This window comes from Leucopleurus acutus (genome assembly GCF_964270905.1).
Source record: "Leucopleurus acutus genome assembly, chromosome: 7".
Classification (NCBI taxonomy): domain Eukaryota; kingdom Metazoa; phylum Chordata; class Mammalia; order Artiodactyla; family Delphinidae; genus Leucopleurus; species Leucopleurus acutus.
Window position 1 is genome coordinate 93,488,827 of NC_139150.1, and position 288,358 is coordinate 93,777,184.

The 288,358-nt window shown below is 42.7% G+C and overlaps 2 protein-coding genes and 2 pseudogenes across 4 annotated transcripts; 1 reads left to right on the forward strand and 3 right to left on the reverse strand.

Annotated features, from left to right (window-relative positions):
* Positions 1-5,969: 5,969 nt before the first annotated feature.
* S1PR3 (sphingosine-1-phosphate receptor 3) lies at positions 5,970-17,711 on the forward strand. Its single transcript, XM_082843553.1, has 2 exons — positions 5,970-6,176; positions 13,968-17,711. Exon 2 carries the CDS (start codon positions 14,111-14,113, stop codon positions 15,245-15,247), a length of 1,137 nt encoding a protein of 378 aa, XP_082699679.1. The 5' UTR covers positions 5,970-6,176; positions 13,968-14,110; the 3' UTR covers positions 15,248-17,711.
* An 8,275-nt stretch (positions 17,712-25,986) lies between these two features.
* On the reverse strand, positions 25,987-174,881 carry SHC3 (SHC adaptor protein 3; the record flags this gene model as incomplete). The annotated part of the gene is made up of 12 exons (XM_082841960.1): positions 25,987-26,115; positions 55,117-55,412; positions 58,799-58,957; positions 61,919-62,006; positions 62,966-63,116; positions 74,547-74,673; positions 84,534-84,585; positions 89,763-89,816; positions 93,363-93,482; positions 95,746-95,809; positions 132,230-132,300; positions 174,426-174,881. 12 exons carry the CDS (start codon positions 174,879-174,881, stop codon positions 25,987-25,989), a joined length of 1,767 nt encoding a protein of 588 aa, XP_082698086.1.
* On the reverse strand, positions 154,288-171,115 carry LOC309964596 (keratin, type I cytoskeletal 25-like; annotated as a pseudogene). Its single transcript has 2 exons — positions 171,002-171,115; positions 154,288-154,879 (listed from the first exon to the last, which is right to left on the reverse strand). The product of its transcript is annotated as a keratin, type I cytoskeletal 25-like (transcript).
* Positions 174,882-192,728: 17,847 nt separating the features above from the next.
* On the reverse strand, positions 192,729-193,826 carry LOC309963832 (kelch-like protein 7; annotated as a pseudogene). The gene is made up of 2 exons: positions 193,708-193,826; positions 192,729-193,607 (listed from the first exon to the last, which is right to left on the reverse strand). The product of its transcript is annotated as a kelch-like protein 7 (transcript).
* Between the last annotated feature and the right edge of the window lie 94,532 nt (positions 193,827-288,358).

Sequence of the window (288,358 nt, forward strand, 5' to 3'; positions counted from 1 at the left end):
TAGAGTTGTTCTGAGGGTTAAGGAGTTACTCTGTGTGAAGCTCTTTGAACAGTGCCTAGCAGGAGTAAGCGCCAAGTCAAAGCTGGTATTTGTTCTTACTGCCGCCAACCAAACTTCTTCAGCCCTTTCTGCTTAAGGTCCATAGTGTCTGATGGTGGAAGAGGGAGGAAATTGGCAACTACTGTTGCAGTTCATCTCACCACCCTCTCTCTCCATTCCATCACCAACCAACCCTTCAGCAGCCAAGAAAAAGCCAAGTTATTCAACAATGTTGCAGACACTTGTTCAAAAAGCCAGGGGCGCGGGAGGAATACACAGAACTGGTCCAAGCAGAGGGCAGACAGGTGTACACAAAACAACCCCATCCACTGTGTGCTATCTGAATGATTGGATAAACACAACTGGGGCATTTTTGTTGAATTACACCCCCAGACTGTACATATCAACAGTCCTCCATAAATGCAAAGTGCTTCTCCAGCAAGCCAGCCCCCACCACGTTTTCTCAGGCTCAGCATCCAACAAGAAGGGCACGTTTTTGGACTACTTTGACTCAAAGCATCAGGCTGCCGAAGACTGGGCTACCCGCTTTGTGGCATTCAGTACCGGCATCGCCGCGAGCCCTCAGACAGCTCTCCTCATCAAAACAATGGAGAGAATCAAGGGTACCTCCACCCAGTGGGATGCCTTCCAGACCACCCTTTCTCCTCTTGCTTTCAGAGCACACGGGCCTCGGCTGAAAACACACCACGTGGGCATACACACAAACGCGCTAAACCCTCACCATCCCCCCAGGCTGAGTTCACATTTCCCTGTCTATCTGCTCCCATTGAATATTCTGCCCAGCTGACTACAAATTTGGAGGTTCCACACCCTCCTCAAGTTTGGTCATTTGCCGGAACAATTCACAGAACTCAAGGAAACACTTTACTTATCTCAACTGGTTTATTATAAAGGATACAGCTCAGGAAAGGCCAAATGGAAGAGATACATAGAGCAAGGTATGGAGAAAGGGCTTGGAGCTTCCATGCCCTCTCTGGGTGTATCATCCTCCTAGCACATAGCTGTGTTCACCAGCCCAGAATCCCCCAAACTCAGTTGTTTAGGGGCTTTTATGGAGGATTCATTATTTAGGCTTCATTGATAAAATCATTGGCCTTTAGTGATTAACTCCAGCTCCAGCCCCTCTCCTCTCCCCAGAATGGGGCTGAAAGTTCCAACCCTGTAATCACATGGTTGGTTCTTTTGCTAACCAGCCCCCATCCTGAACCTATCTAGGGCCGGGCCACCAGCCATCTCATTAGCATGTAAAAGACAGTAAATTCAGGGATTTTAGGAGCTTTGTGCCAAGAACCAGGAGCAAAGACCGAATATTTATTTTCTATTATACTACAAGGTCCATCGGCTTATCTTCCAGGGATGGTCAGACACATTACCTCCCTCACCAGGAGTACAGTCCTTCTGCAGCACACACACGCACACACAAACACACATGTGCAAACACATGCACACACACATACATGCACACATGCATGCACACACACACATACACCCCTATACACATACATACACTCATACACCCATACACACGCAAACACATACACACAGTTACACACTTATATGAACACACATGCACACACTAGTCAGGTGTCTGAATATTAGAGACATCTTTATAAAATATGAAATGTGAAAAGAACAATTCTTGGAATCTCTGTTGTCCTTGACTGACAGTGTGAGTGGAGAAAGGGGATGCATGAGGCATAAAGATGGGGACAGACGATGTACTGTACTGTGAAGTCACAAAGTCGTGAGGTCCAGGTGTAAGTGTCTCTGTCAACGAATGAATACTTATTGGGAAAGAGTTCGGACAGCTAGTCAGAGGCTTCACTTGGCCCCAGCCAGGGTTGTAAGGTACAAAAGTTCAAGTTTCATTTTTGCAAATCCAATCCAGATGGATGTTTCAGAGTTATTTCTCTCCAGCACTATGTAAATGACTTCCATCGTGGTGATCTGTTGGAGAACCACAAGACCTCAGTCCCCAACACTGCCCAGGGCTCCCCAAGGATTCTTTTCTACCAGGTTCCCTTCCCTGTGGCCCATCCAGCCTACCCTACGCCCTGCCCAGGGCTCCTGCCACAGCCTTGTCCACATGTGTGAACTCACACCACATTGTCCTGACTGTATGCTTAAGGATCGGCCTCTGAAACCCATAAAAAGTGGCAGGCACAATTACTCAAGATAAAAGCAAGACAGAGATCCAAGAGGCTGGGAGGGAGGAAAAAAGGGAGAAAGAAGGTGCATTTATAGGCACAATCGTCTGGCCTTCCCAGCTTCTCCGTTCCTGCAGTCGGCTCCTGCCATGTCTCAGCTCTGCTGGGGAAGGCTTCCCTGTGGGTTAGATTCTTAAAACTGGATGTCTTTTAACCAAGTGGTACCTGCATGCCAGGCTGCAGGCACTAATGTGTTGGGAAAATAAAAGGTATTTCCTTTTTAAAAATTACAAACTAGTGTATAATATTATATTACATATATCAATATATCATAATATGTATTTGCTCAAATGATGTTCAAGTTTGGGGCCACGTGGTTTTCAAAAGTATACTGATATAAATCATCCTAACTTTTTATTTTATTCCCATAAGCCTAGATTTGATTTGATAGTTTGAGACAGAGATGGACAAATTTTTTAAATTATTTATTACCTGACATTTTATTTTTCGCCAACTTTTTACTATGGGAAAATTTCAAGCACATAGAGAAGGGGAGCCCATTGTACAACTCCCCCTGTCCACCCCTGAAATCCCATAACCGCTAACATTTCGTCATATCAGCTTTATGTGTGCATACTGTTTTTGCTGAATTATTTAAAAACAAGTTTAAGGTATCAAGACATTCCACTCTTCAATAGTTCAGCAGGCATCTCCTAAAAATAAGGTCATTCTAGACAAGTAGTGTGCTATTATCACACCTAATAACACGAACAATAATTCTACAATATCATTCAATACACCATCATGTTGAAACGTCCCCCAAATTCTTTAATGCTGGTTAGTTGACCCAGGAGTTGATCAGGGTCCATGTTTGTTATGAATGTCACTTCTTTTTAGCTGTTTTTGTACTACAACCATTCCCATTCTTTCTCCGACACTGACTTTTTTGAGGAGACCACGCCAACTGATACAGAACGCCCTGCTCTCTGGACGTGTCTGATCGTTTCTCCCTGGCGTCATTTACTCTGCTGTTTAAGCCCTTCTTTCCCGTAAACTGGAAGTGAAGGTCACAGGCTTGACCTCTGACTGAATTTTAGCATTTTTAGCAAGAGGACAGCATTGGTGATGTGTGCTGGATTCTGGATCCCATAATATCACGTTGATCCAGTATGAAAGATGCTAAGTTTGATCCCTCCTTGAGCCCCTGACAGCCAGATGTCTCCATTAAAAACAGAGAATGTTCTTCCTTTTCCAGTTAGCATTGTGTGCTTCACCAATTCCCCACACTTTCACCGTGCTGTGCATGAATTCACCTGGTTCAACTCAATTATTTCAGCGAGAGGTGAACAATGGGAACTTCCTAATTCTCCCATTCCTTCTACATTTATGAGCCACCATTCCTCTGTAAAGAGCTGTCGCTGCAGAGGGGGAGATTTTTATTCAACAGACTCAGGGAGAGCTGGTTCTCTCCAGAGAAGTTATGAGAGAATATGATTTCTAGAGGTTGTGTGAGGGCACAGAGGGCACTCCAGTCAGGGCCCAGTGACTGAGCTCTAGGGCCCATGGACTGGGGAGCAAGCAGGGGTGCACAGTAGGCCAGCCAGAGGACTGTGTTTGGAGAGAGCTGCTCAGGGTGGGGAATCTTTGGGAAAAAGGAGTCTTTACCAAAAGAGGAGTTTCAGGAATCCTCTGGTCTCCCTTGGGACATTTACAGTAAAGAGTCCCACTGTTTTTCAGCCTTCTGGAGTCCAGGTCCTGAGGCTGCTTTTGGAGGCACCACTAGACCTCAAGGTTGCCCTAGTAATGTCTGGATTTCAGACTTTGTCCAGTGAATGAAGACATGGGCACCAATCAAAACAAACTTCAGCCAGTAACTTAGTAGTGCATTTTTCGTAGTGTGACGCAACTAAATGAACAGATTTGTTGATGAACTAACTGACTGTTTTGGTCAGGTGTAAGCACAGTGGCCAGTACGCTGTCTGGTTACCCTGGCCACGGTGAGTGGCTGAAGATGCAGTCTCTCCTCTCCTTTTACTGACTTGGTGCTGTAGGAGTGGAAAGATTAAGGAACCTTAATTATAAGGGTCCCCTTATAATTTGGGTCAGAAATGGCTTCTCAGAGCTTGCGCAAGACACCCTGAGCCAGTTTGGAGGCTACCATACTGGAGAGGTCTCACAGCAGTGCAGGCAGAGTACAGTAGATTAAGTGGAAACAAGGACAGGGCAGCACCAGCCCTCCACTGAGCCCCAGAGGTCAGCCAGAGCTCTGCAGTACCGCCCAGCCCCCCACCCCGCTTTTTCTCCAGGGCTGGGGTTCCTCAGCAGGGAACAACTGAGAAGGCCAGCAAAAGCACTGGCAACTTGCACTCTGTTGTCTGTGCTTCCTCTCAGGGCTCAATCCCACCCCTAATAAGCATTTGCTCCCAGCTCTAGGGGAAGGATGCTTGGGGCTCTTCCTCTGGAGGCAAGAGGGCAAATCACAAGACAGGTAACTGAGGGAGACTTTCCCCAAGATTCCCCAACTTGCTTCAGGGACCCCTGCAGTGCCTGTCTGGTCTGCCCAGGAATGCACAGCCTTGCTTTGGATAGCAGGCCTTCTGGTTCCTTTTTCTTGCCTCTCTCCATTTCCTCCTCCCCCGTTCTCTTTCTTTCTCCCTCGCTAGAAGCTTCCAGGGTCGGTTGCTGTGTTCACTTACTCAGGACCTTCACTTTCCGTGTCCAATAGATTTGGTAGTCCCCTCCCTCGGAATTCTTCTTTCGGAAGCTCTTCGCATAGATTATCTCATTTATCCACACAAAAGGAGTGAATCCCTGAGGTGTGCCACGGAAAATCCACGAGCTCTTGTGCCCAGGGCGGGTCCGGGGATACGGAGCGTGTGTGCCCCCGGGGAACAGCCTCTGCGCTGGAGGCCCAGAGCACGAGGGAGGTGGAAGGCGCAGGGTCCAAACCAAAATGTTGCCAGATGTTGTTACCCCTCAAGTTGGGGGTCAGTCAGTTCCAACCCAAAATGATCATGATCGCGACAATTATGCTAATGATGATGATGATAACAGTAATCTGCCAAACCCTCGCCCTCAGTGCGCCCTGCCCAAGTCCAACCCCGGACCCGGTTTGGATCTGCCGGCTGGGTCCTGAGCCCCTGGGTCGGCAGCCGGGAGCTCAGGAGGAGCGCAGGATCTGAAGGCCGTTCTGGGGCAGAGGCGGAGGGGCAAGCGAAGCCCAGGGGGACTGCGAAGGGAGGCGGGAGGCCATGGGAGAATGTCTAGGACCCACCAGAGAGGGCCTCGACTGTGGGGGCAGGCAAGGGAGGCAGGAAGACCGGAGCAGGAGTTCGGGGGCGGGAGTCCGGGAGCAGGACACAGGGGTTTGGGGGCAATTGCGGGCGCGGAGTGCGGGGGATGCTGGGGCGGGGGGCGGGGAAGGAGAGACGCGGAGATAGGGGCGCGGCGCTGAGGGAAGGGGTATGAAGGTGGTGGGGGACAAAGAAGTGAGGGCAGAGGACTGGGAGATGGGGGAGGGGGCAAAGGGTAGACGGGTGGGCGGGGAGATGCCAGGAGGCCGGGGTATGGAGCAGGGTGCGGGGAGGTGGGGTATGAGGTCAGGGGAGGAGGGGGCGTGGGGGGCGTGAGTAGGGGGCTGGGGCTCGGGGAGGTGGAGGTGGGGCCCGGGATGTGGGCGTGGGGCGGCCGGGCGGGGAGGCGGAGCTCGGGCCCCGCCCCAGCGGGCCGCTGGAAAAGTTTGCGCCCGGCTGGCGGGGACAGAGGCTGAAGAATCTGGTCTGGGAGACACGCGACAGGAACCCGGCGCCAAGCGCGGTGGCAGGACGAACCCGAGCGAGACTCTCCGGCCCGGGAACGTGCCCCCACTCCCGAGCCCCAGGACTATCCCGGCGTCCCAGCCCAGCTCGCATCTGAGCGGAGGAAGGGGTGTCAGGATGCCGGTGGCCCAAGTGCCCTTCCCAGAAGGAGGTGAGACGGCACAGCCGAAGGCCCGGGGCACCGGGGTGGGTGGGGGCAGCCGGGTCCACTTTTCTCACAAATTTCCAGCCAGTCCTCGGCGCGACGGTGACCTGGGTGGGCGAGCACATTACATCAGCATCACCCCCTCCACACAGGTCAGCCATTCTGGTGACTGAAGCTGAGGCGGGGTGGGGGAGGGGATGGTCCCTTTTTAAGTACAATTGGAGCATTTAAATGCCAAGGAAAGAGTAGTGACTCTTCACAGAGACGTTCCGTCAGTCGCTTTCCTGGAACAATTAAAAAGTTGGGCTCCCGCCCAGGATGAGGACCTGGGACTCTGGAAGCGTGTGTACATGTGCTTGTTCTCTTGGGGAAATTATTCTGTTTAATTTTATTCGCCACGAAATTCCAGTTTTCCTTCTATGTCTCAAACAAGGCAGTCAGGGCTGTCAGAATCAGGGGGCTGGAAGAAAAAGTTCCTATCGTGCAATAATGAGGTTCCCAGGGAAGATCAGTATGTTACATTCCTAACAGATAAAGCTGGGGAAGGTCCTTCTTTGACCTGGTGCAGGAGAGTGCTAACTTTGCCACTTTTAACCCTCCAGTCTCCAAATGGTTCTCTCTCCCTCTCTCTTGATCCCTCTCCTTCTTACGTTCTCTCTCTTCCTGACATTAGACACTCCCAAGGACATATTACTTTGTGGTGTTTTTGTATTTAGAGGTAAGAGAGGGACTTCTTGTTGGATTTTTAAAGTGAACATGCTTTACTTTGAAAATGAAGAAAGGTAGCAGCATGAACTGAGTCTGGCTCTTCTGGAGCTCTGGGTACTTCCACAATTAGGCATCTTTTTCAAGTCTGGAGTTAGAAGTTGCAGACCTTGTATATAATCACATGTTCCTAATATATCTTTTCAACATTTATTTCTTCATTGATGAAAATCTTGCTGGCATGGTTAACAAAAACGTAATTCCTAGGAAGTACGAGGGCAGGATTATGGTCTGTGGGTATATGAGTAACAAGGGATGGCCAAGCCTGTTGCTGGTGTACGTGGTGGTTCTGGTGTGTATATGTGTGTGGAGTGTGGTATGGTGTGGTGTGTGTGTGTGTAGTACTTAAGGAGTTGTGGAATTATCCACATCTGTACAAGTTCTCAATTGATGCAGAGCTCAGTGCCAGTATGAATAATTTTGTTGCGGGAGGAGAACCATACACTGGATGTTCTCAGTCAGCAAACATTCACTTAGGGCCTGCTAGTCCAGGCGCTCTTGTTGCCTGACACCAGAGATCTGAAACACAAAGTCAGCCCTTAAGATATAGACAAAATGCTTCCTCGACCAGTTTTCATCTCTGAAAATGCTGCTTTCCTCTTTACATTTGTGCATTTCATTAAAGGCATGAGTCTTCTAATTTTCTACCATATGTGGATACTGAAACTCCCATTTCCTGTACAAGGAGCCTTACCTATTGGCCTAATGAATTTATTTCTCAAAATTTACTAACTGATTTTTCTTTGTTTGGAAATAATGACACTAATTTGATTCCACGGTATCTCTTCCACCTCCTAAAAATGTTTCAGGACCTACAGTGTATACATATATTTTTGTTGCAAAGACATGGGGATTTGAGCATACCATAATCTTGAAACATTTGGGGTTGCCCAATTGGAGAAACCCTTTTTTTCTGCCAGGACTTGGGACTATGACTCTGGTGCTGCCACAGCTGGCAAGGCAGCCTCAGGCAATCTGTTACGTTGGCCAGTTAGCCAGGACTGCTGTGCTGTGGGCTACACGAGCCTTTCTGTTTCCTCGCATTTGGCTTCGTGATTCCTTTCTTAGCAGTTTCGGAGCCATTTCATATTATTCCTTTGCCGTACATTTTCTGTAAAATTAATTACTTGCCTTAAGAGATATTCCATGAACTTTTGGAGATAATATGATATACTGAGTGGAATCCTGTCTAGTTTTAGTTAATAATACTTTTAAGTGTTGTTACAGTTACTAAGCATAAAATTGCCTTTTCTTCTCTTTTGTTTTCATTCAATTTTTGAGGAATTACAGCTGCATCTATAAGAGGCCAGGCAATAGGCCAGTCAGGTAAATCAGTGACAAGGTTGTTCCAAGGAGAGTGTGGTACGGATTGGGTGGCTCTAACGTCCCATCAGCACCGTGAGCTGGAGTGAGAGACCTGAGTCAGTTGACTAGGCTCTTTGGCCTTGAAGATGCCGCTCCATTTCCTCGGGGTCAGAGTTTTCCATATATTTCAGTCAAGCCCTCACATTAGCATTCCAGCATTTTGCTATCAGTTCCAAGCATGGTGGTGACACTCTTGTCACTATCTAGGTGAGGAACACATGGAAAGGTGACAGCCTCCGGAAGAGCTTATCCCTAACGTGGTGCGCTGGAATCCAATGACACAGGCATCCGGCCCAGCGCAGCCTCTTCCAAGCTGTGCTACAAAGGACACTGAGCCCGCACACCCAACCCTCCGGACTCAGTTTCCTCCTATGTACATTTGGAAGGCAGATGCTGTAGTGGGGATCAGACATGGTACCTGCAATGTGCAACATGGGGTACATGTGCAGTATCACCGAGTAAGAGCACTGCTGTGGGAAAGGATGACAGGGACCCCCCAGTTAGGACTTCCTGGGCAGAACACCTCTTATTTGCATATGCCTGGAGGAGCTCATTTCCACACACTTTCATTTGTCCTGTGGCAGTCTTGGTAGGAATTCAGTCCCGTGCCCTTCCTTAGAACAAGCACAGAAGAGAAAGTTTGACAAGGCTGGTTGAAAACCAATGAAGGTAAAGACCTTTTGCATCTAAAGCAGTTGCCCTCCGATCGACGAGCCAGGATGCCCAGGAGTGTGTGCACGGAGGCAGATGCTCGAGCTGCACCAGGTCCTGGGTACAACCTGCATTCCTGGGGCTCCCTGGACTGCCCCCAGATCTGTGTTATCATCCAAGCTTTGTTTACCGGGAGAAAGAGCTGTGGAGAAGCCACTGAAAAGCAGGAATCCTGATCAGGGACCAACTCACTTCCACACTCCAGAGAAGAAAGGGGAAGGTGTGGAATCCTGACGTGGTTCATCTGTAACAGCCGTTTTCTCACTGGGAGCTCCACTAATGGTCACAGAGCAACTCGCAGGCGTGCAAGACTGAGTGTGTGAAGCCTCTTGCTATGAACTATCTCTGAAAGCAGAGTGAGGTCACCTAAGAAGCTCAGAGTGAGGGGAAATACTCATTAGCAAAGGAATTTTTCTGGGGCCATGAAATGGCCAACTCATTATTTCCTTCCTAAATTCTTCTAAACAAAAAAAAAAACAAAAAAAACCCCTTGCTTTCCAAGAAATTTGGCTTGTTGGCAAATGCTTCATGTTTTAATTCAGTTTGGGGGATGAACTGGGAGAACGTGCCTTTAAAAATACAGTGCCCTGCATCCGACCAGGAGAAATAAATTTCTCACTATCTTATTGTGTGTGTGCGTGCGCTTTTTTGTTTGTTCGTTTGGGGGTTTTTTTGGCCATTACAGAGAGAAAGAGACAGACCCCAGATTGTGGAAATATTTCCCTTTGTTTTTTTCCTTTTCCTTCTTTTTACAGTTTGTTTATTTTTCAAATTGACATGTGTAGAGAAAGTGAATCACTAGCACAGAAAGCACATCTGGAATCCATCGGCCCCTGCCGGGCTCACTCCTCCCCGCAGATGCTCCAACTTGGAATGGAGGGAAGAGGTGTGGGGTGACACACCTCTGAACCACCTTACAGAAAGTGTCGTATTCCTTCTCTGCAAAAAGAAAAAGGCTTGGTGTTGAAATGCCTTGAGGTAGACTTGAAGACCCCAACTGAATGAGGTTGAAGTGAAAACTCTTAGGTGTAACAGGTCTCTGTTGAGTAGATGTAAGGGAAGCTCAGGTGTGGGCAGTGTACTTCAGGGGACGGGTCTGTGGGGGTCTGGGCCACATGAGCACAGTTTGAGAGTGAGAACTCTGCCTGTGGACATAAGCAAGGCACAACTGTGTCGGAATCTGGGTTTGTTGGAAGACCACTGTCCATAAGCAGGAGCATCTCTGTCCTGAGTATCTTCTATAACATGCCTGGCTTTCGGAATGTGTACACGACTAGCCAGCACCCAGCCACACTTCTCAGCATCAGGCTGTATTTTTAAGTATTCTGGTGGAAATTAAGCAGTGATCAACCTTTTACAATGGAAAGGCAGATGCTGGTCATTAACAGCCCCAGACACCTATCTTTTAAAATAAAACAAAACGTGAGCATTTGTAGTGTGTAACGCTCACCCTCTATGTGGACTTCTCCAGCTCCCCACAAATACCACTTGCAGGACCAGGGGCTAAGACCCATAAGCCTCTGCAGGGACCCTCCCTTCAAAGCCCAACCTAGACATCAATGCTAGGAAATCCACGGTACTCCTTGGAAACACAGGCACGTGCTCGCCACAACGACATCCTCAACCCATCCTAGCACCACTGCTAAGGACAACAACACTTGGAAACCACTCAATGTCCACAACCAGGAATGAATGGAGGCTGTTGCATCCATCCACATGGTGGAAGCAATGGGAAGGAATTACCGGCATCTCCACGCGTGGCTCACAGGAGCATCACATTGAGAGGACGATGCCAGGCACACTGTATATCATATGGCTCCATTTATATGAAGGTCAGACACAGGCTAAATTACCCTAGGGGACGAGACGTCCAGAGAATGTTACTATCTGGGAGTGGTCAGTGACTAGAAGAGGCCGTGAGGGATAGGATAGGTTGGTCTCCCAGGAGCCCTGGTGCCCGCAGTGCCCAGCACCCCTGCAGTGACCAGCAGCAGCAGGATGGATGAGCCAGGGAGGGCCGATGCCCCACCTCGCCATGAGCAGGACCTGGGAGGGGCAGAGCGTTCTTCCGGCAAACTCGGAGTCTGTGCTGCGCCCCTCGGGATGGAGGCCCGAACTCGTCTGTGAGATGGTCGGACTATGCACAGTGGTGTTCAGATGCATCCAAAATCAATCTGATCTTTCGCCCAGCACTTAACTCTCAGATGGGGTCTACTTTCTAATGTTGATAATCCAAAGAAAATAAGCTTTTAGATTCCAAAGAGAGATGGATATCTTCCAGTTACGCAAAATGCGGAGATTCACATTTAACAAAAGACGTTCTGAAAAAATGTGCTCCTTGAGCGATAAATATTTAATTAAGGGAAACTATAAATCAAGAATTAACGGGAAAATATGTTCACCTTCAAGATTCATGGTTTGGATGGGTTTCTGGCACATCTTAGACAATTTTTGTTTTGGTTATTTTCTTTCTGGTTATCAGTTTTTATTGTTCCCTTCTGTTTCCTCTACTCAATTTTATCAAAACTCTACATATTCAGGGGATAAAAAAGCTGATGTGAGTCTGCAAAGCCTGTGGTGTATTTCCTCTGCCCTTTATTTCCAAGAGAAGTCCAGATCCATCAGTTTTAAAGGGACTCACTTCCCTGCTATCCATACTATATAACCTAGTCGGAGGGGTGGAGACTGTCCAAGAGGTATTCAAATGCCGTGGAGTAATGGGGGAAACTAAGGCACAGGAGACAAACTTTGGACACACCCTGGTTTCAAAAGCCTTTCAGTTGCAGATGCCTAGAGCCCTTTCACCCCAGTGTGAGTGGGAATTCCTGTACAATTCATGTTCCTGTCCTTTTAGTCCTGTTAGTATGTTTTTTATCATTCAGACTGCTCTGGTGCTGAGTCAGTTACCATTATAAATCCTCTTGTTATGCTTGCCAATATCAGGTCCTGGGAGAGAAACCCCTGATGGGAAAGCAGTTGTCTCAGAGGCATCTGAGGCAAACCCGACATGATGGTGTCATGGACAGAGGGGCGGCCACTTGGATGTGGCAGCAGGGGTCTGGCATGGGGGATGTTGCGTATGTAGGGCCCTCGGGCCAGCCATGTGACCCCATTGCCGTCGGGGAAATAGCCGCTCTCAGGATGCTGCTGCTTTGTGGCTCTTGGTGGAGCGGCACATGTGTTCCTCTTCCCTATCTTTGTGCCACGCCTTTTCCATGAATGAGGTCACACGTGGTGCAGTGGCAGTGCATCTGTGTGGGGATGAGGAATACCCTCTCCGGGGTTGTGCTCTGGGGTGGCAAGTGGTGGGAAGATAACCAGGCGACTAAGTTCTCCTGTGCCTGGTTTCCTACGACAGATCTTCACGGTGTCAGCATGGGGATTAAATAAGGGGCTCCAGGGAAAGTGCTCTGAGAGTGTCAGCTGCTGCACCTACTTCTACTCTTAAAAAGACAGCTTGCAATTTGTTTTAAAAAGTGGTGTGCGGGCTTCCCTGGTGGCGCAGTGGTTGAGAATCTGCCTGCCGATGCAGGAGATACAGGTTTGTGCCCCAGTCCGGGAGGATCCCACGTGCCGCGGAGCGGCTGGGCCTGTGAGCCATGGCCAATAAGCCTGCGTGTCCGGAGCCTGTGCTCCACAACGGGAGAGGCCACAACAGTGAGAGGCCCGCGTACCACAAAAAAAAAAAAAAAAAAAAAGGTAAAGAAAAATCTTCACACAGTCGGTTGTTGTAAATTAACCTCGTTTGATCTTAATTATATATTTAAATACTCAAATAATTTTAATTTAGAATAAGTGAGCTTAGTGAAATCCATTTCTGCTTTGGTAGCTGGGTCTGCTTCACTGAGGACATCACAGGAGGCTGATGGATAAAGCCACAGGTGGGTTGGGGTACATCCAAAGTCCAGTGGGGAAGGACCATCGGAAGTCTGGCTCTTGGGTTTTCCGCCCCACCCTCTCACTAGTGCTCCCAGGTTGGTTTCTTTCAGTTCACACACACCGATTTACTTTTGGCAGTTTAGACAGTTAGAGCTAAACTCTGAATTTTAAGCCAAACTCGAAAATCCAGTTAGTTGTCCTCTCTTTTCTTCCTTTAGTCTCAAAAGCTGTTGATTCCACTTTTACAGGTTTGTATTTCTTCCTCCCCTGGCTCCATGCTCAGCTGCTTGCTAGGGGGTGGCCATGTGGGCCGTGCGTGGCCTGTGCTCTTCTTCCTTTGGTGGCCAGGTGGTCGGTTTCTGAGCTCTCCGCTGGGCAGACCTGGGGGCCGTCTAGACTCAATTTCTGGCCCTGGCCCTGCTACCCGGGGATCCCATCCAGGAAGTGTGAGTACTTCCCACAATGTTGCGCCAAAACCCACCAAGGACGTTTCAGAAATCGGACGGGCATTATTCCAGATTCTATTCTATTTTTTGGACCTGGCATAATACTGTTTCTCTCTCAGTAACTGGGAATAAGGGTTTACCACCTCCTGTGCAGTAGATGAGTATGAACTGGTTAGCGTTCCTAAGTGCCTTGAGGCCCGTGCACCGCGATGAAGAGTGGCCACCGCTTGCCACAACTAGAGAAAGCCCTCGCACAGAAACGAAGACCCAACATGAAAAAAATAAATTAATTAATTAATAAACTCCTACCCCTAACATCTTAAAAAAAAAAAAAAGAGATTTCCAGATGGAAGTATTACTTGGGTGTGTGTGTGATGGTGACGTGACTGAATGATGGAGGAGCTCATGCACTGAATTTCCCTCCTGAGCAACTGCAGACACAGAACTGCTCCCTCTGTCTCCATGGTCACTTAGGATCTTGACCTGTGTTAAAGGCCCCCTCTGGGCCCATGCAGATCAGCCGTCCAAATGCTTCAACATTTTTAGTGCCTTTACCCAACTTTATTGTTGCCGTTGATCTTAGGTGCTGTTACTTTATCACTGGGCGCCCCCTCCTTTTATCTTTTTTCAGGAGCCCATTCTCAACACCCTAGCCGGTGTCTGGCTTGGATCACTATTGCAGCCTGAGCCGCAGGCTTTCTTTGCCCGGGAAATGGACGTTCCCAGGGCGCCCTCTGGTGGATTCTGGAGCTAACCGATCGTGAGTTCCAAGTGATGGCGACGGTTCTCACGCTGCACCCCAGACCCTACACCTCCAACGAGACCCTGCACAAACATTACAGCTATGTAGGCAAGCTGAAGGACAGGCTGAAGGACGCCCCCGAGGGCAGCACGCTCACCACCATTGTTTTCTTGATCATCTGCAGCTTCATTGTCTTGGAGAACCTGATGGTTTTGATCGCCATCTGGAAAAACAATAAATTTCACAACCGCATGTACTTTTTCATTGGCAACCTGGCTCTCTGCGACCTGCTGGCCGGCATAGCCTACAAGGTCAACATTCTGATGTCAGGCAAGAGGACCCTGAGCCTGTCTCTGACGGTCTGGTTCCTACGGGAAGGCAGCATGTTCGTGGCCCTCGGGGCGTCCACCTGTAGCCTACTGGCCATTGCTATCGAGCGGCACTTGACCATGATCAAAATGAGACCTTACGATGCCAACAAGAAGCACCGCGTCTTTCTCCTGATCGGGATGTGCTGGCTGATCGCGTTCTCGCTGGGCGCCTTACCCATCCTGGGCTGGAACTGCCTGCACAACCTCCCTGACTGCTCCACCATCCTGCCCCTCTACTCCAAGAAGTACATCGCGTTCTGCGTCAGCATCTTCACGGCCATCCTGGTGACCATCGTGATCCTGTACACACGCATCTACTTCCTGGTGAAGTCCAGCAGCCGCAGGGTGGCCAGCCCTCACAACTCAGAGCGGTCCATGGCCCTGCTGCGGACCGTGGTGATCGTGGTGAGCGTCTTCATCGCCTGCTGGTCCCCACTCTTCATCCTCTTCCTCGTGGATGTGGCCTGCAAGGTGAAGGAGTGTGCCATCCTGTTCAAGGCCCAGTGGTTCATTGTGCTGGCCGTGCTCAACTCCGCCATGAACCCGGTCATCTACACTCTGGCCAGCAAGGAGATGCGGCGGGCCTTCTTCCGGCTGGTCTGCACCTGCCTGGTCAGGGGCCAGGGTGCCCTCTCCTCACCCATCCAGCCTGCTCTCGACCCAAGCAGAAGCAAATCCAGCGGCAGCAACAACAGCAGCCCCTCCCCAAAGAGCAAGGAAGACCTCCCCCAAACAGCTGCCTCGCCCTGCATAACAGACAGAAACAAAACCCTGCAGAATGGGATCCTCTGCAAGTGAGGACGGCGGGCTCCAGGAACGTGGGGTCCTTGCATCTCCATGGAACGAGCAGCAGCTAACCCTGCAGCCACATTCTTATTGATTGCACGCCTCACCCACGGCGGCTGTTCCAGAGCTAGGACTCAGGAAACCTATTCTGCCAACAGCCTGCCTTTTGTGGACGTCTCTTAAGGAGGGAACCCAAGGAATTGCCAACCCATTTCAGTGTAGACAGCATGCCTTTTCCATTTAGGCTCCAGGCTCTTCCAAATGTACCAAGCTGCCGATGTCATCAGTGCCTTACCTTGAATCCCACCGACCACTGTCTGCTGTGCCTAGAGAGGGAAGGTCGTGGACCACAGTGTACAGTGTGTCTCCCAGAACATCAGGATGATGTTTGGTAACTTTACACTACACTCTGCACAGGATAGATGCTGTATATTCGTCATTTCTGTGTTACAGAGCACTTGCGTTTCATACGTCTGCCATTGGTACATGCATAAGTCGCAGTACGTGATACTGTTAACGTAACAGGAAGTACAGGTATGTTCTGACTGAAGCACCAGGTATGAGGATATGGCTGGGTACTAGGTGGACGCACTGGTCCCAGTCTCCTCAGACTGACATGAAGTCTCAAGTTAAGCAGGTTTTGAAAGCCCAAATCCCCCCAAAGGGCTTGTCCAAGGCTGGTCTCAGATGTGTGGGTCTGACTCCAAACTGTCCTGAGACATACACTTGACAGCGTCTGGAGTATCCTGGTGAGAATGAGCAAGTTCTGTGGGCGTACATCCCCCAAGGGGACCCCTGCTTCTCTTCTGTCATTTGTCCCTGCAGTCTTAAGCACATCTAAAAGCCAAGTTAGCCAAATTACGTGATTGTTTGGCATTTCTCCAAATCACAGAAAAGCCAGCCAACGTATTCCAGGAGCCTGTGCCCCAGACCAACCAAGAAAAGAACCCACGAGGGAGAAGCAGAGGACAGACCCCTGGCTCATTTCACCTTTCCAATGTAATGGGGAGTTTCTATTGAATTAGGAGAGGTTTGCAAGGCAGCACTGTGATCCTATGTTGAGTTTGAATCTGCATCAGAAAGCACCAAGTCAACAACTCCCTGCGTTGTCACAGATGAGCAGCTGGGGTCATCAGCAGCCTCATGGATTCCCAAAAGCTGACCCTGACCATGACTATTAGAGCAGTTTACTTGTGATCTGGCAGCTTGTGCTTTCTTCAAAGAAATATAGCCATACTGTACTCTTCCTTTTCAACACATGTTGACCCTGTATCACTGTTTACCTTAAGAAGCAATTACTTAGAAGGTATTTTTGTACACAGTCATCCCCAGTGATTCTTCATGCAGTACAAATGGGTGAAGAATATACAAATTTGTAGAGCTGTCATAAGCATATAGTTGATGTATTGAGTTCTTTGTTTAAAAAAAAAAAAAGCAACCTTTAAAAGGATTTTTTCTTGGGTAAGCCTTACATCAGAACCCCCTGAAGTTTTTAGGTTCAGTGGGAATTTTGCCTGGATAAAGACTAAAAGAGTAGTCTTAATACATGAATAACTTTTCAAAGAGAAAGGGACTCCTCTTTGTTATATGATGCCAGTTCCTCTTTATTAAGGAAGATTTCTGTGGGTCCTGGGTGATCATGTACCGACCAATGTCTTTCTTAATTTTTGTTACTGATGAGATAAATCCTATTTGTAAGGAGATGCTCATCGGTGGCTTTTTTTTTTTTTTTTTTTTTGCGGTATGCGGGCCTCTCACTGTTGTGGCCTCTCCCGTTGCTGAGCACAGGCTCCAGACGCGCAGGCTCAGCGGCCACGGCTCACGGGCCCAGCCGCTCTGCGGCATGTGGGATCTTCCCGGACCGGGGCACGAACCCGTGTCCCCTGCATCGGCAGGTGGACTCTCAACCACTGCGCCACCAGGGAAGCCCATAGGTGGCATTTTTGTTGTCCTCATTACGTCACTGAAAAGGAGCTGATTCTCTTGTCAATAGCATGAGAAAATCCAGGGCATTTCTGGAAAAGTTAAGCATTAAGATACTGGGATAAGAAAACAACAACAACAAAATTGCCTCAGAGAGCCCATATATTGAGTATTGCATTTTACCTTAGGTAGGGAAATGACTTAAGAAATTTATATGTTAGTTCTGAGTTGCTTGGGGGCCCCAGATGTCTGGCACTAATATTAATAACACTATAACCTCAACTTTTTTTGAGGTAGTGCAAAACTTTCAATCAATCTGAATGAAAAATACTCCAAAAAAGTAATTGTGTTTATTTGATATATGCAAAAAGTAATCAAATTTAGTACCGATGTGTACATTCCTAACTAGCTAGCTGGAGATCATTTAGAAGTTGAGTATGTCAAAGCCACAGAGAACCTGTGCATTAGATCTCGTTCGGTTAGTAACCTTTACTGTGTCCCATGTATGTTTGTTAAAAAAATAAATAAAACTGAAAGCCTTTGTATAAACTCATTCTTGGGAGTCCGTGTGAGGGGCTGTGTACACTGGGGCTGCCCCTGGTGATGTGCAAAGTGGCAGTATGACCTCTCACTTGGTGCCAGTGTTTCTGTAGGAGTTAAAACACTCTGAGAATTCCAATAACATTTCCCCTAGGCTTCCCACTAGCAGAGCTGGTGTTTTAGGAAACTTCAGTGTATTGGGTGCTTTTCCACCAATTTTGGTAGGTCAATAGGGAAGGTCAATGGACTACCCTTTTGATAGGGGGACAATTGTAAGGGTCATGGCAGCCAAAGTACAGCTGAAAGAGATGGGATGATGGGTTCTGTTCCATTTGGTGTAATTGAAGCAACAGGAGAGACTAGATCAGAACTAACCCTTTCTCTAGCTTTCTCCAGCACAAATGGTAAGTTTTCACTTCTCCACCCTACATTCTACATAGAAGGAGACCAGTGTTTGGCATCACTAGTTGGTAGTGACATTCTGCCACCTTTGCTAACTGCCCAAGGCCGAGTGGACAGAAGTTAACATAAATCTCAACAGGAATGCCTTTGCCAGGCCGCCATTTTCATCCCACACCTTTGGTGTTCCTGACGGGGTTCTGCTGTGATTGTGTTTTAAGAGGTCTCCTGGGGAATAATTGAGAATATCTGCTTTCTATGGAAAGGTTTCAAACTCAACTCCTCTCCTTCATGAGGCAATACAAGATCCACCAAACAAATGAGAGACTTTTCACGATATTCTTTATTGCCCTCAGACCCACATTGACAGTTAACATCAGACTATTTAGAGAACAGTTGTTTCCACCCTTGACCCATGTTGCTTCTGCACTGGTAAAGAGCCTTTCACAGAAATGTAACAAGGTGTACTTTATAGAAAACTTCTAGTTAAATTACCAAGTCCATGCTTTTAAATGTATCTACGAGTGCAAAACTTCCACACCCAAATGTTTTTAGTATCTAAGTCAAATATCAAAGGGTTTGCTACATAATCAGAAATGCACACACCACTATTCTGAAAATGAAGGCACATTTTCCAATAACCAGTGATAAGAAGTGCAGCATTGCCTAAGTGGGTGTGACAGCCTTTGCCCCTGGGCCACAGTGATGGCGTCCAGGGACAACATGTGGCATCTCCAGTTGGCTGCCCTAGAAGCTCAGGGATGTGCCCAGTGTGGCAGCAGGGCTCACAACTGGAAGCCACATCATTTACTGAAGGAGTGAAGTGGATTCACTGAATGTGAGGAGGGAAGGAACTTAAGCCAATTCTCTTTACCCGTTGTGTTAACAAATATCCCAAATGTTGGCCAAATAATTTAGGTTTTATTATTTTTCATAGAACAGAGGTTAGAAAACTTGAAATTGGTTTTGTATTTCCACTCCTCAGAGATGTCCAAATACCGATTCTGTTCCAATATCAATGTAGAAAGTGGTAAATTGGCAATAAACCATAGACCTTCACAGTAATTCCTTTTTGTTTCACAAAAGTTAACGGAAAACAAAACACAAAATTTTCAAATATTTATCAATATGTATAATTTGCCATCCAAATGCTTTTTAAAAATTAATAAATATCTCATTATTACACATTAGATGTACACGGAGTTCTCTCCTAATCCTTGGATTTAAACATCAAATTTTAATTCTTATTTAGTTCTGGATACAAAGAAACATTCATGTACTTAACTTTACAATATTTATTCTGGAACAAGTTATATTCAAAAGTCAAATGAACAGAGACCATTCCACTTGCAACCAACATACAGCTGTTACAAAAAAGTTAATTCAGTGTTCAAAAATGGATTTGCCCATTGATTTCGGCTTTAGTTGTCACTTGATTTGTGGTAGAAACTTTGGTTGTGGTAAAAATGTCCCAGACAAGTGTGAATTCATGACCTCAAACACCAGGGCCACAGTGTGTGTCCCACTTGCATATATTCCTGCCTACAGCATTTCAAGGTGAAACAACAAAAGAGAAACTTTACATTGCATGAGATGCAGGAAGGAGGCGAGAACAGGCAGAAGCAACCTCACCTCCGCCTCCAGCATCCCTCCTAACACCGACCATTTTTCATGCATGAGGGGGTCCCGGCCTCCTCCTGGGCCATCCACGCCTTGTCTGCCTGTTCTTACCCTCCCCATCCCGTCTGGAGCCTAGTTTGCAAAGCCTTCAGACTCCCCAGACCCACCCAGGAGTTCCACCCTCCGGGGTCCTAGTTGAAGTTGGCCACACCAGCCATCAGGCCTGTCACGCTCCCACACTCTTTGTGCGTTTATTTCCTACTGGACTATATCCTCAGGCAGACGGAACCTTTGCACACTCACAGGAGCCCAGAACAATGCCTACTTCACGTGAACTAACGTAAGATGAGGCCAAGAGAAAGCTGGTTAGAGAAGCCAACAAGCAGTGCGGCTATACCGAGGAAGACCACACTCGGCCCCCAAACACGCCTGCCCGGGCAGCCTCACCAACACCCACCCCTGCTTGTTTTTTTTACATGCTACTGGGTGAACAGGGGATGTAGGTCTGGACGTGCTGCCCCCTCCCTTCTTTTTTCTTTTTCTTCCTCTGTCCTCCCATCCTTTCCTTTCCTGTCTTCCCCCATTGACTTCTCTTCCCTTGTGTCACTTTCCACAGTGGACCCCCCCGTGACCCTCTTGTCCTATTCCTGCAGCATCCAGGACCCTCCTCCCTGTGTCTGTAAATTCTAGGATATATCGGTCCCCAAACTCTCCACATTTGTGTAACTTTCTAGTTGTCCTTGTTAGTTAAAATACCAAAACCCAGGGAGGAGCCCCGAAGTGCTAATTGCCCAGTCAACCTGCGTGTGCACACGTACAGACAGAGATGCACGTCCGTTGTAATCAATGTAGGTATATGCATGTGTATATATGTATATACAGACAGACAGAGATGCACATCTGTCATAATCAGTAGATATATGTATGTGTGTGTGTATATATGTATCTATACATATGCAATTGATATTCACAAGTCCTGGTATAAAGTTGCAATTTTTCTGGCTGCTATAAAATATGCCAGTTTTAAAACTGTTTATTTGTTGCTTGCAAACTTATAAATATGTATAAACTCCATTATAAATAAATTGTGGCTGGCAGATGGCATTTTATCTGCAGCAATGATTGCATGGAGTTATAAATGCTTATTAATCCTCCACTTTTAAACTCACAGCATGGACGCTGGGATCTATAACATGAAGTGGCATGAAAACATAATCATACATTAGAGGGGAAAAACCATCAATGAGACAGGTAAGGGCTAGCAATTCGCACCTGAGGATGGTTCTCAAAGTCAAGACTGCCTACCAGCTTCACCCACAATTTATTAGAAAGGCAAATTCTCTGGCCCCATCCAGAACTACTGAGTCAGGAACTCCGGGGAGGACCCCCGATGGCTCTGATGCCTGCCTTTCACCCCAAGTCTGCTTATGAAGGCCTGTCTCTCTGCCAAAGGATTCCCTGGCTTGGTGTGCATAGGACTGGCCAGGACACTGGGGCTAGAAACAGCCTTCCACCAGTGCTGTGCTGTTTGGGTAAATATCTAGCTCTCTCCCCACGCTGGTGGATTAGCTCTGAGGTATGTCCAGCCCTGCTGCCCTCAGTCCCCAATGCAATTCGTTAGCCACATCCTGGTGACTTGCCTGACCATGCCTTCCTCATCAGCTTCCTTCCTTTACCCACCCCTAAGTCTACATAGGCTCTGAGCTTCTCTCAAGGTCTGCTTCTGAGGGACGCCAAACTAAACAAAGGAATAGAAACACTTCCTTGTCCGTGTGAATGACTCACGCCTTTATGCATTTTGGAAAAAAAGATGGAACATAAATGTAAACTCAAGGAGGGAAGCACTACTGGCCATTTTCCATCAGGGGCTGAGCTTTATGTACAAGCCCTAAAGGACTCTAATAAGTCCTGCACTCTGTCCTAGATTCAGTCACTGACTGTCGCCACCCTCCAGCAAGTCAATTGGCTCTGGTTTCCTCACTGAAAAATGGGTCCCTCCAGCTGTATTATCCCAGAACACTCCCTTACTTGCTGTCCCCTGAGGAGCAGGGACAGTTCCAGGTTAACAACATGTGCCAGTCGTTTTTCCACTTCTCTTTCTCAGGACCAACTTAAAGTTTTACTACAGAACCCTAGAGTATCATTCTGAAACCCAAGGCCAAGATCTGTCTGTGTCCTACAGTTACCTATTTACAATCTTTCCACAATCTCCTTCCCACTTCCCACCGGGCTGTCACCGTTCACAGAAAGGCATTTATGGATGGCATCCTTACATACTTGGCCAGCGAGAGAGCACAGATGTACACTTTTGAGAGTGAAGCATCCCAGGAAACAACTGTCCTCCATGCTTACACATAGTCACTGGCCCCCACAGCCTCTCAGGACAGGGACTGCACAGCCCGGTGGTGCAGGTGGAGAGCCAGGGCTCAGAGAAACTGAGCAACCAGCTCAAGGCCACATGGCTCTGTGCATACGGGAGCCAAGGTAGGCTGCCCGGGGAGCCTGGGATCCAAGGAAACGTGTGACTGGACTTCAAGAAGTGACTGATTCAGGGAAATAAGGACCAGGACATTTGTTTTCAAGTGTTACTTATATAAAGGAGTCACCCAGGCATCTGATGCTACCTGAAAGGAGAGCTCCATTTCAGGAAGCGGGCATCTTCAGGACAGCAGGCTGGACACGGAGCCAGGAGAATGAGTCGACACTGTCCCCAAGAACGGGGCCCTTTGAGGGGGCCGCACAAAGTGGTTTCATCCACTCCTCTCCCAGGCCTGCCCTGCTTTCAGCCAGGACTTTCCCTTCGCACTCGGCTTCTCACCTTCTGTCCTCATTGGAAATGATCACTGCTACCCTCCTCCATCAGGAGAACCCCAGTTGGGTCTTTGTCCAGCAACCCCAACAGCTGAGATGGCCCAAAACAGAATCATTGCTCAAATGAAACACAGGTAAAGGCCAGGTAGGCTCCCGGTCCTCTGGCCTCTCAAACATAAAAAGTCCGGAAGTGGTGGCTTAAACATAGGATTTAGGTGGGGAGTTATTTGATTTGAACACACCATCTGACTGTCCACCTGCTTCTTTTTTTTTTTTTTTTGGCCGTACCATGTGGCTTGCAAGATCTTAGTTCCCCAACCAGGGATCGAACCCTTGTCCCCGGCAGTGAGAGTACCGAGTCCTAACCACTGGACCACCAGGGAATTCCCCACCTGCCTCTACTATGAGCTGTTCAGAGTATCCCTAGTAGTCAGATGTCAAAGCTGACTGAAACCAGTGACCAGCGGCCCCACAGAAGCCCCGCAGGCTCCCAGCAGATAGGAGTGTCACTGGAAAGCACAGCTAATTCAAACAGGATGGTGTGGGTAGGAAGGGGAAGGGGGGTCTCCAGAGCTACTTAGCAAGATGGGCCATTTTAGGACTGCTGGACCCTGCCTGGCTCTCCCGGCAGACACAGAGGCCTGGGTCAAGTGGCAGGGGGCCCACGAGAGGGGCAGCAGGTCCTGGCACACTCCGAGGGCCCAGGGTGGCCCGGCACGGCGCTCAGTGACCACGCCCTGGGAGTTGGAGGCCCTGGAGCTGCCCCGACTGTGGCTGCAGCGAAGTTTGCCTCTGAATCCCGAGCTCCCTATGGAGCAGAGCTCAGAGAAGTGCTGAGAGAGTAGAACAGCTCTGTTGCCCACCGACCCTGTAGCCTTGAGCAAGGTGGGCACTACCTGAGCCTCAGTTTCCCCATCTGTGAGTGAGGCTCCGTGATACCCAGCATGTGGCGTTAAGGAAGAGAAGAGATGACCCAGGTGAGCTCTTACATGCTTTACATGCTTTACAAATGGGAGAAAACAAAGACTAGAAAATTGCTGCTACACCTCAAATCTGCTCCAATGGCTACACAGGAGTGCCAGTTATGTCCCACTAGCACTGTTCTGTGGGAAGCGATCTTAAAACCTGAGCTTAAAAATACATATTTTGAATGAATATTGAAACAATATTTGATCCCCCATTACTTTTAATTTTCTAAATTGATTCTCATGCAAAAAAACATATATTGCTTATCACCATTGAGATAAACACTAACTTCAGAGCAGAGAGCTACTAAACCTGCAGATTACCATTTCTTATACTCCCAAGAGAAAAACAAAACAGATCAAATGTTCAGGGGCCCTCAGTTCTTAATTCTTGTTTCCTACTTTCCTTTGCCCTTAACATGAGCGTTTTGGCCTTATGCAGGGGGGCGTGCAATTCTGTTGAAACAAGTCATTTGATCCATTTTTATATGTGTGTACACTTGCACACAAAGAAGGATCATGCATCCCCATAGAGGTCAGATTTTTATGTATACGTCTGCAGGGCTGCAGGCCTCAAGGAGACAGAGTGCAGGGCAATTCTCACAGCCACCCCAAAGTCTACATTGTCACAGGGGAAGAGCCCGACCTAGCTGCTGTCTGGCATCCCTGTTCAGACCCCACTGCTTTTGGATAACTTGGAGCAGGGTATCTGTTCTGCACCTGAAAACAGACCATTCTAGGAAGAGGCAGGGCAGTCTAGATTAGTGCCAGACTCCCCATAAAGTTCCAATTCACTGCAGAACATTCTAGAAGATTGAAGCCACTGTCAGCTTTGGTTCATTGGACCTTCAAAGGGTAAAAACTCCACAGAAGGCTAACATGAATCCTTGGACCTGCCCCAAGCCATCCTCAGCCAACAGGTCTACCCCATCCTCCCATCCTGGCCATACACACCCTCTAAAAGTAGAAACAGGGTTCACGCACGTAGCATTAGAACTTTGTGGAATTAGCGCTCATTAGAATTTTTTAAATCTACCGTTAACTCCACATTCTCGAAGCATCAAACTTATTACTCTCCAATGCTAAGTGTATGCAGAGAGTCCTTCCGTTGCACTGATGAAGGGGGTGCTGCCCGCAATGGATTTCACTGGGACAAGAGCCAACATTGCAGCACAAGTGAGAAGGTGCCAACGAATGAGTGAATCCTTCCATCTTTTAAAAGACAGCACCTGTTAAATCATATGGTGATCTCAAGCCAAACATTTTTTAAAAGTTAGAAACACTGTCGACTTCCTAACACCAAACGACCCAGTAGGAAATCAGTGTTTGATCCCAAAGGAAGGAGCCGGGACAAAGCGCTGCCCAGGGCATGAGCCCTTTTCATGGAGCAATTGGGAAACAATTGTAGAGACAAACCAGCCAATTTACCACCAATCTCTCCAGAAGTGGGACCTCAAACTGATTCCCAAAGCTCTTGAGCCTGGTCCCAAGCTTCAGGCAAACCTGAATCAGCCACAGCTGATGGAATGTCTCCAGGCAGGAACTCTGAGCACATGTGTTTGCACCCGTCTTCCACAGATCGTACACATGCTTCTTCCTCTACTGAATATAAAGGGGGCGGGGTTTTACTAGCAGGTACTGCAGCAGCCTGTTGGCTAAGAGGATGTACAAACCCCCATCTACCCCTCCACTCATCCTCATTTTGTCCTTATACAGATAAAAACAAAGGAAGCATTTACCTGTCAAGATCTTGATCAGTGAGGCTTATTTTGTGCCCTATTTGGCAATAAAGTGGATCCCCAAGAACCCCTGGACAACCGGAGTCATGGGAGACGGCATTCCTGTGCTCAGCACTACCTGAAACAGCTGGAGTAACGCCTACTCTTCAGTGCAGCAGCCCTAATCTCTGGTGCTGGAAACCCCATGCACACAGGTGTGATGCAGGCAGCCTGGGAGGCGTCGCCAAGGAGGAGGGACAGCCATGAGGACCAGCACTTCACAGGGCTTTACGTGCAGAGCATAGACAGCATCTTGCCTTATTCTATCACAATCCCAAGTGTTTATTACCGACCCTCCTGCTGCTTCTATTCCCTGTATTGTGCTTAGTAGGTAACACCTTCCCAGTGGACTTTCCCAGTGGGATGGGTCAGCTGAATTAACATTTTGCCCGGACAACTACAGTCAAACTTTGTTTTCATTAAAAACATACAGCACGGAACATCAGTCTTACATCTTTCTTAGTCTTAAAAAATATAAATATAGAGGGATAATTTGTACAGGATGTATAGGTATGTACACCTTTAATATGCACATGAGAATTCAGAACAAGTTTATGAAACTTGCACTTTAGGGAGGCCTTCCTCCTGGGGCTTTTGAACAAAGCTCTGAGCTAGTGGGCAGATGCTTGAGTTCCCATGGCCCAGTACCCATCTACCGGGAAGAAGTGAGCCCTCCTGACTGCAGGTGCAGTGTCGGGACGGGGCAGCTGGCAGGTCACGGGTTCCTCTCCACCGGCTGCTGAAGGCAGAGCTCGCTCCCGGCAGAGACGATGGGCAGGCTGTTCTCCAGGTGGTGGTTGATGAGGTCGTTGATACTGTCAAAGATCCTGTCCTTTGTGCGGATCTGTGAGGGTGCAGAGGGAAGGTTAGCACCACCCACAGGCAAAGGAAGAAGAACGCCCCCCACTGGGAGTCAGAACTGGAGACGCAGCCTCCTTAGCGACCCAGGGTTTCCCTGTGCTTTCAGAGGTGGTGTCTGCTAAGTCCCTGGTCCCTGTCACTGGCCAGTAAATTCAGTCAGTTCATCTGTCCACCCCTCTGGGACTGAGCCATGGCCTCCCCCACCTTTAGCAACCAGGGGCCGTGGTGAGATCCTCTGCATCCCAACAGCCTCCTCTCTCTGGCTCCCCTCCTGCCCTCATGGGATTCATCCCAGAAACCTCTGTCCTGCACCACCCAGCGGTGTCTGCAGGCTCCCCTGCCCCTGCCACCTGCAGGCCTTTGCCCGGCGGTACTGGCCCAGACCTCTTCTTCCACCTGGGAACCTAGCTCAGCCTCCAGGTCAGCACCTTCAGGCCCCCGTCCTTCCTCACCACCCCTCCCCAGGCCAGCTGTCAGCATCCTGCACACCTGCCAGAAAGGAGCCCACAGTTGTGAGGAGGGGCTCCAAGTTCCCACTGGAGAGTGACCCTTGCTGGGATGGAGGGGCAGTGCTGCACGTTTCTGGTCACTCAGTTCTAAAGCTTAGTAGGGTGCCTGTCCATGAACTTCTCCTGAATAGATGAAGGCCTGAGATGGGGTGAGGGTGCTGGGTGGCGCTTTGCCTCTTCCCTCTGCACAATGGCCCTGTGCTCTGGTCCCTGGGGGTCACCAGTCCCCCCACCCTGAGCCGGTACACTCACAGTATAGACCACACTTGAAGGAGGCAGTATGAGTTCTGGCCAGGAGCAGTGTCCCAGCGTGCTCCGGATGCAGCCCCGGGGCCCTACTTCTTTGAGAGGGAATGGAGATGGGGCAGGGAGTAGGCCCCTGGCTGTACCCACTAGTGCTCCAGTCCCATTGATGACCCTCACAATGGGTCTGGGATGCCTGGGTACCCCAACCCCTCTCTCCAGCCTCATTGCTGGGACCCATCCCTCCCTTGGAACAACCAGGGAACAACCATCCCTCCCTCAAGGATCTGAAGGCACATCTATTCTCCTCACTTACTTGTCCCAATATTCTTTCCCCAAGTTATTTTTTTGTTAATTTTATTGGAGTATAGTTGATTTAAAATGTTGTGTTAGTTTCTGCTGTACAGCAATATGAGTCAGTTATACATAAACATATATCCACTCTTCTTTAGATTCTTTTCCCATATAGGTCATTACAGAGTACTGAGTAGAGTTCCCTGTGCTATACAGTAGGTTCTTATTGGTTATCTATTTTATATATAATAGTGTGCATATGCAAATCCCAATCTCCCAATTTATCCCTCCCCCGCCCCTTTCCCCCTGGTAACCATAAATTTCTTTTCTGCATCTGTGACTCTATTTCTGTTTCGTAAATAAGTTATTTGTAACATCTTTTAGATTCCACATATAAGTGATATCATATGATATTTGCCTTTCTGTGTCTGAATTACTTCACTCAATATGACAATCTCTAGGTCCATCCATCCTTCTCCAAGTTCTTAATCTCACTCTCCTTTCTTAATGTGGTCACCCTTTTTTCTCCCCCTCCATCAACCCACCAATGGGATGTCCATCTCTAGGCCTTCAGTCCCATATCTCATTCTCTCTCTAAATCTATGCTTCAGGTGTGTGTATCAGAAGCCCCTGCCCAGGCCATCTGTCCTGGGCTTTAAACTTTAAAATTAGGATGCTCTCCTCTCCTGGGTTCCAACTCTGATGTGAGGCTCCTCCCCACCCACCTCTGTAAGCACTGAAGGGGAAGAAACTTCCCAGGCCATGGGGTCCCCTGACTCTTGGGCATTAAGCCTCAGTAAGGGTGTAATCTGATGGGCACATTCAGAAAAAAATCTTTTTGCAAGACTTTCTGGCATCTTTGCATCAAGGTTGTTTAATCCTCCTGGGGCTCCTTAGAATTCCCCACCCAGAAAGACCCCCTGGGTAACACAACAGGCCCCTTCCTTGGATGCTGAAGGCACCCAGGAGCTCAGCTTGAGCCTAGTATTATCGGGGTGTTGCCTTTACATCATTGACTCCTTATTTCCACTTCTTAATGATTAACACTCATTTATGTTCTGGGGCAATAGAGACAGATGAAGAAGGATTTATGTTGGAAAAGTGTCTGGGACAGTGGTCTAAACCTGGGCTCACGTTGGCATCACCTGAGTTGCTCTCAGTAACCCCATGCCTAGGCCAACTTCACCAGGAGCTTGGGATGGGGCCTGGGCACTAGCGTGTTGTATGTTCCCTCCATGATTCCAACATGCTGCCAAGCTGAGGACCACTGGTCAGTGTTTTTGTAGTACGTAGGCTGGCCAGTATAAACATGCACACATGTAAGCACACAGAAGAGTAAGCCATATAAAGAAGTAGGCAGTTTACTTCACTCCTATAAATACTTGCTGAAACTCTGATCTAGCTCCTGCCCAGAGAACTTGCAGCACACAGAGCCATCTGTGTGGACTCACCTGCCATGTGCTGGAAATGCCAATGGCTGATTTTAAAAGCCCAGCAGCCCAGACAAACCTAGGACAAACTTCTCCAGATACATAAAGGGATTCTGCTACAGTGATGACACATGAATGTTAACCCCAGAAAACTACGTTAGGCTTTGCATAGCAAAAAAGCACATAAAAGTGCGGATGAGAGCCTTTGTTTTAGTTCAATACGCATATATTGAAAATGAAGAAAAATCTGAAATCAATAATCTAAGCTTCCACTTTAGGAAACTAGAGAAGGAAAAGCAAGTTAAGTTCAAGTTAAGTAAAGGGAAAGAAATAATAAAAATTAGGGCAGAAATCAATGAAATTGAAATAGGAAATCAATACAGAAAATCAATGATCCCCAAAGCTAGTTCTTTGAAAAGATAAATAAAATCAATAAGCCTCTAACCAGGCTAAGTAAGAAAAAATGAAAGAAGACACAAATTACTAATATCAGAAGTGAAAGAGGGGTCATCACTACAGATCTCACAGACATTAAAAGGATAATAAAGGAATATTACAAATAACTTGAAGCTTTCCCAGTAAGATCAGGAACAAGGCAAGGATGTCCCATCTCATTACTCCTTTTCAACATCATAGTGGAAGTCCCAGCTAATGCAACAAGTCAAGAAAAGGAAATAAAATGTATGCTGATTGGAAAGGAAGAAATAAAACTGTCTTTGCTTACAGATGATATGATTGTCTATGAATAAAATCCAAAAAAATCAACAGCAACAACAACCAAAATACAAACAAACAACCAAACATTCCTGGAACTAATAAATGATTGTAGCAAGATTGCAGGATAAGAGGTTACTATACAAAAGTCAGTTGCTTTCCTATATATAAGCAATGAACAAGTTGAATTTGAAATTAAAAACATAATACTATTTATTGGGTTGGCCAAAAAGCTTGTTTGGGTTTTTCCCAAAACATCTTATGGAAAACTCCAAACAAACTTTTTGGCCAACCCAGTATATTAGCACCCCCAAAATGAAATAGTTATAAATCTAACAAAATATATACACAATTATATGAGGGAAACTACAAAATTATGAGAGAAAGTTTTAAAAAACTAAATAAATGAAGATATATTCGGTATTCATGGATTGAAAGACTCAATATTGTCAAGATGTCAGTTCTTCCCAACTTGATCTATAGATTCAATGCAGTCCCAATCAAAATCCCAGCAAGATATTGTGTATATTGACAAACTTATTCTAAAGTTTATATGGAAAAGCAAAAGACCAAGTGTAGCCAACACAATACCAAAGGAGAAGAATAAAGTTGGAGGACTGATAATACTCAACTTCAAGTTTTACAATAAAGCTTCAGTAATCAAGATAGTGTGGTATTAGTGAAAGAACAGACAAATAGATCAATGGAACAGAATAGAGAGCCCAGAAATAGACCCACACAAATATAGATGACTGATCTTTGACAAAGAAGCAAAGGCAATACAATGGAGTAAATATTGTCTTTTCAACAAATGGTGCTAGAACAGCAAATTGTGCTGGACAACCACATGCAAAAAACTGAACCTAGACACAAACTGTACACTCTTCACAAAAATTGACTCAAAATGGATGATAAACCTAAATGTAAAATGCAAAACTATAAAACTCTTACAAGATAACATAGGAGAAAACCTAGATGACTGTGGGTTTGGTGATGACTTTTTATTTATGATATCAAAGGCATGATCCATGAAAGAAGGAAATGAGAAGCTGGATTTCATTAAAATTAAAAACTTCTGCCCTTCAAATGACACTGTCAAGAGAATGAGAAGACATGCCACAGATGGGAAGAAAATATTTGCAAGAGACATATCTAATAAATAAAATAATATATAATAACAATAAATAATAAAATAATAAGTTTGGACTATTATCCAATACAATATTCTACTATACAAAGAACTCTTAAAACCAATAATAAGAAAAAAAACAACCAGACTTAAAAATGGGCCAAATCAAGAATACATAATGGGGAAAAACAGCCTCTTCAATAAACGGTGTTGGGAAAACTGGACATACAAAAGAATCAAACTAGAATACTTTCTCACACCATATACAGAAATAAAATTGATTAAAGACTTAAATGTAAGACCTGAAACCATAAAAATTCTAGAAGAAGACCTAGGCAGACACTCTCTGACATCGGTTTTAGCAATAGTTTTTTGGACATGTCTCCTCAGGCAAGGGAAATGTAAGCAAAAATGAACAAATGAGATTACATCGAACTAAAAAGCTTTTGTACAGTGAAGGGAACTATCGACAACAAAAAAAGGCCACCTATAGAATGGGAGAAGATATTTGCAAATAATAAGCCCAATACAGGGTTAATATCCAAAATATACAAAAAACTCACACAACTCAACATAAAAAAGAAAAATAACCTGATTAAAAATGGTCAAAGGACCTGAATGGACATTTTTCCAAAGAAGACATACAGATGGCCTGTTGGCCAACCGGCATGGAAAGATGCTCAACATCACTAATCACCACAGAAATGCAAATTAAAACCACAGTGAAATATCACCTCACACCTGTCAGAAGGGCCATTGTCAAAAAGACAAAAAATAACAAGTGTTGATCAGGATGCGAAGAAAAGGGAACCCTCCTACACTGTTGGTGGGAATGTAAATTGATGCAGCCACTGTGGAAAAGCAGCATGGAGATTCATCAAAAAATTAAAAATAGATTTCCCATGTGATCCAGCAATTCCACCTCACTGTCCTAGCAGTATCTGCAAGGGTGGGAGCAGCAGTGGAGGTGGGAAGTGGTGGGTCAACCTCAGGATGTTAATTTTTGGAGTAGAATATCAGGTTTGGGATCTGAGGGCACAGGAGAGACTGAGTGAAGTCTCTGAGCTCTTCTCACCACCCCCCTTCATTGATTCTGGACGTTTTTTCCATCAAGGTTGACTAAGCCAGATGTGGACATCTGTCAGAAGGGACACCCTATGCCCAGGTTTTGCTCTGTAGTCTGGGCTCTTCACCTTGATGAGCAGTGGAAGAGGGCAGTGGTGGACGTGAGTGCCATGAGGATGGGGTGATGCAGGGGGCAGTCATCCAGGAGGGCAAAGGAGAGGACAGCTAAGTTGCAGCCTGGTCTGAGCACACCTGATCACCTCACAGGTGAGCCTCCATGCCCTTGCAGATGTGGGGCTGCTTGATCAGCCCTTTGGAACTCTAACTTTCCAGCAGTATTGGGTTTATGAACTTTTGTTCAAACTGTTCAGAAAGTATAATAATTCCTTGTTGCTTGTATCAACTAGCACAGAAAATTCTACCTTAAAAATAATTTTTTAGGAGCTCTGTAGATGGATAGAATTGTAGTCTCTCTAAATGCAGAACTTTCATCCCAGGAAGATTCTCTGGGGCCCTGCTAGTTCTAAGTGCTCACCTCCGTGAGGCTTCCAGGATGCCAGCTGATAAGGCACTGCTCAAGAAAGTACCAAAAAAGTCCTAATTCCAGCTTAAAGGAGGAAGGCTGGGGCACTCAATGCATCCCCAAGCTGTCTGACCCTGCAGTGCTCACCACCAGAGACCATGCCAAATGTACTTTGGCGGGGGAGAACACTGGGCGCAGAATGCAGACCCAGGGAGGACAGAGCCATCCCACAAAGCTAACCTGATAACTTTGTGAAAATCTGTGAACACAGAGCAAACTAGGAAGAGAAGAAGCACAGAGTAGCGTGGACAGCAGGCTCTCCTGCAAGCCTGCCTGGACTGCTGAGAAGCGGAGGTTGGACGCTCACCTGCATCCTTACAGGTGAGGCTCAGCCATCCCTTTCCCAGGATAGAAGCTGTGTGCCTTTTGCTCCCTCTAGTGGCTGGCAGAACACAGTGGCGAAGAAATTGAACTGAGAGCTGGAAGCTTCCTTCAATATTATCTGGTGTTGCCCTCCCCAAACATTTTCTTCTTAGCCATGAAGCAACCCTGTGACACAAAGCCCCAGGCAGAGGCCCCAAAATGTACAGGCCAGGAAGGATGCGTTCACTAGACTGTGGTTCTCAGCTTGAGCAGCATCAAAAGCCCCTAGGGTCTTCTGGAAGCACAGACTGCCTGACACCCCCACCCCAAGAGATTCTGACTCAGCAGGTGGAGCCTGAGAATTTGCATTTCTAGCAGGTTCCAGTGGACAGGGGACCCCACTCTGAGAACCACTGGGCGAGAAGAGTACAGCTTGAAGCTCTGTTGGTCTAATTGCATTGTTGACAGGAACGTGACAGTACCTGCCCTGTTCATTCAGCCCCTCCACCCACCCAGTATCAAAACAGAAATGATGGGACATTCTCAAGATGCTCCACTGAGATGTAAACCAGCCAGACACTAGCGCTTTCCTTCGTCACCCAGCTGGGTGCCAAGCAGCATTCTGTGTGCTTTGTGAACTACCATCGGACCTCCCCCCCAACCCCCAAGATAACTGTCTGGTGTAGTGACAAGAAGCCAGTTTCAAGCACCCGGGTTCACCTCCCCACCTGTCACCTCCTAATGGTGCCCTTTAGGGCAAGTTACTGACCTCTCTGAGCCTTCATTCCCATGTAAATTCGTTATCATAATAGTCCTACTTCATAGGATTCTCATCAGAAGTAACTGATTAATGTGCATGAAGAATTTCACACAGTGCAGGGCCCCTAGTACATGCTCAGTAAATGTTTGCTGTTCCTGTTTTTCATACCATACTGAGCAGTTTAAACTTACCCTGAAGGCAACGGCCATCCTGGAGAGATTTAGAGCAGGGAATGACATTAGCGGAGCCTCCTGCTGGCAGTGAAGGGTGGGGGGAAATGCACTGACAATCCAGGAAGAGAGGGACCCTTTCAGAGATATTTAGGGGATTGGTCAGTCAGAGAATGTGGAGTGTGAGAGGGAGGTGCTGGTGGCAGAGGCTTGCTGACTGGGCAAGCCATGGGAAGGCATCCAGGGGGCAGCTGGGGTGAGGAGCTGGGAACGATGGGATGATACCTTCCCCTTTAAACGTGGTAGGCTCAAGTTGCCTAGAACACTTATGTGGAGTTGCTCTGTAGGCATTTAGAAATTGTGCATTTAAAAATGGTATATTAAGGGAGTTCCCTGGGGGCCTAGTGGTTAGGATTCCAGGCTTTCACTGCCACAGCCCGGGTTCAATCTCTGGTTTGGGAACTGAGATCTCACAAGCCACGTGGTGCGGCCAAAAAAAAAAAAAAATCATGCCTTAAGGAGTACATTCAATCGATGACAAAATGATTACATTCAGCCCCGTCCAAAGGGTGGCACTAGAACAGGCAAAGCTGTCAGTTGAAGATGTCTCCTGATGAAAACTCTGATTCCACAGGAACAGTTGCACATACAGACCTGCAGCCCTCTGTCTACTGTCTCAGCTTTGGCTGGATCCACTGACATCTTCCCACCCCCAAAAGTTCATGCCTGAATGCAACCTAACACAGATAGGATGTAGACCCACCCTGGCCACATTGCCTGGCTTCTTCCAGACTTGAAATTAAGGTGCAGTCCAAGTCCCTCCTAAACCCAATGGCCACAGTGCTTGATCCACATCAGCCCCCGGGGCTGCAATGCCAAGGGTCGTACTTGGAATCTTGCACGCCAGTTGCTTACATTTTCCAATTGATGCCTTGCTCCACATGTACACTCATTTTCCATCCAAACTGTAAGCTTGATCATGAATCCCTGCACAGCTGGGATCCTGGAGATCTTCCAATCTCCCCCTCCCACCCCATGGTTTCCCTGACCAGCCACATCCAGGGGGGGACTATTTTGGGCTGTCTGGCCCTGGTTCCTTCTAGATGTAATGTCCCTTCTTTTTTCAGTTCCAAGGTACTAAGGAGCCTCAATCATCCCCAAGTTTACCCAAAAGTCAGCAAAGTCTGTTTCTGATAATAGAAGAGAAAAAAGGTAGAAGTCTGACCACGGTATCCAAAAGGGAAATTCATAGGAAATGTTCACCAATCAGGGTTTCTTCAAAGCCATGCCAGAGAAGCACAGAAATGTTGTGGACACATTAGCTCCAAGCTCCCCTAGGGCACTGGTGTATTTACAGAAAAAAAGGAGGGAAGGTCCCTTACCAAATATTGAGTGGGGAAGATACTAAAATGTACCTATGTGTTTTTACTTCTTTAATTTTGTAATTGTCCATAGAAAATAGAGATGGGTGAATAGCTGATGTTTTACATCATTAAATGATTCTCTTTTTACAGGAAAGGCATGAGTAAAGAAATTCTAATTTAAAATGTAAGGCTGAGTATAGGCATTGTCTTATCCCATCTTCGCCAAACCCAGTGAAATGACAGTAGAGGAATAAACTTCTAAAACAAAAAAGAAGGATGTGGATTGCCAGTGGATACTGTAACATCAGCACACTGTGGGCTAGCAGAAAAGAGGAAGGCTGTTGAAATAAAAGAGTGAGGAGGAGGGTAGCCTAGAATGTAGAGGGGAGGGCGGATCCTGCAGCTGAGGAGAGAGAGGAGCAATGGTGGGAGGGAGAGCAGTTAGGCTGCCTGGAGAATGCTCCAGAGTAACTTAGCCAGCAGCTCCACCACCCCCTCCTTCCCCTTTGCCTCCTTATAGCCAAACTAGTATTTTGCCTTCAGGGAAGAAGCCAGAGAATGTTTATCCAAAGAAATTAAATAAGACGTCTGGGGAAAATTAAGGCTATAGGAGGGTAAAGGTGATTCCAAGTAAAACGCTCCTGGGAGGTACCCAGCGTAAAAGTCTGAGCCCCCTCCTCTCCTTCTCACCCTACAGTCCTCTAATCTGTCATACAACAGCTTCCCTTTACCTAATCCCCTCCAAAATATCCCTACCCCATGCCTCACCCACCACACACACATAATCTCAGTCAGTCTTCAATGCTAATGCCAGGAAAGACTAGAGGGAAAGATATCTAAATGTATTACAGCAGAGGAGATCCATCCCAGGAAAATCAATCCAGTCTCTTGTTCTTATATATGGCAAGGAAATGTACTGGGCATCTTAAGAATGTCAGTACCATGAAAAGAAAAATCATGATAAGCAAACAAACACCTGACCCCACAAGTTAAGTTGGAAAATAGACAAAATATTTAAAACAACTCATATTAATAACACCAAAAAGTAAAAATGTTCTTCTTCTTTTTAACCATTAAAAAGAACAAGATGCACAAAAAAAGTAAAACAATCAGAAGATAACAAATTTTCCTTTAGAAATTAAATATACAATTTGTAAAATTATACATATATTAAGTTTGGAAGATCATCAAGGAAAGCTTTCAGAACATAGAGCAAATTTTCAAAGAACTGGAAACTTGCAGGAAAGAAGAGACAGAAGATCAATCCAAGAGATCCATCCCCTCAACCAGGTGTTCTAAGGGGAAAGAATAAAGAAGGTAAGAAATTATCAAAGAAATAATATAAGGAAATTGCTATGACCTAAGAAAAAACAAAAATTTTCAGATGGAAAGGGTTCATCACATCTCTGGAAAAATGAATAAGAAAAGGTACACACAGATTCATGGCCACGTCATTGTAGAAGGTAAAGAAAAAACTAAAAATGTCTAGTAGGTAAAGAAAAAGTAATCTACAAAAGATTAAGAATCAGAGCAGCCATGCTACAGGCAACCATAAGGTGAATCAAAGTGACTTCAAACTATATTTTCAGACATGTAGGAATGAGAACGTTCAAGGCCATGCACCTGTTTTGAGGAATAACTCCAATTAAAGTGAGTGAAAACCATAAAAGAGGAAGATATGGTATACACAATAGGCTGAAACTCACCCAAGACTCCAATGAGACTATGTCCTTAGAATAATGGGTTTGCTTTAGTAATCTATTAGTCCACATTAGAACAGAAAATCAGACTGTCTTCATGCATGTTCCAAAAATAGTTGGAATGAGCTGGATAATAGTAATGACATGGTGAGGAAAACTTAGGTCTCTTCTCTCAAGAAGAAGGCAATTAGAAACTTCAATATTAACTTATTTAAAAGTAATTGTATAAAATAATATGAATATAATGTAATGTTGGGCCTAACATAGAAATGTAATATATGTATAACATATTTGCCAATAACAGTACAAAGGAGGTGGGCAGAGCAAAGCTGCATTAGGCTAGGGAAATAATTTCAGAGGGTAAGGTAATATAACAATGCATTGTTAAGTCTGTAACATTAATATAATAGATTTAATATGTATAACAATAATGCCACACTAAGGGGATACATTCTCTGAACAAAATGGAATGAAACTGGGACTCAACAGCAGGAAAAGAATTCAGAAACTCACAAATACATAGAAATTCCAAAAAAAACTCCTACATAATTAATGAGTCAAAGAGATATCAGGAGGGAAATAAGAAAATACTTAAAATAAATGAAAACGGGGAAGGCGGAAGATGGCGGAAGAGTAAGACGCAGAGATGACCTTCCTCCCCACAGATACACCAGAAATACATATACACGTGGAGCAACTCCTACAGAACACCTACTGAAGGCTGGCAGAAGACCTCAGACCTCCCAAAAGGCAAGAAACTCCCCACGTACATGGGTAGGGCAAAAGAAAAAACAGAGACAAAAGAATAGGGACGGCACCTGCACCAGTGGGAGGGAGCTGTGAAGGAGGAAAAGTTTCCACACACTAGGAAGCCCCTTCGCAGGCGGAGACTGCGGGAGGCGGAGGGGGGAGCTTCGAAGCTGCGGAGGAGAGCGCAGCAACGGGTGCGGAGGGCAAAGCGGGGAGATTCCCGCACAGAGGATCGGTGCCGACCAGCACTCACCAGCCCGAGAGGCTTGTCTGCTCACCCGCCGGGGCGGGCGGGGCTGCAAGCTGAGGCCGGAGCGCAGGGAGAGGACTGGGGTTGGCGGCTTGAACATAGCCTGAAGGGGTTAGTGCACCACAGCTAGCCGGGAGGGAGTCCGGGGAAAAGCCTGCACCTGCCGAAGAGGCAGGAGACTTTTCCTTCCCTCTTTGTTTCCTGGGGCGTGAGGAGAGGGGTTTAAGAACGCTGCTTAAAGGAACTCCAGAGACGGGCGCGAGCCGCGGCTAAAAGCGCGAACCCCAGAGACGGGCGCGAGCCGCGGCTGAAAGCGCGGAATCCAGAGACGGGCGCGAGCCGCGGCTGAAAGCGCGGAATCCAGAGACGGGCGCAAGCCGCGGCTAAAAGCGCGGACCCCAGAGGCGGGCGGGAGACGTTAAGGCTGCTGCTGCCGCCACCGAGGGGCCTGTGTGCGAGCACAGGTCACTCTCCACACCCCTCTTCCGCGGAGCCTGTGCAGCCCGCCACTGCCAGGTTCCCGGGATCCAGGGACAATTTCCCCGGGACAGCGCACAGCGCGCCTCAGGCTGGTGCAAAGTCACGCCGGCCTTTGCCACCGCAGGCCCGCCCCGCACTCTGTGCCCCTCCGTCCCCGCCGGCCTGAGTGCGCCAGAGCCCCCAATCAGCGGCTCTTTTAAGCCCATCCTGTCTGAGCAAAGAACAGACGCCCTCCAGCGATCTACACGCAGTGGCAGGGCCAAATCCAAAGCTTAGCCCTGGGAGCTGTGAGAACAAAGAAGAGAAAGGGAAATCTCTCCCAGCAGCCTCAGAAGCAACGGATTAAAGCTCCACAATCAACTTGATGTACCCTGCATCTGTGGAATACATGAATAGACAACCAATCATCCCAAATTAAGGAAGTGGACTTTAGGAGCAAGATCTATGATTTTTTCCCCTTTCCTCTTTTTGTGAATGTGTATGTGTGTGCTTCTGTGTGAGATCTTGTCTGTATAGTCTTGCTTCCACCATTTGTCCTAGGGTTCTATCCGTCCATGTTATTTTAAATTTTTTTTCTTAATAATTAATTTTAATAACAATATTATACTTTACCTTCGTTCTTTCTTTCTTTCTTTCCGTCCTTCCTTCCCTCCTTTAGACAACGAATCATCCCAAATTGAGGAGGTGGTCTCTGACAGCAAGATTTAGGATTTTTCCCCATTTACCTCTTTTAGTGAGGGTGTATGTGTATGCTTCTGTGTAAGATTTTGTCTGTATAGCTTTGCTTCCAACATTTGTCCTAAGGTTCTTTCCGTCCCTTTTTTTTTTTTTCTAAATAAGAATTTTTTAATTCAATAACTTTATTATACTTTATTTTATTTTTACTGTTTCTTTCTTTCTGTCTTTTTTCCTTCTTTCCCTCCTTCCTTCCTTCCTCCCTCCCTCCATCCCTCCTTTCTTTCCTTCTTGCCTTCTTTCCTTCTTTGCTTCTTTCTTTCTTTCTTCCTTCCTTCCTACCCTCCTTTCCTTCTTTCTTTCCTCATACTTCTACTAATTCCCTCTACTTTTTCTCCCTTTTATCCTGAGCCGTGTGGATGAAAAGCTTTTGGTGCTCCAGCCAGGAGGCAGGGCTCTGCCTCTGAGGTAGGAGAGCCAACTTCAGGACACTGATCAACAAGAGATCTCCCAGCTCCACATAATATCAAACGGCGAAAATCTCCCAGAGACCTCCATCTTAACACCAGCACCCAGCTTCACTCAACGACCAGCAAGCCACAGTGCTGGAAAACCTATGCCAAACAACTAGCAAAACAGGAACACAACCTCACCCATTAGCAGAGAGGCTGCCTAAAATCATAATAAGGCCACAGACACCCCCAAACACACCACCAGACATGAACCTGCCCACTAGAGAGACAAGATCCAGCCTCATCCACCACAACACAGGCACTAGTCCCCTCCACTAGGAAGCCTACACAACCCACTGAACCAACCTTAGCCACTGGAGACAGACATCAAAAACAGGAGGAACTACGAACCTGCAGCCTGCAAAAAGGAGACCCCAAACACAGTAAGATAAGCAAAATGAGAAGACAGAAAAACACACAGCAGATAAAGGAGCAAGATAAAAATGCACCAGACCTAACAAATGAAGAGGAAATAGGCAGTCTACCTGAAAGAGAATTCAGAATAATGATAGTAAGGTTGATCCGAAATCTTGGAGATAGAATGGACAATAGATTGGACAAAATGCAAGAATCAGTTAACAAGGACCTAGAAGAACTAAAGATGAAACAAGCAACGATGAACAACACAATAAATGAAATTAAAAGTACTCTAGATGGGATCAATAGCAGAATAACTGAGGCAGAAGAACGGATAAGTGACCTGGAAGATAAAATAGTGGAAATAACTACTGCAGAGCAGAATAAAGAAAAAAGAATGAAAAGAACTGAGGACAGTCTCAGAGACCTCTGGGACAACATTAAACGCACCAACATTCGAATTATAGGGGTTCCAGAAGAAGAAGAGAAAAAGAAAGGGACTGAGAAAATATTTGAAGAGATTATAGTTGAAAACTTCCCTAACATGGGAAAGGAAATAGTTAATCAAGTCCAGGAAGCACAGAGAGTCCCATACAAGATAAATACAAGGAGAAATACGCCAAGACACATATTAATCAAACTGTCAAAAATTAAATACAAAGAAAGCATATTAAAAGCAGCAAGGGAAAAACAACAAATAACACATAACGGAATCCCCATAAGGTTAACAGCTGATCTCTCAGCAGAAACCCTACAAGCCAGAAGGGAGTGGCAGGACATACTGAAAGTGATGAAGGAGAAAAACATGCAGCCAAGACTACTCTACCCAGCAAGGATCTCATTCAGATTTGATGGAGAAATTAAAACCTTTACAGACAAGCAAAAGCTGAGAGAGTTCAGCACCACCAAACCAGCTTTACAACAAATGCTAAAGGATCTTTTCTAGGCAAGAAACACAAGAGAAGGAAAAGACCTATAATAACGAACCCAAAACAATTTAGAAAATGGGAATAGGAGCATACATATCGATAATTACCTTAAATGTAAATGGACTAAATGCTCCCACCAAAAGACACAGATTAGCTGAATGGATACAAAAACAAGACCCTTATATATGCTGTCTACAAGAGACCCACTTCAGACCTAGAGACACATACAGACTGAAAGTAAGGGGATGGAAAAAGATATTCCATGCAAATGGAAGCCAAAAGAAAGCTGGAGTAGCAATTCTCATATCAGACAAAATAGACTTTAAAATAAGGACTATTAAAAGAGACAAAGAAGGACACTACATAATGATCAAGGGATCGATCAAAGAAGAAGATATAACAATTGTAAATATTTATGCACCCAACATAGGAGCACCTCAATACATAAGGCAAATACTAACAGCCATAAAAGGGGAAATCGACAGTAACACATTCATAGTAGGGGACTTAAACACCCCACTTTCACCCATGGACAGATCATCCAAAATGAAAATAAATAAGGAAACACAAGCTTTAAATGATACATTAAACAAGATGGACTTAATTGATATTTATAGGACACTCCATCCAAAAACAACAGAATACACATTTTTCTCAAGTGCTCATGGAACATTCTCCAGGATAGATCATATCTTAGGTCACAAATCAAGCCTTGGTAAATTTAAGAAAATTGAAATTGTATCAAGTATCTTTTCTGACCACAACGCCATGAGACTAGATATCAATTACAGGAAAAGATCTGTAAAAAATACAAACACATGGAGGCTAAACAAAACACTACTTAATAATGAAGATATCACTGAAGAAATCAAAGAGGAAATCAAAAAATACCTAGAAACAAATGACAATGGAGACACAACGACCCAAAACCTGTGGGATGCAGCAAAAGCAGTTCTAAGGGGGAAGTTTATAGCAATACAAGCCCACCTTAAGAAGCAGGAAACATCTCGAATAAACAACCTAACCTTGCACCTCAAGCAATTAGAGAAAGAAGAACAAAAATACCCCAAAGCTAGCAGAAGGAAAGAAATCATAAAAATCAGATCAGAAATAAATGAAAAAGAAATGAAGGAAACAATAGCAAAGATCAATAAAACTAAAAGCTGGTTCTTTGAGAAGATAAACAAAATAGATAAACCACTAGCCAGACTCATCAAGAAAAAAAGGGAGAAGACTCAAATCAATAGAATTAGAAATGAAAAAGGAGAGGTAACAACTGACACTGCAGAGATAAAAGAGATCATGAGAGATTACTACAAGCAACTCTATGCCAATAAAATGGACAATCTGGAAGAAATGGACAAATTCTTAGAAATGCACAACCTGCCAAGACTGAATCAGGAAGAAATAGAAAATATGAACAGACCAATCACAAGCACTGAAATTGAAACTGTGATTAAAAACCTTCCAACAAAGAAAAGCCCAGGACCAGATGGCTTTACAGGTGAATTCTATCAAACATTTAGAGAAGAGCTAACACCTATCCTTCTCAAACTCTTCCAAAATATAGCAGAGGGAGGACCACTCCCAAACTCCTTCTACAAGGCCACCATCACCTTGATACCAAAACCAGACAAGGATGTCACAAAGAAAGAAAACTACAGGCCAATATCACTGATGAACATAGATGCAAAAATCCTCAACAAAATACTAGCAAACAGAATCCAACAGCACATTAAAAGGATCATACACCATGATCAAGTGGGGTTTATTCCAGGAATGCAAGGATTCTTCAATATATGCAAATCTATCAATGTGATAAACCATATTAACAAATTGAAGGAGAAAAACCATATGATCATCTCAATAGATGCAGAAAAAGCTTTTGACAAAATTCAACACCCATTTATGATAAAAACCCTGCAGAAAGTAGGCATAGAGGGAACTTTCCTCAACATAATAAAGGCCATATATGACAAGCCCACAGCAAACATCATCCTCAATGGTGAAAAACTGAAAGCATTTCCACTAAGATCAGGAACAAGACAAGGTTGCCCACTCTCACCACTATTATTCAACATTGTTTTGGAAGTTTTAGCCACAGCAATCAGAGAAGAAAAGGAAATAAAAGGAATCCAAATCGGAAAAGAAGAAGTAAAGCTGTCACTGTTTGCAGATGACATGATCCTATACATAGAGAACCCTAAAGATGCTACCAGAAAACTACTAGAGCTAATCAATGAATTTGGTAAAGTGGCAGGATACAAAATTAATGCACAGAAATCTCTGGCATTCCTATATACTAATGATGAAAAATCTGAAAGTGAAATCAAGAAAACACTCCCATTTACCATTGCAACAAAAAGAATAAAATATCTAGGAATAAACCTACCTAAGGAGACAAAAGACCTGTATGCAGAAAATTATAAGACACTGATGAAAGAAATTAAAGGTGATACAAATAGATGGAGAGATATACCATGTTCTTGGATTGGAAGAATCAACATTGTGAAAATGACTCTACTACCCAAAGCAATCTATAGATTCAATGCAATCCCTATCAAACTACCACTGGCATTTTTCACAGAACTAGAACAAAAAATTTCACAATTTGTATGGAAACACAAAAGACCCCGAATAGCCAAAGCAATCTTGAGAACGAAAGAAGGAACTGGAGGAATCAGGCTCCCTGACTTCAGACTATACTACAAAGCTACAGTTATCAAGACGGTATGGTACTGGCACAAAAACAGAAAGATAGATCCATGGAACAGGATAGAAAGCCCAGAGATAAACCCATGCACATATGGACACCTTATCTTTGATAAAGGTGGCAGTAATGTACAATGGAGAAAGGACAGCCTCTTCAATAAGTGGTGCTGGGAAAACTTGACAGGTACATGTAAAAGTATGAGATTAGATCACTCCCTAACACCATACACAAAAATAAGCTCAAAATGGATTAAAGACCTAAATGTAAGGCCAGAAACTATCAAACTCTTAGAGGAAAACATAGGCAGAACACTCTATGACATAAATCACAGCAAGATCCTTTCTGACCCACCTCCTAGAGTAATGGAAATGAAAACAAAAATAAACAAATGGGACCTAATGAAACTTCAAAGCTTTTGCACAGCAAAGGAAACCATAAACAAGACCAAAAGACAACCCTCAGAATGGGAGAAAATACTTGCAAATGAAGCAACCGACAAAGGATTAATCTCCAAAATTTACAAGCAGCTCATGCAGCTCAATAACAAGAAAACAAACAACCCAATCCAAAAATGGGCAGAAGACCTAAATAGACATTTCTCCAAAGAAGATATACAGACTGCCAACAAACACATGAAAGAATGCTCAACATCATTAATCATTAGAGAAATGCAAATCAAAACTACAATGAGATATCATCTCACACCAGTCAGAATGGCCAGCATCAAAAAATCTAGAAACAATAAATGCTGGAGAGGGTGTGGAGAAAAGGGAACACTCTTGCACTGCTGGTGGGAATGTGAATTGGTTCAGCCACTATGGAGAACAGTATGGAGGTTCCTTCAAAAACTACAAATAGAACTACCATATGACCCAGCAATCCCACTACTGGGCATATACCCTGAGAAAACCAAAATTCAAAAAGAGTCATGTACCAAAATGTTCATTGCAGCTCTATTTACAATAGCCCGGAGATGGAAACAACCTAAGTGCCCGTCATCGGATGAATGGATAAAGAAGATGTGGCACATATATACAATGGAATATTACTCAGCCATAAAAAGAAACGAAATTGAGCTATTTGTAATGAGGTGGATAGACCTAGAGTCTGTCATACAGAGTGAAGTAAGTCAGAAAGAAAAAGACAAATACCGTATGCTAACACATATATATGGAATTTAAGAAAAAAAATGTCATGAAGAACCTAGGGGTAAAGCAGGAATAAAGACACAGACCTCCTAGAGAACGGACTTGAGGTTATGGGGAGGGGGAAGGGTGAGCTGTGACAGGGCGAGAGAGAGTCATGGGCATATACACACTAACAAACGTAGTAAGGTAGATAGCTAGTGGGAAGCAGCCGCATGGCACAGGGATATTGGCTTGGTGCTTTGTGACAGCCTGGAGGGGTGGGATAGGGAGGGTGGGAGGGAGGGAGACGCAACAGGGAAGACATATGGGAACATATGTTTATGTATGACTGATTCACTTTGTTATAAAGCAGAAACTAACACACCATTGTAAAGCAATTATACCCCAATAAAGATGTTAAAAAAATAAATAAATAAATGAAAACAAAGACACAACAGACCAAACTTATGAACTACAGCTATACTTAAGAAATTTATAGCTGTAAATGTCTATTTTAAGACAGAAAAAATCTCAAATCAATAATATAACCCCTCACTTAAAGACCCTGAAAAAAAGAAGAGTATACTAAATTTAAGGCAAGCAGAAGAAAGAAAATCATAAAGATTAAAGCAGAGATAAACAAAATGGAGAATAGAGAAACAATAGAAAAAAAATCAATGAAACCAAAAGTTGGTTCTTTGAAAATGTCAACAAACTTGACAAAACTTTAGGTAGATTGACCAAATTAAAAAACAAAGAAGACTCAAACTACTATACTTAGAAATGAAAAGGGGAACATTTTCCCCACATTATAAAAATAAAAAAGATTATAAAAGAATACCATGGAAAATTTTATGCCAACCAATTTGATATTAGGTGAAATGGACAAATTCTTAGAAAGACACAAACTATCAAAACTGACTCAAGAAGAAATACAAAATCTGAATACACCTATAACAAGTGAAGATATTAAGCAGTAAACAGAAGTACCCCAAAAGAAAAGCCCAGGACCAGATAGCTTCACTGCTGAATTCTATCAAATGTTTAAAGAAAAATTTATATAAATTCTTTGGAATTTCTTCCAAAAGTAGAAGATGAGGGAATACTTCCAAATTCAATCAATGAGGCCAGTAGTACCCTGATACCAAAACCAGACAAAGAAACTACAAGAAAAGAGAACTACAGACTAATATCTCTTATGAATATGGATGCAAAAAATCCTCAACAAAAAGTACTAGCAAACCAAATCCAGAAACGTATAAAAATAATTATACACTATGACCAAGCAGAATTTATTCCAGGAATGCAAGGTTGGTTTAACATCTGAAAACCAATTGATGGAGTTGAACATATCAATAGAATAAAAAACAAAAATCACATAATTATTTCAATAGGCACATAAAGAGCATTTGACAAAATCCAACACTTTTTCATGTTAAAAGATACTCAAAAAAGTAGAAGGAAATTTACTTAACCTGATAAAGGACATCCACAAAAACTCACAGCATCATACCTAATGGTGAAAGATTGGATGCTTTCCCCTTAAGATAAGTAAAAAGATAAAGACGACCACTCTTGCCACTTCTATTATTCTATTGGATGTTCTAGCCAGGGCAAATAGTCAGTAAAAAGAAATAAAATGCATCCAGATTTGAAAGAAGCAAACTATCTCTATTCACAGATAATATGATCTTATATGTAGAAAACACTAAGGAATCACTAAAAACTACTATTAGAACTAATAAATGAGTTCAGCTAGTTTGCACGTATAAGATTAATAGAAACAATTAATTGTAGTTATGTACTTGCAAAGAACACAATGAGAATGAAATTGAGAAAACAATTGCATTCATGAGTGCATCCAAGAAACAAATATATAGAGAGGAATAAATTTAACAAAGTAAGTGGAAAACTTACACTCTGAAAACTAAAAAAACATTGTCAAAAGAAATTAAAGAAGATCTAGATAAGTGGGAAAACATCCCATGTTAATGGACAGAAGACAGCATTGTTAAGATGGCAATACTCTCTATCCCCCAGTTGATCTGTACATTCAACACAATTCCTATAAGAAACCCATCTGACTTCTTTGTAAAAATTGACAAGCTGTTTCTAAAATGTATATAAAATTGAGAGGTTCCCTGAATAGCTAAAACGATCCTGAAAAAGAACAAAGTCAGAGGACTCACTCTCTTTGACTTAAAAACTTACTACTAAGCAACAGTAATCAAGGCAATGTGGTACTGCCACAAAGGTAGACATAGGGATCAACAGAATGGAATTGAGATGCAGAAATACACCCATACATATATGGTCAATCGATTTTCAGCAATGCCAAACATATTCAATGGGGGAAAGAATAGTCTTTTCAACAAATGATGCTAAGAAAACTGGATATCCACCTGTAAAATAATAAAATCGAAACATTGCCTCACTCCAAATATACAAATTAACTCAAAATGGACCAAAAGCCTAAATGGAAAAGCTAACACTATAAAACTCTTAGAAAAAACAGAGGGATAAATATTCATGAAAAAGACTTTAAAATAACTTGAAGGTGCCTTGAAGATGCTCAAAGAACTAAATAAAGATGTGGAGAAAGTCAAGAAAATGATGTACGAAAATAATAGAAACATCAATAAAACCTATTTAGAAAACCTAAATAGGAACCAAACTGAAACTCTGGAGTGGAAAAGCACAAGACAGAAGAAAGAATCAGGGAGCTTGAAGATAGGACAATTGAAATTTTTGAGTCCCAGGAACAGAAGGAAAAAAGATTGAAGAAAAGTGAACAGAGCCTAAAGGACCTGTGGGATACCATAAAATAGATCAACATATGCATTGCTAGAATGCTAGAGGGAGAAGAGAGTAAAAAGAGAAAGACATAGTACTTGAAGAAATAATGACAGAAATTTTCCAAATCTGATTAAATACATGAGTATAAACGTCCAAAAAGCTCAATGAACTCTAATAAGGATGAATATAAAGAGACCAACAAAACTGATTAGAGAAATGCAAATCAAAACTACAATGAAATACCATCTCACATCCATTAGGATGGCTACTATCAAGAAAATAGAGGGCTTCCCTCGTGGAGCAATGGTTGAGAGTCCGCCTGCCGATGCAGGGCACACGGGTTCATGCCCCGGTCCAGGAAGATCCCACATGCTGCGGAGCGGCTAGGCTCGTGAGCCATGGCCGCTGAGCCTGCGCGTCTGGAGCCTGTGCTCCGCAACTGGAGAGGCCACAACAGCGGGAGGCCTGCATACAGCAAAAAAAAAAAAAAAGAAAAGAAAATAGAAAATAAGTGTTGCAGAGGATGTGTAGAAATTGGTACCCTTGTACACTGCTGGTGGGAATGTAAAATGGTGCAGCCACTGTGGAAAAAATATGATGGTTTCTCAAGAAAATATTACAAATGAATTACCATATGATCCAGCAAATCCACCTTTGGATATATACTATAAAAGTCGAAAGTGGGGTCTGGAAGAGATATTTGCATACCCATGTTCATAGCATCATTTTTCACAACAGCTAAAACATGGAAGCAACCCAAATATCCATCCACTGATGAATGGATAAGCAAAATGCGATACAATGTGATACATACATATAATGGAATATTGTTTAGCCTTAAAAAGGAAGGAAATTCTGACACATTCTACAATGTGGATGAAACCTGAGGGCATTGTGCTAAGTGAAATAAACCAATTACAAAAAGACAAATACTGTATGATTCCACTTATATGAGGTATACTTAGAGTAGTCAAAATCATAGTTACAGAAAGTAAAATGGTAGATGCCAGGGACTGGGGGTTGGGAATGGGAAGTTATTGTTCAATAGGTATAAAGTTTCAGGTTTGAAAGATGAGAAGGGTTCTGGAGATGGATGGCGGTGGTGGTTGCCTAACTGTATAAACATACTTAATATCATTGAACTGTACACTCAAAAAGTAGTTAAGATGGTAAATTTTATATTACATATATTTTACCACAATAAAAAGTGAAGAGAAAAAAAAAGAAAAGGAAGAAAAAGTAGGCAAAGGATCTGAATAGACATTTCTCCAAAGAAGATACACACATGGCCAATAAGCACATGAAAAAACACTCAACCTCATTAGTCATCAAGGAAAATGCAAATCAAAAGCACAAATGTATACCACTTTACATCCACTAGTATGTCTAGAATCAAAAAGTCAGATAATAACAAGTGTTGGTGATGATATAGAGGAATTGTAACCCTTATACACTGCTGGTTGGAATGTAAAATGGTATAGCTGCTTTGGAAAACCGTCTGGCATTTCATCAAGAGACAAATTATAGAGTTACCATTTGACCTAGCAATCCCACTCTTAGATATATATCCAAGAGAAATGAAACATATGTCCATGCAAAAACTTGTACATACCATTTATAGCTGCATTATTCACAATAGCCAAGTGCCCATCAACAGACTGATCATAAAATGTGGTATGTCCAAAAATGGAATATTATTCATCCATAAAAAGGAATGGAGTGCTCACACATATTACAGCATGGGTAAGCCTTTAAAACATTATGTTAAGTGAAAGAAGTTAGTCAAAAGTCCACATATTATATAATTCTATTCATACATATGTCCAGAATTGGATAATCTATAGAGACAGAAAATAGCTGAGTGGTTCCTAGGGCTGCGGGATGGGAGGATAGGGAGGTGATAGCTAAATGGTACAGCATGAAAATATTCCAAAATGGACGGTGATGATGGATGCTCGTATCTGCGAATATACTAAAAACCACAGAATTGTACACTTCAAGTGTGTATTATGTAAATTCTATCCCAACAGAGCTGTTTTTAAAGATCTTTATGTTTACCAGTTCATAGATAATACAAGAGACAAGAAACAAGTTAAATAATGCCACAAGAAAGCAAGGACACAAATCACTACATGGGAAATTCTACAGACAAATGTCCAGTTCACCAAACAAATCAAGGTGTAGAGGGAAACAGAAAGAAAGCTTCTACGGAGTGCAAATCTTAAGAGACATAATGAAATGCATGATGTGGATGGACCATCTATGGATTCTGATTCCAACAAACTTACTATAAAAAGAATATCTTTGAGATAATCAGGAAATTTTGAGTATGTTTAGTAATTAGTTTTGGTTTTTGTTGGCTATAACAATGACATGTTGTTGTTGTTTTAATGTCCTTATTGGTAGGGATGCGTGCTAAGGTAGTTATACTAGGAATGATAGGAGGCCCAGGATCTGTTATGAAATACTTTGCAAAGCTCCTCTTCCCCTTCCTTTCCTCTCCTTTTCCTTCCTAAGTGAACAAAAAGTCCAAATGCCAAGAAGACAGGTGTCTGTGATGTGGGGGTCATGTAGCCACAATGGCCCCAAATGGCATCCCAGAATGCGGGCAGAGTGGGTATGCCCAAGGGCTGGATGGATGGTTGGACTGGCACAGGGTGTCAGAAGCATCCATGCCAAGGAGAAGGTTGGGCAGCCCACCATGGAAGTCACAGCCAAGGAGGGGGAGGGCATGTATGTAGGAGGATCGAGCAGTGTGGGTGTCAAAACATGAACAGGGTGAGGAGGGAACCCATGTGGGGACAGTTGGGCAGAGGAGTCGAAATCCAGGCTTGATGAGGAAGGTTTCCACATACAAGGAAGTTCATCAAATAGGTAAAAACATTAAGAATAATGGGAGTCAGGTTTCTCATTGTTGGAGAAGGGAGTCCCTTATTTGTTACGGCAGCACAGGTTAGACTGACTGGTACAAAGGGAATTTCAAAATAACAACAGGACTTTATTAAGTGGAGGGATCAGGGGGCTTTTTGTTTTCTTAATTACCCTGAGAAGAAAATAAAAACCTGATAAATGTGGATGTTGGATGGTTGTCATGGTTTGGTGAGTTCAGGAATGCAAAAGCCCCTGTACACGCTCTCAAACATGCCATAACCTGCGACCACGTTGACGAAGCCTATGGAATACCCAGCAACGTGCAGCCGTAGCTTGTTCAAATGCAACCACAGTGCCCACATCACTTTGCTGGCCCTTCAAGGCCAAAGTGATGAATCAATGATAAATGACTCAGGGAATAATTTTAGACACAGAGGGCTGACTAAATGATTCTGAAAGATGTTGAAAAGAAAAAAAAGTGCACCAGACTCCATATCTGAGGCTGTTCCTACAGACCCACTCGCCGGCTTCTTTTCAGCTGCTGTTATCTAGGGTTGGTAGCCTCAGCACCTCTGCAGGAGCTCAGAAACCCTGCCACAGTGATCCTTGTCACCCACATTTCCAGCACGCCCAGGCGCCCTCGTCTTGAACAATCAGTGCACAGTGGGAAGGCACATAGGTTGGTATACTCTGGAGTAAATTTAGACGTAGAACTGTTTTGCATCCTTATTTATCTGAGTAATCTGTTCTGCCAAGTTTCCGCCTTTATAGTCAGGGACCAACCAATTACCATGAAAATCAGATGAATAAATATTGAAGAGAATGTGTTCATCGTCTATTTTGGTGTCCTCACAGCAAGGAAGTGACATTACGTTTTTAATTAAGTCTTTCATTTCCATTTTCTTTTTCAGCTAAAGCTGTCCTCCATAAGATCAATTAAGCTAGATAATCAGATCCCACAAAAAGCCCCCCAAAAGAACAGTTATTAGTAGGTGTGATTTACAGATTTTCTCAACCATACTGCAAATTTCTCCTACAAAATTAAAGCTGTAGAGACAGCACAGCTTGTGGTGTTTGGGCTTGCTCAGACACCTGGTCTAACTTCACGTCCTCCTTGTCTTCTACATTATCTTGATACTGGTTCATGAATGTATAATATATTAGTAGTAGTACGTATCTTCTGTAAATCATCTTTTTGTCTATAAGAACTGAGTGAACAAAAAAACTAATCGTCTTTGATCTATAAGAGGGTATAATTTAGCTAAATTTTAACTTTAAAAAAATACTTAAAATTTTCAACTGAAATATTCATATTCTCATAGGATTTCTATTTCCCTCCTATTTTCCTTTAGATAACTACAACTAATTTAATAGGTAGCCAATGCAAATGGAAAGAACTCTGGACTGAGTCTGTGTAGAAAATCTCACTTGTGACCCCAGGTCACCTTCTTCGGTCCTCAACCTCCTAACCTAAAAAAGCCTGAGGTTGATTTACGTATTCAGTTATCTAATGCTTATTGAACACCAGCTATGTGCCAGGCACTATTCTAGATGGTGGGAAATACTGCAATGAACAAGACTGCTACCCTCTTGGAGATTATAGTCTAGTGGGGGAAACGAAATAATAAACAAATTAGCAAATAAACGAGTGCTTGTTTGTGGTAAGTGCTTAAGGGTAAAAATAAATCAGGGTAAAGAAATAGGGGGTATCTAGGGGATTCTATTTGAAGTAAAATGGTGGGGGAAGTCTCCTCTGACCTGAGTAAGCCTAGATCATTGTAAGAGGGGTGTATAACCACATAATCTTGACACCCAAACCAGACGAGCACACACAAGAGAAGGAAGCAAAGACAATGAAGACAGATTTCTCTCATGAACTGTGCCTGAAAAATCCTAAAGGAAATATTAGGACTCCAAATCCATGATTACTGTGTCAAGACAAAGCAGGGTTTATGCCAGGATGCAACATCAGAAAAATCTACCTGTGTAATTTCCCACATGAATGGACTTTAGGGAAAAAATCATGGTATTATCTCAAAATCTGCTGAAGAAGCATTTGATAAAGTTCAACACCTATACATGATAAAAGTAGTTGGTCAATTAATATGTATAAATAGGTAATGAGAGCAGAGATTGCCCTTTTAACTGGCTCATGGACATATCTCAGGTGCCAAAAACAATGCCTGGATTAGTAGTCATCCAGTACACATTTGTTGAGTGAATGAATGAACGAAGTCTTTTAGGTTGATAAGGACATCTACCAAAAGCTTACATCATCCTTAAGGGAACAATACCTCAAACATTCCTTCAGGTTGGAAGCTGAACAAGGGCGCCCTCTCCTGGCCAATGCTCAAAGGTGTCCTCTAATGTCTGGGATTGGAAGGCAGGCGAAAAAACTCAGTGTTTGCAATGGCAACGACCGCTGGTCCAGTAAAACGACCACAATCAGCAAAATTTCCAGGCTCAAGATCACACTACTTTCCTCTCCCTGCAACAACAACTACTGAGAAAAAGTGATCAAAAATAACATACCACTTACAACAAGAACTAAAACTATCCCTAGGAAGCAACCTAACAATGGAAACAGAAGAACTTTCTGGAGAGAATTTTAATATTCTAACAAAAGACATCTTAAAACTAAATAAATGGAGACATGCCATGTTCATGGAGGTGATTATTTAATATTGAAAAATGTCAGCTCGCCCCAAATTAATCTGTAAATTCAGTGCAAGTCCTATCGAAACCCCAGCATGTATTTTTGGTGACTTGATAAACTGAATCTAAAATCAGTACAAAGGATAAAGGTCAGAGAATAGCTAAGACAACTTATAAAAAGGAGACTCAAGAGGAAGGACGCACACCGCCAGATATTAAGACAGTTTAAGGCTGTAATTACTAAAGCAGTATGGAACTTGCACGAGAAACAGACAGTCAAATCAGTAGAACAAAACTGAGAGTCCAGAAACAGACCCATGACACAGAGACTTAGTGTGTAATAGAGGGAGCATCACTACCACGAGAAAAGGTGAATTATTTGGTAAATAGTGACAGGAGAATTGGCTCACTACATGGCGATTTTTAAAATGTTGGGTCCTATCTTATATCATCTTCCAAAGTAACTTCAGTTGGAATTGAAAGGTAAATGTGAAAGACAAACAATAAAGCTAGTAGGAGAAAATATAGAGTACCGTACATCTGTGATTTGTAGGTGAGAATCCTTTTAAAACTCAAAACTATAAAGCATAAAGGGGAAAATTGATGGATTCAGCTACATTCCCCAAAAAAAGACTTTTATCTGATGAAGAATGTCACAGACAAAACTGTCTGATAGGTGAAGATGTGGGAGAGTACATATGGAGATTCTATTGCTGGAATAAACTCAAGAAAACCCAATAAGAAGATTAAAAGAGAAACATGGAGGAAAGATAGGAACATAAAATTTATGGAGAAACCTGTTAAAGTGCAATCAAAGAATTGCACAGCAAACAATGAGACATCACTTCACTCCCCACCCGCACCAGATTAGCAAAACTAGATAGAGAAAGGGTGGGTGTGGGACCCTCACACTCTGCTGCTGCACATGTCAGTAGCCCAGCCATTCTGGATGCAGATGCAACCCCTGATGACATTAAATATATGTACACCCTATGATCAAACACTCCTGGGATATGCCCCAGAGAGACCATCCCAGGTGCAGGGGAAACAGGCACGAGGTTTGCAGCACCTTCAGTTTTTCAATGTTTCACAAGAGAGCTCAGGAAGTGATGTGCAGATGGTGTATCCAGTGAGCCCCAGATGGCCCACCCAAGTAACAATTCAGTATACGGAAGGCACTACTGACAGATCTTAAAAACATGTACCGAAGGGAAAAAGAAAGAAATGATTTGTGGAATAACATCATGTTTGTTTGCAAATTTCTGAAACACACAAACACAAAATATGTATTTTCCCTGGTGTGCATATATGCAAAAAAAATCCACACAACGAAAGAAGGTGAATTGGATATATGTTACATTCATGGGGAGTGGTTGCCCAGCTGGAGAATGGAAGAGAAGAGAAGGTGCAGAGGTCTAGGGAGCTGAGGTGTGCAGGCAACTTAGTCTAGACACCTGAGGCAACAAATCATCTCAGGTAACACTGCCTCTTTCCCCAAACACACACAGTTAAATTGTGTCCAAGTTCAACTGAAGACTGTCTTCATCCCTACCTGTCAATCAAAAAATGCAATGTCCTTCATAGGGAACAGACTTGTGGTTGCCAAGGGGAAGGGGAGGTTGGGGAGGAAAGGATTAGAAGTTTGGGTTTAGCAGATGCAAACTATTATATATAGAATGGATAAACAGCAAGGTCTTACTGTATAGCACAGGGAACTATATTCAGTATCCTGTGATAAATCATAATGGAAAAGAATATGAAAAAGAATATATATATATGCATAACTAAGTCACTTTGCTGTACAGCAGAAATTAACACAACACTGTGAATCAACTACACTTCAATAAATTTATTTTTAAATGCAATGTTCTTAACCACTATTGAGATAACTCTACCTGCTGCTTTGTTTTCACTGGATAATAAAATTTTAAACAACAATCCTGGAATTTACTCAATGGTTAGGCTAAGGTAACTACATTTATTAAACTTAGTAATTCTTGGACTGTGCCAGGGTGAAGTCAAATTTATTTATTGACTGAAAGATGGTATATTCAGTCAACCCCATAGAATTATTCAGACACAACTATACTGCCAGGAAGTGCCAAAATCACTGTCATGAGGTATTACTTCTCTGGGTGGGAAAGCAAGAGACTAATTAATAGGAGGCTTACTTACTGCTTCATCACATTTTATAACCTGCAAATAAAAACTGGTGATTCAACTTGTAGAGATATTTGAGGTAAATATTAAAAGCCCAGGAGCCCTGTACTTCTTTGTCCACTATGAACATATCTGAAAGGAAAACTTTCTCAGTTTTTGTATTTATTTTAAAGAACATGAGAATTAAACCTTTCCACCCAGGCCCTGGGGATTTCCAAGTTTTGTAACTTGCACAGGGGGTCCTGACCATGGGCTCCTGTAGCCTGGCTCTGGCCTGAAAGCATAAGTCCTCTGGGCCTGGTCTCCAGGGCCCTGGAGAAGTGACCGTCAGGACTCAGCAGGCATATGTGAGTAGAGGAGGGAAAGTGGTCCCCAGTGCAGTGACCCAGGGTAGACTGTCAGAGGGAGGTTGCCCAGTGCAGGCCACACTCCGCCCTGTGCTCACCGTGCCTTCTGGGTCCACGAGCAGCAGGTGCTTGGCCTGGCCATTGTGCATGCCAGTGAGGACAAAGGAGCCTGGGTTGGTGGTGCTCTTCCTGACCAGGAAGTCTCCATCTCTCTTCAGTAGCCCCTCTGCCTCCTTCCTGCTCATCTCCCCTTGGTACCAAGGCTCTGCTTTCAGCTCTTCCAGCATCTTAGCATCTGGGGCTCTGGGTGAGACGGGGCTGATGCACTCCACGGAGGCTGCCTTGCTCAACACAGGCCCCAAGGACTGGTTCTTGAGAGCATCTTCAAAAGGTTCTGCCAACAACATTTGCCAGCAACACGTCAATCCCAAGGAGAACAAATGATAAACAGTACAATGTGAGGGCTGGAAATGCAAAGGCAACTTCTACCAGAAAAAAAAGAAGTAGAGAAAAATGACTGGCTGGTAATACAACAAGACTCATCATAACAAGCATTTGAAAGCAAAGCCCAAATCTTGGCATGACTCATTCTGATGAGTCTGCTTTCCCAAGACAGCTGGGCATTGTGTCTTGTGCCAAAGACTCAAGCACACCCTTTGCCTCACTAGTTAGAATGACTCCATTTTTGCACGCTGCAAGAGGCCATGAATATTACATGCCATCTACTTTCTCTGGAATATTGGCTAGCCTCTTCAACAAATGTGTTCTCTTCCGAATAAAAACCTGCCAATACCAAAGAAAATACACAAAGGAAAAGACAAGTTGCAAGGTTTTGATTTCATGCAAAACTGAAACCCAGACCAACAAATGTTTCATTTAAAATTTTTGTATTAGGTGAATTCTTAAAAGAGAAGAAAACTGACATTTATTGGGTGCCTTTTGTGTGACTTGCCCCAGGCTAGGAGCTCTACCTCCCCTTGACCTTCACTTGTTTCCCTGTAGAAAAAGGCTCTTGTGTGAGTGTTTGAGATTGAGCTTGATTTTATGCCCTTCAGAACATACTTCTCACTGCAGGCCATGGCTGTAAGAGCCACAAATATCAGCGGTAAGAGAAGTCACCAGGCTCATCTAATTAAATCTCAATGTTCAATTTTCAAACAAGGCAATATGTACAACAGCACTCTGAAAAATGCCCCCAGTGCCACACAAGTGTAAGGTGTTGTGATGATTATCTAGGACCCTACTGCCAACCTACTACAATGCAAACACCACAAGAACAAGAATGGTTGTCTCCTGGGCACAGCAACATCCCTCTAGTCCAACATTGCTCCTGGGACATAGTTTGTACCCATAAATATTCAGTGAGTGCTGTAAAATCAGACCAGTTTGCTAAATGGTGGTAGAGAATGGGTAGAAGTGAAGTGAATAAATGAAACCAAAACTAAATCATTTTGACACTTGTTAAATGATTTACAGATTTGGGGCAAAAAAGAGGTTAAAACTATGGGCTAAAATTATGTTCGTAGATTTTCTCTTTTTATTCTACTTTTTCCCTGATTACCTGGAGTAGTTGAAAATTTGTATTCTGTTTCTGTACCATCATCATCATCACCACCATCACCATTACCACAACATCATCATCACCATCATAATCACCATCACCTCAGCCCCACCACTAGCATCAACATCATCACCATCACTATCAACATCATCATCACCATCATCATCATCACCAACACCACTATCACCATCTTATCATTATTATCACCTTCATTACCACCATTACCATCATCACAATCACCATATCATTACCCTCATCACCATCACCACAATCATCAGCATCACCACCACCATCAGTACCATTACCATCACTAACAGCACCACTACCACCATCATTATTTAGCTATAGTGGTTCAAGATATACACAGAGTGCTAGGTCTATTTTTCCATACTTTTCAATAGATACTAGCCTCTCCAGGGCTCTTTATACTTTCGGTTTCCCCTTCTCTAGTTTTGGGAGTAGGAGTAGAAATTGATGGATGAAAAAAGGGAGGTCTGGCTTTCATTTTCCCATCTCAAACCCCAGCCAAATCTAACTCTCCTCAGGCTCTGGGGCCAAGAGTCACTGGTATATTGACTAAATTAAACAGTGAAAATTGTCTGACCATAAATACAACTACTAAACTGAAGTTGGGAGATATCGTTACAACTGGAGCTACCACTTTGCTCTGCATCTTGAGAAGTTGCTTCATACCTCCTAGGCTATTTCCACATTTTTTTAAATGAAGAGATTAGACTAGACGATTCTACAGTTCTTCTGGCTCTGGTGATTTTTAAAATCAGAATGGGAGTCCAGTGTCCCATTCTGGGGAAAAATAGACTTTTGTTGTCATGGTGCAGCCTGTTTATAAAAGCACTCAGCCCTGTCCTAACCCACATACAATAACAGGTATGTATTGTATGTGGTGAACCAGCAGTGAAGTTACCAAACCTCTAGGGTTCTCTGTTTCCTCCTCTATAAAATGGTAATAATAATAATATCTACCCGTAGGACTATTGCAAAAATTAAATAAAATAATAAGCACCTAGCCACGTGGTAGAAACTCACTAAGTGCTAGTCTCCTCTCCTTCCCTCTTCAGCCTGTAAAATTCTCAAGGAAATTGAAAAAGAAATTTGGGGATGTAAAGCTGTTTGTGAGCTTGGGAAGCTCTTTCAAAATTCCTTAACAACAATTTATACTTTCATTAATCACGGGTGATTTATTTTTCCCAATCTATATGCCAAACAGAGGTCCATGGTACACATCATACTACAGTGCAATCAACAGGAGTTTGGGGTTACTCTTCTTATCCCGTTTTATTTTTCATCAGAGTACCTGTCACTACCTGTAACACATGGTGGTTATTTAAACTTCATGAGAGTAGGGACTTTGTCTATTTGGTTTTCCTGTATATCCCCAGTAAGTAGACTAGTATTTGACACATGGTAGGTGTTCAGTAGAGAGGAAGAAGGGGAGAGAGAAAGAGAAAAAGTGAGAGGGAAAGTGAATGTATGTAGGCAAACAAGAGGGTATATTACAATTTCTTGCTTATATGTTAGTCTTGTTCAACAGACTAAGAGCTCTATGAAAACAGGGGCCAAGCCATTTCATCTTGGCATCCTTAAAACTGATACAGTATTTGGCACACAATATCCAATTAATACCTAAGTGAATAAATAAATGAATGTATTTATGTATATCATTTGTCTCAATACGATCTTCAAGAGCAAAGTCAATTATAAAACGGGGGTGGGGGGACTTCCCTGGTGGTCCAGTGGTTAAGAATCCGCCTTCCAATGCAGGAGATGCGGGTTCGATCCCTGGTCGGGGAACTAAGATCCCACATGTCATGGGGCAACTAATCCTGCATGCTGCAACTACTGAACCCGTGTGCTCTGGAGCCCGCATGCCACAACTGGAGAGAAATCCGCATGCCACCATGAAGATCCCATGTGCCGCAACTAAGACCCAACACAGCCAAATAAATTAATTATTTTAAAAAAAAAAAAGGGAAGCTGCTTTGCCTCTGGACTGCAGAGAAGGTTGTAATTCCAAAGCAGGGGTTGGCCAAGTTCAAAGCCTTGAAAAGCTCAATCATAACCCAGAAAAATACAGCTAATCAGTGTCATTCATCAAAACCCCACCAGAAGAAAATTCAGTAATTGCACAGATTTCAAACAAAAGACAATGCAAAAAACAGCTTCAAAAGAGAAAAATCCAGTGGCAGATGGAAACCCACTCATGTCAAAGAGGTCTTTCCGTGGGCTGCTTTCTGCACTGCTGCCCGCGGCCAGCCCAGCCTGCAGCGGGATGCACTGGGTGTTGACATAGGTGGGGGCTTCTCCCGTAGGGGCCACATGCGATTTCCTTTCCGGCATGCTGTAGATGTCCAAGGACCCTGCAACAAGAAAACAGCCCTCTTTTCTCTTCTGATCGTAAAGCTATTCATGTTAAGCTACCCAGTGATTCACAGAAAAGTTCCTTTAGCCCATTCATAGGAAGATCCTTGCTTCAGATGCCCATCCATTAAGTCTCCTCTCTGACCTTCTCATACCCTGTTGTACTCTGCTAGGATGCTCTCCACTCCTTCCTGTCAAAATGGGACCTACTGGCCCAGGATGATGGACGCCGTGAAGGTTAGGAGCCTTACCAAGACCCTAGGCGCCTCTGACCCGGGCTGGGGGGAGCAGGTGGGGGGGCACACCTGCTGCAGAAGCTGCCTCAGCCTCCTCGTCCCCTTTACAAAGGCCTGAGATCAAAATAACTGAGCAGAAGAACAACAGGCCTTATTTTCATTGTTCTTTTCTTAAGTGTAGGGGAATGCTTTATATGTTAACTCCATTAGAAATGCAGTGCAGGTGCTGTGACCCCATTTTATTAGAAAGTTACTTCCTAGTGAATGAGGCACCTTCCTTCTAAAAGAGTCAGGCTTGTGCCTTCGTGGGACTTCCCAGCTGGACCAAGACTCTGTTAAGGCAGGGTCAAGCTGTCCCTGCTCTTGTTGCCTGAGGCGAATGAAGGGTGTCGCCCTGCTTGAGCCACTAACCCATTCTTTGTATGGGATCACTGTTTCTAACAGGCTTCCACAGACACTCTCAAGATCACCTTGGGCCTGGAGAGAGGTCACCTCTCCAGGTGGTGGGCTGTGGAAGTCAGCTCAATCCATCTGGCTAGAGTGGGTTCAGGGCTTTGGGAGAAGCTTTCCCAAGAGCCCACTAAAGGACTTTTGGCAGCACCACTGTCTCTGGCCTGTAAGCGTGAGAATGCAGGTGTCCTGCGAAAATCCTGTCTCTGGAGAGCATCTCCACAAATTCCTGAGCTGTGTCTACTCCTCTCCCTGGACGTGGTTTCTATGCATCACTGGTCGTTCCTGCGCTACGAGTCGTGGCTTAGTGATGACTATCGTCCATTCAGATGTCTGTATGAACTGCAGACAACTCAGACTGTAAAAACAACTTTACAAACTAATCTTTAAAAAGACCAAAAGCCCAATGAATAAGTTGCTGATGACAGCCCTTTCCCACTTCAGACATTGGCAGGTGCTGAGTCGGGGGCAGGGAGACACACCCTCCCTGGTGTTGGTACCCAGAGTTCAGTTTCATTTAGGGGAAATGGCTGCCAGCAGATCAATAAGGAACATTTGTATTTGTTCTGTGGAAAATATATTTATTGCTTACAAATAAGAACTTGAAATTTATTTATTCTCTTTACACAAGAACTTGTGTAAGGCTCATTTTTGCCCTGGTGAACTTCTTCCATTGTCTGTTTTTGATCTGGCTGGAATAACTTGAACATAAAAAAAGACCTCATTTTCAAATAAACCTGATGAATTTTCAATAGAGTAAATATCTCATGTAAGTAATGTGTCTCCTTTAATCTTTAGCAGTTATATGTCTATGTACACAATTGCTGTATAATACTTTTTAAATGTGTATAGAACAAAGATGAAAAATGTTAAAAAAAAGTGCCTCTGGCAAAGTTATAACTTTAATGTGCTATTTCCATCCTATTCTGAGATAGAACCATGTGGTGTACTGACTGGGTTTTAGGTATTACTGGCTGGGCAGTATGGATGAGTCATCTTTCAGCTGGGGCAGGCAAGACATGAAATTCTTTCATCGGGGGAAATTTTAAAAATATATTGTCAAGGGCTTCCCTGGTGGCGCAGTGGTTGAGAGTCCGCCTGCCGATGCAGGGGACACGGGTTCGTGCCCCGGTACGGGAAGATCCCACATGCCGCGGAGCGCCTGGGCCCGTGAGCCGTGGCCTCTGAGCCTGCGCGTCCAGAGCCTGTGCTCCGCAACGGGAGAGGCCACAGCAGTGGGAGGCCTGCGTACCGCAAAGGAAAAAAAAATATATATATATATATATATGTATATATAGTCAATTACTTGCCAGAACAAATGTCAATAATGAATGGAAAAGCCTTAATGTTAAACCAACAAATGTAAATTTCTATACCCAGAAGTGTACATTGGATCTTAGCTCATTTGTCACTCCATCTTCTCCAGGTCCTGAACAGTTAGTCGTCAGGGCCCCAGAGCTATTGAAAGTTATAGAAATGTTTGAGGTGGGAAAAAGTTTAAAATTAAAAGGGACTTCAAAAATGTATGTATACATACACACACATATATGTATGTGCAGAAATAACTGTCTAGAGAATAGAGACATGTTAGCGGTTAGTTTAAACTAAATGGTCCTTCAATAGCCATATAATTTTTAATGTGGGAGTTAGGTGCATGCTAAGAGGTTGAATAAGAGGTGGAAGTATCCTCTGAGAGGACCCAGGGCTTGTGAGGGATTTGTATCCCTGGTACTATCTCTGCCAAGGGCCGGCATTGCTCCACTCTTCCTGAAGCTGACCCTGGAGAGGGAAAGCAGGGGTGAGGCAAGGAAGGGAAAGCTACAAGCTACTGTTAGGAGCCACCGGGGTTCAGCCCTGCTGGGGAGCTGAGGGACAACACAAAGCACGCCCCACAGTCTCCCAAGCCAGCCCCGTTTGAAATGGGTGCAGGTGCCCCTGGGGAGGTGAATTCCTCAGACCCTGGGCAGTCAAGCCCTCCTGCCAGAGAAAGGGCTTAGGAGGAAAGTCTCAGGGTGCAGGAAGCACTGGGGCGGGTGGGGGCAGTGAGCTGGTCCTGGTGCCAGGGGCGGCGTCATCTGATGTGTGCCCTCAGACATGCCCGACAGCCATTATTTCTATTTGTATGATCTGGCTGGTAACCTGCAGCCACACCCACAGCAGGTATTTCCAGTGGGTCACTCTGCCACTCCACAGGAGAGGAACTACCCACTAGGGAGCACGTCACTTTCAAAAAGTATTTTTTATGTTTCTTGTTCACCTCACCTTGCCTCTCACCTTGCCTGACAGGTGTTTGCTGCCAGTCTTCGCCAAGCGGGTCTCCTAAGTGTCTCCCCTGGTAGTAAGTTTGCTCTTTTCCTGCAAACTATAGACATATATAAATACACAGAGTGAAAAAGTCATCCTCTTCTTGTTTCTGCATCTTTAAAAGCCATAGTACAGTAGAAGGGCCTTCAATGGCCAATGGATTGCATGCCTATTACACCCAATTTTCCCTTCATGCCTCTCGGTTGGCATTAAGATTTGGGGAATAAGTTTGTGTGGATGTGAGAAAGAGGCTGTATCTCATCAAAACTACAAATGCCCCCTGTTTTCATTACCCCCCACATCCCTTCCCTAAGTGTGACCATAAATTGAGCTCTTTTACATGTAGCCACATCACTCAACATGACCTAAAATAGATTTCAGTTAAAGATTATCTATGTGTCAGAACATACTTCCCACCCAGCACATACACCCATAACCATTCATGCCTTGGCAAGTCCACCTTGCTGATTCCTTCTCAGTGTTAGAGCTACTGACACTTGGTTTCAATGTTATTTGCCACTTTCATTGGTGTCATTGTCATTCATATAAGGTAGGTGACATCAAAAAATTCCCTATAATGAAGAGATATCACGGAGATACCATAACTCTAGAAAACGAATGCCTTACTAGAATTTCGAGTTAGAGGGAAAATCAGGGAAATGCGCAAAACAGAAAAACTCAAAAAAATCTCATGTTAAAGACTTACATCCACTCTCCTTTCAGAGAACCCAAAGCACCCCAGGCCTTTTAGAAGTCTTGAACTCTCTCTTTTCCTCATTAAGTTCACAGTAGAATGGGATTTGTGCTAGGATGAAGAGGGAACTTCCAGACTCAGGAATCACAATATAGCTCCAAGGCATTTGACGTTAAAACAAAAGCTTCCCCTACTTCTCTGCTTTGTGAAATTCAAGGGGGAAAAGTTTGTGAGTTTTTCTGTCTGGACCTGAAAATAAAGTTAAAGAAAGCAAAAGGAAAGTTCAGTTAGCCACCATCCAAGGGAAAAGGTATAAGACTCACCTGAGCTGTGTCAGGACCATGGAGTCTGGCTTTCAGTCGAGCATCTACAAAGCCCCCTGGAGGAGGCATCTTGCTTGGAATGCTGTTGTAGTACGGGTGGTCTGCGCCGTCACCCTCCTCTTCAGTCCAGGGCTCATCTAGACTCTGCATTCTGTTAAAAGAGGATTTTCAGGGACTTTAGCCAAAAGTCGAGCTTGCAGTCAAAACCAAAAAATCTAATGTTAGTAATTGTTGACCCAGAAAGCAGAGTTTAGTCACTGCCGCTTTAACCATCTAGGTCTCAGGCATATATATAAAGCAGATGAGTGGTTTGGCCAAATATTCCTGACTTATTCACAGTTCTACCCTTTAGGAAATTCTGGTCATATTTGAAACAGGAAAGAACTTCTTTTTTAAAATTACATTTTAATAAGGAAAAATATAATTTATATGTAAGGATAACCAGTTTCTCAAGGCATAGACACACATTTTAGTACATTATGAAATTTACCCAAAACAAAATTAACTTTAAAATGGAGATTTAGTGACATCAGGGAAAATGGCAGAGTAAGGACCTCTGAAAATTCTCTCCTCTGTAATAGCAACAAGAAAGCTAGCAAAGAAAGTTTCATAATCAACTTTTTCATAACTCTGGAAATTAACCAGAAGCTTGTAGCAACCTAGAGCATGTTTATTAAACAAACAAAAAACCACAGACAGCTGTCAGAACAACAGCTTTGTTGCATTTTAACTTGCTTTATTGTCATCTCCATGGTAGCCTTAAAAACCCAAATCCCACAGTCACAGTGAAAACCAGCAGCCTAATAGCCATGGGAGGGGGCAAAAGAGCATTGAGGCTCCTTCAAAGCCCTATTCCCAGAGAACAGTCATTATTACGCTTCTGGTCATTCTCCAGAATCCTCCACTCCAAAGGTTGTCTTTATTTGACCTGATTCAGAGCTTGTCCAGGGAACATAGCTTCTTCCCCAGGGTCATTTGTCAAAAACAATTAGAGGCACTTCTTTAACGTTGTGGCTCCCTGAAACAGTAGATAACATTTGGGGTAAAGAGTGAGCTAATCAGAAAGCTTAAAAGAAAAGCTGGGAAATAATAAGCTTTGACATAATTCTGGCAATCTAGAAGGTTACATGTATATGAGGGCTGTTTTCATGGCCAGGGTTCTGTTCCTGCTCAGAAAAGATGTAAAAAACTCTAGTTCTCACCTGTGACTGACTTTGAAGCTTTGCACAAGCAGGAAGTAAAAGCTAATGCAGAGTTGTCAGCTGCCTGAGTGTTGAAGGAGTGCCCCAACAGACACACAGAACCCCTCAGCAAAAACTGTGGGACTTAATGGTTTCAGACATTTAAGGAAATCTCTTTTCAGTCATTAGCTGTCTAATAAATGAACTGAGCTGAGTTGTCAGTGACCATATATGACAAAAAATACAGACTTTACTAAGTTAGTTTAGAAAAGTCATTACAACAAACAACCACAACAAACAGCAACAACAAATCCTGAGGAGGGGAGAAATCTGACTTCCAGAGTTGTCACACCACGTTATTTAAAATTTCCAATTTCAACAAAAAATTATGGGATGCAAAGAAACAAAAAAATTTGGCTCACACACAAGAAAAAAAAGCAATCAACAGAAACTGTCCCTGAGAAAACTCAGGTTTTGGACTAACTAGACAAAGACTTTAAATTAGCTACTTTCAATATGCTCTGAGAACTAAAGGAAACAAAAAATCAAACATGACAATGCTGTCTCACCAAATGGGGAATAACAAAGAGATTCAAACCTAGACACCTCATAATCAAACTGATTAAAGCCAAAGAGAAAGAATCATGAAAGTAGCAAGAGAGAAGCAGCTCATCATATACAAAGGATCCTCAATAATATTAACAGTGGATTTCTTATCAGAACCAATGGAGGCCAGAAGGCAGTGAGATGTCACATTCCAAGTACCAAAAGAAAAAGACTATCTACCCAAGAACTCTATATAGGCATAGTTTGTTCTATTGTGCTTCACTCCATTGCATTTCACAGATTTCACAATTTGCATGTTTCACAAATTGAAGGTTTGTAGGAACACTGCACTGAGCAAGTTTTCAGTGCCATTTTTCCAACAGCATTTGCTCACTTCCTGTGTCTGTGTCACGTTTTGATAATTTTCACAATATTTCAAACATTTTCATTATTCTTATATTTGTTATGGTCATCTGTGATCAGTGATCTCTGACGTTACTATTGTAATTGTTTTGGGGTGCCACAAACTTCATCCATATAAGATGGCAAACTTAATCAATAAATGCGTGTTCTGACTGCTCCACCAACTGACTGTTCCCCTATCTTTATCCCTCTTCTCTGGCTTTCTTATTCCCTGAGACACAACAGTATTGAAATTAGGCCCATTAATAACCCTGCAATGGCCCCTAAGTGTTCAAATGAAAGGAAGAGTCATATGTCTGTCACTTTAAATCAAAAGCTAGAAAAGATTAAACTTTGTGAGGAAGGCATGTCAAAAGCTGAGACAGTCCAAAAGCTAGGCTTCTTGTGCCAAACAGTTAGCCAAGTTGTGAATGCAAAGGAAACATTCTTGAAGGAAATTAAAAGTGCTACTCCAGTGAACGCATAAATGATAAGAAAGTGAAACAGCCTTATTGCTAATATGGAGAAAGTTTTAATGGTCTGGATAGAATATAAAACCAACCACGACACTACCTTAAGCCAAAGCCTAATGTAGAGCAAGTCTAACTCTCTTCAATTCTATGAAGGCTAAGAAAGATGAGGAAGCTGCAGAAGAAAAACTTGAATCTAGCACAGGTTGGTTCACGAGGCTTAAGGAAAGAAGTCATTTACATAACATCAAAGAGCAAGGTAAAGCCCCAAGTGCTGATGTAGAAGCTGAAGCAAGTTATCCAGAGGATCTAGTTAAGATAATTAATGAAGGTGGCTACACTAAACAACAGATTTTCAGTGCAGATAAAATAGCCTCATATTGGAAGGAGATTCCATCTAGGAATTTCATAGCTAGAGAGAAGTCAATGCCTGGCTTTAAAACTTCAAAGGACAGACTGACTCTCTTGTTAGGGGCTAATGCAGCTGGTGACTTTACGTTGAAGCCAATGCTCATTTACCATTCTGAAAATCCTAGGGCCCTTGAGAATTATGCTAAATCTGCTCTGCTTATGCTCTATAAATGCAACAACAAAGCCTGGATGACAGCACATCTGTTTACAGCATGGTTAACTGAATATTTCAAGTCCACTATTGAGGCCTACTGCTTGGAAAAAAGATTCCTTTCAAAATATTACTACTCAATGACAATGCACCTGGTCACCCAAGAGCTCCGATTGAGATGCCAATGAGATTAATGTTGTTTTCATGCCTGTTAACACAACATCTATCCTGCAGCCCATAGATCAAGGAGCAACTTCAATTTCAAGTCCTAGTATTTAAGAAATGCATTTCCTAAGGCTGTAGCTGCCATACATAGTTATTCCTCTGATCAATCTGAGCAAAGTCAATTGAAAACTTCTGGAAAGGATTGACCATTCTAAATGCCATCAAAAACACTCATGATTCATGGAAAGGGTAAAATCATCACCATTAACAGGAGTTTGAAATAAGTTAATTCCAACCCTCATGGATGACTTTGAGGGGTTCAAGACGTCAGTTGAGGAAGTAACTGCAGATGTGGTGGAAATAGCAAGAGAACCAGAATTACAAATGGAGCCTGAAGATGTGACTGAATTGCTGGAATGTTATGATAAAAATTTAATGGATGAGGAGCTGCGTCTTAAGGATGGGCAAAGAGAGTAGTTTCTTGAGATGGAATCTACTCCTAGTGAAGATGCTGTGAAGATTGTTAAAATGACAACAAAGGGTTAGAATGTTATATAAACTTAGTTGATAAGCAGTGGCAGGGTTTGAGAGGAGTGACTCCAATTTTGAAGGTAAATCTGTGAGGGAAATGCTATCAAACAGCATCACATGCTACAGAGAAATCATTCATGAAAGGAAGAGTCAATCAGTGTGGCAAAATTCATCATTGTCTTGTTTTAAGAATATGTCACAGTCACCCCAACCTTCAGCAACCATCACCCCCTGATCAGTAAGCGACCATCAACACTGAGGCAAGACCCTCTACCAGCAAAAAGGTTGCAACTCGCTCAGATGATGGTTAGCAATAAAGTTTTTAGCAATAAAGTATTGATAATAAAGGTGTGTTCATTATTTTTTAGACATAATACTATTGCACACTTAATAGACTACAGTATATTGTAAACATAACTTCTAAATGCACTAGGAAAGCAAAAAATTTGTGTGACTTGCTTTATTGTGATATTCACTTTATTGCAGTGGTCTGGAACCAAACCCTCAATATCTCTGATGTATGCCTGTACCCAGCAAAACTATCCTTCAAAATGAATCAAAAGTTAAAACAGTGCCAGATAAATAAAAACCTAGAAAATTCATCACTAACAAATCTGCACTATGAAAAAATACTAAAGGAAGTACTTCAGGCTAAAATGAAAGCCACTAAACAATAATTCATGTCACATGAAAAAATAGAGGATAATGGTAAAGTTAAATACATAGGCAAATATTAAAACAGTATAAATGTAGTTTTTGTCCATAACTCTTTTCCTCTCCTCTCTGATTTAAAAGACAACTGAATAAAGCAATAATTATAAACCTGTGTTGATGAGCACTCAATGTATAAATATGGAATCTTCATAACATAACAGCACAATGTAAGGTGGAGAAATAGAGCCACATAGGAGCAAAGTTTTTGTATACTACTGCAATTAAATTGGTGTTAACCTGAACTAAATTGTTACAAATTAAGATGTTAGTTGTAATCCCCAGGGCAACCACTAAGAAAATAATTTTTAAAAGACAGTTAAAAAAAAAGAAAAAAAAAACAAGGTAATGAAAAGAGTTCACTCATAAAATATTTATTTGACACCAAAGAAAGAAGTTATGGAGAAACAAAGGGACAAAAAAATGACATAACACATATAGAAAACACTAGCAAAATGTCAGGTGAAATCCTAATTTATCAGTAATTACATTAAATGTAAATACATTAAACACTCCAATTAAAAAACAAAGATTGGCAGAATGGATTTTTAAGATAATGTGATCTGACTATATGCTTTCTACAAGAAACACATTTTAGATTGAAAGACATTTTAGATTTAAAGATTTAGGTTGAAAGTAAAAGGATGTAAAAAGGTATTTCATGCAAACAGTAACCAAAAGAGAGCTATGGTAACTCTACTAATATCGGACAAAATAGACTTCAAGGCAAAATGTTTACTAGAGACAAAGATAAAAGGGCAACCAGTCAAGAAGATACAATAATTATAAAGCTATATGTACCTCACAACAGACCCTAAACTATATGCAGCAAAATCTGACAGAATCAAAGGGAGAAATAATGCAGTACTAATATTTGAAGACATCAATACCCACTTTCAATAATGGATAGAACAACCAGAGAGAAGATTGGGAAATAGAAAATTGAACACTATACATCAACTAGACCTAACAGACATCTATAGAACACTCCATTCAATAACAGAATATAAATTTTTCTCAAGTCCACATGTAACATTCTCCAGGATAGACCATATGTTAAGCCACAAAACAAGACTTAAAATTTTTAAAAGATTAAAATCATACAACATATGTTTTCAGACCATAATTGAATTAAAGCAGAAATCAATACTAGAAAGAAATTTGGGAAATTCACAGATATGTAGAAATTAAACAACACATGCCTAAATAACAAACGGATCAGAAAGTAAATCACAGGGAAATTGGAAGAAACTTTCAGATGAATAAAAACAAAAACAACATACCAATACTTATGGGCTGAATGTAAAGCAGTGCTTAGAGGGAAATTTATGAACTGTAAATGCCTATATGATAACAGACAATCTCAAATCAATAACCTGACCTTCTACTTTAATAAACTAGAAAATAAGAGCTAAACCCAAGGCAAGCAGAAGGAAGAATAATAAATATTAAGGTGGAAATAAATAAAATAGTTAGTAGAAAATCAATAGAGAAAAGCAATGAAACCAAGAGTTGGTTCTTAAAAAGATCAACAATATTGACAAATCTACAGCTAGACTGACCAAGAAAAAAGAGCGAAGACTCAAATTACCAAAACTAGGAAGGAAAGAGGAAAGACTGCTACCAACCTCACAGAAATTAAAAGGATTATAAGAGAAACTATTAAAAATCATATGCCAACAAATTAGATAACCTAGATGAAATGGAAAAATTCCTACAAAGACTCAATCTACCAAAATGACTCAAGAAGAAATAGAAAATCTAAACAGAATTGGAAGAAATAGAAAATCTAAACAGAACTGTAACAGATAAAGAGATTAAATTAGTAATCAAAATCTTGCATCCCAAGAAAAGCCCAGAATCATATGGCTGGCTTCTTGGTGGTTTCTATCTAACATCTAAAGGAGAATTAACAGCAATTCTTCATAACTCTTCCAAAAAAATAGAAGAGGACAGAAGTTTCCAAACTCAGTCTATGATGCCAGTATTACCCTGATATGAAAACCAGACAAAGACACCACAAGAAAAACAAAACAAACTGCAGACCAATATCTCTTATGAATATGGATTGAAAACAAAATATTAGCAAACCAAGTCCAGCAACATACAAAAAGAGTCATACACCATGACTGAGTGGGATTTCTTCCAGCAATGTAAGATTGGTTCAACGTTCAAAAATCAACTAATGTAATATGTCATACCAGTAGAATAAAAACAAATACCAGATACTCATCTCAGTAGACACAGAAAAATCATTTGACAAAATCCAACACTTTTGCATGATAAAAACCCTCAAAAAACTTGGAATAGAAGGGCATTTTCTCAACCTGAAAAAGCATCTGTGAAAAGCCTACAGCTAAGAACACAATTAATGGTGAAAGTCTGAATGCTTACCTCCTAAAATTAGGAACTTGACAAGGTTGTCCTGTCTTTCCACCTCTATTCATTGTACTAGAGATTCTAGCCAGGACAATTAGATTATAAAAAGAAATAAAATAATTCAGATTAGGAAGTAAGAAGTAATAAAACTATATTTATTTGCACAGGACATGATCTTATACATAAAAAATACTAAGGAATACACACACACACACACACACACACACACACACACACAATGATTAGAGCTAATAAATGAATTCTGTAAGTTTGCAGGATACATAATGAATATGCAAAAATCAATTGTATTTTTATACATTAACAATGAAAAAATAAAATTAACAAGCAATTCCTTTTATTATAGTATCAAAAAGAATAAAAGATTTATTCTTTTGGTAGTCAAAATTATCAAAGCAAGTGCAAGGCTTGTACAATGAAAATTACAAAACGCTGTTGAAAGAAATTAAAGAAACTCTAAATAAATGGAAAGACATCCTGTGTTCAGGGATTGGAAGATTAAATACTGTTAAGATGGAAGTACTCCTCAAATTGGTCTATGGATTCAAGACAATATCTATAAACATCCCAAGTGCCTTTTTTGTAAAAGTAGACAAGCTATGCTAAAATTTATTTGAAATTGCAAGGGGCCCAGAATAGTGAAAACAATCTTGACAAAGAAGAATGTAGTTGGAAGATTTATACTTCCTGATTTCAAACTAACTATAAAGCTATACTATTCAAGGCTATGTGGTACTGGCATAAGGACAGACATACAAATCAATGGAATAGAATTAAGAGTCCATAAATAAACCCATACATTTATGGTCAATTGAATTCAACATGGATGCCCAGACAATTCAATGTGTGAAATAGTCTTTTCAGCAAATGGTGCTGTGACAACTGCATAGCCATTTGGGAAAGAATGAAGTTGGACCCTTTCCTCACACCATATACAAAAATTAAGTCAAATGGATTAAAGACCTGAAAATAAGAGCTAAAACTTAGGAAAAAACATAGACGTAAACCTTCATGACCTTGGATTAGGCAATGTTTCTTACATATGACACCAAAACAGAAGCAACCAAAGAAAAAATAAGTACATTAATTGGACTTCATCAAAATTAAAAACGATTGTGCTTCAAAGGACATTATCAAAAAAATGTGAAGACAACACAAAAAATAGGAGAAAATATTTGCTAATCATATATCTGAAAAGAGACTTATATCTACAATATATAAAGAACTTCTATACAAGTCAACAATAAAAAGACAAATAACTCAATCTTAAAAATGAGCTAAGGATTTGAGCAGACCTTTCTCCAAAGAAGATATACAAATAGCCAATAAGCACATGAAAAGATGCTTGACATCATTAGTCAACAAGAAAATGCAAATCAAAACCACAATCAGAGACCACTTTGTACTCACTAGGATAGCTAAAATCAAAATGATGGACAATAACAAATGTCAGTGAAATTGGAACTTTCATACGTTGCTGGTGAAAATATAAAATGGTACAGCTGCTTTGGAAAACAGTTTGGTAGTTTCTCAAAATTTTAGCATAGAGTTCCCATATGACTGAGCAATTCAGCTCCTACTTGAATTGAAACATCTGTCCACACAGGAACTTGTACACATCTTCATAGCAGCGTTATTCATAAGAACTAAAAGGTGAAAATAACCCAATGTCCATAAACTGATGAATGAATAAACAAAAGGTAACGTATGCATACAAAGGAATATTATTCAGCCCTAAAAAATATGCCATACTGATACATGCTACTATATGGATTAACCTTGAAAACATTCCAGTAAGTGAAAGAAGTCAGGCACATATTGTATGATAACATTTATATAAAATGTCCAGAATTGGCAAATTAATAAAGACAGAAAGTAGAGTAGTGGTTGTCTGGGGAAAGGGGGTTGGAAAATGGGGAGTAACTGCTAATGAGTATGGGGTTTCTTTCTGGGATGATGAAAAATGTTCTGGAATTAGATAGTGGTGATGATTGTACTTGTGCTATCTTTGACAATACTAAATACCACAGAACTGTATATTTTTAAAGGGTAATTTTATCATAAATAAACTATATATCAATTTTTTAAAAAATAATAAATGGAGCTTTGGCTACATATGAATTCTCTTTCATTGTCTTCTCTGGTTTTGTGTTGAAAATAACCTTGGAGTTCTGCAAGAAAAATCAGAGGAAAAAATCTTCTAAGGAAAATCATACCATACCAAAAACCCCATTCATTTAAAAGTATTATTTTTTATTTCCAGTTGGAGATGGATGATGAATCCAGATCACAGAGTCTCTCCCCCAATAATTAATACAATGAACAAAAAATAATACACAAATAAGTAAAGCCATCCACTCACTAGCAGCAAGAGAAGAAGGAAAGAGGAAGTCATGTGCCACCAACATGAAACTTTGAGATGCTGGGGCAGCTTGCTGGGACCTAATGCTGCCCCACTCACTCTATGCTCACCTGTCCCCAGCTCTACTCCAAGGAATGTGGACAAAGAAGCTGACTGTGCCAATTCTCATACCTCCAGCTCATGCCCAATTTGAAGAGAAATGGCCTGAGCAAGTGAGCAGAAAACCCAAGGAGAACTGCTCACAAATAGAACCTCCTGTTTTGATGGCCCCTGGGAAATCTAGAAGGAAAATGGGCCAGTGCCCTCCACAGTCCAGGGTCCCCATAACAGAGCAGGGAGGGGAAGAGGGACATGGCACCTGGAAGCAAAGTGCATTCTCTCACAGCCCAGAATGTCCCCAGCTGGGACAGAAGGTGGTGCATTCCCACCTGCTCCCTGGATCTCAGACCTGCTCAGTGGACACAACAAGCAGCTTGTCAGACAAGAAGAGACTGATATCAGGGAACACAGGTCCCCTTGTTCCTGCTGTGCTTTAGAAATGTTATACCATTACTTGCATATTGGGTTGAAAGTTTTCTCAGTAGATAAGATCTCTCTACTTCATTCTCTTTCCCCAAAACTTCTTCAAACTTTATTATATAGAAACATATACAGGACTTCATACCTTAAGTATATTTCTGGAGAAGCATGGTAGTTCAATTAACTCCCCCCACTCATTTTTGACATATTATTTTAATAGGATTTATTTGACTTCTTTGCAACATTTCAAAAGTACAGAAAAGCCTAAATTAATATAAAAGCCACCTACACATTCACCACTGAGATTAAACAAGTGTGAACATTTTGCTATATTTGATCCCTTTCTTTTAAAGAAATAAAACTTGTCAAACTTGCTTTGGATGAAAAAATACGTGATATTAACTGTAAAATGCTAATGGTAGAATCTAGACGGTAGGTATACAGGTGTTCCCCGCAAATTCTTTTTGTATATTGGAACACTGTTGTTATAAAATGTTAGGGAGGAAATACACTTAACAAAATCAGTTAAAGCCCACCCGTGTCCCTGTCATCCTCAGATGTCCTAGAGTTGGTATGTAATATTCTTGCATGTTTTTATACTCTTTATACACATGCACTTATCCATAAACTATATATACAATTTTTTATGTGTTTTTAAAATTTCCATAGATGGTTCATATCCTTTTCTTTATCAACCAGGAAAAAAATGGGGCCTTCACAGGCACCTCCAGAATGAATGTCTTAACAGAAATTTTCCAGTGGATGAAGGAAAAAAAAATTAAAATTCTCTTTCAAGAAAGGTGAAGACTTCAGAGAGATGAAAGGAGACTTCATAATAATGAAGGTAGAGGAGGAACTGCCTTCACAACTAAGTCCTGGAATGTGGCTGCAGAAGTTGGAGAAAACATAAAAAGTAAATTCAGGTGAAATAAAGTTTTATTGACAGTGAACACACCATTGTAATAGGCTTTCAATAAGACAGGTGACTGAATAACCAACATGCCCCATATTATTTTTTTTTAATGCTGCATGGAATATTCTTATGTCCTAAGGAATCTCAAGGGTAGACGCTGAACATTTTTTATAATAAACTAAACATCTCACAATTCCTATTTACATTTACTATTTCAGTTAACAATTAAAATACTGCCAAGCCACTATTATTCCTATTTTACAGAGAAAACTGCTGAGACCCAGACTGGTTAAAGAACTTGCCCAGGACCACACAGGCCATCAAGTCTGAAAGTTACGAAAGCCAATAAAGCAGAATCAATGCTCGTCATTCCAAGCGGAGTGCCTCACGAAGGGAGCCTCTGAATCGGGACTTTGGCTAACCCTGAGGACAAGGACAATGGGACAGGTAGAACCTATGGTGACACCGACCCAAGGAGGCAACATGTGGAAACATCACGTGCTTGCAGGAGAAACAGAACAAAAACATATTACAATGTTTTTTTTTTTGTAACCTTGGCTACTGTCACTATAGTTTCAAGAAAATGTTTTTCTAAACATTGGGAGCATCGCCCATATGTCGGCTTCCATCTGTCAGTTTCCTGAGCCATGGCCCAGCACCAGTCAGGTGTCTCCGGGCCCAGGAAGCCCTGGGATTAACTGTGTCTGTGCAGAGCACTCCTCGGGGAGGTGGCTTTGTGGTTTCCTCCTTTTCAGTGTTTTTAAGAGGAAAGGTCAGAAAATGCAGAGAGGCCACTGCAAACGGTGTCACAGCGCTACTCACCGGTCGTGGAGAGCAGGGATCTTGGAAGGACACTGCAAATATTGCTTAAACCGGAGCTCAAAGGCTTGTCCGATGGAGCCAATGACCTCCTGGGCCAGCCCGTCACAGCATTCCAGAATGTGACAAGCTGTAGGAGCAAGGGACACAGGCTCATTAGAGACAGACACTGGAGCTACCCAGGCTCCTCCTTCCTGAGGGTGAAAGCCCGCAGCCGAGGGAAGAGAGGGACAAGGAGGTGCCTTTCATGACATGTCCTGTCAGCTCTGCGTGCAGCTTAATCCCTGAGAGCCCCCAGAGGTACCGTTTCACTGCAGAGATCCATTTCTTAATAGCTTATTCTCTCCAAAAGTAAAGGTTCTATTTGTAAGTACGTTTTAACATTTTAAAGTTCAACTTGATTGCTCTTCTATTGCTTTAGAGTCTATAAAATATCAACTCAGAACTTAGTAGGGAAACAGGGTTTGGAAGGAAACCTTAACAAGACAAAGTACCTGATAGTAACAAGAAATGAACCCCTTTAAGACCCCGTGAGGCTTAACAAATGGACTTAAACTGGCTCTTATTGAATGAGTCCTGAGGTATCCGATGGACTTAGAGCAAGCTGTTTGCTTACTTCCTAGTGGGAGTAAAGTGTCACCACCAGACGTGGCAACTCAAAGCAGTAAGATCAACAACCTTGTAAGATGAGTTTAAAGGGATATTAATTAACCACTATGACCATCCCACCACATGCCACCTGCATCTACACTGGACGAGACTGGATATTCATGCCAGTTCTCAGAAAAGGGGTGTTGGCAGCCAGACGAGGGCCCCTCAGAGACGTGGAGCAACCTTTAACCCCTTTGGGGTGCCCGCTGTCATGGTGGCCAGGCTGTGGTATAATCCATGTGGAACCTTTGGAGAAAAGAGGGTTGAGTGGGGGGAGGCACCGAAGAAGGTCCCATCTCTGCTCTACAAGAAAGTAGAATGTCTTCTCCCCAGACACGCGTCCATGGCATCCCACAGAAGAGTCCCAGACCCTTCACGTTGTCCCGTGACCAGCATGACATGCTCTGTTACTAATGGGATAAAGGCATCTCCCTGGAGAAAATGACAGATGCATGTGTCACACTCCATCTTTCTCTTGCCACCAGTTAGGATACAATTGTGTTTCAAGGAGGTTCCTCCAGGAGCACAGTGGGTGCCCAGCAGTGAGAAGAGGCATTGCTACAGGGGTAGCCATTCCCCAGCAGTGATTAGGGAGATGCAGAAGCATCCCTCTGCTGCAGGAGAAGCGAGCACAGAAAGAGGGCTCATTAAGGTGGGAACTGCGAGGGAAGGAACAGAGACATCACCACCTCCACAGTTTGGCCACTCTTCCATCACGATGCCGCCTTCTACACGCACAAAGACAGCCAGGCACCACAGAGCTCACCCTGATGGCAGCTGCTAGGGTGGGGGGCCTCAGGCTTCTTCTCTCCCCAGGCTCGAGGAGGGAGCATGCTCCTGAGGACACAGGGACAAGCATTTCCTGGGAAGAGTAAGTGTAACCGGATTGCTGCTTCAGACTGCAATGCAATCCCTTGGATATATTAGCCTATCTCAGATATGGCCAAGGGATTTGTCCAAGGAGACAGGTGTCCCGGCTGTATTTTATTATTGAGTATTGATATTGTTTTATGTTATTATTGATATTAGTATTTATTATCAACCCGGTTAGGCACAAAGCAAGGCCATATTAAGCAGCTGTTGGAGTCACGGGGTTGTTCGTTAACGGATAGCAGTGGAGGTGTCTTTCCAGCCAATAAGGAAGTAGGAGTCTAAGACAGAGTGAGAGAAAGACACCTGGCTCCCCCACCTGCCCTGTGTTTCCAGCCACACCTGCCCCCTCCACGCAGCATCAGCACCAGCCAAGAGAACTTGCTGGCCAGTACTTTAGAGAAACAGAATAACAACTGGGGACGGAAGAAAGTGAAGCTTATTTTTCTTTTAAGGAGAAAAGCAGTGCCCTAGCCTTAGTGAATAAAGAGCAAGGTTTCTGCAGAGGGGGCCATATGATCAATCCACACGGCCCCCTCATCTTCTACACACTAGAGAGCACGAGGTTGGAAATGAGACTTCTTTAAATCAGTTCCTGGGACATGGGGAAGATGCAGGGCTCTGGGTGGAAGCACCCTCACTTGGTGAGGGTGGAGCCCTAGTATCTGGTCTAGATACCAGAGGGTGACAGGAACTGCAGATGCAGAATTAAATCACGACTCCAGGCTCTGGGGCCTGGCTCATTCCTCGGTGGACCGTGAAAACGTCATCTGTTGGCTAGGTCTGAGGATCCTTCTGTAGAATGGCCTCTCTGTGTTCCAGAAACCCACTCCAAATCCAGATCTAACCCTGGGCTGACAGTCTCTCTGGATCTGTATTTTCTCTGACTGTTGCAACAGTGTTTCGCTAAAAGCCACTGTCTTCTAACCTCACCTGTGTGACTCAGTGTGTGTTAGGAATGATGAGGTTCTCGCCACAGGTAACCATCGGGGCTGCCTGTTTTACATCCCATGAGGAAAGGATGGATGGAGGCGTCATTCATGAGCAAGAAGGAGAACTGGATGAGAGGCAGGTACAGAGTGGTGGGGCCCAGAATCAAGACTCAGAATGATGTTGTAAAACATAAAACATGGCCCCAAACAAACATAGGAGCAGCAAAATGGGGTCATTCCTCATTCTATCCCTTCTGAAGGGGACGGGCTCTTTGGCAGCGGTGCAGTAGTTGCTGGGGGGGGGGGTCTCCGGGGTGGGGGTGGGGGTGCTTGTCTGCCCATGCTGGTCTCTCTCTCTGACCAATAAGCAAGGCTGATGTCGCTTTCCAGGAAAGCCAGCTCAGACCCCACAGCAGCCAGCTCAGCCCTGACACTAGTGAGCGGACTTCATCAGGCCTCACCACAAAGGCCACTCCTCACCTGGGATGAGCCACTTGAGAGCAGGATGTGCTGCGGCCCTTGTAACCATGCCAGATAGAACTGGGGCACAGCGTCTTTCCTCACACAGCAGCCTCCTAATGGGTTAACCACACATCTTCCCTGCACAGTAGACACTGGCAGATCAGAAGTCCCTCCGCAAGTTTCCCAATGGCTCCAAATAAGTCCAGAGGCCAGTGGCTGCACCTGTTCATCGGTGTTCAAGACTGCCCTGGCCATCTGACTGATAAATGGACTGCAGGCCAACGGGGGCTGCCATTCATCTGAGCTAGCTCTCTGAGCCCTGCCTGGGATGGCTGCTCCGTTAGTCAGCACAGGCAAGTGACGCCACAACAACAAACAGCCCCAGCATCTTAGTGGCTGAAAACAATCCCATTCTCACTTGTTCATTTCTGGGCAACTCTCCAGGTGGTGACCCCATGAACCAAGCTGCTTTGATCTTTCAATCCTGAATTTCAACACAAGGCCTCCTCCCAAGCCAGGGAAGAAAGAGACAGCAGGGCCTTGCACCAGCACTAACTGCCTCATCCATTCTGCTCCCACACAGAACTGTCGCCTGGCTCCTCCTCCACCCAGGAGAGGCTGGTAGTACAGTCTCCTGCGAGCTTGGAAGGAGTGAGGTCAGGACATCAGTGAGTACTAGCAATGCCTATCACATGAACCAAAAACCCAAAAAGGCTTTACTTCTGTAAATAAGAAATTGTCAAGATTTTCTCATGCTTACCAGTGAAGAACTCTTTACTATACTGAGCATGTGTCCCAAATATGTATCTACTTATTTATAAATTATGAACATATATTCCTGTGTTAATATAATAGTATGTATATTATAAAAATATCTTTCAAAAGATGTTAAAAATGATACAATAAAGATAAAATAAAGTTCAAGATGTCTTGTTGGCCCTGAAAGCATCACACTGTCATTTATTATCTCAAAGCAAGATAAATATTTTGGGTGAGGTTCATCACTAATGATGATGGATAGAAATTCATCCTTCCATCTTTGAAATATTTTTCTTAATCATTTTGAGTCTGGAGGGGTTGATTCCTTATCTTAGCTGATTAGATTATTGTTGGGGTGGGGTTTTTTTGTTTTTTGGGTTTTTTTGCTTTGTAAAAGTAAGACCCCACTTTCCCACCCCTTCTGTGGTCAGGAGCAGCTGACATACAGAAAGGGTGTCACTGGCTCACTGCACCCTTTACATATGACTATGGGGTAATACCCGCTCTATCTCAGATCAGTGACTATAGACAGAGGCTCCAGCATGTGTTTCCCACCACAGTGGCTGCTTCCACACCCTGTGGGATGGGCCACCCCACCTCAGTGGGCATTGTTTTCATGGGGCGACTCTGCAAGTATGAGCAGAAAACCTCTCAGGATCTGTGCTGCTCTTTTAAGAAGTCATGACCCCTCCCACCCACGCCCACACCAACCCAACTCACACTTCACAGCCATCTGGCCTCCACAAGGCAGCCCAGCCCTTGAAGGGGTCCCATCTCAGACTGTCCCACTGTCCTCTTATCTAGACTCACGGACTCTCCAAGAGTTCAAATTCATAGCCAAGTTCTCTACCAACTGGTGACTGACATAGGGAACCTCGGAGATACCTGGAGTCATTACCTAATCAGAAAAAAATCCTACCAAACAATGACTGCTGTCTCTTCCTCTTAGTGGGCTGATAACTCTCACCCCTTAAAAGGAACACTGAACACCAGTGAATTCTTACCAGAGAAATGGAGACTCCAAACTCAAGCATAGTTTTCAGCCAACCCTAGTCTGTTCACTTCATATATCCACATGTTCCTCATTGTTCCAGACTTTTTTGATCTGAGACAGGTAAGAACTCCAAGATTCAGCTGCCATGCTCTTAATTAAGAGTTGTTTAATATCTGTTCTAGCCCCAGAGTAGAAAGCTAAAACTTTATGAGGAGATAATTTTGCACCTATCAGACTGGCAGGGATTTAAAAGTCTGAAAATTCCAAGTGTTGAACAAGAGCTGAAGCCAAGGAGCCCTCCTGTGCCACTTGTGGAATTATAAAGTGAAATAACCATTTTTTAAAAACTGAAGATGTTCCAGAACACAGTGATTTGTCCCAGAGGTATAAACCCTAAGAAAATTCTTGCAAATGAGCACAAGGCAAATGTACAAAATATTTACTGCAGACTTCACTCAATAGACACTTATTGAGCACCAACTCTGTACCAGGCTCTGCCCCAGGATCTCCAGATATAGCAAGTAACAAAACAGAGTCCTGCTCTCACCAACCTTACAGTCTAGAAGGTGGACACTGAAAATAAAGAAGAAAAAATATACCATTAGAACGGGTTGAATGGTGCCCCCCAGCAGCCAAAGCCCTGTCTACATCCTGACCCCCTGAACCTGTGAAAAAGAGTCTTTGCAGATGTAATTAAGGACTCAAAATGAGATCATTCTGGATTAGGGTGGGCCCTAAATCCAATGACAAGTGTCTTATAAGGGTCAGAAGAGGAGGTGACACAGACACAGAGGAGGTGATGTGAAGATGGAGGCCAAGACTAGAGTGATGCAGCCATAAGCCAAGGACTCCTGGAGCCACCAGACGCTGGAAGAAGCAGGAAGCCTTCCCCCCTGGAACGTTTGGAGGGAGCATGGCTGCTGACACCTTGATTTCAGACCCTTAGCCTCCAGAATTGTGAGAGAGCAAACTTTTGTTGTCTTGAGGCACAAAGTTTGCAGTAATTTGTTACAGCAGTCACAGGAAACTAATAAAACCATAAAGATAATAATGTGAAATAAAGGGGTGATGAGGATGATGTTGTAGGGTGACATGTAGGATGACCAGGGAAAGCCATATAGGAGGTGGCATCGCAGAAGAAGCCTGAAGGAAGTCAGGGGGTGAGCCATGGGAAGGTCTAGTCTAAGAATGTTGCAGGCATAGGGCTCAACAGGTGCAAAGGCCCTGAGACAGGTGCTTGCTTGCCATGTTCAAGGAAGAGCCAGAAGATCAGTGGAGCTGGAGTGGAGGTGAGGGGAGATCACAGGAAACGAGATAGGGGATAGAGCAGGAGTGAGCTCACATCATGATGAGTGAGACAGGCAGATACTTTGTGGTGGAAGGAAAGACTTAGCTCTGTGGCTTGTCAAGGTGAGGGGGCTAGAAGGCTTCTGAGCAGAGACGTGCGGCAGGCTGGTAACTACACAAGTCTGACTTTCAGCCAGAAGCTTGGGCTACGCAGGAACATTCATAGTCTTTGGTACAGGGTATTTAGAGCTCAGGGACTGGCTTGTTTATTTAAAAAAAAAAACACACAAAAAACCATGGTTGACGAAAGCCAGATATGGGAAACAACCTAATCATTCACTCACAGGAAAATTAACCTCCCACCACAGTGTTATGAGATGGAATTTAACCTCCTGGCTTAAAAAAATAAATCATTGCTTTCACCTATTATACAGAAGAGGTTTTACTCCTAGGGGAAAGAAAAGCCAGAGAAGGTTCTGTATTATTTAAGGAGTTCATACGCTAAGTTTCTCCCGGAAAGTCACCTCCTGCGGCCTACAACTGTCTGAGGCCAGAGGAACCCTAAATTCAGTGTTGAAATGACCGTGAGCTAGTAGAGAAGCCTGGAGAAGAAAGCGCAGCCATGTGAGGCAGTAGTCCATGGGGGGCTTCCCTCTCAAGTCCAATCACCACGTTTCCCCCTTATTCAGGAAATCCTGGGGAAAGGGCAGCAGGATGTGTTAGAAGCTATAACAGCTGAACACTCAGGCCTCCCTACCATCAGGTCAGCACCGTAGGATATGACTTTCCACGCAAGTTCAGGAGTTTCAGAAGGCGCCTGAACAGGGATGCTATTGTGGTTATAAATTATAGAAAGTACATGCCACCTGCAGGCAGCCATATGTCTAATTAGGACATTATTTTTTATGTACTTTTGTGACCCAAACAGTCCATTCTGAACCAATAGACATTAGATTGCAGGGAATGGGAGTCCTTGGGTAGTAATACATATTCCAATGTGAAAAGAAAATGGTATATTAGGATCCAGCAAAGCCTGATTTTGGGGGCTTTTTAGCCTACATATATCAGTAGTCACCTTCCAGGTCTCCTGTCAGACCTGCCTTTCAGCTATAAGGTGCCAACCTCATGAAACTTCACTCATTTTCAATCCCTACCTTCTCAAGATGGTGGTGGTTACCATAGAGCTTAATGACATGGGTCAGAGATCCTTTGCCCTTCCACCAGATTAATTATATAAGCCATGGGTTCTTGATACTAGAGAGAAAAATATAATTTTTTTCTCACTGTAAATACTGCTAGATTATCCAAAAACACACACCAGAATGTATAAGCAGGAATCAGTGTGGAAAGGACAAATGATAACAGTGAGGGACTTTGACCCATCTCTGCAGGATTTTGACAGAAGACTTTCTGGACTCCAAATGTGCCTTGATGCCTGCCTGCCTTGAGTAGCTATGCCTGCAGCCAGGGAACCACAATGGGGTCAGCACATCAACTGGGGCCTCTGCGTGGGGAGTTGGATATTTAAGAGTCCAAATAAGAACATTCACTCCCAGAATTTCTTGCTAATCTGACTCCTGCATGGCAGAGGCCATTCTTATTCAATTAAACTCTCTTCCTGGCCTAGGGCAGGAGGAAAGAGAAGAGAGCAGCCAGGGGAGCCCTCCCCCAGCTCCTTGCTGAAGGAGGCAACGGTGGGTGGACACATATCGGATGGAGGCAAAGCCTGCTCTGAGATACTGTTCATGGCCAGATCTATGACTCCCCTCCCTTCCCACACTGCCTCCCAGGAAGCTGGGGCTGCCTGGGTACATGCGGGAACAGAGATGTGATGGATAAGGAAGGCTGCAAATTCCTGTCGGAGGGCAGGTCTGGTTCCCCTCCCCTGAATCTGAGCTGCCTGGGACAGCTTTGACTAGTCAACTATGACAGAGATGAAGTGGTGCCTGGTCTTTGGCATCCACTTTGGCATCATTGAGCCCAGAGTTGCTATGCGGGAAGTCCTACTGCCCTGATTCAGGGGCCACTTGGAGGGACCCTGAGACTCCTTGCAGAGGGAGAAGGACCCTTCTGGCTTTGGCTTCTTGTCCTCCCTACCAAGGTCCAAGGCGTGGAAGTGAAGTCAGCTTGGACCCTCTCGACCAGGCCAGCCACCAGCCAAAGACCACCCAATACCCCATTGATGCCACAGAGAGCAGAAGAATTGGCCAACTGAGCCCTGCCTGGACGCTTGATACTTCATCATATCAAAAGATATTTTAAAATGATGGCTGTTAGGCCATTAAGATTTGTTACAGTCAACAGATAACTGGAAGGAGGGAGTGATCCTCTCCTATCAAGCATCTCAAAGGACCCCTATGCTGCTGGTGCCCCCATAGCAACAGCAACAGCACAGAGGTCTGGTGTCTGTCTTCACACCAGCACTGCATGCAGGTCCCAAAGGGAGCTGGTCCAGCAACCATCAAGCACATGGAGTGGATCCTGATTTCCATGACTTTGAAAAGGTACTGTGGACAGAAGGTGCTGCTGGTTTGCAGCCGTGAAACAAGTTATCAGCTTGTATGCTTCCATGGCCCTAAGTCAAATAGCACAGGGTTAAACTCCTTCAGGGTCTGGACCTAGAGCCTGATTTCTCAGCCCTGGCTGTACATGGGAATCATCTGGAGAGCTTTTAAAAAGTACAGTTGCCTGGGTACCCCTCTCTGAGGCCTGAGCATTGAGATTTTTTTAAAGCTCCCCAGGTGATTCTAAAGTATAGTTCATTTTCAGAACCATTGACCTAGGAGCCATTAAGGGTGTAAAAAAAAAAAAGTCTAGGATTACTTGAAGTTAACTTAGAACAAACAAAAATAAAGGAAGAACTTCAACAAGTGTTAACTCTGGGATGAGTGCAGCCTGCCACCTCCCCCTCCCTCAAGGTTGGTGGGAAAACAGAATGCTAAAATCTCATCTGTGGTGAAATTTTAAAAGAAGAGTAGGGCTCCCCTAGTGGCGCAGTGGTTGAGGGTCCGCCTGCCGATACAGGGGACATGGGTTCGTGCCCTGATCTGGGAGGATCCCACATGCTGCAGAGCGGCTGGGCCTGTGAGCCATGGCCGCTGAGCCTGCGCGTCCGGAGCCTGTGCTCCGCAGCGGGAGAGGCCACAGCAGTGAGAGGCCTGCATACCGCAAAAAAAATAAAAATAAAAAAATAAGAGTATATATATGTATATGGACAGATATAAAACTTCTGCAAAGCCAGCTAGGAAATCTTAACAATGGGTACCTGGGGTAGAGGGTGGGAGGAGGTGGGGAAGCAATGGGTGATAGAGGGAAGTGCCATTTGTAGTGTTACAAACCCCACAGGTGACCTCCATCAGTGAGTTCTAAATTGGAGTTGTGCAGCACCTGGTGGCTGCCTGGGATTCAAGGGTCGTGCCCCCTAATCAGCTCACCTGCCCAAGCTTGTTAACATTGGAGGGGGGGACCCTTTGGTTTTGTAAATGATGAAAGAAATGGGGTGGTGGGTATGTAGGGATGGTCTAGGAATAAAGGTTCCATGAAGATGGGAAGTACTTGGATGTTTCAAATCCCCTACCCAGCTTGTGTTTGAGGCCCTAGCACCTTTGTGGGGTGTAAGTGGGCAGCATGGCTTCCAGGGCCATGCAGAGCAGCACGAGGCTTCTCGGGGTGACTTAGTTGGCAGTGGACGCACAAGGAGCTGTAGCTGGGCAGGAGGCCGGCAGTTTGCAAAGTCTTCAGGTGTAACTGAGGGCACCTTCAGAGTATGAGTGGGAGCTGGCATCCGCAGGTCAGGTGTACCAAGCTCTAGCCATCTGGATACAAGTGTGTTTAAAGCTCTCAGATATCCAGCATCTCCTAACCCAGCCAGGTGTGCCGCCACGCTTGACTGCCTGCAAAGCTCAATTATCGCTAACAGTACGATATGACACTTAGTTTGGATGAAGAGGGCTGAGATCATGAGGACCATCTGGTATCCATTGTTAAGTCTGGCTGCTCATGAGTGAGAGATGACGAAAGTCACACATTGCTTACCTCTGCGATTAACAGGGTCCTTAGCTACGTACGCAACATAGTCTGTTGTATCCTGTGAAAGAAAAATGAGATGTCACATCACTAATCACAGGTGAAGACAGGACAGCAGACACATCATGCATACAGCAGATCAGTAATCAAGAGTAGCCCTGATGACAGCCCAGCATTTCTCAGACTGTACAGTGGGCAGGAATCACCGGGGATCTTGTGAAATGCAGATTCTGACTCCACAGGCCAGGAGCTGGGCCCGAGGTTCTGCATCTGCAGACAGCTCTCACAAGACACTGATGCAACTTCGCCACACCCACACTTTGAGCAGCAAGGGTGTGAAGGGCATCCATTCTCAGCATGTCGGATCACTGAGGAGCTATAAACACACTAATACCTGAGTCCCAAATCCCAGATAATCTGATTTAACTGGTGTGGATGTGAGGCCCAGGCATTAAGGATTTTTAAAAGCTCCCCAGATGATTCTATTATGAACCAAGGCTGAGAGCCACTGCTGTCAGCTGTCTCCAACAACGATCCTCAAATCTGAGCTGGGGTCAGAATCCCCGTCAGGGCTTGTTACAGCACAGATTGCTGAGCTCCAGCCCAGGGTATCCAATTCGGCAGGTCTGAGGTGAGGCCCCGAAATGTACATTTCTGACAAGCAACCAGGTGCTGCCACTGATCTGGGGGCCACACTGAGAAAATTAGAAGTGATGTTCAAAGGCTGGTTGCAAACATCCCTCATGGTGGATGGGGTGGATGAGATATGGATACGATGACATAAGTAGTAATTTTAATTCTTTTAAGATGTTTCAAAAGCATGAGCTCTATTTAGAAGTCTCACCCTTACACATGAAATATAGGTCCCCTTGCCTGCCTCATCTACTTGGCATGCAGAGGAAACGATGACCTCAGGAGTGAGCCGAGGTGACCATGTGAATTTTAGTTTCTAAACAGAGGAAACAATAATTCTCTTAATTGTTGAAAGCAAAAGAAAGACTTTCCTGCAAAATTGACATTTTCAACATTCAAAAAGTCTCGGGGGGGGGCAACTGGTAAAGGTCTCCTCGTTGTTGTGGATATTTCTCCCATGTGATGGTTTTGGAGGACTCCAAGGTTATTGATTAGCTTCCAATGTTTTCAGCATCTGCAAGATTCTCTGTCGTGAGTTCCTTCTTTGTGATACTCTATGGGCAGGAGAAACGACCCCTTCTTTCTCCACAGGGCTCCAGAAAACCCTCCAATGTGCGAGGGGAAGAGGGAAAGTGAGTGTGGAGGCAGGGGAGGAGGATGCAGTGCTTCTGAGCACCCACTGCAGGGTGCAAGTCACTTTTCCAAACATCACTGCCCTGCAACTCAAAAACACCCACTAAGACTAAGAAGGGAGAGAGCTCTTCCGGCAGCTCTTGACATGTTGGACTGCTACCCTGAGGTCATTCTCCAGCATGTAGTCTATCTAAGCTGTTTCCCCTTCCTGCTCAGGCTCTATCCTCTCTCTTTTTCTCTCTCTATCTCTGTCCTTTGGTGTATTCACAGACTGACCTGGGAAAGGGAGTGGGAGTCCATCAAACCGGTCGACCTGACTTCCTGCCATTTCATCAAGGAAGATCGGGTCAGAATCTGAAGTTACTGGCAAAAATAAGGATTGTAGCTTGTAATCATAGACACTCTTCCTGGATTCAGGAGATGTGAATGTCAGAAGTGGACTTAGGGAGCACTAGCTTCTCAGTCTGAGATCCATGGAACCCTAGGTTTGGGCAGGTATATTCTCCAGTGTTTGAGATGTCACCAGAATCTCTTTTTATGTTTTCATTTCTATGATAATCTTAAAAGTTAATACAGTAATATGCGGGGTCATCTGAATGACACCTGTGCCATCAAGCTCTGCACACAATTTCAGTGCCAAGATTTTCAGTGGGGTTTCCAACATTACGGGTGCCAGGTTTTTAAAGAATCAGAGAGAAAAGGAGTCAGATGGCTTTGCCCCACCTGAAGCAAATTAACGTCACATTTGTACACAATGATGTACCACTGAAGTGTTTACTTGAATGGAAGAAATCAGTGGAAGGAGTGAGTCATCTGGCGCCTGTGGTAGTAGAGAGATGCTGACCTCAAAGGCTTCTGCACCATGGTAGCCAGTTCTAGAGTCACATTGGGAGCAGAGATTTAGTTTCAACAAAACTTTACTCATCACAGTAAATTAATTTTACTTTGAATGTTATTGCCTTTACTGTGTTTATTTGTAATTAATTTCCAAGTTTGATTGGGATTTACAGTTTAATAAAAGGAATAAACATAAGGAGTCTATACATAATTTATTTTTGTACATATTTGTGTAACAAAACTAATTTGAGTCCACATTAGTAGCATATACAAGGAAATTCTTCTTTTTAAATTCTTACTCCAGTCTGAGAAATGCTCCTCTGGCTTCAAGCTAGGGAAGGAAGACTAGGCAAGAGATGTGATGTGTCCCTGTCACTCAGATGATCAATGGGCAAGCCAAGGACACATTGGCATTTTCCGATGCCAATAGTGATGCATTCCCGGCACAGTGGGGGATTGTATTGCTGTTAAAACAATGTTCTTGACATCACCCAGTCACACAGTGAGCACTCTAAGTGCCAAAGATGGGGATGCCAAGTGCTTGTTCTGTATTTACCCATGTCTGTTCTCACTCCCCAAGTTTTTCTGAGCCTGACCATTATTCTGGCTTTCTTTTGGTGATCTTTTAGAACTGCTAATAATAGTAGATTATAATTGTAGTATGCCTTTTTTTTTTTTGCGGTACACGGGCCTCTCACTGTTGTGGCCTCTCCCGTTGTGGAGCACAGGCCCCGGACATGCAGGCTCAGCGGCCATGGCTCACGGGCCCAGCCTCTCCGTGGCATGTGGGATCTTCCCAGACCGGGGCACGAACCCGTGTCCCCTGCATCGGCAGGTGGGCTCTCAACCACTGCACCACCGGGGGAGCCCTGTAGTATGCCTTTTTTAATTGCAGGGATTAACTGTGTTTTCCAGTCTGTCTTATTCAACATTTCAAAATACCATTTTCTCACCCAGTAAACTGAGGCACAAAGCAAAAAGTAGATATATACTTAGCAGCAGAACAAGGAATAGGACCTAGAATTGTTGGTTTTATTTAAAAGGTATACCAATTGTAATGGTTATAAATAAATTTGGAATGAGAACTCATGCACAATGTGATGTGAATTTGAATTGGTTAAAATAAAAAGTAACCAGGCTTCCTGTCCCCTGGAATCATGACATTTTCTGTATCAGAAAAAAAATATTAAAAGTTATGAATTACTTTAAGGGTCACTGAATGTTTCCTTTTTTTAAGAGGAGGTGATAGGGAAAATTGAAAATAGTTCACAGGTCTTTGTGCATAGTGGAGAATAAAATAATTTTAACACAGGACAATGTATTTGGCTTTCCTTTTCTAGATCTCTGCATCTCCACTCAATGTCAACATGAAGATGAGGTTTGAGACAAGTTCTTGAAAGGAGATATTGATGCAGGTGTGCAATGTTTCTGCCTCTTATTTTTCAAACTGGGTTACCTTCCAAATTTAAGAATCTATGGTTCTAAGCATCACATTAGGCAAGCAAGTAGACAGCCACTGCAAATTAACTAGATCTGGTTACAGATATAAGTATAGATATGTGTATATGTGTAGTACAGGTAGAGAATGAGTGTATACATATGTCTAGATATAATCTTCAGAAATGCTTCTTAGATGGGCTTGATTATGGAACACTTCCACTTTCTAAACATACATCTCAGTGAGGTATTTCATTTTGCAGTGGATCATAAGAAATTAAAGGATTGGAAATAAAGTAAAAGAAGGGAAGGGAAGGAAAAAAGAAGAGGAAAGCATCCTGGAAGACTTCTGAAAATTAGACCCTAAGTATGAAATAGGGCCAAAGCCAGTGGAACCCACTGAATGAGATGTTTAAATAATACTCTGGTCATCCTGTGACACTTTAGCAGAGGATTAAGGGCAAAGAACCATCTGCAGGGTGGCCAAATCCCTCTCCTGCCAGTGCCCTTGGCTCAAGGGTCCGAGACAGGGAGACCCCTGGGGCCTCTCCCTGCAGCCTGCATCTCCCCAGCAGGAGCTCAGGCTAGGGAGATAGGAGTGATGCCTCCCTGGAGGCTGTAGCAGGTGGGAGAGGGAAGGGCAGGCACAGGCTTTCCTGTAGCTGAGACACTCAGTGTCATGATTATACTGTCCTTTGGGAACATCGAGATTGGAGCCAGCAGTGGAGATCACTCCCTCGATTTGGGTTTCAATGTGCCAACAGCAGTTCTGCAATCAGGTTACACAGGTAGGAGTATGGCAGGAAAGATATATGAGTTAAACACAGGGCATGGTAAAAATCCCCTTCCCGGGCTAGAAATAGACAAGGTCCCTGGCCTTGGGATAAGGAGTAATATAATGCACTAATTACTCAGGCTATCTTGGACCAGTAAACTCTTACATAAAATCTGAGCATTGTCTACCGATAATTTGACAAAATAATACAAACAACAATAATGATAACAGAAACACTGCCCTGTCTGAGGAGGAAGTGGTTTTCTGAGTCCTGCCTTTCCTGACACTGAAACTGAATGCTGGCATTGTATCGTAGAATTCCTGACCGAATGTGGGGAGCAAATTCCCTTGTTGTTCCACCTTCTTAATAAAAGAAGCAATGAAAACTAGAACATTCTCGTATTCTCTATCCTCTCTCTTTTTCTCTCTCTATCTCTGAAACTCCTTCCCTGTTGGCAAAACAAAGCATTAAAAGACTACAGTGTTAAATTTGGAGAGAAAAATACCAATTCCAAATATTTCTGAATAAACCAGACTAAGTAAATTCACAGCCTTTGAATAGACTTAAAATCCAAAAATGGAAGACTCCAAGGGAGAGCCAGTAGAAAAACAGGAACAAAGCAAGATTAGCAGAGTCACGAGTGCACTCCAGCAACTTGAGAAACCAGCAACTTAAGAAAGCCAGTGCTTCAGGGATTTTTGACAGCTTTTTACTAATGAAATGAAATTTAATGGTAGGTCCTTGTCATGGGTTACCCCTAAAAAGAAAATGAGAGTCAGGAAGAGCTTATGAAAGGGAAGTGGAAATAGTTGGTATCACAGCTAACTTTCTTTATAGAGTGCTAAGAGGCATGCTTCTGAAGCAGGGCCCCTTAGCAGCAATTCTGACAAGAGCAAGAGGAAACAACTCCAAGGGCTCTTACCGGGTCTCCGCCAGAGGCAAAGGAGATGGACTGCATGTGATGATTCGCTATAATCTGCCAGGTCCAAAACAAGAAAAGAGATGTGCCGTTATTACCTTTCCCATGTCTTGGAAAACTTACTGTTTGTTGGCAGGAAATACAAATCCACAAGGATTCCTGATAATTGGTAAAATTCATACCCAATGAAAATAACAATTGTAAAAGTAATAACAATAGATAACCCTGAATGAACTTTCACAACGTCAGCCGCTCATCTAGCTGCTTTGCCAGAATTATCTCATTTAAGTCTCACAGCAGCCCTATGAGGTAGGAACTATTGCAATCCCATTTTACAGATGAAGAGCCTGAGGCCCAGAGGGGCTAATCAGCTGGCTCAAAGCTCTACAGCTAGTTAAAGGCAGAGCTGTGACCGAACACAGGGGATCTTAACAACCATGACTCTTTGAGAAGGAAAACGTCTCAACCACACACCAAAACATGTTAACTGTGCAGTTTCTGTTTCCAAAGACACATGGGGTCTTTGGTACAGACCCCATAGCTGGAGTGGAGGGAAGTGTGGCTGTCTCCTACTTCATCCCATTTGTATCATGAGCACATGAATTAGAAAGCCGGCATCCAAGATCAAAATTGGTGTCCTCTCAGGCATTCTTGTAATTTATCAATTTAAAAACCACCGAGGATGTTCCAAGTTAATTTTAAATTGGGAAATTTCCATTAGCTTTATAAACTGCAGCATACGGTGGGATTTAGTAGACACTGAGTAAATTAGGAGCTGCCCTAAATTTAAAAGGCTACATAAGTCTTCCATGCTATTTTTATCTTTTTAAAGACAACATAGTGACATTGAAGTAAATTTCCGGGGGTGGGAACAGCACTCTCGTCCCCATCCCAGCATAACCAGGTTTCTTTCTGCACAGCCCCCTCAGGTCCTTGCCAGCAGGCAGGCAGAATTTACAGAGCTGTAATCCTACCATCCAAGGGATTTTTCCAACCATGCTCCAGTAAAACTCAAAGCAAAACTATAACTGAATTACAAGATAAAATTAGATATTTTTAAATGCCTACTTCACTTGTTGGCACTTGCAAAACTACTCAGGATCTAGAAAAGCCTGAGTATATCGATGAATAAAAACAACGAGTCCAGCTCTGTAGCCTGTACCCAAACCCAGCTGGATCAGACTAATAGCTGCCCTTTGCAGCTTTCTGAATTCTGCCTCTAGTCCAGGGGCAGAGGGCTCCCAAGAGAGCAATGAGGACATAGCAATCCCCAGATGGTGACAAACTATGACTTCTAAAGTTGTTCATTTTTTTGCTTATTGAATTTTTTGTTTATTTAATTTTTGATTCTAAAGCAGCTCTAAAACTGGGGTTTGGAAATCAAAGTGAACACAAAGATTTAAGAAAAAAATGGAAATCATATTTGGCCAACGTGACCGTTACTGCGTGATTGTATGTTGTCCCTTTGGGTAAGATAGACATTGAAAAGGAGAGTAAGAAAATTAGAGCTAATTAACTAAAGGATGTGTTTTGCTCTGAGGCTGTTTCATCTTGCTTCTTCTCCTTGAGAGCTCTGAAAAGGAGAGCTAGCTTTGCCTTTCTGCTGGCTCTCTGGTTTGCGAAGGGTCTGCCCACTCGGGCTCCTTGTATTTGCTACAGCCTGGCCCTTAACTCAGGAGAGGCAGAGGGATGTGAGCTCTGGGTCCTGCCAAACCTTCCTCAGACTGTGCTCATGTCACCCGAGCTGCCATTCCCCAGGCATCCCTCCAGCCCCACACTCCCTCCCACATCCACATAAACCAAGGGCGGGACAATGAGACCTAGATACGCCCAACCAGCCCCCAACCGGAGGATGGGATGGCCAACCATGGTGACCTCATCGTTTCTGCTCTGAAAGTCTGCCTCTCTCTCCCTTTTTTTATTTTTTGAGGTAGAAGGGAGAATTAGGAGATAAGATCTCACAGAATTGAGGACTGTGGTCTGAGGATTCCTACAAACAAAAGGTATAGAAGCCACATGAATAAGAATGAAAGAGAACAGACTTGTGGTTGCCCAGGCAGAGGGGGCAGAGGGAAGGACTGGAGTTTGGGGTTAGCAAATGCAAACCATTATATATAGAATAGATAAACAAGAAGTCCTACTGCATAGCACAGGGAACTGGATTCAATATCCTGTGATAAACCATAACAGAAAAGGATTTTCAAAAGAATGTATATAAATGTATAATGGAATCACTTGGCTGTACAGCAGAATTAACACAACATTGTAAATCAACTATACTTCAGTTAAAAACAAAAAGAATGGAAGTGAGCGTGTGAGGGCAGCGCCGAGCAAGGCGCACCGTGAGCCACCACGGTGCTCAGCAGGAGGCGGCTCCAGAGAAACGCTGAGCCTCTTGCACGTTCTTAATCTGCCACCTAACGACTGGTTACCCATCCCTCGGAAGGGCCAATGAGAAAAGACAGGGGATTATCCATCAGTTGAGTGAGGACAAAGGAATGGAGTGAGAAGTGGCATCCACTATGTCAAAACACAGCCCAGGTGTTGTCTCTCATTTCTATGCTAGATCTAGAATTTATTTCAACATCTTGGGTTGGGGCAGGGGTGCGGTGGTGTCCCATTCATCCTAAATGAAGCTGGGGATGCTGCTTGCTTACCTGGGGAATACGGGATCAATAAATATGAATATGTATAGCAACATGAAGGTACCCCTAGGCATCCCTGGTAACACACTGCCAGAGTCAGGAAGTGTGTCATTCAGAGGTCTGTGGATTGCCCAGCCCTCTCCGTGTAGGCACATCCAAATCCCAGCTCACACTGCCAGCAGCAGAGGCCCAGACTGGGCAGAGCAAGTGAAGGATGGCTTCGCTCCACCTCCCACCTTTATGGTTTATGAGCATTTTCACCTCCTTTGCCTCCTTTGGCCTTTAGAACTCCCCTGCTGGTTCCAGAACAGCTACTCATACACCCACTTTCCCAGCTAAAGGAACTAACAATCAGAGAAACTTAAGATATAGACACTGAAGAAAAACCCAACTATCTTAACAGGGTTTTCCTCAGTAAGCATCGTCGTCCCCACCTCAGTCAGTAAGGGCCCCGTCCGCACTGGACATGCCACAGATGCGCCATACTGCACCAACCCATGACACTGTCAACTAAGAGAGGCTCCAAAATAACAACCCACAAAGAAGTAAAAAAATACTGTCAATTAAACCATGACATGCCACCATCTCAAAGATGATAAATCTGAAAATAAAATGTGGACTGTAGAACCAACAAAATACAATATTAAAGAAAGCAAAATAGGTCAAGGACATTGAGAGGAGACCTCTGGGCATACACACACCTCTTTTTACACTATAAGTAAACTGATGAGTTCATGCATTATCCTCAAAAAAAAGGTAATTTATAGTAGAATTCAAGAGACCCAATTCCATCTATCATTCTGTCAGCGACCTTTGGAAGTGGCCAGAGTTTGTGGACTGGTGAAGATTTTACACAAATGTGCTCCGCAGCGACCCGGTAAAGCTAGAAATGGGAAGCCTTGTGCAACAGCCACGGTTTGGGGGCTATGGGCAGGGCAGGGCCTGAGCACCTACAGACCTGTTTCGAGTCTGGGGTCCGCAGGTTCAGGCTGGCGGTGGATATGGTCAGGGAGATGCTCATCCCCGCAAACTGGAGGTTGCTCTTGCCCAGGATGCTGGACAACATTTTGCTCGGAGGCTGTGAAATCAAGCAGCATTATTTTAGCTTTCCGTTCACAGGAGGCCACATTGTCAAGGCCTCTACGCTGTTATCTTCCACACCTTCAACCTCCACCGTCCCCTCTCATCGGGCACGTGAAGGCAACATTCCAGGAATGAGCTGGGAGTGTGGGATCTGACACTAACATACAAACCCTAGAATACGCAATAGGCAAACTGTAAAGCATCTAATATACACACACTGAGATGACGACTCTGCTGGAAGGTCAGAGGTGTCAGTACACCAGGCAGCTCCTGTTGGGGTGTGTCTCATGGGGTCACTCATAAGTCCCAGGAAGGCGCCACAGGCCAGGGCCTGAAGCTTTGCAGCCTCAGAAACCAGTTTCATCCTACCAGGAATCAAACTACTCAGGACCAGGCTGAAATGGAGCAGCTCATGGGGCTGATGAGCAACTAAATGGTCCAGTTAAAACTCAGGGGTCTGGAGCCAGCACAAGGATGGACAGACCCAGTTCTGCTCTAACTGGTGCATCAACCAGCCCTTCAGAACTGTCCTTGGCACAGGGACCCACTAGCTGTCCCTTCCTTCCTTTTCAGAGTAGAACATGCCCTCTTTTGAGATGCCAATTAAGACTAGTTCTTAACCAAGCAGGCATCGCTTTTGAATCCCCTACCAGAGCTATTTAAAAATAGAGATGCCTGGGCCCCACCCCAGAGATTATGATTTAGCATACCAGGGGTGAAGCCCAGAAATCGACATTGTTTCCACCACTTTCACCAAGAGGCCTGAGAAGAAACCCCGAGACTTGCTGGTCGGGTACCAACTGGCTGTGAAAGACGAGGTTCCTTATCTCAGTTCTCAGATGCCCTCCTAGTTCCTGTATTCAAGGTTCTGGAGCCTTGCCTGGCTTCTATGTCCCCTGTGGGCTGACTGGAACACAGGCTGGCACATCTAGATGAGTCTTCATCCAAAGTTCTCTGCCTGAAACCCAGTTGCTCTGAGGGCTCACAAATGTCTCCAGTCTACAAAGACAGAGCTGACCCTCAGCCCTGGGAGCAGCAGAGGCAATCACACAACCTGCCCCAGAGCCTCAGCCTCAGGACAGACTCGGAGATACTCACAGGGATGCGCTTGCCACCATTCAGTCCAGGCATAGAAAAGTCTAGATGGTGGATATTTAATTATGTATTCACTACACACTTAAGAAAAGAGTTTTTCTGAGCTTTGTCTTAATCCAGTTTTTTCCTTCTGGTCCAACCACCTCCAGGATGAAAAGGTCGAGTCCAGGGGTTGAACGTGCAGCCCGTGGAGCCAGGTGGCCTGAGCTTGAGCTCAGCTCCACCACCTTCTCGCATTGTGGGTTCTTATACCTGTGCCTCAGTTATTATCATCTGTAAAATGGGGATATTCAATGGTGTTCTAGAGCTGTCTTGTTCCAGCTAATGAGAGACAATTATTAAATTTTTAGGAATTTTATGAGCTGGCCATTAAAAAGAGCTGCTATTAAAAATTAATTTATGTAAACTTACAATTAAATCAATTACATTTTTAAAAAAACAAACAATAAATACTCAAAACTCATCACTTCCTAATTGTTTCCACATTAGCTATTACCTATGCTGTTCAGGTTACTTAGTGTGGACAATGTCCTTGTCCACTACATGTAGTGGGGACACTGTGTAACGGTGACCGACCGCACATCTCTTCCCAACTCCACTTCAGAGATGTCAGGTTAGAGCTTGAAATTGGCCATTGTGGAAGCGTTTATGCCACAGAAACTGGCAAACACAGCAAATTTAGTGCTTCTCAGTCTCCACCTCCAGCCCCAAGAGCCTGTTGTTAAACTATTACCAGCACACCACTGAGGGCATCAACCACAGAGTCGTTCTAATGAAATGAACTAATGTACATAAAGGCTGAGAAGAATGCCTGGCCCTGGTTTACATGTCTTTTGGTGTAGACCTGGGGTGTTTATTTTGACAACCCTATCAGTTAGCCTTGAGAGCTAAATGTCCTCGTCAACCACGTGGCAAAGAGGGAATATAAGCTCTTTTTGTTTTTAAAAGTGACAAGAGTCACTGTGAGTTACGCCCTTTAAATCAACAGATGTCTCTTGGCTCCCCTCTGCCCAGCAAAAAAAAAAAAAAAAAAAAAAGTGACAAGAGCCGGGCCATGGAAAAGAGAAACGGAACAATTGTGTGTGATTAAAGATGCTGAGTGGTGACAGAAGAGAGAAGAAGTAAAAGAGACACAGGTAGACACGGAGCCGAGAGAACAGTACCTTTCTTTTCCTGAAGGCTCCCTTGGCGCCAGGGACGGCTTCACAAACCCGGCTGATGGCTTCCCTTAAGAGAACAGGAAGAGAGAGATCCATTTTATCCCATCCTTCAGTATTACATAACCCAGACGTTCTACACGTGTGAAAAACAAAACTAAGCAAACCACATCTTAGAGCCTCTGGCTGGCAGTATCCTAATTCTTTCTGTTGCTGTGGTTGTATCCTAAGGGTGGGATATGAATCGATGCCACACTTTCTTTTTTCTGTTTTTAATGTTTGGTTAAGATTATACTTTAGAAAATCAGTACCCTGAAGTGCTGAAGTGTACTCTTCTGGATGTCCTCTCCATGGCCATGGTCATGGCACAAGGCCCAAACCTAATCAAGCATTGCTATTGATTAAGATCTTTCTGAAGTGAGTCAGAATGTAATTAAAAGAAATTTGGCCCTCTGAGTTTCATTCCCAGCTTGTGCAGTTACTAAATATCATAAAATCAAGAGGATTTTGAAGGAGGACAGGAACTCCAGGGGTACACAAATGAGCCAGAAATGAGGCTCTGCATAGGCATTTCTAAAGCATCTACAATGTGCTGAGCACTGTCTTGAGGAAGGAGGCAAGGAGCATCCTAGGTACCAAGGGGGCCTGACAGAAGGACCAGCTGCAGAGGGTCTGACCCACAGGTCTGCCCGGGGCAGGAGGGCATGGGAGCAGTGGGAGGGTGAAAAAGTAAGACTAGACAGAGACTGCTACAGTCCAGAAGCTGGAGGCTGGTGGGGATATGGCTTGGGCAGGTGCTTGAAAGCAAGCATAGCTCAACTTTGTGACTCGGCCTCAGTGAGAAATAATGGGTGATATGCCAAAGGCAGCTCCAAAGTCAGGAGCCCAGAAAGGAGCTGGGTGAACTTCTCAACTCCCACATGGGGAAGGACAAAATAGTAAAAGAACACAGAAAAAAATAAATAGGAACATGGAGAAACACTGAATGATAGAGAAGATAATAGGTCCTTAGAAACATTCCACAAACTTTCTCAGCTGAATACTTCTTGAAATTATTTTCTATCATCTAGAAACATAATTACTGTCACAATACGATGCTTTTAAGGGAAATATGACCTTGTCAAATTAGGTGAGAGACTATTAAGATAAGCTTCACATTTGCCATTCAATTCATTGTACAGAGAGAAGAAAGAAATACTATTTTAAAAGTTCAGATGCCAGGGCTTCCCTGGTGGCGCAGTGGTTGAAAGTCCGCCTGTCGATGCAGGGGACACAGGTTCGTGCCGCGGTCTGGGAAGATCCCACATGCCGCGGAGCGGCTGGGCCCATGAGCCATGGCCGCTGAGCCTGCGCGTCCGGAGCCTGTGCTCCGCAACGGGAGAGGCCACAACAGTGAGAGGCCCGTGTAGCGCAAAAAAAAAAAAAAAAAAAGTTCAGATGCCATAAAAACTATAGATTATGAATCACCATGACTCAGAAAAAGTTTGTTTGAAAGAAACAAGTGTTTTTTTGATGTTTATCCTTAGTCATTTATTTTATAATAATATTCTAAAAGTGGTTCTATCAAAATAATCATCCAAAGTATTTTCTAAAGGTAAATTCCTTATTGAAGAGAGTCAAGTTATTTCTCTAGAGAAACATGTATAAAAAGTATCTATATTTTATCTGTTTAATTTTTAAAGCTTGATGTGTGTCTGCACTGTACTTATTATATTAAATGATACATTTAGCTGAGCAAAGCAGCTCAGTCCCTGATAGTCCCAATAGGCTGGAAAGACATTATTTGGTGGAAAGTTTCCAGTAAGTCATTCCTTAAATACCCCTAGTAAGCATCGTATTTCTTTTCCCATCCACTGACGTAGAGGATAAGAGAAAAAAATCAGTCTTGGATGACAGTTTTCAAAAAGGAAATGTCAAATGTCTAATATATTATATAGGTTACACATCATCAAACGTCTAATCTAGTCAGGCTATGAAGCTTGGGCAGAAGGCCTTGCTGCTTATGTGCCACTTTGGGAGATGGAGGTGGAAACAACCAGTGAGCATTAAGAGTGGGATTGTGGAGAAAATGTTGCAAATAATAAACATGGTCTATCAAACAAATCCTCCCACAGAGAGGCAAGCAAGCATCTCAGAGAACATTCAGAGACTCAATATTTTGGCCTTAAATTTTGCAAATGTAAGACGTTCCAGAAATTTATCAGAGCTCATGGACTCAAGAAAGTCCTAGGGATCCCCCCGTCAGCCAACCTTTAGAATCCCCAAAGAGATTTGCAAACCAAGCTGCTTTTCAGAAGAATGCTCTCCTTTCATCACTGGCAAAAATTTGTTTCTGATGCTCATATAAATTGTGTGTGTGTGAATTCTCACTTCAACCAGGTTGATGGTATCTATCTCTGTTTGAAATAGAAATGTGACATAACTATTAGTAATTGCAATAGTTAGATGATTGGAATTAGTAACTTGAACTCCAAAGTCTAATTTAAATATAACCATTCTTACCGTCTCTCCTTATTGCCTAGCAGAGTGCCTTTTGGTGAGTAGTGCTATTTTAATGGGTTCTTTTAGCAATAATTATTTAGCTTTGTGTAAATCCATTTAATCCCAGTTTGAGCCTCAGGTAGTGACTTTGCCCTGTTTTTTGTAATGGAGAGTGCTTCCTAACATTCTTTCCAGTAAGACCCCATTTTGGTAAGCCAACCCATGACCTTGGAGTTCAGTTAATATGAAAATGGAATATTTGGCACCTCCAGAGTCATCTGAAAGTAACTGAAGCCAGCCCCAAATGCTAATCCTTACTTTCTCATGAGTGCACCATCTTCCCCTTTTGTCTAAAATTCTCATCATTAGAGCCAGTACCTTTGATATTTTAATAGCTTTTTCATTAGAATGTAGTACTGGATCCTTTGAAATCATGCAGCAGCATCTTACTCCCTACTCACCCATCTCATTGCTACCCACCCAGCCTCCCCAAACACACATACACACACACACACACATTCATATTTTACAGACTAAAAAACAAAAATAGGACATCTGGGTTACTTCTACACTCATTCACTCCTATTCTAGTGTGTGTGGGGGTGCAACAAACGAACACATATTATGGTAAATTGCAATCAATTTCATGAAGAAACAAGAAGGAGAGGTATGTAGAACGTGTGGCTAAGTAGTACATGTCACCCCCAAATATGTCTCTCTGGTATAAGGATCATGTTGAGCTGAAGGCAATTGAGAAGAAGCAGATACAAGAAAAGTCCCTGCACTTCCCCTATTGGCCTAAAAGCAGGACATAAATTTGTAAAGGCATCCCCTTCCCCTCTCTACCAAGAAGGACAGACATTAATCACTGGAGACAATTCTAGACCCTGATCAACTAAGAGATGCACCAGAGGAATCTGCATAACAAACCTTGTTAGCTCTTATCTTCCATAAGTTTCCTCATACATTTACCTTCCCACCGCTTGTCACCCCCAGAAACTCAAAGTCTTTTTTTTCTGTGTCTTATCAATTCTGTACAGATTTTTCATCTTCGTTTAAGATATAAGCCCAAGTTCTAACCACTTCTTTGAGTTACTCATCACTGAATTTCACTGCGAGTATGTGCACTTCGTGCTTTAATCAAGTTTGGTTTTCTCTTGTTAATCTGTCTTCTGTTAGTCTAATTTGCAGGGTCCCAGCCAAAGAATATAGGAGGGCAGAGCACAAAAGTTTTTTTCCTTCCTTACAGAATAAATGCTGTAATGCATGTCAGTAGGGGTGAAGAGTTACCCAGTGAGTGGCATTTGAGTGCCTGGGCAACTATCCAGGAAAAAGTAAGTTGAGTTCCTATCTTATGCCTTACATGCAAATAAATCCTAGGTGGATTGCAAATTTAATTTGTTTGTGATGAACCATAAAGGTACTAAAAGAAAATTGGGAAGACATTTTTAATCTCTGAATCTTAGAATGATACAGAAACCATAAAAGGAAATATTGACACAATATCATAAAAATAAAACTTTATGCACAAGAAAAAAAATGGTAACATTTCACAGCCAAAGAGATAATTGTCCTAATATAAGTCAATAAGGAAAATATCAAAAACCCAATAGAAAATGAGTAAAAGATATGAACAAAGAGTTTACACAGGAGATAAATGGCACTTGAAAATATGAAAAGATTCTCAGTTTTACTCATAATAAGAATACAAATTAAAGCCTATACTAAAAGTCAATTTTCACAGCCAAAGATTTAAGCTTGATAAGAACTTGTCGGTGAAGTATCCCACATCAGTGAGAATGTAGCTTGGTGCAGCCTCTGTGGGGGCAGATTGGTCATATCCCTAACAAAACCCTTTCATCCAGCAGTTCTACTTCTGGGAATGCATCCTCTAAATACTCTCAGAAACAGGCCAGAAGATTCACGTACACACTATTGATTGCTGCAATGTTTTAATAGAATGATAGGAAACAATCAATACCTATCAGGGGCCAGTTCAATAAATTATGATTCCTCCAAAAAAATGGACCGTCAACAGCGTTGTTGATGGTGCCCTCTCCACTCTCACCTCCCTTTTCTCCTCAGCTCTCCCCAGGCCACTCTTGTTCCTACTAACTGTTCTGCAAAGTCGCCAACACCCTCCCTGGCACCAAATCGACAGGCAATCTGCTGTCCTCACTTCCTTGACACACTTCTTTTTCTTGACTTCTTGATCCCACAGTCCTCTGACGTCCCCCACCATCCTGGGTGCTCCTGGTCAGTTTCTCGCCTTCTCCGTGACTCTACCTCTAAATCACGGAGAGCCCCAAGGATCTGTTCCACCCACCTTCTCTCTGTCCTCTGTGTGACCTGCATGAGTGGATGGTACAATCTGAGAACGAGTTTACTGCCCCAATGTCTTCTGTCTAAATCCCCTCGGGACCAGCTCCTCCCTGGCCCCGGACGGAGCCCTGGGCATGCCCCGTATCTAGTCCACTCACTTCCAGAGAAGAAAATATCCTCAATAACTTACAACTTACTCCATTTTCCTATTTTTAGAGGTAAAAATTCTTAGCCTCAGCATAATAATAAAAACCCAGAACATCATTTAAAGTTAGAGCTCTCCTCCTTCCCTTAGTACTGTCTGGGGCTCAAAACCTCCCAGTGGTCAAAGAAGGAGGTGCCTTCCAACCTTCTGGCTGCAGTTTCTGACCCCTTGGCTGGGATGGTGGTCTGGGGGTGCCTATGAAGAAGTCAGGGAGCACTGAGTGACACTGACAGCCCCGGCTGGGCCCTCTGGCCAGGGCTGAGGTTTGCAGCCAACTCCTCCCACAGCCACTTTCCTTGTTTCTTTAAGGCTCCTCCCCCAACCCCGGGAATATTAGGGTGCCCATGCTGTGAAATGGACAGTGTCTGTTCTTCATCCGCCCACACACCTTCCCCCTCCTGGCACCAACACCCATGGGGCAGGTCCAGCCTCTTGCTGCTGACACGGCCCCAATCTTTAGCAGTAAGCATTCCAGGGTGAGTTCAGTGGGCTCATGGCCCCATTAGGGTGCCTCCTGCCCACAGCACCTTCCATCAGCGGGAGGTAGTTTCTTCCCAAACACACTCACTCCTGCTTCAGGTCTCAGTGGTGTGGTCCAATGGGCTCCCCAGGCTCTGGGTGACACATGCCAAAGTCAGCGTCATTTGCTGAAAACCCCTCACTCTATCTGAAGCAAGGGGGAACCACCTGGCCCCTCCCACATTAACAGGGTAGGGATCACAGGACACAGGACTCTAGCCAAAGAAATCCTCTCTGTAATTCCCAGCCTCATTCATTATACTTTCCAGGTGAGTGTTGGACAAATAACAGCAAAATAGATTCCCACACCCATCTTGTCTTCCCAAACCCTGCCTGGGTGGTCCCACACCATAGCCCTTCAGGACTGCTGGAGCCATGCCCTGACTTGGATCTCAGCTAAACAAAGACAGAGTCTAATTTTACTCTGCAGTTACCTCCATCCACTCCTGTTCTAAGGTGTCTTATTGTCTCTAGCTCCAAAGGCCTCATTTGTCTTTATCTCCAGCCTCATTTGTCTTCCATCTCCCAGGATGTTGGTACCAAGATCTTATAGACAATTACCACATCAATTGATATCTCCAGCTCATTGTCTAAAGTCTCCTCAGACTTAATCTTTTCAAACAAAGCCTTGACTGTCCCCACCAAAAGCATTCCTACCCTGGTCTTCCCATGGCGGAAAACGAGACCATGGTCCTCTAGAGAGCTGCCCTCACCCCCACCCAGGAACTGTCCTTGATCCTCCTGTGCCACGCTCACACCAAATCCATCACAGCCCTGACCACCATGGAGAAGGCAAGACATTCTGTGTTCTCAAGAAACCTACAGGGCAGCGGAGGAGATTAACAACTCATGGAATAGCCTAGAGAAAAAAGTAGCCACAGCATGGGCACTATTAACTACTAGAGGGCAATTCTGTCTTTCAGAGAAACGAGAGGGCGTGTACACCCAGTCCACAGAGAAGCCTCATCACTAAAGGAGCTGGAAACCAGGGGCGGTAGAAGATCTCTGGAGAAAGTACAGATTGGAACTGGGCCCAGAGGAGCAGCCTTGTCGAGCAGTGGCTGTGCCGGGAAATGGCAGACTGGGTCAGATTTGCAGAAGGACAGCAAAAAGAGGCAGAGGAATTTAGAATTCAGACTCAGGTCCGAGAAGCATCCAGGGATGTGCTGAGGGGTGATAAACAGCAGAGGCCTTTTAAATAGGGCTAATATGATCAAAACAGGATTGAATGGACATTAACCTAGCAGCAGTGTGCAAGACACAGAAAGGGCTGAGAAACAGCAGGCAGGGTGACCAGCCCAGACTTCTGTGGTGAAAATGACAATGAAAAGAGGCCCATTTGGAGAAGAAAACTCACAGGTCTGCCTGATCATGGAGAGTAGAACTGAGGGTAGGGCTACAGACAGCTCACTCTCACCATGGGGACAGCCTCTCTCCCTCCCCAAGGAGGCATGAAAGCAGCCGATTATCTCCATCGTGAAGCCATGAGACAGGCAGGCAATGTACGAGAGCCAACACACAGCAAGGATGGGGCCAGGAGGCTGCCAGCCAGGGTGAGAGGGCATGCGGGGGCCCAGAGTGCTAAGAGGGGCACTTAGAGCAAATGGCTTCTTCCCAGCTTCATTCGCACAAAGTAATCGAAACTTCCCAGCACCTACAACCTAAAGCATCATACAGAGTTAAACACAATTTTAGGCATCAAAAATACCTTAATTTGTCAAAAGTAATTTCACCAGAACAGGTTGAAACCACTTAAATCTTCCAACAATAGGTATGTTGCAAGCATAAGTATAGCCATGAATTTTGAAATCTGTGCACCACTTGAAAAATCAGTGAGATGCCAAAGCAAGTTCCCTAATTGTCATAATTTTACAGAGGCACCCCTGCCATTTTTATCCCAACATTCCCAATGTTTGTGATTTGCCCCAGACACACATACACAGTAGGTGTCAATAACTACTGATTGATGATTATTAAACAGATACAAAAAAAAAAAACACCAGTATCCTATAATTTCTCATTTTGAAAAAAAGCCCAATAGGAAACTAGAAAAGAGATTCCTTAACCTTGTTGTACAATATCTCACAAAATGAAAGATAAACCCTTAGGATTGCTAAAAATGTAGAACCAAAGAATAAAGCCCTCCCGAGACAATATTGAAGCTAATATTCCTAATGGTTTAAATAACTAAAGTTCGCTCAAGGTCACAGGTGGTGTCACAGACATCTTTGTTTGAGAGATCAGGGACTTGCTTCGTTCTTATGAACAGTTTCAATGAATTTTCTTTTCCCTTTTAAAATTCTAACCGTTGGGTTAGAAAATGTTCTCTACTCCCAATTCAGCTGCTTCAAGATGCTGATAAGCCAATCAAAAAGAAAGTTACACCTCATAATTGCTGTTTATGGCAGGTACAATTTTATAAAAAGCAAGGTCTCAAATAATCAGGATGGGTCCACCCAACCGCACTGTGCTCCAGGCAAGATGGTGCCACTTGCCTTCAGAACGCCAGCCACGAAGGGGCTGAAAGGGGCTGCCCAAAGTAGCATGGAATCCACAGACCTTGGAAACCTTGCATATATTCGTCTTTACTGCCAGCTTTTTGGAGAGATGCATCTTCTGAGATCAACTACCACAAGCTCTAAAGAGCCCAACTCTGCTGAAATCTGCTTCCTAATAGCAAAGCGGAAATACAGGAGAAGCAAGCAAACCTGACCCCAAAGTCTCTGACCCTTTGGATACACATACCAAAAACACAAGCGGACCTGACTTTTGCCAGGCTCTGCTCTATGTGCTTTCAAGGGATGGCCTCATTTAATCCTCACACATCCTTGAAGGTAGGAGCATTGATGCTGGTTTTATAGTTGAGGAGATGGAGGCACAGAGTAGTTAAGCAACGTGCCTGAGATCACACAGCCAGCAAGCGCCTAAGCCTGCTCAGAGCCCAGGGAGTGAACCCACAGCTTTAAGAACAGGCCACGTGGGAGGTCCACGGAGATGGCACGTTTTCTGAACTCCAGCCTCTCTCCGGACCTAGGGAGAGCCCATCTGCTTGCTCCTCAGCAAGGTCACCCACAACAGGACTCAGAATCTTAGAGTACTAACAATCACAGGACCATGTAAGGCCTTGGAAATCCTCAACACCAATTCTAACCCACCAGAAGTGGTGTGCAAGATGGGAACCGTGGGAACCAGAAACTAGGTGCCGTATGTACGACATCTACCTTGAGTGGATAAACAAACCACGTTCAGAGGGCTCAAGTGAAACTGTGCTGGGAGTAAAAAAGAGCAGGGACACACACACAACATCAACCAGCCTGAACAAAATTATGTGGCATGAAGGAGATCAGACAAAAAAGAGTATGTGCTGCATGATTCCAGGCATATAAAAACTCCAGGAAATGCACACTAATTATAAGTGCTGATGCTGTGTGGGTGTCTGGGAGGTGGCAGGAGGCAGGAAGGGGCCTGTTCCCATACTCCCTGGAAGAAGCCTAGGCCCAGGATTTCCCATCATGTCCCCCGAAGGTCAGGGCAGGCCTCCATCACCAAGTCTCTCTGTGGCTCTAGTCTTGACTGAACCGCCTAAACCTGGACCAAACAAACACCTGGTCTTCCTTCCCTCCGTCCTCTGTGTTCACTTTTCTTTGTAAAATGGCAGCTACATCATTGTGAGTGACACTTTGGCCAGGCAGCTCAGACACCTGGGCCATGCCTGATCCCGTGCTGTGCTCTCTACCGCACTGCAGACTGAGAACCCATTTCCCAATGAGATCTTTCCTTTTAGGATCCTGTGGGTGGATGGATGCAGGTCTTGGAGCAGGCAGCTAAAAATAGGCTCAGCCAACGGGATCTCGAATGCAGCCCTGTTAACAGCCCTGTGTCACACACAGACACGTCCTCTGACATTATTTTCTGTATAGCATGACATTTTGACATCTTAAAGAACTTTTCTAGCTGGGGAGACACCACCCCTCTGGGGTTAGTCAATTCTTAGAGACAGCAAAGGGCCCGGTCGGATCACCTATGACATGCAGATTAACCAGTGCAGGGCCAGGCCTCCTCTCCTGGCCCCTGCACCCCCAGAGGCAATATTCCTCTGCCTTACTCATCTCAGGACCAGATGCCAGGCAACTGCGACCAGCCCTATAGCTCAGAGCCCGCAGGAGGTGCCCGAACTAGCCATCCTGAGCTGTCCACCCTGCCCTGCCTTGCCTTTCCCATGGAGACCCCAGTAAAGGCTCTGGCCTAAACCTCTCTCCTGTCCTCTGCCTCCTGCCCACCCTGGTGTTTCCCCCTGTGGCCCCCGATATCAAGGTGCACTGGGAAGCGGGGAGCTCACGCCAGCCTCGCAGCAACTCCGGAGGCCGTCTCAGTCAGACAGCTCCTCCTCTCTACTCTTGGTGGGGGGCGGGCCCTCTTTTTTTTTTTTTTGCAGTACGCGGGCCTCTCACTGCTGTGGCCTCTCCCGTTGCGGAGCACCGGCTCCGGACGCGCAGGCTCAGCGGCCATGGCTCACGGGCCCAGCCGCTCCGCGGCACGTGGGATCTTCCCGGACCGGGGCACGAACCCGTGTCCCCTGCATCGGCAGGCGGACTCTCAACCACTGCGCCACCAGGGAAGCCCGGTGGGGGGTGGCCCTCTTAGTGAGCTCTCCCTTTCGGGGCAGCTGCTGAGGGTCACAGGCGGTGGAGGAGTCCTGGGGAGTCAGAGGAGGGGAGGGGAGGGAGAGCCAGGTGACTCCGCCCACCCACACACCCACGCCCACCTCTTTAGGCGGTCTACTTCGCTGGTCCCAAAACATCCTCCCTTGTCACCATTTTATTAATAAGACAACGACAGATTATTATATAACTCTAGAAGACGAGCAACATGGAATTCAGGAAGCCAAAGTACAAATTCCTAGAAATAAATGCTCCATAGACACAATGGGTTGCTTTTCTCAGAAATATGTTTAATATCAGGAAAGAGCTACAAGGCAATCAGTCAAAAGGATGATTGCCGGGCCCCGTGGGAAAGGACAGGGAGGCCCCCAAAGAGGTGGGGAAGTGCAGGACAGGGGCCAGGGGAGGAGCCGCAGGAGGGACATGAGCAGGCCGGCTGGCTGGCGGAGGGTTGGAGAATTCGGAGCACGGGAGTCAGCAACCCCCGCTGCCGTGGGCCTCAGAGGTGGCGAGGAGTGCTCCTGGGGCATGGGGCCCCCCCTCCGCGGATCCTCAGAAAGTGCCTTTCAGTGAGAGTACATCTGCAAGGCAAGAGAGCACATGCTGGTTTTATTCGTCCTCAGGTATAAATGGTGTTAATCCCACCCCTTCCTGGGGGAGGCACAGCCTCATGGTGGTTTTTATCTAGACAAGCTCTGTTTCCTTTCTCTGATCATTCAACGAGCTCCATTCATCATAGGCTCCTCTATTTGGAGAGAGTTCCCTTCTTAGTCCTCTTGTCTGGCTTTCTGTCTGTATTTGCCTGTTTCTATGTAGGTGTGAAAACGAAGTCCCTCTGGTTGAACTTGTGGAGGAGAAAGGACAAGAGGGCACAAGACAGGGCCGTGAGGGAAACATTAGAGATAAACTTTCAAAGAAACATACTTGGGCAGTTGCTGTGTGGAGGTAATTCTCAATTTATGAGGCAGAGCGAGAGGGGACTGGGGATCTGGGACCTGGAGGGTGGGTGTTCAGGCTCCCTGCAAATGAGGAATTTAAGCTGTAAGAAGGGGGCTCGCACACACACACACACACACACACACACACACACACACACACACCGTGCTAAGTCAGCACCCCAAGAGTGAGGGAGCTAGCCTCTGCTGTGTGCCTCCACGCCCCTCATCTCCCTGAGCTGCCACCCCTGAGATGTAGGCACCATCCTTCCCCTTGGGGAAAAATAAACTAAGATAAAAGGAATTAAGCTCAGAGAAGGTACTTAATTCTTCCCAGAATCACATCGTATTAGAAGAGTCAAAATCTGAATTAGATCCTCGAGCCTCCACAGCCGGGTCTTTCCTAGCCCTGAGTCTCCTTAGAGGCTGTGGTGGGGAGGCCCTGGCCACCTTAACTCATCAGATGCACCCAGTGACCCAGGGGCCATCCTGCCATCAGCCTCCATGAGCAAAGAAGCGGGCACCCCACAGTCACACAGGAAGAAGGGACCAGCCCTGTCAGGCCGGGACATCCGGGTGTGGGTTGTGATCTTGCCCCGTTGTCACAGTGCACAACCACCAGGGGCAGCACCGCTGGGTGTGCGGCACTGCTCGGTGACACTGGGCACGGCTCCAGAACCCTGAGACTTCGTCTCTCGGGAGGATGCTCAACACCCCCGAGCTGCCTTCCAAAGCTACCCAAGCACATCATCGGGTCCACACAGAATCCCATGAACACACACGATGGATGGGCGCATTGATGAGCCAGGTCAGGAGAGGGCCTTCAGATGCAGCGTCTCACTAAGACGACCAGACACGGGGGGGGGGGGGGCAGACATCAAACCCCTGTCCATTTCCCTCTGCTGGGGAGGCCGGCAGGTCAGCCCAGACCACAAGGCCAGCACTGGCACTGGGGTGGGCCTGGGCCAGCCCTTCCCTCATGGGGCTCGAGCGTGTGCAGAGCAGCCAGACCCTGTGGGCAGCAGGGACGGACAAGAAGAGCCGTCCGCACAGGGTGGGCTCAGAACTGACATGAGAAGGGAAACCAAATGCACGAAGTGAGGAGAAGGAAGGACCACATCCAGCCCCACACTATGTGACATGGTCTCAGAGAAAGGAAAGACCACGGGTCTCCAAGTGCAGAGTCAGAGCAGGGAAATCCTTGGCCCTCTGGGCACAGGCTGGCTCCCCGCCCCGGGGGTTTTTGGCAGGCTCTCTGTTGAGAAGAGTGCCAAGCCCAGTGCAGGAAAGGGGAGGGCAAACAAAGACACAGAAATGAAGAGAAGGAAGGTTGGGCCTGGAAGGCAGCTACAGAGCACAGAGGATGCCCAGAAGCAAGACCTTGAACGGGAACCAAGGATGCAGGCAAGTAAGCCACAAGGGTGGTGTCATGAACGCTGGGGGAAATTGTGTTGTTGAAGAGACATAAGGAAAAAAACTACTGGGAAGTAATATGAAGGTTTGGTCATGTAGAAACAAATAAGAAAGACTCTTTTCCTTCCAACAGCAGTGAGCACATAGAAAGGGGAATAGTGGGGTGAAGGGTGGGGAACCCCATGCACATCGAGGCCAAAACTGTGCAAGACACAGGATGGAGTGTAACACGTGGGGCACGGCCTGCATGAAGACAAGCTAAAATGTTACCACAGGACATAACAAGGTCTGAATAAACGTCCCCAGATATAAAGACATACTAATATTAAATGTAAATTCTCTCCAAAGCAATAAATTAATTTGATTATAATTGTAATCCTAATGAGATCTTTTTGCACTGAGCAGTATGATGTTAGACTGCATAAGAAAGTTCAAAAATTGTGAAGAAATGTTTTTAAACAGAAAGAAAGTCTAGCAACGGGCAACACCTCCTATGAGATCAGAAATATGATACCATCACCACAAAGATCAGAACCGTAGGTTATTGGTACACCGAAGAAAAATCCATCAGCGGACTTAAATAGGGCCCAGAAACAGAGCCAAAGAGATAAGGGAATTTAGTAGTTGATAAGGTAGAATTTCAACTCAGTGGGAGATTCCAGTTTGGGCACCTGTATCTTATTACAGGTGAAAAAAAGACCCAAATATAAAAAGTAAAGTGAAATATTAAAAACTCATTAGTATAATCTCACAGTGAGGGAGATATTGTGTTGCAAAATATTTCCAGCACATATAAAATGTGCAAAAAGTGCCCCAAAATTGATAAGAAAATGAAAAAGTACCCAATAGAAAAGCAGGTAAGTGATGTAAAAGTGATTCATTAAAAAGGAAATGAAACCGGCCAACAAATATGTGTGAGACGATGCCACCTTTCTGGAACACAAAAACCTCAAAGGAAAACAACAGCAACATTGTTTTGACCATAAAACTGGTAAATTACCAACATTAAGACCCCGTGCTACAAATTTGTGAAGAAAGGACTGCGTTCATAAATTGCTCGAGATGGTGTGAACTTGAGAAGCGACCCTGTAGCAGCCCCACATCGAAGAATCCTATGGAAATCAGATCTCCAGTGCAAAGGATAGAGACCCGTGTGACCTTGCAGCGTGGCTTTGTCCAGCAAAACAACAAAAATGGGAGGAGTTGACTAAATTGTCATGTAGCCATAATGACTTGCAACTATAAAAAAATGAGTTAGACCCAAAGCTACTGATCTGTTCCTAAGGAAGGCAAATTGTGGAGAAATGAGTGTAGTACCGATCCGTTTTTACAAACAGATGGGGAGTTCCTGTGTGTGTGTTTGTGTGTATGTGTGTGCTATATGTGTGTGGTGTGTGATATGTGGTGCATCTGTATGTGTAGTGTGTGAATGCAAAAAAATGTGGTTACCTGTTACCTTACCTCAAGTAGGTGTGATTGGAACAGAGAGAAACTTTATCTTTTCTTTCTGTACTTCTATACTATTTGACATGTTACAATAAGCATCTAAGTTTTAATCAAATTTTTAAAAGAAAAAAGTTTAATAGAACAAGAAATTAGTCCATGTGGTCACATGCATCAGTAATTCATTCTTTTTTATCACTGAGTGGTATTTATAGCAGGTACATACCAGAATTTGTTTATTTATTCATTGGTTGATTGATGGTTGAGTTGTTTCTAGCTTGGGTCTATCATGAATTATAATGCTATGAACACTGACCTACTGTGGACATATGTTTTGCTGGGTTGTATGGTAAATTTATATTAACTTATTAAAAAAAACTGCCCAACTGTTTTCCAAAGTGCATCCCTACCAGCAATGACACACAACAACATGGGGGCCCTCAGAGCATTGTGCTGAATGAAAGAAGGCAGACGCAGAAGACCTCATTTGGTATGAATCTATTTATGTGAAATTATAGAAAAGGCAAAATTATAGGACCAGAAAGTGCTATGGTTGCCTGGGGCAGACTTGGGGATGGCTATTGACTACAAAAAGCATAAGGGAATTTGGAAGGGGAGATAAAAATGTTCTGTGTCTTCTTTGTGGTGGTAATTAAATGACTATACAATTGCCGACATTAATCAAACTGTACACTTAAAATGGGTGGATTTTATTGATGTAAGTCAGACCTCAATGAATCAAGGGGAACATTTATAGTCAGAGAAAAAACTTTTAATAAAATAAGAAACATAGCCTACACTTTGACCACCACTGCACACTAAGGTACATATCCCAGAGGAATGATGCACACGTTCCCTGGAAGACACGCACAAGAATATGCATAGAAGCTGTGTGGTATCACACTCCCTGGGTACCACTCATCAGTAAAAAAGAACAGACAACAGCAGGAATTAAGGTCAAAGAGAATACGATGAGGGAAAGGAAAAAGGCAGGCACAAGTACAGCCTGTATCCTCCCATTTATGAGAAGTTCAAGAACAGGGTGGGGTTTTACCAGCTTGTGAAGGCACAGAGGGCATTCTGGCGTCTGGTAATGTTCTAAGTCTTGATCTGGGTGTCAGCTATTCAGTGTGTGCACGTGTAAAATTCCAGTGAGTTTTACACTGAATATTTGTGCACTCTACTGGAGGTATGTTGTACCTCAACAAATTCATTGTTAAATACAAAACAAGAATGAAAAGTCACAGAGGAAAACCAGCCAGCATGACTGGAATGTATTCTGCTCTGTCATTAGGACCCAATGTAGCTTTTGAAGCTAGAGAAAAAGGGGATGAAAATAGTTTTGGAACAGTAATATGATCTTATTTAAGGAGAAACTGTAGGAAGAAGTGTTGCTGGGCAAATACTTAGGGGTCTAATGTGAAAGTGAGTCTCTGTGGTAAAGAATCCTGGGAAGAGCTGAGGTGGCATGGAAGGAAGGTAGGAACCCGAGAAGCATTTTCAAGAAGAGCACACACAATTTGAAGACACTGACTCTGAGGCTGGTGACGGGGTGATGTTATTGCCAAGGTAGGAAGATTGTAAGAGTAATAATAATAGCCCCAACTAACACTTTTGGAGTGTTTGCTAAGCGTCTGGCCCTGTTCTATGATTTTGAGCATATTAATATTTTAATATGGTAGGAATCATTATGATTCCCATTTTACAGGTGAAAAACCTAAGACCAGAGAGGTTAAGTGGCCTGTCTGAGGTCACACAGCTGGGAGGTGGCTGCGGGCAGTGGATCTAGTTTGTAGCATAAGCCCTGGATGCTGGAAGAAATTGGACGAATCCAGACTGGGGCACCTGGCATTAGAGTCACAACGAACACCTATCACCTATGAGGGGATCAAATGTAAACTCATATGCAAAAGGAATTTGAAATAAAAAAGCAAAACACTCTACAAGTATAAATGATCATTCCTGTTGAAGCCACAATGAGATGCCATGTCATACCTATCAGGATGACTATTGTTAAAATAAAATTTTAAACTAAGCCTAAAATAGTAAGTGTTGGCAAGGACGTGGAGAAACTGGAATACTTGTGCATTGCTGGCAGGAACGAAAAATGCTGCTGCTGCTGTGGGAACTGGTATGAAGGTCACTCTAAAAATTAAACATATGATCCAGCAATTAATTCCACTTCTGGGTATATATCAAAAAAATTATATATATATATATATATATATATATATATATAAAATAGATATCTCCAAAAAAACAGGGACTTGGGTATTTGTACACCCATGTTCATAGCAGCACTATTCACAATAGCCAAAATGTGGTAGCAACCCTTGTCCATTGACCAGTTGAATGGATAAACCAAATGTGGAATATACATACAGTGGAATATTATTTGGCCTTATAAAAGGAGGAAATTGACACATGCCACATGGATGAACTTTGAGGACATTCTGCTAAGTGAAATCAGCCAGTTATAGAAAGATAAATACTGTATGATTCCTCCTGTATGAGGTCCCTAGAGGAGTCAAATTCACAGAAACATAAAGTAGAATGGAGGTTGCCAGGGGCTGAGGGGAGCAAAGAATGGGAAGTGATTATCTAATGGGGACAGAATTCTAGTTTGGGAAGATGAAAATGTCCTAGAGATGGTTGATGGTGATGGCTGCACAACAATGGAATGTACTTAACGCCACTAAGCTGTACAGTTAAAAATGGTTAAATGGTTAAAATGGTAAATTTTATGTTTAGCCAAAATAAAAACAACAACAACAACAATCATTGCTGTCAGAGCCAGACACCAAGGGCCGTGTGTACAACCACAAGCACCCTGGCAGCAGCCGGGCATAAAAGTGTAGTGTGTCTCCCACCTACAGGCTGACCCACTGGGTCATAGGTGACTGACTGAGATTCATGGATTTTAATCTTGTCCTTCATTCTGGGTATAATTAAACATTCAGTATTTCCTGTCAAGTGCATCATCATTTTTTAATACATTTTTATGCCCAGAATGACAGAATTCCTGCCTGAGTCTATAAATAATTGAGCTAAGGCCCTTTCAAACCTAAATGATAACATGCTTCTCGTGGGACATCCTTCAGCACATCCTGTGCTCTGCAGCTATTAAAAGGCTTTGTGGGCGTCTGGCCACATGTCAGAAAGTGCTGCCTCAGATGTAAACAAACCACAGATAAGAAATAATGAATAACATATATTTAGGCACATACATTTCAGAGGATCAGGGTCTACTCTACTACACGCACTCATGTTGAATACGGATGGATGAGAAAGTTGTATTCAGATGAAAACAAGAATTTTGTCAAACATACAAAATGTTAACAGCTAATAACTGGGCATGAGATGATTCTCAATTCCCCAAGAATAGAGACATCGTTACTTGCTTGTGTCCTGGATTCAAGGAGTTGGGTGGAGACTGCAAGGCAGACCCCATCCACCCCCAAGTGAGGTCTGAGCTCAGACTTGGCTCCCATCAAATGTGAAGGGCTGAGTTAATTTCCATTAAGACCCAGTGAATAGACTGGAGGGAGTGACCTGGAGATAATATATACACATAACATAAAGTTAAAGTAATAATATGAACCTGATTACTTAATATTACATTTAAGAAAAAAATGAAGGCATAAAACTTTGCATAAAGTATGATTGCAAAATTGTGAAAGATTAAGGGAAAACTTTCCCTTCCTTTTTTGTGTACTTTTCTTTATTTTCTAAAATTTCTCTGGTGGGCATGTACATATGACTTTTATGATGAACTCAAATTTAGTTTTAAGGTGTGGAGGTTAGTGTAAAGCAGCAGTTTTAATCCAGGGGACACTGGGCAAAGTCTGAAGATGATTTGAGCCATTGCAATGTTGGGGAAGAGGGTATCTAGTAGGTAGAGCTCAGAGGGGCTTCTAAACATCCTGAAATGCACAGAACAGTCCCCACAGCAAAGCAGGATCTGGCCCCAAATGTCAATGATGTCGAGGCCGAGAAACCCTGGCGTAGAGCCTATTTTTTGTTTCCCATATGGGACCGCAGTGCCGGGACTCCCACTTCCCAGGCCACCAGCAGTGCCAGGGGTGTGTGTGTGTGTGTGTGTGTGTGTGTGTGTGTGTGTTTTCCCAGGAGGAGCCCATGGGTGTGCTCTTTACACGAGAGAAAGATGTCCAAGGAAGGTAGGCTTGGTGTGAAAATCGCTGAAGTGGCTGCCCCCACTCTCCCAGTGCACATTCAGGGAGCACCCGGTGTGCAAGCTGCAGGGATGGCCTGACCCCACCTTCACCATCACCTGCCTGTCCTGCAGGTCTCAACAGGTCAAGGGGGAACAGGGGTGAGGACAGGCTGGACCTCTGATGGTCACAGGCAGCAGGGAGCATTTGCTGGTACTTCAGATAATCCTCGAAGGGTCTGAAAACCAGAACCCCAGGATCTGCCGCCAGTTGCCCTCCCCAGGAAGAGAGGTCCTGGGTTCTGGACAGAGTGGAGGTGGACAAGGGGTCCAGCTGGTCCTGCTAAACTCAGTGCCTGAGGAAGTGAGGATTGTTTTGTTAAAATAGAAGAGAGCATAACAAGGAGTGACCAGGGCCTCACAAGAGTGTGGAAGAAACTGCATGATGCAGCTGGGAGCCAGTCGCCCCAGCCCTGCAAGGGGAGACTTCTGACACAGGTGCTCCCATCCCAGGTGACAGGCAGAGTTACAAGTTCCACCAAAGGGGACGCTGCAGAGACCCTAGGTCCTGAGGCGGATGCCGCAGAGACCCTGGGCCCTGAGGCGGATGCCGCACAACAAGGATACCAGCCAGGCCAGGTACCAGCAGGCAGGAGGAAGAGAAGGAGTTCATTCTTTTAAAAGAACACCAGCCACAAGCCATGTCCCCCAGAGGAGGCAGAATCAGACTCACCATTCAACAATATGTCTCTCTCTCTGATATTTTAGGTATTAAAGTACATTAAACTAAATTACAGATTAGCTAATTGAATTTACTTTCCAGTGCTTAAAGGCTTTACTTCAAAAGGAGTTACAAGTTGCTAATCTGGAAATTATCCAACAAGTCTTCATTTTTCCAGGTTATAAGTAGAAAATTAAAATATGAAGAAAAAGGACACTATCCCACAATATTATATTCCAACAAAGGAAGCCAGGTCTTCTAAAACAAGTGCCTTCCATTTTGCTCAGCAGATGTAGCTGCACTAATTTTCATAGAAAAGGCCCAGGGGGCCAAAAGGAAGGAGAAATTTAATATCATTTTTTCCACTCAGAGTTTGTCATATTAATCACATCTTCTGAGCTGCCACTATTAGCAATTTGCTTTTTCTGATGCTTCATTTTTAGTCATTTCCCTAGATTCATGAAACTTTAAGATTTCAAAAAACTTTGATTGAGTACCTACTATGTGCTGGCCCAGGGCCTAGGTCTCTTCTAGGGATAGCCTGTTGCCTTTGTGGGCCATAAGAATACCTCCCTGAGAGTTCATCAAGGAAATTCAAACCCAACTTTCAAGATAACTTGGCTCAGTCCCCACTGCATTCAGACATTTTAGACTTTATTCTTTTTAAATAATAAACAATAAATACTGAAAGCTTTTAATGATGAGAAATGTTTATGATTCTAAAGGAGGAAAGATGAACATAAACTTTTATATACAGTCTGAACACTATTATATGAACAATGTATATGAAAAATACCCCATCTTAACTCATCAAAGTTGACATCATCAATATGGAGACAAAGTGACACCATGTACCTTCTAATGTCATGAACTGAGAAGGACACAATTTCTATTGTTTACTGCCAGAAATACATAACTTGAAATGAATCATGGGAAAGCAACAGGAAAATTAAAAGTGACGGAAATTCTACAAAATAACTGACATGTACTCTTAATAAATGTCAATGTCAAGAAAGACAAAGAAAGTCTGGGGAACTGTTCCAGATTAAAGGACTCCAAAGAGACACAGCAACTAAATGCCATGTGTGAGCCTGGATGGAATCCTAGACTGGACAAAAACAGCTATGGAGGACATTACCAGGAGAACTGATGAAATGCGGAGATGGGCTGTAGATTCGATAATAGTGTTCTATCAGTGTTATAGTTCCAGATTTGATCATTGTGCTCTGGATATGTAAGAAAATGCCATTGTCCTTAGGAAAGACACTCTTACATAGTTAAGGTCTAAGAAGCACAATATCTCCAACTTATTCTGAAATGGTTCAGAAAAAAAAAAAATAGAGATTTGCAGGAATCCTTTGTCCTATTCTTACATCTTTTCTGTTAGTTTAAAATCACATAAAATGTTTTAAAATGCATAGAAAACATGAAGGAAATGCTACATTTAGCCAAACTGAAGATGCAACTGACTACAATATGGATCATATTTTATGTCCCAGAAATAAAGAAAAAATGCATATTGTATGTCCCACAACTAAAGAAAAAACTATGACACAATACTTCATCACTTAAAACTTTTCTTTTATACTTTGAGAGAACTTTTTTAGACTTGTTAATGCATAGATTTATATTTATCTATCTATCTATCTATCTATCTATATCTATCTATCTATCTATCTATATATATATATATATATATCACTCTTCTGTATATGTAAAAAGAAATAGGTAAGTGAAATAAATAGACTAAAATATTCCTCCAATCTCTTTGCATTGTGGTTTCAACACTTCTGAATCACATTCTGATTCAGTTGTTGGTATCTATGCATTTCTATGTAAAATCATACTCTGAGCCATCAAGAATGTAGGTGAGACAGCAGTTTTTAAAAGAACACTCCATGACTATTTCGGTATTTTCTTAGAAGCCACTGAAGCCTATTATGCAAGAGTTAACCCTTGGCCTTTCCAAAAGGGCTTGGGGGAAGGATTTTGACCAACTCTGAAGACTCATATTCCCTTAAATGGTTGGTGGACTGACCATTGAGGGTCAAAGTTGTCTACCTGAGCTGACATGAACAGCAATCAGATTGTCAGGTGCTCAGAAATAACAGCAAACATATAACTGTAGTCCACTGGGCAGGAATAGGTTAAGATACAACTGAATATAGTTGCATCCAGATTTCAGAGATGTTAAAATGTGAAAAGAGTGCATCTGAAAGTTGGAATGTGGTGCTGGGTTTGTGGGTAGGAGGTTACACTCCTTCTATACAGTCCAATTTTGTACCAATATGCACACATTAATTTCTTGGTGTCATTTTTATACCCAGAAAAAAAAAAGAATACATCTTGATCCACAGAATAGAGTTATTTCATGAAAATTTTATGCCTGATTGTTGTCTGTGCATTCCCTATGTTTCCCAAGGCACAAAATTCTCCACCTTCCAGTTCAGGTCTAAGAAGCTTCTCTGATGTAAAATGCATTAACTGACCCAATAATTATTAATCAAAGTCTGTGAAGTGTAAGGAAAATTCCATCTCTGATGATGCTATCAAAGGTCTTAAAAGTTTAGAGGGTTCTTTTTCCTAGGGAATAGAAGGAAGCACAATGAATTGATTCTAAGAGGCACATTTTTTTCATATCTTAACATTTCTGAAAGCTCTGTGGGCCAGGCAGCAGTCATTATGTAGTTACCATTTCCTGCATATACACATCACAATTTGCAGAATGAGTATCATTAGTTTGAAAAACAATTTCAGATACAATAGTGGAAAGACAGGTTTCTTGAGATATTTTATATAAGGTGAAATTCACTCTTTTAGATGTTCAGTTCTATGAGTTTTGAAAGGTATGTACAGTCATGTAACCACCACAAAATCAAAAGATAGAATATTTCCATTATCCCTGAAAGGTTTCCCCGTGCCATTTCTGTGGTCAATCCTCTCCCCCCGACCTCCAGACCTTGGCCACTGGTGATCTGATCTCCACCTCTAGCTTTACCTTTTCCAGAATGTCATATAAATGGAATCATATAGCATGCAGCCTTTTGTGTCTGGCTTCTTTCACTCAGCACAGTGCTTTTGAGATTTATCTATATTCTTGCATGTATAAAGATTTTGTTGAACAGACCATTAGTAAGACAGAATCACTAATCAAAAACTTCCCGGGCTTCCCTGGTGGCGCAGTGGTTGAGAGTCCGCCTGCCAATACAGGGGACACGGGTTCGCGCCCCGGTCCGGGAAGATCCCACATGCCACGGAGTGGCTGGGCCCGTGAGCCATGGCCGCTGAGCCTGCTCGTCCGGAGCCTGTGCTCCGCAACGGGAGAGGCCACAATGGTGAGAGGCCCATGTACCGCAAAAAAAAAACCAAAAACAAAAAACAAAACAACAAAAAAAAAAACTTCCCAACACAGAAAACCCCAGGACCAGATGGCTTCACTGGTGAATTCTACAAAAGTATAGGCCAATATCCCTGATGAACATAGATGCAAAAATCCTCAATAAAATATTAGCAAACTAAATTCAACAACCATTAAAGCATACCCCATGATCCAGTGGGATTTATTCCAGAGATGTAAGGATGGTTCAACATCTGCAAATCAATAAATGTGATACACCACATTAGCAAAAGGAATGGTAAAAATTATAATGATCATATCAGTAGATGCAGAAAAAGCATTTGACAAAATTCAATATCCAATCATGATAAAAACTCTCAACAAACTGTGTATAGAGGGAACATACCTCAACATAATAAAGGACATATGTAACAAACCCACAGCCAACATCATACTCAATGGTGAAAGCCTGAAAGCTGCTCCAAGATCAGGAAAAAGACAAGGATGCTCATTCTTACCACTTGTATACCACATAGTACTGGAAGTTCTAACCGGAGCAATTAGGCAAGAAAAATATATGAAAGGCATCCAAACTGGAAAGAAAGAAGTAAAACTGTCTCTATTTGCAAATGACATATTATGTATAGAAAACCCTAAAGACTCCACCAAAAAAAACTGTTAGAACTAGTAAACAAATTCAGTAAAGTTGTAGGAAACAAAATCAATACACAAAAATCATTTGTGTTTCTACACACTAACAATGAACTATCAGAAAGAAATTAAGAAAACAATCCCATTTAAAATTGCATCAAAAAGAATAAAACACTTATGAATAAATTTAACCAAGAAGGTGAAAGATCTGTACACTGAAAACTGTAAGACACTGATGAAAGAAATTGAAGAAGGTACAAATAAATGGAAAGATATTCCATGCTCATGGATTGACAGAATTAATACGGTTAAAATATCCATACCATATACAGCAATATACAGATTCAGTGCAGTCCCTATCAAAATTCCAATAGCATTTCTCACAGAAATGGGCATGACACAGCCAAAAAATAAAAATAAATAAATAATTTTTTTAAAAAAACAAAACAAACCTTTCACAGAGAAAACTCTAGGGGCACATGGTTCCATTGGTGAATTCTACCAAACATTTAAAGAAGAAATAACACCAATTTCTCACAGTCTTTTCCAGAAAATAAGAGGGAACAATTCCCAGTTCATTTTTTGAGGCCAACATTGCCCTGATACCAAAATCAGACAAAGGCATTATAAAACAAAAACAAAAACAAAATAACTTGTGAACTTACATACAAAACCCTGACAACATAGTAGCAAATTGAGTCTAGCAATATATCAAAAAGATAATAATACATTGTATACTTGAGGGGTTATCCATGGCTTGAGAGGTTGGTTCAACATTAAAAAAATCAATCGATGTAATTACTCATATCAGCAGACTAAGAAAGAAAAACTATATGAAAATCTCAATAGATGCAGAAAAGCCTTTGATAAAATTCAACACACATTCATGATAAAAACTCTCAGCACACTACCAATAGAAGGAAACTTCCTTAATCTGGTAACAAGACATCCACAAGAACCCTATAGCCCATATTACAGTTAATGGTGGAAAACTAAATACTTCCCCTCTAATATCAGGAACAAGGCAGGAATGTCTACTTTCACAACTCATTTAACATTGTACTAGAGATCTTAGTCTGTGCAGTAAGACAAGAAAAAAAGAAAAGTAAAAGCCATACAAATTAGATAGGAAAAAATAAAACTGCCTTTATTTGTAGATGACATAATCATCTATATAGAAACTCCTGAAGACTCTACATAAAAGCTACTAGAACTAATAAGTGAGTTTAGCAAACTGTGGGAAGGTTTTTTTGTTGTTTGGTTTTGCTTTTTAATTAATTAATTTATTTTTACTTTTTGGCCACGTCACATGGCATGTGGGATTTTAGGTCCTCGACCAGGGATCAAACCCATGCCACTTGCAATGGAAGCGCAGAATCTTAACCACTGGTCTACCAGGGAAGTTCCCTGTTTGTTGTTTTTACCATGAATTTAATTTCTTTAATAGATACACACCTATTATGTTTATTTTTTCTTTAAGCCACTTTGGTAGTTGTAACTTTAAGGGAATTTGTCCATTTTATCTAAGTTATTCAATTTGTTGATATAAAATTGTTGAGAATATTTCCTTCTTATTCTAGCAGTGTCTGTAGTATCTGTAGTAATGTGTCCTTGCTGTTACCTGTAATCTGAATTTTCTCTCTCTTTCCTTGACCAGTCTGAGTAGTAGTTTATCAATTTTAGTGTTTTTTAAAAAACACTTTTCAGGTTCAAATATCTTTTCTATTCTTTTTCTGATTCCAATTTTATTGATTTCTAATGCTCTTGAAATAGCCTAAAGGACAATAAAGCCTAGAAAAAAACATAGATAGCAAGATTCTAAGTCAAAAAAAAAGAAGATTCACTATATTCAGACTCTGAAATAGAAGAAATTTTTAGGAGTACCTTTTTCATATTACTTATATTTTCCTTCTAACAAACGTAGAAGTATTATAATGATATAAATCTGTGTCTGCAAAATTCCAAAATAGCTTTTTCAATTTATGTAAATTGAATTTAAGTGACGTGAAAGCATTCTGTCATATTTTAATAGGCAGTGCTTTCTTTTTTATTTTTTAGTGGTTATAAAAAATGAAGTGTTTTGTATAGGAGATGGAATTTTAGAGTAGATGAAATATAGCCTGTGTCTTTAAAAGTCTAATACAATGTGCAAGAACGTAAAAAGCCTGTAGAGCAATTCAGACAAAGTGGTCTTATAGCTCAAGGCAAAAGCAAATACTTCTTGTGGCTGAATCTTTGCCCTTGAGGTGTGACAGTGGACCAGGAGAATGGGGCAGTGTGTAGGTCGGTGTGGTTGTGCAAAGGAAGCATAATGGGGAGTTATAAGAAATATATTTGGAAAGTTATGCTGGGGCAGGTCAAATAGAACATTGAATAACATTAAAATATTTTTCATTGTATTCTGCAGGTAGTGGATAAAACAATGAAACTTAACAGGAAGTAATATGTTTCAGGCACATTCAGGATTAGCAAGTAGAAAGAGAATTGAAGGAGAGAGAGAGACTAGAAGAAAGGAGAGAAATTATTCAGGAGGCTTCCAAGGGAGAATCAACAGCATTGGTAATTGAACAGGAAGGAGAGATGATATAAGACTGACTCCCTGGTTTCTACTTCGGGAGAATGCGTGGGTTGTAGTTATGACAAGCATTCAAAGAGACGTGAGCTGGGCCTAACTATGGTAATAGAGGTGAGAATGGACGGATGTAAACAGAACAGAGAGGCAGAGATAGGTTGCTTAGGACTTGGCGACTGACCGAGCATCTCCAAGAAGACACAGGTCCAGTCAGCTGCTAAAAATACAGGGATGGACTTCAGAGAAGATCCAGAGGTACAGATACAGATTTGTGGCTTATATACCTAGAAGTGGTATTTAAAGCAATGAGATTACCAACAACGAGAGAATATAATAAAAATGAAAATATCAGTATTAGTTAACATGCCTTGAGCCCTTCCATGTACTAGACAGCATGTTAAGTGCTTTTCAGATATTAACACAATTTCTTCTCAACACAATGAAGAAGGTACCATTATGATTCCCATTTTAAAGACGGGGAAAGTGAGACACAGAGAACTTAAGTTATTTGCACAAGATCACACAGCTGAAATGTTGTTCAGCCTAGTAGAAGCCCGGATAATCTGACTCCAAAACCTGCAACACTAGCTGCCCTCCGCAAGGGCAAAGGGTTCCTTATGGAATGATATATTTGGGGTAAGTGAACTCAGAGAAGGAGTCAGAAAAGGAGCAATCAGAGGGGTACATTCTGACACAAATGTGCTTCTGGCATGAGGATTATAAATATACACCATACCAGATGGTCCTTAAGGAGAGTATGGCATGAACGCCACTTATTCATCTTATGGATTCTATTTAAACCATTCTAAGCCACCAAGCCATGTATGCTCTCCATTTTTAAAATTTTTGGATGAATGGGATCACTTGGAAAAATAATAAATGGACCTATTTTCAAACTGTGGCTTCATAGATGGTAGTTGCAAATGGTTCAGAAGTTAAAAATAGAACTCTGGAACATTGCTTCTCAAAGTGTGGTACCTGATCTGGCAGCATCAGCACCCCCTGAAAACTTGACAGAAATGGAAATTCTCAGCTCCCACCCTAGTCCTACTGATGAAAAACTCTGGGGGTGGGGCCCAGCCATCTGGTGTAACAAGGTCTCCAGGTGATTTTGATTTATGTCCAAGTTTGAGAACCACTGCTCTAGAAAATGAGATGAGATGTGTATGTGTGTTAAATCTTTGGGGACCCTGTCCCAGGTCAGAACATATCTGTGTGGCCCCTCTATGTCCAGCCTGCTGGATTCTTCAAGAAATCCATAGTACAGTGGAGCCCAGGTTAGGTGAGAATTCCTTTCCATGTGGTGTAATATGGTAGAGAAGAGACAAAGATTTTCTGTTCTTATTGCCATCATCCAGAGATATTAGCAGGCCACCTTGGGGATCACCCAAGGCCTCGCCCCAACCCAGTGCAACAGAATCTCCACGGCAGGGCATCATGGTAATTGACAAGTTTCCTGTTTCCTCTGCCTTCACGTAAAGAGCGACATGTCTTTACCAACCAAAGGTTTCACCAGGAGACACAGCCAGCTGCTAAAGAAGTAAAAACATAACCAAACAAACAAACAAATAAATCTTGACGCTTTGCACATGAGGCTCTGCAAAGTCCTCGACTTGCTCAGCTTAAACTCTTAGACACTGTATCTAACCCCTTTCTCTGTATTTCAATGACAACATTTCAATGAACTTATCCTAGCCACTTGCCCTTCCTAGCCACACATCCTGTGAGATCCTGGCTCATCTGTACAGTCAACTGGAGGTCCAAGCCCATGCCAAGCCCTGCCGTTCCATGCATGCCCAGTTGACCTTGACACACCCAGCCAGCAGACTGTCAGTAGAAAGATATCTCCACCCAGGTTCATAGGAACAGGTCCCATGGTTGGAAGTTTTCATGCCCTTGGGCACTATGCCCTTACTGGGAGAGACAGCTACATAACTTGCCCCTGATGTCCATAACCAGCTTGCCAGAAAATTATGATGATGGGGTCATCCTGACAAAGTGTTAACCAGTGTTTGAAATGAAAGGAGAAACAAGGAAGTAGAATAATGTCTGTATTTTCTAGTTTGGGAAAAAGATAAGAATCGGACTGGTTTATTCCAATGGTCAAGGCGAGAAAAAGAATACAACTCGCCCAGAGCCTCTGGGAGAGAAAGATAGTACCTTGTCCTTTCCACCCAGCCCCCTCCACCTTACCCAGCCCACGCCGTCTCACCCCACTCCTACACAGCCTTTCCCATTTCGCAGCCCCTCACCCAGCCCACCCTTCCTCATCTCATCTATCCTCTCACCCCCCAGTCACCCGCTTCCCACTTCCCCCCTCCCCGTTCTAACCCACCTTACTCACTTTGAGCTAGTTAAGGTGGCAAGGGCCTCATCCTTTCTACAAACTTTTCATATGAAAAGTTTTTAAGGACACATTTATTATATTTCTTTCCATTATTTAGTGAAATTCAATGAAGTGCTGCTGAAGCACAGGACAAACATTCCCAGGATGAATAAAGCAAGTAGAATAGGAGTAGTACAGTCTTTGCAGAGCCCACTCTGCCCCCCAACTGACCATTTTCCTTATGTATATTTGCCCCATTCATCCCAACTGGACTGCAAGTGCCTCATTTTCTTTGTGCCCTGCTCAAGACCATCATGTCACTGCGGTCAGGAAAGGAGTTTTATAATTAACATCGAATTTCCTTCTTCCAAGTGTGCCCCCCGGCCCAGTGTGTCTGGTGTTTGCCAGCACTTGTGGCTTCCTGAAGGATGCAACCCTCTTGATCAAGCAGCAACAGGAGACTCTTGATTCTAGATTCCGATTTGCTCTGGTTCCAATCTCGAGTTTGCCACTTCCTGGCTCTGTGATCTTAGACAGTTTTTCTAAACTTTCTGATCCTCAGCTCATCTCCAAAATGCACACAACCCGCCTCCCAGGGATCCTGAGAGAAGACCCCACACGTTCTCACCACTATCTGAAAGTATTATGCCAAACGACATGAAATGGCTGACATTTGATGACTTTCAACTACAAAAGCGATAAGTTCATGTGGTTCACCTTAACACCCTTCTTTTATATATGTCTGTGTGCTTATTTTCTCTCTTGGCTGTAGAAGGTTTGCTTTTATTTCGTGCTCTGTTCCTAATATCTAAACAGTGACTAGACATGGTACGTGATCAATAAAAATTTGTTGAATGAATGAATAACATGCTTAGAGCAATACAGTAAGTATTCAATACTAGTGCTATTATTATTATTAGCAGCAGCAATTGGCAAAGCAGGAAGATAGAATGAAATACTAGATAATATTGGCTCAAGTGAAAATTAATGCCACATTACCAAATATTTTATCCTTTTCAGTAACTTCAGTTTGTTGCATCAAACCAAAGTTTCTTTTCAGCTAGAAAACCTACCCTGAATTGAATTGATTGATATTGATAATTAGAGTAATATCAATCTGCAGTTGATATTATCATATACAGAAATTTGGAAAGAGTGAACGGCAAAATTAAATCCATGGTAAAAACCGTATCCAGATTTGCTGAATACCTACTGTGTGCCAGGTGCAGCCCCATGTAGGTCTCATTTCTAAGACTCTCAACAAGCCTGCTTATGTGGGTTCCATCCCTGTTCCATGAGCGAGAAACGAATGCTGAGAGGTAATGAGAAGCTGGAATGCACCTCTCTGGTGAGAGGTAATTCTGGGCCAGTATGCAAGGATCCCTTTACTCACCTGCTAGGTGAGGAACCCCAACCATGTAAATACAGCTCTGCTATGTGGGTCAGCAGACTGCTGTCCAAAGATCAGGCTGGGACAGCTGCTCAGAGAGGAGGTCCCAAGAGAAAAATCCAATTCAGAGAGACAGGCCCAGGAGCTGAGTGATTGGAGCCGCAAGCCTTCAGCCAGAGCTGTCATCTCGCAGCCCCCAGCCTACTCTAGGTTCCAGGGATGTCTGCATAAGCATGGCCACGCTGCCTCCAGGGCCAGGGTCTGGCCTCCACTGCTCTGATGGAGACTTTGCCAGCACCCTCAGCCCACTCCCACCCTCTGCTCCCTACCACACCCTCCCTAGTACGCTCCCCACACCAAGTCTCAGGGTCTGCTCAGAGGACAGATTAAGGCACATACATGTACGTGTGGGTCTGGTCAAGGGAATGGCCTTGAGACCTTTCCTGTACATAGCCTGTGCCAGGTGTTTCCAGAAGTAATGTCTCTAATCCTCACAAAGCATGTGAATGCCTCAACATGTATTAGCATGAAGAGACAGAACATGAAATTGAGGCCTATCAGAAAGCAGACACCAGTGTCCCTTTGCCCCAGGGCCCAGATGTCCTAAGGCAGCCGGGCTCGGGGCAGGACCTCAGATGGGTGCAGACGGTTCCCTGTGTTCCTTCGCGGCATCTGACTCAGGCCCCACCCTTTGGCAGGCATTAGAATTACTGCACAGAGGCAGACAAGCAGAACCCCTTGTGGGGCCCAAGTGGAAGCAACTGCCTCAGTTTTATGCTTCCTTCTGGTCTGCCATGTGGTCAGGGGAGAAATTCACCAGGGGTTAAATGCTCCCTTCCCCAGGAAGTCCTTCCAAACTTGTCCAGGCCCCAGGGACCTTCTTCCATGTTTCTGAGGTACTTTTCCCATGCTTCCTGCTGCCTATCCCACTGCCTTGTGACTCTGGGCCTGTTTCCCCGGTCATGGTTTCTTGGGCACCTGTGATCCATGCACCCCTGTCTAGCACATTCTCGCATGCAAATGATGACGAAGGAGGCACAGGGGCACAAAACTATTCTGGTTGGTGTTAAGCCCTGAGTAACGATGTAGAAGTAAAGCGGAAGGACTCAGCCTGCTTCATCCAAAGCCCGGATGCGTTTGCACGCAGGCAAGCTGGTGTTTTCAAAAAGAATTCTAAACTGAGAAAACACTAACTCCCCCCCTTGCCAGGCCTCGTCCCCCTGGGGGTGGAAGGCTTCGAGAGACTCAGTCTGAAAAACGTGTTCCGAAAAAGTAAATTTAGAACGAGCCAGTAAGGCTAAAATCACAAGTTAACCAACCTGCACTAGTCGAGTACAGAGGGACGGGTGTGCAGGCTGTTCACACCTGCCGCTCTCCTTTCTAATCCTGAGAGTCAACCAGCCTCAGGGAAGACTTTTACAGAGTTGCTCCTTTTCCTGGCATGTTGAACTTAAATCAACATTACAGGTGTTTATTTTGTAGTGAAAAAGGAATTCTCCAATATTATGACCGAGGAGTCTAATTGGAGAGATCAGATCCGTGAAGCACCAAGGCACCTAAGCAAAAGTCAGCCTTGTTTTCCATGTCACCTGCCAGGTGTCAAGCACACATCTTAACATCACTGATACGATGGGTTTACAAAAAAGGGACTTCCAAATTCTTCCTCTCAGCCTGCAAAGTGAGAAAGCTACAGAACCAAAGTCCTGCCGGTTTGGTGCAGCATGTGGAGTCCATGTCACAGTCCAAGAGGGAACGATCACCCCAAACCTGAAAAGAAGATGTTCAGAGCCCCCCCACCCTTCCTGGGTGTTTCCACCTTTCTACTGTTCAGGGTAGTGCAACCAGACCCCGTGTCATTCCCTGGACTGTGTGCAGGTCTCCCAGAGGCAGAGGTGTCCAACGCCTTACCTGCCCTTCGTCCTCTGCATCCATCTTCTGCCCCCACAGCTCCTCACAGGTGAATGCTGCCCTGAGGATGGGAAAGCCTCCACAAACAACACAAATATCTTGTTAGTAAATATGGCCTTTTCCCAAACCACACCCTGTGCACTGCTCTGATCCCCATGAACTGGTGATGAAATGGCCACACGACACAAATGTTTGAAGCGAGATGGTGAAGGGCTGCAGTGGATACGGTGTGGGGGGAGGGGGCCAGGGCACCTGGCCCGCAGCCTGGTTGGCCCCTCTCTTGCAGGAAGTCCAACGAGGGCGCACGGTGCCGGGGGGCCTTCAAGTACACGAGGGGAAATGCACTGCCGCTGGGATGGATGCACACGGATGAGGATGTGCGGGGACTGGATGGAGCTGAAGGACTGCATGGTGAAAGGTTTTACCTTGGCCTTTTTCTCTTCTTTTTGAGAGCACTGAGCCAGAAGTGACTGGAGGAGTGAGTGTTACCAAGCCTGCCAGGTCGACTCGGGGAAGGGAGGGTGGACAGAGTGGAGACGCTGCACCGAGGCCGTCTGACTTGCCTTCCTTCAGGCTGAGGATGGACCCCTCCATGCACCCGACTGGCGAGAAATGCCCCGGCAAGCCAGGCCGCCATTCTCACTGTAGCAGGAGCATCCGTGATTCTGAACACCTCGTCTCTGGGCTCCCTTCTCCCCTCCGCCTCCAGACAGTGCCGGCTATTTTGTTCAAACTCACGGCCCTGCAGCTATCACAGTGCCTAGCACTGTCAGACCAATTCCACGTGGTCACACATCTACCTTCTAACCAAAGTCCCCTCACGAAACATCAGACAGAGAAGATCCAGTGTCACAGAGTTCAGTCCCACTCACCGGCTCACGGCTGATTCTGTGTCCATTACACTCTGCCTCCTCCGGCTGTGGTAACATGAGAAGGTCGTGGCCAGGTGACTCTGAACTTCAATACATGTGCTAGCATCCATGATAAAAGTCTCCGGAGACCCCATCAATAGGTTGAATAAGAACAGAAGGAAATACTTTCCCCAAAGAAGAATGTTCTCCTTTTACAAATTTTGAGTTTGGTTTCAAACCAAAAGGAGTTTATGCATGCTCCTGGGGAATTTTTGAAAAGCCCCAATTCCAAAGTAGAACCCCCCAGTGTGTGGATGCAAAGCGGAATGCTAGGGAGTGGTCACATCCATGGGCAGTGCTGGCCAAGGTCCGGGCCAAACCAGTATCTTCAGGGCCCATTGAAAATATGACAACTTTAAAATGAGGGAAACGAAAACCGTTAACTAGATCCAACTGTTTACTCTCTACAATTTGGAAAAGCAGGTTTGTCATGGGCCCTGGACAACATTTTATTAATAGAAGCTCACCCAGGAAGTATAGCAAAACCATGCACACTGAGCCCACATGTCTACGTGGGCCTGAGTGGAAAGCAAACTCAGCAGTTATCAGATGAGTCCAAGCAGTGCAGGAGAACAGCTGGGGTCATTTAGAACCAAAAATACACATCAGATGTTCACACTTACTGTTGGAGAAGGACCACCTTGCTGAGTGCTCTGGGTTTAACTGTGTATATATTTATAGCCTTCCATGCCCTAAAAACAGCTTAAGGTGATTTCCCATGATAGATAAAATTTAACACGATAAATCAAATAAAGATTAGCAGATGGGATGGGGGAAAGAAAGTAAGGCCGTGTTATTCCCATGACCACAGCACATGGGAGCTTCCTGTCGCCCTGCAGGGCGGCCCAACAGGCTGCTCTCCAAGTGTCAGACCGAGAGCTCGATCTCCCCGGAGTGGGCCCCATCTGATGAGGCACATCTCGCTCTGACGGGAAGTACAATAACTCAGTTCAACCCCTCCCCCAAGGCAAGGTGAGAGAAGTCACAGGAGAGGACGTCTCAGGGAGACGCAGGTTGTGGTTCCCATGGGCAGAGTGGCCAGTCGCCGGAGCAGTGGCTGTCAGCATTGTACCACAGTCACCTCGTGTGGAGACCCAGTGGCTTAACTCAGATGAAAGCCGAGGTCTCTGACTGACCTCTGACTGGGGACCTGGGTCCTCCCTGCTTGGGACCCCCACCTTCCCCAGGGTGACACCAAGCTAAGACCCTCCCCCAAGGCCCTCAGGAGCTGCACAGCACGGTGTGAAATCTACGCGGGAAGAACAGTCCCTTGTGGGTTTCAAGGACTGTGACCTGCTCCTGGTGGGGGGGCAGGGAGCACAGGGCAGTTGCCACAAGCTCTAGAGTGGCCCACCTTCGGCAGCGGGATTCCTGTATGGCCTTAACAGTGCCTTGTCATAAGGGAGTAGGGAGTCTTCCCGGACAGAGGACACATTGAGGGGAAGGAGCTCAAGAGATTCGCCCTCTGTGAGGCCATGCCGGGTGTGTGACCAGGGGCACATTGGGAAGCTAGTTCTTCTACGGGAGATATTTCTTCTTCTGGTGTGCATCTGTCCCCTGGGCAGACTTTCACAAATACTGAATCTCTCAACTCCTCCATGTACCCCACCTGCAGGCTGACCCGGGGAAGCAGTGGCTGTCGAGGCCACGATCTATATGCCCTCAAATGCCCCCATGCTTGCCAACACTCACTTCTTTGGACACTGGGGTCTTGTGTCCCAGTACGTGTTGAATACAAGCTCAGGCAACAGGACGGAGCAAACACTTAAACAAGGCTGCCCTTTTGCCAGGGCCTGTCCTGTGGGCATCAGATATAGAAATTGTTCTATTTCCCACAACAACCATTGGGGTAGAAATTACCAGAGCTGGGCTCCACATACAGGCCATCTCCTCCACACGACGGGCACTGATTACTGTGAACGAGTCACCAAGAGCCTCTGCCCAGAGCGCTAGGAGGGCAAGGCCATTAACAGTCACCAACAATGGCAGCTCCCGGGTAGTTTTTAAAGTGACCTATTAGTAAGAGATCAGTAATCCAATGCTGATGTGATTGCAAGCACCACAATCAATCTGAACCCCGACTCAGGAACAGCATAAAACTAAACTGACCCCAACAAAAGGACATCTGGTTTGGCTGTCAGAGCCTCTAAAAGACACACCCAAACCTTGAAATAGCAGAACAGATGAGTAGGGATTGGTTGTTTCCTTATAAAAGCTATATATATATATATGTATTTTTATGAAAGGCATGGCTAAGGAGCTTTGGAAACAGGTTTTACTAGGGCCTAATATAACAATTACATTAGATTTCCCTAAAACCTTTCAAGAATGACTTTAGTATATAAAGTAAACCTCGGTGGTAGAGTTTAATCATAGGGTGTTTAACACTCAGCTACCACGTAGGCTTTAAAATATGCCACGTCTACAGGACATCATTGGGCATTCCTGTCCTGGGTGCAAAGGTTTCTTTCTGATGCTGACTTGTCAAATTGTTTCCTACAAGTGGTCTCTGGCTATTACTAAAATAAGAAACATGTCACACGATAAAAATGAGGCAAACAATAGAAAGCATCATAAAGAAAAGCAAACGTAGTTTTCAAAAATCTAATAAACCCAAAAGAATGTATATATATATATGTATAACTGATTCACTTTGCTGTACAGCAGAAATTAACACAACATTGTAAATCAACTATGCTTCAATTAAGATAAATAAATTGATTTTTTCTTAAAAGTCTAATAAACCCAAAGCAATTATGGTATAACCAGAATGCAACACCAAGTTTTCTGAGTCAAAGAATGGCACTCCACTTGGCCCATTACATTGCTGTACCTTTGCTGAAATCTAAATGGAATGGGATTGGATATCTGTTCCACGGCTTTCTTCTACCACTACTATAGGTGGTCTCAAATAGTGCTGAGACCTTCATCCAAGGGCACACTGGGCATGCTCACTGGTCCCCACCCACCTCCACTCCTGAGGAGCCCGACTTGCTCTGTGCCCCTCGCAGGCCCCTCAGTCATTTGCATGTGCATCTTTCTGCCCCCAAACCAGGAGGTCTTGCAAAGCAGGACAGCCCAAGTTGGCCAGCATGCTGCATGTGCACAGCCACAGTAAACACTTGATAAATACATCAGAAGAATTAAAATGACATAAAATCATCTCAGAAGTTCTAATATCTATAAAGTGAATTCAGTAGAAATGGTCGACAATTCTCTTTTAAAAAAATGCACCATACACAACACTGTAAATCAAATATACTTCAATTTTTTGTAAGTTTAAAAAAAAAAACACTGCCACCACCCACGAGAAGGTGACCAGTGTCACAGGTTCCAGTATCCCCAGGCCCACGGGCAAGCACTCTGCCCACCCCGCACGGCACGTGCATTTTTCATGGCTGGGATGAATGAATGATCAATTAAACATTCAAACTTTTCTCTTAAATGCTCTCACTTCAAAATACCATTCTTTGCCTTGGCAATTTCCATAAACCATTTTGTACAAATACGTAGAGATGGATTATTCCCTTGGTATAGATTACTACTGTCGCTGTGCTCCCAATACGTGTGTCTTGAGTTGCTTTAGAGAGAAGGGGAACTTCAACCCTTTGAACACGAATTTCTTCAATGAGCAAGAAGAGGTTTCATTGTTGTGCTTAAAGCATAGAATTGAGGCAATGTACACTACTGAGTAGCTAATTACTACCAATAATTGCTTTCTAAAGCTCAATCTTTACTTTTTGGCTTGCTAATCCAAAGATATCCAATAGAGAGATTTGAATGAAATAAAAATGAGGCATTTTCTGATATCACTATTTAGATTAAACAATTCAACGACTGCCAAAGCAATATAAGCTCATTGCCCTCAGAAATGTAGCTATTTCACAGACTCAGTCCTAGCTTTCTGGTTCTCTTCTTCAAGATGGCTTGAAATTGGCATTTTTCTAAAGGTACACGCTCTACTAGACTATGAATTTTTTAAAAACAATGGTCAAAAACAGAACTGACCCTCAAGAAGTTTAAAATCTAGTTGATGTTGGAGAATATATAAACCTGTTCAAAACCACTGACACCTTAAAATAATTGGTCAGCTTTCTAAATTACTACTCCCATTAAGATTTCTACTTCCAATTCTATGCATTTTATTCCCTATGTATACTGTTGGAAATTCTCTCTGACATCTTGATTTTCTTTTTAAAAAGAAATAACACAGTTCAGTAGATTTTAAAATACCAATCTGGTCTTAGAGTTTCATTTATTAAAGAAACAAACATAAACGCTCCAGCTTAATTATAAAAAGAGCTTAGAAGTGGAGAGTGTCCTTCAGGGGGCTTGTATTAAGACACACATGTCACAAACATGGATGAACACTAAAGAGACTTGAAACAGTGGGTGCTGACTCCCTGTCGCCAGTCACCAGCACTCAAGGGGCAGACTTCCCCTCTGGAAATTTCTAGTTGTTAACCTCAGAAAGCATTCCTTTCCAAAGTAAAATCACAGGAGTCCATTTTCAAGAGGGCTTACCTGGTAATTTGTGTCCTTGTACTGAAGTCAAGTGACCTCATTGAGCGAAGAACTTCAATGCACCCCAAGTACTGCAAGGCGAGAAAATGTAAATCATGAACACTGAGAACTGACATGAAGAGACAATTCCTAACTACAACAAGCCCATTTTGGGAGGCATACACATTTCTTAGCCACATTTTAACTTTTTATTCATGGTGACACTTTGTTCCGTTTCTATAAAAGTAATAAAAGTAATAACTCACACCCATCAGCAAATACCCTGAGTGCTGACATTTGACACTATGTTTAACTTTTCTGAAATCCATTAGTATTTTCGCTTTCTTTAGAAATACATTTGTAAAACCTTTTGTCAAGTTATAACTAGCATGCTGTAAAATGCAGAAATTTGGTTTTTTCAAGATTTTTTTTGATGTGGACCTTTTTTAAAGTCCTTATTGAATTTGTTTTATGCTTTGGTTTTTTGGCCATGAGGCATGTGGGATCATAGCTCCCCAACCAGGGACTGAACCCGCACCCCCTGCATTGGAAGGCGAAGTCTTAACCACTGGACTGCCAGGGAAGTCCCCAGAAATCTTAAATGTATAATTCAATGATTGTTTAAACATGTACCTGTCATGTAACCACCACCCAAACTCCAACATTCCAGCATCACATTTCTAGTGTTTTACAAAGCTTCTAGAAGTTTATAATTTTAAAGAAAGAATGAAAACACTATAATACCAACATTTTGGCCAACATTAAACTTCATTATTTAATAAATGTATTTTGGGTTATATGAATAAACTATAGATTACCCCCAAAGGTGCTTTATTTTGGCTTACCAGAAAGACCTCTTCTGCATAATTTAACATAAATTTTCAGAATTTCAACTTACACATCTAAATTTGTAGCTAAACTTTTTATCAGTTTTACACGTGAAAATGTATGTGTATATGTGAATATATGGCCACAACTAAAGCTATAGACACACCACTGGAGTGGAAGAGATAGAATATTTGTGTTCCAAAGCCTTTGGGGAGTTTGACGGTACAGATGTTTTATACCAATGTCTTTAAATTTAGACTTAACAGGAAGAAATCTCATGGTGTAGTACAGAAAAGACTGCATTTGAATTATTCAGAAAGTCTGAATTTGAGCCTGGCTCTGTCATATATTCTTATATAACTTTAAACAAAACTTTAAACTTCTCTGAAATGTGACTATTACTCTAACCACTGCACAGTCACAGAGTTTTTTAAATACTGTCACCTTCATCAGTTATGTGAGTACCATGAATGGTCACAGAGACATACGAATTAGACGACCACTAACATTGCAGAGTCATGTGATTAAAATGACAACATCTCAGAATCATGTGAATACGAAGACTAACATCGCAGGGTTATATGACTACCTCCACCACCAAAGTCGAAGACTTATGCAACATCATCACAAAGTTACATGAATACCATGACCAACATTGCAGAATTATGTAATACTACAACCATGTCACAAGTCACATGAAAACAATGAACAACAGTGCATCATTATGTGACTGCCACCACTGCTATTATAGAGTTGTGTGGATGCCATCACCACCACAGCAGAGTTATATGCCGACCACTGTCACTAAGGTATGTGGAGACCACAATACACTTTACCGAGTTATAAGATTGCCACACCCAACACTGTCACAGTTATGTGAACATCACAACATCCCAGAGATAGGTGAATACCACCACCAGCAACATTACAAATTAATGTTAACTACTTCCACCAAAGTAATTACTTCCACCAAAGTGGCAAAGTTGTGTCAGTATCTCTCAGAGATATATGACTACCATCACCACCACCATTGCAGGGTTATGCAAATTCCACATCCATGGTCATAGGCTTAGGGAAACCCCATAACCACCATTGCAGATGTGTGAATATGACGTGGCCACTGTAGATCATCTGATTACTATGCCCACTGTCACAGAGTTATTGAAGACCACTTTATAACATTGCAGAGATATGTAAATACTACCAACACCACCACAGCATAATGTGAATTCTGTAAATGCTCTCTCAGTTATGGGAATATCACTACCTCACAGTGATATGTTAATGCCAACACTACCATTGTCATAGAGCTATGTAAGTTCCATGACCAAGTCCTGGTGTTATCTGAATTACACCATCACCACCAACACAAGATATGTGAGTAGCACCACAAATGTTGCACAATTATGCCAACACCATAACAAAATAACGTCTTAAGGTTATAGGAATACCGTGATGAATTTCACAGCATCTGTGAACACAACTTCCACCAACGTTGCAGGGTCATGTGAATACACGACCTTTGCCACATAGTTATTTGAATACCACCTGTTGGGCTGCACCCTACAGGCCTGCAAGCCCTGCACTTGCCCAGCCTCAAGACCCAAGAAAGAGCTCGGAGTCAGTGACAGAGACATCAACAATTTAATGGATAGGGGGATCTTACAGGTCTGAAGCAAGGTCCTAGAGTGACAACCTGCCGTGTGCAGCAGACGGCGGGCAGGACATGGCAGTAGTCTTCACTCCCAGGGTAGAGGGAGGTTACCAATTATAGGGGGAATTGACATCAGGTTGGCAATCAGTTATCAGGGAAACCAGCAGAGGAGCACATCCCTCACCGTCCCTTTGATAAGCTTTCACAGTGGAGATGCCCTGATCTAAAGATCAGAATGATCACTAGCTTGGACTGAGGGCAAGTATGTAGGAAGGTCAGCCATGTGAGTAGGGTGTAAGTGAAGCAAGTACTGGTCAAGCAGGGAATGCACAGAGAACAAAGAACAGCCATCTTGGGTTGCCTCATCATACACCACCTCTGCCCCCACCATGGTAGTATGTGAAATGTGAACACCTGGCCAACCACAGAGCCATGGAAATAACATCAGCAACAACATCATAAAACCACATGAATGCACCTACCACAGTTGCTGATTATGTGTATGCAAACACCCCCACCATGACAGGGTTATGTGGATACCGTGACCAAAGTCACAGAGCTTTGGGAATAGACAGCCAATGATGAGGTTATGGGAAGACTACCACCAACGAAACCACTGAGTTATATGACTACCACAACCAACACCACAGGTTGTATAAATACCATAACCAACATCCAACATTAATTGAATATCATCAGCATCACACCATTGCAGTTATGTGAATATCATGGCCACCACAGCAGAGTTATGTGAAGACCACCTGCACCCACTTCACAGAATAACCAATAACATGACCAACATTGCAGAGTTAGATGAATACTATCACCTTGATCATTGCAGAGTCACATGAATACCTCCAACAACAACTTTGCAGAATTATTTGAATAACACAGCCAACTCTGCAGTGTTATATGAACGTGACCACAACCAGTGTCACAGATTCTTGTGAATACCACCTCCAACACTAACGCAAAGCCATGTGAATCCCATGACAAATGTAGCAGAGTAACATGTAGACTAACTTCTCAGAGTTATATGATTACCACCACTACCTTCACAGATATGTCAGTACCTCCACTGCTGTCACAGTTATATGAAGACCATGACCAACTTCAGGGAATTACATGATGACCACCACCACCACGTTTGCAGTGCTACGTGAACACCACCACCACCATCGCCGAGTTGAGTTACCCTCCCAAGGGGCTGTAGCAATTTGTCCTCTCAGCACCAATGTCTAAGAAAGTTTATTTCTCTATCCTTCATAACAGTGGACAGCATCAGTCTTTTGAACCTTTGCCTCTCATGGGCAAAGATTTCTTTTTTTTGTTTTGTTTTAATTTGAATCTCTTTGATATCTGATAAGATTATGTCATTTTTTCATTTGTTTATTGGCTATTTGCACTTCTTTTTCTGTTAATTGACTATTCATATCTTTGGCCCAATTTTCTATTAAGTTTTTTATCCTTTTCTTATAGATTAATGTGATATTAATCTCCCATTCAGTCATTTTTCTTTTGATGGCCAGTTTCTACATTTTACCTAAAAGAATTGTTACTGTAGAAATATGGTAATAATTACTGTGATCACATGTCTATCCTTTTCTGTATGGCTTTGGAATGCCCTGTCTTGCTTAAGAAGGTCTTGTGTCCCTAGATTCTTACAATATTCTCCCAAATTTTATTTTAACAATATTTATGATTTATCTATACATTCACTTTAATGTTTTTCATTTACCTTTTTTATCGATTTGGAATTTGTCTATACAGGCTATGACATGAATTATAATACTAGCCTCCAAATGGACTATTACTTATATCAGTACCACTGATTTAATAATTCATCCATGTCTTCCTGGATTGATGTGCCAATTTTGTGGTATATCAAATTCCTATTTCTGTATGGACTTTTACCTAAACTCTATTCTATGTCATTTGTCAATCTCTGTGTCTCTTGTACATATTTTTCCTTGAGAACTTTAAGATCATTTTGTCAAGTTCTCCTGCCCTCAAAAACTATTTGGATTACGATCAAAATTTCATATATTACCTTGAAGAGAATTACATTTATTATTTAGTTTTTGTATCCATAAACATTAGAGTTGTTTCCATTTCAGATATTATTTATCACATTTAATAAGACTATCTAATTTTATTTTATATATATATATATATATATATATATATATATATATATATCCTACACTTTTTTTCTTCAGTGTATTCTGAGGCATTATTTTCTAAGTTTTGGTAACCACAGGGAATGACAGTTTGATTTTTCCATCCCATGTCTACCTGGTTTTTACTACATAGAAAATTCAATCAATGGGCTCCAGAGATGTACAAAACTGAAGAATTGTGAAAGCCTGGACAATGGAGCCTAGAAAACCTCCCAGAACTGAAGACAACCTCCTAGTGCCAAAGAGATTAAAATACAAAAGAGAGTGTACATTTGTGGAATTCAGATGCAGAAGTCCCTGCATCAGCCTCACAGGAATTCCAGGAAAAGAAAAGAAAAAAGTAGAGGGAAAGAAATATTTAAGAACAAAGAGAGTAAAATTTATAGTATTGTAGGGAGGCTATAAGGCTCAAGAAGAAATATGAAGAAAAATCCACTTTTTTCATATTTCAGTACAAAAGGACCAAGAGAGAAACATCCTGAAAACATTCCATGAGGGGGAAAGAAAATAGGTTACTTACAAAGAAAGTTCTCTTTCAGCATCAAATACATGAAAACAAATAACATCAGAAGACTGAGAAGTACTAAGCCAAGAATCTTATATCCATCCAAACTACCATTCAAGTGGGAGGGCAAAGCAAAGACTCAGAAAGTTAACCACCCACAGATGCTCTCTGAAAGAATTATTCCAGGAAAATGGGAATACAAGAAACAGAAGGATGTGGGCTACGAGAAACAATGATATGAAAAGAATCAAAAAAATTTACAGGTATGCCTTATGACTTAATAATTATTGATGCATAACTCCAAATATTTTTTTTACAATGATGGGGAGCTAAAATCTCAGAAGACCTCAACAGGGCTGGTAGGGGACAGATCAAAAAGAGTGGTTGAAGAGGATGAGGGAAGCTTGCTAAAGGCAGTTGTGTTTTGTGAAAGTAGGGCCAGAACAAATTCTAGGTAACAGTAGAAAAATGTAAGTTTACATACATGTGTAAGAAATTGTAAGCCAGTATAAAAATAAGAATGAAACGATCAACTTCCAAACTAAATAGCCCCACCAGCAAAAAGAAGGAAAAAAATTAAAACGCACAAATGAAAGGGAAAGAAAAAACATTAAACAAAACATCAGTGATAGGTCCAAACACCTCATTGGTCACAACAATCATGAATGGATCAAACCCACTAATTAAAAGTCAAAGACTTTCACACTGATTAAAAATATATGGTGTACTGATGAACTCAGTGGCAGGGCAGGAATAAAGATGCAGATGTAGAGAATGGACTTGAGGACATGGGGTGGAAAGGGAAGCTGGGATGAAGTGAGAGAGTAGCACTGACATATATACACTACCAAATGTAAAATGGATGGCTAGCGGTAAGCTGCTGCATAGCACAGGGAGATCAGATTGATGCTTTGTGACCACCTAGAGGGGTAGAATAGGGAGGGTGGGAGGGAGGCTAAAGAGGGAGGGAATATAGGGATATATGTATACATACAGCTGATTCATTTTGTTGTACAGCAGAAACTAACACAAAACACTGTAAAGCAGTTATACTCCAATAAAGATATAAAAAGGATATATGTGTGTTAAATAAACTGACAAAGAAAATACTAAGAAGATAAAACAGATTCAAATCAGGCAAATGCTAACAAAAGAAAGCAGGGAAATAGTATCCCATTTACAATCAAAAGAAACAAGAAACATGAAATAAACAAGAAATTTGTGAGATTAAGTTGAAAAAAAACTTTAATGAAGGATGAGTAAATTTTTTAAAACCTGCTTATATGGAAAGACATACCATGATTTCTGGATTGGATGATTTAATACTAAAAACATGCCAATCCTCCTCCAAATTCATCTATAATTTCACTGTGATGCCAATTAGAGTCCCAACAGGACTTTACCCCCAAAACTAGAAAAATTAATTCCAAAACTTATATCATAAAGGAGGATCCTTAAGAACACAAAGAAATTTCTGAAGAAAATAAAAATGAAAAGTAACTCGTGAAAGTTACGTGATATTGACGTGGGAATAGACAAATCATGCAAGGGACTAGAATGGGGCTGAGAAGAAAAAGGTATACAGATCTGTGGGTGTCACTAAAGAAAAGATAAGCCAGTCAGCAAGTGTGGGGATTTGACGAGCTGTACATTAGGAAAAGATCTATCTAGACAGCCCTGCCCACAGCTGTTGTGTATGGTGTATAAGGTGTGTGTTATGTATGAAAGGCATGCCCTCTCCAAAATGCTCACCTAACCCCATGCACAAAAGTAATCACAAAATGATTAAAGAGCTAAAGCTAAGAAATAAAATTATTGAAACATTACAAGAAATAGAAAATTATATTTCTATCAAAAGACCTAAAACTCAAAGGCCATAAGTGAGCTCATGAAAATTAATCATTTTTGAAGAAAAAGACAAATGATATAAACAATATGAAAAGGCAAGTGAAAGACTGAGAAAAATCCAAAACAAACACAAAAAATTTAAGCAAGCCCATCAACTTAATAGACAAAATGGGCAAAGGATACAAACAGAAGATTCGCAGAGGAAGAAAGACAATTGGCCAACATGCATCTGTAAAGACGAGTGCCCAGATGGATGGATCAGAGAAATTAAAATAATACCAGAAAGAGATACAATTTTTCACCCAGCAGAATAGTGAGTTGGGTGAGGAGGCAGGAAAATGGGCCCTGTCACACATTCTTGTAACAAGTGTAATTTGGTGAAAACTTTTTGGAAAACTATTTGGAAGTATCCATGGATATGGAAAATGTGCTTGCCTTTTACCCAGTAATGTTATTTGTAGGTCTCTATTCATGCATAAGTGCATGAAATTGTACATGCAAAATATTCATTACTTCATTGCCTCTAAAGAGTGAAAATTTGAATCCCCTCCTCAAATGTTGATCAATAAATGTATAGTTAAACACTTAGGGCACATCCAAACTGTGGTTCCAAAAGCAGCCATTTTTTTAATGATTTAAGCTTAGTCTCAAAGAAACACTGTTACTTCCTCCACATTTTACTGGTTAAAGCAAGTCACAGTGTCAGTCCAGATTCAAGGAGAGGGGACCACTTAAGGGTGTGAACAAAAGGATGCTTGGTTCACTGGGTCCACTTTTGAAGACATAAAGGCACAGAGAAGAGACAAAGATGGCGCAGATACTGCTGGGGAGAGCAGTGGGAAGGAGGAATGATTAGGAAGGAGTATTATCCCTGAATACTTCTACATTATTTAGTCATTTTATAACAAAAACATGTTCATTTATTAATCATACAATTACAAAATGAGGAAAAAATAAAAATATTTTCCACCAAAAGAAAAAGACCATACTTAATAAAATTGGACCTCCAAGCTATGATGTAGAATTGATCACAAAGTGATTAAGGTCATCTGGTATCTCAAATTACAAGGGATCTGGAACAGCCCTCCTGAATCTTCTGGAGAGCTACCTTGTTCTGATAATGCAATGGAAAGTGAAGTGGTTAGTGAAACCAGCCACACCTCTCAGGTAGGCTATTCCTATCATGGGTGTCTTTGAATTCCATCCCCAAGCCTCAGCAATTGGTCAAGGATGGGTGTGTGATCCCAGGCAGGCCAAGTCACAGACCTGGGAGTTTTGGTGGAATTGCCTGGACTGTCTACTCTCAAGGAGTCACAAGCTCCAACGCAGCTTCTGAGAGCTGCACTGTTAACAGTAACTGTTCCTCAGTCCCCATACCTTTCTGGCCAGAGGAGTTTAGAAGAATTTATGAATAATTAACCCTGGTGATTTCTAGCTTCAGGGCCTATTAGAGGCCCCTTTCAAATTTCATTTGGAATTATGGTAAACCCAGGCTTGAATTTTCAAGCATGGCCCATAAATGGGGATGTTGTCCATCTAGACCTGAAGAAAAGTCTATTATATCTTCAATATTTTGTTAGCCTACTGAGTAATTTGCCTTTTAGGCTTCTGGTACTGAGCAAAGAAACATCTCTTAAATGACTGTAAAATGCTTAAGTAATAATTAAATCATAGCTATTAATAACATAAGCATTTGTTTACTAACAACAGGTAACAAGACCCTACATCATTCATGCAACAATTAATAAACACTTATCTGCACCTGTTAGGATGCTCAGGTAGAGAGAATTTGAACAGGTATTGTGCCTTTGAAGACCTTACAGTTTCTGGTCATCCTTTGACAGCTACACCATGTGGCAGCAAAAGAAATGTGCCAGAGCCAGGATGAAAGACAAATTGCTAGGAAATTGAAGGAGAGACCACGAAGCACTGTCCATGTGAACTGTTAATCTGAGGCAGTGACTCTCTATGTGTGGTCCCCTGTCCAGTAGCAGCATCTGGGAACTTGTTAGAAATGCAAGTCCCTAACTTACTGCAAGCTCTCTATGGATTTTGATGTCCACTTAGGTCTGAGATTTATCTGTATAAAGACTGATCTAACTTTCTGAACTTTCTTTATCTGATCAGTGTTGTATGCAGGCTATGTAAGTTCAAATCTTGGTTTTTCCATTTAATAGTTGAAGGCTTAGTTTTTTGAAATAAATCTCCCAGAGTCTTGTTTTCCTTAAACAAGAATGGTGATGTCAATATCTATGTCCTGAATTTGCCATGAGTATAAAACTCACCTATAAAGTATTTCACATAACTCCTGGCATACATGTGGCTCAAGATACCAGTAATATTATTTGTACACTTGAGGCCAGGTTCCTAGGGGTACCTTTATACATGGGGCTGAGGGCTCAGCTACAGTTCATACTTAGCTAAAAATGGCATATGTTTCAGTGTGTTTTATTTTTTTCAAACTCCAGCTAACCTTGAGGGTCCAGCTAACTTTGTGGCTTTTGGCTCCTGTTTTCTGCAATAAGCCTTGGACACAGCCCCCAGGTAGGGCCTCAGAACATCCCAAATCTTAGGAAACTGATGGCATAACATTGGTAAATGGACTTTGTGAAAACCCACGTTCACAATATTAAAATAAAGTATTTGCAATTGTGTCTGAAGAATTTCTCCAGGAAACAGAGGAATATGGGCAAACAGCACTATTATTAGCAATAATAACTTAAGAGCTCAGAATAAAATCAGCTTTCTGGATGAGAAACATTAAAAGCAAAAACATCTAGGGTTGGAGACAGAGTTCCTATAACAGAAATAAGTGTCACTGATAGAATAAACTGAGCCAGCTTGTTCAAGAATTCAAAGAAATTTTTTTTAAAAAAAGGAGTTCAAAGAAATAATGGAGTGTGTAGGCAAGAATCCAGAGCCCTCAGAAAAAGAACTGCAACTTACAAAGATCCTGAAAGAAAACTCAATTCAATTCGGGGCAGGAGGAAAATAAGGGAAAATGTTGTGCCTTCAATACATAAGAAAAGAGCGATAACCGCCGATAGCACTAAGACAAAAGCCATTATTTTGTAAAAGAGGGTCTTGATAAAGACGTTTCTTGGCAACTGTGTGCCTGCTCCAGCTACAAATGAACGGAAAGGGCAGGAAGCCAAAAATGAGTTGGGAAAGATTAGTCACAGGTCTGTCACCCTCCACTGATTCTGATGGCTCTCTCCTCACCCGGAGAGCCAGGAGCTGCCATCTCAGAGGTCTACAGAGACCTGGAGACCCAGAGCCTCGGCCGTGAGTGTCTAAGGACAAGGGGGACATCAGAATTGTCCTAGCAGGCGTATTTTTCCTTGCCCTACCAGGAGTTTTAGGGAGTGAAGGGGTCTGGGGGATGGGGACACATTTTGGAGCCCGAATTGCAAAACTTCCCCATGGGATGCAGGAATTTAAGGACTGAGGGACCGGGTCCTAGAACAACAGAAAACTGGACTCGCAGGAGGGCTGAGAGGCCAGGGAAGGTTTGTAGTGCTCACTGAAACCTGCCACCCTGAACCGACAACTCACAGGCCCCGAAATTTATCCCACTCTTGCATGTTGCTTGGGCCCTCTGAAACCTGAGGGGCAGAGCCTCTTGCACAGTTAGAGTGTAGTGTGCTTCACAAACTGGCAAGTAATATTCAGATTACAAATACGCTCCTCACTCTTCGGGGAGACGGAGATACCACTGTGCCCACCCTCAGGGCATTGAGAAACACCCAGACTTTCAAAGCTGTGCCCACCCTTCTTGGGCCTTCAGGGGGAGTTGGGGTTGTTTCCTGAGCCTTAGTGCTTGTTCTTCAGGACCATGGGCAGATCTGAATTTTCACCGTGAGGATCCATCTGCAGAGGACGGTATTTAAAGAAAGATAAAGTCTAGCTTGAAATTCCATGAACCTGAGTAATAGAAGGGTAAACCATAAAAAAAAAAAGTCTGCAAACGTTAAAAAAAAAAGCAGGGCCATATTGTCTTTTTTTTTTAACAATAATAATCTAGGTAAATGCCTTCTTTTTCCTCATATTTTCTGTGCCTAATCAAACACACATCCACATTTCTCTTTCTGTGTGTGTGTGTGTGTGTGTGTGTGTGTGTGTGTGTGCTTATATTGATAAAGGATACGATACACACCTGGCATGCCACAGGGAGTATGCTGAAGGAGAGAAGTGGCCTCGTACTTTGATGTTATATCATTAAGGATGGTTGGATTTTCGTGTGTGTGTGTGTGTGTGTGTGTGTGTGTGTGTGTGTGTAACAAATACAAAAAGAGTAGATGCATTAACCTTATAATAAAAATATTTTCAATCTGTACAACCACATAGAAAATAATTTTTCTATACATATAAAGAGGCTCTGTTCGTTTGCTCCAGAAACATCATTGCTGAAATTATAAGGAATGTGTCTTAATGATCCTCACTCCTAAAAAAGCTTCATACACAAAGATGCTTTATCAACTATTATTTACTACAAGAACAACAAAGACACAAAGTAAACCGTCCTCAGGAGACGAGGGCCAGTGTGGTGAAGCTATTGGATGGACTATGTCATCATCACATATTTATGAAGACTGTATAAATACTGAGAAAAGAATGCAACATAGTCAATTTTAAAAACTATATAGTATGATAATAACCAGATCTTTCAAAAGCTACATATAAAAAATGGAAGTAATTATACCAAAATGTTAATCATTAAGAGCAAACATTTATTAAGCACTCACTATGCGCCACACATGGTGCTGACAATTTTGAGTGGTGATCCTTGCAATAGCCCCACACAACAGGTGCTATCACTAGCTCCATTGTACAATGTGCAAATGGAGGCAGAGTATGAAGAGGGAATTTCCAGGACATACCCAGGTGACCACCAAACATGTGAAGATATATTCAACTTCATTGGCACTCAAAGCTATGCAGTTTAAACCACAACAAGAAATTGAAAATTGGCAAAAGTTGCAAAGTTTAATGACATTAGTGTTGGTGGAAATGAGATGAAACAGTGCTTATTTACTGTTGGTGGGACCATAATTGGTACAAGCATTTCAGAGAATGCCTCAAAAATTTAGATGTGCACTCTTCTCTTTTGATACAAAACTTCTCTTGTGGAAAATTACTCGAGGGAGATTCTCACACATTTTAAGAGTGGACATGTGCAAAGATTTTTACTGTGTGATTGTATTAGAAAGAAATTAAATCATGGTTGATCCAAGAAGTAATTTTTTTAATGGATCTGTTTTTGAAAAATTCCCAAGGCAAGTAAAATAATAATAATAGTAAAAACTTCGGGAAAGTATGAAACCATTTATGTTAAAACCAAAAAAGGAAAACCCACAAAACTACATATTCCTAGTAGCATGTATGTCTGCATAGATGCATGTATATGCACAGACAAAAAGATCTGCAAGAACAGGCAGCAAACTGGTAACTGCAGTGATCACTGGGAAGGAATCTTATACCTGACTGTTGTGAAGAGGGACTTTTGCTTTTTCACTCTATGTGACATAATTTTTTTCAGCAAGAATGTACCCATGTATTACTTATGCAGTTACAAATAATTACATAAGTAAAGGGCAAATGAAATAAACCATGCTTAGAGTAATGGTTCTCAAAACTGAGCATACGTTAGAAGCATCTGGGCTTGTTGAGCCCAGAGTGTTAGGCCCTCCTCATCACAGAGTTTTTGACTCAGTAGGTCTGCATGGGGTCTGATGCTGATATCTGGTCAGAGGCCACACTTGGAAAACCAGTCCTTAGAAAGGTGAAATGCTGATCTTACAGGGTCACAGAAGAGCCAAGATTTGAACCCAGATCATGTCATATCAGACCCAAACTCTTGATCTCAATCATCTGCTGCCTAGGGATAACTTTATGTTGTGGGATTAAAGGGGATTTGTTTTTTGACCATTTTTTAAAATATATATTTTAAATATACTTATTGGGTTTTTAAATGTAATATCAACTCGTCCTGAAAATCCATAAACTATACTTTCTATATTTTCCAAAGTTCATAAGTATTCATTGCTTTGGTAATTTAAAAAAAATTATATAACAAGCTCCCTTTGTCTCAGTGAAGCATTTGACAGAGACAGGGACTTCCTGGTGTGAACCTGAGCTGAGCTCCAAACAGGACTCAGCTCTCTGGGGTGGGAGACAAGCTCTCATTCCATTTATGATGGGCGCGCAGAGCTGGCAACACATATCCTTTCCCTAACAGTGGGGCATCACCCCAAAATACAAATAGGCTTAACTAAGCCAAGGAAATTAAGAAGGAAGTGCATTCATATTACGAATGAGAATTTTTTTTCTGTTTAAAAATTGATAAAAGTTCTGGATGATGTTAGCTGCCTGCATGCACACTGCAGCCTCCCCCTTCCACTCAAATCCCCAGTACTGGCAGAAGAGCTATAAAGAGTAGGTGAATCCCTAATTACAATGGAAAGCAGAAGGGGCATATCAGTGGACCAAACACTGTGTGCACAGCAGAGGACTGACACAGGAACAATGATGAGCACAGACAGCATCAAGAGGATGTTGTCAAGAGAATGCCTCGTTCAGGCTTCATCCTGGTTCTTGAGCTAACTGCTTACAGGGGGACTGTGATTACAACGACTGACTTAGAGTAATCAAGACCACACCTAGAGATGGGCACAGTTCCTGAAATCCATTGCTGCTACATATGTGGAAAGAGCAAATGGAGACTGAGGAATCGACCACACTAAACACCAACAGTATAAAAGTACAAAGACTGGGGATGAGTAAAAGAAATTTTAAAAGACATTGAAGATAGATTCAGACATTTCAACACCCATCAATATAAGATGCAGGCATCAGAATACAGAGAAGTAATAGAGAAGACTCAATTTCTCCTTTGAAATGTTCCAAAAAGTGCTAAGCAAGATTAAAAGAACAGGGAATTCCCTGGTGGTCCAGTGGTTAGGACTCTACGCTTCCACTGCAGGGGGCATGTTCGATCCCTGGGAGGGGAACTAAGATCCCGCAAGCCACACAGTGCAGCCCCCCACAAAAAAAAAAAAAAGACTAAAAGAACAAATGAACAAAAACTCCCAAGTCTTGGTGTAATGTCAGAACAAAGATAAAGAAGAAATTCTAGAAAGTTTGGGAGTTGGAGATGAACATTCAATCACTTAAAAAAGAATTAGACACAAAAATGTGAAGGTAGTTAATGCCTTCTGAACTGTGCACTTAAAATGGTAAATTTTCTGTTTGTATATTTTAACACAGTTTAAAATACATACATACATGAATACATAGATAAAAGAATGAGCAGATGGACAGTAGACCTCTCATCTACAACTTCAGATACAAAAAGACAATGGAGCAACATCTTCAAAATTCTGAAGGAATATAATTTTTGAACCTAGAATTCAACACCCAGCTAAACTACACTGTGGAGGGGGACAGGTAGAGAACATTCTCAGATGCACATAGATTCAGAAAGTTTACTGCACAGAAACTCTCTTGAAAGAATTACTTGAAGTTGTACTCAGCAAGAATTAAAATAAATCCTAGAAAAAGAAATGGGAACTAGGATGCAATATTTAATAATCAATGAAATTAACTGTTAAGTCTAAACATCTTATAGCTGCATCTTAATATAATAATAATCTGTTCTATGTAATAATCTGTTCTAAAGTTCTATGTAGACATGGAAGGTAGAAGGAGCATAGCAGAGGGAGGATGGCAATGAAGAGAAATGAAAGGTGGTGAGGCTCTTGTCTCCTTTGGACTAGAATACTGACTAACATCAGATACTAAAGCTAGTTTAAACTGTGCATTACATTTTAAGGTAACTTCAAGGGGAAAATACACAGTTGAAAGGTGATCGGTTTCATTAGTCATCAGGTAACTGCTCATTGAACCACAATGCACACACTACGCACCCACTCTAGTGGTAAAGTGGAAAATATAATATCAAGAGTGCGGGGGGATGTGGAGCAACAGGAACTCTTTCACTGCTGGCAGGAGTGTAAATTAGGGCAAACACTTGGGAAAACTGTTTGGCATTTTCTTCTGAAACTGAATATGTGCATACCCTGTGATCCAGCAATTCCACTCCAAGAGAAATAAATCCATCTGCCACCAAAAGAAATGTACGAAAATATTCATAGTAGCACTATTCATAATAGTCCCAAACTGAAGGAAAACCAAATATCCATCAATGGTATAATGAATAAATAAATAGTAATATATTCACAAAATATGGTGATTGATGGTACAGCAATGAAAATTGAAAGAACCTCAACTATATGCAACAGCTTATCTCTGTAACTGACAAAGAAGACTCTTCAACCACGTCATTCATTCTCTAAATGTTGGCAGAGCCCCCACTCTGTGCCAGAACTAGTCTAAGCAGATGGTAGGACACCAGCGAACAGGATAGGTGAGGTCGTGCACTGACTGAGGGTCCATTCTAGTCAGGAAAGTAGGTAATAAATATAAATAAATAATTGTTCTATCCTTCACCTGCCTTTTGGGCTTCATGCACTAACTCCATACCCATACTCCTAACCAAACCGAATTTTTCATCACCGCCTTCTCCACCCCACCTTCTCACACCTCCTGTGTCCATATATGCAATGAACTGCTTCCTGCAATCCCTTCTTTCCTCCCCTCCCTTCCACTTCCCCTTCTCAGATCCCTTCCAATCCTTAACGATCCACATCAAATATCAGACACTCAGAAAAATGCCCCTCCCCCCTCAAATAATAACATCCCTTATTGTATGAGAGCGCTATTTGTGTTCTGCTGCCATGGACCTCTTTGCCTGTTTGCGTGATGCCTTTTCACCATTTTATCACGGCACAGGATTTGCACAGAGAATGTAACAAAGTTACGCTGCCAAAATTAAAAATGAAGAAAATTTAAACCTTTAGGGCTCTTTGTCATTGTCATGCCATCCCTCCCTATCAATTCCCTCACATCCCAGGATGCCTCCAAAATGTCGAGTTAGTGCCCTGCATCATTGTCTCCTAAACTAGTGCAGGCTCTAGCACCCATTTACACATTTGGTCACCCAGAAGATGCTGCAGGATCGTGTCTTTATTCCTCTTTGCATTCCTAATAACTCACCTGGAATGGGTACAAAATAAATGTTTGGTGAATGTATTCACTAAAGGCTAACGAAGTTAAAGATGCTTTCAACATCCCTCCAGTAATCAGAACTAGAAAGCTTATAACACTTCATTTGATAATGCAGAAATCTCATGAATCATAATTTTTTCATTAACTTTTCATTTCACTTATTAGCACCAATTTACAGTGGTTTGTAATATGTAATGTACTTGAACATTCTCTGATTGTGTTTCCCTGAAATTATTCTGGAATTTAGATATTTGACTGTTAAATAAGCCTTTTCACTTAGCTATATTAATCCAAGTGGGTGTCTGAGACTGTGTATTTTAAGTTAAAGAACAATACGAAAAAACAAGGTGGGGGACGGGAATTCTGATCCCAGCAAAGGAAGAGAGGAGTGAAAAGCACAATAAATATTTGTGACAATATTCTGTAATTCTTTCAAAATAAAAAGTTTTTTAAAAAATTCAGGAATGGAGAAAAGAAGACTATAATAGTATTGCTATAAATTTCAACATTTTCTCCAGTTTACCTAGGTGTCAATTTTTCCCCATCTAGAGCAGTATCCTGGAAATGGATACAGGTAACATTCAATTGGGATTACAGGTGCATTTCCTAAAAGGCCAGCTAATTGATAGTTTTCCAATTGAATCACATACTTAGTTTCCCAATGAATAATTACAATTTTTAAATGAATATATATTCTATGAGTTAGCCACCTAATCTCTAAGTCTGTATGTTAACTGGCATGTGTTCTTTTAAGCCGAGTATGCCATAATTACACAATTCAACATGTATTTAATCCTTCTATGTGCCAAGCGCTACAATATAAAAATGAACAAGAAAAACCACTGACCTCAAATTTCACTCCTCTGTCTTCTGTTCTTTTAAAAGCATAAGAAGACAGTTCTAAGAAAGGCACATGTCACTTTTGCTGGCTGGCGAATGACAAAGCCTTGTGAAGCTTTGCATATTTCTGCATTCAGCTAGATAGACAAGAGTGGACTTTGGATTCATACTGCCCTAGGTTACAGACACACCTCGTGGTTATGTGAACTGCAGCAAACCACTGAGCCTTTTTGAGTCTCTTTTTCCTCATCTGTAAAATGGGATTATTGTGAGAAATACACGAGACAGCATGGACTTTAAACAAATGGCATTAATTAAGCCAGGCACAGTGAGTGAAAGCTACCTATACTATATTCAGAACACTGATTATTCATCCACAACACACTCCTGTGATAAGTATTTCAATTGGCTTTTCATAAAACTTGTACCGATTTACACATCTGCTCATGGTGTGTGAGAGCCCTTTCCCCTCCCTCTTTGCCAACTCTGCAGGATGTGATTTATTTTCATTTTACTATTTACCTGAAAATCATAATTTTTACAATGAACTTCATTGCCTTGGAAATGACATTTTATTTTCATTTTAATGCCTAGTCTCTTTCACCTAATCTAAGGAAATAATGAGGGGCCCATCAGAAAAGGCATGGCCCCTCCACACCCCCCTCCTGAGACCTTTCACGCTGTGCCCTGTTATCCAAAACACTTTCCTCCTTTCTTCACCTAGATGACTGCTCTGACATTCAGACTTCACATGCTTGATGAAATCAAGTCCCCTCTTCCCTCTGGCTCATTTTATTTAACATACCCACATTTTTAGCAATTCTGTTTGATTGAGATATAATTCATCTGCTATAAAAAGTCATCCTTTTAACATGTACAATTGTCATTTTTAGTATATTCACAATATTGTACAATCTTCCCCACTATTTAACTCCAGAACATTTTTGTCACCCCCAAAATAAACCTGGGTAGAGACTCATTAGCTGTCTCCACCCTCTCTCTACCCTAGCTCCTGGCAACCACTAACCTACTTTTTATTTCTACAGAATTGCCAATTCTGGACATTCTATATAAATGGAATTATAAATATGTGCCCTTTTGTGTCTGGCTTCTTTCACTTAGCATGTTTTCAAGTCTCATCCATGTTACAGCATGTGTTGGTATTTCATTCCTTTTCCTAGGTGAATACTATTCCATTGTATCCATTCAGCAGCTGATGGACATGTGGGTTATTTCCACTTTGGGGCTGTTATAAGGAAAGCTGCCATGAACATTCATGTAAGTTTTCATGTGAACATATGCTTTCAGTTCTCTTGGGTGTATACATAGGAGTGGAATTGCTGGGTCATGTGGTAACTCTATGTTTAACATTCTGAAAAACCACCAAAACTTTTTCCAAAGCAGGTGTAGCATTTTACATTCCCATCAGCAACATATGAGTTCCAATTCCTCCACATCTTCACCAACAGCACTCGATATTGTTTGTCTTTTTTATTTCAGCTATCCTAGTGGGTGTGAAGTGATATCTTATTGTGGTTTTGATTTGCATTTCCCTAATGACTAAAGATGTTGAGCATCTTTTCATGTGATTACTGGCCATCTGTATGTCTTTTTTGGAGAAATGTCTGTTCAAATCCTTTGCTCATTTTTTAAATTGGGTTATTTTTGTCCTTAATGTTGAATTATAATAATTCCTTATATATTCTGGATTTCAGTCCCTTATCAGACATATGATTTGCAAATATTTTCTCCCATTCTTTGGTTGTCTTTTCACTTTCTTGACAGTGTCCTTTGAAGCACAAAAATTTTCATTTTAATGAAGTTCAATTTATCTATTTTTCTTCTGTTGTTCATGCTTTTGGTATCATAGCTGGAAAATGATTGCTTAATCCATGATCACAAAGATCTACCCCTATGTGTTTTCTATGAGTTTCGTGGTTTTAGTTCTTAAAGTCTTTGATCCAGCATGAGTTTATTTTTATATATGATGTGGGAAGGGGTCCAACTTCATTCTTTTGCATGTGGATATCTAGTTGTCTTAGCACCATCTGCTGAAAAGACAATTCACTATTGAACAGTGTTGGAAACTATGTAAAAAATAAATTGACCATAAATGTATGGATTTATTTCTGGACTCTCAATTCTATTCCATTGATCTATATAGCTATACTTAAGCCAGTATCATATTGTCTTGAAATCAGAAAATGTGAGTCCTCTAACATTTTTCTTCTTATCAAGATTATTTTGGCTCTTCTGGGCATGGCTGCATTTTTTAATTATTTGATTAGTTTTTAAATTGTCTTTATTTGATTTTCTTGTTTATTTCATTTGTTTCTGACTTCCTAACCAGAATGTAAGCTCTATGAGGCAAAAGACCACAACTGGTTTTTTTTATCCCCAGTTTGTACCCTCTGCAACTGTACAGGGCCTGAGTATAAACTCAGTGCGATTTACTGAGTAAATGAATGAATGATTGAATACACAAGCTTTTATAGTGATAAATATTGGAAATAGCCTAGATATTAAAAAATAAGAAAGTGTTTAAGTAAGTTATAATGCTTTAATGGGATAGAATATTATGCAATCATTAAAAACCATGTCTTCTAGAGAATTCCCTGGCCATCAGCAGTTAGGACTACCTTTCACTGCCAAGGGCCTAGGTTCAATCCCTGGTTGGGGAACTAAGATCCCACAAACCACACGGCGCAGCCAAAAAAAAAAAATGTCTTCTAATAATATTGAATAATTTGGAGAATCATTGAACCTGATCTCAATTTTTCATAAGTAAAAATAAAGGCTAAAAATCATCATGGAAATCTTAATAGCAGTTATTATGAAAAATTATGATTACAGGTAAGTTTAATTTTCTTTATTCTTTTCTCTAGTTTCTACTTTTTCTGCAATTAGCATGTATTGCTTTCATAAGAGAAAGCTAAACATTATTAACTAGAAGTATCCATATTTAGTAAGGTTGTGTACAGACTTTTGGATTTGCAATAAAAGTCAGTGAATCTCTTTTTAGGATTTTGTTGTTAGTGACACCAACCCCTATTGACTTGAATGGCTTCAGGTTCTATGGAGAACTGGCACATGTGATGAACTGTTCTCCAGGAAATCTGAATTAAATATGTGGGGCATAAAGTACACTATAAACGAGCTCCTGCCTGAGTCTCATCTCTGACTTGGTGAATCATCACTCAGCAACCTGTGAGAACCCAAAGGCCCAGGGCAGGCTGTGAACTTCACCTCTTTCATCCAAATCCCCATTGGGTGACCCCAATGGTGAGCACATGTAAGGGCTACTATACCCACTATCAAATAGAGTTCAAATGTCATCAACTTATGGAATGTGTGGCAACTGTTTTTTTGTTTGTTTGTTTGTTTTTTAAATTTTATTATTTGGTTGTGTAGCGTGTTAGCTGCGCCACTTGGGATCATCATTGCAGCATTCGGGATCTTTCGTCACGGTGCGCAGGCTCTTCATTGTGGCGTGCGGGCTTCTCTAGTTGCGGCGCATGGGCTCTAGAGAGTTGAGCTCAGTAGTTACAGTGCGTGGGCTTAGTTGCCCCATGGCATGTGGGATCTTAGTTCCCTGACCAGGGATCGAACTCACATCCCCTGCATTGGAAGGTGGATTCTTAACCACTGGAGCACCAGGGAAGTTCCTGTGTGGGGACTTTAAATTCAAGCAAAATTCTGTTCCAGAAATTTTAGGTTTGAAAAATCCTTTAGAACTGCTGAAGTTAGCTGTGGTCCAACTATCTTAGCAAGTCGATCACAAACTCTTGTGTTCAAGAGCAACTTCTCTACAAATAACAAATGTTGGAGACAGTGTGGAGAAAAGGGGATCCTCCTACACTGTTGATGGGAATGTAAAATGGTGCAGCCACTGTGGAAAACAGTATGGAGGTTCCTTTAAAAACTAAAAATAGAGTTGCCATATAATTTAGCAATCCCACTCATGGCATATATACAGAGAAAACTGTTAATTCAAAAAGACACATGCACCCCAATGTTCATAGCAGCACTATTTATAAACCAAGACATGGAAGTAACCTAAATGTCTGTCGACAGATGAATGGGTAAAGAAGAGGTGGTAAATATATATCTATATATAGATATAATGGAAATTTACTCAGCCATAAAAAAGAATGAAACAATGCCATTTGCAGCAACATGGATGGACCTAGAGATTATCATACTAAGTGAAGTAAATTGGAACGAAAAGGACAAATACTGTATGATATCATTTATATGTGGAATCTAAAATATGACACAAATGAACTTACTTATAAAACAGAAACAGACAGACATAGAAAACAAACTTATGGTTATCAAAGGGGAAAGGGAGTGGTGGAGGGAAAAATTAGGAGTTTGGGATTAGCAGATACCAACTATTATATACAAAATAGATAAATAAAAAAGTCCTATTGGATAGCACAAGGAACTATATTCAGTATCCTGTAATAAACCATACTGGAAAATAATATATGATATATATATGCATATGTTCATACATATATATATATGTATATGTTCATATATATATATATATCACTTTGCTGTACACCAGAAACTAACATTTAAATCAGCTATGTTTCAATTTTTTAAAAAAGAGCACCTTCTCACAATTTTCAAGTCAACCATGCCCACTCTCCCACTTATATAACATGGCATGTAATTCTGTCTGGTATTGCTATGAAATAATTTCAGGTTCCAAAATGATTTGATTTAGTGATGCTAAAGCTAAGATTATTTGTTATGAGTTAAGACTATTTAAAGTTAAGATTATTTGTTATATATATATATATATATATACATTTTTTTTAAAGGAAGAAGGTTTACTGACTACAAAGAATTGACAGCATTTTCTGTAAGGTAATCAAATGAGTCATCACATTTGTACATGACGTTCTTCCAAATGAATGCGAAGATGCTATTGATAATGCTATTGATTGCCCAGAGAAAGGTTATATTTCAGTAACAGAAAGGCAAGAGGACAGACCTTTTTCTTAGGCTTGCTCATTTTTCCAGACAGATATAAAACACCTTCTCTTCTCAGAGAGTATTTGGCATATGCTCTCTCTTGTGTATCAAATTAATTGCTTTGAGATTTCTCCTCCAGGGAGTGGAGCCTGGTGATAAGTATTTTGCTGCTTTGGTCTACCTTCTCAAGGACTTTCTTAATCACTATGGGTTTGGCCAGATCTTTGATTTGGTTTCCCACATTTCCAGATACATAATCTTTAGACTTATAACCTTTGGACTCACAAGCCCCATCATCTCCACCGATGAGGAAACAGTAGGTCTCGATTTCTTTTTCCAGGTGGACTTTGATGTCCAGGAGCTACTCGTACTCCAGTTTCTGGCCCTTGGTCTCCATCCTGACCTGGTGCAGCTGTTCCTCCAAGGGTCCCAATCTGAGCCTGGATCTGGGCCAGCTGCACACAGTAGTTGCCCTTGGTCTCTGTCAAGGAGCACTCCAGGGAGTGTTTCGTGGCTAGGAGAGACTGAAGTTCAATTTCCAGTGTTTGGGCTGAGGTGGTGGCTCCCATATCCTCATACATCTGCTGTTGCAGTGAAGCGCTGTTTTCATTGAACAAGGCCTCGGCATCCCTGTGGTTCCGCTTGGCCAGGGCTTCCTACTCAGCCTGCATGTTGTTCAGCAGAACCGTGAGGTCCACGCTGGGCTGTACATATTTGAGAAAAGGAAAACTCTAGATTTCATCAATTAATTTGCCTAATCTACTTTATATGGGATTTTGTATCCTTAAAGTTACTTATTTATAAATAAATAAATAACTTATAAAGTTATTTATAAGATTTCCTCTAAAAATAGCCTGGAGTTTATTGAAATGTTACTGTCCACACAAGAAGAATGGGCCATACTTAACAGCACTAATTTTGCCAATATCATAGATTCTTTTTCATTTAAAAGTTCATGGACATAAACTAATCAATGGTGGCAGAAGTCAGAATAGTGGGTACTCTTGGATGGGTCCTGACTGGCTGGGGCATGAGGAAGCCTGGGAGGACCTGGGAATATGCTTTTGGTCTTTGTCAGGTACTTGTGTGGGTGTGATGTATTTGTATATATATGGTGCTCTTTGAGCTGAACATTCAAGGTTGCATGGTCTACTATGTAGTCAACAAAAAGCATAAAAGATCATTGCTTTTAAGAAAACTCTCAGGCTTCCCTGGTGGCACAGTGGTTAAGAATCCTCCTGTCAATGCAGGGGACACAGGTTCGAGCCCTGGTCTGGAAAGATCCCACATGCCATGGAGCAACTAAGCCCGTGCACCACAACTACTGAGCCTGTGCTCTAGAGCCCTCAAACCACAAATGCTGAGCCTACAGGCCACAACTACTGAAGCCCGTGTGCCTAGAGCCCATGCTCTGCAACAAAGAGAAGCCACCGCAATAAGAAGCCCGCACACCACAACAAAGAGTAGCCCCCACTCGCCGCAACTAGAGAAAGCCCGCACACAGCAACGAAGACCCAACGCAGCCAAAAATAAATTAATTTTTTTAAAAAATTAAATTTATTTATTTATTTTTCGCTGCGTTGGGTCTTCATTTCTGTGTGAGGACTTTCTCTAGTTGCGGTGAGCGGGAGCCACTCTTCGTCGCGGTGCGCGGGCCTCTCACTGTCACGGCCTCTCTTGTTGCGGAGGACAGGCTCCAGACGTGCAGGCTCGGTAGTTGTGGCTCATGGGCCCAGTTGCTCCGCGGCATGTGGGATCTTCCCAGACCAGGGCTTGAACCCGTGTCCCCTGCATTGGCAGGCAGATTCTCAACCACTGCGCCACCAGGGAAGCCCCTAAATTAATTAATTTTTTAAAAAACTTTAAAAAAAAAGAAAGCCCTCAAAGTCATTTTATTTTTAATACTCAACTTTTTCTGATGAATCATGTATGTTCATTGTACAAAAATTTGGAAAACACAAACAAGCATCAAAAGATGAAAATCATTTCTAATCAACCCACCAGAATAACTTGGCTTTATAATAAATGTTGTTTGAAGCCCTGTAACACCTCAGTTTCTGTTCCCTGGCTTATAGGGCAGCTGTCAAGCTCTTTATCAGAACCTATCAACTTCAACACTGACACTAGAAGCTATGGCCGCATAGACACCACACACCCACAATGCAACCTGTTTCCAGCATCCATGCTGCTTCTTCCCAGCAGCAAAAACCAGTTGGCTGGTTTTCAAAACCAGTTACTGGCAATTACCTTGTTATTCACGCTCCACGACAAAACCCATGCTGTTCATACTGCAGCCCCAAAGAAAATTTGCAGAAGCTGTGAAGCTGAGAACCCAAAATAGGCACCAGGAAGACCAAGCAATCACTTCCAGCTTTCATCCCATCGAGTCTCAGCCTCACGTCCACCTCAGTGGCATCGAGAGCAGTGCTGCACCATCACATCCATCTCCTGGAATGGATTCACATGTTAGGAAGTTGAGCTGACACAGAGTTGGAGTTATAATCTTGTGATATGACAGTACTCTTTCTTGACTAAAGCAAATGAATAATCAATCTCTTTGACTTAAGACAGAGGTCATCCCTGACTCATGGAACTTTGGAGAGGTGAGCTCCAGATTCAATAATAGGGACACAGATGGCTCAAATAGCAAATTTTCAGGAAGCTTCTGTCACCTGCCAGGCACTGTGCCAGTTGCCCTACTAATGTTCATTCACTGCACTCCTCCTGACTACTCTATAAGACGATGCTGTAGTCACCCCCATTTCAGATAAGGGACTCGAGTCTCAGATGTACCTCTTCCTGATAGGCATCACCCTGTGGAAGGGAGATTAAGAGTTAAGTAGAGTTGTCACATGTCCAGAGAACCCAGGGTACTTGCTGTTAAGAGTAAAGCGAGAAATGTGTCTCCTGTGCAGTGGCACAAAGGTCACATGACGTGAAGAGGTAGATGCCGCAGGACAGTCTTGCTGGAATAAATGGGTTGGATGTTGAGAGAGGTAACAGCCCACTTTCAGTTTCCCTATTTCCTTTATCAGATTCTTTTCAGCTCCCTTACAGGGAAGAAATTAGCCATTTGGTTCCATAGGAACCCTATGTCTTAACGTTTCCTTAGCTAGTGCGACAATTCTCTTTTAATCTTTCATCTCACAGGGAAAATTATTAATACAAATGCCATATAGGCTTTCATCAAAAGAGCCAGGATGTCATTGTAAATGTTATCTGGTGGCGTGTGTCATCCATCTCATTTACGATGAGGAAGCTGAGTCAGAGAGAGGAAGTATGACTGGGGTTTGGTTAAAAGTAAATCACTGAGCTTCATTTCATCTGAAAATCACAGCAATGCAATAGGCCACAACTGCTATTCAAAGTCAAAGGAAAAGATGGAAGAAATATTCCCAAAATACATATTGGTATTACAGCTAAAGTCCTGTTCTAGTTCATGTGTAAAGGAGGCAAAGCTGACCAGCCCTCTTTATCCTATGGAGTGTGTCTCCATTCACCACTCTCATCCTCACTCTGACACTGAACTAGCTGCTTGGTCTCAGAAGATACATTTTCTCACCTTGAGCTTTCATTTTCTTCACCTCCCACCATCTGAAAAAATAAATTAAAAGATTATTGGACAAGATGGCCCTTGAGGTCTGCTTAGCTTCTCTCTGTGTAGTTGAACCCCTTGTAGGCCTAGTGCCAACAGCCACCTTCTTAGCCCAGCCAGCCTTCTTCTGTGGGCCCACTCACAGGGCCTTGAGCCCCAGTCTCAGTACTGGGCCTCCGTTTAATTGCACCAGACTATATCTGGATTCCTGGCTTTGCATTCCACTCCTTGCCACACTCCCTTTGCCTGGAGCCTACCTCACTGTCCTGGCTCTTAGGGAGCTGCCACCAGCCCAGGGTCTGGACTCTAACAACTGAGAACAAGGCCAAGCTGTCTCGGAAGCCTTGTCAGGGCTACAGGATCTGTTGAAATAACCCCTTCTACATTCCTAGGATTGGTGACTTGTATCTTCTCTCTTTTGATATTTGTCAGTCTTGCTGGGTTTATTCATTTTATTGATTTTTTTCAAAGAAACAGATTTTTGTTTTATTGACTTTTTTCTATTGATTTTGTTTCTCATTACATTGATTTTGCTTTTATCTTTGTTATTTTCTTATGGCTGCTTGCTTTGGCTTTATTTTGGTCTTTTTTAGTGTCGAGCTAGATACTTGGATTATTGGTTGGAGAACTTTTTTCCAATGTAAGCATTTGTGGCTATATATTTCCCTCTTGGCACTATTCTAGCTGCGTCCCACATATTTTGATATGATGTAGTTTCATTTTCATTCAATTCTATGTATTTTAAAGTTTCCTTTGAAATTTGTCCTTTGTCCCATGGATTATTTATAGGCATGTGGCTTAATTTCCAAGTGTTTGGATATTTTCCTGCTGTCCTTCCTTATTGCTTTCTAATTTGAATCCATTGTGGTCAGAGAACATAATCTGTATGATTCCAATTATTTTAACCTTGGTTAGATTTGCTTATTTTATGGCTTGAGGAATGATCTGTCTTGGTAGATGTTCCATGGGCACTTGATAAGAATGTTTATTCTGCTGTGGTTTCATGGAGGACTCTTTGGATGTCTACTTGATTCTGTGGTTAATTATGATGTTCAGCTTTGGATATCCTTGATGATTTTAAGCACAGTAACCTATCAATTGATCAAAGTGGGCTGTGGAAATCTCCATCTATAATTATGGATATATACAAGCATTTCTGTACTCATTTCTACTATAAGAATTAGTTCATATTACACACACGTTGTTGCACCATGCTCTTCTCAGCCAGAGATACCTCTTTTCCAATAAACCATAATAAAATTCTAACTCACTGTTTTAAAAGTCTATATGTTACTGCATGGTTTTGAATGCATCAGAACTTATAGCACCACTCTATTGTGGGACATTCACTTTGTTCTGTGGGTGACATTATTCCCACTGATGATTCCACTGGCCTTCTTAATTGCAATTCTGAGTTTTGATGACAAAGGCTGATGGTTGGAAGTTCTCAATTGTTGAGTGGCCTATAGTAGGAGGGTGGGAGGGCAGAGGTGAGTTTACACTGAGCCTTTAGATAAAAGGAAGTGTGACTCTGAAAATCATCTCCTTGTAGATTATAACAAATAAGCCATAAAGAAAACCCTATCATCCTTTCTTGGAAAAAGGAGCAGCTGTATCTTAGACAAAGATGAATTTATCTCTGTCGTGTAGGCATATGAAATAAGGTCGAAATTATTCTCAGGACACAACAAAACTCTACAAACAGAATATACACCAACTCAAGCAATTCCACCAAATTCTTTACATGAGCAAAATCTCTTAAATGTAATTTACAAACTAAGACGTAAACAGATAAGAGAATCCAGGATATCGTGAGATCAGGACTGTTGACTGAGTGAGAAATGTTTAGCTTGGAGAGGAGAAAGTGAGGGAAATATACCTCCAGCTCCCAGCATCATGGAGGGAGGTTGCCTAGTGTAATCCAAAAAGGACCAGCAATGGACTGGTTCCCCCATTGAACAGGCAGCATCCTGACTCCAAGGGGCTACAGCCCCTGTTACCGACAAATGGCAGCCAACATCTCAGCGTCCCTCTGACTGTGGCCAGTCTGCTGTGGAATGTCTTCCCCCCCCTCCCCCGCAACCGCCCCGTCAAATGCCATGCCCACTCCCACCTCCAAAGTGTCTCTCACTCTGGTTCTCCTGCTTGAACATCCTCCATCCCTCCACCTACCCAGATCTGGACAATCTTTCAGGACCCAGAAAAAAATCCCACACCCTCTGAGAAGCCTTTCTTGATAACTCCAGCCACCACCAATCTCTCACCATGCCATTAGCACCTTATTAAACATGATATTTTTTTCTGTCTTTTTAAAATGGAGCAGCTTTTCCTCCTCAACTGGATCACAAGTCCCTTTCGGAAAATCACCCTGTACCTCTTTCACAATCTACAATACCTTCCACAGGACAAGGCAAGTGACTGAGTCCTCAAAAAGTACTTGTTGATACACTCATTTTCCCTCATTCTTTTTCATAAATCCACGTGCTTTAATTAAAGGTGGGGGCACGTGGAAGTGTGCAGGAGTTTAGCTTTCTGTTTGGAAACGTCCTGGTGACATTTGGCTATACAGTATTTTACCTTAATAATGCTTATTCATGGCTATCATTAAAGTTGATTCTCTTACTGAAACCCTTCTGTAATTAGCTTTAAAGAAAAAGAGCAATAAAAACAAAATTCATGGGTCTGCTAATAAGGCTTCTCATCTATGGAACAGCCTGTAAAGACTTTGGGTGGGCTGTGTCATACATGCCAGTTCATGGAAAGAACAATCATCAAGGGATTTTTAAACAGAATGGAGTTCAAAATGTGCCTCTCTGAAGTTACATTCTTAATCACCAACCATATATAAATAGGCCCACAGGTCACCCTCCTCACCAGTCTCTTTTGTTCTGTCACATTCCCCAGTGTCCTACAGTCACCTTGATTCCTCCTTCTTCACATGTTAAGTGTTTATCACTGGCTCTTTCCCCAGGGAAGTTTTGGGAAGAGCCAGCTGACCTCCTTTTCCACAATTCATGGCCTTCTATCACACATCTGTAAAGCACCCTCTGGAGAATGATTTCCTTGAAAGCAGGACCATTTAATTCATCTTGGATTCTCAGGAGCCCCAGCAATAGGCATCAAGTAGGTTCCCACTAAGCATGGATTGAATCAATGAACACAAAGACAAACCCACAGGGCTATGGAGATCCTAAGAAGTGATCATTAACTCTGCCTCATACACTCTGCTGCTGAGTCTTGAAAGCTAACAGAGAGTTATTTCAGACCAAGATAGAGTGGACAGAAAGGGCCCAGAGCGGGAGAATTTGAGCTAAGGCCAGAGTTGCAACTGGTTTGGGGAAAACAAGCTGTTTCATGTGGCTGAAATATTGGTGGTTGAGGGGCAAAAGATGAAGCTCAAGAGCTAAACTGAAGCCAAACCATGAAAGTTTGTGTGTCATAAAAAGGCATTTGGATTGACTTCTACAAGCAAAGGCAAGCAACGAGAGCTTTTCATTAGAAAGATGAGAGATATTTATTTTACAAAGGTAAATGATTCACCACATTAATAGAAAAAGGGTGAAAAATATATATTTATCTCAAATGCTGAAAACTAATTTGGAAGTTCATTTGGAAAACTAGGGTTATAGGAAATGTTTATTAACTTGTAAAAGTGTATATAATAGTAAATGTCCTCCTTTATAATAAGTACAGAAGACTGACTTTGTAGCCAGAAGTGAAAAAGTCACCTTCAATAAATGGATAAAGAAGATGTGGCACATATATACAATGGAACATTACTCAGCCATAAAAAGAAATGAAATTGAGTTATTTGTAGTGAGGTGGATGGACCTAGAGTCTGTCATACAGAGAGTGAAGTAAGTCAGAAAGAGAAAAACGAATTCTGTATGCTAACACATATATATGGAGTCTAAAAAAAAAATGGTTCTGAAGAACCTAGGGGCAGGAAAGGAATAAAGACACAGACGTAGAGAACATACTTAAGGACACAGACATAGAGAACAGACTTAAGCACACAGGGAGGGGGAAGGGCAAGCTGGGACAAAGTGAGTGAGTGGCATGGACATATATACACTACCAAATGTAAAATAGATAGCTAGTGGGAAGCAGCCACATAGCGCAGGGAGATCAGCTCGGTGCTTTTTGTCCACCTAGAGGGGTGGGATAGGGAAGGTAGGAGGGAGATGCAAGAGGGAGGAGATATGGGGATATATGTATATGTACAGCTGATTCACTTTTTTATAAAGCAGAAACTAACACACCATTGTAAAATAATTATACTCCAATAAAGATGTTTTAAAAAAAATTAAAAATAAAAAAGTCACCTTCACCAATAGAATTGATTACTGTACTCTAGGTCCCATGAATGTAATAAGAAAAGAAAAGGTTAATATTAGCTAAAACTTATTGTACACACAGGCAAAAATATTTGCCCAAATGGAAAGATTCATGTAGAAGAATGTTCATTATTTTACAATCTGTGATAAACTGGAAACTGTCTACATGTCTAACAATAGGGAACTGACTGAATAAGTATTAGCACCTCCTTGTATATGAATATTAAGCAAATGCCAAAAAGAATGAAGCAGAATTATAGGTACTAATATTGAAAGATTTCCAAAGCATATTAAATGAAAAGAGCAAGTCACAGAACTATGTATGTAGAATACTTTGCTTTGTGAAACAGAAAGGAAAAAGAAAAGATAAAAGAAAGGAAGAAAAATAAGTGTGTATGTGTGTGTCTGGAAATATAAATAACAAACAGGTGATGGTGATTACCTCTGAGAGGAAGAAAATTAGAAGGGAAAGCAGCTGAAGGGAAACTTTGAAACATCTAAGTAAGACTATATTTTTTAGCCAATTTAAAAAGAAGAGTCTTTCCCAAAGGAATCATCTGAAGACCAGTTAGTTTATTGTAATAATCACAGAAAGAAATGGTGAAGGCATGAATCAGGACAAAAGGAAGGGAAAAGAAGATCTGAAACCCTGTTGAGCAGAAATGATAGTTTAGTGACTGAAAAGATGTAATAAGTTTAGGAAAAGGAGGTATTCAAGGATGGCGATGAGGTCTCGAGTTTGGGAAGCAGGTGAGCCGTGACACCATTAACTGAGGAACAGAATGTAGGTGGGAAAGGTCATGAATTCAGTTTGAGACCTATTTCATTTAAGAGGCCATGAAACAGTGGATGGGCATGTTGGATGGTCAGTAAGCAATACAGACCTGAGCCCAATGTATGCCACTGCCCTTTGACACATGACACTGGTCCAAGCCACCTTCACCGCTCCTAATTGTCTCCGAACTGCCTCTACTTTCATTTCTGCCTTTCCAATCTGTTCTCCCCACAGAAGATAGAATAATCTTTCAGAAAATCTCCAGTGGTTTCCCACTGCACTTGCCTGGTGCTGGGACACCTCCTAGGTACCCTCCCCCTGACTCAATACACTAATTACATTGGATACAGTCAGTTTCTATCTCCTCCTCCTAGAATGCAGTACACATGCACGCACACACACACTCATGCACAAAAACACCTGCACACCAATCCCATCCATTTTCCTGGGTATCTAGGGCTCCACTTCCGTATCACCTCCTCAGAGAAGCCAATCTTGATTTCTGTAACCTCACTACCAATGTGATCTCCTGGTATTTTCTCTCATCTGTCTCTACTACTGACACTGAAAGAGCAGGAAGCATGCTTATTTAATCACCTCTTTATCCCCAACTCTTAGGACAGGGCTACCCCAGAATGGCAATTCAATAAACACTAGTTGAATGAAATAATTGATTAGTATATTGATGGAGGAATAAATTAATAAGTAGAGGGTAAGTCTGTTCACAAATAATCAGAAATAAGAAAAAATAAAGAGGAACCTGCACAGCAGATGCTGGGAGTCTGGGAGAAAGGTTGTGAGGTGACAGCACCAGGTGAAAAGGAGTTTTTGATTTTATAATTAGGGGGTCACCAAGGAACCTTTTCCAGACACTGTCTGCGGATCGGGAGCAGCCAATTGTCTCACGTTGGTGTAAATAAGGTGAGAGAAAGTGAAATGAGGAAGGAGGGGGTGGGAGAGGGAAGAAGGGATGCTTGGAGGGGAAGCTGTTTTAGGTACAAGAAGCCTAAGGATGAGGTCCACAAAAATAAGTTATATTTTTTTAAAGGTAATACTCAAAACTCATCACTTGCTAATCATTGTGTGACATGTTACTATCGTCTACACCCTTGAAGTTGAGACTCTGCAAAGCTGTGTTACTGCACATCCTTTCCCACCTCCCAGTGGAAGCAGGGTATAACTATTTATACTACAGGAACTGGCAAACCCTATAAATCATGACGTTTTAGTCCACAAAGCCAGATGTTAACGTTTCCCCGCATAGCCCTTCCCTGGGAGCCTTAACCAACAGATAGCACAGGAATGAGGGTTGGGGCGGGGGAGGTGGGAGGGTATTTGCAATAAAAGGACAGGAGTTTGTGGGCCACACTGGAACATCAGAACCCCCTCTCCTGGCCATCATTTGATGACTTTTATTTTCTTCTCCCACATGAGTAAATAAGTCTCTCTGCAAACAAGGTTATTATCTATTACAGGAGTTGCTACTTCCAGCAAAAAAATCGCAGCTCAGTCCTTTAGATCGTGCAGCCACCACCGCCTCACAAATAACCATCCATAAAATAGCAGTGTCTCCAGCTCAGGGACCAGGAGGAGAGCCTGGAGGGGGGCAGTCCTGAAGGAGTGAGACCAGTGGGACCAGTGAACTTGTTACGACCTCCGGTGATGACGTTAGGTGTGACACCATCATTCGTCAGGTGCAGGAGGCCGTTCCAGCCTCCATTCTGGACAAGACACACTCTATTACCACTGGTCCTATAAAGACCTATTTCACAGCTCTTCTGGTGAGTAGCGTGTCATAGTTCATCTGTCTCGTATTCCAGGACCTTAGTTTGAGGGTTAGGCTTGAGGAATTTTTAAAGGTGTCTCCATTTGGTGCCCACAGAAATGGTAAAGAAACCTGAGACTCTTCCAGGTGGGTTATTTTGTCATTTCTTACTCTCATCTCCATTCTTCCAGAGAATATGAATCTCCTTAAGTGTTTGAGTCAGCTAGTGGCCACTCTAGATGAGACTCCAAAAGTTTGTGTACAGCCTGTGATGGTAAATTTCACGTGTTAACTTGGCTGGGCCACTGGGTGCCCAGATACGTGATCAAACATGATTCTGGGGGCTTCCCTGGTGGTGCAGTGGTTGAGAATCTGCCTGCTAATGCAGGGGACATGGGTTCGAGCCCTGGTCTGGGAAGATCCCACATGCCGCGGAGCAACTGGGCTTGTGAGCCACAACTACTGAGCCTGCACGTCTGGAGCCTGTCCTCTGCAACAAGAGAGGCCGCGATAGTGAGAGGCCCGCGCACCATGATGAAGAGTGGCCCCCGCTTGCCACAACTAGAGAAAGCTCTAGCACAGAAACAAAGACCCAACACAGCAAAAATAAATTAATTAATTAATAAGAACAAGTCACCAAGACCTGCAATTAAAAAAAAAAAAAAACAGATGATTCTGGGTGTTTCCGTGAGGGTGTTTTTGGATGACTTTAGTATTCAAATGGATAGACAGACTGAGTAAAGCAGACTGCCCTCCCTAATGTGGGTGGGCCTCATCGAATCAACTGAAGGCCTGAAGAGAACAAAAAACTGACCCTCCTGGGAAAAGAGGGAATTCCTCCTACCTGATGGCCTTCAAGCTGGGATAATGGCTTTTTCCTGCCTTTGGACTCAAACTGAAACACTGGCTCTTCCTGGGTCTCAAGCCTGCTGACTCACCCTGCAGACTTCTCAGCCTCCATAATCACATGCACCAATGCCTCATCACAAATCTCCTTCTATATATATGCACATCCTATTTGTCCTCTTTCTCTGGAGACCCTGGACTAATCCACTACTATAAAAACAGTTTGGGAGAAAACCTGTTCCTAAAAGGATCATCTGGTTGCTAGAGGAGAACCCACCAGGGCCAGGAGGTAGGGTGGTCCAGGGGAGCCTGAGCAGGGTGGGTGTGGAGGTACAGCTCCCACCCCATCCCCTGGGGGTGTCCATCAGAGGCATCTCCTGAATCCCAAAGTCATCACCTCTGAAGGAGAAATCACAGAGGCTGGCCCACCTCCTCTGCCTCGGGGACCACAGGGTCGAATGCAGGGATGTTCCAGGGCCTGTGACCCTGACCGCGCTCTGCCAGACTTGGAACCGCTATTAAGCCTAATCCTGCAACTTACTCATCAGAACCTTGAGTTCTGTCAGTGCTGATGTGGGAGCCCCCCCAGCTCCGCAGGATTCAGGAAGCGGGGGAGGGGTGTCGATGGCTGTGAGAGGACACCTGTAGAAGCTGGCTACCGGGCACCTTTTAGATCATTTCTCTTTTTTTTAATGTTGATATATTTTGTATGTTGTATGTATGTGTGAAAATTTCCACAGCAAACGTCTACATTTTATAAAGAAAGGTTTACAAAAGAACCAGGTGAGTGACATCACAAGAGTGACATCTCTGCTGCCAGCAAGAAAAGGTGGCTGTTCAGTCTCTGTCTTTCGAGTCCATGACCGTGTTTCTCTGGGGGCCCTGGGGCCCATTTGAAGACAAGTCCCAGCCTCTGGAGGCTGCCTTTCTCTGCCTGTCCCTCTCATCATTCCTGTCTTTTAGAAATAATTCAGTGTCGGCAGAAGCAGGCTGTGGGGACTTCTGCTTGAACAGGCCTCTGCTCAGGAAGATCAGAGGATCCAAACTGAGGTCCGGAGGGAAAGGAAGTGAGATGGATGTGCCAAATCCTAGGAGGTAAAGGGCTCTTCAGGATCCAACATGGTGCAGCCCAGTGGTCCCAGCAGGACCAAGTTGCGTGCATACACTGCATCCACCTCCAGGAGGACTGATGTGTCATGAAAGGGGCTGGCTCTTCCACACAAAGAACACTCAAAACAGTTATGTTTTCATTGTTTTCTCCCAAGAGGTAAAAGCATTGTTACTCCCTCTTTGGGGGAAAGCATAAGGGACCCCGATTTTATAGTGTTTCTGCTGAAAACCAGGCTAGGGCTAGTTTTCCATCAAGAGAGCTAGAACTGTGTTGTGGTTTTTCAAGATGTTTTTAAACGGAAGGTTTCTATATGGGCAAATAGTATTAGAAATGCTGAATATTTGCAAAGCAAAAAGCAATAGGATTGAACCTTATCTGTCGGTCCCTCTAGAATGCCAAACAATTATATTTAATTGTCAGAAGGATCCCAGCAGAGAGCACTACTGGTGGGAAGTTGGGTGAAAGTCAAGTTCCACTGAGTTTGCAGGTTTGATACAAGTTTAAATTCTTAAAATTTAGAAAGAAATCTTTGCTGCTTTTTCTGCCCATTCAATAGACAGAAGTGAGGAAATGCTCTTCTGAGGGGCCTTCACTTTAGAAAAACTACACATTTCAAATGACACACTAGGATGGCTTCAAGTCTAAAGTAAGCAGCCAGCGTTGGGAATTCTCTGGCCGTCCAGTGGTTAAAACTCCACGTTTCCACTGCAGGGGGCACTGGTTCAATCCCTGGTGAGGGAAGTAAGATCCCACATGCTGTGGCCAATAAATAAATAAATAAATAAATAAATAAATATAATAATAAATAAAGTAAGCAGTGTCATAACAACAAGCTCTTTGGACATTCTTTCTCAGAAAGCCTTGGCTTTGAGGGGGTTCAGATATTCTGATGCCACTGGGCATCAGGAACACCAGTGATAAGGTGAGGCTCCAGTCCCTCAGCTCTCCCTTCTCTGCAGCTTCTCTTCCAGCATCTAGGTTTCTCTACAGCTTCTGCAGGAGATGAGATCATGGCTAGAAACCCAGATCTCTGCAGGAAGGTGGTAGAACTTGCCAGACCTCTCTTGTCGAGAGGCAAGGCAAGTCTGAGCCCAGAATCTGAGGGCCAAAGACCATGGGTGCCCTGAGCTGCCATCATCTGCCAAGCAAGAGCAGAGGCTGATCCGAACCTGAGGCACCGCACAGAGTCAAGAGGATGCAAGGGGATGCCAGCTCCCCAAGAAGAGCAGCAACTGGTCCTCTCCTCCCAGGCATATCAGGGGTGCACATGGCACCTTCTGCCCACCAAGGTGAAGAGCACAGCATTGCCTGAACCATGGAAACTCCCTCTTTGGCCTGGCATCTTGCTGGAATCCAGTGGTTCTCATGGAGATTCCTGGCCCCCCCACCCTCCAAGTTTAACTAGTGCCGTTCTGTTTGTTTTAGGGAAACCTCGCCAATCCTAGTGCTGGGAGGCACAGACTGACACACAGCAGCATGCCACCCTGGTGGAGGGGAAGGAAGAGGCAAAACCACATGGGGACAGAATGATTTGTTGTTTCTTTACCTCAACTGAAAATCAATACTTATGAATTTGCAGGACCAAAAGCAACTTGTAAGATTATTGTATGATTGCACACACACACACACACACTCACACCTCACGGTCAGCATCCATCCTGTTGTGCACTAACACACACACACACAGAGTTAACATCTACCTACTCAGTAGGCCATTCTTACACTTAATGCCTCCCACCATAAAGACATTCTTTATCCACTGCATATTGTAGATTTCTTCTGCTAAAATTCTAATTTTTTTCTTGTCCTTTACCCAGGAAATATGCACAACTGATCATTTCTTTCCATTTCATATGAAACTATCTTATTTCTTTTTTTTTAATAACAACTTTATTGGAGTATAATTGCTTTACAATGGTGTGTTAGTTTCTGCTGTATAACAAAGTGAATCAGCTCTACATATACATGTAATCCCCATATCCCCTCCCTCTTGCATCTCCCTCCCTATCCCACCCCTCTAGGTAGACACGAAGCACCGAGCTGATCTCCCTGTGCTATGCAGCTGCTTCCCACTAGCTACCTATTTTACATTTGGTAGTGTATATATGTCCATACCACTCTCTCACTTTGCCCCAGCTTACCCTACCCGCTTCATGTGTCCTCAAGTCCATTCTCTACATATGTCTTTACCCCTGTCCTGCCCCTAGGTTCTTCAGAACCATTTTTTCTTTAGATTCCATATATGTGTGTTAGCATATGGTATTTGTTTTTCTCTTTCTGACTTACTTCACTCTGTATGACAGACTCTAGGTTCATCCACCTCACTACAAATAACTCAATTTCGTGAAACCATCTTATTTCTAAATTAAGTAATTCCATTTAACTTAATTTGTCCTTGGGTATTTTCATTTAAAATGCTGAATCCTCATTGTGCTTCTCTCTGAACCCCACAAAACTTTCTGGGCAGCAGCACCATGGGGTCTGGCCCTGGCCCGGAGAAGCACACCCTGATACAGCAGTGCAGCCCAGAAGCCCCGTTCTTCCAGATGCATGAGGTGCAGGAGCAAGGAACTGCCCCAGCCATGACACCGCCTCCTCCCCCATGTCACAGGAGCCTGGCTGAGCTTGTGCTCAGCCCACCCTCTACTTCCTGCGGCCCCATGTAAAGGTCCAGAGAGGCGGGCTGACCTCTTGAGCTCCACACTCTGAGGTGGCCAAGTGGATCTGGGGTCCCAGTGTCCAGGCGCCCCCCAGACCCTCCACATCCAGGCCACGTCCCTGCTGGGAGACACGACAACCAAGCAAGGGGCTGCAGGCTTCACAAACCCTTCAAGATGAGCCTGTTGGCTGGAAAGACAGCCTCTTACATGTTTTACATGTTTGCTGCCCAAGTGTCCCATTACCACTACTTTGCTTCAATGATATTTATCATGTATTCCCCAAAAGCTGACATATATTCAAAGACAGAACAGAGTGGTAGCGTAGAAGAGCAAGAAGTCTACTCTTTGTGAGATTAAAGTTTCATCAAAAGCTTATCTTTTGGAATTATTTTCTCTTAAACATGAATATAAAAGCAATGAATGAAATAATCAGGTATTTCTGGAAATAAAACATTTACTATTTTCTAATGACCCTGTCCAAAGTCATTACATGTTGTGTGTGTGTGTGTGTGTATATGTGTGTGTGGTGTATGTGTGATGTGGTGTGTGTGTGTGTGTGTATATGTGGGTGGGACAGGGTATATGTGTGTGTGTGTGTATGTATATGTGTGATGTGTGTGTGTGTGTATGTGGGGGGATAGGTTATGTACGTGTATGTGTGTGTGTGTGTGTGTGGTATATGTGGGGAGGTGGGCTATGTATGTGTGTATGTGTGGTGTGTGTGTGATGTAGTGTATATGTGCACACACACATTTAATGCATCTGTTATACTTGTGTCACATAAAAAAAGAGATGTCCAGATCAAATTAGTAATTTTGTCTATTAATCTCAAAAGAGTTTCTTAAACTGTTTTTCAAACGATTTAGACAATTTACATGTAAACCACCCATTTATGAGATTTTTCAACAATTTTAAGAAAAAAATCAACTTTTAAAGTTGTCTTCTACATCAAGGAACAATTTTTTAATCTAAAATTAAAGCAAAATTCAATCAGTCTCACCATAATGATATATCATGGCTATACTTGAAATAGCTTTGTTGATGACAGTTTAATATGACCTTAGCTCACAGTTATCAAAAGAACACAACGTTAAGAAAAAAAAGTTTAGATATTTTTGCTAAGAAAAAGATTTAAAATATTTTTAAAGACAGTGAAAAAAAACTACCAACTGAGAATAAATTTTAGAGTACAGTTAATAAAGACCATCTAGGGCTTCCCTGGTGGCACAGTGGTTGAGAGTCCGCCTGCCGATGCAGGGGACATGGGTTCGTGCCCTGGTCCAGGAGGATCCCACATGCCGCGGAGCGGCTGGGCCTGTGAGCCATGGCCGCTGAGCCTGTGCGTCCGGAGCCTGTGCTCCGCAACGGGAGAGGCCACAACGGTGAGAGGCCCGCATACCGCAAAAAATAAATAAATAAATAAATAATAAAGACCATCTATAAAAAGCAATAGAACATTTATAAATAAAATGAATAATTTATACCACCCTAAATATCATCAGATTTGCAAATGGGGGAAACAAAATATTTTTTAAAGAGCTCTTGTAAAAACAAGGCTTCATTCCAAAAGAAAAACAATCCAGCATACCAGGAAATAATTCAGTAGTTCTCTGTTAAAATCTCCTGTAAACAGCTCGTATCATAGAGCTATTATCAGTAAAGATATAACACTCTTTGCAGACCAAAACCTCAGCTGTCTGAGGGAGGCATCACGGGATTTATGGACACATAACCTACTTTCTCACTGTGTTGCTGGTGATCAGCGAACACTTGGGCCTCTAGATTCTTGCCATGGGCACTCAGGTCAGTCCTAAATGTGGTAACTTTTATCCTGTTTTGAGTCTGTGGCATGATGTGCTGTAAAGAGAGCCCTTCTTTTGGGGAACCCCCCCCCCAGGGCTGCCAGCTAGCCCAGGTACCTCCCACACAGTATTGCCTTCCACTGCTGGGGGGCGGGAGGTGTCAAGGCTGAACCTCAAGACCACGCTTGTCTTCAAATGGCTACTCCACCTCAGCCAGTGCCTATTTTTAAGAACTGACTCCCAACTGTTCATGTCTATCTTCCCTTCCTAAACTGTTCTCTCTGTGGATCTGCAGGTGGAACACCCAAATAGCGCCTTTGGGACCTGCTAAAGACGCTTATCAGCCCCCATGGGCACTCAGGCTCATTGCCAGCTTGGACTTTTAGGCAATAGAATTTGAAAGTGGGTAGCAGCATAATCAACACTTGTCTGTATTTCTCTAGGCCTTTCAAGTTCAAATTTAAAATAGTTTTAAAATAGGGTTGTAATGAAAATATTCATTGCTCTTAGCTGTTACGATGTTCCTTTTCTGTCTATAAAGGGCATATTTTCTTGTTCTTTCCCTTTTGTGTCACCAAAAGAAAAAACCCAGTGTCAGGCATACTTAGGCAGGTACAAAGGTGCTGCCAGTGGGGTCTCCTGATGTAAATAAATACAAACCTGGAAGCTGCCTGGACTCTTCCTTATCTGCATACCCTCATGCTGCTATTAAAAGCAGACTCAAGTGATGGCACGAAGGACAAATTAAACATGCTCTGAGCTTGGAATTCTACTGCTGCTCAGGTACTTCTATTTTTAAATTTTAAATCCTTCATTAATTAATATTACAACCTGCTGTTCAAATAGTTCGATGTTTCCTAATTGATCAAAACCAGCCAGACTTCGGGATTTTACAATTTCCACTTTCATGTAAGTAGATTACGTTAAAATATTTTTGAAGAATAAATCTGTGTGCAATATCTTAATATTGTCTGTAGGTAGGTATTTCTATGAGGCAGGAAATCTATAATTATACAGCAGATGAATCTTCCAGGAAAGTGGAAAACATTTGGGGGTTTTCCTTAATTTAGAAATACATTTAAATCAAAGAGAATAAGAAGTTCTTTCCCAAACCCTAAGCCTTTAGATTTTGCAGCTGAGTTACAGGCATGTTACAAAGATTGCCCCTTTCTATCTACCAGAGATCTTTTAAAGTAAGGATACCAATAAAACTATTTACAAGTCAGCAAATAATACCAAATTAAGTTTTTTTCAGTTTTGTGATTTTTCAAGAGAATAAGTTCATGGTTCTAAATTCAACATGGGCAATTCAGAAATGTGTACCAACAGAGGGCCACGTGATATTGTGAATCAAATGTGCACAGAAGAAATTGTCCTTTAGTGTCTGGTCTCCTTTGCTGTGTGATTTCAAACTTTTCCAGGGAAGCCTGAGCGTCCTATGTTGCCGCCATTCACCACTGAAGATGGGCCAGACCACAGCAAGGGGCACTGACAGGGCCGTGCTATATGCCCCCAGGTCACTACAGTCTCATGGCACAACAATGTGACCTGAAATCCAGAAGGCTCTGGGCAGACCCAGCCTTCTGCCTATTTGAGTGTTGCTGCTACTTCTGCGAGGTGTGTCACAACCTAATGGCCCAGCAGAGCAGACTAGTTTTAGTTGCTCATCCTTCTTCAGCCACAACTGACATTTAGAACTGGATGTCTGCCTTCATCCTTCAAAAAGCAAGAGTAAAGCCCTAAGCAAAGTGAATGATTTCTTTTTTTTAAGGAACACTTTAAAGGCATAAGTTTGAAAATTCTCCCTCCATTTGGAAACTACCCTCTATGTGCAACATGACAGGTATAAAAAGCTTTGCCAACATCCATCTATTTCAAACGTAGGCTGTTTTTTTCTTTAGATAGCAATTATACTAATATGCCACGTAATATACTCTGGCATCACCTCTTCACCTCAGAGTTGTCAGGGATTTTTGTTTGGTTTTGTTTTTTCTTTTTTTCTTTTTGTTTTTGGCTCCTGGTTATATAATTTAAAGAAGAAATACAAGAAGAATATTCTTTTATAATAAACTCAACCTGCTGTGCATACTTTATGCTGATCTTTATCCCTTTTGTAAAATATATTATTAATCCATTTTCAGAAGTTAAGAATGAAGATGAAATTAAAAAGCAGCTTCAAAAGGAGAAAAGGCCCATGTTTAATGCTAATGATCATATTCCTTTGTCGATACTTTTTAGATAGTTAAAGATAATCCACAAAGTTAACTGTTTCCTTTAATATTTGGTTCAAAATTACCAAGCTACAACATTTTCCCTGGGGATGTGATCTGTAGAATTTTTAAACTGGATCTGTAGCCAGTATGTATTGACTAGATGGCCTGCAGGTTTCTCAATGGGGTTGACAACACTGGAGACAGAGTTTGAGTCTCATTTCTTTTTAAACAAAAAGCCATGCCTTGGAGTGACCAGTCTGAAATAATGTAGTTTTGACCCCTTCCCCCTGTCTGTAGGCTATCTGCCCAGCTGGAGAGCGCTGTGGTGGCTCTCTACTGCCCGGCAGCCAGGAGGACATGATAAGCATGTGGCAGGCCAGTTGAATGCGGCTGAGTATTTGTTCTTTAAATATCATAGAATACTTGCATAAGGGAAGAATTTTGTGGACTACATCCGGCGTGATTGTATAATTCCTTGTGTTGGAGGAAAAAAATCTCCTTTCCAGCCTGTGGCTCAGCTCTCTTTAGCCTATTTAAATGGATGACTACAGTCCCCAAGGAAAAACAGTCCCAAATTCTCCTTCTGCTGCTGTTAACCAACACAGTTAGGTATGGAATGAAAGGCAGACACTAAAGCTGGGTAAGAAAGTACGACCCATCTGGTATAAAGCAAGGACAGCACTTGGCCTGCACTGAAAGGAGCTGGAAATTCTTGCTGTGGCAGAAATGAAACCACCTACCCTGCCGCCTGGGGCAAACACAGCAGAAGTAGTGACACCACCTGCCTTTCTCATCGCAGGGGCTGCCCAGTTCCTCCAAGTATGTTCACTGTACCCTAGGTAGGCCTGATGCACAGTTTCCAAGGATAGTGGTCCATGCGGAGAGGGGTACTGGCCGGACACATGGCAAAGCGAGGTGGCAAAGGCATGCCAAAGGAGCGGAGCCAAGGGAAACCAGGACAGAGTGAGGTCACCGATTTCAAACCGTCTCCCAATGGATGCGCAACGGGCGCTTTTGCTGTGCCGGGTCGCCGCAGCCAGGCGAGCTGACTGCGAAGGAGTGACCTCCCGGCCTCCAAGGCGACCCACTGTGCCGGACGCCCCTTCGCCCGGGCTTTCCCACCCGGCAGCCCGCGCCCGCACCCACCTTGACGACGTAGGTGACTCCGGCCCCCAGCACCTGGTCGCTAGCGTGCGGGGCGCGGGGCGGCGGCTCGTCGCCTGGTCGGCCCTTCCTGGCGGCGCGCATGGCCGGGGCGCGGGGGCCGGGGGGCGCACTGCCGTCCGGGGCGGCCAGGCTGGGCGCGCTGCAGCTGCCCGAGAGCCGCGCGCCCGCCCTCTCCCTGGCCGCCGACAGGCCGCGGAGGCCCGAGCTGGAGAGTTTCAGGTGGGACACCTTGTGGAGCAGGTGGCCCAGGCTGCCCGGCCCATCGTCGGGCGCCCTGCGCAGCGCGTCTCCGGACACCAGGTAGGGGGCCGCCGCCGGGGCCGCGCGCGCCGCCGAGACCTTGCCACCGCCGCTCACCGACAGGTTGTGCAGAAGGTCATCGACCGATGTCACCGAGTCATTCCTGAAGCGATTGTACTTGGTGCGTGGAAGCATGCCCCTCCGTGGGCTCGCCGCATCCGCCCGGGCGCTGCAGGTGCCGGCCCCGGCGCGGGCTGCCGCGCATAGCAGGCGAGCCGCGGTCCCCGGGGCGGGACGGAGCGGCCGGGACAGCCGGCTGGGGGGCGCGAGCAGCGGCGCCGGTCTACCACCGCTAACACCCCGCACGGCCGTGACCGCGCAGCCCCGGCCCCGGACTCGGCTGCTGAGGGCGGCACGTTTGCTTTGCAAAAGTCATAGTTTCCTCTGATGAGCGCCCAGCTGCTTGGGGCTGCTCACAGCAAAAGCATGACTCACTCCGAGAGGAGACCCTTCTCAACAAAGGCTCGGTGAGCACTGCAAATCACTTCCTGTAGCAAAAAAAAAGAAAGAAAAAAAGAAGAAAAAAACCACATACACCCACTGACAGCACACTAGAGCCAATCAATTCTCAAATTTCCTTTCTCTACCTTCCCAGATATTTCCTTCCAACCTTTGGATTTTCACCTCCCCATCCCCCGACCCCCCTCAGCATTTGTGCCAGAGGTAAATCCAGTTCCTTCAGATGATCAGATGAACTTTCTGAAACCCATTATTCTATGCTAGGTTTTTTTTTTTTTCTTCCCTGTTCAGCCCATCTGTGTGAGCCTGGAAAAGTGTCTGACGGCGCAGCGTTAAAATGTGACGAAGGATTTTTAAGAATAAGATCTTCAGCGGATCCTCATGAATTCTGATTTGGAAAGCAGCAGGAATTGTTAAATAGCCAAAAAAAAAAAAAAAAAAAAAAAAAAAAAGAAGAAGAAGGGGAAATATTCACTCCCAGGTGAACATAAAATACCAATTTCCAGGGTACTTTTTCTTTTCAAATCAACAGAGCAGCCATGACAAGTGCCTTTGTGGCAATGCAGTTCCTCAAAAAAAAATAAAGAAAAAAGAAAAAATCTGCATAGGAACTTCTGCCCAGAGCCAGTGAGGGTCTCTTCCCTGCTAATTTACAACAGTCTTTCTCAGCCAGGGTTAAGTTGAAAACCTACTTCCGAAAAAGAAGAGTGCTTCTTTGATGAATGGCAACAAGCTCCAGAAATCCATTCCAAAAAGGGGGCTGTGCTTGAAGCTTTATTCCAACTGAATGTGCCCAAGCTCTGGAAAAATGCCTAAAAACGCTACAAATACATTTCAATATCCCTTTAGTTGCTGCTTGCAACCCTGCAATAAGGACGGAAAAAAAAAATGCAGCTGCTCTCATTACACATCAAATCAGCAGAAAAATGCCTTATCTTCAGGAGTCAGACACGGGCTGCAAGTGAAAAACACAGGCCTCCTTCCTGTCAGGCAGAACAGAGCATTGCCCCCCCCACCCCCAGAAGGTCTATGGAGGCGCAAACCCACTGACCCCTGTCACCATGGGCTCTGCCGGTCTTCATTGTCTACTGAGAGAAGCTGCCGACACAGTGAAAACGCTCCCTGTCCAAGTTTCCCGGCTACTTCTGTGCAAAAAATGAATTTACCTCTAGCATGTTATCAGGTCACCCTGAGTCTTCTCACACCCACGACTAGACATGTGACACTTGAGGCACCGAGCCTTGAAGAGCTTTATGGAACAAGGTGTAAGGAGTGCCCCTGATGGCGGGCCAGGTGAGGCCCGCTACAGGGAAGCAGGAGCGCAGAGGAGCGGCGGCCCCCCTCCCAGGGCTGCAGGCCTAGCCGAGCAGCCGCATGGCACTCATTTTTTTCCTTCCCCTTGCTGGCATAGCAACAGCAAAGGCACACCCCAGAGATGATGGTGATGCTTATCCAAGTCCCCCAAAATCTAAAGCAAAACTGCCCTATCATGCCCAAACCGTGATCTTCATTAGAAGCAGACAAAAACAGCAAAATGTGAATGAAATGCTGTTTGTGTGAATGAAAGGGCTAGCGAGCGAGCCAGCGTTTCTGTGAATGAAGCAGGGCCTTGCAGCCGGCGCCAGGCAATCCCCTGGTTCCAGCGGACTCAGCCAATGAGCATCCGCCCTGATGACTCATTCAACAAAAGCTTGCTCAATAGTGGAAGATTCCATTTCAATCAAAGGCGGGATCTTTCATCCAACGGCAGTGTGGGAAAAAAAAAAAAAAAAAAAAAAAAAGCCAGCTTGATTACAAAGATGCAGGGAGGAAGGAGACCGCTGTTACAAAGAGAGGAAAAACTAGTTTTTCCAAGGAAATTCAAGAACCATTGGATAGGTATGAGTGTGAACAGGATTGCCCTCTTGGAAGTGAGCTGTGCCCTAAAACTTTCATTCAGCCGTTCATTTACATCAAGGAGCAACCATGAATGTGCCATTCTGTTCAGCATTTATTATGAATGCACAGTGAATGCACATTGAAACCTAGGCTCCTCGCCCTTGATTCTTTTTGTGAAAGGAGTATAGAACAGGCATGCACGTTCTGAGTCTCCAAGGAGGAAAAAAAAAAAAAAAGCTACAATGTTAACCCTTTAGCCAACAGGAGACTTTTATTTCTTTTGTTATGATGAAGCAAGTAAAGGGAAATTGACCATTTTAAAATGTAAATAGCAATATAAATTTACCACATGTAAGAAGATACATAATCTAAGAGTGTGATTAGTATTTTAAGAATACAATAGTACAGTAAAACCTCATTTCAGGAAGATGGTATCAGCATTTTGGAACATAGGAGAAAAGCAGAAAGACAATCCCAAAGGCTTCTTAGCAGCAAACTAGAAGCTGCAAGCCCAGCCAAGAAGCCCCCCGCACCCCCCCACCGACAGCCTTGTGGGCCCTCACTGGGGGCTGTTACTGCTTATTTTAGACATTATCCCAAAAGCCCAAGTATTGAGTTTATCAGCCTGTGACTACATAAAGATGGATGATGGATGAAATTTTCATAGTCTGGTGACACAGACAAAAACAGAAAAAAAGGAAACCATTATTAAGTCAGTCTCGAGAAAGCCAGGCAGCCTTTCCAGAATATTTCAGTTTTTCTTTTTAAATCTATTCATTTAAAAGCATATTGATTTTCTATTGCTGCCATAACCACAAAATCAGTGGTTTAAAACAACACAAATTGGTTATCTCCTGGTGCTGTAGGTCAGAAATCCAAAATGGCTTACATGGGGATAAAGTCAAGACGTGGGCAGGGCTCATGCCTTTTGGAATTTCTGGAGAAGAATCCTTCTCCTTGCCTTCTCCTGCTTCTAGAGACTGTCCAAACAGGTATTCCTGAGGATGGGCCATAAGTTGGGCTCTGAGGAGTGTGGCTTTGCCCCATAGAAGGTTTCTTTCTAGCAAGAGAGGCAGAAAATTGAAAAATAATATTATAATGCAGTATGCTATGTAAATGTTTTAACATGTGTGAGATACAAAAACTATCCAGAGGGGGCCATGCTGAGCTTGGCTTAAGGATGTCAGGGGTGACTTCAGTGGGGAGATGACCCCCAAGCAGAGTTTTGAGGGACTGCTGGGATCTTCCAGGTAGGCTGAGAGGAAAAGGTACTTTGGGAGGAAATGCTGTGTGGGGAACAGCTCAAGGCTTGAGCGGGCTCAGGATTTCCAGAATCCTGTGTAGATTGGTTGGGCTGATGTGGAGTGTTGGGAAGCCAGGCCACTAAGAGGGCTAGACCTGGAGGGTCTAGGAATATCCGGTAACTTCCTCAAGATGCTCAAGCAGACCTGCAGTGGCTTGAGAGGGGTGACACAGTCAGGTTTGCATTTTATGTGGACACCTTGACAGTGATGCAGGGTGGCTCTGGGGAGTTGTTCACAGTTGGGGTCTTAAAGGAAGGCCAGAACAGTGGTCTGGAAAGGAGACAGTAAAACAACCTGGATGACAAGGATGGGTGAGGGAAAGTGGAGCAGGTTGGCTTGTCTGGAGGCAAAGTTGAGATGGAGTTTGGGGGGGGTGCAAGATGCGTTAGGGACCAACCTCCATGGAAGGCAGGAAGAGGCTGCAGGATTGGGCAGGTGGAGGGGTGCGGCTTTGTGAAGCCACATATGCCCCAGCCTGGTGGCCCCCCCAACTGAGGGTCCCCTTAGGGTCTGCAGGGCTCCCCTCGCCCCCTCACTCCTCATCCCCTCAACTGGCCCAGGAGTAATGGCCTCCAGCCAAGCAGCCTCTGCAGCTGAGCCCTTGAAGGAGTGGGCAGTGGAAACTACCTGCTCGCCAGAGCCTGGCAGCAGGGCAGGAGCCAGCTGTGGAGGAGTCTGATCAGGGCCTGCTGCATCTCCCCTGGAGAGGAATGCAGAGCAAAGGCTATAATTCTGACTTGGGTGGTGAGCCTGAGTGAGTCTCATCCATTAAGATAAAGAGCACAGGTGGCTGAGGGAAAGGTAAGGGCTCGGTTCTGAATGCATATGAGTAGTGGCACTTCCATAGAGAGCTGTCCAGAGCTGAGGAACAGTCAGGGCTGGAGACTGAAACTTAAAAGTCATAGGCGTGCAGGTAATGTTGAGTCTCCGGAGACTGGTGCAAACTTAGGCAGGAAGAACAAAGAGGAGGGATTCCTAAGGAAATGCCAGACTTCCCACATGGGAGCTGAGAAAAAATGATCAGGATTTGGAGGATACATATGGAAATCTAATTTGATGGATGCCATGTGTCTTAGTTGGGATTGCTATAACAAAGTACCATAATAAACAGCAGCTTTAATAATAAACACTTATTTCTCACAGTTCTGGAAGCTGATCGAATCTCCAGCAGATTTGTGTCTGGTGAGGACCCATTTCCTGATTCATAGAGTGCCACCCTGAGTCCTCACATGGTGGAAGGGGCAAAGGAGTTCTCTGAGGTGTCTTTTATAAAAACACTAATCCCACTCATAAGGGCTCCATCCTCATGACCTGCTCACCTCCCAAACCCAAACCTCCATATACCATCACACTGGAGGTTAGGTTTCAACGTATGCATTTGTGGGGCACAAATATTGTTTTCAAGAGAAAATCAGTGATGGTGAATAAAAGCAGCAATGGCAGTCATAACTTCTTTGAGCATCCCCATGTGCCAAGTGATGCACACCCGTTATCTCCTTCAATCCCATGACCTTGAGATAGAGTTTACATCCCATTCTGCACAGAAAGAAACAGAGGATCAGAAGGGTTATGAGATGTGCCCAGGCCACACAGGGTTAGGAACTGGCCATTCTGTCTGACTCCAAACCCATGTTTATGACCACAGCCTCCGAGAGCTCAAGTAAGGACCTGCTGAGAATCACCTATGGAGGCGGTGATTACCCATCACAACACCTTAGCAGGAAAATGGAGGGGCTGCCACTTAGGTCACAGGATGGTGCCAACCGAATGGGAGATGATGAAATGTATGAAAAAAACTCATACTTTTCAGAAGACTAAGTGCAACAAAAGGGAAGATATAGGGCAATGGTTGAAAATACAGCAGGGAGTATAGAACAGGTGATAGAAGAGTTACGGGCATGTTTAGAGTAAAGGTGAGGGCTTTAGAGTAGAACAGAATGGGAGAGATGGAGATCCAGGAAAGGGAGGGTCAAGAGGAGAGATGGAGCTATCAGCCTAGAAAGGATGGTGGGGACAGGGAGGAATGGGGGCGCAGATCATTTGGGGTTGAGTAGGAAACAGGTGGTTTCAAGGAGGAGGCCTTAGTGAAGACATGTTTTCAGAGATGGGGTTAAGGAAGTCCAAAGGTTGGTGACTGTGGACAAGGAATGTACCATTTCTATAAGCATCAAGCTATTAGCCACTGCAGCTGCCCAACTGTGCACCCTAAGGGGAATTCAGGATGGAGAAAAACAGGAAACATTCTGTGCCTTGGATAGTTAAAATGCATATATCAAGGAACAATTTCAATGAATCCAGATTCTTGCACCTTCAAAAACATAGAAAAGCACTAAAATCATTGAGAAGTCTGTTTTTTGTGATTAGCAGTAATCTTCTGATGTTTGACTACATCTTTTTTTAACAGCAAAAAAAACTCATATATATCCTGGCTCCTCCCTTACCTCTTCAGAACAATTTCTTCAGAGCTTTCTGAGAGGCTGTCTCCTGGGTATAGTCCTCAATAAGACTCCCAAATAAAATTTAACTTGAAACTTCTAGCTTGTGCATTTTTCTTCAGTCAATATAACACACCAGGGATTCCTAAGAGCCAGAAGACATTCCCACCTTTAGGGTTGAAGGAATGGGAAGACAACTGAATTTCTGGAGCCAGTGGAATTCCAGCTGGAAATTTGGAGGTAGGGCTGCCAGGACGAGTTATAGTTTTGGAGGAATAAAGTTGCTGACAGAGAAGTAGAACCAATGATGCGGAGGTAACAGAGATTAAATACCCCAGTTTCTCTCTCCCCAGTCTCTGACATCCTGTGATTCCCTCTTATTAGCCAAACTCACGGGAAGCCAGAGGTCCAAGGAGATTGGTAATGGGGAGTGAGGGGGCAGCCTCCCAGGCACAGAGCAGGCTGGGCAGGGTAAAGGGAAGTGGACCACAGCCATCACTGTGAGGATAAATCTGTCTGTGACCATGGTAAGAAGCCAAAAAATTTTTATACATGATGTGGATGTTACACCTGATTTCCTCTGTAACACAAAAGGCAAGATTGTAGTTAAAAAGTAAGAGGGGTCCATTTAAGTAAGGAAACTGAGGTGAGAATGAACACTTAGAGTGCCTGCTGAGGGGAACAGAGGATGTTACTGAGGAAGAGCGATGGTATCCCTGCACAGCGTTATGAACCCACCATGACTCTGTGGTGTCCCCGAGGGCAGAGGTGTGATTTTTTCTAAAGGGTTCATCTGCCAACATATGAGCTGGAAGACAGTAGATCATTAGGTAGAGGGTTCATTCGAGGATGCAGGCAGAGAAGGAAAGGAGAGGAGAAGGCAGGCTAGCAGGAGTGGGACATGAGCTGTGGGGAGAAGAAGGACAGAGATGGAAGTGGCCATGGAAGGAGTATCAAGTGCAGCACGGTGGCATTGAAGAGGAGGAACACTGGGGAGGTGGCAGCCTGGATCCTTTGGGATGCAAATCTCAGGGAAGTGGCAGGGAGCAGAAGGTCCCTAATGGTGCCCCTGAGGCAGAGGAGCAGCCTCACAGGTCCCTGGATGTAGGAATGTCTGTGGTATAGGAATCCTCTGTAACAGGCCACCTGATGGCGAGAAACCTGGGTGCTGAAAACTGGGTGTGCCAATGGTTCAGCACTGAGAATAGTTTCTTTTTAAAAATTTAATTTTGCTTTTTAAAACTGAGGTATAGTTGATTAACAATAGTATATAAGTTTCAGGTGTACAACATAGTGATACATAATTTTTAAAAATTATACTCCATTTATAGTTATTATAAAATGTTGACTATGTTCCCTGTGCTGTACAATATATCCTTGTATCTTACTTATTTTATATCTAGTAGTTTGTATCTCTTAATCCCCTACTCCTCTCTTGCCCCACCCACCCTTTCCTCTCCCCACTGGTAACCACTAGTTTGTTCTCTATATCTGTGAGTCTGTTTCTTTTTTGTTATATTCACTAGTTGGTTTTATTTTTTAGTTTCCACATAAAAGTGATAACATACAGTATTTGTCTTTCCCTCTATGACTTATTTCGCTAAGCATAATACCCTCCAGATTCATCCAAATTTCTGCAAATGGCAAAATTGTATTCATTTTTATGGCTGAGTAATATTCCATTTTGTGTGTGTTTGTGTGTGTGTGTGTATATATATATATTTATTTATTTATATTTATATATATACACACATATGTATATATATACACATCTGTTGATGGACAGTTAGGTTGCTTCCATATCTTGGCTATTGTAAATAATGCTGCCATGAACATTGGGGATGCATGTATCTTTTCAAATTAGTGTTTTTGTTTTCTTTGGCTAGATACCCAGGAGTACAATTGATAGATCACATGGCAGTTCTATTTTTAGTTTTTTGAGGAATCTCCATACTGTTCTCCACAGTGGCTGACCAATTTACATTCCCATCAACAGTGCACAAGGGCTTCCTTTTCTCCACATCCTTGCCAACACTTGTTATTTGTTGTCTTTTTGATAATAGACATTCTGGCAGGTGTGAGGTGATATCTCATTGTGGTTTTGATTTGCATTTCTCTGATTAGTGATGGTGAGCATCTTCTCACGTGCCTATTGGCCATCTGTATGTCTTCTTTGGGAAAATTTCTGTTCAGATTCTCTGCCCATTTTTTAGTTGGGTTGTTTGTTTTTTTGATGTTGAGTTGTATGAGCTGTTTATGTATTTTGGATATTAACCCCTTATCAGATACATCGTTTCAGATATCTTCTCCCATTCAGTGTGGTCTTTTCATTTTATTGACAGTTTTCTTCACTGTGCAAAAGCTTTTTAGTTTGATGTAGTCCCACTTGTTTATTTTTGCTTTTGTTTCCCTTGCCTGAGGAGGCATATCCAAAAAACTATTACTAAGAACAATGTCAAAGATCTTACTGCCTATGTTTTCTTCTAGAAGTTTTATGGTTTCAGGTCTTACATTTAAGTCTTTATTCCACTTCAAATTTATTTTTGTGCATGGTATGAGAGAGTAGTCCAGTTTGATTCTTTTGCATGTAGCTGTCCAGTTTACCCAACATGATTTAAGAGGCTGTCTTTTCCCCATTGTATATTCTCACCTCCTTTGTCATAAATTAATTGCTCATATATGTGTAGTTTTATTTCTGGGCTCTCTATTCTATTCCATTGATCAATGTGTCAGTATCATGCTGTTTTGATTACTGTAACTTTGCAATATAGTTTGAAATCAGGGAGCCTGATACCTCCAGCTTTGTTCTTCTTTCTCAAGATTGTTTTGACTATTTTGGATGTTTTGTATTTCCATACACATTTTAGAATTATTTTCTCTAGTTCTGTGAAAAATGCCATTGGTGTTTTGATAGGTATTTCTTTGGGTCTGTAGATTGCCTTGGGTAATATGGTCATTTTAACAATATTAATTGCCAATCCATGAAGATGACATATCTTTCCATTTGTTTGTGTCATCTTCAATTTCTTTCATCAGTGTCATATAGTTTTCCTTATATTCCTTTGTAAAATAAATTATAGCTTTTCCTGAAGAATTAATTCATTTAGAAAACATGTAGAGACTTCTTTGGTGGCACAGTGGTTAAGAATCTGCCTGCCAATGCAGGGGACACAGGTTCGATCCCTGGTCTGGGAAGATCCCACATGCCACAGAGCAACTAAGCCCATGTGCCACAACTAGTGAGCCTGCGCTCTACAGCCTGCGAGCCACAACTACTGAGCCCACACAACACAACCTCTGAGCCCATGTGCTGCAACAAATAAACCCCATGTGCTCTAGGGCCCGCGTGCTGCAACTACTAAGATAGCATGCTGCAACTACTGAAGCCCACGTGCCTAGAGCCTGTGCTCCACAACAAGAGAAGTCACAGCAATGAGAAGCCAACACACAGCAATGAAGAACCAACGCAGTCACAAAAAAAAGAAAAAAAATTTAGTGGATTCTATAGTCCTGTCAATTCCTTGGTCATATGCACGTCTAGTTTTACGTAGAAACAATTTAATGCTTTCTCTTTTTCCTCTAAAGAATCTATTTTCAGAGACAATTTGTTTTGTAACATAATCTCCACAAATATATTTCATGGCTGAATAATGTTCCATGGAATTGAGAAAATATAATTCCCTTAGGCCTTCCCCATCACTGGACACTTTTGTTGTTTCTAATTTATCAGTGCCATAAACATTGCCATAATGAGAGCCTTTACACATCCAACTTGCTTTATATCATTGGATTATTTCTTAGTATAAACCACAGGGAAAGCAAACTTCCATAGCTCTTGATTAGTATTGCAAAATGCCTTTCCTGAAGTCCTTTATGTTTTCAGCTCTGACAGCAGTCAGTAGGAGTAGACCTGTGTCTCTGAAACCTTTTTTTGGTTTTCATATTTGTAAATAGTTTCTCTTATTTAATAGTTGCAGGATGATTATTCAAGGGTCTGGGCTTTTAACTGGTGGAGACAGTGCCATACCTCTGCCTTCATTCTGATTGGTTGGCTCCAAACCAAAAGTGGTGAGATTTGCCCAGATCTGGAATGGGGGCCAGGGGTGGGGGGCGGGGAGTCTGCCTGTGGACTTGAACTTGTACAGACCCTCACCCATAACTTTCCATCAAACACAGGCCTTGCTTTGAATCTCACACTCATCTTTCTGGACTCACAGTATTGTTTGGGCTATTTTTATTTTGGATTATTTTTGCCAGACTCTGTGTGGGTTTTTACTATAGTCAAATGTTTACCATTTTTACCTTTTTCAAAAAATATTTTAGTATATATATAATTATGTATAATATAGTTACATTGTTATATAATTACTTACATATTGTGTAATATATTATGCATTATGATTTACACATAAATATATATACTAATATACTTATATAATCTATATTGGTATAATACTGATATATATTAATTAAAAGTACTACTTCTCTTTCATATGGATATATGCTGTGATTCATACATAATTATATATACTAATATATTTATATAGCCTACATTTGTACAATGTTTATATATATTAATTATATGTATTATTGCTCTTTCATATGGATGTATTATGTCTTATGACTTACACATAATTATATACACTAAAATGCTTATACAATCTTTGTTGGTATAATATTTATATATATTAATTACATATATTATTTCTCCTTCATGTGGAGAGTCAGAAGCAGCAACACTGGTGCATCAATATGCTGACACTCGTACCCTGGAAAGACCTTCACTGTCTCAGAGGCACTTAGCAAGACTGAGAATGCAAAATCCTGTAAGTTTTCCCACGGCCGTCACCATGCTGTGTTGTGTAGTTCTCAGATGAGGATCCCCTGGTGGGCTTAACACCACGAAAACGGTTGGTCCCATCTGGAGTTTCTGATTTAGTAGTTGTTGGTGGTTCCCAGGTGATCACCATGCTGCCCAGTTGGTTTGCACATAAACAATGCCTGCTGACCACTCAGCAGCTGTGCAAGCCAGTGATCCCCAACTGAAAACCAAACCCCTGGACATGTTCCAGCCATGGTGCACAACAGACTGCAATGGTTCCACCTGCCAGCATCTGGGAACATCAAGGTGGTTAACCTTGATAAGGCTGGCAAGACAAAATTCTGGCAAATTCCTGTCACGAGTCTTTGAGGAGCTCAGTAGAACTCTTGGAGAACTTCACAATGTGAAATCCTTCTGCAACAGTTTCCAATGTTGGCTGTACATTGGAAATCTTGAGAATTTCCTAATCAAAGAATCCAGAAATTTAAACCAAGAACCCCCACAAATAAATAATGGGTAAAACAATGGGCCGAATACTTTTCTAAGTACTTTAAATGTTCTTTCACTTTTACTAGCTCCCTAATCACATATGCACTGCCATTGCCTTTTGTATGTGGGGAAACTGAGGCACAGAGAGCTTAAGTAATGGTTCACAGTCACAGGCTAGTTAGGATAGAGCCAGACCTTGGCTTCGGCAGCTCTGGTCCACCAGGCTGTTGATGACTGACCTACAGCCTTAGGAGTTAGCAACACCAGGTACCTGGGGACTTGCGTGCAAAGGAGAGGGGCTGACATAAGCAGGCATACTTGAAAGTCTTTTTAAAAGTAGTTGGATCCCAGGTCTTTTCTCCACACCACACATCCAGGCTGTAGCTTCCTGCCCACTCTGTCAAAGATAAGCTGTTTTTGCTTTGGAGAAGGTGGAGTGGAGGTGTCTGTCCTAAGACACCAGGTGCAGATAAGAGTGAGCACAGCAGGGGAAAGGCTGGGCTGGGAAATGTACCCACAGTGAGGCCACCGCAAAGGCCTCCTGCTCTTCCCTTTTGATAATTAAAACACAACAGAAATTAAAAATCCATTTCATACAGGGTTTGGAGAATGAAATTGAGGATGTCTAGAAAGCCAAACAAAATTACAAAATGATGGAAAGTAGAAAAGATAAGAAATTAGACCTCCAAACCAGAAGATTCATTAGCCAAATTATAGGAGTTGCAGGAAGGAAAAAGAGCGATAGAGATAGAGGGGAGAAAGGAGGGGGGAGGGGAGGGCAGGAAGGAAGGAAGGAAAGAAAGAAGGAAGGAAGAAAGGAGAGAGAAAAAGAAAGGAAGGAAGGAAGGGGAAATGAGAAGAGAGAATGAAATAACACAGCAAAATTTCCCAGAACTGAAGCACATAAATACTGAGACTGACCAGGATTCAGGTACAAAGAGACCATTCTGTGTGGAAAAGCCTCAGTGGGAGAGAGAAAGAGAGAAACAGGTCACATATAAAGAATCAGGTGGGGGGGGGGTGAGGGGGGAGGGTAAGCTGGGACGAAGTGAGAGAGTGGCATGGACATATATACACTACCAAATGTAAGGTAGATAGCTAGTGGGAAGCAGCCGCATAGCACAGGGAGATCAGCTGGGTGCTTTGTGTCCACCTAGAGGGGTGGGATAGGGAGGGTGGGAGGGAGACGCAAGAAGGAGGGGATATGGGGATATATGTATACGTATAGCTGATTCACTTTGTTATAAAGCAGAAACTAACACAACATTGTAAAGCAATTTTACTCCAATAAAGATGTTTAAGAAAAAGAATCAGGATCGGGGAATTCCCTGACAGTCCAGTGGTTAGGAGTCTGCGTTCTCACTGCCGAGGGCCCAGGTTCAATACATGGTCGGGGAAGAAAGATCCCACAACCTGCATAGCATGGCCAAAAAAAAGAGAAAGAATCAGTATCAGTGGACTTCCCTGGTGGCACAGTGGTTAAGACTCCACACTCCCAATGCAGGAGGCCCGGCCCGGGTTCGATCCCTTGTCAGGGAACTAGATCCCACATGCATGCCACAACTAAGAGTTCACATACCACAACTAAGGAGCCCCTGTTCTGCAACTAAGGAGACTGAAAGCCACAACTAAGAAGTCCACCTGCCAGGAGAGCACGGTACAGGAATGTAAAACCAGACACAGAGAGAGGCAGTTCAGACTGCTGATGGGGGCTTGGGGGTACTACTCGTGATAAGTACAAAGAATACGAAACAAATTTAAAAGGCAACTTTTCATCTCCAAGGAATGTTAAGGAGTTGGGGCAGAAAAGGAAGACTAATTGCAGCGTACTACATGGGTCAGTTCTCAGTAATATTTGCATAATCAAAATAATGTAAACACTGAATGTTAATCTAACCGAAATACACTATAATTGTATTGGAAGAACTGGGGTTGTGGTGAGAGATGCCTGGTTTTATAGAAATTCATACTGAGTGGTTCTGCCAGTCATTTGACCTGTGCTTTGGCTGATCTTTGGGTCACTCCTGCTGGCAGCCTCAAAGGCCCATCTATCCTCAGGGCAGGGTATTACCATTTGCTAAGAGGGCATGCAGCTCATTCATAAAAATTTAATCTAGGAGGAATGCAAAATGGTGCCAACACTATGGAAGATAGCTTGGCAGTTTCTTAAAATGTTAAACATAGACTTATGTACCCAGCAATTCTACTCCTTAGAATCTACCCAAGAGGAAGGAAAATATATGTCCACAAAAGACCTGTGCACAGATGTTCATAACATCATTACTCATCATTGCCAAATAGTGGAAACAACCCAGATGTCCATCAATTGGTGAATGAAATACTACTCTGTAGTAAAAAGGAACAAACTATTGATACACACTACAACAGAGGTGAACCCAAAACTGCTACACTGAGAGAAAAAAGCCAGACATGCAGACCAACAGAATGATTCTATTTATATGAAATGTTCAGAAAAGGCAAACATATTGAGACAGGAAGCAGATCAGTGGATGCCTGCAGGGGGGGCAATGGGAGGTGGGCAGTGATTGGGGACTGACTACAAATGGGCCCAAGGAAGGTTTTTAGGGTGATAGAAACATTTTAGAACTGCATTGTGGTGATGTAGTACAATCCCATAAATTTACTAAAAATTACTAAATTGTAAAGATTATTTACTAAAAAATTAATTTTTAAATGGTTGAATTTAATGGTATGCAAACAATCTGTCTTAAGAAAAATATTTTGAAATACTTCTTTATAAAAAGTGGAAACTAAGACATGATTTTGTGTAAAAGCATTTCCATTCTGATTCTCCCAGTGATATTACAGGTTAGACCTTCCTTTAAGTCCTTTATTCCTCATACAAGATATTACATGAAGTCAGCTGCACTACACCTCACCAACAGCAAAGCTGTTTGAGGTGAGATGGGGTGAGATGGAAAGAGAGATATCTAGAAAAATAAAGGATCTGCAATTGTAACAAAAGAGAGAGAATATTTTCCAACTTTTAAAATGAGGCATACTATAATTTGAGTTTTCTCTGAGGAGTTGTGCCCCCATGACATTACATTTTGAAGTAGAAGATCTTCTCTTAGGGCACTTCTCAACATTGAATGTTAGTCGAGGGTGGTGATACTGGGTCCCATCTAGACAGAGTGTTGATGTAAATCTGGAATGATACAAATGTGTGAAGTGGAAAGATATAATCCTATCAGCAGTTAATGAAAACTGGTGTCCAATATTAATCTACTATGATCTACTATAAAAAGTCATTTTTTAGAATTCGTTTTAAAAGTTGAGTTCTTTTTGTGTGAACTTTTCAAAATTGCACACTTTACTGCTTCCATTTGGCTTTCCTTGCAAGTTTTACCAAACCATCAAAGCATACTGGGTTTAAAGAGTTAACATGGATTTAGGGGGAGTATGACTACCTCTAGCTTGGCCTAAAACCTCCCTTTCAAGGATAGAGAATAATAGAGGACTGACTGATAATAATCTGTAATGTTATATAATCTATAATACTATAATTTAATAACAATATATGAATAATGAATAATGATTGATACTACTATATGTGAACATTTCCCTACCCTGAGTCTATAGGCTGCCATCTAATACTGTTAGTTGTGATTATAGGTTAGCTTTGTCCTGTATTTCCCTCTCTGAATCAGACACTTACTTAGAGGTGTGGTCAAGAGGAAACAACTTTTCAAATTCAGATTTTCCAATTGAGAGTTTAGAGTAACCATTATTTGATGCTAAGCATTCACATCTCCTATGACAGTAATGTTAACTGACTGGAGCATAGAACGTATAAAATTCAAAACACTATAAAGTTTGAATTAGATATCTGAGTGATATTTACACCTTAACAAAAGGAGTTTGTATATTTAGACATATCAGACCAGTTCTATCAGAAAGCCAGGCCAAGAACAAGAAAAATAAATGATATTTTTAGTTCCAGGAGACTAGAGAATTTTGCTTCTGTTACTAGTAGATCTGCATGATTGGTGCAGTATTGTCAGGATGGACTAGATTATACTGTGGTAACAAAAGACCCAACATCTCGTGGGTCTTTACTTTATCTACACATCAACCCTGGGTCAGCTGCACTCTGCTTTCTGTTGTCTTCTCTCAGGGACTCAGTTAGCAGAGCAGCATGTTATGTCCATGATCCTGTGCAGAGAGAATAGTGCTGGCAATGCTCACACCTTCAAGCTTCTCTCAGGAAGTGACATCCATAACTCTGCTCACATTTCACTGGCCAGAACAAGTCATGTGACCATGCCTGAGTCGTGTATGGTGATGCTGTTCAATCTTTCTGGGAAGAGTGGAGCAGTGATTTGTGAATGACTGGTAATGCAGCGTTCCACAGCCACACTTGTCTCTACTGAGAAGGCTGTGAGGTCCCCAAGGGCAAAGGCTGCCCTAAGAATCCCTGCACCTTCAGCATCTCAATTCTGGCTGGCACAAGTTCTTGCTTAATCACATCTCAGGAAACACCAACCCAGTGAATGGTTGATAAATGGATGGATGAAGTATAAATGAATACTAGAGTCACATAATCTAGGGCTTGACTAGAGAAACAACACAATGATGCCTGCTTTCACCATTTTTATTCAGTATAGTACTAAAAGTCCTAGCCAAAGCAGTTGGGCAATTGGGCAAGAAAAAGAAATGGAATTGATTATAGTTGGAAAGGAAGCAGAAAAATTATCTGTGTTCACAGATGACATGATCTTATACTGTAGGAAACTCTAAAGATTACACACACACTCACACACACTCACAAAGAAAAACTGATCTCCTTCAAAGAGACAATTGGGGTTTTTTTGCAACTTTTTCAGCAAAGTTGCAGGATACAAAATCAACAGACAAAAATCATTTGTGTTTTTATACAGCAGCAATAAGCAACCTGAAAAGGAAGTTAAGAAAACAATTCCATTTACGATAGCATCAAAAAGAAGAAAATACTTCAGAATAAACTTAACCAAGGAGGTGAAAAACTTATACATTGAAAACTATAAAATGTTACCAAAAGAAATTTTTTAATAAATGAAAGGACATCTGTGTACTTGGATTGGAAGACTTAATATAGTTAATATGTTAATACTTCCCAGAGCAATCTGCAGATTTAATGCAATCCTTGTCAAAATTGCAGTGGTGTGTTTTGCAAAAATAGAAAAATCCATCCAAAAATTCAGATGGAATATCAAGGGACCTGATAGCCAGCACAGTCTTTTTTTTTTTCAATTAAGTCAACTTTTATTTTGGCATCAATATTATAAAATATTCCCATGCTACAGTTTGAGAAAACCAATTCTAATAGAATAGAGCACTGGATTCAGATAAATAACTCTTTTAGTAATCATTAAGCACTTAAAAACTTTAAAAACAGGTACAGGTGGGGAAGGGGAGATTGAGCAGGCTTCATGAAAGGACCATGACAAGAACAATATCATTTCAGTTCAGTATAGCAAAGCAAGATTTCTTTATCTACTACTTTATCAACTGATCTACTAGAAACAATGTTAAGATTTTCTTTCTTATCATTTTCAGTCAGTCATTAATACAAATATTTGCAGCCTCTCACAAATGATATCCAAGGAATATCTAAAGGTAAGATTTTATAGGAATATTGGCTTAATTCTAGATAATTCAGTTAAGTAGTACTGCTTAAATTGTTCTCTTTGAAGGAGATCAATTCAGTGAAAATAATCATTTGGGGCTAGTATAGGACACACATCAATGGGTTCCATTTAATGATGGTTAAAACCATTTTAACATCTCTGAAAATATTAAGTTCAAGAATTTTAAAACAATTCTTATACAGTACTTATTATTAAGCAGTCTACTTGAATTGAATAATGAAATAATGTTAGCCTTGGGAGATTCAAAGTAAATAAGAATAACTTATAATTAAATCAGCCTCCCCAATTGTTTTTTTTGTTTGTTTATTTTTTTTATTTTTGCTGTGTTGGGTCTTCGTTTCTGTGCGAGAGCTTTCTCTAGTTGTGGCAAGCGTGGGCCACTCTTCATCGCGGTGCATGGGCCCCTCACTATCACGGCCTCTCTTGTTGCGGAGCACAGGCTCCAGACGCGCAGGCTCAGCAGCCATGGCTCACGGGCCCAGCCACTCCGCGGCATGTGGGATTTTCCCAGACCAGAGCTCGAACCCGTGTCCCCTGCATCGGCAGGCGGACTCTCAACCACTGCGCCACCAGGGAAGTCCTCCCCAATTGTTTTAATATTAGAAATAATAAAGACAACCAATTTATATAAAAATATTACATTTAAATAATAGTAAATGGTGGACATTTTCAAGATGAAGTTTTTAGAAGAAAGAAAGGAGAGGCTGGTACTTCTAATAGAAATATTTAATAAATATTGTAATGGGATTCTAATGGTATTAGCATTAGGGAATAAGTAATAATGGATGGAATGAGGATGTTTTCATTAGTAATTATATCCTCAGTTATTTAAATTTTCCACTGGAAGTCTAAAATCTTGTGATTGAGTATACAGAAGAGCATTAAGTATGTGCCATTTATAAGAGCAAAGTAAGACATCAAATAAGAATTCTGAAGTTACAGTCTCACTTCCAGGGTCCTGCAGAATACTGATCTTGTTTTTTCAACTTTGGGTTAAAATATCTACAAGACTGGTTGGGAGCCTCCAAATGCAGTAGTCATGTTTCTTTCTTCTGGGACTTGTGCCTTCTACCAGTTCTTCTCGATCCTCTGGAGACAGGAGATGATACCTCATTCCACTTATTACCATCTTAAAGCATTCAGTATTGTCTTGAATAAGTGGTTCAGCTTGTACCGTTTTACTTAAGAAATTCTTTGATGCAAGACAAAACCTGACTTTAGCAAGGATGTCAACCATAAATGGCTGGCACTTAGGTTCATCATATTTCAACCACCTGACTGCAGCATCATAAACCTGACCCTCTGCTCTTACAGTCAGAGTGTCCTGGTTGAGAAGATGTGTAACTCACTTGACATCAAGTTATAGAAACTCATCAGTATATAAACTTCAGTAAAATGCTGATGAATAAAGTCATCTGCAGTTGCTTTCAATTCAGGACACTCTAGACCCTCTGCTAGCACACTTATACCAAGACAATTTGAAGCATCAACTTCTTCTTTCAAAAAAATCAGCACACATTTTCTTCACAGGTTCAATCTGGTACTGGTTTGCTGCATCTAACAAAGACTGAACATTGTTGCTATTCACAGAAATTCTAGTAGTATAAGCGAATTCCGCAAGTTGTTCAATAATGGTCAGGTTCAGCATCTTTGAGTTCTACTTCAAAGGACGTTGATTCAAGCATGTTAGCTGTGAATATTAAGTTAAAAAAAAATGACTGGCTGCAGCAAGGACATGATGAGCAGGTATCTTTCTTTGCTGGACTTTAAGGATCACATCACACAATATTTTCTTTGGATTTATGTAGCTTGTCAACAAGGTTCTGTAATCAGTACCTCCCAGCATGATGTCAAGTTGACCCTGGGTACAAATCCCTGGGTAGACTGTAGATTCAACTACAGTTCGTGGTGGATTTAAATCACTGTTTCCACATGTTATTCATGATGCTCATGAAGCCCGCCAACAATTTAGCTTCTTCTCGAGCAGCAAGTTTCTTCTCAGTCTTCTTCTTGCTGCTCTTCTCCATCCCATAGGCTGCCATCCTCCCTCAGCACGGTTCATGCCCAGGGCTTGCCAGGCTGGGAGAGGGGCTGCATGATCCTGGCACACTGGGGCTTCTGCTTGCCAAACACCAAGGCCAGGACTGCAGCTGTAACACCCTGCTCCCGAATGCGTGGGTGGTGGTGGCCTGGCCACTGTGGTAGGACAAGGTCGGATGGCCCCCTTAGAAATTCACAGGGAAGAAATGTCGCTGGCTGGGCTGCATCTCCCATCTCCAGCAGAAGTGGAGCCCGGAGGAGGAGCCTGCACTGCAAGCACAGTCTTGAAAAAGCAGAACAAAGATGGAGGTCTCACACTTCCTGATTTCAAAATATAGTACAAAGCTACAGTAATCAAAACAGTGTGGTTTTTGCATAGACAAATCAATGAAATAGAATCGGTAGCTCAGAAATATATCTTTGAACATAAGGACAAATGAGTTCTGACGGGGTTCCAAGACAACTCAATGAGGAAAGGAATATCTTTTCAACAAATAGTGCTGAGAAAACAAGATATGCACATATAAAAGAATGAAGTTGGACCCTTACTTTACATCATATGGAAAAATTTATCAGAGAGACTTCCCTGGTGGTGCACTGGTAAAGAATCTGCCTGCCAATGCAGGGGACATGGGTTCGATCCCTGGTCTAGGAAGATTCCACATGCCGTGGAGCAACTAAGCCCATGTGCCATGACTACTGAAGCCCACATGCCTAGAGCCTGTGCTCTGCAACAAGAGAAGCCACTGCAAATGAGAAGCCCATGCACTGCAACGAAGACCCAATGTAGCCAAATAATAATAATAAATAAACAAAAACCTTAAAAAAATTTATTAGAACTCAAAAGCCTAAACATAAGAGCTAAGACTATAAAACTTTTAGAAGAAAACAGGGAGAAAGGTTCATGACTTTGGGTTTGGCAATGATTTCCTAGATATAACACCAAAAGCACAGGCAACAAAGAACAAGTAGATAAATTGAACTACATCTAAATTTAAAACTTCTATGCATCAAAAGACACCATCAACAGAGTGAAAAGACAACCCACAAAATAGAAAAAAATTGCAAATGATGTATCTGATAAGAGGTTAATGTTCGGAACATACAAACTGGATAAATATACAAGTATGTATGTATAAATATACAAACTCATACAACTCAACAATTTTTAAATGAACTAAAAATGGGCAAAGGACTTGAATAAACATTTCTCCAAAGAAGATATACAAATGGACAATAAGCACATAAAAAAATGTTCAACATGACTAATTATTAAGGAAATGTAAATCAAAACCACATTGAGATACCACCTCATACCCATTAGGATGTCTACTATCAAAAACAAAAACAGGGCTTCCCTGGTGGCGCAGTAGTTGAGAGTCCGCCTGCCGATGCAGGGGACATTGGTTCATGCCCCGGTCTGGGAAGATCCCACATGCCGCGGAGCGGCTGGGCTCGTAAGCCACGGCCGCTAAGCCTGAGCGTCCGGAGCCTGTGCTCCGCAACGGGAGAGGCCACAACAGTGAGAGGCCCGTGTACCGCAAAAAAACAAACAAACAAACAGAAAATAACACCTGTTGGCAAGAATGTGGAGAAATTGGAACCCTCACGCATTGCTGGTGGGAATGTAAAATGGTGTAGCTGCTGTGGAAGTAAGTACGGTGGTTCCTCAAAAAAATTACACATAGAATTACCCTATGATCTAGCAATTCCACTTCTGGATATATACCCAAAAGGTGTGAAATCGAGGACTCAAAAAGGTATTTCCACATTCATGTTCATAGCAGTACCATCCCAACAGCTAAAAGTGGAAACAACCCAAGTGCCCATCAAGGGATAAAATGGATCAATAAAATGTGGCATATGGATACAATGGACATTATTCAGCCTTAAAAAAGAAGGAAATTCTAACCTGTGCTACGACATGGATGAATCTCAAGGACTTTCTGCTAAGTGAAATAAGCCAATCACAAAAGGACAAACACCATGTGATTTCACTCATATGAGGTACCCAGAGGAGTCAGATTCACAGAGACAGAAAAGAGAATGGGGGTTGCCAGGGGCCAAGGGAGGGGGAAATGGGGCACTTTTGTTTAATGGGTATAAAGTTTTAGTCATACAGGATGAAAGAAATTCTGGAGATTGATTGCACAGCAATGTGAATGTACTTTACTGAAATGTACACTACAAAAATGGTTAAGAGGATAAATTTTATGTTATGTGCATTTTACACAGTTCTTTTTTGAAATTTTGAATTTTATTTTATTTATTTATTTTTTTATACAGCAGGTTCTTATTAGTTATCTATTTTATACATATTAGTGTATGTATGTCAATCCCAATCTCCCAATTCATCACACCACCACCACCACCACCACCACCACCACCACTTTCCCCAGCTGGTGTCCATACATTTGTTTTCTACACCTGTGTTTCTATTTCTGCCTTGCAAACCAGTTCATCTGTACCATTTTTCTAGATTCCACATATATGTGTTAATATACAATATTTGTTTTTCTCTTTCTGACTCACTTCGCTCTGTATGACAGTCTATAGATCTATCCACATCTCTACAAATGACCCAATTTCGTCCCATTTTATGGCTGAGTAATAATTCATTGTATATATGTACCACATTTTCTTTATCCATTCATCTGTCAGTGGACATTTAGGTTGCTTCCATGACCTGGCTATTGTAAATAGTGCTGCAATGAACGTTGGGGTGCATGTGTCTTTGTGAATTACAAAGGTTTTCTCTGGATATATGCCCAGTAGTGGGATTGCTGGGTCATATGGTAGTTCGATTTTTAGTTTTTTAAGGAACCTCCATAATGTTCTCCATAGTGGCTGTATCAATTTACATTCCCACCAACAGTGCAAGAGGGTTCCCTTTTCTCCACACCCTCTCCAGCATTTGTTGTTTGTAGATTTTCTGATGATGTCCATTCTAACCAGTGTGAGGTTATACCTAATTGTAGTTTTGATTTGCATTTCTCTAATAATTAGTGATGTTGAGCAGGTTTTCATGTGCCTCTTGGCCATCTGTATGTCTTCTTTGGAGAAATGTCTATTTAAGTCTTCTGCCCATTTTATGATTGGGTTGTTTGTTTTTTTAATATTGAGCTGCATGAGCTGTTTATATATTTTGGAGATTAACCCTTGGTCCATTGATTTATGTGCAAATATATTCTCCCATTCTGAGGGCTGTCTTTTTGTCAAGTTTGTAGTTTCCTTTGCTGTGCAAAAGCTTTGAAGTTTCATTAGGTCCCATTTGTTTATTTTTGGTTTTGTTCTCATTACTCTAGGAGGTGGATCAAAAAAGATTTTGCTGTGATTTATGTCAAAGAGTGTTCTTCCTATGTTTTCCTCTAAGAGTTTTATAGTGTCTGGTCTTACATTTAGGTCTTTAATCCATTTTGAGTTTATTTTTGTGTACAGTGTTAGGGAATGTCTAATTTCATTCTTTTACATGTAGCTGTCAAGTTTTCCCAGCACCTCTTATTGAAGAGACTGTCTTTCCTCCATTGTATATCTTTGCATCCTTTGTCATAGATTAGTTGACCATAGGTGCGTGGGTTTATCTTTGGACTTTCTATACTGTTCCATTGATCTATATTTCTGTTTTTGTGCCAGTACCATATTGTCTTGATTACTGTAGCCTTGTAGTATAGTCTGAATTCAGGGTGCCTGATTCCTCCAGCTCCGTTTTTTTCCCTCAAGATTGCTTTAGCTATTTGGGGTCTTTTGTGTCTCCATACAAATTTTAAGATTTTTTTGTTCTAGTTCTGTAGAAAATGCCACTGGTAATTTGATAGGGATTGCATTGACTCTGTAGATTGCTTTGGGTAGTATAGTCATTTTCAGTATTGATTCTTCCAATCCAAGAACATGGTATATCTCTCCATCTGTTTGTGTCATCTTTGATTTCTTTCATCAGTGTCTTATAGTTTTCTGAGTACAGGTCTCTTACGTCCTTTGGTAGGTTTATTCCTAGGTATTTTATTCTTTTTGTTGCAATGGTGAATGGGACTGTTTCCTTAATTTCTCTTTCTGATCTTTTGCTGTTAGTGTATAGGAATGCAAGAAATTTCTGTGTATTAATTTTGTATCCTGCAACTTTACCAAATTCATTGATTAGCTCTAGTACTTTTCTGGTAGCATCTTTAGGATTCTCTATGTAGAGTATCATGTCATATGCAAACAATGACAGTTTTACTTCTTCTTTTCCAATTTGTATTCCTTTTATTTCTTTTTCTTCTCTGATTGCCATGGCTAGGACTTCCCAAACTATGTTGAATAAGAGTGGTGAGAGTGGACATCCTTGTCTTGTTCCTGATTTTAGAGGAAATGCTTTCAGTTTTTCACCATTGAGAATGATGTTTGCTGTGGGTTTGTCGTATATGGCCTTTATTAGGTTGAGCAAGGTTCCCTCTGTGCCCACTTTCTGGAGAGGTTTTATCATAAAGCAGTGTTGAATTTTGTAAAAAGCTTTTTGTGCATCTATTGAGTTGATCATATGGTTTTTATTCTTCAATTTGTTAATATGGTGTATCATACTGGTTGACTTGCATATACTGAAGAATCCTTGCATCCCTGGGGTAAATCCCACTTGATCATGGTGTATGATCCTTTTAATGTGTTGTTGGATTCTGTTTGCTAATATTTTGTTGAGGATTTTTGCAACTATATTCACCAGTGATATTGGTCTGTAATTTTCTTTTTTTGTAGTATCTCTGTCTGGTTTTGGTATCAGAGTGATGGTGACCTCATAGAATGAATTTGGGAGTGTTCCTTCCTCTGCAATTTTTTGGAAGAGTTTCAGAAGGATGGGTGCTAGCTCTTCTCTAAATGTTTGATAGAATTCACCTGTGAAGCCATCTGGTCCTGGACTTCTGTTTGTTGGAAGATTTTTAATCACAGTTTCAATTTCATTACTTGTGATTGTTCTGTTCATATTTTCTGTTTCTTCCTTGTTCAGTCTTGGAAGGTTATATCTTTCTAAGAATTTGTCCATTTCTTCCAGGTTGTCCATTTTATTGGTATAGAGTTGCTTGTAGTAGTCTCTTATGATGCTTTGTATTTCTGCGGTGTCTGTTGTAACCTCTCCTTTTACATTTCTAATTTTATTGATTTGAGTCCTCTCCCTCTTTTTCTTGATGAGTCTGGCTAAAGGTTTATCAATTTTGTTTATCTTCTCAAAGAAACAACTTTACTTTTATTTGTCTTTGCTATTGTTTTCTTTGTTGCTATTTCATTTATTTCTTCTCTGGCCTTTATGATTTCTTTCCTCCTACTAACTTTGGGTTTTGTTTGTTCTTCTTTCTCTTGTTCCTTTAGGTGTAAGGTTAGATTGTTTATTCAAGATTTTTCTTGTTTCTTGAGGTAGGATTGTATTGCTATAAACTTCCCTCTTAGAACTGCTTTTGCTGCATCATTTTTTGATTTCCTCTTTGATTTCTTCAGTGATCTCTTGGTTATTTAGTAATGTATTGTTTAGCCTCCACATGTTTGTGCTTTTTACATTCTTTTCCCTGTAATTGATTTCTAATCCCATAGCATTGTGATAGGCAAAGATGTTTGGTATGATATCAGTTTTCTTAAATTTATCGAGGCTCGATTTGTGACCCAAGATGTGATCTATCATGGAGAATATTCTGTGTGCACTTCAGAAGAAAGTGTAATCTACTATTTTTGGATGGAATGTCCTAAAATATCAATTAAATCTATCTGGCCTATTGTGTCATTAAGGCTTGTGTTTCCTTATTAATTTTTTGTCTGGATGATCTGTCCTTTGGTGTAAGTGAGGTGTTAAAGTTCCCTACTATTACTGTGTTACTGTCGATTTCCTCTTTTATAGCTGTTAGCAGTTGCCTTATGTATTTAGGTGCTCCTATGTTGAGTGCATATGTATTTATAATTGCTATGTGCTCTTCCTGGATTGATCCCTTGATCATTATGTAGTGTCCTTATCTCTTGTAACAGTCCTTACTTTAAAGTCTATTTTATGTGTTATGAGTATTGCTACTCCAGCTTTCTTTGGATTTCCATTTGCATGGATGGAATATCTTTTTTCATCCCCTCACTTTCAGTCTGTATGTGTCATTAGGTCTGCAGTGGGTCTCTTGTAGACAGCATATATATGGCTCTTATTTTTGTATCTGTTCAGTGAGCTTATGTCTTTTGGTTGAAGCATTTGATCCATTCACATTTAAGGTAATTATCTAATTAAGAAAATTAGCATTTTCTTAATTGTTATGGGTTTATTTTTGTAGGTCCTTTTCTTCTCTTGTGTTTGCCACTTAGAGAAGTTCCTTTAGCATGTATTGTAGAGCTGGTTTGGTGGTGCTGAATTCTCTTAGCTTTCGCTTGTCTGTAAAGCTTTTGATTTCTCCATTGAATCTGAATGAGATCCTTGCTGGGTAATCTTGGTTGTAGGTTCTTCCCTTCCATCACTTTAAATATATCATGCCACTCCCTTCTGGCTTGTAGAGTTTCTGCTGAGAAATCAGCTGTTAACTTATGGGAGTTCCCTTGTATGTTATTTGTCATTTTTCCCTTGTTGCTTTCAATAACTTTTCTTTTTCTTTAATTTTTGTCAATTTGATTACTAAGTGTCTTAGCGTGTCCCTCCTTGGGTTTATCCTGGCTGGGACTCCCTGTGTTTCCTGGACTTGGGTCACTGTTTCCTTTCCCATTTTAGGGAAGTTTTCAACTATAATCTCTTCAAATATTTTCTCGGGTCCTTTCTCTCTCTCCTCTCCTTCTGGGACCCCTATAATGTGAATGTTGTTCATTTAATGTTGTCCCAGAAGTCTCTTAGGCTGTGTTCATTTCTTTTCATTCTTTTTTCTTTATTCTGTTTCACAGCAGTGAATTCCACCATTCTGTCTTCCAGGTCACTTATCCATTCTTCTGCCTCAGTTATTCCGCTATTGATTCCTTCTAGTGTATTTTTCATTTCAGTTATTGTATTGTTCATCTCTGTTTGCTTGTTCTTTAATTCTTCTAGGTGTTTGTTCTTTAATTCTTCCAGGTCTTTGTTAAACATTTCTTGCATCTTCTCGATCTTTGCCTCCATTCTTTTTCCGAGGTCCTGGATCATCTTCACTATCATTATTCTGAATTCTTTTTCTGGAAGGTTGCCTATCTCCACTACATTTAGTTGTTTTTCTGGGGTTTTATCTTGTTTCTTCATCTGGTACATAGTACTCTGCCTTTTCATTTTGTCTGTCTTCCTGTGAATGTGGTTTTTGTTCCACAGGCTGCAGAATTGTAGTTCTTCTTGCTTCTGCTGTCTGCCCTCTTTTATCACAGTTTTTAACAAATATTTTTTTAAAAACTATGTGTGGATCAGAACAAGGAGGTTTTGTAGAAGAACAGAAAAAGGAGTTAGATGTAGAGTTGCCATATTCAGGAGAAAAAGAAAAAATATAAGACATCCAGTTAAGTCTGAACTTCACATAAGTCATTTTTAATTTTTTAGTATGAGTATACCCTGTGCAATATTTGGGTCATAATTACATCCAAAAATCATTTGTTGTTTATCTGAGATTCAAATTTGCCTTGGTGTCCTCTATTTCATCCAGAAACCCTAATTAGGTCCTGACCCAGGATCCTGAGCTATCTTCCTGGTTATGTCTACTTCCAGAGCCTCTGCCGTGGGCCACATGACTCCCCCTAATGTCCAGCTCACCCAGCACGTTCTTCTCTCCACTTAGATAGTGGAGCTGTTTTCCTACAGGAAGAGGACGTGCTGGGCCAGGGAACCCTGCACTGGAGGACATGCAAGTTCAAGTTCTCTCTGTCAATTCCACAATCCCAATTCTGCCCACAAGTATCTTTCCTTCGGCCTGGGTCAGGCATTGTGCTGCGGATGCCAGAAACCACACAGGCATTACAGGGTGCTGGGTGCTTGCACAGGGAGTTTCATAGGGCACAGGGAGCCCAGAGGAGAGGGAGGCAGCTGCACTGTGCTGGTGGGGCAAGGGCAGGCCCAGCAGAAGCCTCAAGAGGATTATAAGAAGGTCAGGGGATTCAGTGTTCACTAAGTCTTGTGAGCCGGACTTTCAGTCCGAGTGTTTGGCATGGCTTCACAGAATGGGGGAGTGGAGCTCCCCTCTGGGGAGCCCCTCTAGTGAGCCTAGGGCTTGTACTAACTCTTTGGTTAACAGGAACTTCTAGAAGTGTATTAAACCATCTTTTCATGTGACTAGGTTCACAGACTAGAAGCAGGATGGAGAATGGACTGGGAAGGTGAGACTGGAAACAGAATAACCGCTGGGAGACATCTGTTCCCCACCATTGCCCAGATGGGGAGGATGAGGGACTGACGACAGGATGAATAGAACAGGTGCGTCTCATCAGCAGGTGGAACTCCTGGTCTGCAGACCAAAGGCCAGACAGCATGTTCTCCAAGTCAGAGCCCCCTGGGCAGCTTCTTTGAGAGCCGCTGGCCCTGCCTCCTGGGGCACCCACTTTATCAGATACATTTCTCTTCCTGAAACTTCTCTCTCTGTACCACCCCCACACTCCAGTTTCTCTTTTGAAACTTTTTACACCTACAGAAGCCTTGGAGGCATAGGTTAATGAGCAACCTTGTATCCCTCACCTGCATTCACAATTGTTTACTTTCTGCAGTACTTGATCACACCTTTTCTCTCTCAACACATTTTCAAACCCTTTGAAAGCCCACTGCAGACATCACACCCTTCATGTCCCTTGGCCTGAGGGACCTCATGCTCTTCTCATGGCATCTCATCCTGTCCTTTGATCCATTGTCCCTACATTAAGTCCGAGCACTCAGGTTAAAGACACAGCCACCTGATCTTCCCATTGTAAAGGTATCTCTCCCCAACACAATCCACTTTTAAGAAATCCTATCTGTAATATGAGATTCCTTTTGAAAAGCATGTTTAGTGCTGAATTCATATATTAAATTTGCCTGAAGTGGGTGAGACCTATGGCACTGTAACATCTTAACACTTGGCTTGCTTAAAGTGGGGGAAGTACCAAATTTGTACATTGTATACACTGTGACACAAAGTGTTTTTTTTTCTTTAAACAACTTTGTTTATTTATGTAACAAACATTCTTATTGCTTCCATCACCTGCTATGCAGCATGCTAGTGGATGATACAAAGGTGATTTAAAAAATAAGTGATCCTCCCCTTCAGTCTGGGGGGAAAAATCCACACATCCTGCTAGTTCAACACAATGTGATAAGTGGTAAGAATCAAGAAATGATGGAGTACAAAAGAAGTGAGTAGTTTTGTGCCTCAGAGAAAGGGTCAGCTGATTGGTTTGGGGCTTTGCAGAGTTGTTTGGGCTGGGAAAGCAGGAGAGAGGGCAATGTGAAAAACACACCCCAGGCCTGCACCTCCCCCAGTTGAGACCCACTAACCTGGGCGGAAAGAGCTTGTTCTTTTTACTGCGGTGTCAGGTCCCACTCAGGAACCCAGGGCTGTTGTGCTGTGTGATGGGTCTTCTGCCTTTCCAAGCCCCCGCAGCCCTCATGAAACAGGCAGTCGGTGGTGTGCTGGGGTCTCAGAGTTGAAGATCAAGTCCCAGAAATGCTCAGGCTCCCTTCACAATCCGTGACAGATCTGCCATCTGTAAGTGAACCTACACAAGTCCCAGGCTCTATATGGTGAGCACATGTCCCTAACTGTCCCAGACACAAGCTCCATTCAGGGTGCTACCTGTGATAAGTCATTTCCTCCCTTGAACTTTTAGACCCTCACCCGCCGAGTTTTAAGTGGTTTCTCCAGTTCCAGGTATGGCAGCAGCTGCTGGAGTTCCTTTTCATACAACTCTATGTTTCCTGGAGCAAGATCTTTGCCCCCCTGCCTTTCTCTTTTCAGACTGAACAGACCCTTTTCAATGCTGCTGCCAGCAACCCACCCTCCCCTCTTCCCTACTGCTTCACCTGTGCTTCTGCAACAGCCCTAAAGTGCTACCACTAGAATGGCAGTCAATATTCTAGGTGCTGGAGCGGAGAGCAACTGTCTCACAGGGGTAGGAATCTACCACCGTATCTGAGATTTACTTTAAAATGCTTCAGAAGAAAAAAAAAAAAAAAAGCTGGGGGATCCAGGAAACAAGATTGGTAAAATGTTGATAAACAGGAAGGCCCCATGAGAGTACAAGGAAGGTCACTATATGACTCTTCCTGCATTTTTGTGTGTTTGAAATTCTCCATAATGAAACGTTAATAAGTGGAGATTGAAATGATGTACAAAACATCAAAAACAGCACCACAGAATCCAATTTCTTGTTGGGTTTTCTGTTACCATTCTGACATAAATGCACATTGTCTAAGCTCTTGATGCTTCCTGATAATTTAGAGAGTGTTTAGATATCAGTGGTTTCCCAAAGATAAAAATACAATATCCTTATTCACTAATACCATAGACTAGCTCATCATCCCATGCAGAAAAAAACCGTTTGATAGTTTGTTTCCATGCATTATGGGTCAGTCAGAGGGGCATGGACCCCACTCTCCTGGAATGTCAAGGACAGTGGGCCATCTCTCCAGATTTGTTTTCCTATATCCACAATCAGAAGGTTCCAGACCATTCCAGACATTGAGGCATACTTCATCCTCTGCTAGCTCCTTCATTTGTTCATTTAGCAAGTATTTATTGGGTGATCACATGTGCCCGTGACATATTGGCACACAGCAAGGAGGAGGACAGAAGCAGTCCCAGATAGTACACAGCTCAGGAAACAAGCAATTACATCCACATCTAGGAGATCTAGGGGTCTAAGGAGCCCTTGCTCCAGCTTGGGTGGGTCAGGGAGACTCCTGCAGGAAGTGACATTTTAGCTAAGTCCAGACGGTGGCAAAGGGGTTGTGGGAGCTTTCCCCCAAGCAAAGGGAAAGCATGTGAGCTGGCTGGGAGGTGAAGTAAAGCCTGTCCACAGAAGGAGCAAGAAGGAGATGGCGCCCGCCTGCTGACGGAGACCAAAGCTGTAGCACATGCTTAGGGTTTAATGCCGCGGTCCACTCTCACCATCTCAAAATTCTTAATAATTGTATCTTTTGACTTTGTGTTTTGTAAGCAGAGTCAGTGGAACAGTGGAGTGTGCCCAGGGAGGTTAGCTCATGTGGTTCCACCTCCATCTGCCTCCCCAGGATGAGTTCTCACCTTCTTGTTTCCGCTTGCCTTTGCGGGGATCTGGCTCAGATGCCCTGTCCCCATGCTGTGACCTCAGCTGCTCTCCTCTCCTATCAGAGATCCAGGCTCACATGGGCATGCCTGCAGCACCTCAGGTGGCATGAGGTGGACCTGTTCAGCTCCCCCAGCTCTAGGCTGGCTGTACCATTGCACACCCTGGTAGGCAGCCAGTGGGAGGTCACCTCTTGGCTGGAGTGAGCCTCTTGCTCATCCCTGATCCAGGCGAAGATCCCTGTGGGAGTCAGCCATCTGCCATGGGTGGGTACAGTGGTCCCATGAGAATGGGGGAGGCTCTGCTTCCCCAGATCTCCCCTCACCTGGAGCATAGCACATCTGTTCTGAAGCTGGCAAGGGGGAACTCAGCAGCCCTGGTCGAACCAGTGCCAGGACACCAAGTCATAGGCAGGGACCCAGGGAGCCTGGGAGCACTCCCTGAGCCAGCTGTGTGCCTGGGGTCTTCTCTGCCTCCTTCCCTCCTTAAGTGTCTGTGCCCAACTCTACTAGCCAGCTTGAGGAAGCCTCCCAGGACCAGCCAGGAAACCTAAACTGTGTCATTTCAGTGACTGCATACAAGCCAGATGCTCTGCTGTTTGCACTTAAAATTGGCATTGCCCAGTATAAAGATGCACAATAACATTCATGACAACTCAGTTTTTTCCTTAGATCATTAAACACAAAAGAAGATAAATAAATAAACACCATTAGAAGTGGAGAAGGAACATACCTGAGAAAGAAAAAAGCTTTCAAAGTAAATTTAAGGCACATTTTCCCTACTTATTTGAACAAGGGGCTTCCACATTTTCACTGTGTGCTGGGCTTGCACATTTTGCAGCCAGCCCTGGAGGGAGGATGTGTGTGATGAAGCCAGTGAGTGAGGAGTGAAGAGGTCTAGAAAGACCTTGCAAAGGAGCTTGACCTCATCTCAAGGGTGACGGGAGCAGCTAAGGTGTCTGCAGCGCGCAGCTCTGGAAGGACAGAGCCATGCCAAGAAGATGCCCATTCTCCCTCCCTACCACCCAACCCGACAACAGCTGACTGGACCAGAGAGAACCAACCTGCTGACGACTCAATGCCCAGTGGCCAATCAAATGCTTTCTCAAAAATTTGAACCAAGGAGAGCATGGCTGAGAGAGAGTTGGGAAATGAGCCAGGTAGTTGAAGAGCTCAGAGTGAAGTTTCACAGAAACCTGCTGTGACACCCTAGAACTGCCCTGAGCTTTGTGCTTTCAGGTCTGGCTGCTCAGCTTGTCCTTTGGTCCCTATCTAGGGCCTACTTTTGTCACCATGTAAAGAGTAAAAGTGTGCCTCCCTACACCCAGGCAGCTGGGGGTCTCCAGACACCCTGCTTGGTGTGCCAGCGTGAACTGACACTTCTCTGTGCCCCAGGTCAAGAGCAGGGACACACTTGAAACTTGTTTTATACCTCTAATAAGTGCTGATTGCTCAGGCAAACATGCAGGATACTGCCTAGCAGAGCAAGTTTTGCCCTAGAAATACCTTCTCTTCTAAGTGACGATCCTCCCAGTGACCTAGAATACTAGCTCGCCATGTGGGTTTATTAAGAGAGTGCCACTGCATTGGGAACTTAGCCTTAAAACATTGTCTTTCAGGGCTTCCCTGGTGGCGCAGCAGTTGAGAGTCCGCCTGCCGATGCAGGGGACACGGGTTCGTGCTCCGGTCCGGGAAGATCCCACATGCCACGGAGCGGCTGGGCACGTGAGCCACGGCTGCTGAGCCTGCGCGTCCGGAGCTTGTGCTCCGCAACGGGAGAGGCCACAACAGAGAGGGGGGCCTGCGTACCGCAAAAAACAAACGAACAAAAAAACATTGTCTTCCAAGCTCAGTCCAAAGGCCAACGAGAGGCTCTTCATGTCCCAGGGATGTTCTATTTCTCGGACGACCACATGGTTTTGCATTAATAATTACTCAGATATCTGATGTTTTGTCCAGAGCAACACTGTTTTTCCAGTTGCACTGATGACAATTTGTATAGTTTGGCATGCTTCAAAGTTCCTCCAGTGGTTCTACAAAATCGTCAAATTCTCAAAGGAAATTAACTTAAGTCACTTCAGTTTTTAAAATGTTTGAGATGTAATCCACCTATAACATATTAGTTTCAGTTGTACCATGTAGTGATTTGACATATGTCTATATTGCAAAATAATCATCACATTAAGTCTAGTTAACATCCATCACCACATACAGCTACAATTCTTTTTTCTTGTGATAAGAACTTTTAAGATCTACTGTCTTAGCAACTTTGAAATATACAATACAGTACTGTTAACTATAATCACCATGCTGTACATTATATTCCCATGACTTATTTATTTTATAACTAGAAGTTTTCATCTTAGTTTTTAAAATGCATTATCATGTAGAGGAACATAAGAACTATAGATTTTAATCAATTGAAATATTGTAGAAAGGCCAGGCTGGGACCCCTAGGGTAGAGAGGCAGGAGAGAGAATGTGTGGGCTGGATCAATTTGACAAAAGATGGGGACAAATGTGGGGATTAGAACCTTACAGCTTGTATACAATCTGACAGCTACTGGCAATTTGGTTGGGAGGCTGGACCAGCATTTACAGAGTGATTCCAGGAGACAGAGACGGTGAGAAGCATTTTCTTTGGAGCAACTGATTAATTTCCACACCAAACCCCTATGAGACCGGAAGTATTGTCTGCAATTTTGCAGATGAGAAAGTGAAAAGAGAGAAGTTAGGCATCTTGGAAGCAGCAGTGGGATATCAGGACCTCAGGACCACCACGTTCCCGCAGCACTGACTCTGGGGTTCAGTTTATTCTGTGGTATCAGAGAGAAAGCCTGAGACAACTCTTTATTTTTCCAGAGGAAATACATGCAGAGTCAGGAAGCTAAACTCTGTGTGCAGGTTAACTGGAAATGTCGATACATGGTGATTAACCACCCATATGTTCATCCTAAAATGGCAGATGTAGGGTTGAAGATGACTTTAAAATAGGTGATGGAGGCCAAAGCCCTGAGAGATGTCACACTGCATTTCCCATGGGAAGACTGGTGCCCTGGTGGAGCATTAAGGGCAGCCTCATGTCATCAGTGCAGCAGGGTTGCCACAATCACAGCAGTCACTCGTCTACCCCTCGCATCACACAGTATCTCCTACTGCAGCATCATGTGACAGAAGGCCTTCCAGTCACAGGAAAGGCAACCAGCTCCAGTTCCTGAGACTCTGCAAAAGGACTCCCACTGCCTCCCTTCAGGTTGGCCCTGTCTCCCTGGCAACATGCTCCCCACGCAGCACACAAACCACAAACACAGACAGACAGCAGCTCAGTGCAGACGGGAAATCTGCGTGAGGGCTTCTCCAAGAGGTCTGGCCACTGTCCTTCCACTTCCCAAGACTTCAGGGGGACTCACAGAAATTTGAGAAATATAGCTGGGCTGCCAGAAACCAGCATCACCACAAAGTCTCGTGGATGCAGCAAAAGTATTATTGGCAGCCCCCAAGAAAAGAAAAACACAACTGAAGAAAATGAACCAATTTTGACCTTACAGTGTAATTAGGGATTAGCATCTAAAGGCTCAAGACATACTAGTCCATGCAGTATTTTATATTTAATACAAAATTTCCTATCAACTTCAAGCACCTCCCCATTTCTTCCTGGGGATGACAATTATTACTCCTAAATATCCCTTGGCAGTGAGGAAGCAGTCAGGACAAAAAGAAAGACATGCACTCAGGTTCTTTATCAAGCAGTGGTATGCTGGAGCTAGCTGGTACTGGTCTCAGCAGTGTGGGGGTGGGGGGATGTGGCAGCTTGAAGCAGGACCTTGGTCCTCATCTTCTTTGAAGAAAGAATTCAGCAAAGAGACAGACTGTGAAGCAGATAAAGTGTTTATTAAAAGGAAATTACATGTGGAAGAACACACAGTGAACTGGTGGAATGAGTTGTGTGGAATAGGGGTGGGTTAGATTGCTTATATGGGAGTAGTCTTCCTGGTTGTCTCTGGTCAATCATCTTGCTTGTGCCCATATTTGGCTTGACTCAGGGTCCTTCCTGGTGGGTGAGTGTGCATCCCTCAGTCAAGATGGATTCCAACAGAAAGGTTTCTGGGAGGTTGGCAGCACAGATTATAGCCTGGACAGCTCCTTCCTCCTTTGACCCCTTTTCTAGACTGACCACCTTCTCCGCACATGTGTGGTCTGGGAAATCCCCTTGACCACAAGAATGAGAAAAATGTCGTCATTTTGTCTTTCACCCAATCAGTCCTGATGCTGCTGCTACTTCCTTATTTCAAAGTGTCAGCACAGAGACTGGCTGCAGCTGCTCAGCCTGGGGTCCATCTATCTCCTACCTCAGTACCAGCTCACAAGAGCTGGTTAAATTGTCAGGGATTTTGTGAGACTGATTTTCTTAGTAGCTTAAAATTAGCTGTGGTGGAGCATTGACACCACAGAAATCGGCAAACATTGATCAAGGTTTATTTGTTTGTTGTTTTCCAGAAAGCTGATTGTTAAACATTTACCAGCATCCCAACCCCCATCTGCTACTTCCCAGGTGGGCTTGTCACAGTTTCTTCACCATTTCAAATATTATTTTTCCTCTATTCATAAAATAGGAATCATAATTCATACCCCTCAAAACCAATTTTTCCTAAATGAGAACGATGAATGTGAAAGTGCTTTGTGAATTACAAAACAAATGGACAAATACCTGCATTTTCTTATACCCTCACACACTTGTCCTTAAAATATGCAAGAATGTTCCTGCCTTCCTTTGCCTGTGGGTACCAGAAATTTCATTTTAACCCTTACTTTCTTTCTTTTTTTTTTTCCCATGTTCATACCTCTAGTTTTTAATTTAAACTAAGGATTGTCAGGTTTCTACTCGTTCCTTCATAAGGAATGTCAGGGCAAGTTATGGTGATATTAAAAAGCACAAGAGAACCTAAAGCCCTCTTTCCATTTTCTGGGTTCTTTGCAAACATGGGCTTAGTGCCTACCAAGAGTCACTAAGTGGAACTAGAGGACACCTACCTTTCGGGCCCTTAAGGCAGAGTGGCGGAGCAGGCATGGATCCACTCTGTGAAATGGGATCCACAGCCATCAAGCTACCCAAATCTTCCCCAAGTGGCCACCTTATGTTGCTCTGGAGAGGTAAGACCTCCATTTGTTCACAAGTGGGACACATTGCATCCCTAGAGGCGTGGCGAGGCAGATGACCCCATCCTCAGCAATCTCTGTGAATGTTGACAGCTGCAATGTCACTCTTTCTTCACAGCGATGCTGTGCAAATTCCAACAGCCTCCAACCTAGGATCAGATGCCTCCTTGAAAGCACTGTTATCTCATGGCCTTCACAGTCTTGAACAATTCCCTGAATTTCTCCTGAGTTGTCCTGGGGCTGAGCCAGCACCTTGGATGGTGACCTCGCACCGCATAGGGCTCCCCCTAGCACCTGTGGGTCTGGCTGAGGACCACGATGCTCACCTGGAGTGCTTTGCCCAGATTCTGATTCAGAATCTTTCCCACTCTCAGGTAGATGACACATCTGCAGTGTTCCTTGACTTCTTACCACTTAATTTTTGTATATTTCCACTTCTATTTTGTAAATGACACATTTCATTATTTCTCTCTTTTTTTAACATCTTTATTGGAGTATAACTGCTTTACAATGCTGTGTTAGTTTCTGCTTTATAACAAAGTGAATCAGTTATACATATACATATATCCCCATATCTCTTCCCTCTTGTGTCTCCCTCCCTCCCACCCTCCCTATCCCACCCCTCTAGGTGGTCACAAAGCACCGAGCTGATCTCCCTGTGCTATGCAGCTGCTTCCCACTAGCTATCTATTTTACATTTGGTAGTGTATATATGTCCATGCCACTCTCTCACTTTGTCACAGCTTACCCTTACCCCTCCCCATATCCTCAAGTCCATTCTCTAGTAGGTCTGCATCTTTATTCTCGTCTTGCCCCTAGGTTCTTCTGACCATTTATTTTGTTTGTTTGTTTTTTAGATTACATATATATGTGTTAGCATACGGTATTTGTTTTTCTCTTTCTGACTTACTTCACTCCGTATGACAGTCTCTGGGTCCATCCACCTCACTACAAATAACTCAGTTTCGTTCCTTTTGATGGCTGAGTAATATTCCATTGTATATATGTGCCACATCTTCTTTACCCATTCATCTATTCATTATTTCTCTTAATCAGATAAGCTGTACTGAGTTCCTGGCCACCTGGGACAGCAGGAAATGTCCTCTTTGTCACCTGTGAGTACCAGAAAACTGGTGATGGGGCAGCTGGGCCTTTGGTGCTCCTGATGTGCATCTTTACACATGCTCCCAGTCGCCCTGGGCAGCTGCGGGCTTGGCTCCAGGCTGACTTAGAGCTCTTGGAGGAGATTGTTGTCTTCCCCTCAGCCTCTTGATGCCACTGAGCAGTGCCACCAGCCTCTACAGGTGTCCCTTTATTAGCAGTCTACACTGAGCCCCCAAGGGCCAGGGGGTCTTCCAGCCCTGTGTGTACACACACACACACTCACACTCACACACATATATACACACACTCACTCTCACAAAACCCCAAAGCCTGTACCTCTTCTTACTCCAGGGCCCTCTCTTTCCTGGACCCCCAACCCCCGTGAGGGCCAAGCTCTGGTCTCCTTTTCCAAAACCACTGCCTCCAGCTCGTCGCCCTCTGGGGTCTTCCAGCTCAGCCCTCCTCCACAAAACTGAAACACGCTTTCTGAGGAAAGGACACCCTTGAAATCACCATGCAGGCAGCTCTTACCCAGGTGCTTCTGGCGTTTGCTGTGGAAGAAGATACTAAAAACATCATTTAGTATTTTCTTAAATATCCAATTACTGAAAATCCAGGTTAGCAAAGGCTAACATAGTAGGTCCAATCAATAATGATTTCTGTTTGAGGCAGGCAAAGTTGACAGCTGTTTGCTCTGAATAAATTCATTCCTCTCAACTATGCAAATACGTATTACTAGATCTCAGATGTTGAGCTAAAGGTTTACAAAGATAATCTCCTTGAATGCTCAGAGAAGTCCCATAGGAACAGTTACCCCATTTTATAGATGTAGAAATAGACTCAGAAAAGGTTAAAAATGTAACTAAAGCCACACAGCTCTAGTGGGTAACTGGATTCTAATGCATATATGTCAAACTCCAAACCCAATGCTTTTAGCCCCCTTTTAGTCTTATTATCAATGTCAGAATAAGGTACATCTTCCCAGCTGGCTTAAGGAATATGACTGGATGACCAACAGGTACATGAAAAGTGCTCCATTTCTAACCCAATCATCGGGGAAATGCAAATCTTAATCACAAGATATGACCTCACACCTTTTAGGATGACTGCTATCAGAAAGAGGAAAGATAACAAATGTTGGTGGGGATATGAAGAAAAGGGAACCCTCCTACACTGTTGGTGGGAAAGTAAATTGGTTCAGCCGCTATAAAAAGCTACTATGGAGGTTCCTCAAAATATTAAAAAATAGAACTACCATATGATTTAGCAATTCCACTTCTTGGTATATACCCACAGGAAATGAAATCAGGATCTCAAAGACATGTCTGTACTCCCATGTTCATTGCAGCATGATTTACGATAGTCAAGATAAGGAAACAATATAAGTATCCACTGACAGACGAATGAATAAATAAGGAAATCCTGCCCTTTTGTGACAACATAGATGAACCAGGCGAACATTACGCTAAGTGAAATAAGCCAAGTGCAAAAAGACAAGTACTGCATGATCTCACTTATATGTGGAATCTAAAATAGTTCAACTCATAGAAACAGAGAGTAGAATGGTGGTTACCAGAGGCTTGAGGGTAGGAGAAATGGGCAGATGGTGGTCAAGGAGTACAAAGTCTCAGTTATGCAGGATGAATAAATTCTGGAGATCAAATGTACAACAATGTGACTATAGTTAACAATATTGTATGGTAGACTTAAAATTTGCTAAGAGGGTAGATCTTTAGTGTTCTCATCACACACACAAAACAGTAATTCCAAAATCATCTTATGGTCAAGAAATTTTGCCTATAAAATTCTCACTGCCAATTTAAATATACAATAGAAATTCATTTAAAGAAACTGCAGTTATTCATATATAATAATAATATGCAATCTTTAAAAATTATGACATATATTATGCTAATATAATTTTGCTAACTAAAAAAGCGTGTTACAAAACATTAAATAACCTGATCTCAAATATTTAAAGCTGTATATATACATAGACATGTACGTGTTATGCATATTATAAATATAACAAAATGTTAATATATTTTTGCTACACAAAAGACCTATGTTACAAAACATTGTAAACTATGCTCCTGCATAGGTAAAGTTACATGGCATACATGTGTTGAGAGAGACAGTTCCCCATGACTGCTCCCACATCTTATCAGGTGTTCCAAGAATTTGAGGGCTTGACTCCTCTTTGTCCAGGCCATGTTTCAGGGTTGTGTTTGCAGCAAGCAACGCTGAGGCATGAGGTAATGTCCTCTCTGGGACAAAGAGCAGGGCTTACTGCCTGTTGTAAAAAGCAGTGGGTTTCCCCAAGCTCATGTTCTTCTCCTGCAGTGCAACTCACTGCCTATGTGGTGCCATCCAGGCTCTCCATGTCACAAACAGGCTGATGCTCAGGCTGCCTGTTATTTTGAAAATAATGACATTCTTTGTCTCATGCCTTCTATCAAGATCCATGAAAACTAATCAGGGCTAAAAGCAAGCTACATATATCCATATATGTCCAAATGCATTTTACTTTAGTGTATGTATATAAACAGACATGCTTATCTCCAGGTGATATTGTCACAAGTGATCACTTCCTCTGTGTTATGCTCATTTTCCCTATTTCTATAATTAACTTGTATTATTTGCAATCAGAAATAAGCAATAAATGTACTTTTAAAACTAGATATTAAAAAAAACTAGATGTAGTGTGATTTCGACTATATAAAATTCACTAAACATATACTATCATTTTTTGCATCTACTCCCCACTCTCCATGTAACCAGCATCATCTCTGGTGGCTGAGGATGTCATGGGGAGTAAGGTGACATGGGTCTATCTCATGGAACTCCACTGGAATCTCATAGAATTTACATTAAACGGAGGGGAAATGACATTTAAATAAATGAGAGGTGAAAAGATAAATTTGGAAGTGAATATTTGCAAACCACATATCCCACAAAGGACTAGTATCTACAATATATAAAGAACTCACAAAACTCAATGGTAAAAAAGCAAACAATCCAATTAGAAAAATGGGCAAAAGACAAGAATAGCCATTTCAATGAAGACGATACACAGATGGCAAATAAGCACAATGAAAACAAGTTCAGCATTATTAGCCATTAGAGAAATGCAAATTAGAAGCACAGTGAGAAACTAGGTCACTCATATATTGCTGATTGGGAATGTAAAATGGTAGAGCCACTCTAGAAAACTGTTTGGAAGTTTCTTAAAGTACTACATATGTAGCTATCAGATGATCCAGCAATTACACTCCTGAGCATTTATCCCAGAGAAATGAAAATTTATGTGCACCCCAAAACCTGTACATGAATATTTATAGCAGCTTTATTTGTAATGGCCAAAAACTGGAAACAACCCCGATGTCCTTCAATGGTTAAATGGTCAAACGAACATGTTACATCCATATCATGGCATATGACTCAACAATAAAAATAAACGAACTATTGACATACACAACAATCTGGATGAATTTCCATATAATTATGCTAAGTGAAAAAGCCTGTCTCAAAAGGTTATATACTATCTGTTTCCATTTATATAACATTCTTGAAATGAAAAAATTACAGAAATGGAGGTCAGATTAGCACTTGCCAGGAGATAAGGAGTGGTTGGGGTGAGGAAGTGGGTATGGCTGTGAAAGGGCAACATGAGGGATCCTTGTGATGACAGCAATGCTCTGTATCAATGTCAGTATGGGTGGTAGTATTGTCCTACAGCTTTGCAGATGTGACCATGGAGGGAAAGTGGGTGAAGTGTACATGGCATTTCTCATTATTATTTCTTTACAATTGTATGTGAATCTACAATGATCACGAAACTAAAAGTTTAAACAGATATTTAAAACTTAAATTTAAAAACAAAAAAACAAATTGATTTTTTCCAAAAAAATGTAAGGTATAGAAGAGTGTATTTAGCATGCAACATTTTCATTAATAAGAGAGAAAATCAGAATTTAGAAATATCAAAGCAGAAATAAATGAAATAGAGACTAAGAAAACAATAGAAAAGATCAATAAAACTGAAAGCTGATTCATTGAAAGATAAACAAAATTAATGAAACTGTAGCCAGACTCATCAAGAAAAATAAGGAGAGGGCCCAAATCAATAAAATTAGAAATGAGAAAGGAGAAGTTACAATTGACACCATAGAAATACAAAGGACCATAAAAGACTACTGCAAACAACTATACGTCAATAAAATGGACAACCTAGAAGAAATGGACAAATTGTTAGAAAGGTACAACCGTCCAAGACTGAACCAGGGAGAAATAGAAAATATGAACAGACCAATTACAAGTACTGAAATTGAATCTGTGATTTAAAAACTCCCAAGAAACAAAAGTCCAGGACCAGATGGCGTCCCAGGTAAATTCTATCAAACATTTACAGAATAGTTAACATCTATCCTTCTGAAACTCTTCCAAAAAACTGCAGAGGGAGGAACACTCCCAAATTCATTCTATGAGGTCACCATCACTCTGATACCAAAAGCAGGCAAAGATACTACAAAAAAAGAAAATGACAGACCAATATCACTGTGAATATAGATGCAAAAATCCTCAACAAAATAGTAGCAAACCAAATCCAACAACACATTAAAAGGATCATACACCATGATCAAGTGGGATTTATCCCAGGGATGCAAGGATTCTTCAATATATGCAAATCAATCAATGTGATACACCATATTAACAAATTGAAGAATAAAAACCATATGATCATCTCAATAGATGCACAAAAAGCTACTGACATAATTCAACACACATTTATGATAAAACCTTTCCAGAAAGTGGGCATAGAGGGAACCAAGCTCAACATAATAAAGGCCATATATGACAACACCACAGCAAACATTAGTCTCAGTGGTGAAAAACTGAAAACATTTCCTCTAAAATCAGGAACAAGACAAGGGTGCCCACTCTCGCCACTATTATTCAACATAGATTTGGAAGTCTTAGTCATAGCAATCAGAGTAGAAAAAGAAATAAAAGGAACACAAATTGGAAAAGAAGGAGTAAAACTGTCACTGTTTGCCGATGACATAATACTATACATAGAAAATCCTAAAGATGCCACCAGAAAACTATTAGAGCTAATCAACGAATTTAATTACACAATGAAATAAACACACAGAAATCTCTTGCATTCCTATACACTAACAACAAAAGATCAGAAGGAGAAATTAAGGAAACACTCCCATTTACCATTGCAACAAAAAGAATAAAATACCTAGGAAGAAATCTACATAAGGAGGCCAAAGACCTGTATACAGAAAACTACAAGATACTGATGAAAGAAATCAAAGACAACACAAACAGATGGAGAGATATACCAAGTTCTTGGACTGGAAGAATCAATACTGTGAAAATGACTATACTACCCAAAGCAATCTACAGATTCAATGCAATCCTTATCAAATTACCAATGGCATTTTTCACAGAATTAGAATGAAAAAATTTTACAATTTGTATGGAAACACAAAAGACCTCAAACAGCAAAAGCAATCTTGAGAAACAAAATTAGAGACGGAGGAATTAGCCTCCCCAGCTTCAGACTATGCTACAAACTACAGTCATCAAGACAGTTATGGTACTGGCACAAAATCAGAAATATAGATCAACGGAACAGGATAGAAAGCCCAGGGATAAACCCATGCACCTATGGTCACCTAATCTATGACAAAGAGGGTCAGAATACACAGTAGAGCAAAGACAGCCTCTTCAATAAGTGGTGCTGGGAAAACTGGACAGCAACATGTAAAGGAATGAAATTAGAATACTCCCTAACACCATACACAAAAATAAAATGGATTAAAGACGTAAATGTAAGACCAGACACTATAAAACTCTTAGAGGAAAACATAGGAAGAACACCCTTTGACGTAAATTGCAGCACTATCTTTTTTGACCCACCTCCTAGAGTAATGAGAATAAAAACAAAAATAAACAAATGGGACCTAATGAAACTTCAAAGCTTTTGCACAGCAAAGGAAACCATAAACAAGACAAAAAGACAGCCCTCAGAATGGGAGAAAATATTTGCAGACGAAGCAACGGACAGAGGATTAATCTCCAAAATACATAAACAGTTCATGCAACTTAATATATTTAAAAAAAGAAAAAAAACAATCAAAAAATGGGTGGAAGACCTAAATAGACATTTCTCCAAAGCAGACATACAGATGGCCAACAAACACATGGAAAAATGCTCAACATCACTAATTATTAGAGAAATGCAAATCCAAACTACAGTGAGATATCACCTCACACTGGTCAGAATGGCCATCATCACAAAATTTACAAATAATAAATGCTGAAGAGGGTGTGGAGAAAAGAGAACCCTCTTGCACTATTGGTGGGAAGGTAAACTGGTACAGCCACTATGGAGAATAGTATGGAGGTTCCTTAAAAAATTAAAAATAGAACTACCATGTAGCCCAGCAATCCTACTACTGGGCATATACCCAGAGAAAACCATAATTTAAAAAGACACATGCACCCCACTGTTCACTGCAGCACTACTTACAATAGCCAGGTCATGGAAGCAACCTAAATGCCCATCGACAGATGAATGGATAAAGAAGATGTGGTACAGCCTTGGTAAATTTAAGAAAATTGAAATCGTATATAGTATCTTTTCTGACCACAATGCTATGAGACTAGATATCAATTACAGGAAAAAAAAATCTGTAAAAAATACAAAAAAACGGAGGCTAAACAATACGCCACTTAATAACCAAGAGATCACTGAAGAAATCAAAGAGGAAATCAAAAAATGCCTAGAAACAAATGACAATGAAAACATGATGACCCAAAACCTATGGGATGCAGCAAAAGCAATTCTAAGAGGGAAGTTTATAGCAATACAATCATACCTTAAGAAACAAGAAACATCTCAAATAAACAACCTAACCTTATACCTAAAGCAATTAGAGAAAGAAGAACAAAAAAACCCCAAAGTTAGCAGAAGGAAAGAAATCATAAAGATCAGATCAGAAATAAATGAAAAAGATGTGAAGGAAACGATAGCAAAGATTAATAAAACTAAAAGCTGGTTCTTTGAGAAGATAAACAGAATTGGTAAACCATTAGCCAGACTCATCAAGAAAAAAAGGGAGAAGACTCAAATCATTAGAATTAGAAATGAAAAAAGAGAAGCAACAACTGACACTGCAAAAATACAAAGGATCATGAGAGATTACTACAAGCAACTCTATGCCAATAACATGGACAAACTGGAAGAAATGGACAAATTCTTAGAAATGCACAACCTTCCGAGACTGAACCAGGAAGAGATAGAACATATGAACAGACCAATCACAAGCACTGAAATTGAAACTGTGATTAAAAATCTTCCAACAAACAAAAGCCCAGGACCAGATGGCTTCACAGGCAAATTCTATCAAATATTTAGAGAAGAGCTAACACCCATCTTTCTCAAACTCTTCCAAAATATAGCAGAGGGAGGAACACTCCCAAATTCATTCGACGAGGCCACCATCACCCAGATACCAAAACCAGACAAAGATGTCACAAAGAAAGAAAACTACAGGCCAATATCACTGATGAACACAGATGCAAAAATCCTCAACAAAATACTAGCAAACAGAATCCAACAACACATTAAAAGGATCATACGCCATGATCAAGTGAGGTTTATCCCAGGAATGCAAGGATTCTTGTGATACACCATATTAACCAATCAATCAATGTGATACACCATATTAACAAATTGAAGGAGAAAAACCATATGATCATTTCAATAGATGCAGAGAAAGCTTTTGACAAAATTCAACACCCATTTATGATTGAAACCCTCCAGAAAGTAGGCATAGAGGGAACTTACTTAAACATGATAAACACCATATATAACAAACCCACAGCCAACATCGTCCTCAATGGTGAAAAACTGAAACCATTTCCACTAATATCAGGAACAAGACAAGGTTGTCCACTCTCACCATTATTATTCAACATAGTTTTGGAAGTCTTAGCCACAGCAATCAGAGAAGAAAAGGATATAAAACGAATCCAAATAGGAAAAGAAGAAATAAAGCTGTCACTGTTTGCAGATGACATGATACTATACATAGAGAATCCTAAAGATGCTACCAGAAAACTACTAGAGCCAATCAATGAATTTAGTAAAGTAGCAGGATACAAAATTAATGCACAGAAATCTCTGGCATTCCTATACACTAATGATGAAAAATCTGAAAGTGAAATTAAGAAAACACTCCCATTTACCACTGCAAAAAAAAGAATAAAATATCTAGGAATAAACCTACCTAAGGAGACAAAAGACCTGTATGCAGAAAATTATAAGACACTGATGAAAGAAATTAAAGATGATACAAAAGGATGGAGAGATATACCATGTTCTTGGATTGGAAGAATCAACATTGTGAAAATGACTCTACTACCCAAAGCAATCTACGGATTCAATGCAATCCCTATCAAGCTACCACTGGCATTTTTCATAGAACTAGAACAAAAAATGTCACAATTTGTATGGAAACACAAAAGACCCTGAATAGCCAAAGCAATCTTGAGAACGAAAAACGGAGCTAAAGGAATCAGGCTCCCTGACTTCAGACTATACTACAAACCTACAGTAATCAAGACAGTATGGTACTGGCACAAAAACAGAAATTTAGATCAATGGAACAGAATAGAAAACCCAGAGATAAACCCATGCACATATGGTCACCTTATCTTTGATAAAGGAGGCAAGAATATACAATGAAGAAAAGACAGTCTCTTCAATAAGTGGTGCTGGGAAAACTGGACAGGTACATGTAAAAGTATGAAATTAGAACACTCCCTAACACCATACACAAAAATAAACTCAAAATGGATTAAAGACCTAAATGTAAGGCCAGACACTATAATACTCTTAGAGGAAAACATAGGCAGAACACTCTATGACATAAATCGCAGCAAGATCCTTTTTGACCCACCTCCTACAGAAATAGAAATAAAAACAAAAATAAACAAATGGGACCTAGTGAAACTTCAAAGCTTTTGCACAGCAAAGGAAACCATAAACAAAACCAAAAGACACCCCTCAGAATGGAAGAAAATATTTGCAAATGAAGCAACTGACAAAGGATTACTCTCCAAAATTTACAAGCAGCACTTGCAGCTCAATATCAAAAAAAAAAAAAAACCCAATCCAAAGATGGACAGAAGACCTAAATAGACATTTCTCCAAAGAAGGTACACAGATTGCCAACAAACACATGAAAGAATGCTCAACATCATTGATCTTCAGAGAAATGCAAATCAAAACTACAATGAGATAACATCTCACACCAGTCAGAATGGTCATCATCAAAAACTCTACAAACAATAAATGTTGGAGAGGATGTGGAGAAAAGGGAACCCTCTTGCACTGTTGGTGGGAATGTGAATTGATACAGCCACTATGGAGAACAGTATGGAGGTTCCTTAAAAAACTAAAAATAGGGCTTCCCTGGTGGTGCAGTGGTTGAGAGTCTGCCTGCCGATGCAGGTGACACGGGTTCGTGCCCTGGTCTGGGAAGATCCCACATGCCGCAGAGTGGCTGGGCCCGTGAGCCATGGCCGCTGAGCCTGCACATCTGGAGCATGTGCTCCGCAGGAGGAGAGGCTACAACAGTGAGAGGCCCGTGTACCGCAAAAAAAAAAAAAAAAAAAAAAAAAAACTAAAAATAGAACTACAATACGACCCAGCAATCCCACTACTGGCCATATACCATGAGAAAACCATAATTCAAAAAGAGTCATGTAGCACAATTTTCATTGCAGCACTATTTACAATAGCCAGGACATGGAAGCAACCTAAGTGTCCATCAACAGATGAATGGATAAAGAAGATGTGGCACATATATACAATGGTATATTAATCAACCATGAAAAAAGAAACGAAACTGATTTATTTGTAGTGAGGTGGATGGACCTAGAGTCTGTCATACAGAGTGAAGTAAGTCAGAAAGAGAAAAACAAATACTGTATGCTAACACATATATATATGGAATCTAAGAAAAAAAAAAAAGGTCATGAAGACCCTAGGGGCAGGGTGGGAATAAAGATGCAGACCTACTAGAGAATGGACTTGAGGACATGGGGAGGGGGAAGGGGAAGCTGGGACAAAGTGAGTGAGTGGCATGGACATATATACACAAATGTAAAACAGATAGCTAGTGGGAAGCAGCCGCATAACACAGGGAGATCAGCTCGGTGCTCTGTGACCACCTAGAGGGGTGGGATAGGGAGGGTGGGAGGGAGGGAGACACAAGAGGGAAGAGATATGGGGATATATGTATATGTATAACTGATTCACTTTGTTATAAAGCAGAAACTAACACAGCATTGTAAAGTAATTATACTCCAATAAAGATGTAAAAATAAATAAATAAAATAAAGTATAATACTGAAATGTAGATGTATGTAGCCTTGGCATTAAAAGGTACGTGAAAATGAAAAAAAAGAAGATGTGGTACATATATACAATGGAATATTACTCAGCCATAACATGGAACGAAATTGTGTCATTTGTAGAGACGTGGATGGACCTAGAGACTGTCATACAGAGTGAATAAGTCAGAAAGAGAAAAACAAATATCGTACATTAATGCATGTATGTGGCCTCTGAAAAAATTGCTATAAACGATCTTACTTACAAAGTAGAAATAGAGACACAGATGTAGAGAACAAACATATGAATACCAAGGGGGAAGGGGGAGGGTGGGATGAATTGGGAAACTGGGATTGACATATATACACTATTGATACTATGTATAAAATAGATAACTAATGAGAACCTACAATGTAGCACAGGGAACTCTACTCAATGCTCTGTTGTGACCTAAATGGGAAGGAAATCCAAAAAAGAGGGGATATATGTATACGTATAGGTGATTCACTTTGCTGTACAGTAGAAACTAACACAACATTGTAAAGCAACTACACTCCAATAAACATTAAAAAAAAGGAAATAGGTATGTGATTACAAATCGTGACAAGAGCTCTGAAGAACAGTGAAAGGGTGAGTGGTGGTCTGAGATAGCAGCACAGATGATGCTGAGCTTATTCAAGAGTGTCTGAAGGCCTTTCCAATGAAATGACTCTCAATCTGTGACCAGAGTCCAGGAGCACTGCTGGGGTGGCAGGAAGAAAGGCATTCTGGGCCATGGAAGAGGGCAGAAGTGTGAGATGCTCTACTGCAGGTGTCCCCAGCCCCCTGGGCACAGACCGCTACCAGTTCTCGCCTGTTAGGAACAGGGCTGCACAGCAGCAGGTAAGTGGTGGGAGAGCGAGTGAAGCTTCATCTGCTGCTCCCCGTTGCTCCCCATTGCTCACATTACCACCTGAACCATCCCCCACACAGTCTGTGGAAAAATTGTCTTCCATGAAACCAGTCTCTGGTGCCAAAAAGGTTGGGGATCGCTGCTCTACTAGACCCGAGAGACTGGGCTGTGAGCAAGAGCGAAATGTCAGGAGGCGAAGAGGCCAGGCGGGCAGGGACCAGCTCCAGGGAGACCTCGCAACCCATGGCACTGATTTTGGCCTTTATCCTAAGAGAGTCAGAAATTACTGGTGTTTGAAGCAGGGAACTCTCAGGTCTCCTTTTGAATATTGGAGCATCCCTTTGAATGCTGAGTAGAGAATGGATTGGAGGGGGCACAGGGGAGAGCCAGCAGGTCCAGGTGAGGGGTCAGGAGACCATTTCAGTCTGTACTGTGGAGTCAGAGCAGACATGCAGGTCAGGGCACAATGAGAGAGTGGGCAGATCATCTGTTTACCAAGAAGGATACAGGAAGAAGGTCTGACTGGGGAGAGAAGATCAGGGGTTGGGTTTGAGTTCTCCTGAGACCTCCAAGTGCAGGTGCCTAGGGGAGATGGGGACTCAGAAGAGACATCAGGCTGGAGTGAAGCAAAGGTGGTGTTTGAAGAATCCTGCAAAAAAGTTGTGTCTGCCCCAGATCTGTAACAGAGGGAGGGACCACTAAGCCTGCACCTGAGGTGAAGCGGCAGGATATGTATCCCTAGTAGAATGTGTGACCTTTCTTCCTTTCTTCTAGCTTTTCAACACAGTGCAAATCAAATAATATTCCTACTGACCCCATGACAACATTTTTGGTCAGAGCTTTTCCCTCTCAGCCCAGACCAGCACAGTCCTGGATGCTCAGTAATGACTCCCCACAAGCGATCAATTTCCATTCTCCAAAACAAAACAGTGATTTACAGCCCAGAACTTGCAGGAAGTCCTGGCAGTTGTGACAGATCCCTTCTAGAAATGTCCAGGGACAATTCCTGTGGGCACCATCTGAACTGGACAACAAATAGCTTTATTGAAAGATTCCAAAGGACTCTTTTCTTAAACATTTATGATAGTAGAAATGAAATGGCCAACACTGACAGAGGTCCTGGCAAAAGACTCTCAGGAACTGAGTCGCCACTGTTGTTAGTCTGCTAAAGCGTTAATCCCAGATCTTTGGGGTTAACAGGGGCAGATGGCAGCAGTGATGAAATCAGGGCAGGAGCTTGGACGGTGGAAGTTTCCACCTAGGTACACGGCAGAGGGTACCCCACTCGATTTCGGTTTTTCACTTTCTTTTTCCCTGAAAGTTACACTTTTCTATACAAACAAGTTTTTTTCCCCTTAATTCACTGTGTAGATTAACCCAGTCACAAAGTGTGATTTGCTGCCCTGCTCTCTCTGGTTCAGGACAGTGAAGTGTGAAGGTCAATGGGAAGTTCACCAAGAGAAGGTGGCAAGTCTTCCCCAAGGGGCTGAGGGTGGGATGCGAGTTAACCTGCATCCTCAGAGCAGCAACTGTCAGCACCCTTGCAGTGAGCACAGTTCCCAGCAGGGGTGAGAGCTGGTCCGGGGAGCAAAGCCACACTGGTGATTGGTTCTCTGCCTTAACTCCCACCACCGTCTCTTAAAATATGTCCATTCCCCACTTCACACCCATTAGGATGGCTACTACCAAAAAAAAAAAAAGAAAGAAAGAAAGAGAGAGAGAAAGAAAGAAAAGAATTGTTGACAGGGATGTGGAGAAATTGGAAACCTCACCATTCACACATTGCTGGTGAAAATGTAAAATGGTACAGCTGCTTTGGAGATAAGTAGGATGGTTCCTCAAAATATTAAACAGAAGTACTATACGTGATCCAGCAATTCCACCTCTGGATATATACCCAAAAAAATTAAAGACAGGGATTTGAACTGATATTTGTACGCCTGTGTTCATAGCAGCATCATTCTCTATAGCCAAAGGATAGAAGTAATCGTGTGTGCATTGATGGATAAATGGATAAACAAAATATGGTATATCTATAAAATGAAATATTATGCAGCCTTAAGAAGGCCAGAAATTCTGACACATACTACAATATGGTTGAAACTTGAGGATACTCTGGTAAGTGAAATAAACCATTCACAAAAAGGGCAAGTATTCTATGAAGTACTGAGAGTAGTCAGATTCCTCGAGACAGAAAGTAGAAGGCTGCCAGGGCCTGGGAGGAGGGGAATGAAGAGTTAGTGTTTAATGGGTTGGAGGTAAGTGTTGGGATGATAAAAGCATTTTGGAAATGGATGGTGGTGATCGGTACAGAACATTGGGAGTATACTTACTGCCACTTCACTGTACACTTAAAAATAGTTAAAATGACAAACTTTGTGCTAGGTATATTTTACCACAATAAAACGTTTTCTGAAAAAGTCCTCCCTTACCTTGTTGCTGGTAAACATGGTGGAAAAAAAATTGCCTCAAGTACTTTCTTTGCTGCACATAGTGATATTCAAGTGACTTTCGACTCCTATAAAATGTCTGTAGTAATGCAACCAGCTTCCAAATTCTCTTCAAAGGAAAAGAAATCCAGCCACTGATTAATCTAGTGAAAAATCCATCACTAACTGATTTGCAGGCTCTAGCCCAGCCCTTAGTTTCTAGATTGAGGTCTCATTATTCTGTATTCTGAGGTCTGTATTCTGATGACAGCTCATAGAAGCTCCCACAAGCCATGGACATGGCACCCTGGGCCTCCAGTGTGCCCACCACTCATGGCCCTCTACTCTGCTAAAGTGGTGCTGTGGTTAATGCAGGGAACCAAAGAACCCACACCCAGGATCCCTAGATGTGGAAGGATTTGGATTTCATTGTATTTTCTGCACAGTGTATAAACAATGTTATTATTTCAGAGAGTTATGTTGTTAGATGTTTTACTCATTATTGTCTTAATATAATGTATTCGTTCTAAGGTCCTGGGCCTAAGAAAACTCTGGATGTTCTTACGTCAAAATAGATGAAAATTACAACTCGATAAACTATAATAGAGATTTATTAGGGCACCTAGTTCAGTGCCCACCCAGGTTAGCAGAGTGGAAAACCTGCCCCTGCCAACCTGAGCAGTTCCAACATTCAACCACCTCCCCAGGAGCAGGATCCTTGGAAAATCACCTTCAGAAGTTAATATAACAGCCAGAATCAATTTTAAAATAGTGTTTCCATAGTGAGCACTTTAATTAATTTCTCCATGGAGTACCATCTTTCTTGAGGGAAGAACCTCTCTGTATGTCAAACAACCTGTATGGTTTGTGCTTTAGTTTTTCTTCTTAGCTGAAGCACTTCTCATGAATGCTTTGCATGTTAAATGCCTGTCTCCTAAGTACTGTCCTGACCACAATCACTAAAATAAAAAAACAACACATACACCTAAAATTAAAGACTTCAAGGAAGAGTGCAAAACCTTGATGATGAGTATCTCTCAGCAGGAGATTTCTGGAGAATCTTCCTATTTGTCTTTGTGCTTTCGTATAATTTCTACAAGTTTTACCAGGAACACATACAGGTTTTTCACCAGCATAAAAGGTTACTTTTAAAAATAAAAATCAGGTCCCCACTACAAAGAATCTTTAGAAGTAATTTATTAAATGACATTTTATTATTCTTTTAGTTCTGATTCAGAGAAGCACCTAATGTTTTCTAAATAGAAACAAAATCTCTCATAGCAGCCCTAGAATATCCCAAATGATCAGCTATGCAGAAGGCTCAGTACTAGCTACGGTGCTGATACAATCTAACCCAAAAAAGTGGTAATTCACTATAAAGAACATTGAATAAAAGCACAAATGGCACACAGTCATTCAATTAATACAAAATCATATCAAATCCTTAATTCTATAAAGAATATATTTCACGTACATCGTTTCTGCCTCTGACATACATAACCAGTCCCCTCCATGGGATGCTCATGTCTGGACAAACATCTAAATGCATATGACACTCTGTATCCCCCCAAACATATTTTTCTTAAATACAATATGATTTAGATTTAAAATAGTAAACATTTGTGCTAAACTCTTTGGAAGCAAGACTTGTCACAAACATGCTATGTAAAGGAAATTTTTTTGAAAAGTCATGGTGCACTCATTTCCTAAACACACTGAGACCTACTGTAATTATTTCAATAAGAAATTCCTGCAAACCGCTCCTGCTCTTGCTTGCTTCCTCTCAGTGAGTTACAATGTGTTTCCATGGTAATCCTGTTGCTAAGGGGGACCCGAGAGCATCAGCATGTTATCTGCACTTTGAGACGCTGTTAGCCTGAGCGGCCAGGCTGGCTGGAATATTGAGATTTAATTTAGAGCCATTTCCCTCCGTGTCTTCACAGTGAATTCAGCAGAAACTGTTAGAAGTCGTCCCCGTGGGAGGGAGAAGTATGGACGCTTCCTAGGATCACCTCGGAGCTTTTATGCCCTTTGGATTACATTAGCCTTGCTTTTCATCATCCTCCTATGACTTACACACTAGAATTCTAAGAAAAAACAATAATAGCAATTACCAACATTACTAAATGCCACATGAGACTGATTTGGTGAATGTTTATAAATGGCAAATATAAACTAAACATCAGTAGTTGGAAATAAACATCATTTTGATTCAATAATCTGAAAGATTTTAAACATTAAATATTTAGAAAGCCCCAAATGAAGCAAATCAAAATATTTTTTGAAGTTTCCCTTTCAATATCTCTGAAATCATATTCTGGCAAACAGATTGTAACATTTCATCAGAATCCTGATTGGAATCCAGAATCTTCCATCAGGCCAATTTATATTGAACGTTTTATTTCTTGGGGATAAGTTTTATTGTTGTAAGTTGTAATTCCTTAAAGTGGCCCAAGTTTCCTGATTCCATTTTCTTGTGCTCCTGAGCTTTGCATGAAAGAGGACCTTTCTGATGGCACCAAAGTTGTTGTCCTTGGCCAAAACAAAGGCTGAGAACCTAATGCAGCTCCTGGCCTAGCCCAAACAGGGGAAATGGGTTGGGGGTGGGGGGCATCCTGGCTGCCTGGCCCTCACTACCCGAGAATAGCCATATCAAATCCCAGCTTCTAAGATGAGTTCTGGAGGCCAGCATGGTGGGGAGCTGAGGAGGTTCTCCTGGGCTTACAGATAGCCATCTTCTCACTGTCCCCAAATGGTGGAGACAAGGGGAACAAGATCTGTGGTATCTCTTCTCATAAGGGCACTAATTCCACATAGGGGTCCCACTCTCATGACCTCATCTAAACCCATAATTATCTCCCAAAGGCCCCACCTCCAAACACCATCCCATTAAGGGGTAGGCCTTCAACATATGAATTTGAGGGACACAGACCTTCAGTCCAGAGCAGGATCCACACCTACACCCTTACTTGATAAGTAAGGAGGGTTTGGAAAAGAGGGGTAGCTTTGCCAGGGCATCTGCCCTCCGGGTGATCAACCAACCCAGTCTGCTCAGGACCTCCATTCCTCCTGGACACACCTTCAATTTTCATGCTGGTGAACACATGCCTGGTGGAGCTGACAACTGTGCCATCAGCTGAGCTCCCTTCCCAGCTTTGCTGTCACTTCAGTTCTTCTCAAGCCATCAAATCAAGATGCAGCATGGATTATACAAATGAGTGACGCTGGACTGCCCATGTGTTTCCCTTGTAATTCACTGGCCCTTTCACATGTGAAAGGAAAATGTTTTCAGGTTGTTACCCCCATTTCATAGTCCAAATGTGGAGCGCCTGGTGAGTGAAGCCAACATGTGAACTCAGGACCCTTTGACTCTAACTTATGCTTCAAGAGAGGTCCCTGACCCCAGTGGCCACCCTCTGGGTAACTACCTCAAAATAAAAACATCAGCTCTTGAAGGGCTGAAAGCTCTGGAGTGCTGACCTAGACTAGAGAGGGGTTATGATGCAAGATTCCATTTCCATCAATATGCAGAGAACATAAAGACAATGAATACTCACTGGGTGTTACCCAACTAGTCCACGTTCACACAATTCACTCATCCCTCCTTAGAGAGACAACCCAGGAGACCAACCTAAATCCAGAGACGACTTCATCAGGCGATTTACAAAGCTGTGTGCATCACACACACACACACACACACACACACACACACACACACACACCACAGACAACACACACACAGCACACCACACATACACACCCCATACATACCCTGAAATGGGATTTCTGGGGTTCCTGTCTCTGAATAGATACAGACCTATTTGGGAAGAGGGTGGCATTGCAGGAGAAGAAAGTTTGCTCTAACACACCCCCAAGGATGATACAGATAGTCCACCTAGTCTCAGGTAGGCGTGACTCTAGGAAGAAGATTAGTAGGAAGATATAGCATCTCTTCCCAAATTTTTCTGTGAGATAAAGTCAGTATAGGTCTTCCTCAGACTTTCTCAATCTGGGTAAGGCAGAATAAAGCTGGCTGCAAATACCCCTGCACTCCTTCCACAGAGGGGAGGGGTCCATCCTCTCCTCCCAACTCTGGGCTGGCTTTGACCCATCAGGAATGTTGAAAATGGCACCATGCCAGTTCTGTAGCTAAACTTGCAGCTTCTGCCTTGATCTCGTGGAGCCCTGAGTCACCATCTATTGGTCTGACCACCTGAAAGTCTCCATATTGTAGGGGCGCTCAAGCTAGCCATGTGGAAAGATTGCGTGGATAGAGAGAAAAAAGAGAGAGAGAGGCCCAGCCAAGCCCCAGCCAAGACCCAGCCATTTGAGTCCTCCCAACTGAGGCCCCAAACATGGTGGAACAGGGATGAAGCATCCCTTCTGTGCCCTGTCCAAATTCCTGACCCTCAGAATCAAGGTAATAATAATAAAGAGTTGTTTTAAGCCACTAAGTTTTATAGGGATATGTCATGCAGCAATGCAGAATCAGAACACTGCCTGATTGGCAGTAGCTGCTCAGGGCTCCACCCCAAACCCCATCTCCATCAACATGCTCCCTTTGGGTGAGCCCATCCAGCTCCACTTCTTTAAATTCCATTCCTATACTGATGACCTTTCCCCTTAGGTCCAGATATACATTTCCATTTGCTCACTGAGTCACTTCCACTCACACATGCCATATGCATCTCACACTTAACAGGGCCAAAATTCAACTCTTGTGGGTTGAATTATGGTCCCCCAAAAGATGTGTCCATGTCACATTCCTGGAACCTGAGAATGTGACCTTATTTGAAAAAAGAATCTTGGCAGATGTAATAAAGCTAAGGATCCTGAAGTGAGGAGATCATCCTGGATTATCCAGTGGGCTCTAAATCCAATGTCGAGTGTCTTTATAAGAGACACACAGACAGAAGAAGAGAAGCCCATGGGAAGAGAAAAGCTGAGACCAGAGTGATGTGTCCACAAATCAAGGAGTGTTGACAGCCTGCAGAGGCTGGAAGGGACAAAGAACAGGTCTCCCCGTAGAGCCTTCCAAGGGAACATGGCCCTGCTGACAACTTGATTTCAGACTTCTGGTCTCTAGAATTATGAGAGGATAAATTCTCATTGTTTTAAGCCACCCAGTTTGAGGTACTTTGTTACAGCACCCACAGAAAATAATACAATTAGCCTCTCTGGTTACCAAACACAAACATTAATTCTGGGTCATTTGAGCAGAGAAGAAATGGGTGGTACATGGGCTGTAGGACCAGGCTTGGCTGTGAACCCAAATATGCAAAGCAGAGCCAAGATCCTGCTCAGGAATAATGGTTTTAAGGTGCTGTCACCATTGGACACTCTGCTACACAAGGACATCTGGCCCAGGCCTCTGGACAGCTGTTTCTACAGCAGTTCCCTGACTGTGCCCCATGTCACCCTGGTAGGATGCTACACCTGAATGTCCAGTCAGCAGCCAGAGTGTGCCTCCCTCTGTACCAAAATTCCCACAAAACAAGATGTCACCAATCACGGATGTTTACTACTCACTCCCAAATGGCATCCTCTCAGGCTTACCCACTCCATTCATCTCACTACCAAACACCCATTAGCAAGCAGAAACCTTAGTGCATCCTTGCTTCCTGCCTTTCCCTCACCTTCCACGTCCAACCCAGCACAGGTCCTGATGGTCACACCTCCAAAACAGATCATCTACATTACTTTGTCTCCACTGCTCCTCTCTGCTTTCACTTCTATGCCTTCCAAAAATGGCAGCCACCATGAGTCTTTTGAAACTGCAAAGCAGATCATATTAAACATACCACTCACTCCACCTGAAAGGTCCTTGCTCTTTTCTTGGCTCCTATGCCTTCTACTTGTTACCTCTTCTGCAAATTCTTCCCTTTTTGCCTTCTGTAAAGCAGCCCCATCAGTTTCAACAATGGCCCCCAGTGTAAATTGCATGAGGAAAGGGCCCGCAGTCTTGCCCACTGCTGGATCTGCAGCAGTTCAGCCAGTGCCTCCTTAAACACTGAATGAAGGAAGGAAGGGGTGTATGGATGGATGGGTGGGGGGGGTGGATGGATGGGCAGGCTGTGCATAAATATTCATTTTTGTCAGGGATATGAATATTTTTTCCTCTTTGTGGATGATTTAGAGGAAGTTGGAAGAAGTTTTGGGGTGGGGAGGGGTGGATGGCCCAGACAGCCTTTTAAACTGGAAACACCTGTGTGTGCCATCTGATGCCATTTTTGCACATGCATATGTGACTCACCCATGTGTCCCGTGAAACTTCACCTCCACAATGAGAACATATGTTTTCTGTTATCACATGAACCTCAGACCTGGAGGTGTAGGCAGCCAGTTGGCTTAGTCTGGAGGCTTGATGCCTCCTGTGGTGACACTTGAGAGAAGGCCTGCACGGGGTGGAGAGGGGGCTGGGAGGCACCAAGTGTACAGAAGGAAGAAAGCCATTTACCCTCTCTGGACCTGGAGTTCTTGTTTGTGAGATGAGAAACATGATTGTGACAGTGTATTCCAACTCTAAATTTATAAAGATATTAACTTGGTCATCAACAGTTTTTATGCTTGGAGCCTGAGCACCCACAGTGGGAAAGCACTGCTGGAGTGAGCCTCTGGCTGTGCACTGTTAAATGAGGTCTACAACATGGAAACATGTGCAAACACAATGGTCGCTGCACAATCACCGCCAAGCCATCCAGTATGACTGGAGAAAGGGTCTCATGGGCTGATCTATGTCCCCCAAAACTCATATGTTAGAGTCTTAACCTGAGTACCTCAGAATTTGATTATATTTGTAGGTAGGATTTTTACAGAGATTACTAAGGTCAAATGAGGTCATGAGGGTGGACCCTAATCCTATCTGAGTGGTGTCCTTATGAGAAGATATCAGACAAAGATGTGCACCCAGAGGGAAGACCATGTGAGGACACAGGGAGAAAATAGCCATACACAAGCCAAGGAGAGAGTCCTCAGGAGAAACCCATCATGCCAACACCTTGATCTCAAGACTTCCACTTTCCAGGACTATGAAAGAATAAATTTCTCATGTTTTAGGTCCCAGTCTATGTACTTTGTTATGGCAGCCTGAGCAGATTGACATTAATCTTAGTAACTATACCTTTCTCGATTCTTTGCAGAGCCATGCATTAAACCTGTAAAACCGTTTACAGTTCTTTCCAAATTCTAAAATGTGTTTCAAACTCCTTTGCCATAATAAATAAAAAATTTTAATTACAAAATGTAATTAAATGTGTTGTGATGAATGATAAATTCAGTCATCATTAATTCTTCTGATGTGTATATCTTATGATATTGTAAATTATTTGAAGTATGAATACTGTCCAAGACACAATCTAGAATTTCCTTTTTCTTTAAACCATATACATGAGCTTTACTTTGATGAAATGTCCTTTTTTTCTTCCTGAAATGAAGGTGAAGATGTGCCATTGGACTGACTTGCTTCCCAGTGTAAAATCACTGCCCCTTCAGTAAAATTAAGTTTTAACTTGCAGGACAGAGAAGTCCCCTCAGGAGACACTGTTTATCCCACTGTCACTGGAGTGGCATTTAAGCATCCAGTTACTTCAGATTCAGGAACAGTTTTCACCCACCCACTGTGGGGTCGACACCTTCAGAAGATTAACTCCTCAAGAGGACAGGGAGGGCGACTGCAACTTTTGATCACCACACTATTTTTTTTGGTAAAACATTGTCCTCTGTGGTGTTTCTGAGCTACTGAAGACCCTGAAAGTCAGCATAATTTTGGGCTCCTTACAGCTGCCAGAGATACCTCCATGCTTGGTATTAGAGAGCATCTGACTCCAGGGGAACATTATGGTAACAATCCAGTAAGGCTCTAGAGCAGACTCCCACACTGCCTTCCACATACCAAAAATCTCACTGAGGGATGCATCTGGGGCTAAGAGAAAACCTACCAAAACCACAGCTTAAACTAATTAGGAGGGGTCATTTTTCTCCCTATACAAAAAGCAGTCCCAGGACAAGTAGTACTGCATTATTTCAGCAGGTCAAAAAGCTAAGGATTCTGTATCATCTTGGCCTTTCCCTCAGGGTGAAAGATGGCTACTGTAGCTCCAGCCGTCACTTCCACATTCCATTCAGAAAGGAGAAGGAAGCAACAAAGAAGAAAGCAAAGTAAAACTTTCCCAGAAACTCACAGTGGGCATCCACTTATGTTTCTCTGGCCAGAACTGTGTTATGAACTGCCTCTGGCCACAAGGCAGACTGGACAATCCACCATGTTGGCTTCCTCCAGTGGAATCACAGTACTGGCAACGAAGAAGAGGGGAGAATAGATGGTAAATAGGTCATTCACACTGGCTGCCCCATGATAGTCATTTAAAAACAAAATCTCCTTAAGTAATATATGCTTATAGACTAAAAACAGATTTCATAAGATCCACCAGTCTCAATATTTCATTGTCATATTTTTATCACAAAGACTTTCCACATGTGAACATATCATTTTGATAAAACTCTCTGGAATCTGGGGCGAGATATGGCAGCTTAAACACATCCCTTTACTTTCATCCCCTCCCCAAATCCTGCTAAAACAATAGTGAATAGAGTTTTTGAAGACATTAACCCACAAGACAAAAGAGAATGGGAGAGGAGACGGTAAGAACTAAAACTGGAAAGTTGGCAAGCATCTGATTCTGCAGACCTGAAAGAGCCAAATTCTGAGCTGGCTATGCAGATAGATGCTAAACTGCAACCTGATTTTCACAGTGGAGCCCCTGAAAGACTCAGAAATCAGAGGCTCCAGTCCTCTAGAAGTGGCAGCACAGGTGGCCTTGGAGAAGAAGGTGGCTCAGAGGCTGGGACTGAGGTAGGGGCCAGCTATCCACTCCCACCCCAACTCCCACTCTCACCCCACCCCCACACTCACACCACCCTAGGGGAAGATGGGGGGTGATTTTCTGCAGAGGGTAACACTGAGGCTTCTGCTTGGGAGCACCACACAGTCAAGTGCAGGAACATTCTAAGTGTGATAATGTGTTTATAATAATAAATATTTGTTTGGTCTTCATCCCGTTTCTGGCACAGATCTCCTAAAATCCCTGGAATTTCCCAAGTAATGAGAACATTAAAGGTGTCTTTTGTTACATTAGCAAGGTGACTTCTGGAAAGCCCCTAGGTCACCTTAAGGATGGGAACTGCTTGCCAGGGGAAGCAACTAAGCGATTAGAGCATTGGAGCATTCAGTCCCAACCCCCCACCTCCAGCGAGGAGAGAGGAGAGGAGCTGGGGGTTGAATCAATTGCCAATGACCAGGGATTTAATCAATCAAGCCTATGTAATGAAGCCTCCATAAAAACCCAAAAGGTCAGGGTTCAGAGAGCTTCCAGGTTGGTGAACACATGGAGATTCCAAGAGAATGGCACACCTGTAGGAGGCATAGAAGCTCCCTAACTTTTCCCCATACCTTGAAACATGCATCTCTTCCATCTGGCCATTCCCGTGTTATATCCTTTTATAATAAATCAGTAATAATCTAGTAAGTGTTAAAAAAAAGAAAAGACAACCAGCCCCAAATGGAGTCACTTATGCTAAGCCCCAAGTCACCAAACCAAGACTTAGTTACATTTTCAGCTCTCTCAGAAATGGAATCAGGAATCAGTTAATCAGGAATTTCCTGATAAGCCCCAGTTAGATAATCTGTCTGATAGACCCCTGCCATCCCCCAAAGAAAGTAACCTTGCAATAACTAACTCACTTTTTCCCTAGTATAACTTTCTTGTTCCCACTTTTGCTTATAAAAGTCTCTCCTTTTGTACAGCTCCTCAGAGCCCCTTTTGCTAAAATATGTTAAATTGTGAAACCAAGCAGTATCCTCCAGAGCCCTCCTGGGTAGAAGGAGGATACTCCAGGGCCCTCCTGGGTACAAAGGCCCCTTCATGTCCCCTGTTTCTTGTTTGTAGAAAAAGGTTTTATTCCCTTAGGCTTTTCCTGAGTTCCAAAGAGCAGACTCAAGCAGTTACTAATTGAGGAAATGAGGGAATGCAGAAACAAAGGAAAAGCAGTCAAGTAAGGAAAGTAATAATAGCTTAAACAATGGTTCAGCAATAAAACAGAGTCCTAGTTCCTCCTCAAGGGTTATGCATAACAATCTGATGCATATCGTTGAGTTGTTCTGCAGAAACAAAGACCCCCAACCAAGGTGGCAGATGGTGACTACATGCTGATAACAAGCACATAGACCCCAGACTGGTTAGAATCAGAAATTTGATGATTAAGATTCTGAAAACATCACCCTGTTACCTCACTAAAAACCAATCAGAAGAAGGTCCACATATTGCAACCCTCACCCCAGATGTTGCTTTTAAAACCTTCCCTGGAAAGCCATCATGGGGTTTGGGTCTTTTGAGCACAAGATGCCCATTCTCCTTGCTTGGTGCTCTGCATATAAACACTGTATTTTCCTTCGCCACAATCCAGCTTCAGCAGATTAGCTTTGCTGTGAGGCAGGTGAGTGGACCCAAGTTTAGTAACATCAGAGCCAGGAATTAGGCAACTAGAGACCATCTCTATAGCCCAAAGCCCACCAAATTATTCCAACTAGGCAATCCTAAACCCTTTACCCAGCTCTGCCTTGCCTTTTCACATAAACCCAATAAAGACTCTAGCCTAATGCTTTCCCCTTGCTCATTCTGCCACATGACCATGCTTGGTGTTTCCCCTGTGGCCCAGCATGGGGTGGCATGTCTCTCTCCTCTCAGGAAGTAACATATAAAAATCTTCTTTTGGGGCTTCCCTGGTGGCACAGTGGTTGAGGGTCTGCCTGCCGATGCAAGGGACGTGGGTTAGTGCCCCGGTCCGGGAAGACCCCACATGCCGCAGAGCGGCTGGGCCCATGAGCCATGGCCGGTGAGCCTGCGTGTCCGGAGCCTGTGCTCTGCAATGGGAGAGGCCACAACAGTGAGAGGCCCACATACCACAAAAAAAAAAAAAACTTCTTTCAATGGTATTGGCCTCTCTGTGCTGCCAGTCAGTCACCTCTGTAAATTTAAATCCTGTGGGTACAAATGAAACAATTGTGAACAAAAGGAATATCCTACAAAGTGACAAAGGGGAAAAAGCAAGTTGAAGAAAGGATAAGGAGTTTGTAAATGTAATGGAAAAATGCCTGCAAGATTCTGGGAAAACTATTTCTGAACCAGTGCTCTATGACCAGCATATAATAATGTGTGAGTGTAGAATTAAAATTTTTTCAGACATTTGAGTTCTCAAACATTTATGTCTCATACATCCTTTCTTAGGAAGCTACTGGAACTGTGCTTCTCAAAATTTAGTGAGAGAATTCTAACTCAGTATGTATGAGGTATTGCCTGAGAGTCTGCATTTGTTGTAGCAAGTTCCCAGGTGATGTCAAAGCTATCAGTCCTCCAGGCCACACTAGAGTAGCAAGATGTTATAGGATGTGTCCCATCCAAGGAAGGGAATACTCAGGAAGAAGACAAGACATAAGAAATGGGGGTTCAATCAAGACAGAGAAGGGGGTTCCCCAGGATGGTGATGCATGGAGATACCCAGGAGGACAGGAGAGGACAGGAGTGAGAGTAAATTGATAGACCTTCTAAGGCAGCTAAACACATTAACAGAGATTACAACACGTGGTAGAAAGTTTGAGTTTGAGTTAGTGATAAGGGCACAGAAAAATTAAGCAAATGGGGAAAGAATCCAGGACAAATTTTAAAACTGTGCCAGAAAGAAAAGGTATTCTTAGTATACCCTGTGGCTCAGTGGTAAAAGACATAGTTATAATAATAGAACACTAGGTAGTGATCTTTAAAAGTTATGAAATAATTATCTTGGGGAGATGGACATAGGAAATGGGGATGTGAGGGAGGGACAAGAGCTGAAGGCTCCCAGGACTGTGAAATGAGTGACAGAAGGGACCAAGGGGAACCACAGGTTTTCACAGAGAGCACTGTAGAACTGTTGGGCTGCACCCAGTAGGCCTACAAGGCCTGCACTTGCCCAGCTATAAGACCAAAGAAAGAGCCTGGAGTCAGAAATAGAGACATCAATGGTTTAATGAATGGGGGAGCTTACATGTCTGAAGCAAGGTCCTGGAGTGACACCCCACCATGTGTGGTGGACAGCAGGCAGAACATGGTGGTAGTCTTCACTCCTCAGGGGAAAGGGAGATTACCATTTATAGGGAAATTGACGTCAGGTGGGTTCATTAGTTACCAGGAAACCCAGTAGAGGGGCACACCTCTCACCACCCCTTTGAAAACAACAATCACTAGCTGGAGCCTGGGGCAAGTACATAGGAAAGTCAGTCATACATGTAAGATACAGGTGAAGCATGCACTGGTTGGGCAGGGGATGTACAGAGAGCCAGAGAACAGCCAGCTTGAGTAGACTGTCCATACAAGAACTATTTGTTTCTTAGAGCTATGTGTATGCATACCTGATTATAATAAAACTAAATTTTAAAAAGTCAATGATGTAGATTTCAGCATAAACAAACCAGAATTTAAATAAGGGTGGACACCCCTGAAGTTTAGAGTATCTTTATAGAAAGGATTCCTAAGCAAAGAAGTATGGGCAATATTCCATTTGTTAAACCAGTGGTGTGCTGGTAAATGTTTAACAACTGATTCTTGGGGTAAGGGTGAAGGGAGAGCCCTGAGTCCTACTATTTGCCATGTTCTATGTGTATACACTCAGTGTCACACCTTGGCCGATGTCAGGCTCCCAAAGTGACATTGCTGAGTTGGGAAGATACGTGTACAATTGCTCCTGCCAGCCAATATGCGTGGCTCCAGGATAATCCACTTTGAGAGAATGAGCTCTTCCAAGAATTTTAGCATATAAATTGCTTATATTTAAATACATGCTACTAATTACTATGAAATAAAAATTCATATTTCATGGCAAGACCAGAACAATTTAAATACGAAAAAATTTTCTCTTCCCTCTACTGTGCATTGTGTATCAGCATCATGAATCAAACAAACCTCCCCTAACGGCAGAACCATCCTCAACCATGAAGAGCAACCTTCTCTTAGCATCAACAAGACAACCCCTTAAAGATAACATTCTTTCCTGATCTTGTAAGGGGTCACCATGACCCACCACTTTGTACTTGCACGTCTGGATTATGTAAACTGTCAATAATAGGTTATTTAATGTACAGTCCTCTATCTCAAAAAATTTATATAACAATACTTTGACTTCTAATGGCTGGAACAGTTATCAGCGCTTTCTGAGGGGCTGTTCCCAGGTTATAATCCTCAATTTGGTTCAAATAAAGTTTTCAATTTCTTTCTTAGATTGACTGATTTTTATTTTTATTGACATTACAAATGAGTTTCATCTATTTATTTAAACATTTTATTTGGAATTACGTGATCAGAAGTGAATTCAGCATATTCAATCTTTCATGTAAATACAAGTAAATTTCTTTTTAAATAGTATATCATTAAATTCTCACTATCAGGACAAGTCTTCCCTCATGATTGGCTTTAAGCACTTTAACACAACAGGCTCCCTTATATCTCAGAGAACTGGTAGCATTGGAACTTCCCTAACATGACTTTCAGAGGGCTCATGAATTCTGTGATCTGGGATGCTCAGGAAAGAATGCATCAGAGGTCCTGTGTACAAAACACTGTAATAGCTAACATTTTCAGAATCCTCACCCTTGCCACCACAGCACTAAGTGTTAATGCATGTGTTCCCCACAACAGCCCTGTGATGGAGGGACTGGGGCACAGAGAAGTGAAGAAAACTTTCCAAGTTTCCACAGTCAATAAGTGCAAGTAGGTTTTTGAACCTGCAAAGGCAAGCTTTGAACCACACTGACAGCAATGGTTCTCAAAATGGGGTCCCCACCGGCAGCATCAGCATCATTGAGAACTTGTTAGAGAATCAAATTCTCAACCACATCCTACTGAATCAGAAACTCTGGGGGTGGGTCCCAGCAATTTGTATTTTAACAAATCCTCCAGGCGTCTCTGATGCTTGCTCAAGTTTAAGAATAACCGCTTACAGTCTAAGGCCTCTAATTATTGATAGAATATCATTCACATTATTTATCTCTTTGTTATCTCACACATCATGAATAATTCCATGATCTCTATCTTCCAAATCACTAATTCTTCCTTCAGTTATTCCCAGTTACTATACTCATTCATTGAGTACTTAATTTCAATAATTATATGTTTTTTTCATTTCTGTAAGTTCTATTAGTTCTCTTTCATAATCCTTTCATCATTCTTTATAGTTTCTTGTTTGTTATTCTATTTTCAAACTTCGTTTTACTTTATTCAAACACGTTAATTGTAGTTACTCTATATCCTATGTCTAAAAATTCCAATATTTGAAGACTTTAGGAACCTATTTCTGTGGACTGTTATTGCTGTTAGTTCTCACTCAAGCTACCTTATTTCCTTCTGTAAGTAAATTGTAACTGTGAATGGCTCCCATTTTGCTAACCTCGTGTGAGAATGTTTGATATGTAAGATTATGTTTAGGTTACTGAAAGATGTGAGTGTATTCCCATGTGTTCCCTGGGATCACAGTCAATTTGAAACCATGTGAAAAATAAATTCCAGGCATTTAGGGTCACTCCAAGTGTGGCTTCAAGGTGAATGTCTATATGAACACTGGCTTATAGTTAAAATGCTCAGGGAGGTTTCTGCTCATCTAAGGGAATGCCAGCAATTATCTTTGTATTCTCCGTGTGGTAGGGAAGGTTTGTTTGTACTCCACTCTTGCACTGATGGAGTGGACTTTTGGGGTCCCAGCTCAAAGCAGGAGGTTCTCCTCTTAGAACTTACACCTGGTTCAGCAAATGCCCTCAAGATGGAAGCTGGTTTCAGTAACCAGCTTACCTGTTTAGAGTGTTGCCTTCATTCAGTTTTGTCCTTACTATTCCTTACTTTGTGTATCAGTCAAAATCCTCCAGAGAAACAGAAACAAAATATATGTAATACACATATAGATATAGAATATATCCAGGGAGAGAAAGAGGTTTTTTTACGAATTGGCTTATGCAGTTGTGGGGGCTGGTAAATCTGAAATCCATAGGGCAGGCCAGAAACACAAACAGGAGCTGACACTGCAGTCCTGAGGCAGAATTCTTCTGCAGAAAACCTTGAATTTTACTTTTAAGGCCCTCAACTGGTTGGATGAGGTCCATCCACATTATCAATGGTAATTTCCTTTACTTACAGTCAAACAACTGTAAATGTTAATCCTATCTACAGAATCCCTTCGCAGCAGCATCCAGCACCTTCACAGATAGTTGACAAAACATCTGTGCACCATAGCCTAGCCAAGTTGACATAAAATTAACCATCACACTTTGTTTCCAGATCATTGATAGATTTAAGAATTTTGTTGTTGTTGTTATTAATCATTACTTTCAGCTGTTTTTACTAAGAGAGTCAGGAAGAGTTCCTGGTCTACCATAGTGCCAGATATAGAAGTCCTTTTTATTCTTTATACCAAGAATTGGCAAACTATAGCTCTTGGGCCAAATCTGGATCACCATCTGCTTTTGTACACTCATAAGCTAAAAATGCTGTTGTTGTTTAATGAACTTTACTTTTTATGAACACTTTTTAATTTACAAAAAATAGCAACGGCAGTACTGAGTTTCCATGTAACCCACACCCACTTTCCTCTGTTATTAATGTCTCACATTAACATGGTATTTGTGTCACAATTAATGAGCCTATACTGATACTTTATTATTAACTAAAACCCACACTTATTCAAGTTTCCTCAGTTTTTCCCTAATGTCCTTTTTCTGTTCCAGGATCCCATCCAAGCTACATTTAGTCATTTCTCCTTGGGCTCCTCTTGGCTGTAACAGGATGATTTTCATATTTTTAAATGGTTGGGGGGAAAAAATCAAAAGAAAAATACCATTTAATGACACATAAAAGTTAAATGAAATCCATATTTTATTGTCCATAAATAAAGTTTTATTGGAATACAGTCATGCCCATTTGTTGACATGCTATCTTCTGCTGCTTTCCCATGTCAGGGCAGAGTCAGTCTGTATGGCCCAAAAGGCCTAGAATATTTACTATCTGGCCCTTCAAAGAAAAAGTTTGCCAACCTCTGCTGTATTCCAAGCAAATCCAGTAGACAGTTTGTATAGCACTAATGGGGAGATGTCTTCATGAAAACATACGAGGACAGTCAAAGAAAACGCTAGGCGTTGACCGTTCCCATATACTTTGTGACCAAAATGACCATCAACACAAGTGCTGTTGGTGAGCTCCTCCAGGTGGAAAGGTAGAGCTTCCAGAAGGCAGGGTTGAAGGGAGAAGTCTCCGGCATGGGCTCTTCCACATCTCTCTTATCAGGGTCATCAGTTGGAGGAAGTCACAGATGCCTCCCTTCCCCATCCATGCCTCCCTCCACAGTGTTCCAGTTACCACTCCACGGTGCTGACTCCTGCTTTCTTCGCCCTCTCTCCTCAAGAACCAAAACACAAGGGTAACTGAGTGAAAGGGGTGGTCAGTAGGAAAAGCTTATGAAGTAACAGCTCACACCACTGCACTGCAGTAGAATTCCATCTGAAGAAAGCCTCCTCTCTAAGGTGTGGTAGCTGAACTTCCCAGAGGAGGATTTGGTACATTGGGAGTTCAAGAAGCCAGTTCCCATTTGTGGGGCTCCACTAAGCCCCTGTCTCAATAGCTTGGACTGCTATAACACAACACCACAGACAGGGTGCTTACACAACAGACACTTATTCCCCACACTTCTGGGGGCTGGAAGTTCGAGATCAGGGCACCAGCATAGTCAGTTCTGGTGAGAACTCTCTTCCTGGCTTGCAGACAGCCACTGTCTTACTGTGTCCTCACACAGCAGAGAGGAGAAAGAGAGGAAACTTTCTGGTCTCTTCTCATAAGGGCACTAATCCCTTCATGGGGGCCCTACGCTCATGACCTAATTTCCTCTCAAAGGCATTCTCCAAATACCATCACATGGGGGTTTAGGGCTTCAATATTTGAATTTGGGAGACATAATTCAGTCAATAGAACCCCCTACTTAGGCAGTGACCTTTTTGCAGCTGGCTAGTAATCAGAGCTATCATGACACCAGTTTAGCTAGCCAAACTGCTATTAAGGGTAGTATATAGCCTTCCAGATAGGTTTATTGTGTGTTTACTGTGCTAACTGAATCAGTTTAAGAGCAACCTAGCTGAGAAGCCCAGCACACTCTGGCACAATGGCTGTATTTTACACTAAAGGATTCATCAGGGATCACTCAGTTACAAGTGAGAAACCCAATTCAAATAAACTTTTTTTAAAAATGAGGAATGTGTTGGCTTGTATGACTGGGAAATCAAGCATGTCGGGTGTTTCTAGGATCAGACAAGTCTGGATCCAGGTGTTCAAATGATATCATCACTGTCTTCTCTCTCTCTCTTTCTCTCTCTCTCTGCCTGCCTTTCTTGGCCTTATTCACAGGCAGGCCCTCTCCTTGGAAGAGGAGATGCTCCCCTCTTTTTCTCCTGACTCATGGGGTCCTTTCAGTCATCTCCCTCCAGAGAGTGAGGGGTTTTCCCAGCTAAATGCCCAGAGAAGATGATGATTAGTCTGGTATGAGTGACGGCTGGACCCCAAGCCAATGTGGCTTGGAAGGTGGGCACTCTAATTGCTCATGGTTGGGCCAGTGCCACACAAACTACATGGTTGAAGCAGGTTGATTATAGAATGGCAAAGAGGAATTTTCCTCTCAAAAAGTGACAGTGGGTGTTTCACTCTTCCAGCCCTCTCTAGGATAGTCTCCTTGGTGAGTAGAGCCCATTTTCTCACACTAACTAGGCATTCTTGGTAGGCTCCTGGGAACATACTGGAATAAGTTCATCATTGATTCATCATATTTTCAGCAGAAAAAAATGGAATTTTTTTTCATTTACCAAAAAAAAGACCACATAATGGGAGAATGAATAATGGGTTCATATACTCCATCCCTTATCCTATTTTTCTTAATAAATTTATTTGTTTATTTATTTATTTTGGCTGCATTGGGTCTTTGCTGCTGCCTGTGGGCTTTAGTTGCGGTGAGTGGAGGCTACTCTTCGCTGCGGTGCACAGGCTTCTCACTGCGGCGGTTTCTCTTGTGGCGGACCATGGGCTATAGGAGCATGGGCTTCAGTTGTTGTGGCACACAGGCTTAGTTACTCCGTGGCATGTGGGATCTTCCCAGACCAGGGCTCGAACCCATGTCCCCTGAATTGGCAGGCGGATTCTTAACCACTGCTCTACCAGGGAAGTCCCTCCATTCCTTATCTTTGAAGATGCAAATCTTTCTAAAATGTATTAAAGAGTAAACTATCTTCTGTAACAGTAGAGAGGGCATACTTTAAACATTCTCTAATGTCACAGTCATTTATAATGCATATGCACACATTATTACTGTTTCTAATCCTCCCCTCACAGGTAGCCTTTACCTTACACCATTGGGGAGTCTGCCTCTAGCTGTCTTCCCCCTCTTTCTCACTTTTAACCCACCAGCCTGAGACTCCCTAAACCACCCAGCCTGCAATTCTCTGCCTGTTGAATCCATGTGCTCAAAGCATAAGGCTAAAGGACCTCCCTTACAGAACAGAACACAGAAGCACCAAGGGTTTAGGTGTGTTATTTCTTTCTTCCCTGGGTCACTACTGTCCAGAGGGCGGGCAGGTGCACAGGTCCAGAGGAATTCTTCTCCTGTTGCTGGCCAGCTGGGTGGTCATGTGCAGGTGAGCTTCCCTGACTGATTCTGTGTCAGTAAATGAGAAAGGCGGTCCCCACCATGCCAGGTGGCTCAAGGGGACACGCACACAAAGTGTGGTCTGACTCCCCAGCCCTGCACCCCACCCTCTGCTTCTGTTGACACAGCATGAGACAAGAAAGGCAAGGTCGCTTCCCAAACCCCTAGTTGGTCTACACCAAGAACCCAACACCAGAGGAGAGGACAGGTGTGTGCCCCATAGGCCCCCAGCCTCCCTGTCCTGTCCCATCTCCCCAAGTCTTCCCGCATCATTGCCTTCGTGAAATGCTGCCTCCCAGCCCTTCTCTCAAGGGCTCAAAACTAGACACGGTCTTCTCTGTTACCATTTACTTCATCTGCTTGGTTGCTTTTCAAATTCTAAGACCCTTAGCATGAAGGAGGGGTCTGTAGCCAGGGAAACATAGCAGATGCCTGCTCAGCTCAGCCCACCCCTGGCTCTGGCTCTCATCACTCCCTTGGTCATGAAAATTGACCCTGAGTCCTCCTTGCTTGCATTTTCCTCTGCTTCTTTCCAAACCCTGCTGACCTGTAGGCCTTTTTCTAAATCTGCTGATAACCCTGACTGAGTTAATTTATGGAATATCTTAACCTCTGTCAATCCAGTGAATCCCCTTTGAGGTATCTTGCCTGGCTGAACTGGCCCAGACCTTCTCCCAGGGTCTGAGTCCAATTAATCTAGTTCCCTGCCTTTTTAACAAATGAAAGTTACTGAAATCTGACATCTCTATACAAAGGCTGTTACTATGAAAGTCAAAAACTGCTAATAACAGAAGGAAACAGTTAAAAAATAAAACAGCTACAAGTGGGAAGCATGTGTCTATGCACTAGTTGCCTCTTTTTCTTGAAAGGAGAGAAAAGCTTTCTGCTATTTTTCATCGGTGTCAGAAAATAGGGGAGAACCAGCTTCCAGAACCAGAGCCATGTGTCCCATCCAAAGGGACTTCCTAGGGAATCTGGGCATCACACCTAGCTGGCTCTCTGACTTACCTTGAGCCTAGCAGTCAGGTCTGGAGGCCATTCAGAGAAATCTATTTTTAAAAGTTGTTTTGCTTGGAAAAATTCCCACTCATTAAATGGAAAAACATGGGACCTATATTATTATTGTTATTTTATTTAATTTATTTATTTTTTGCGGTACGCCGGCCTCTCACTGTTGTGGCCTCTCCCGTTGTGGAGCACAGGCTCCGGACATGCAGGCTCAGCGGCCATGGCTCACAGGCCCAGCCACTCCGCGGCATGTGGGATCTTCCCGGACCGGGGCACGAACCCGTGTCCCCTGCATCAGCAGGCGGACTCTCAACCACTGCGCCACCAGGGAAGCCCGGACACATATTATTGAAATTAATAATCCAGGTTTTTAAAATGGTAATTGCAGCCTTCTGGTTTTGGAACAAGGTGACAAAGACTCACTTTTCCCTGTTCCTCCTCTCTAAATACAACTGAGAATTCTGGAAATAATTTAACAGTTACTGATAAAAGGACTCTGAAAGCTGGAATAAAGGAGGCCACTGACTATGGACTGCAGAACTTGAGGGATGACAACACAGGGGTTCCATGGGCTTCCTTTTTATCCCCTACATATCTCAGATTGGAGCTTGAGAGCCTGTAAGTTGGACCAACAGTCATAGACCAAGACAAAACAAAGTCCACTCCCTCTGACCAAAGGACCAGGAAAGGAGAAGCCCAACAGAGACCTAGTGCTGACCACCATCAGGGAACCTTGTGGCATCTGCTGTCTGATCTATATGAGTGGCAGCCCGAAAGCCCCAGCAGGTGACCCAGACCCTGTTCCAAAACTAGGCACAGGCAGCTGGGCCATTCCAACTGCAGGGTCAGCAGCAGTGGGACCCGTAATCCCTTGGCCCTCCACCCAGTGGCACAAGGCAAACCAGGCCCAGCAGAGTCTTCCCCTGACCCCGGAAAGTGGCCTGGCTACACCAGGAGCCCATGGGAGAGCCTCTTTTCCCTGCAGGCAATGGCAGAGGCATATGTGAGTCCAACAGCACCGCGAGAATGAGGCAGACCAGAATAACATTGAAAGGGCCCTGAAAACGAAACTGGAAACTGCCATTGCAATTGCAGCCACAAAACTACTCAAGAACCTATTCCCTAAACCTAAACAGGGAAACTCCCTGCTAGAATAAAGTCTTAGAAAGGATGAAGACTTTCCTAACATAATACCAAAATGTTCTCGTACAATCGAAAATAATTCATCACACCAAGAGCCAGTATTTACAATTACAATTTATCTTGAAACAAATTTTTTAAATGGAAAATCTCAGCAAAGAAATAAAAATTATTCTAAAAAGAATCAAATGAAAAATATAATAACTGAAATTTTTAAAACTCACTGGGTAGACTCAGAGTAGAGTGGAGACGATAGGATAGAATCAATGAACATGAGGACAAATCAATAGATTTTACTCAAGATAATCAAGATATTTTATCTTGAACAAGATAAAATAGAAAATCATGAACAGAGCGTCTAGGATCTGTGGGGCAGCAACAAAAGATCTAGTATTCATATTATTAGAGTGTCAGAAGCAGAAGGAAGGGGTGTGAGACTGAGAAAGTAGTCAAAGAAATAATGGCTGACAATTTCTCAAATTTGGCAAGACATATATAGGTGTCCCCCACTTTTCAAAAGTTTGATTTATGCCACTTCACTTTTACGAAAGACCTCCATTGGTACTTGTTTTTGCCTATGGAAAGAAATTCAAAGAAGATTTTTGCTTTCACCAAAAAAAGGCAAAAGGTGAAAACAGAGTTCAGCATTTGTTTTGCAGCAGCCATTACAGAGGCACCAAGGACCCGGAGCAGTGAGAATGGCTCCACCAAGCTCCTTCCCTAAAAACTGCACTCAGCATCTCAGCATCACGCTGCCATAGCTTTGAACTGTGCTTTATCTCAGTTTATTATGTGCATCTGCTAGCAATATGCATCCTAAAGTAATTGCTTCCTCGCTTTACACCATTTTGTCTTACAAAAGGTTTCATAGGAACACTCTGCTTTCGGACAGTGGGGAAAACCTGTGCCTACAAATTCAAGAAGCTGAGGAAAACTTACATTGGATAAATCCAAATAAATCCACACCAAAACTTCCTAATTACACTTCTAAAAACCAAGGACAAAGGAAAATTTCTTAAAAATAGCCAGAGAGAAACAACACATCCTCTACAGAGAAAGACCAATGTAAATGATGGCAGATTTCTCACATAAGACAATGGAGGCCAGAAGGAGGTGACATTTTCAAATTCTGAAAGAAAACTGTCAATTTTTGGAAAATTGGAAAAACTACCTGGAAAAACTATCTTCAGGAAAGAATGGAAAATAAAGACATTTCTCAGATTAAGTAAAACAGATAGTTTGTTGTTAGCAGAGTAATCCTTTAAAAATAGGTGAAAGGGACTTCCCTGGTGGCCCAGTGGTTAAGACACTGCACTCCCAGGGCAGGGGGCCTGGGTTCGATCCCTGGTCAGGGAGCTGGATCCCGCATGCCGCAACTAGGAACCCGTGTGCCACAACTAAAAGGATCCCGCATGCCGCAACTGAAGATCCTGCATACCGCAGCGGAGATCCCGCACCTGGCAATGAAGATACCGTATGCGGCAACGAAGATCCCATGTGCTGCAACTAAGACTCAGCGGGGCCAAATAAATAAATAAATAAATATTAAAAAATAAAAAATGAAAAAATGTGAGAAAGCTCTCCAAACAGAAAACGGCAATAGAAGTAGGCTGAGACCTTCAGAAATTAAAAAAAAAACAAAAATAAGGTAACAGAACAGCTAAAAATGGAGGTATGTATAATATAATAGATCATCATTTGTCTCATGAGTTTCTGTAATTATATTTTGTGGCTGAAGCAAAACTTATAACACCATCTGATGTGGTGCTCAACATATGCAGAGGAAATACTGAAGACAATTATACTTAGAATTTGGGGAGGGTAAGCAATGCTCATCTGTGGCCCTGGTAGCAGCCCACCAACCTCAGCCATGGCTATAGACTCTCCATCCTTCAATTCTCATTTTGAACATTTCTGCTGCATCTCTTTAGGTGGGATGGGGACATAATGGAATAAGGAGTGAGAGATAGGCGGCCAGCTGTGGACAAAGCTGTGGACAGGAGGCTGGCTCCTGCAGGAGGCTGTAGCTTGACATCCAAGGCAGAGGCTTGGGCCATTGCCAACATCTCCACTACCAAGAGGCAGGGCCAGGACCCTTCCAGGAGTGCTGCTGTGTTCTCTTCTCTATCCCAGAGTCCCCCTACTCTCTCAAGCCTTGAGTCTGCCCATTTTCACGTTTTGCACCGTAGGTTGATTCCTCACTCCACGTGACTGTGATTAGGGAGAGAAGCATTAGTACCAGGGCCAGGGCCACTTGTAAAAAATGGCTCTCTGGCTGTCCAGGGCCCAAGGCCTGGCAAAGAGGGTACTGGCTGAATTTCAGTCCTCATTTCCTCTTCAGCCAGATGCCCCTGTGCAGTGAACAAACTACCCAATATCACATCGTGGCTCTGTCCTACAGAAGATCTAGGCTCCTGTGTACCTTGTCACTTTATGTCCAGAGAAATCTAAAGATTACATCCTGAGGTGAGGACCATTCTGTTACCTGCCTTCTTGCCTTTCTTTTCCAGAAGACAGCCTTTGCAGGGCCTGTGCATTCTACCTGCCAGCCATGTTCAATTCCTGTGCTTAGTGGCTCTTTTAAGCCCCTTCAGTTACTACGTCAGTACTTGCTACTCTCTATGAAATTTCAAGGGGAAAAAAAGTCCTTTGCCTGTGTGAGTCCCCAATATGGCATCTGTTTTCTCTTGTTTCCAGACAAATATTGAATTCTTCATTGTGCTTTGAAGATTGTTAAGCACTTGAAATGTGTTTGTTTACATCTATCATATGAATATTCTCCTAAATTATTTTTTAATATTAGTCTTCCATATTGCTAAATGGTACAGGGTACATATACCCCTGCATGAAATGTTACTAGAAGAAGGACAGAAAAGGCAAAGAGGAAGCTGGAGTCTCTGGAAACTTGTAGACCAGATTCTTACACATCATCACTTTTGTGGTCTTATTTTCTCAGTCATTCTGATAATCTTTAAATTATTTCTCTTGACCTGCCTAACCTCTCACTGAAACATCCTCTTGGTGAGCAGGAACAAACGATTTGCTCATAGATAAGTTCTGCTCTTTGCAGATGACAGGACACCCGAGCCATAGGCTCCTGCAGGACCTGAAACACCACTACATTTTCATAATGTAGCATAATTTTTTAAAAGCACTGTAATTAAAATTGAAAGCAATCCCAGAAAGGCATGTGTTGGATTTTAAGAATTCTTACTTATTTCTTAATAATTTTTTAAAAATCTGTGTTCTGCCTCTGTTTTTAAGGATGCCCTGAGGAAGAAAGTTCTCTGCACATACAAGGGGGATTGCAAAGAAGCAGGACCATTTGAGGGAGACTAGACCAGGGTAGTATGAGAAAATTAGTTATAGTTTAACATTTTTTCCATATTATACTTAAAGACATTAAAAATGTTTTTATCCACATAGAAAATGATCTATTATCTTACTTAAAATGTTTCTGTGATATGAAGAATTTTTAAATCCTCTCACATTGTGAATAAGCAAAAAAAAAAAAAAAGTTACAAAAATTAAGAGGAAAGAATGGAAATTCCCATTCAATAGAGACTGATCCTAAACATAGATAAAGGAACTAGGCAAGAGAAGTCACATGGTTTTCAGATTCTACCTACACAGATTGAATTTTTTATGAATTATGTGAATTTATATTACTTAGTAGATCATTTATCTCCTTCCAAACCAAGAAACTAAATGAACTAAAAGGATTAAAGGATTAAGATGAAAATGCTTTTCAAAATTACAAATAACTCAAAGAGTTATTTGCTGCAATATATTCTAACACTGTCACATTGCACATACTTTTTTAAAAAATTCACAAAACAACAATTTGTCTTATATGTTTAAACCGTTGTTGAGTATGGTTTCACTAACCTTCTCATTTGAAAAATAAAAATAAAACTCTGAGCCTGTAAAATAACTAAATTACCTGCAAGTAATTTAAACCGTTTTGTCCTGCTCTTAGCAGCATTATACCCCATGTAAATGTACATTGATTTTAGTATACTAATTACATTTTGGAAGAAGGGAGGAATGGGAAAAAAAAGCCAGTTTCTCTGTTATGCTGTTTTTTCCAATGGTTGCTCATACACACCACGCCATGGCAGCCAATTAAGGCCATATTTCACAGGGGAGATTTGACTGCTTTTTATTTATTATTATTACTGCACCACTATATTCTTGAAATGTCACTGCTCATGTCATTGTGCAAGGCAGGCTATGAAATGCTTCAACATTTACCGTTTCCAAGTTCACGTTAGTACAGGATTAAATCAATTTTAATTTCTCCGAGAGAGTCTCATTCTATTTTTAAACGAATTCGATTCAGCCTCGGGTCCTTGTCATTTTAATAGCGAAAGTGTGCCACTTGTACACACATTCGCCTCTCCAGGCGATCTTTGATTTGGGTTGTTATGGAAATGAAGCCGCCCCAGTCAGGTTTAACCTGCGGAGAGGTGAGGACTCCTTGTCAAAAACTCCCCAGGGCAGATCCTGCGCCCGGGGGCGCGCAGAGGCTGGGCGCAAGTGGCTGCCAGCTCCAGCCGCGCCCAGGGCGCGCTGGGAGGGCATGGGGACCGAGCGCACCTGAGCCCAAAATTCCAGTGCTAGTTACAGAAGCCCTTGAAATACTAGAGAATACTGTAACTGAAAGGCACAGACGACCAGTTTCATCGTTCCCACCCCGGAAAGTAATGTGATGGACTCAACATAGCAAGAACTGTGACACAGAGAAATCTGTCCTGTTATCTCGTTAGCGCATCTCCAAAGAGAGTAAGGTCATTTAGCAAGCCCCACTGGGGCTTCAAGGAGCCAAGCCAGGGACCTCAAGATAGGACTCAAAATCTGCCTTTTTTTTTTTTTTGGAAATATGGTAATTGTCACCAATATGGCCGCCTTTGCTGTCAGGTATTCTAGTTCTGGTGGCCTAATAGGTGGCCAGATTTGATTGTGTGAACTCCAGTCATCTCAGGGTGCTTTATTTTGTGTGATTTTGTTTTCTTTTTTTTTTTAATTGAAGTATATTTGCTGTACAATATTATATAAGTTACAGGCGCACAATATAATGATTCACAAATTTTAAAGGTTATACTCCATTTATAGTTTTAAAAGTTATATCCATTTATAGTTATTATAAAATGTTGGCTATATTCCCTGCATTGTACAATATATCCTTGTATTTTATACCTAATAGTTTGTACCTCTTACTCCCCAATCCCTATCTTGCCCCTTCTCCCTTCCCTCCCCCCAATGGTAACCACTAATGTGTTCTCTGTCTCTGTGAGTCTGCTTCTTTTTTGTTATATTCACTAGATTGTTGTATTTTTTACATTCCACATATAAGTGTTATGGTACAGTTTTGTCTTTCTCTGTCTGACTTATTTCACTCCAAGTCCATCCATGTTGCTGCAAATGGCAAAATTTCATTCTTTTTATGGCTGAGTAGTATTACAATGTATATATATATATATATATACACCACATCTTTATCCATTCATCTGTTGATGGACACTTCGGTTGCTTGTTTTTCTTTCTTTAAATACAAAAGAGTCGGAAAAATCCTGGGGTGCTGGCTGGGAATATACTTCTCCAGTTATAAATGGGCTTCTACTCTTCAACGTTCCTGCCAGGAAAGATGGCACCATTTTCCACACTGGTTTTTCTACTTCATGCCTCTTGTTTTTAGCAGCTCTAATATAGTTGGTTCATTCATTCAAATGTGTTGCAGATACTACAAATCTAAAATAAAATAAAATAAAAATCCCCCAAAGGACTTCCCTGGCTGTCTAGTGGTTAAGACTCTGTACTTCCACTGCAGAGGGCATGGGTTCGATCCCTGGTCGGAGAACTAAGATCCCGCAGCGCGGCCAAAGAAAAAAATAAAGTCCCCCAAATCTCAGTAGTTCCTTCATACCTAGAGACAGCATCTAGATGGAGAGGGCACTCTCACCTGGTAATGCGGAGTCTTCAGTAGAGAGTGAATGCCAGGTGGGAAGCTGCTCCCTCCAAGTTTGGGGGAATCTAGCTCATGTCTTTATCATCAAGCTTAGATTCCTCCAGGCATATTGCCCACAAGGCAAGAGACTAAAAATGCAGATTCCTCCATTAGAGTTTTCTGTCCACGGAAACACGAGTTTCGCCTGCTCATTTATCAATGATATTATTTGAAACGTTCCAATGTTATTACAACAACCATAGGAACCCCTGGTACCGTAAGTTCTATTAATTTTAAACACTCTGTTTTACTTGATATACAAACATTCAATGCTTGAGGAAATGCAATACATAGCAATACTGAATCACAAAATATAAGTGGGTAAATACTAAGAAAAATCATTTTTCCCTTTGGGATTTTGAATCCCAAGGGTGGGCAGTGGAGGTGGCAGGGGAGAGGGACAAGCCAGTATGCAGCCTTGAGGGAAGGAAGAGGAGGGTGGCACTGACAACACCAACACCACTGTCTCCTGAATTTCTTTCTTGGATTTCTGGTCCCCAACATTGCCTGTATTGGCCTCATTCAATTTAATTCTCACAAGACAGAATTAGGCTTTCTCAGAAGGCATGTCTTAGAACCAGCAGGTGAGTTTGTCGAGTGCAGCTCTGAAAGCTTTGCTTACCAGCCTTGAACACTGCTTCTTGCTCTGGGCCCTTGAAACCTCCTTGCCTACCTATATTAATGCCCCATGGCTTGAGCTTTGCCACTGAGGATCACCTGGACCCACTGTCTTGGGGTCAGAGTCCCTAGGGAAGATGCCATCTTCCCTGGAGCTCACCTCTCCCTGGGCCACTTCACCCTGTCCTCTCTCCTACTTCCTCAGAGGCCTCCTCAAGTTACCTGTCTATCCCTGAGGGAATCTTCCCCAGTTTCCCTCTAAGGACCCGTTGACAGTCCCCCACCCTCCTCCTCCTCAGAATGGAAAATGGCATCCAACTTCCCATCACTACAGATATGCACTATCACATGAAACTAAAAATACTCTGAATATAAACAGTACTCATGGAGAATTGTCAAAGTGAAATTATTCCCAACCAGTCACTGCTGTGCATTACTTAGCCAGCCCTAGATAGGAAATGCCTTTCAATAGTCCTTTGTGTGTGGAATACCAAAGACCTTTTTAAAATGTAAGTTGTTCCTGTTTATAAAACACACCCAACAAGTACAACTGGTAGGATGTAACACAAATGCAATTTTATTTTGCTTTCCTGTTGTCTCTTTAAAAATGTGCTCAGCGGCTTCCCTGGTGGCGTAGTGGTTGGGAGTCCGCCTGCCGATGCAGGGGACACGGGTTCGTGCCCCGGTCCGGGAAGATCCCACATGCTGCGGAGCGGCTGGGCCCGTGAGCCATGGCCGCTGAGCCTGCGCGTCCGGAGCCTGGGCTCCACAACGGGAGAGGCCACAACAGTGAGAGGCCTGCGTATCGCAAAAAAAAAAAAAAAAAAAAAAAAAATGTGCTCAGTGGGGGATGTTTATCAACCTCGGCCCCTGCTCAGGTAGGTCCCAAATATGCCCAAGTTAAAATTTTTTTTTAATCTTAGGTGATTTTAAGTGACCAACACAATCTCATTTGGTAGCTGAGTCACCTCTCCCCGCACTGGGCTCTGAGCTGGGCTGCAGGGAGAACCAGTTCTGCCTCCCCTTTCTTGCTTGTCCCCTCCCCCTACACTGATGAGCTTACGAGTGTCTGGTCCCTGGGCTCAGCAGGAGAAAGGAAATGGGGGCACAGAGTCCTTACCTGACTGAAATGATTACAGAATGCTTTGCCCTCTCTGGGATGGCCGCTGACAAATGCCAGCTCTTTTCTCTCATAAGCACTTTCACAGCAGAGAAGCAGTGCACACACATCCCCTTCCCTCCCCCCTCCCCCCTCCCCCAGGTCCCTTCTACCGCAACACCACCACTCCCACCCCCACCCCCCAGGCATAGGCAATACATCCCAGTCCCCAGACTGCTGATCCCTGCTCTGTCCCTGGCTTCTGATGGTCCACCCCTCCAGACTCACCTAGGGGAAGTCCCACTGGCCTCCCAGTGGTCAAGTGTTCCTGACTCCCGAACTTGTTACCAACTAAATCAGGTCCCACTGCTCGCCCTTACAAAATCAATTACATACTCTTAAATAGTAGAGGAGAAAGGGGCCTTCAATCAGAATGCCGGCAATCTGGGGAGATGGTGAACTCAGCATCCCCCAAAAACCACCTCCGAAGATTCTGCTTGGCCTTAAGAGGTAATCTCAGTTAATCACTGGGATGTGTGCAGGCTTGTGTACAGGCTTGTCGATGCCTTGTGATCTTCCTCTAGGTGTTATCTTGTTCACACAGTTTGGTCACATAGTTTGTTCCCGAGATTACTAAAGGGGAAGCTAGGGAAGAGATCTGGTCATCGGTTAATTACTTACTCTTCATTTCTACTTCTTTGATCTATGGAAAGAACTGACAAGTCAGGCAAGGTATTGTGTGATTAAAAGATTTGAAAGGTGTGCTTGGGCTGGAGATGAGCAGAGCATTGGGGTGCCTGGGTTAAAAGTTAGTTGCAATATAGCTTTGCTAAAGTGACAGGAAAAGGGACTTCCTGCTGAGTGCAGTTTCCTGTAAAGAGCTGCTTACAAACTCTTGCTCATAGGAACCTAATTTATTCCCATGTACCCTTTAACTGGGGAAGTCTTTCCAGTTATTATTGCTATATAACAAAATACCCCAAAACTTAGTGGTATAAAGCAACAACCATTTTGTTGTGATCATTTGATTTGGTCAGTTAGAAACAAACATCCCAATACAAAACGGGTAAAAGATTAGAACAGATACTTTACCAATGAAAATATAAAAGTGGCATACCAGCACATAATAAGATGTTCAACATTATTAATCATGAGGGAAATGCAAATTACAACGTCAATGAGATGTCAACACACACCTATTCAAATATCTAAAATTAAGAAGACTGACCATACCAAGTGCTGGTGAAAAGGTGGAGACATTGGAACTCTCACACGCTGCTGCTGGTGGGTTGTAAAATGGGACAGCCACTTCTGAAAACAGCTTGGCATTTGATTAAGTTCAACATGCAACTACCATGTGACCCAGCAACTTCTCCCCTAGATATTCACAGGAGAGAAATGAAAACTGATGCCACACAGGCTTGTACAGGAATGTTCCCAGTGGCCACATGTAGCACAACATCAGGTCGTGGGCAGGGAATGTGGTGGTCCTGACGTTGATCTTTTGATGCTTGTCCTTCCCTGTGGTCCCACGTGCTCTCAGTTTTCATAACTCTCCTACATAAGCTAAAAACGGTGCAATCGCAACAGAGTTTAGTATAGGAGTTGGTGAACTACAGCCTATAGTCCAAGTACAGTCACCTGCCTGTATCTTGTAAATAAAGGTCTATTGGAATACCATCCTGCCCCTAATTTAGGTACTGTCTATTTAGCACTGTGACTGCAGAGTTAAGTAGTTGTGATGCAGACTATATGGTCCTTGACCTCTGGTCAAGCAGAGAAGAGCTCGGGATCTGGTTCAGGTAAGCTCAGATTCAGCTGTGCCTCTTACTGGCTGAGTAATCCCGGGTCATTTACTCAGCTCCTCTCTGCGTCAGTTTCCTAAGTTAGCAGGAGTTAGTCATGTAAAGCACATAGAATGCTGCTGAGCTCATGGTAAGCACTTCACAAATGTTAGCAGTTATTATTATTTGTTTGGCACAGGGTCCTAAGAATGTGCTTTATTTTATTGCCAACTTTTGATTTTGTTCTTCAAATATTTCATATCGTTACTAAATATTTGGCTGATTGATCTGTTCATTTCTGGAAGAGCTGTGTTAAAATCTGCCACTATCCTTGTAGATTTTTGCTTTATAATATGTTGAAAAAGAGTTGTTAGGTATAAAAATTAATAAAGAGAAACCTCAATTACAGTAGAGTCAGGAGGCCAGAAGGGGGAGCTCTCACACCCCACAGGTGATTGCAGAGCCTGAGAGGCAGAAGAAAGACTTTCTCTTCTTACCTGGTAAGAGCTCAGCCAATGAGAAACTGTTAATTCAGCCAATGGAAAAGCAGTATACTCTCAATTCCTCCAATGGACTCTTGGTTTACTATGGCCCTCTCAACTTCCTTTCCCCCTCTTTCAAAGAGTCTTCTTGTTGCTTGAAGCCTTGCACATGGCTTGCCATGGTTGCAGACCCCAAATTGCAATTCTTTGCTGATACCAAATAAACTGATTTTTTGCTGGAGAAACAACTGAGTCTATTGTTTTAGGTCAACATAGGTCTTGTGCTTTTAAAATTGTTATATCTTCCTGGTAATTATTCCTTTATCATCAATAATAACCCTTTTTAATCCTTAAATATTTTTTTCTTCAGAGTCTAATTTATCTTAAATTTATACTGCTATATCATCTTTCTTTTGGTTACTGTTTTTAAAAGTTATATATCACTGTCATCGTTCCTTGATTATGTCTTAGGTGTCTGTCTTATAAGTCATAGGACTCAATTGTTTTTTCTTATTCCAAATGAATTTTTTTTCTTGTATTGGATATGTTTAATACATTTTCATTTATTGGATTATAGATATATTTGTTTATTTCTTTCATTTGATTTAGTTTTATGTTTACTTTCTATTAAGTTGATAATATTTTCTCCATATTCCTTTTCCTCTGCATTGCTGAAAAGAAAACCATAGCCCCCAAATGGTGTCACTCATGCTAAAAGCCCATGATACAAAAACTAGATTTAATACCTGATCTAATTGCAGTTTCAACCTCTTCCAGAAATGTAATCTTAATCAACCAGTTTGGAATTTTCTGGTCAGCACCAATGAGGAAGTCTGTCAAGAAAATGTCCTGATATAAAAATAATCCTTTCTTTTATTTTGCTAATATCTCCCTTGCTCCACACTTCTTCCTATAAAAACCTTCCATTTTTTTACAACCCCTCCGAGCACCCTTCTAGTTGCTAGACGGGATGCTGCCTGATTCATGAATTGCCTAATAAAGCCAATTAGATTTTCAAATTTACTCGGTTGAATTTTGTTTTTTAATAGTATTAATTTAGAAGTTACAGTCGTCTTTCCCTGAGACAGAGACAGAAGAGAGAGATTTTTAATAATAGGTAACCCAACATAAGGATTTTAAAAATTAATCATGAATTACATGTCCCATCCCCCAGCTTCCCTCCCCAGAGGCACCAACTCTTACCAGGTTTCTTCCAGGAGCATTCTATGCTTCAGATACTGCGTTGAATTCTACCCCATGTTAATTTTCAAGTCTACAATCTGTTTTTCTCCCCCTTATTATATTCCTCATTTTTCCTTAATCCTTCCATCCTTCCACCAACCTTAGCAGGAGGAGACAAGCAGAGAGAGACAAGAAGTGGAGAACAGAATTTGGAAGTGAGGGAAGAAGAAAAGAATTATCAAAGAAATTTAAACTCAGAAAGAAACTTTAAAAGAACTAGTCCAACCAGAGTTCCATATGTCTTTGGTCTTTGTCCCCAGTTCCTGGCAGAGCTCTTAAAACCCTCACAATCTCCTGAGTGGTAAGAGTGTCCATTATTATTCATAAGGAGACCCAGTGAGTTTATTTTAATGAGATGACTCAAGCTGGGGTCTCAGGATGGGGCTGATCACCAGAAAGACCAAACAGGAGATTAGAGGGTGAAGACTTTCCCAGACTTCCAGATGTGGAGAGGAGCTGGAGATTGAGTTATAAAAACTCTTGAACAGTGAGATTCAGACCACTTCCAGGTTGATGAACATATTGATGTGCTGGGAGGTGGCTTGTCCAGAGTGGGCATGGGAGCTTGCACCTCCCACCCCTTACCTTATCCTATGCACCTCTTTCATGTGGCTGTTCTGAGTTGTCCACTTTACAGCAAATCAGGGAATGTAAGTAAAGTAAGCATAAGGTCTGTGAGTCTTTCTAGTGAATTATTGAACCTAAGGAAGAGGACATGAGAACCTTGTATTTATAGCTGGTGGGTCAGAAACACAGGTGACAACCTAGGGTGAGAGTTGGTGTCAGAATGAACCAGAATGAATGAATTGTAGGACACCCACCTGTTGTCAGAATTGGAGAACTGATTGGTGTCAGGAAGCCCCCCACGTTTTGTGTCAGAAAAAAGACATCACATTTCCAGAAGAGGAAAACAGGGATGACAGGCATGAGGGACACTGCATTGCTTCACCACACTCTGATTATACACGTGTGAGAATTAAAAAAAAAAAAAAAAAAACCTTCGAGAAGATTGAGCCAGTCCTGGATGAGAGGAGCAGAGATAGCTTTTGGGAAGAACCTAAAGTCCCCAGATGTGCTGACCAAACGCTGTCCCACTTCATCACATGCAACCTTCTGATCTCAGATGGAGGAAACAAGTCAATACAGTACACAAATCCCTGCATAGGAAAGACATCGGTGATGTGCAAGTGTCTCTTTTGTTTCTTGGTAAGAATTTTCATTCTGGGGACTTCCCTGGTGGTCCAGTGGATAAGACACCATGCTCCCAATGCAGGGGGCCTGAGTTCGATCCCTGGTCGGGGAACTAGATCCCACATGCATGCCACAACTAAGAAGTCCGCATGCTGCAACTAAAGATCCCGCCTGCTGGAACTAATACCAGGTGCAGCCATAAATAAATATTAAAAAAAAAAACAAAAAGAATTTTCATTTGAAGATCTTTTACTAGGATTTGAAAATCTGGTAAACCAAAATTTTGTTGACTTGATTATAAGAAGATTGCCAAAGAAATAGCCTTAAAGTATGCAATTTTATTTGCTAAATAGGGTAAACATTCCATATTTTAAAAAGTTTTAAAACATTATATTTTCCTTTGCCTAATAAATTTAAGTAACAAAATAGAGCATGCATGCATTCATAGACATATGCATATTTTTAAGCTACTCAAATGGCTAAACTTCTTACAACCAAAGAGACTATATTAGTCAGGAGTTCTTCTGTTGCAAGGGACTGAAACAGAATTCAAAACTATCTTAAAAAAGCAAAGAAGACCTAAATAAATGGAGGGCATGCCATATTCATAGGCTGGAAGACTCAAAATGGTAAAGGTGTCAATTGTCCCTAAATCGATCTATAGATTTAATGCAATTCTATCCAAATCCCTGCAGATTTTTTTTTTTTTTGGTATACATAGCCATGCTTATTCTAAAATGTATATGGAAATGGAAAGGCCCTAGAATAACCAAAACAGTTCTGAAAAAGAAGAATAAAGCTGCAGGACAATTCTTCCTAATTCTGATGGGCTGAGTTGTATCCTCCAAAATTTATATGTTGAAGCCCTAACCCCCAGTACCTTAGAATGTGACTGTATTTGGAGACAGGGACTTTAAAGAGGTGATTAAGTTAAATGGGGTCAAACAGATCATGAACTTAGATGTAAAACATAAAAATATAAAACTTATAGGAAAAAATCTTTGGGATCTAGGACTAGGCAAAGAGTTCATAGACTTGACAACAAATCTGAAATTCACAAAAGGAAACATTGACAAATTGGACCTCATCTAAATTAAAATGTTTTGATCTGTTAAAGGCCTTTTAAAAGGATGAAAAAATGAGCTACAGACTAGGAGAAAATACTTGCAAACCACATGTCCGACCAAGGACTAGTATCTAGAATATATAACTCAACTCACAACTCAACAATTAAAAACATTTTCAATTAGAAAGTGGGCAAAAGGGGGGCTTCCCTGGTGGCACAGTTGTTAGGAATCTGCCTGCCAATGCAGGGGACACAGATTTGAGCCCTGGTCCGGGAAGATCCCACATGCCTTGGAGTATCTAAGCCCATGCGCCACAACTACTGAGCCTGTGCTCTAGAGCTCATGAGTCACAACTACTGAGCCCACGTGCCACAACTACTGAAGCCCACGTGCCTAGAGCCCGTGATTCACAACAAGAGAAGCCACCGCAGTGAGAAGCCCACGTACCACAAGGAAGAGTAGCCCCCTCTCACCACACCTAGAGAAAGCCCACGCGCAGCAATGAAGACCCAATGCAGCCAAAAATAAATAAATTAATTAAATTAATTAAAAAAAAAAAGAGAGGGTGGGCAAAAGGGACTTCCCTGGTGGTCCAGTGGTTAAGAATCTGCCTTCCAATGCAGGATACAAAGGTTCGATCTCTGGGTGGGGAACTAAGATTCCACATGCCTTGGGGCAACTAGCCCTCTCACTGCAACTACTGAGGCCATGTGCTCTAGAGCCTGCGCACCACAACTAGAGAGAAGCCCCGAGCACTGCAATGAAGAGCCTACGCACCACAACTAAGACCTGATGCAGCCAAGTAAATTAATTAATTTAAAAAAAAGAAAAAATGGGCAAAAGACATGAACAGATATTTCACAGAAGAGGACGCACAGATAAGGACATGAAAAGATGTTCAATTTTATTATTCAATAGGAAAATATAAATTAAAACCATAATGAGATATTGCTACACATTTATCAAAATAAAAATTAGTGACCACACTAAATGCTGGCAAAGATGCAGAGAAACTGAGTCACTCATACATTGCTGGTGAGAATATAAAATGGTACAGCCACACTGGTAAATGGTTGGGTAATTTCTTAAAAAATTAAGCATGCAATTACCATACGACCCATAATTTTGTACTCTTGGGCATTTATCTCAGATAAAGGAAAACTTGTGTTCGCATCAAAACCTGCATACTAATATTTATAGCAGTGTCATTAGTAATAGCCAAAATTGGAAAGATCCTGGGTGTTCTTAAACTGTTGCATGTGTGATTTACCATAGAATCCACTCAGTAACTTTTAAAAAATGAACTACTAATGCAAGCAACAACTTGGATGAATCTCTAGAGAATTGTGCTAAATGAAAAAGCCAGTCCTAAAAGGTTACATACCACATGATACCATTTACATAACATTCTTGAAATGGCAAACTTACAGAAGTGAAGGACAGATTAGCAGTTGCCACGCATTAAGGATGGAGAGGTGAGAGAGGCAGACAGGGGAGGCGTGTGACATGACAACACTAGGGATCCTTGTGGCGATGAAACTGGTTGGTACCTTTGTTACCAGGCAAGGGCTGGCTGCCTTACGCACATAGAAGACGATACTATGGCACCAGCTTTTGAGAAAAGAAAAAACAAAACCCTGTCTCTCCAAATAGCCATTTCACTTCCTAAAAAGAACTCAACTAGTAGAGCCCAGGCCTCAGGTTGCACCTGAGGTGGGAAAAATGGGACATGTGATTGACACCCCCTGCCCAGTGTTACCTGGAATGAACTCAGTTCCATTTCCAGGAGGAAGGTCTGCAGGTATGTCCACCACAGTGAGAACACAAAATTCTTGACATCAAAATTATACTTCAGGACTTCCCTGGTGGTGCAGTGGTTAAGAATCCGCCTGCCAATGCAGGGGACATGGGTTCGATCCCTGGTCCGGGAAGATCCCACATGCCGCAGAGCAACTAAGCCCGTGCACAACAACTACTGAGCCTGCGCTCTAGAGCCTGCGAGCTACAACTACTGAAGCCTGCACACCTGGAGCTCATGCTCCACAACAAGAGAAGCCACTGAAATGAGAAGCCCACACATCACAACAAAGAATGCACTCTTGCCACAACTAGAGAAAGCCCACGTGCAGCAACGAAGACCCAACGCAGCCAAAAATAAATAAATTTATTTTAAAAAATTGTACTTCAATATGATTGTATCAAGAGACTTTTCCCAGAATAAATAAATCCTGGAGCATCTAGACACAAAAACGGGCAAAATTGTACAAATTTATAGAAACAATTCTCTGATGATAACTAAATCACTAGGTCTATGGAGTATTACAATTTATGTTGTAAAGAAAATGAGAACTTATAATCAGTGGAGATAAAGAAGGTGGCTTGGAATTAGGAACAAAGTTTTCTGTGCTTTAATGGCACATACTTCTGCTGTATTTGGCAGGAAGCTTTGTTTCTATTAAGATTCTTCTGTTTAGTTTTTCTAGAATTCCTCCTTGAAACAGTCTGTAGGGAGTGCTGGTCAAGGACACTGGGTATTCACATATGACACAGTATTAATCTACTTTGCAAGTATAACTGTAAGGTGCCTCTTTTGCTAAGGCAGGACTCTGTTGAGCAGGCGTTTGCAGCGCTTGTGTGTGGAGTGTAGAGATAAAACAGAACCAGGGACAAGGGTGGTGGCCTCGGCTGACTCCAAGACAGTTAGAAGGAGCCCATGTGGCTCCTAACAGCTCTTCCCACCCCCTTGCGTCATGCCCACCCCAGTCCAGAGTGTGGGTGTGAACAAGGTGAAGTGTGCATGTCCAGGAAGGTCAGAGCAGGCAGTTCAGGTCTGCTCTCTGGAACCGTGGGCCCCAGGGCAGGGCCTATGGCCCCTTTGCATGATTCTCCTGCTGCACTTTCCTTGCTGTGTGGCAGCAGGCCTTGGCCCTCTGTGCCTCCCTCAGAACTCTGCCTACAGTCTAATACCCTGAATGTATACCAGCTCAAGTGGCTTCCTTGTCTCCAAGAGGCAACAGAGCCTGTAGGGTCAGGATTCAGGGCCCAGTTGCAGAAGACAGCTTCAGGAGAGCATTTTCCCAGGGGCAAAACATTACTTAAATTACCATTAGATACATAAACCGAAGTATCCACATGTAAAATGACATGTTTTCTGGGATCTGCTTTAAAATACTCCAGTTTAAAAAAAAATACAAGGGGAATGTTAAAACAGTAGAATGTTAATATCTGTTGAAGCTAGTAATGGATACGTGGGGCTTACAATACTGTTGTCTCTATTTTTGTGTATTATTTGAAGTCCTCATAACACAACAGATTTTAAAAGTTGTTATCACCTTTGACCTCCTACACCTTTGACCCCTTTGGCAGGCTGAGCAGTCGTGCACAAGGCACTCTGGAGGACAGAGCAGGGCTCTCGGCCAGCAGGCACGAGTACGACATGGTGGTTACTAAACATAGGGTATAGTCAGGCCACTCAGGTTGACTCTTCTCTTGCTCTCTGTACATTCCCTGCCCAACGAGTGCCTGCTTCACCTACACCCTACTCACGACTGACCTTCCTACCTACTTGCCGCAGGCTCCAGCTAGTGATGGTTCTTATCAAAGGGTGGTGAGGAGCGTGCCCCTCTGCTGGTTTCCCTGGTAACAAATGAGCCCACCTGACATCAATTCCCCTATAACTGGTAATCTCCTCTTCCCCCGGGGAGTGAAGACTGCCACCATGCTCTGCCCACTGTCCACTGCACACGGTGGGGTGTCACTCCAGGAACTTGTTTCGGACATGTAAGCTCCCCCATCCTTTAAACCATTGATGTCTATGTTGCTGACTCAGGGTTCTTTCTTTGGTCTTGAAGCTGTGCAAGCACAGGTCTTGTAGGCCTGCAGGGTGCAGCCCAACACATGGGAACACTTCTGGACCACTCTCCAGAGCTCCGAGTTCCTTCCCTGTCACCTGAGTCACCCCCACCCTCCACAGAGACCCCATAATCCAGCCAATGGAGGAGGGGCTTGGAGGGGCTCCTCTCTGGCTGTCTGGCTTTTCTGATTGGTGCCATTGCCAAGCAAGTTGTTAACGTTTGCATGTTGTCCCTGAGGATGATTAACAAATTGGAGAAGGGAGGTGGGACCAGTGATAGACGATTGTTCCCTCCCTTCACTGGGTGACTTGAGTTTTCTATTGGATGAGGGGTTGTTGCACCAGCAAGAGTGAAAGTGGGAGCACCTCACAGGTGTGGTAAGGCTGGGTGGCTGAAGGTGGGCGGTGAGACACTTAAAGCCAGCCTCCTTCCAGCAGGCTTTCCCGCACTGCAGTGACTGGAAAGCTAAGACTGCATTTCCCAGTCTCCCTTGCCGCCAGGACCCTGAGTTCAGCCAAGCAGATGGGGAAGGGAGTGGTGAGAAGTAGCGCAGGGAAACACATCTCCTGAGACAGGTCTGGTGGAGGTTCTAGAATCACAGAGGATTGATTCTGGCATGGGAATCCCATTATAAAAGTCCTAAGCATCTTCTGGTTCCCCTTGGTTCCTCCAGGAATTTCTTTAAGCCAATAGATACTCTTTTTGCTTAAGAATGAATTTCTTTTTGCTTAAACCCACTTGAATGGATTCCATGCCCATTTTGTATAATAGTTAATGCTAGAAGAGCCACAGTTTTCTTAAGAATTTAGGGAAGAGAGCGCTGTACTCAAAGGATAATAGATAAAAAGCTAAACTAGAACGAAAGACCCCAGCCTGGGATCCAGAAAGGGTGCCTCACTTTGCAGGGCCTGTGACCACCCCTGACCTGTGGCCCCCATCCTCCATCACTCTCGTTCTCACTTCTAGGACCCGAGCCTTAGCATCAGTCCACTGTCAGCTCCATTCCCAAGTCCCCTGCAGAAACTTCTCCTTTCTCCACAGCTATTGACTTGCCAGAGCCATCCTACGCCTTTTCATCCTGTCCTTCACCTTGGGAATGATGTTCATTTCCAGGGCTCGTCCTTTGTTGACCAGCACATCTATGACCCCACCCTCAGTCAGTCCTGACCAACTCAGACCCCCTCATGTCCAGGTTCACCTCCCGGTCCCCTGTGTCCCCTCAGTCCTCATTCACTTTGTCACCTACAGGTATGGATCATGATTGAGTGTTGTTATATGAGGACCCAGCGTCAATCATCACTTTTTCTAAAAAGCCTTCTCTCATCAAGTCAACGTTGTCACTGCTGTGCCCCCACCACATTGGTCTGCAATGGCCTTGTCACATGCCTGTCCTCCCTGGCTGAGAGGAGGCACAGAGACCAGGGATCATTCCCGATGAGCCTGATGTTGTCAACAGATGCTTTTTTTTTTTTTAACAGATGCTTTTTAATGGAATTAAATTTACTCATTGTATTAGGGTTTCCCAAAGAAACAGAACAAGTTGAATGTGTGTGTATAAAGAGAGGTTTATTTTAAGGAAATGGCACACATGATTGTGGGGGCTGGCAAGTCTGAAGTCCGCAGGGCGGGTTCCAAGGATGACAGAATAGCTGATGCTGATGTTGCAACCATAGTCAGAATCCCCTCTTCCCCCTGGAGGTCAGTCTTTGCTCTTAAAGTCTTCAGCTGAGTGGAAGAGCCCCACGCACATTATATTAATATAAAGTAATCTGCTTTACACAAATCTACTGATTTAAATGCGAATCTCACCTACAAAATACCTTTACAGGGATGCATGGACTGGGCACCATAGCCTAATAAAGGTGACACATAAAATTCACCAGATTGATATGCCTTTTGTCCAATACCTGGTAGTTGTTCCACCGTAACTGAGCAGGACACTATGGGGAGTTCCCAGGGCAGACCTTTCCCCCCATCCTTTGCTTTAGCTCCTCTCTGAAGTTCCTAGATAACAGTATCTGAGGCACATTTCCAGATGTGAAAACCCCCCACCGAATGAAAGATGTTAACTACTTGATGACCATGAGCATGTAGCCCCCAGACCTACTGGTGCCTAAGGTCTGATAATGTTAACGCCTGTTACCTCACCAACAGCCAATCAGAGAATTGTGCACGAGCTGATCACATACCCTGCCACCCCCTTCCCTCACCTGGCCATTAAAACTGTTTTGCTGAAGCCCGGGAGTTCACGGTTTTGGGGGGGGCATGAGCCACACATCTCCCTGCATGACCCTGCAGTAAACCTTCTCCGCTCCAAACTCTGACGTTTCCCACTGTGCTTCAGGCACACGAATTTGTGCTAACACAGTAAGTGAGGAAGGAGGGAGGGGGAAGGAGGGAGGGAGGAAGGAAGAGGGAGGAGGGGGGAGGCTTCGCTGTCCCATCCCCCCAGGTTAGGTGCGCGGGGCTTATGAGAAGACAACCAGGCGCCTGGATTCACCTAACTGTGGTGTTAAACAAAATCCAATCCCGTAAATGGTAAAGCTCTAACTGGCTTTATTGAACAATTCATGAATCAGGCAGCAAAGGACTACAGAAAAGGAAAGGTTTTGAAAGGCATGACAAGGAAGTCATAAACAAAAAAGATGATTTCAGGCTTAGGTGACCTACCTATGAGGGACGGAAGGGGTCTATGTGGTAGATTACCTCATCTTCCTTTGGGGCATGGAGAGTGCCCATGTGACAGATTACCTCATTGGGGTTGACCAGAAAACTCCGTTCCTGAGAGAGGCTGTAATGGCTGTTGGGTTAGGTATAAAGCCCCAGGTTTGGTGGCACGGCTTAGCATAAGTGACTCCATTTGGGGCCTGTGATTTTCCTTTTAACAGTAGCTAGGTAAAATTTTCCAGAAACAGGGCATTTCCTTTTTCCAGCTTTAGTTTCTGAACTTCCCAGGGCTGAGTTGAATGGACAACTGACTGCCTCCTTCCTCTGGGATTAGCCTGGCCTCCTTGGGTTTCCTAGGAAAATCAGGAACATGCTAGTAGACTGGACCTTATGAAAAGCAGCATGACTGCAAAGGAGTGCCTTCGTCAGTCCTGCAGTGCCCACCTTGAATTTCAAATTGCGGCCCACTTTTTTAAAGCAATGTTTTCTCTCGGTCTGCATGTCTAAACTCTCCCAAACCAGAGCCTCTCTAACCACTTGCTGGCAGCTCTGAGGAAGGGCTGCGTTATCTCCAGAAGGCACCCGCACCCCAGTGTATCTCCCCAAATATTCACACATAGCATAATGTGTTATTTTAACATACTCCAAACACTCTCTCAGAATATAGTTTAAAACACATCGAATCACTTCCTTATGATGCAGTGATAAAAACTCGAAAAACAATTTAGTTGTGACAGATTCCATCAGGGAAAAAAAAAAATCTTGCTTTAGTTTTCGCTTTCTGTGACTAGTTACCTCTCTTTTAAATGTTGTTTCAAATCTTCCTCATTTGGAAACTACTTTACACCATTTATGCCATTTCATTACATTCCTTATTCTTCTCCTAGACTACACGGACTCTAAATTTGCTTCCTGTTTTCAGAAAAAAGAAGAAAGGTGTCTTCAAAACAATACAGTAATGTTCCTAATGAGAGTCTGAAGCCCATGGCACACTTCATCAGCAGAAACCATTTTTCCCAAGGATAGAAAATTTCAGAGGCAAGGAGAGGAGCTCCAGCTCCTGAATCCCATCCCTGGAATACCCTGGGAGGGGCAGGCGTGGTGAGGCAGGGCTGCTGGGCTCTGAGGTAGGAGCTCCCTGTGGCTCCCAGGCCAAGTTCAAGTTCAGGGACCAGACTGGAGGTCAGGTCCAGCCTCTAAGACACACACATTAGCTCATACATGTGCTTTCCCGGAAATTCATTCATCCATACCAGGCAAATATCAAAGCCGATAGCACATTCTCAGTGAGCTGAGACGGATGGTAGAACAAGTAGGACATGGTAGAAAAACACACTTGCTCACCGTGTACTTCTGAGAGCTCACTCCTGACTTTAGGCATTTCTTTTCTTCACACTTGAACACACAGTCAAGTGGCTTAAGCCTCCAGTGAGTAACAAGTCCCACTTGCCCAGGACTGTCCCAGTTTTAAAACTGAAAGTCCTGTGTCCCTGTTATCCTCTCAGTCCCAGGTAACAGTTTGTCACTCTACTTAAGTGGGCATCTGACTGAACCCAGGTATGAGACCCTCAGAAGGCACACACCAGATTCATAGCAGGCAAAAACAATCAATGCTGTTAGAAGTTAGGAGAATGCTGACTTGAGGAAAGGGCTAACAACTGAAAAGGGACCGGGGGTCTCTGGGGGGCTGGTCAAATTCTAGTTCTTTATCTGGTGCTGGTGGCCTGGAGGTTGTTTGCCAAGATGCTGTGAACTGCTCCATGTGACGTGTGTACTTCTTTGTATGGATAACACACTTCAATACAGAAAGAGTCAGAGAGAGGAGGTAGATTTGCAGCATCCCTCAGGATTTCCTACAAGGTTTTCATTAGATTCCACTCCTGAGACTGGAATGAACTAAATTTTGTTCCCTCACAATTCATATGTTGAAGCGTTAACTCCCAATGTCACTGTATTAGGAGATAAGGTTTTAAAGGAGGTGATTAGAGTTAAATGAGGTCATATGGTTGAGGCCCTAATCTGATAGGACTAGTGTACACCTTAGCAGAAGAGTAACAGACAACAGGGCTCTCTCTCTCCATGCTGTGAGGAAAAGCCATGTGAGGACACAGCAAGAAAGCAGCTGTCTCACCAACACCAACCCTGCCAGCACCTCGCTCTTGGACTTCAGCCTCCAAAACTGAGAAATAAATGTCTGTTGTCTAACCCACCGAGCCTGAGGTATTTTGTCTTGGCAGCCAAGCAGACTATGATGAAACCTATCTGAGTACACTATAAGAAGTCTCCCTCCCTCCCAGTCACCCCACTGAGGCCACTGTCACGGCCAGTATGCTGGGTATCCTTTTAGAGATATTCTGTGCAAGTACAAAGGGTGATATAATATACCTGCTGTTCTGTTCTGCCCACTGCAATTTTCACTTTCCTTGTTGAAATAGCTCCACATTAATAAGGAAAAGTCCTCCTTAGTCTTATTACAGAGTATACCATTTAATGAATGTAGCATCATTTATTAAACCATTCCCCTATTAATGGACATTTTGGTTATTTCCAATATTCCCATTCCATGTTTCAATGGAGAACTATTATTTATGTCATTTCACTTGTGCAGGAGTATACCTGAGAAAGCTCTAGGAATGGACTTAACTAGGCCTCTTGGTCAGATGTATTAGTAAGGTCAGTAGATGTTGCACAAGTACCCTCCATAGACCTTGAACCCATGGCACTGGCAGTGCCCGTCTCATGTCCTCACCCCACAGTGTGTTGTCACACTTACTAATCTTGCCAATATGAGAGATGAAAGTGATATCTCAAGATTATGAACACTCTCATTTTTTAGTTTTCTATTCATTTCAATAAAATAATGCCAAGCCTAATAGACTGGTCAAAGAATTACACAACTGAACACTCTTGCTGAGAGAGGATGGAAAGCAGCCGAGTGGCATCTTGGCTGGCAGGCAGAGGTCACAAGCCATTGTGCAGAACCTTCATTTGTCAGCAGAATTTTGCCTCTCAAAGGCCATTTAGGTGTGACAATATGAACTGTGCAAAAATCTGTGTCCTCAGAGGTGAGGCACAAGCAGCCGAGGTCCAGCTCTTGCTGAGGCAGCGCAGTTCTTCCTTATCCACTGACCAACACAGAGACCCTCTGCCTCTCTGCTCTGGTCCAACGTGACTTCATCTGGGGGAGACTAGGCCCCAAAGGATTTGCTAGGCCACAAATGCATGAATGATATATTGCATTTTTACTTTTGTTCCTTGTCACTTTTACAGCATCCCTTATCACATTTGTATTAATTCACTCATTTGATTATTACTTATGGAATATTGCACCCAGTGCAGACCAGTGAAGACCACTATAGATCAATGGAGGTCAGTATAGACCAGGACAGACCAGTATAGACCACTGTAGACCAGTACAGACCAATATAGACCTATGCAGACCATAGAGACAATGCAGACCAGTAGAGTCCAGTACGGACTAGTGCAGACCAGGACAGACCAGCATAGACCAGTGCAGACAAGGACGGGCTTCTGCAGCTGCTCAGGTGGGAGTGACTCTTCAAAGGCTACACCAGAGACCAGAGCAGACCAGAGCAGCCTGCTTGACCACGCAAACTTGACAAGCACCCATTTTGTGCCAGGTATCAGGATACAGCAGGAAACACAACAAAAGGACAGCCCTGACCTCTTGGAGCTTACACTGCAGTGGAGGAGAGAGAAGGTAAACAAGATACGTAGGTAAGATGTCTAGTACACCAGGCAGTGATGGGTGCTGATGAGAAACATAAATCAAAGAGTGGAACCGGGATGTGCTGCAATGGGTAGGAGGTGTGAGTTCAGGCTGGATGTCCAGGGGCTGAGCAAGGGGCATGGAGGGAGTCCTGCTCTGGAGAAGCCGAGGGAAATTGTGATAGAAGTCTAGGAGAAAAGCATAGGGCAGAGGGGATGGCAGATGCAAAGTCCCTGAGCGGAGCATTTTGCATGCTCAAGGAAGGGCTCAGAAACCGGATGTCTGGACAGAGGGAAGGGAGGGAGTGCAGTAAGACCTGAAGCAGAGGGCCAGCAGGGGATGGCCATGCAGGGCCTTGGAGGCCACAGGGAGCACTGGATTCACTCTGAGCAAGATGAGAAGGTGTGCATTCAGAACAGACTTACATTTTTTACATCCTTTTCTGATGGCGCTGGCTGCTGCATGGAGAACAGAGACAGGTACAGGTGCAGAGGGCAAGTTAAACTGATGCAGCAGTCCAGGTGTGAGGGCACGGTGCCTCGGACCCGGCCAGGAACAGAGCACCAGGAGTAGTGGCATTCTGGTTGTATTTTGAAGGTAGAGCTGATGGGATTTGCTCATGGATCAGATGTGGGTTGTGGAAAAGGAGTCAAGGACAAGCTGAAGATTGTTGGCATGTGAACGGGAAGCATGCTGTTTCCATTTGTGACATGGGGAAGACTGTGGACAGAGCAGGCGTGGCAGGGAGGGGGGCATTGGTTTTAGACATGCTAAGTTCAAGATATTAGAAGTCCAAGGGCAATGTTAAGAAAGCTGTCAGATATAGGAATCTAGAGTTGAAGGAAAAAGTAAGGGCTAGACGTGTAAATTTGGTCATGGTCAGCATATCTGTGGTATTTATCGAGTGTGGATAGAAAAGAGAATACAATCCAAATCCTGAGTTTGGGGAGCACTCCAGCAGCTAGGGTTTGAGGAGAGGGGAAAGAATGGCCCGAGAAGAAGGAAAAGAGGGAGAGAGTAACCAACTTTGTCCAGTGGTCCCCAGTTAGATTGAAACAGAGAGTGGATGGTTGGATTTAGAAATGTGGGACTTCCCTGGTGGTCCAGTGGTTAAGACTCCGTGCTTCCACTGCAGGGGGCGCCGGTTTGATCCCTGATCAGGGAACTAAGGTCTCACATGCCCCGCGGCGTGGCCAAAAAAAAAAAAAAAAAAAAAAAAAGAGGTGTGGGCATTTCCTGGTGGCCTAAGTAAGAGCAGCTGTGGCAGATTGCACTGGACCCAGAAGAGAACAGGAGGACAGAACACAGAGATGACCCTTACAAGGGTATTTGTTGTAACCTTAGAGTATAAAGCTAAGAAGAGATAAGGGGTAAGGTGTTAGCCAGGAAGGGAGGTGAAGTCAGGAAAGAGATTCAGTTTTAGGAGGTGGTAAGAGGTATCTCTGATTCTGTGGTCTTGCTAGTCTTTTACTTTGGGATCCATTTTGAAGACAGTAATGATGATGGTTGATAGATAGATAGATGAATTTATTGCCTAATTCTTTCAGTCATTCTATTGATTCAAAAATACCTGGTGCATATCTAATATGGGACCAGTACCATGGTAACACCAGAAATCAAAGGAAAAGCAAAGGGGCCTGGTCTTCAGAGGCAGTGCTGGGGAACATTCTTCACTAGACTGGCAAATATGTTTCATTTCTAATATTACCACCGAGTTTAGTAAGAAACATCTGTGCTACCAAAATGGGATGGGGAGAGTATTTTTTAAGTTGCATTCAACAGTAATCTGCATTTCCAATGACTCCTCTCAATATTCATGTGTAGTAGAACTCTGGTATAAAATAAAGATCATCATTATAAGAATATAGGTATACCTGGAGATATATAATAATTGGACACACAAAGTGTAACAACTTGGAACAGTTTAGGCTTGGTATGGCATAGTTAAGGCACACTTCTCCTCATCTAGCTCCCTGACACTCCAAATATGAAGGACAATGATGATTTTAGTAATCGATGCTGTTCCACATTTCTCAAACAAACATCTCACTGAGCACTCACTAAGTCCCTGGTCCTGTGCTAAGTACCAGGAATAGAATGATGGGGCAAGGAGTGACACAGCCCCTCCCTGAAAGCAAACTTAACAGTGGGACCATATCTCACCTGGAGGAACAGTGAGGGCTCCCTGAGGAAGTCATGTAGGAGGTGAAACCTGAAAGACATGACGGTTGGGAGGAGACTTCCCGGGAGAGGGAGAAGCATAGGCAAAGGCTCTGCAGCATGAGGGACCTGGAGCATAGAGAGAACAGAAAAAGGCCAGTGTGGCTGGAGAGCAGAGAGGAGGGGGAGAGTAGGGCCCACAGGTCCCAGAGGTCAGCAGAACAAGCCACACAAGGCCTTCTTGGACCCCAAACATAACTACGTGAAAGACAAGCTCATTGCTTCTTATGGACTCTTCATGCCATGTTCCATGCCTCCATAGTGAGCAATGTGGGTACCACAAGAAGATGGGAGAACAGAATAGAGTGACAACCAGGTGTCTTTAGTGTCACCATTGACACTTAGGACTGCAATAGGAAATGTATTTATTTGTGAGAACTTGTCAAGTACACCAGCTGCTCCTTTGAAGTCTCAAACCTTTGAGACTCAACAAAGAACTTTGGAATAGTTAGACTAGGCTCCTCAAGTGACAAACTCCAGATAGTTTTTGCTTACCTTAGTAGAAGTTGATTTTTCTTACACATAAATAAACCTAGCCCAGAAGCTTTAGCAGCACCCACATTCCAGAAAGCAAGGAGAAATGAATAAAGATGGCAAAAGATGCAAGTTTCTGGATCTTAAGGAAAGCTCCAAAAAGGTGAAATAGTTTTAACTGCATAGAGACACAGCCATGTTACCACAAGTACCTGCAAGTGATGCTGGGAAATGTAGTCTTTACTCTGAGCAGCTAGGAGCCTGTCTAAACTTGTACTATCACCAGGAGAACAAATTGTGAGTAATAACAAAGCCCTGACTTTATATCACACTTTGTAATTTCCCAGTGTTTCAAGTACCCTACAAAGATAACATAATTTAAATTCTGATGATTTAGATGATCTCAATTGATTCATTTCAACATTTTCAAAATGTTTCAATAGTTTATAATCCTCCACAGTGAAATCTAAATAAGTTCCTATATTTCATCTACCTCTAGCCAACATTCTCCAAGTTTAAAAATATTATTCATAAAATAAAGAATATTGTTAACTAAATGTTCATACTAAATTTTCTAATTTTCATGATATATATATATATAAATTAAGAATGTTTAACGCAATAATTAATACACCACCGTACTCTTGGCAGTAATTCATGATACTTCTAAATGGTAGGACTTTTTGAAATGTGTTTATTTTAGCCTTAATTCTGCTCTAAATTTCTACACCAGTAAGACACTTTCCTCTCAGTAGCTCCATCTGCTAATTGAAATTTTGTTTTAAGAAACCATGGTAACACGTGTTTTGCCATAACACAGAGTGCAGGAATTAATTTCAGGTTCTTTGCGCAAAATCAAGCCGCCTGTAAAACACAAAGGCAATCAAATTATTGGGAGAGATGTTTCTTAAGAACCCCATTCAGATAATTCATGATTGGTGGAGTACCACAGAAGAGTAGTAACAAGGTAGCCTACCCTTATAAAATGCATTTTTTTAACCTTGGGTAAAAGTGAGTTGAGTTAGTCATACTCTTTCATTTGTAAAATATAATTAGCATCAGTCTGTGCAAGAAGCTTCTCTTGTTTATTCTGCCCTCCCCTTCAGAACCTGGCACCTCCCATTTCCTACTTCCTCCTCACCACTGGCATCCTCTTGAGGTGCTGTGTATTAGATTTCCATGAGCTTGTCTCTTGGTAGTGTTGTTTTGTGTGTGTGCACATTTTAGGTCACAGAAATGGTTCTGTGCTTTTGTAACTGAGCAGGACCCTATGGGGCCTTCCCAGAACAGCTCCCCAACCCATGTCCTCCGCCTGCCTCTTGTCTGTAGAAAAACATTAGCTTCCTAGGCCTTACCCAAGTTCCAAAGAGTAAATTTAATCAGAGAAGTGAGAAAATGAAGAAAGAAAGGAAAACAGTCAAACTAGACAAAATATTAGTAGTTTAGCCATTAAACAGAGTCAAGGACCTTTAGTTCCTCCTCGAGGGCTGTAGGTAATATTCTGAGCCATGTGCTTTGAGCTGTTTTGCAGACACTGAAACCCCCACCAGGTGGAAGAAGTTAACTGTATGCTGCCCACAGGCACATACGTAGATAGACCACAGATCCATTGGAACCAGAGACTGATGATATTGACTCCTGATTACCTCACCACCAACCAATCAGAAGAACGTCCACAAGCTGACCATGCACCTCACAACCCCCTTCCCTCACCCTGTCTTTAAACACCTTCCCCCAGGGACTTCCCTGGTGGTCTAGTGGGTAAGACACCGCCCTCCCAATACAGGGGGCCTGGATTCGATCCCTGGTTGGGGAACTAGATCCCGCATGCATGCCGCAACTAAAGATCCTGCATGCCGCAACTAAGAAGTCTGTATGCCTCAACTAAAGATCCCGCATGTCGCAACAAAGATCCTGTGAAGGCTTCTTAAGCACTAGCTGCTCCTTGGACTCTTTGCTTGGCACCCTGCAATAAATGCTGCACTTTCCTTCACCACAGCTGGTGTCAATAAATAGGCTTTACTGTACACAGGCAAACAGACTCAAGTTTGGTTCGGTAACACTTTCTCCCGCTGGTTTTCCCCCTTCAACACCATGGTTTGTTAGTTCTAACCATGTATTTCTGAGCTTGCTCCCACCCCATTTTAATTATCCATCCTCCCCAAGATTAGCATGTTGGCTGCCCCAACTCCCTGCCACACCCCACCATCATGAGCACTGTGGTGTATGTTCCCTTGTCAGCCTGCAGGGGGATACCTGGCAACACACACCCTGGAGTGTGTCTCAGAGACAAAGCCAACTGCATCCTACATTTCAATGGTATCTGTCAAGTCCCAGCAGGAAGCAGATGAAAAGTTATCCACTAGGCAATTGGAGGAGGGCTTGAACACAAGGGTTAGTGAGAGTACAGCCATGACCACCCCTGGGTCCTGTGGTTCCAGGGAAGGAGTCCTGTGGAGAGGGTCACCTTGACGGAGTGTAGCCACCAGCAGAGGGACTGAGGCAGCCTGACCCTCCTCATCATTCTCCCACCCCTCAGAGCCCTCCACTGGGAAACACACCAGAGGGCAGAGGGCAGGATTCCCTGATGCAACTGTCTTGTCCCCCCACACAGAGGATGGGGACCCCATCAAAGAGCCAATGTTAGGTAGTGGCACAGCCATGTTCTAAACTATAGTAAATCTTATCATTACAAATTTAATTCACCAGAAAGTTCTACATGCACCCAATCAAGCGGGCTCCTGGGAGACCACTGACACCAAAAACAATTTTTCTAAGTTGTAGGGTTGCCATTTAACATTTATGGTTCTGTGGCCAATAGATACCACCCTGTCGATCTGATTCTGAAAAATCACTTGTAAATGATATAAAATGTCACTTGTCATCTGGGTTTCATGGAGCACCTGCCATAAATCTGTTTCATGGTTTTGAAGCGTTTTTTTGTTTTTGTGCATGTGTTTAGTCTAAAAAAATATTAATACTGAGGCTCTACTCCAGACCAGTGAAATCAGAATCTCTGGGCCTGAGGTCTGGCCTTGGGGTGTGTAAGTGTGCGTCGTGTACGTGAGCGTGTGCGTGTGTATGCACGTGTGCGTTCATTTTAAATCTCAAAGGGAAAAACGTGTAATTTCTGGAAGTGTTCAGTGGCACCAAATTGCCATCAGGGACCACGGAGAAGAATGAGGACACAGGAAGGGACACCAAGATGGCCATGGCACCTGGTGCTTACTACCTCACTCTTTCCGACCCTCCTCCTGCACCGAATCAGCCACAGATGAGAGAGCCGGCTGCTGAGTGAAGAGATGAGAGAGATATGGCCTGGCCTCATGCGAACCTGTGGCCTGATGTCCCAGGCATTGCTCTGCTGGCAAGCTGTCTGTGTCCCCTGAAGAGAAGTTTCTGGGGCTCAGCCAGCAGGGAGTGAAGACGGTTTCAATTACAGTTCATCAGCGTGTCCAGTTAGGAAGGCGGCACAGGACCAGATCTCGATGTGGATCCTACCTCCAAGAGCACCATCCACCCGTGGCAGTAACAGGCTGGATGCAGAACTGAAATCCATTACTTTAAACACAGTTTTAATGAGTTTTCTAAAGTGAGATTATTCACTTGATCTTTTTTGAACTCACTGCCTTCCAGCTAACTCAAATTGCTTCTGAAACAAATATCCTTTTAAATATCCTCAGTCAAGATTTATTCTCTACAAGCTGGGCTGGTCCGAGTTCACCAGAATAACTTAGATCAGCATGGTGTTTACAGTTCTCAGAGGGTTCTCCTGTGTGTTATTCTGAGCAGCTCGGAGAAGCGTTCGTAGAGTGTGTGACCTGGGCCAGGCACTGGCCAGATGCCTTCTCAGACTCAAGCTTTTTTATTCTCTTAATGTCACTAGCCAGTGTTATCATCTTACAACTAAGGTAAGGGAGAAAAGTGAATTCAATGTTTTGGTCTGAGGTCCCATCTCCTGCCAGGGCAAGACTGGAGTCCAGAAGGTCCCAGGACAAAACATGCACTTCCCCACACCCTGAAGATGTCGACGCCCTGATCCCCAGAGCCTGTGACTGCTATCTTACCCAGCTAGTGTGATTAAGGGCACGGACCTTGAGATGGGGAGGGTAGCCTGCCTTATTCAGGTGGGCTCAATCTAGCCCCATGAGTCTTTAAAAGAGGAGAACATCTCCAGTTGAGAGAGAGAGATGTGAGGACCTTGAGATGGGAAGAGTAGCCTTCCTTATTCAGGTCGACTCAATCTAGTCCCATGAGTCCTTAAAAGAAGAGAATATCTCCAGTTGAGAGAGAGGGATGTGAGGATGGAAGGTGGCTGAGGAGATGTGACATGAGAAGGACCACCTTTGCTTTGCTGACTTTGAAGATGGAGGAAGGAGGTCAGAGCCAAAGAAGGAGCTAGAAGCTGGAAGAGGCAAGGAAACGGATTCTCCCTGAGAGCTCCCAGGAAGGAAAGCAGCCCGGCCAACACCTGATTTTAGCCTGTGGGACCTGTGTCAGGAATTCTGGCCTGTGTGACAGTGAGATAGAGTTTGTGTTTGTTAAGCCACTAAGCTTGTGGCGACTTGTTATTGCGGCCACAGGAAACAAACACACTGCCCAGGGACCAGAATCTGCTACGGGGCTTTAACCATCTTAACCTCAGAAGCCAGTTGACCTTTATCATTGTTTTTTTTCCACCAACAGACACTAAAAAGAGTTCTCATCCTCCGAACCAAGTAATGGAGGAAAATGACTGAAAGCCTCTTGAGAGGCAGACGGAGGAATGTGGGCCCTCAAGTCCCGGATGATGACGAAATTCAACACACAGCAACCTGAATGATAACGGCCGAGGGTGGCAGTACTGAGTTGGCTCTAGCCAGGTATTGCCTCAGCACTTGCAATGATTTGACTCACAACAACCTTTTAGGGTGAGTATTGTTATCATTCCTCCATCACACAGATTTGGAAACTGAAGCTCAGAGGTGGTTAAGTAACTAGCTGAGGGTCACTTGGCCAAGCAGTGCTGGAGCAGAGACTGGGTACAGGGGTTCAAGCCTCTCGCCTACTCTCCTGAGGGTGGGCAGAAGGCTCCAGTAGGTGGCCCTGAGAGCAGCCGCTGTGAATAAGCTGAGAGGTCAGGTGGCTACTGACCTCAGTGCCCAAGGCACTGAGGCACTCAGTGCCCAAGGTTGTTTTTGCAAACTCCTACACCTATATATGTGATAAGAGACTGAAGCAAAGACCCAGGAGAAACAGTATTAACTGGAGGGGAAAGTGTACTGAATCAAGCCAGAGATTATACTAGATCAGTTCCAAAGAATCATGGGCGAGGGAATCAAACTAATATCCAACACGTAAAAGCTGACACTGGGCACCAGCCAAGATACACACCAAGAATCTGGACTGACTTAGTCAAGAATGATGTCAACCAGAGCAGGAAGCTAAGATCAAAATAAGCCAGATTAGGCCTCAGAATGGGGAGGATGTGTTCATAAAAGCCAAGAGAATAGCTACTCTGAGACAACTGTATTGATTGTGTGGCCAGGGTTGGGGGAGCAGGAGAATGACAGAAGAAGGATGGCCTGGAGTGGGGGGAATCAGGAAGAGAGAAAAACTGTTCTCCTGGAATCCAGCCACATGGTATAAGGAAGCCCAAGTAGCAATGTGGAGGCCCATTTGGAGAGGAACCCAAACCCCAGACAAGCTCCAGCTGAGCTACCAGCCAACAGCCAAGCCCCCAGTGTCAACCAAGTGAGTGCCCCAACTGACATTGCCTAGAGCTGAGATGGCCAAGTCCTGCCCAATTCCTTATTTGGGAGCAATATAAATGATCAGTATTTTTAAAGAAAAAAATGTAACACCTCCCTGGAATTTTAGGAGATTGATTCTAATGTACATTTCACAGATGAGGAAACTAAGATTCAGAAAAATTACTCACCTAAGGTCACATATAGAGATGTAACCAAAGTTCTCACCCAGATCTTAATGCAAAGCCCTCATGCTGAATGTATGATTCTACACCATCTGACATGTACCCATCCCTCCGAAACACATTAGGCTCATAAAAGCACCACTTCTCCAGGGAGAGCAGTGTTCCCTGGGATTGCCTACTGAGCCATCCTGGAGATCCTTCAAGGGTGTCTCAGACATATGTGTGCATAGTGCATGGGGCAGACACAAGCGTCCCAAACACACCACCCACTTCCAAGTCTCCAGCCCTCTCTCTGTTCAAGGGATTCTCTCCAGCAGGAACTGTCTCCTGTTCCTCCTTGCCTTTCAGAGTCCCACAAATCATCCAGAGTCCTACTGAAATGCTCTCATTTTTGTGACTTTTCTCCAACCAAAATTAATTTCTCTCAAAATGAATGGTTCTGCGGTCCCCAATCATTTCACTTGTACTTTCATTAAAACTTAATTATATTCTGCCTTGTAAAAGTTGTCTTTCTCACTTAGAAATGGTGTTTATGTAACTTTTGATAATTAAAATATAATCTGGATTAATTTATCTGAAAAGTGCTCTTTTTAAAAGAAATTCAAAATTAGAATATGACAGTTTCTACTAAAGATTCTTGGCATACATATGAGTGGCATATTGTTAGGTATAGGTAGTTATTGACATGTTGCAGTGAGTATCTATGGGGTTGCCTTTCCAACCCCCACTCTTTAAAGTTACCCTTTCCTCCATTCCCATGATTATTAGAACGAAAACTCCCTGAGTACAGGGACATTGCTTTGTTCACTACTGTATCTCTGTGCCTAGAACACCTGGCTAGTGCTTCAGAAATATTTCTTGAACTAATGAAGCAGTGAGTCCCCAGTAGTCAAGTGACCTCAACCCTCTGGCTATTAGTCAATAAGTGGTCCATTCAGGTATCATTATTTGGAACTGGAATAAGAAAAAAATGGCAGTCTCTGATTGACTAGATCCATAATATGTACCCTCAGGAGCCGTGTTTTCTGTCATGTGGACCTAAGATGCAGAGGAAGCTTGTCTTCAAAGAAGACAAGAATCACAGGAAAAGACAGTCTTTTCAACAAAAGGTATTAGGAAAACTGCATATCCATATGCAAAAAAAAAAAAGAAGTTGGACCTTTACTTTACCCCATATTGGGGAGGGGGAAATTTCCCCCTCTATCCTTCTTGAGTTCTTGTGATTTGCCACAAGACAGATTAACAGGAGGAAAAGAAACAAATTTTAACTCATGCACACAGAGGTTTTATAGGAACAGGACCTAATAAGCAGCCAAAGCAGGCAATTTTATACTTTTTAGACAAAGAAACAATAAATCTGTGAGGAATTAATGGAACAAAGAAACTTGGGCTTTGGGTGCTTAATTAGTGAAGAATCTAAACAGAGTTTGGGCTTGGGCTAGTAACTTAAAGAAAGAACAAAGTTTGTTTATACCAGCTTCTTGGCCCAAATTCCCTGTCTCTGGTGATGGGGGTATCCTTTTACCTTCAGATGCAAGTATGCACCTTTCCCAGACAGAGAAGAGTGTCAAAGTGTTCCTCTTACATCAGCCATTTCTTGAGTAACTCTAACTCAAAATGATCAATATGCCATTGAGACATATTTTGGGGTGGTCAGCCCTGAGCCCCAACATCCATATACAAAATTAACTCAAAATGTATCAAACACTTAAATGTAAGTGTTAAAACTATAAAACTCTTAGAAGAAAACATAGACTAAAACTTCGTGACATTGGTTTTGGCAGTGTTTTTTGTATATGACACCAAAAGCACAGACACAAAAGAAAAAACAGATAAACTGGACTTTATCAAAATTAAATACTTTGTGCATCAAAGTGCACAATAACAGAGTGAAAAGGCAGTGATGGAATGAGAGAAAATATTTGCAAATGATATATCTGATATGGGATTAATATCCAGAATATATAGAGAACTCCCACAACTCAACAACAATAAAAGCTAACAATTCAATTGAAAAATGGACAAAGGACTTGAATAGACATCTCCAAAGAAGATATATAATAAGCACGTGAAAAGATGCTCAATGTCAGTAATCATCAGGGGAATGCAAATCAAAATCACAGTGAGATACCATTTTACTCCCATTAGGATGGCTACTTGATAGACAGAAAATAAAAGTGTTGGCAAGAATGTGGGAAAATTTAGAATTCTTGTGCACTGAGAGTGGGAATGTAGAATGATGTAGCTGCTGTGGAAAACAGTATGGTGATTCCTCATAAAATTAAATACAGAAGTACCCTATGATCCAGAAATTCCACTTCTGGGTGTGTACCCAAAAGAATTGAAAGTAGAGACTCAGATATTTGTACACCCATGTTCATTGCAACATTATTCACAATAGCCAAAAGGTGGAAATAACCCATGTGTTCATCAATGGAAGAACTGGATAAACAAAATATGGTATATCCACCCAATAGAATATTATTCAGCCTGGAAAAGTGAGAAAATTCTAATACATGCTACAACATGAATGAACCTTGAGGATATTATGCTAAGTGAAATAAGCCAATCACAGAAGGATAAATATTGTATGATTCCACTTATGTAAGGTACTTAGAGCAGTCAAATTCATAGAGATTGAATACAGAATAGTGGTTACCAGGGGCTGGGGGAGAGGGAAATAGGGAACTTAATGCACATAGAGTTTTACTTTAGAATGATGAAAAAGTTCTGAAGATGGATGGTGGTGGGGTTGCACAACAATACGCATGTGCTTAGTGCCACAAAATGGTACAATTAAAATGGTTAAAATGGTAAATTTTATGGCATGTACATTTTGCCACAACAACAAAGAATCAGAGGAAACAACAAGACAAAATTCTGAAGCATTCAAGTCGTTGGTTCCAACTGCATCCTGACCCCTGGGTTGCATGAAACACCCATTTCTCTAGTTGGTTTGTGTTGCTTGCAACCAAAAGAATTTGGCTGTTACTTGTAATAAAGATACCTGCCCCCCACCCCACCCCAAGATCATAAGGATCTGGAGAATGTGATTCTATCTCATTATTGATATGAGATGGTTACTGATAAAAAATAAGTAAACATATAGACAGACAGGAGAGAAGGGGTGTCATTCTTGTAAGTTGTCTGTGTTGGTCACCTTGGTCAGCCCCACTGCAGCTATAACAATGCTTTTGTGCATGGTGAGTTGGTTGAATCAAGGGTATGAAATAAGAGATAAGTTCCCCAAATTATCTAGGATAGAAAAAAAAAAAAGCCTTCTCTGAAAACTAGTTACTGTAATGTTGTAGTAACTGAGAAACTGAGCCAGGGAAAGCATATTAACACATCTGCAAGTTGGCACTACCTGGACCCTTCTCAGTAACCATGGTAACTACTGATATGTGGGTAAAAATAAAAAGGTATTAACTTTTAATGCCTATATAGCTAGTTTAATCAGTCTTTGCCTAAGTACCAGACATTTTTATAAAAAAAGGACTGAATCATTGAATTTTAATGAAGATATTATGAATTACAACAAAAATTGGAAGCCAACGGATAATAAAAACTAATATGTTTTGACCTTGAAACTAAACAACAGTGTAGACTCTGAAGTTTACAAAGATAATTTTTAAGGAACTGTCTCATATAGAACATCACTGAGAATGAGGACACTATAAATGAACACAAATTAGAAGTTATACATTAACTTAAAGTTATGTTTCTTCCTTGAAATGGTTTAAGTCTAACTCATACTGGAGTCTGAAGCAATAAAAAAAGAAGAGACATTAAGAAAAAAAAAATAGAGCCTTACTGCCCAATACCCTCTACCTCAAAAAGCAACTGCTTCAAGATGCATCAGGAAACTCTGACTACCAATAATATTCTAGTTCCTTAGTTGAGCATTAGGAGTGTGAGTGTTGATTTTATCATTCTTCTTTTAATTTTACACATACAGTAAATATTGTCTTTTGCATCTAAGGTTTATTTCACAATGAAATTTTATATATATAAAAAAAAGAATAGGTAGAGGAAAAAGCCCTCCTTTCAAAACATAAGGTCTCAGGCCAGCCTAGAGGAGAGAATAAAAGTTGCAGCTGAGAGAGAGAAAAAAAAAATTCCCTGAGACCCTGTGATTCTCAGACTCACCAGGAGAGTTTGTTAAAACACTTGTTGATGGGCCCACCCCAGAGTTTTTGATCCAACAAGTCTGGGGTGAGCCTGAGAGTCTGCATTTCTAACAGGTTCCCAGGTGCTGCTGCTGCTGCTCTGGGCCACACCCTGGGAACCTGTGCTCTGAACCATTCATTCTGAAGTCAGTCTGCCCTGCCCTCTCTATTTGTTTGACTATTTTATTATTCTGGGTCACACTGTGAGGTCCCACCAAGGGCTGACTTCCATTTTCAAAAGAGGTATGGTATTTTGTGACACATGAAAATAACTTTTTCCTTTTGTTCCAGTATTCTTCCCTTCATTTTCATTTTTTTTTATTTTAAATTTCACATGCACCCAGTTTACAGAGTCAAAGTCATTGGAAAATCAAAGAATTAAAATATTTTCCTTTTCACCCAGCATACTGAAGACATTATATTTATTTGGCAATGACAAATATATGTAATATATCAAAATTAAACAGACATTCCATTCTTAAATTTCTTCTCTGGCTTCAGCTACCTATTGAACCACCAACACCAAGTCTGAAATAAGCCTAATTGTTGCAGGAAGGGGGACCCATTTCAGGGCCCGAGAGTGGGCTCTTGTTTGACACTCAGAAATGAATTGTCCGAGGAGACACACGTGCTGAGAAAGCAAGAGACTTTATTGGTAAGGGGCACCCAGGCGGAGAGCAGCGGGTAAGGGAACCCAGGAGAACTGCTCTGCCTCGTGGCTCACATTCTTGAATTTTACAGTAATGGGGTGAGATTCCAGGTTGTCCCTGGCCTCTCATTCTGACTCAGGGTCCTTCCTGGTGGTGTGGGCATCACTCAGCCAAGATGGATTCCAGTGATAAGGATTCTGGGAGGTTGGTAGAACATACGGACTGGCGTCTCCTCTCTCCTTTTAACCTTTCCCAAATTCTTTCAATTTGTGTTATTAGCTCATTAGTTCCACATTCCTTACCAGGACCTCCTGTTGTAAGATAACTCATGCAAGTGGTTACTATCGGGCCTGGCCAGGTTGGGGGGGTTTTGGTCAGTGGTTCCCCTAACATAATTGTGACAAATTAAAACAGTGTTGTACTTCATTAGAGGTCCATATTAAGTGCTCACGATAGAGGTTTACAGTAGTGCTTACTCCTACGAAGTGAAACAGGAGGGAAGGGGGCAGGGCACAACCTTTGAAAGAATGACATAGCCCTTGAGGATAGACATAAACTAGTTAGAACCAACTAGGTCCAAGATGGCGGAAGATTCGACTTCCAGTAGACCTTGAGCCTCATTATACACTCATTGTAATACATCAGCATGCTAAATGACACACAAACAAGCACCATGACACTTCTGAAGCCAACCATAAAAGGTCAAAAAGTGGGCAGTGGCCCAATCCCTGAAAATCTCCACCCCCTTCCCCCAAATAGTTGGAATAATCCCCCCACTCATTAGCCTATGAAATTACCTAGCACATAAAAACTAACCACGTGGGACCTCCCTGGTTGTCCAACGGCTCAGACTCTGTGCTCCCAATGCAAGGGGCCTGGGTTTGACCGCTGGTCAGGGAACTAGATCCCACATGCATGCCACAAATAGGAGTTCTCATGCTACAACTAACGATCCCGCATGCAGCAGTGAAGATCCCGTGTGCGGCAACTAAGACCCAATGCAGCCAAATAAATATATAAATATTAAAAAAAAAAACTAACCACACAATATTTTGGGGCCTCTCGCCTTTTAAGATAGCCCATACTCTGTCTGTGGAGTGTGTTTCTCTCTAAATAAATCCACTTCTTACCTATCTTACCTATCACTTTGTCTCTCACTTTTGTCTCTCACTGACAAAAAGAACCTGAGCTTCATTAAGTCCTGAGACCAGGTGTGTGATTTCAATTAAAAGACAGTGGGTTCTGGCTGGGTTTGAGTTCTAGCCTGTGGTTTCAAGTCCCAATCTGGGTTTGGCTTGGTTCGAGTCCCGGCTCATGGATTCAATTCCCATCTGAGTTGTGCTGTTTCAGCAGGACAAGTCTCATTTCAGGGAATGTACCTTTTTTTGGCTGTAACTTGAGGCTTGCAGGATCTTAGTTCCCTGACCAGAGGGATTGAACCCATACAGTGAAAGCGTGGAGTCCTAACCACTGGACCGCCAGGGAATTCCCAGTACTTTTTTTTTTTTTTTTTAATATTTATTTATTTATTTAGGCTGCGCCGGGTCTTAGTTGCGGCATGCAGGATTTCTGTTGCCATGTGCGAGATCTTTAGTTGCCGCACGCAGAATCTTTAGCTGCAGTATGTGAACTCCTAATTGCGGTATGCATGTGGGATTTTGTTGCCTGACCAGGGATTGAACCCCGGCCCCCTGCATTGGGAGCACAGAGTCTTAGTCACTGGACCACCAGGGAAGTCCCGCCTGGGGAAAGAAAGTAGGTATCTTTCCCCCCAGTAAGTATCTTTTAACACTGGGGTCAATAAAAGGTATTCTCTTGTTTTCTACCTTTCCTGCTGTCTGTCAGCTTTTTTTTTTTTCTTATTTTATTTGTTACTTTAAAAGTTACTAATGAGAAAAGCCCACATTTAAAGATAATGCTTTTCCAGCTACCCGGTCCTGAGACTGGCCAGTCTTCTCCCTGAGCCCCAGCCCGCTCCCTGCACCCTACAATCAGCCGCGTGCTGCAACTGACCCGATGTTAGTTATTAGGAATCCTGTGAGCCTGTTGCTAAACAGTTGGAGCTTGAAATCTGGTACTGGGGGAGGATTTACACCGAGGAAATGGGGGCAAATGCTGCTAGGGCTTCCTCCACCCCCAGAGCCGGTTGTTAACAGTTACTTAGTGCACACTGCCTACAAACCTACAGCAAAAAACAGGGAGGAAGGGAGGGAGGGAGGGAGGGAGGAAGGAACACAGGGAGGGAGTGGGGAGAGAGAGAGAGAAGGAAGGAAGGGAAAAAGGAGAAAAGGAAGAAATGGGTATCTCTGAAGCCACTGCTTATAAACCTGAGGAGCAGCAAACCCTCTTGTGACTGTTCCCAGAATTGCAGAGGATGCAGGGAGAAGGCGACACAATCAAGATTTCATCCCAAACACGTTTTATATAAGGCTTTAGAGGGAGAGTGTTGTTGGTTTAGTTCAATGTCACCTATCTCTGAGCAGACTTTCCTTAAACCACCCGAGGATGTCACTTAAATATCTTTCTCAAGAACTGGAAATACCTTCTTATGAAGAGTAGGTTTTTCTTTGTGTTAGTATAGAAGGCCTACAACATTTTTTTTTAAGAACATAAATTTTCTGTGGGTTACTGTGGGCTTGTCCCAGCAAGGTGGTGCGCCCTGAAATTGTCTGTGTCCTTAGCTGTCCGGAGAACCCATGTGAGGAAAACAAACAGACATATAAAACACAAACCCCACCAGGCCACCCAACAATGGTTTCCCACTGTATCTAAAATAAAGCCCAAACTCCTCACCAAGCCCCATGGCCCTGGGTCAGGTACGGCCTGCTAGTTCTGGTGCTTGGCTCCCACCCTCCCTGCCCATCCCCTCCACCCTGCACTGTCCCCTACCCATTAAGCAGGTGTTTGCTCAAAGACCACTCTTCAGTGGGGTCTTTTCTGGGGACCTGTTCTAAATCAGTGCGCACCCACCATCTGTCCATTGGTCACATCACCAGGTTGGTTTTCCTCCATCTGTCTCTACCTGGAATCACGCTGATTGTTTCTGTGTTTAACTGTCTGACCGCTCAGTAGAATGGAAGCTGGAAGCTCAGTGTGAATAACGCCTTTTTCTTACTCGCAATGTTTCCCCCATGGCAGGCCTCTAGCATCGGGAAGGCAACAGATGTCCACAAAGGAATTGGGAGCCCAGCACCAACCCAGCCTCCCACCTGGGTGTAGGGTAACCAACTCTCCCAGTTTGCCTGGAGTTGTCCCTGTTTTAGCATTGAAAGTCCCCATCCTGGGCAACCCCTCAGCTCTGGTCACCCTCTAACTGGGTTATGTACTTATCTAGAATTACCTTCTGGAATGATTGTGAAAAGTAACTTAAATGACAGTAAAATATTTTAACATAAAAGCTTCCTCTGAAAACAGAATTAAACTTGCAGATTATCCTTTAATACTCTGTGAAAAGTTATTTGAATTAGCAGAATTAACCTATCTTAGTATATTCATTTGTATTTGCCTTAGTACTTAAAATATATATGCACCATATTGTTTAAAAAAAAGGATCATATTGCATTTGTCAGGTAGTGTTTTTAATTTTAAATGTCACTGCAGAAATAATGTGTTACAAACACTGCATGCATGACTCATTGCTGGTAGGGCTTGAAACTTCCCACTCGAAGTTACTTAGATTCCTAAAATAAGTTTATTCCTGTGTTTCTTTTACATTATATCTTCCTGATAAGAACTCAAAATATTGCGTTTTTCCCATTTAATTTTCAAAAAAAAAATACTCTTCAGCATTTCTACTTCTCCTTGAAATTGAAGGGAAAAGCACTGTCAGGAGAAGTAATCACACCAAGGACATTGACTAAGCTATCAAAGTTATCTAAGCTGGGAAGGGATTAGTTGGCTTTCTGTTTATGTTTATCAGAATGACTCGCTGAAATCACCAAACTTTTCAAAAGATAAATTTAAAATCTCTATTTAGTGAATTAAAAAGTAACCATGTCGGGCTTCCCTGGTGGTGCAGTGGTTGGGAGTCAGCCTGCCGATGCAGGGGACACGGGTTTGTGCCCCGGTCCGGGAGGATCCCACATGCCGCGGAGCGGCTGGGCCCATGAGCCATGGCCACTGAGCCTTCGTGTCCAGAGCCTGTGCTCCGCAACATGGCAGTGAGAGGCCAGCGTACTGCAAAAAAAAGCAACCATGTGCAATGAGACCACCCAAAGTGTGCAGAAGAGCTGTGATCTCTATCATATGTATGCTGAAAATGTATTAGAGACCAGCAAAATATTTCTGACTGTTGTTTGTATCATCCAGTAGGCGAGGAGACAGCAGGCAAAGAGAGACACGAGGCCAAGGGCCACAGAGGACATCGGGTAGTGAAGTGGATAAACAACACCCTCCCTGCTCTTTCCAGTCCTCGCTCTCACCCTCATCAGGCTGTCCACCTGCCCTCTGAAATCATGAAGAGCCAGCAGGTTGGGAGAGGGCACAGAAGCAGCTTGTAAGCTTTTCCAGTCTACATTGACTGTTGACCTTGCAGAAGGAACTGCCTCTCCCGTGTCCCTCCCCTACTGACTGTTGATCACATTCCAAGGCCAACAAGTGACTTGCTAGACAAAGTCTTGAGTACAAATCTATAAAGTCACTGCCTTAGTTCACACCCATGGCATTTCTTACAGTGTGATCCAGTGAACACCCACATCCCAAAATCACAAAAGAGCTTTTCAAGAATACGGGTTCCTGGGCTCCGCTGCATCAGGGGGGCCCTGCTGGAGGGGCCCCAGGAACCTGCATTTGTAACACATCCTCCGATGGTTCTGGTGCACACTAGGGTTGAGTCTCGGTGACCATTGATCTTCAGAGCATAACTTTCATAAACCTCTCCCCCAAAAGACATCTACCATCCCAGCCATGCCCATGGAGAGCTCCCTTCCTGACATCCTTCTCAATGGGAAATACCCATGGGTCCTGAGGATCTGAAATTAAGTGCACACAAAAGTGCCTCCCTGACTTGGTCTCCTGAAAAGAATAGCCTGTTTCCCAAGTCAACGTCACGTATAAAATAGCACACGTTGGTCTTCTCTGCAGAACTTGGGCTTCACTTGGACTTGAAGAGGCCAACCTCACGTTTGCCTGTCCTTGAGCCTGTTTCTCTGGCAGACGGACAGCGAGCCACTTGGCAGGTGTGGCTATCCCTGTCTCTTGCACAAACCCTGGACCCACAAGCTAGACTCGAAGCTGCCTGTGACAGTGCTGTTCCCACATCCTTGCTGACATTCTTCAATTCGGCAGTATCCTGGTA

Coding starts and splice junctions, on each gene's coding strand:
- S1PR3 (XM_082843553.1), top strand. CDS start 14,111: ATGGCGACGGTTCTCACGCTGCACCCCAGACCCTACACCTCCAACGAG.